This window comes from Lissotriton vulgaris, chromosome 10 (assembly GCF_964263255.1).
Source record: "Lissotriton vulgaris chromosome 10, aLisVul1.2, whole genome shotgun sequence".
Lineage (NCBI taxonomy): Eukaryota > Metazoa > Chordata > Amphibia > Caudata > Salamandridae > Lissotriton > Lissotriton vulgaris.
In genome coordinates this window covers 86,476,332-86,764,689 of record NC_141698.1, presented here as the reverse complement: position 1 = coordinate 86,764,689, position 288,358 = coordinate 86,476,332, and the positions used below count along the sequence as shown (strand labels likewise).

Below are 288,358 nucleotides of genomic sequence, written 5' to 3'. Positions count from 1 at the left end.
ATGCTCTGACACCCTACACTGGTATGAGTAGGGCTAAAAAAACACAAATAAAATGCATGAGGGATAGGGGTTATAGGGAGATGAGGGGCTCTGTTGGAGGGTGGCAGTGAGGCAATCCATCGAGAAGGAGGTCATGGGGAGGGGGGAGGTTTTCCCACCTAGTGCCACCAGCACTGAAGCCGACCCTGGGAATTACGAACTTGCAAATCTAGAACTATATGAATAATCATGGACTTCATGAATATGAATATATAATCTCCCCAAAGCTATATAATGGCCTAACATTCTTAGTGTTCATAAATTGATTATTAGGCTCCAGGAAGAAATGCACATATGTGTGGATTCAATGTCGGATTCTTTTGCCAAGCATTTTCAGCTGCCTTGTAGCTCATCTAAGTAAAGATTTGCCATTGGTTGGAGTTCAAGTGGTCGAAATATTCTTCCGGCCTCATTTTGAAAGTCCTGGTAAGTGTACAGTAAGAAGCAAATGGCGTTTGTGCCTGTTTATGATCATAGGTTTTGTACAAATTGCACTCAGTCTTTGGTTTCTGCATATGTCATTTTCACCAGACACCACCTGGAGGAAGTTTGGTGAGGAAAACAGTGCAGTAAGGAGAGTACTGTGTTCAAAAACATGTGTAAATACAATGGGGCATATTTACAAGCCCCTTACGCCGCCAGTGCGTCACTTTTTGTGAGGTACCAGTTGCGTAGTGTGGTGCTCCATATTTACAAGGCCACGTAAAGTCACACTGCCTGGCTTTTTAGGGCCTGGTAAGTACGGCCTCTCTTTACGCAATTTTTTGCATGAAAGGGACATGCCATGGGTGTTGCTATGGGTGTTCCCACCACCCATGGATTCTGCTGTATTCCCCGATTTACAACATTTTGTAAACCTGGGAATGCATCACAATCCTAAAGAGGCGCAACCAGGGCCGGATTGGCCATAGCGGGCACCAGGCTTTTCCTCGGTAGGCCGCTAGGGTGGGGGCCGGTTTTGGGCCCCTGGGGCCGTTTTTGCTACCGGGGGTCGACAATATCGGCCCCTATAACAAAATCAGCCGAAACCAGCCCTCGCAAACTGCTCAGCTGCACTCCCCCTCACCCCAGGAGGGGCCGGCTGAGCAGTTTGCCAGGGCCGGTTTCAGTTCCCAGTCCGGCCCTGGGCGCAACTAGGAGAGACACTTATATTTCTCCTAGTTTTTTCCTGTTTTTTTCCTGTTTTCCTGCATTCTGCAGCACACATAGAAAGAGGAAAACACCTCACGTGATTGTTTTTGTGCAGGAAGGTCTCCCTTCTTGCACAAAAACAATCTCCCCTAAAACGCACACAACCTTGTACCATGGCGCAAGGGTGCCTTCGTTGGCGCATGGCAGCCAGTCGTGCGGCTGTGCAGGGGAAATCACAGGGATGCGGCATATTGTTGTAAATATGACACATCCCCATCTGCATCACCTTCTTCTAAATAAGGCCCAAAGTGTTCATATTATTCCCATTGCTCAGTGCAAAAGTTGTAACCAGGTGAAAAATTAACCTAATACCATGCGCAAGCAGCACATTCCGAAATATTTATTGCATCCACCTCGACCATGTCACCCAGAATTAGGTCAAAGAACTCTTGCTTCATTTTGAAATAATACCCTGCACTTATTGGAACTTTTGCTAGTGACTTCCAAACATTCAAGGTGAAATAGCCCACTGACTTAGGCACTGAAATTGAAACTAATGAGAAGCATTATAGCCATATCACCTTTTTCTGCGTGGTCACCAATGATTTTCACCTTTTTCTGGGCCTTTCGTTGCTGGTATTAGGGCTTTGTAGCCTATGGCTCTGGCCCTAAAATAATATTGGTAAAACTAGTATCATTCAATGAATCTATTTAACTTTCCTGAGTCAAATATCATTGGTGGGCTGTTGCGTGTATTTAAAACATCCACATATGTGACAAAAATATAGGTCTGCTAGGAGTATCACACTGCTCTCGCTGGGATGTAGTTTAAAGGTACTGCAGCATAACACGGCAAAAAAATTGCCTTTTCCATGTAATAAAATACATTTTCTTATATGAACAAGTTACCCCTAAAGTGAGCCTTTTAAAACCAAAAGGCAATGTGACTAATATATAAACCAAAGGGGGCACACTATATTTATGTTTATTTATAAAGTTTTATATAGCACAAACATGACCTGTGAGGGTATGGGAGCGCTTTACAAGAGGGAGAAGTAGGAGATAAGTAAGAGACAAGAGCAACACTCACATATACGAGAGGTGCAAACAGAGAAGATTAACCAGGTGATAAACTAGACCTCCATAGGAAGTCAGCAACATAGTAGTCATGATCAACAAATGTTTGAACTGTGTACCCTCACAGTGGCTGAAGGCCTAAAAGCTATTTCCATTGGGTAGGTACAGATACATTTTCCATGAGAAAGGCCTGGGTGTGATTAAAATATTTACTTTTAATCTTTTCTAGGGCAATTGCTAGAAACATCATTCACCTAGTTATTATAATCGGATTTAAATGGTGAAATCAGATTTTTTTTTTTAAATCCTTTTTATTGAAAGTAAACCAGAACAGTGTAAGGCAGCAGAGGCATACAGTAGGTCGCACAGGGAGCATTTTGTTACATCAATGGCACAGTCAATAGGACAGCAGTATTTCAAAGCAATTAGATCTCTATCTCAGGTACTGATCATCGAGGAGGGGGGGGGCTCACATATGCCTCCTCTATAATCATTCCATTTATTCCATATCTCCCCCCATTTTTTCGGGCACCCCCAGGCTACATATACTGTCTTCTCTTGTAACATGCACCAGTCCATGTCCCGTTTCCATTCAGCGAGTCACGGAGGCGTGGTTGCCCCCCAGAGTCTTGCAATGTTACGCTTAGCTATCATTTGGCCGAGGGTTGCCCAGAGCCTGCCTCTAGCTGGCAAATCCGTTGGCTCCCATATATTCAAAGTGAAATCTGATTTTTAATAGCTTCAGTTGAATTGTAACTTTTAAACAATGTATGTTGGGCTACTTTATAACTGTCTTTAAACCAGTTTTGCCACTCATCACACCTCCAGAGCTCAATACACTTTCCTGGCTGGTGTGAGGACTCTGCCAGTCACAGAACAATAGTCTGGCCTCTGGAGAAAGTGCTGTGAACTACTAGCAACTTGGCGCACATAATGCATCTCGGAGGGGTACAGTATAGCTGGCAGAACAAAATATCGACTCAATATATATTTTTTTGACTTGCTGATCCTAAATGGGGTTGATATGGTCTGGTTACATTCATTCTAATAGCCCTCTAGGTCCAAGCCCATCAGTTCTGATCATCAAGGTGAGAAGTAGAGCTCATTTAAATGGTGGAGTGGCTAGTACATGGTGCTCCTCTAGAGGGAAATATGGTTCTGCCAGTTTGAATTCAAGGATTTACAGTAAAGTGAAGAGGAAGCACTGCAAAAGAAAGGGGGCACAGAATGACACATTGGATTGGTCAAATTCTCCAATCACTGGTTAGTGCACAGGATAAGACTGGCAACTGAATACTGCTCCGAAAGTAGGGTGGCACAGAATGACAAATTGAAATGGTCAAATTCTCCTATCACTGGTTAGTGAACAGGATAAGACTAGCAACTGAACACCGCTCCGAAAGTAGGGTGGCATAGAATGACAAATTGGATTGGTCAAATTCTCCAATCACTGGTTAGTTCACAGGATAAGACTGGCAACTGAATACCGCTCCAAAAGTAGGGTGGCATAGAATGACAAATTGGATTAGTCAAATTCTCCAATCACTGGTTAGTTCACAGGATAAGACTGGCAACTGAATACCGCTCCAAAAGTAGGGTGGCATAGAATGACAAATTGGATTGGTCAAATTCTCCAATCACTGGTTAGTGCACAGGATGAGACTGGTAACTGAATACCGCCTCCTCGAAACATTGCTAGTGGAAGACTACATCTAAAAAGAAGGCCCTGCTAAAAAAAGACTCCTGACTGCTGCTGAACGAAGATGACTTAAGGACTCAAGGGCTCCGGACTCCTGCTGGCACTCAGGGACTAGAACTGCTCATTAGAGGATCAAGTGTTTGGCATCTTGTTTGCCTGCTCCAGGGACACAAAACACAGATAGTTTCCTGATTCTAAGAGGTACTATCTGACCACAGAGGACTGGACCCTTCTCTTTGAATTGTATTTGGACCTCCACAGATTATATTTATTATGTTGGTAGGGGTCACACCATCCCAAATTATGACCCAATTTATAACATGCAGTAAGAAGAAAAACCTGTTACAAAATGTCATGAGTAAGAATTGTTTGCAGAAATATAAGTACAAACCACATGGGTGATTTATGTAAAGTTGTTTAAATATTTTGCTAAGATTTCTTTCTGCCAACATTCACGTGTGTATTTTCCCCATGCGACAATAATAATTCTGAAAATGTAAATATGTAGGAGATTAATTTTTTTGCTTAGAAATTCTTCAATCCAGAAGTTAATTAGCGGCATTTATGTCCAGATAAATAACAGAAAAATCATTAGTGTTAAAAGGTTTTATTCCCCTTATTCTGTTTGAAACAAAAACAACCCCAACTTCCTATACATTGATGGAAGTTCAAGATAAAGTTATGATTATGGTTGTTTTATGTGCTAGCACAATAACAAATAAAATCAACTAAATTATTTCTTAAACAGTCTTCAAAGTTGGAATGGTTTTGTTTTCAGCGAAGGGGAAACGTGTAAGGAATTTACCTAGTAGTGTTGTCTTATTTTTCGTAAGAAGGGAGAATAAACCACTGGCATGTTTAAAATAGTTCTAAATAAATTAATTAATGGTATGGTTTCCCAGCTAATGACCACAAAGGTGAACAATTACAAAATCTTTGTGAGAAAAAAAACACGTTTTATAGTGCAAGATGAAAAGATGTGGGCCAGCTTGGTCAAAAAATGATCCCGAAAGCATCAGTGATGGATGTGACTTGCAACATGCAATAAAAGCTCTGTTAGCCTTTTAGGTGCGGGCGTCGACTACCTGCCAACGCCGCACTCCCACCCCAGTCCATCTGTCAGCCACTAGTTGACGCTCGGGAGCACATTAAAGGCCCCCCTGGTACTTGGGCCAGAAGGTTTCCTTTTTTTATTTTTGAGGTCGGCCTACTGGAGAGGAGCTTCTCCTGCAGTCTTAGTCTTTTTTCTTTCTTCAGTAAAATAACAATTAGCGCGCATGGTGGGCTGACGTAATTTCTCTGAAAGTGAATTTGGCTCATTTAACTTTCACTGGATCGGTGCTTGGGGGTATATCTTAGCCCCGCGATCACCGATTTGAATGAGACCGGTATCATCGGAAAGGGAGAATCCAACCTTTCTAATGATACTGCTCGCTAGTGGATCCGTACTTAGGGGTTGCTGCAGGAGGGTGATCCTCAAGCAGTAATACCCTTACTAGGCACCAGGAATACCAGGGGGGCATGACATTGGCTAATGCTCCTCCCCCAGACACAACAGACTTTCTGCCACCCCCAGGGGACAGATAGGAGGCCTTGATCCCCAATCTGTCTCTCGTTGGGTGGACAATTTGTCCACTAAACCCAAGGTAAAGTTTTATGTTCCATAGATTGAGGGATTAGGGCGGCCTTCCCACATATGAGGCCTAGTCCCCAACCCCAAAAAATGGCAAAACTGTCTTTTTGACACACTGGAAGCACATTTGTAATACAATGTAAGGTGGATTTGTAGAGCGCTGCTTGTCACCTGTGACAGTATCCAGGTGCTGAGTAGGTGATAGTAGGCGTGTGGTGAGGCTGAGCCGAACTACAGCCAGTCTCAATGGTCCCACAAGAAGACTATCTGAGAAGTCAGGTCTTCAGCTTCTTGTAGAATTCAAAAATTGAGGAGGAGGCCCTGATGTGTTTTGGGAGGTTTTCCCAGGATTTGGTGGCTTGGAGGGAGAATGATCATCCTCCCTTCTACTTGTGTGGATGCGGGATGAGCGTGCAAATGATAGGGATGCTGAGCGAATCTGTCTGGTGGGTTTCTGAAAGTAAAACGGGTGAAAGAGGTATGCAGGACCCATGTTGTTTAGTGGCTTAAATGTTTGTATGAGGGATTTTACTCTCCAATCTGGCCCCAGGAATGTAGAAAACCCACTAGACCCCAGGTAAGATGCTGTTTTGCACTGAAAGCAAAGGGTGGGGAGCAGCCTTCCCACACATAGCAGGCAGATCCCCCACCTCAAACACACCCCAAAGAAATGGTGCACCCTTGGGGCAAAGCTGGGGAATTGTGCTCCTCCATCTGCCCCAGAAAGCCACTGGATCCCAGGGAATTCTTTGGGGCAAATGTTGAGGCATGAAGGTGGCTCTCCCACACAGCAGGACCAGCCCCCACCCCAAATAATGTAAAAGTATTCTTTAAAATAGGTTTACCCCCTAACCTGCCCCAGGGGGTTGAAAGCCCACTAGACACCAGGGAAATACATGTCCCTAAAAAGGGGTGAAAGCAGTCCACATGGCAATTGGTTAGTGCTCCCACAGCTCCCAGGCACCTCAGACGTTCTGCTGAACCTCCCCCCCGCCCACATAGGAGGTCTTTATCTCCAATCTTCCTGCCAGGGCGGCCAGAAATACCACTAAACACCAAGGAGAGTTTTTATTGCTGCAAGGGGGCTGGCTCTGCCTATTGTCTGGGTGGGCCGAAAAGACCTCAACAGTCTTCCTGCCCTCCCCTTCGGAGGGCAGATAGAAGGACATTACATCCAATCTACCCTCCAGTAGACGCCAGGAAAAAAGATTCTGAGTAAAAGGGGTGGATGCAGTCCACTCAGACAGTGGGCCAAGCCTCTGACCCAAAAATGACCGCAACAGCCTTCCTGCCCCATGGAGGCATAAAGGAGGGCTTTACTTCCAATCTACACCTGGGGTGGGCAGAAAGCCAACTAGACACCATGGGGGTATTTTTGATTTTAGATGCATCAAACCAAAGTTGGACATTGCCTGTTTTAGCTTAGGGAAGCAGCTAAGGGTATTGATAAACGAAATGAACAAATACCTGCACTTTTCATTGGATTCGTTGAATCACGAACAAGAATCTGGTTTTTAATTCACATATGTATCATTTTGAAGGAGATCAATGTCTTTTACTATAAGGGAACCAAGTAGACCCATTTGGAGTACATTTAATATATTAGCTATTTTTTGCCATTTTATGCATTTTGAATTAATTATGTGTAAATTTGATCATTTTCAGGGAATCTAAGATACTGTATCGCATAATAAGATGTAATATTATGATGATGGGAATTCCTAACTGACAGTTTCTCAGAGTATTATGAGGTTTTATATACTCACTAGGGATGAAGATTCGTATTGTATCTGCCAGGTGATTCCCATGCACTAGCACGTTAATTACTAGCTATAATTCACCTTTCATGCAGCTATGAATAGAGCGGTTCAAAAGGGCGTGGTGATGGACGGAGCATCTGAATCAATCAAACACTCACACCCAGTCAAAAGATCTTGGTTTAATCCATCACCGTTCTTTAGCCCACTCTGCCACCCCAGTTTAGACATGGCTATATGCAAATCAGTCTGACCCTGTGCCTCATGGGAACAGTCCAGCCCAAACTGCCAAGCCATGTCTTCCCTGGACCGGAAACAAGCTTCTGAGGACTGGTTTCTGGCATTCCAGCCGTCTTCAGCCCGGCTTGCTTGAATCCAGTGGCAAAGTGAGAAAGGGACTCACGTCTGAGCATACCCTGCCACACTTATGGTGGCCAAAAGCGGGACAAAAGAGGGTGGTGATGGACGGAGCATCTGAATCAATCGATTCAGATGCTCCGTCCATCACCACCCCCTTTTGTACCGCTATGAATAGAGCAGCACAGGAATAGTATTATGAAGAAGCAGACTAAGCAACCAAGGAATACATCCATATAAAACCAAGAATCAAACACGCAATACTACAGAAGTGGACCAGCCATAACTATTGGCACCACTGGACTTCACTCCTCAAGCTTACCAAACAGAAAGCTATGTTACTGCTCAGAGCCAAAGGTTTTATGTCCTGATCAAAATGTGTACCTAGGGTAATCACAAAGGCTTTGTCTCTTTGTAGCTTTGCACCTCCATCTTCTGATGATGCTTTTGTTTAGATGAAGGCACCTTAATGGTGAACCCAAATTTTGGGGAGTCCCGAGGTATCCCTAGGGTTTTAGTGTCCCAGGGTACTATGGTAATATTTAATAATAACCTTACTTAAATGGGGTGAGCAAGCACCCATTGACATAAGAGGGTGATATTGTTTAGGGCACACCCAACATGATGACAGGGTATTAATAAGCTTGATAGTGTCAATATTAAGGCAGAGTCTCTGAAGCAGTATCCTTGTAAAGTAGGCAGTACTATGTCAGTCAAGCCATACTAATAACCTCTACAGCATCACTTGGGCAGCAGGCTTAACAAGCATTAGCAAAACCAGTTGATACTGCCTGGTAAACTTTCCATGTCTGTTTTTGTGCTAACATGCAATAATAAATCCTTACAGGATTTACGGACAGTTTTTTTACAAGAGAGTTTTACAAATTGGGATGTCGGGTACTTTTATCTACAGGAACTGGGGTTCTTTTAACAAATTAAATTACTGTGATATTTTTTATTTGCTACTAGCCTACCCGTCGCGCGTTGCTGCGATCTAAGAAGAAAGGAAATTTAATGAAACTTGTTATGATAACATTCAATTTACATTGTGTCATTTTTATTGAAACGTATGCATTTTAATATGGCAAACATTTTAAAGTGTTGTTTTAATTCAGTTTATTTATTCGAGTGCTTGTGGATACACTGTATTTTTTGTTTTTCCGTCTGGTGCGTACACAAATAAATCAGAAGGTTTTCCGACACGTGAACTGGCCACATACAGTTGGAGAATTCGTGCTTCTCATATGAGAAGCACGAATTCTCCAAATCTAGTCCACACACTTGCAGCGATTGTCCTTGTGCTTTGGTGATGGTCATTGCAAAAGCGAGTCGCACTGTAAACTGTAAACGTTCAGTATTGGAAAGATTATGAGGGCCCTGGGGGAACCGGGGGCCGATATTTAACACATTTGTCTTTTTTTTTGCCAGAAACCTTCGCAGGAGTGTACTCAACAACTTTTAACATTTTTTTTTTCCAGAAACCTTTGCGGGAGTGTACTCAACAAGTTCCCAAAGTTTCATGGCGATCCGAATAATGGTGTAGTAATGCATAAAGGACAAACAGACATAGTTTCGTTTTTATATATATAGATGTTTGCAAAGGTTTTATCAAACCATGCAATAAAGTTCATTTTCAATAAATCCCTCCATCCCTCCATACCCCCAGCCCCCACACACAAATGATGTCCTATATCGACTGGCAAGTTGGATGTCCTTTCTGTCAGCATCAGTTCTTCCTCTGCCGTGTTCAAAATTGAGACCATGTGACAACTCTTCCATGGAGAGCTCAGCCTATGGCAGCCCTCTACACAGGGCGGTGGTTGTTGGGGAAGAGCCAAATGGACCTCTTCTAAATTTGGCCCTAACGCTTTTCATTTTATTTTCTTATGGTTATTTGAGACAACAAGTGTTAATGGTACACTGTCTGGAATTATGAAAAGATTATTATTTCTTACAACAAAACAGGCAACTTATCAGTCCCAGGTTTCCATTTCGCAGTACTTGTTAAAATACAATGGGCATAATGATCACTAATCAGGTTATGTGAAGTTGGTTGTAAAGCACACTCTTACCTTAAGATGGAGGTTGAAGACTAGCATAGATTGTTAACCAGATGAGATAGTTGAGATAACTCAAGATTTTCTGAACATGAACTGGCGTATTATTCAACATAGGCTTTCTTTACATTTTGTATTTTTTCCTCCCACCTGGACCATCTTAAGGCGACACTATGCTTTTCAATAGAAATTAAGATGGGAAATGGACAGAATATTCTCAGCGTCCAAATCTAGACACATTCATAAAATTCTCTCTTAAGGGTCTGATTTTCTCCAGGTTATATTTTTGGTGAAGTGGTGCAGTCAACTCTATAGAGGCAGCATCAAAGGCAAAGACTACAAACATACTCCAGAGAACAACCTGAAAGATGCAATTAAGTCATGAATTTGGGGCACAGAAGTGCTGTGGTACGGAATATATATTTATTTATATATATATATATATATATATATATATATATATATATATATATATATATATATATATATATATATATATATATATACATACATATACATACATACATATATATATATATATACAAATATATATATATATATATATATATACATACATATATATATATAAAGCTAAAAGACTATCTTCCATGACCATATGAGTAGAAGAATGTTGGGGGCATGTAGGGCCTTCTTATCGGCAGAAAAAAGAAGTGAGAGCAGTCTACAAATCCCAAGTAAGACCTTACCTTCAGGCTAGGAAACGTGCTTCCAGAAGTATAAAAACAGTGTGGAGAAAGGCAAGAGATGGATCAATATACTGTGTAATTAAAAGTGAATGTCATAAGAAGGCAGGCTCATCAAACCAAACAGAAAATGGGGGAAAGTTTAGATAGGATCCAGACTTAAAAAAAATAAAAAGCCAGTAAAACAACAGCATGAGGCAAGCTTGGGAAAATTCATAGAAAAGGAATTTATGACATTGGAAGAGGCTCATTAGTCACTTTGTGGAATTATTTTCCAAATAAAGGGTAGTGAACCCATGAAACGAAAAATACATGTAAGATGTTTGGTGCAAATGAAGAGGTGGTATGTAAAGAGAAGGCAAAAGGGAAATGGAGACTGAGGGCCTGATTTAGAGTTTAGCGGATGGGTTACGCTGTCAAAAATGTGACAGATATCACGTCAGCCGTATTAAAAAGTGCCATAGGATATAATGGACTCGTAATACAGCGGACGGGATATCCGTCACGTTTGAGACGGAGCAACCCGGTCTGCCAAACTCTAAATAAGGCCCTGAGTAGGGTGGGCTGGAATAAGAGTATGTTGTTAAATTTACTGGCTGGTTGGTCTTTGACATCCTTATCAAGCATCTAATTGTATGTTTACATGGCACCCTATGTGTTACAGCAGAGAAGAAGTAACCGAAGGTGCCGCCAATATTGGGATCGCATGTAAGGGTAAGGAAGGAAAGATGAAAAGGAAGACAAACATTTGTCCCTTGTTTTTTTGATGATGTTGGCCAGGGGGTGTGAAGGGCTTGGCATTGATAAGCTGGGGGTCTGCTGGAAGTGAGCAGGGGTAGCTGGTGGAAACATGAAAGCAAGTAGTGAAAGGTTTGTAGGATTTAATGACTAATGTACGCTAGTTCCGTGAGCCGTTTTTTCAACATTTCGTAGAAAATGGCACACATGTAAAATTTCAAACCTTGAATATTTAAAAGGGTTCTGGTAGCAAAGAAATGGGGTTAGTGAGAGATCCAACTTTAAATAGAGACTTTAATTAGAGTCTTGCCCCCTACCAGAATCGGTCTGTCCTCCAGCTATTTCTGGCAGTAGATAGCAGTGCCACCCAGCTGCAGGCATAGAAAGTACTGGTCAAGCATCACACATGAGAAATATTCTGACGTTGATCTTAGAAGCATTAGTTGAAGACAAAAGATCCATTGCTCACTTTACAAGCATTTAAACACGAAAGCGGAAAGTATAAATCACAGGACAGGAATAAAGGGAGGAGCCTGAGGGGTAGAAAGAGCTTTCCCTAAATGCTTGCACCACACCAATTCACAGAGAAGTAATCTGATTGGATGGACATAAAGGTTTAAGCCGGAGAGTCAAGGTCTGGGCAGGAGAGTCATGAACGGGGCAAAGAGTGAAGAAAGAGAGACCGGCTGAGGGAAGGATGTAGAGAGGAGTGGGGAAGACGTGGTGCCTGTCAGAGAGGTCAAGATCTGATCTAGAATAAGAAATGGTGGCTGCCTGATAGTGAAAGAAAGAACATCGTGAAGGGATGCTGGGCAATATACTGGCTTTGTGTAAGTTTACCATATGGCACCATCTCAACAGGGACAATTTATTCCAGTCCGTTGTTTATTTCTACACACCAGTGTAATTTGGAAATGTAGTCCAGTTGAGGTGAACCATGTCCTAAAATGCACCGCATTGTTAAGTGAAGCCAAAGGAGTGTAACATGTTTTACCCAATGACAACTGTACCATTTGAAAAATGTGGGGTGATGTGTGTGTGTGTGTGTGTGTAAGTGTGTGTACCCCTGCATGTGCGCATATTTGTGTCAGGCAGATCTCTCATGTTTCCCACGACCATGTGGCAGTATGCACCCAATCCAAGCTGCTCCTTTGTAGTCCTTTTGGGTCACCATAAAATAAGGACTAAAAATCTCAGAAGGCAAAGTAAAAACATGAACTAGGTGAGCTACTCACAAATGGACCTCGGAAACTTGAGAAAGAGACAGAAAGAGAGAGAGACTCAGAACATGTGATTGAGGTAAAGTCTATGGTAGGCTCTTAGAGGGTCACTAGGTCTGGGAGAGCCCAGATGAGTACGAGACGAACACCTCATCCGCTGCCGACAAGGCCTGGTCGAAGACCTCAGCAGCTTCCTCTTCTTGATTGATACATTCACATTCTGGCCTCCAGCTGGAAGAGTGAGCGTGTTATTGCTAGGGACACGTTCCCGCTCTTTCATTTCCATGTGTGCTCTGGCTTCTGGGAAGGCAGAGGTGTGAGGCTCAGTGAAGAAGGCTTCTTGAGATTCTGGAGGCCTTGCTCTGATATTCGCTTAGCATAGGGTAGCCTGGACCAGCAGCTTAAGACCACGCATTTTATCGCCAAGCTGGCTACTCTGGTGAGGCCTTAGGGATCTACAAACACATATTTTGCCTTGTTAAAAGCAGTGTGCGTGTACAGGAGCAGCAAACGCTGCACATTCATTTTCTTACTGTACATCCAGAAATGGCCTCCTCGGTTAACAATGAAAAGGCAGGCTGCATTCCTTCCATCCCATCAGCTACGCCACCGAAGCAAACTGTTCTTGTGATCCAACCTCAGACTGGTTCTTTGGTCGGACCTCAGGTGGAATGAGGTAGAGGTCTGAACTTTAGCGCCAAGAGACTTTATGGTGAATGTGCGCTGTATAAATGGCCTATAACATAACCATGTGTCTGTGGTTGTCCAATCACTTTGAATTCCCTGGCGGTACACGCTTTCCAACTACCACAAGAATTCTTGAAAGCCACACATTGTTCATTTAAATGACAATGTTTCAGAGTTTTGCAATATTAATACTGAACAAGTGTTCTTATTCACCTTACCTCGAAAACCTTCCCAGAATTCTGAGTCACAGTCGTCTGGTCACAATTTCCCTCTATTAACATTTGAAAATGCGTCCTTATGCAGACGAGACCAGGGTTTTGATTATTTTTCTGTCTCCTTTTCACTGCATCATCATGGCGGCTAAGACTGCCAGATTGCTCATTGCATGTCCCCAGTGACACAATACTCCAGTCCTGGCCTTTCCTTTTAAAATCACCCCACATATAAGTATTAGTTCAACTAAAGAGAACCCAGACTACAAATCCCAAAATGCATTAGGTTGTAAAACGAAAACTCAGAACAGAAGCACCCCTTCCTTGGTGACATGGAGTCATCGGGTAACAACTGAGGGTGGTACCCTGTTTCGTGTGAATTTTCTAGCAATCTATTTATTAGTCCAACTGATTCAAGAGGTGAGAACCGAGACAGCTCATTGAAAACACAGATTTGTTACACAAATCCTCCAATTTGGAAAATGAACCACTGCTGACGTGGAGCAATTGGGCAATCTTACAGTTATATGGGCAAGGGAGTGTGTACCAAACGCACCCACAGGGAGCCATCAGCTGGCCCCACATCCAAAGGTTGGCTAGAAGACGGACAAATGATAAAGCTGCAGGCATGGCTGTGAAGAAACCCCATGTCATAAGGGCGACCTTCTGCCAGTTCCATTTTTTCCAGACAGCAGCATGCTATGCTTGAAGTCTCACTTTCACAGTACAAGCATGAACCTACATTCTGATAGCTGCAAATTGTAATACCAGGACTGTCTGAAAATCCTACCATGATCGGGTTCACGGCAATGCCCGCTGCGTCACCCTTTGTCTTCCAGAGCTGAGTAAACTAAATGTTGTTGATAATTATTCGAACGGGAAACATTTCACTTCCCTTTTGCTCTTTGCCAAACGAACAAGGAGTTTGTTGTGCAATCCTGTGAAACCGCCGTGTGTTTCCAAGATCCAGGAACTGTGTGTAGTAACCATGTACAACAATAGAGAGCTTATGGCTGGGATGCCTCAATGCGCACACGTAACTGAGACCACCAGAAGTGTAAAAACGACTGCCAAGCTACACAATGATTGATTGTGTTAGGGATGCAAGGCAGCTTTTGCTGTTAACTCCCTTTTATTGCATTTCGAGACTTACCAGAAATCACAGTGCTGCGCGACCACAGGTAATTTAGCAAACAACAATTCAAGATGGCGGCCTTGCAGTCATCAGAAAGGCGCCTGTTTTCGGATTATCTGACAGTAATTAGTGTAGTCAGCACAACACAGCTCCGTGTGCTGCTGCACTTATGCCTCTGAGGTGCAAAACAAGTTCACAGTCTCTTCCAACTGGAAGAGGAAACCCGCTATTCATCTGAGTCACAATGCAGACTTCCTATGCTGTTCCGCTCTTACATTTCCACCTTGCGTTAAAACAAATGGAGACCCTGCCAGAGCTTTTGGGCTGAAGATGAAAGGGCTCCTACTGGAAATTAGAGAAAGTCATGTCTCGCGACTTGCCAACTATCTCCCATTAGGAGAGGTATTCAGTTCTCCTGTATCTGACCCAAACTGTTGAATATTTTCCACTTTTTTTGTCCAAAAAGTACTATAATGTGTTTCCCTGACGCCTAGGGCTGCGCTGGGCGTTTTCACACATGTTACTGAGAGCTCCGCCCACACACATTTTTGCTTCTAATAACATAGATATTGGCCTGAGTGGGAATCCGGGATGCAAATACCACACGCTCCAGGCTATGATAAAACAAGACAAAGGAGGGATTCTGACTCCTGGCCGGCCACCTGCATCCAGGCGGAAGAAGGGGAAGATAAGGGTTACTCAAGAGCAATTTTCGCATGCGCCAACACAGCATATTTCTATTTTATATCAAGCAACCTTTCATATTAGATCTCTTTTCAGCTCCATAAAAATACATTTTAGAATTAAAAAAAATGGCCACAACCAAATGGAATGCGGTGTTACTTTCTGGATACTTATGGGTTTTGTTCCGCTCATTTCTTTGGCAAAACATAATTTCTACCACCATATTTACTAAGATTAATGCAATATGGGAAAATTGGTTGGGTAGGCCTTTTCTGCCCTGGCGGAAATTCCTGTTGAACTGTAACAATTTTTTCCTACTGGATTCCGATGCAGTATATGAGGGTTTTTTTACATTTGATTACACGCATTAGCAGAATGGAAAAGGATAGGCCTATTGGTTAAAAGAAAGTAACCAAGTAGCTACTGAAACCAATAGATGTCATTAACAGAAATAAAACATTTTCAATGTCACTGATCACTTTCCACAGCCCTTGCGAGGTCTAAAGCGGTTTCTCAATTGTTGAATAAGTAGCTACTCCATATATATTATTTATATAGCGATTCATGGCCCTGACTAGGAACTTATATTTAGTGTTTGGTGTATTAGTGGATGTTTGTGTGTGACTGAATGAGAAGATAGTGTATGCATGTTGCGAGGTTGATGAGGGTTTTTTCTTATTATGTGTATTTATTGAGGTATGTTTTATCAGACTATCAATTTATATATCATGTTATTTAATGTGTTTGATAAAATGTGTGCAAACAAAATATGAAAAAAAGAAAAGAAAGATTTTGTACATCTATACTTGAAATTCATTTCACCCTTTGACCCTCTTGCCGCCCCTAGGTGAGTTCCATGTTGTGTATTGACATTATTGGACTCCCTATGAGCCATTGTTAGATTCGTTTGGGTGGACTTTTTTCCCTTGCAGTAGTGTAGGTCACAGAATTGCTCCAGTTTTCTTCATCTTCCTGGGTGCACCTCTGTTGTATGATCAAAAGTGTTAGTTGTAGATTGAGTTATGCAGGAAAAGATGGGTGAAGTGCCTGAGGTATGGAAACAGGGTAGAACTGTTGCAGGTCTTCAACTGTGCATAAACGTGGGTGTTGTAGAAAGAAGGAGAGATCAACACAATTGTGGACTTACCATCCATATGCTGATACGGCTTATATACAGTGGTGGCTGATGATTGTGCCTTTATAGAATGCCATATTGGGTAGTACATATTTGTGAGGATAATCATTAGCCCCCCAATAATTTTTCTGCTCCCTCTTGTGGCCCCGTTGAGTTAACCAACTAGGACTTTGACAAACCATCTTGAACCATTTCAATGCATTTGGCAAAAGGATTGTATGTGAGTTCTAAAGGCTAGATCATGTTGGGGGAAACCCCACATTTTTACTGCTTTTCTCACATCTAGATGGTTGCTGATCACCATTAATGTCTTGGGAAGGGTGTCCTCAATTAGCAGCAGTGCCATTCTCGAACATAAGGTTTTTTTGGTGTGAAGTTTGAATTTTAATGGGAGAATGATTGATCCAGTGCTAAGGATTGACTTTGCGAGAAGCAGAGGGCTTTGAATGCTCAAGTAGCCAGTGCAGGACATTTGGGGCTGGGGACAATGCAGTTAAATCTAGTCTGTATTCTTTTACGTTTGTTCTTTAGGTGCTTTGTAAGCCACATGAAGAGCCACAAAGTTTACAAATCTGTTGTCTTCTGACTAGACGCAGAGGAAGCCATTTGTAACTGGTCAACTGGAATACTCACCAATGATACTGCCTGTATTCTTTTTGGCCAAGATAGTAATTGCAATATTGTCAGTTTCAGAATTTTCCAGGGAGAAAACTTGTACCAGTGCTTTTCAATGCTAAAATATTTTAGAATTTGTCTAAAAATATACCCGTCACTGTAATCCTGAATCATGCTCTAATATCGTTTTGACACAAAAATGTATCCAATTATATTGTTTTATTTTCGTAAAACAGCTGTGCCCACTTTGAGTAAAGACCCATTCTCAGGTCGAGCCTCGGCAGCGAATGTGCTGCTCTGCGAAGCATGCTGTATGAGAGTATGGACTTGGGGCCCGATTCACATAATGAACTTAAGACTCAATCCTAAACTTACTACTATTTTGATATTCACAGAATGCACTTACTACTTTTGGTATTCATAGAATGAACTTACTACTGTTGGTATTCACAGAAGTTAGGATTTTGTCTTAAGTTTGTCTTAAGACAAACTTAAGACAGACTTAAGACAGACTAAAGTTAAGATTTTGTCTTAAGTCTATCTTAAGTCTGTCTTAAGTCTGTCTTAAGTTTGTCTTAAGTCTGTCTTAAGTTTGTCTTAAGACGAACTTAAGACAAAATCCTAACTTCTGTGAATACCAAAAGTAGTAAGTTCATTCTGTGAATGCCAAAAGTAGTAAGTGCATTTTGTGAATACCAAAATAGTAGTAAGTTTAGGATTGAGTCTTACGTTCATTCTGTGAATCGGGCCCGATAAGCTCTACCCACTCACCGCTCATACTTTGTCTTGGCTTGTGTCACTGTCGTTTGTAAATGCTGGCTTCTGATTCGTTAATAGGCTTGTCAACCCCTCCTTAGCACCACTTTGCCTTCATTTGTAACCTTCCATGAGGACAGGCCCTTTTACTTCTGTTGTTACACAGTATGGGCCCGATTCACAGAACTAACTTAAGACAAAATCCTAAACTTACTACTTTTGGTATCCACAGAAGTTAGGATTTTGGCTTAAGTTTGTCTTAAAACAGACTTAAGACAAAATCCTAACTTAAGTCTGTCTTAAGTCTGTCTTAAGTCTGTCTTAAGACAAACTTAAGACAAAATCCTAACTTCTGTGAATACCAAAAGTAGTAAGTTTAGGATTTTGTCTTAAGTTAGTTCTGTGAATCGGGCCCTATGTCTTATTTAGTCTGTAAGCACTATTTTCTTTAATGAGCTTCTCCCACCACAGGCACGACATGTTTTTCTGCAACATTCAGTGCACCATGTGCGCTTTCACTTTCCAAGCAGCCTGGTACAGCGGCGACCGCTTCTTTGAAGTGAAATAGGTCTGGTTTGAGATATTGGTATTGTAAATGACAATACCCTTTATTTATGTTTTATTAATCAAAACAGATAAATAAAAGGCATTGTTATTTACAATGCCAATTGCTTAAACTCTCGCAAATGCAAGACCTATTGCATTGCAAATGCTTGTTATTGTATAGTTGGCATGCAAAAGAAAGCTGTTGTGCTTAGCTTCTCTGCATAACACAGAACAACCACATCTCTATGGAAGGGACAATCTCTTCCATTCTATCTTCAGCCGTAGAAGAAACACCATCTGGACAGAGAACATCTGACACTTTCTGTATTTACCTTGATTGGGTCAAACTACTTGAAAAAGTTCAACTGCTGTATACTCCTTTTAAGCCCTTTACAATGAAACAACTGAATCAGTTCATGCAATAAAATAAATAACATCAGCTAGAGAACAGAGCAGCAGTCTTTTATGTAAGCATGAAACCTGCATTAGTACCAACATTTAATACAAATAATTATCAGTAAACAGTATTAGGATCCCATTGATGTCCACTGCCTCCATTCTGCTTATTGGACAGACTCACTCAACCGGGCCACAGAACAAGGCCAGCTCTGCACCATACCTTAGATGATGTTGTGAAGTTTAATGATGATGATGGAGGGACCTGCCTCATACTCCAGCACAATTGGATGACTTTTGACACAAAAAATGATTACGTGCTCCTTTGGCTGTGATAATGATTTGTGGAGGTCGACACTGAGCTCAGCAGAGGATGAAACACATGGCTTTCAAGCTAAAACCAGATGGTTACTGAAGAAGCACCACAGTGCTGAAGTCACTACTTGCAGCACCTCCATGATGGTTTTGAATAGGAATCGGTTGTCCCCCAACTACGGCATACGACATAAATGCAAAAAGGAAAGCACAAAGAGGCAACACAAAGGTAAATAAATGCAAAAAAAGGGCAAGATCTCTCCGTACTCTTCAGTGGGGTCAATCAAGATTTTTTAATAGTTGCTTGATACAAACTAATGAAGCTCTGATTCAGCCAACGCGTTTCACCCTGAATAGGGCTTCCTCAGGGCAATAAACAACTACTGCGATTGAATGTATGGTTTCTTACCTGCGCAGATGGTGAAGAGACCCGTCACACCTCAAATTGATGAAGTTTGAGATACACTTAAAATGTATCACTCGTCCAATCCAAAGCGAAGCTAAGATGTTCACTGTGGTAAGTTGAACAAAAGTAGGTTAGTATTCCATATAGTTGGGAATGTTCAGACATGTTTAGTGGGACGCGAACTTTCACGCTCCCACTATCACAAAAATAGCATAAGACATAAGACGTCATGCTTCGTTGGACATCAGGGACCATTACACTCCTCAGACTGGAGGACAACTGATTCTTATACAACCCTGTGATTTAAACATACCCAGTACCGCCAAGGACCGTAGCTATACCTCATTTATAAACGCCTTTTTCAGAGAGAATTGTAACTCTTTGGAATTTCACCACAAAGAGTCATAGCCCTGATAAAGCCCCAGACCTGCACTTCTGAGGGGGCGAAACACGGGTTTGCTGGCCCAAACTCTCCCTTCATTAAAAAAAGAAAACTACTGGGATGGCAATGTAAAATTGTGACTTTGTTTTATTAAATATAAGGAGCATACCTCATTGCAGTTGTACATAAAAAACTAGCTACTGCTTGCCCTATCGTATGTAAACTACATTAGTACTTGTGGAAATACGAACACTGTCCTCTAAGTAGGGTAAACAGTTGAAATTACATATTGAACCGATTTAGTTCATGGATGTCACAGGATCTTTACCCCTTATTGTATATCTAAGTAGGGTTTCTAGCAGGAACAGTGTCCCAAAATATGAAGATACATGTAAGCTACTTTTTTTCTAAAGATAACTATTAAATGGCAACATTTAACAAAGAGGCAACCATCCATTACCTTCCTTATAGGATCTATTGGTCCATGGGACTTAAACATGTGTTCTCTTACCCCAAATACCTTTGTAGGTTTAGGGTCTCTGTAACAATGAATCAATCCCTGAATTTACAAAATGTCTATTTCTTAGACGTGGACCTTTCTAGCCCCTGACAGCTAACAGAAATAAACACTGGGTCACATATTAGAACAGATCTGCTCAGTGGAGTCCTGCATTTATCATGCACAATGTGGAGGCCCATGATTCATAGACATTACATGTGTTTTAGGAGGTCACAGGTAAGACACAGTATCTCAGTGTTTCCAGCCGCCTTTTGATTATGCAAGAAATGGGCACATACGGTCTCCAGTATATTAGTTGGCTTGCCAGACCACAGACTGGGGCCTGGACAAGACTGTAGGCCACTCTTGTCAGTAGACCTTAAACTCCTGAGTATGGGCTTTGTAAATGGAGATAAAGACACATAGTGGAACTGCGCAAATGCATTGTGGTAAATGTGGTGCATGATAACAGTTGATTTAGATGAAAGCCTTTGCAGTATTCATCTGTGTTAGTCCAGCCAGTGCTGTGTACCTCTAAATATGTGTTTCAGGATATTTTTCCTTCTTCAGCAGAAAGTAATACATACATTTGGGTGTGCTGGAAAAGTGTTCTGGGAAAGGTACAGAAAACTTCCAAAACTGTGGACAGCATTCCTAGCACTGCTAAATGTAAGTGTTACTCATCCTGAAGAAGGGCAAATATCCAGAAACACATATCTAGAGATACAAAGCACTGGATGTGCCAACAATGGATAACACTGCAAAGATCTTCAAGGGAGTTTCAAGACATGAAGAAGGAACTTGCCTCTATTTCAGCCTTATGTTAGTTTGATACCCGATCAAGTATAACAGATACCAGATTCATCATTCTTTCAAATACCAGTATTTGTAATAATTCAAGCAGTTATAATGGAAGAATAAAAGAATATGGTGGCTACTATTGCATATGGGCCAAGGCCACTTAGAGGTGCTGAATCTAGATTTTCAGCTCTACAAAAAGAAACATTATCATGTTGTTGGGAACTGAGTATTTCAGATAGTTTCTATATGGAGCAGAATTTACTGTGAGAACTGGTCACAAACCACGTGTAAAATTATTCTCCACAGGAAGATGTAAAAAATCGACATTCACGTTGGCAAAATGACAATATAGGCTACAAAAATGTCATTTTCATGTAGAATACATTCCTGGACCTAGAAATGTGTTGGCCGATTGTCTATCAAGATTGCCGATTATTGATTCAGTTAAATAAGAGTGAAAAGAGTATGAAGAGGAAAGGGTAGTTTTCATAAGTGACATTTCTAAAGGTCATATCCCTGAAGACGGATGGAGAGAGACACTGTTGTGTTACGAGACAATGGGTAAGACAATGGAATTTATTGAGTCTGTATGGTCTGTGAAGAGAAGCCTTACATAGGATGGGCAATCATGTAGGAGAGGTGCATTTTCAGATGGGTTTATTGTGAGGTGATCAATTAGTTACATCTAGTGGTGTGCCTGAAAGCATTCCAGAATGGCTTACGAGGGACATCCTGGTATGAGCAGCATGAAGGGAAGACTCGGGTCTGACTTTTGATGAGTGGAAGGTAAGGTTAGGTCCTGTATAGAGTGTGCCATTAATAACAAGTAATTAAACAACCTAGAGAGAATATATCTAGGCCCAGCAAAATGTAGGAAAGACTTGCTTTTGATATAGCAGGACGCTTGTATGTAGCATGTGCATCAACATGTTTTTTGGTTTTGATTGACCACTGTTCTCAATGGCCAGACATTACATTGGATGGGCAAATAATAGCCACAGTACTATTTGAATCTCTAATGGAAGTATTTGAAAATGAAGGTTTTCTAGTTTACATGGCCTCAGATAATGAATGCCATTTAGTTTCTGAGGAGATGAAAGAGTTTCTGTTAAGTCATAGAATTGATCAGATACACAAATCAGTTTATTATTCATAAAGCAAATGCATTGTGAAGAGGTGGATCAGGGTGCCAAAGGGAGGAATCTAGTTGGCTGGGGCTAGCAATAAATATTGTCTAAAAGTGATTAAAATAATGTTAATGACCTAGAAGAGTAGGAGATAAATCTCCAGTAGAGATAATGGGAGGTAGAGTTGCATTGCGCGATTTAAAACAACCTTGGATGATGAAATGATTACATGACATCAATGGAGATAGCAAAGTGGAGAATGATTCAAAGAGATGAAAGTCAAATGAATGGACTAGGCCCAAGTGTATTAGAAAGACTGAATACAAAAGATTTAAAGGTTGAGATGTGGTATGAGTTAGATAATAATCCACATTTGTAAAGCGCGAACAATCACCTGCAAGAGTCTCTAGGCGCTGGGGGCCGTCGGGAAGATTAAGCAAGCCATTGCCCAGAGTCACAAGGTGCTGGGCTAACCTGCCTCCAGAGCCGGGGATCGAACCGTGATCTCCAGATTCCATCCTCAGTTGCCCTGGCCGCGGCGCCACAGATCTGGTCTGTCTAAGTTTTCCAAACTATTGAAGGTTGTGAGAGTGAGAAGTTTAGTGGTAGAACTTTTGGATGGCAATGTGTGGAATGTAGGAAAGGTTGTTGGAGTGCCATTATAGTTAGAGATAAAATTGTCATACACAGTTATTTGTGGTTCTTCAACGGGGATGAGAAAATTCATTGATGCAAAGGATGTTATGAAGGGGTATGGTCGCACCAAGGTCCCTTCTAATGGGCTGATTATATATGTAAATCCAAATGCAGTTAGCCAAGATATAATTACAACAATGTTCATTTTGGTGGTGCAATTCCTTTTGCAATTTTTCAAGGTAGTTAGCCTACTTTCTTTGTACTTGAATTAGTTTTTAACTATATTATTAATACAGTATTCACAATTTTTCTTTATGACAATAGTTCCTAATGGCACATTACTTTAACTGTACAATTCAATTTTGCTAATTGTCATGTAAAATAATTATGGAGGGTAGGGTATGGTATTCCAGTGGAATGTTGTCTTGCAATGTTGTTTTCCAGGTTCAGCTTTCTATTGGAAGTAGGTGGAGTGGGCCCCTCTTGGATGAGAGCTGATACATACTTGAAGAAATAAACCTGCGTGTCTGTGAGATTTGACATGGTGATAAGGCTGCAACAAGTGCTTCCACTCTTCAAGGAGCTGGAATAACTCTGACAGATAAAAATGGCATTTCTTTGAATAATAATGATTTATCCTCATTCTCTTCAAGGTCAGATGTAGTAGTTGTCGACAAACATTGAAGTGTGTTAGAATCTGTTGGGAATGTCCGAATACGAGCTCCCGGGTGTGCTGTCCCTTTAAGAGGTGCAGGGCATTGCCTATAAGGCTGATAAATATATTTGTATTCTAAATAAGGATAGTGATGTTAAGTTGTAATGTAATTGCAGAAGGGTTAGGAAAGTCATTGAGGCAAAAGGGTAATCCAACAAATCTACTTAAAGAAGGTCGTAAATTGCAGGTTATATATACAAAATAAAAATATTAAAAATCAAAACATTCCTCCACAGTGATTATTTTGATAAAGACTGAAGAGATTGACCACTTCTCATTGATTGTGTGGAATTTCTTCAAGTTATCAAATGGAGTTTGTAATATTAACCTCAATTGGGGTGTTATTCCAAACTAACTTAAGTACATTAATAACTTTAGCAATCTCAAATCGCAAGATACTGAGAATGCATCACTCCCTGATAGCCAACTAATTAATCAATCAATCAGAGGAGGCCATAATAACCTCTGCATCAGTGGTCAGACGTGTATGGGTGCTGAGGTGTATAAGTGATCCAGATAGAGATGAAAGTGGACATTTATGTCAGTGGAAGTTTGGATAACAACCTGTAATTGACAATAGCGTGCTAGTCAAATTATCATCTAACTGGCTACTGCAGGTATATATTTATTGACAGAACAATTTAATGGTGTAAAAAATGATCTCATCAAAAAAATCTGGGCATATAAATACAAGATCATTTACAACACAGGTGGAGATGGTGTAGGAAATAGGGTTATTAGTTGCAAAGGAGGAAGATGGTCAGACCTTTGGAGCCAACACAGGAGGCGTTTGCCTTTCAAGTTTTGGTGGGAAGGGATCAGGCAGTGATGTCTGTTAGAGACAGAGCTGAAGGCCTCAGAGGCGCTCTTACCAGAGAAAACTTGAAGTCACCACTTTGGATTGTCCCTGAGTACTGTGCAGGAGAGTTGGGACTAGGGTAGAGGGATGATGTGGCATCACTGGATTGGCCGGAGGGGGCTGGACCCTAAAACTTTCCACCCCACTTAAAAACGCCGGCAGAAGGGGGAAAGAGCGGAGTAGACGCTCGACCTGGAATGTGATGACGGCGGAAAGGATACCCAGCTGGAAGGAGAAGCCACCTGATAACTTGCAAGGTTGAACTAAGGTTTTGACTACAGCTGACCCACAGGAATAGAATGGTTCTTTCTAGGACCAGTGGTGCTAGCCTTATTATGCCACCTGAGGACCTATTGGGAGAAAACACCTGGATAGCAATACCTCCCTCTGGTGCACTGCAAGACAGCTAGGAGGATCAGGGCTCTGAGGATTACAGGCAGGAGGTGTTCTGCTGGCTGGTAGCAGAGGGCCTCTGCAAGATGAGAGGAGCAACAGGAGCCAGGTAGAGGCCAGGCAGAAAATCCAGCTCCCCATAAAATGCTCCCTTTTAGAGGCCTGATGAAAATGCACACTGGGGCTAGGTCTATCTACTAGGAGCAAAATGAAGCTGAAGATGATGAAAATCAGCTTGATGGGGCTCAGGACAGGCAGCCTGGAATATTTGGCCATTTTTTAATTGCAAAATGAAGAAGAATGAGCATGTGTGCTCCGCTGTATCTCACAAATGTTCCCCTGATGGGGCCAAACCCAGGGATTCGGGGCACTGTAAATGTTATTGATTTATGGGGAAAGAGGTGTATGTGGGTCCACCCAAGCATGTTTTGGCCATAGGGGCTCCATTAGGTGAGGCCCGACGCAAGTATGTCAATTTCTGGGACCCATCCACCGGAACAGAGAAGGCCAGCAGTTGGAGCACCTTCTGCTCTGGGGGAAACCGGAGCGCTGGGGAGTGATGTGGAATGCCTCCTCTGACACCCGTGCCTGTGTCTGTGGGCACCCCATCCACAAAGGCAGGGAGAAAACAGCCCAGTACTCTTTCCGCCACTGGGAACAGGAGTGCATTTGGAGAAAAACCACCAAGTCGAGTGGGCAGTTTGGGAGTGGACTCCCAGCGCTCCCCCTAAAAATAAATAGACACCAAAAGGCCAAAGGCATATTGTTACCCTGGGTGGGACCATGGCACCCCTGATCAGGATAAACTTTTGGCGCAAAGCTGCCTTACCTGTACCACGGCAGGAGACAACCCACTCATATTATTTTTGTTTCTGTAATGTAGCAACTTCAGCTCAAATGCACATAGTGGTATACTAAGCTTCACATGCCCAGCCTGCAATGTGTCAATCAGTCAAAAGGTGATAACTTTTAGTTGAAAGGGGGGAGGGGAGGGAGGGACGAAATGGTTTGAATTACATATGACTCCTGTGCGCAAATCATTGATTGACTCAGTTTGATGGGACGGAATTACAGCACTTTGTCATACAATGTATTATGTCATGATTACCTGCAATGTGTAACAAATATGTCGCATATCAATAACGTGGATTAAAGTTTGTGTTAAAAAATGCAGGAAAGTAATGTAGGGGGCTACAGTAGGTACTGGAGCCCCTATGAATGTTTATTTAAAAAAAAGGTTAACTTACCTCTCCAAGAAGATTGCATCCCTGATCCCTGTAGAGTTTTGCCATTGATTTAAGCACTCCCAGAACTGGAGCTTTTGCTCTTGGGCTCTGGAGTGCGACAACTATTAGTGGTTGGTCCTATAGATACTTTTTTGGGGCCTACAGCAAGTGAAGAAAGACACACAAGGGATTTTGAATTCAAATAGTTATTTGCCAATTTAAAAGTTGAGCAAGGAATGCCTATTATTATAATGAGTCCTTGTGACGAGTACTATTGTTTCCATTGAATGTTAATGATATTTTATGGTTTACACCTGATATGTTCTTTTTTTATTAATGTAGTGACACCCTAACAAAGCCAATAGGCCTGATTTATATATATACTGACCCCACCCCCTTATAATGTGTTACCTTGAAAAATTATTGTATGTGGCAATTATTACTAAAGTCGCGGCCCCATAACAAAGTCAGTAGGCCTGTCTTGTTTAAACTGACACCCCCTCATATTGTGATGCTACAACTAATATAGCTGGGGTCTCCTGTGATTATGGGGTTCAGGGCCCACTAAGGATGGAATGTGTTATGAGGATGTTACCCAATGTATTTCCATCTACCTAAAGTATATTTTTGTGAATTAATGCATAGTATTTAGTAGTGTCTGTGCAATAAGAGTACCTTTCCTTCATAAAAGAAAAAGCACTTACTCAACAATAATTTATTGAGTGTTATTGGTTTGTGCCAGTGAATTCGGATTCCATTGAGTAGGCATTGGACTGCTCTGCTTCACTACCCTGAGGGAGTCAAGTGCTGCAATGGGGTACTTGGTTCCCAGTAATAAGACAATTGCAGACCTATTACTTGTCAAGGACTCACATCCTTCATAATTAATCAACCGATTTCTTACAGATGGCTTTTAAAGGTATTATGTACAGGTATTCAAAGCAACCACTAATAAGTAGTGCAATTTTAATGTGAAAATGCTAAGCTCTTTTTCAAATTACATTTGGTTATTGCTGATCTCTGCTACTGATGTACAATTTGTTCAACATGACCTGGGCCCTCTGTTTGTTTAAAAATTATGTATCATTATCTTAATGGCAGAAAAGTTCATGATGGTCCCAGACAACACAGCTCACCCATAGTTACAGCATTAGTGACTGTGTTTGTTTTTAAATGCCTCTAATATAGAATTATAACTCGCGGTTGATGGCTATAATGGTTGTTAAAGGCCCTCTTCCCAAGTTACAGGCCCACGCACTGGCGAGAGAGAGCGAGAGGGTCATTAACAAACGGCATTGCTTGAGACAGAAGGGCTATAATGATGTTAGAACAATACACCCACTGAGGGCAGAATGTTCTAAAATAAATAAGGAGAAACAGGAAGACAGGCATTGGAATGTTGGCACATAAGTTCTGTACGAGCCATTATTGGCCCTGAGCCACTTCACGGTCTTCAATGGAGCTCCCAACGTTCCAATGATCTAATAAGGAGCAAAATATGAAACCAAGCTGTGCTCTTATGAATGAAGGGTTCTTAGGAGGATAAATTGGACGTCGGCCATGCCAAGTCATTTCAAATCACATAAGATGAAGGGATTATGAAATGCACTAAACTTTGCTAAGGGGATGTTTCTTAATTGAAAGACGTGCCTCTATGTGTACCCTTTGCATGCAGCTTTGCCCTTTGTGAGGACAAAAGGCAAACCTGAAAAATTGTTTGTTTTACACAATCTATTTTCCTCTGAAGAGTAGAAATGACAGTGTCAAAATAAAGAATATCCTGTGCTTCCTTGCATGACAACATTATTACTGAATAGCATTTCCAATAGGATCTGATGTATGTACATAGTTTTCTTAAGAACCTACGATTTGTTTATCGTACTGAAATCACTTTCATTGTGTTCAAATTTCTAATAACTAGACAATAATGCAACAGAATATGCTGTATAATTGGCCTTTGCTTGAGGTATAACATGCCGTTCCATAATACATAATTTAGTCAACACTGCCACATAATTAGTTTCTCTACTACTCCATAATTCCAGTGGCCCTGCCTGTTGTTTATAGATATCTGGTGAAATAAAAACCTATGGTTAATCATGAGGCTTCTTTTAGCAGTGTGCTTCAATGTATAATTTGTATCAAATCCATGGTATCTATTTGTATTGTACCTCACTAAAATGACCTAAGATTCAGATGCACTAAATACTGATCGAAAAATACTGGACGCAATTTGCGACCAGTATTTTGAAACCAATATGGTATTTTGCAAACTTTCCTATGTCCCAATAGGTCAATTCACAAAACAATGAATCATAGTGGGTCACAATTCGACCTCTTTCCTTATTATTAATGAGATATGTCTCTCATTATGATCCACTACACTTTGCTACCATCACAGGGATGGTTGCTTTTTAATAAAGCAAGGTTTTCTCTAAAAACTACAGCCTGCTTTCCTTAAAGGAAATGGGACTGTGTTTAAAAAGAAAGGTTTCTTTTTTTTTTGTTTGTTTAAGAGGAGGCACAGCCCCATCTTAAACAAGCTTTTTATTTAACATTTCCCAATGCCAAAAGGTACACATTTTGCGAATGGGTTACCACCACCTTTGAAGTGTTAGTAAAATATTGTTTTACAAACAGATTTCACTTTCAAAATATTGATACTAAGCAGACTGATTTGGTATCTAGAAGAGACCCCTACAACACGCCACTTCCAAATACTGAATCAGTATCCATTTCTAAACACATTTAGCGATTTGAAACAATCAGTAAATATGAATAAGGGTTTTAGCCTTCACAAACATTCTGATTCAGTGATTCAAGGCTTTGAGAATGGAAAATCCTTTGTGCATCTGGTCTTAAGCCTATAAAAATTGGGTTCCAGAACTGTGCTCTTAAAGCCTAGACCAAATCCGGGACACTGGGCAAGTATTTGTACTGCCCTGGGATTTACAGTGCATTTAGATTTGTGCTATCTACACAAGAAAGTAGCAGAAGAAACACACATTATGAAAAATGCTTAATATCTGTATAAGTTGTGGTTGTACACTTGGTTTACTGATAAGTCTTATTAGTACACTGGAGAAGTGTGGCTCAGTGGTTAGAGGCGGCAGACCCGGAGCTAGGATCGACCGTGGACCAGGGTTCGATTCCCCGCCTCAGCGGGTCTCGGGCTCAAAATTCCACGGCCTCGACAATTCTCGCTCCGGTGCCTACTCGACTCACGGGGTCTCACTCTGCAACTCTGGGCAATAGCTTGCTTAATCTCCACGACGGCCCCTTGCGGCGGGATGCCTGGCTTTCACCCTGTGGACACCCTGCCGGGGCCTCTCACAGGGGAATACCAGGACGGGTTCCCTAGGCAAGCGCCAGGATGCCCTTTGGGTGACAGGTTGCGCTATATAAATACACCTACATTTACATTTACTGATTTTTTTTATTCCCAGAATGATAATTTATTTGATGCCACACATTTAAAGTTTTTATGAACCAATAAAAACAGTCAAAAAAGAAACAGTAGTTTGAACAAACCACTTAACTCCTTTTGTAGATGCCACACTTAGAAGGCCTTTTTAAGGGCCATTGATAAGGTGGCAAATGATCGAATGTAGTAGCCTTTCTTTGAAGAACTGTGGATTATACTGCATAGTCTCAGCTAAAGCTGGTGGAAAAGATCTTTATGACTTGTGACTAGGTTTATCTTGGACAATGTCTAGACATGCTAAAGCCATAAGGGGAAAACTCATAAAAATCCAATTTAACAAGACGTTCAATAGTTGTTATTGGAGTCCTCTGTGAAATCAATAGTGGTTAATCATTGTCCGTTGTCCAGAATGCTGACTGGAAGGTCTTGCACCGTTGGTGTGCCGCCAGTACGAACACTACCACAAAATGTTTTAACATACTATGAGATCCACAGTCTACTCATATCTGTTTACTGTCCTGTTTTCTATACTAAGCACAAGTTTCCTGGCATGCTTATTGCACTAGGGTGACTGATGTAGCAAAAGCCAAGGAATTCCTGGATCCACTTTCCTGGGGAATGGCAGAGGCAAGTTTTTTTGCATGAAGCAGTCAAATGTAAGTCAAAAGGCACCATGGCCAGTGGTGTCTATTGAAGTTGGTAGAACATTAAAAGATGTTGTGAACAGTGTGCGGCGGATGAAGTGTGAAAGGGGAGGTGCGTAAAATACCTGCCTCAAATTTCACTGAGTGAGAAAGGTGAGCTAGCGCACGTATCCCCAGGGGCATATCCCACTAGGATTTTTTTTTTAAGTAGAGCCAAATAGTGCATTTAGAGTATATGTTTTTTTCAAATATTGCTAACATGCAGAGGTTTCAGTCCATTCATGGTGTATCAAGCAAATCGGAATTCCTTTCAAACAACGGTGGAAAAGTGATGAATTTTTAAGCAGTATTTCATTACAGGCTAACTAAAAAGCCATGGCTTTTACAAGCAATACTGCAAATCTGGCTATGCAATTTTAAATGGTATATCCTTTTTTAGGTCTAGGTTTAGAGCACACAGCAGTCAAAGAGACTTATTACAAACACAATGCGTACGGTGGGCTTTAGTCCTCCTCTTTCAACCACTGGTTGCTCTTAAGGCAGGCCGAGTCAGGCCAAACGCTGCCACTTTTAAAGAAGCCTTTTCTAGATCCTGATGGCTTCGCCATCTGGGACTCATCACTCACCTCTGGTTCATTGCCAAGATCATTGAATAAAAAGTCTAGTATTGTCTGTTTTAGACATCCAATGCCTCAGACACAGCCTGCCCATCTTCTAGACCTGAAGCTCAGCCCAACCAAGATGGAATTCCTGTTATTTCCTGAGACCAACAAGCAAGGTACATTGCAAACCTGGCCGAATGACATGAACTTTAACAGCTTTGAAACTCAACTTTCACTCAATTCCAAGTTACTTGGATTTACCCTGGACACCAACCTTATCCTTAGGGAGCACATTGTCAAAAAACATTTTGATACCAACTCTTTCTTCTAAGGAAGGTGAAACTGTTTCTTCCAGTAAGTGACTCCAACCCTGTTGTTTACGATCTCATACTCTTACACCTGGTTGGTGGTAACACCATAATCAAATCACTCCCAGACTCCATCCTGGCAGTCCTTAACGGTATACCACATGCACCAACACATCTCATCCGGGGTCTAAAGAAATGTGATCACATCACCCCCATCCTGATTTCCCCCATCATTGGCTCCCCTTAACAGCCTGGCACATCCTCAAAACCAGCTGCATCATTTACAAAGCCATTACGACCAGCATCCCTGTTTATCTTGCAGACAAGAAGTCTTCTCTGGTGGCTCTATGGCACAACATCCCTGCATCCATCAGGACCTCCCCTTTCCTGCTTCAAAGAGTTAGAGTTGCACCTCTATGAAGAAGAGTACATCTCAATGCATTGACAGTCCACAAGCCAGCTACCTCTTCTGTCGTTCACTGACTTTATGCTGGACTTTGACTATGTACAAGCACTGCCTTTTGGCTAGGTCCGCAATATGCAAACACCACATACATTCAGATACATACATTGGCTTACTTTGACCAGCCTCTTTTGGTCATAGATTGACACTTTGTTATTCACATCATGCCTTAGCTCAGTGTAGTAATCATCTCTCACCTAATGCTATTATCTATTTGTGTCTATACCTCTGCCTTCGCTAGACTGCTTGCATTCAACTATATGCTGGATCCCTCCCTTGTATTTCATTCTTTCTCTCTCTTGCCACTCAATCCAGTCCCTATGTACTCCTCGTTCCCCTTCCTTCCACCATCTCATACCTCTAAACGCCGCTCTTTTCCTTGTGCTCTCCTCGTCACGCCAGCCCACCACCCAGTCTCCTTTGTCCCTTCTGACACTCTCTTCTTTCCCTCGTGTGCTCATTGGAACCCACAACTCTATCACCCTCTTAGTTACCTTCTCCCTCTTTATCTTGTGTGCTATGTGCTCCCGGCGGACTCTAATTAGAGGCATCAGGAGTAGGTGTTTTTGTTCCCCCTTTTTTTCAAGAAACAAAAACCAGACTGTACTGAGGGTTCCCTTGCCTTCAATACGATCTCCTTTTTTCTATTCCAAAAGATGTTTGTGGAGCAGGAGAGCCTTCAGTGTAGTTCTTCCTTTCTTCCTATGTCTTAGATTGAACAAATGACTACGATGAAGGCTCCCTTGCCTTCCAACCATTAATTTAAATAGAAACAAAAACAGGATTATATATATAATGAAAGGGAACTTTCAAAACAATCATTTTTCATTTCCCAGTGTGGATTTTATGTGCTGCAAGTGTTAACATATTAAACACAACTATATTGACTTTACCAATGTTTGATAATCAATATAGTATTTCTCTTCACTTCTACATTCCACTTCCTTTCATCTTTTTCACCTGCCTTAGCTGAGTATTTTCTAGTTCGTATTGTATGATTGGCAATCTGCTTGGATGGAGGTAAGATTGAAAAAATAAAATCCATTCAGACCTCACTACCTTAAACCATAGATAATAGATGTAGACATATTTGACTTGTTTATACACCAAAGGTGCCCCTCAGATAACACAGATCTTTCAGGCTCAGGAGCTAGGTTTCGCCATTGTTACAGGTTCAGTCCTTGGACTGCATTACTGAATGTCATAAAAAAACTTCATCAATTTAGGTGAGACAATTAGAATAAGGAATAATAGGAGGCACCTTAGTGTAACATTGTCTATAAAATGAGAGGCTTTTTTAAAATCAAAATTATATTTTTATTTATTATAAAAATGGTAAAAACACATATAGTGTTCGCATTCACTGTACATTGCACATTATTCTGGGGTGTGATCCTGATTCTTTCAACTATTTATTTATTTGAAAGTTTTATAGAGCGCGAACAAGATCCTTGCGGATATCAGAGCAATTTACATTACATCAGGGTAATTATACAAAACTCTTTCTACACCACTGTGTTTTTCATACTTATTTTTGTAATACATTAAAGTAAAACTATAATTTTGGATACAAAGTTATAATTATTGATGTTACAGTAAGTTTCCTCAAATTCCTCCGTGTTCTAATTATATTGACTATCAGGGAAGACTGCTGGTGACGTGTGTGCGCCTCATCGCTGGACTTTATAAATTCTCAAATTATCCTCAATTTCTTTTGTTCTCCAGACCAAGAAGAGATCAATAATAAGTCTTCCAAACGCAGCATGAGTTATCACTCTATATCAGTTTAACTGCTCCTCCTCAACTTCAGGAAAGAGGTAAAGACCCACCTCTGCGCCAGCACCGGTCGTAGCGTTAACACTAACTGATCAGGCACCATTCAACACCATTGAAGTGATACCTTGGCTTCCTTTCACTGCACACTCCCCCAATAAACTCTTCAACCTCAACCTAATCCCTTCATAAAGTACCAAACTGGTTTTGAGAGCCTCACAAGCAGAGCCTTCCCTTATCACCCTGATCCCAGGGGCCTCCAATCGGGGATAAAATAACCACCGCTGAGGGCTAACATTATGCAGGAGAGATCGATATTAGATGTTCGCAGAAAAGGCAGGAATGACTACAATTATGCCAAGGCAGGCATCGTGCTAGGGGCAGGCACCATCAAGTCATAGGTTCCCACAATGTACTAATACTTACCACCATACAGTTAGGACCTACATTATATGACTAGTGGGTATTTTTGTGTCACAGATGCCCACAACATACCAGGAATTAACACTGATATACCAGGGCCATCAGTATGCCAGGACACCTTAAATGCCACCAAAATCCCCCATGTGACACGAATGTCCACTGTTATGCTAGGGTACAAATGATGTCTGAGACTGGCATCCTCTTACTAATATGCTAGTAATTACATTCACAGTGCCTGGGAAAAAATACAAATTTAACTGGGTAGTGTATTTGTACCTGAACAAGATGCTAGAGTCAAGCAACATTGACACTTAAGCAGAAGACTAAAGGAGGCTGAAGGAATAGACACACTCACCTGAAGAACGAACAAACACACACAGACACACACACGTTTGGTGACACATGTACACACACTCACAGCAGGCACAGTAACTGACACTGAAAGGAGTACACCATGCACAGGTGCACACACTCACACATGCCCACACAGCTCATACATTTTTTACTGGCCTGTCTCCTAGGTCCATTCGCAGCCTAACTCCTGGTCCAGCAGCTGTGTCATATTGTTATTCTTCAGCTTGGCATGCAACAAGGCCAGTAGCCATGTGGCCACCACATTGGGGGTGGGCATGTTGCAGGAGCTGGCTGAACCGCCAATCACAAAGGAATTTGTCAAGTTAAGCCCATCAGAAGAGGCGCCAAGGTAGTGCCATCTACTATATAAAAAAAGATAATTGTCAGTGGTTTGGGGAAGTAGGTGCCTGGTATTCCTGCTGAACATGTTTCTTCATGTAAATTAGTGGAATGTTAATGAACATACTTTTTCTGATGTGCCCATAATCAAGAGTAAAATTAAGCCAATAATAGAAACCTACCTATCATTTATATGAGCAGTGGATTAATTTGCCTGATACAGAAATGTATGTATGTCCTCTTTTGTACATTTAAAAACACTTCTAATATGTTCACCTACAGCTACATTTTTCTGGAGGGCCCTTTTATTAAGTCAAGCCTCGGCAGTCCATGTGGTGCTCTGCAAGACATGCTGTATTCGAGAATGGACTTGGCGCTCCGCCCACTCTCCACCCATATTTTTCATTGGCTTGTGTCATTGTCCTTTGTAAAGGCTGGCTTCTGATTCGTTAATAGGCTTGTTAGTCCCTCCTTAGTATCGCCTTGTCTTCATTTGTAACCTCCCATGAGGAATAAACCTTTTAATTCTGTTGTTACACAGTATGTCTTATTTAGTCTGTAAGCACTATTTTCTTAAATGCATTTCTCATTGTGCAGGCATGACATGTTTCCTGCAACATTCAACGCGCCATGTGCGCCTTCACTTTCCAAGCAGCCCGGGACAATGGCGGTCGAGGTCTGAGGTTACAAGAGTTTGAGCTTTAAATGTAAATGACAATGCCTTTTATTTATGTGTTAATTGTCAAAACAGATAAATAGAAGGCATTGTCATTTACAATGCCAATAGCTTAAACTCTGGCAAATGTGAGACCAATTGCATTGCAAATGCTTGTTGTTTGGCTGGCTCTGAAGGGGTGGTTCAGGACAACTCTCAATTACAAACATCTTCCTGAGGATCATATTGGGATTTAGACAATAAGCCTATACAACATCTTAAAATTAATGGAGTGCAAAATAGTGTATCCCATTAGTTGACATAGTTTTTTTTTTTAAATCTAGGAACAGGTGATGATTGTGAACAAAGTCTGAAGTACCCCGTTGTTTTCCAAAACAAGAGGTTGTTTTCCATTGCCACTAACATTCAGTACATCTGTTGCAGGAGAACCCCATAAAGTAGGCCAGAAATGTGTTCCTGTTGCTAATACAATGGCTTCTAAAAGGGGGTGAGGAAGGGCGAGACTGCATCATTGCCAATAGACCCCCAAAATATGTGCTGTATGCTTGGGAGATGTTCATGGCTATGCTGATGATCCTCCATCTGTCTGAACTTCGATCTGTTCTTGGTGGTGCTGGTTTCCTTTAATAGTTGGGAACCTGTTACAAGGCTGCTTGCATGGTTTGGCTCTGCTCCCGCCTCTTGCTCTGTGCCTACTTGCCACCTTCATGGCTGTTCTATATGCTAGGGTTGCACATCTTCGCGCTTCTCGTACTCCGATCCGTGGTCATATTCTGAGCCTCACAGTTGTGCTTGTCCCCATTCCTTTTTATCTTCCTTGCCTCCTGCCGTAGGAGTGGTTGGGTTTGTTTCAGTGCCCATCTATTGTCCCTTTCTTTGGTTCTTCCATTTGGGCTTGGTTCGGGTCACTCTGGCTTGGATGCTGTTCAGGTTCCATAAGATCAGCTTTAGATATTTGGGCCCGGGCGTGCATCGTTCTGGCCGTAGTATGGAATTCTGCGCGGTCCTGACACTTCCTTTAATGGCCATCCTTGGAGCCTTTGTTGTGTCCTGTGGGTGCTGGTTTTGGTCCTTCTTGGCTTATTGGGGGTTTGCCCCAAATGTACTGTGCTGAGGACATCGGGCCAGAAGTAATGGCCAATTTATTTACCGGTAATCTTCATCCCAAGGGCGAGATTCTTAAAGAGTAAGGTCTGTGAGGAGGTAGACTGTCCTTGGAGTGATGAACATTATTGGTAATTAATTGGACCATTACTAACAACTTTCTACGCAATAGAGCCACACCACACCCACCAACGTGCTGTTTATAGGCTTGGGTAACCAATCCCCTATCCTTCCTGTACTAAACCCCATGCATACATCAGGGGCGGCCTTAGGCATGTGCAAGCTGTGCACCTGCACAGGGCCACCAAACCCCAGGGGCCACCACGCCAATATGTATCCTTAATATAATAATCCTCTGAGGGTGGATACATATTTGCGTGGCGGCCCCTGGCAGGGATTTGGCGGCCTCCAGCTCTGTTCCACTTCCAAACACCCTGACCCCACCCCCTCTTCACTGGCCTCCACGCTCCGCCCCGCCCAGACACCCTCTTCCGGGGCCCCCTACCTATGTTCCCTGCCCAGGGCCCCCATGAGCCTAGAGCCATCCCTGCATACATAGTCCTTCTACCAACCACCGGCTTGTTACCATTATGTATTCATAGCTCTGTGTGCGCAGCTGAAACCTGCATGCTATCACCATATAAACCCAGCAATAGATAATAAATAAACACATTTATAAAATGCATTCTAAAAGTGAAATATTCCCAGTAAATACAAATAGAATGCAAAACAGGCAGAAAAATACAGATTTTCAAGCTTCTGTACTTGACATATCTCATCGCTGAAAAAGTACAAGATGCAAACTTTCTGAACTTTCAAAGCCGATCAGGGGAGCGCGCTGCCCTCTGCACAGGATCACTCTCTCACGAGGTGTGAGAAACCTTAATTATCACCTCTTGGAGGAGCGAAGGATGACTCCGAAGCGCTGACATTTGGCAAGCGGGCTGTTTTCATTAATCACTCCTATGTCATGTTTCCTCTGCAGAACGCAGCCCCCGGCGGAAGATCATTGCAACATTTTAGTCTACGTGGTAACGGGGGAGCACGTGCCTCCCTTCTACGCTTCATTCTATATTTCCAGACACGTATCTCAGCATGAATGCAGACTTCCAACCGAGCATGCGCAAAGATTGGCAAATTAGATGCCTATCATCAGGGCTCGTGTCAGGGTACCAAGCGGGTGGACGGCGTCCCCCCACTTATTTTACCGGGGGGGGGGGGGGGGGCACCGTCCCCCCTGCCAAACAGCTGGACTTCACTCTTTGGCCATTTCATGACGTCACTTCCTGTTGTGACGTCACTTCCGGTGTCAGAGTCCCACCCCCCACTTCTTTTTTTACGACTTGTGCCCTGCCTATAATCCCTAGTCACAAAGGTCAAATTTGGTCGAAATCTTGGCCTGCCCGGAATTCACAAAATAATTCCTGGGACAGGTAAGCCCATTTATGGGGGTGGGGATGTAAACCATGTGTAAGGAGATCTCCGCAGCTGTAAATCCACTAAAGGGCTAGGAAATGATTTTTTTTTTGTAAAGGCATGGCTTGCCAAGAAGGTTTGGAAACCTAGAACACATCTCCCCATACATTCAGAGAGCGTGCAGTGGAAGGGCTTTCTCCAAGGGTAAAATGTTTTCCTGCGGTGTAGTTTTTGGAGTGCATTTGCATGAAGGAGTCCTTTCTCCTTGTACGGAGTTCAGTCATAGATAGGTGTACAGTGTAAATGGAAACACAAGTTAGAAATCATGTGATTCCCAATGGAATCCGCATGAAACCCTGCTCCAGGTGCAAATTCCCATGCTGATCCCCAGAGAAATTGGTGCATTCCAAAAAGTAGCACATCTACACCAGCACATTTTCGCGAATAGGGCCCAGTGTGTTGTGATTTTTATTCCCTCGCACACCACAAAACCAATGTACAGGGTCCAGACAAAATACAACCTAAAGGATAGCCGAGTGTGCGTGGGGCTCCCTGCTGATCCTTGCATGTCATCAACAGGCAACAATTTCAGATCCTCGAATGGCTGACTCTCCCCTCAATCTCTCTTTGGTTAATACATGGAAAACTATTAAATTTGCTATTAGAAACATCTGTTTTTTTTACTACTATGATACAGCACACTACAGTAGCAAGGACTATTCTATGTTGTCCCAATTTCTTCTATTTAGACTTTTTTACACCATAAATAGAGGTTCTCTTGGACATTTGTGGTTTGGCATCAGTTTAACTCTAAGACATTTAGGGATATATTTTATACATTTGCAGTCGGATGTGAATAAACAACTAACTTTGAAGAACAACAGTACAATACCGCAGTACATAAGATGTATAGATTTGAATAAGCACCAGTTGGGAAAAAGCGGATGAGGTGAGGTGTGGTTAGTACATGGATGAGACATGCACATCATCTCAACCTCTGTGTGGTGATAAAACAAATTGACAATGTGTCTAGTACTGGTGGAACTGGCAGAATTTATACATAACATTGCTTTCTCTCCCCCCCCGAGCCTCGTTAGGTCGTTCTGACTAGACCGCTACGCTTGTGCGCTGCGATTCGCTCCACCGCACATTTTACGCCGAACCACCTTCAAATGTCACCAGCCGCCACTGCTCTTGAAGCTGTAGACAAGCCTCCGCAAAGGCAGTTCTCGAAGCAACAGATAATAGGAGTTACCAGTGCTGTTACAAGCGGAGGGCGGCCAGACCTCTGTGCCCCAGGTACTTGGTGCCCTGCTCTTCTTTTAAAACTTGTTTTTGATCAAGAAATTGGAACGCCTACATTAGTTCATTCTTGATGCAGCTGATGCACAACACCACCAGGTGGTGCCAAATATTATGAAATCCTTTTTATGACCTACTTGTCTCGTTCATTTCAAACAGCTCCTTGGATCAGAGAGGCCCCACAAAAGTTGTGGCCCCAGGCCCCACAAAAGCTTCCAACTTGCCAAAAGGTTGACTGCTAAAACAAATATGTCTTAAGCTGTTTCCGAAAGCTAAAATGTTTGTGATCTGTGACATTTCCCAATGGAAAGAGTTCCATACTGTTAAACCTTGATGGGTACAAAACCTTTTTCAAACTTTAAATCTTGTGGAAGAAGGAACTTTAAAATGTAAATGTGGAGCAGACTGAAGCCTCAGCCTTGAAATATAGTTCTTGGATTTCTTGATTAAAGAGGCCCATTCAGAAAGAAGCTTTGATGCATCATCACTACCACCTTAAACACATTCTTTTGAGGGTAGGCAGCTCGTAAATTCCTGCAGACTACCCAAGACACACTCAAAAGGTTTTAAAACAAGTCTGGCAGATGAACTGTAAATATATAATAGTCTCTCAGCTGATTTCTCTGGCAGTCCTGCATTGATGCAATTGCAAAAAGTGATATGGGAAAGCACAAAGGTGCACAGTGCATTGTATTTCTGTTCAGGAATCCAGTACAACTTCCTCAACGGAATGAAGGCTGACGCTACCTGGATGTAGGACAGCTGCCTCAAGCTCAACTCAGAGAAGACTGAAGTCCTCATCCTGGGCTCCACCTCCTCCACCTGGGACGACTCCTGGAGGCCCTCAGATCTTGGATCCCCCCACACCCACAGACCATGCACAAAACCTTGACATCATCCTGGACTCCTTTATACCTATAAGCGGCCAAATCAACCTTTCTCATCGTCCTGCTTCCACACTCTACGCCTGCTCCAAAAGATCTTCAAGTGGATCCCCACTGAGTCCAGAAAGATGGTCACCCACACCCTCAAAAGCAGCAGACTCGACTACGGCAACGCACTCTACACCGGCATCACCCAGTAATTCCTCAAGAAACTGCAGAACATTAAGATCCTTCTCCATCAGACTCATCCTCAATATCCCCTGCCGCAGCCACATCACCCGCTGCCTGAGAGACCTCCACCGGCTCGCAGTCAATAAAGGTATCACCTTCAAGCTCCTCATACACACCCACAAAGCCCTACATCATGCGAACCAGCGTACCTCAACCAACGCCTCTCATTCCATGCACCCACCAGAGACCTCTGCTCCGCCCATCTGGCCTTGGCCATTGTCCCATGTATCCGCAAGACCATGGAAGAGGTAGATCCTTCTCCTACCTCACAGCAAAGACCCTGCCTCTCCACCTCAGGCAATCACTGCCACTGCCTCAATTCAGGAAGGTGTAAAAGAACATTTTCTTGGACAAGCACAAATTATCAGTCAGAAGTCCAACAAACAACCATGTAGTTCAAACACACCTATGCACACATAGCCAAGATCAAGAGAAAATTGAGAATGCTTAAAGGCTAAGCCCCAAAGAATCAGCTGTGTACAACAAAAGGATAAGTAACCAAAATATATGAATTAAAAACACAAATATGGTTTATTATATAGTGTACCAAGTAACATACAAGGAATAAAAACAGTTCAATGCATATATTGCAAATAAAGACCACCCAGAGAGACACGACAAATGTGAAGGAATAAAACATCAAAATTGGTTCTTTCTCACAGGAATCAAATCATAAACACCATCAGTCTTTTAAAACATAATCTTTGATAGACATCAGGTAGTTCCTGGAAGTAACCACAAAGAGAATTCAGGAAGGACCTTAAGACCTGGCCCTTCGGCTGAACCACTGGGCCTTCGGCAATTCAGCAGCCTCCCCTTAACTCCTTGAGACCCTTATTGGCGAGTAGTCACGCTTTACAAGTCACTTTATTGATTGATTGATTGAAATCCATCTCAGAATTGAAAGATAGTATAAACATGCTTTGGTTACCACAGTGATTTCAAGACCTTGTGTATAAATAAGCAAAGACAAAGCCATTAGATCCAGCTTTGTGTTAGTGGACGTGTTTGGCATATTTTGTGACTGTGACTTTGTTTGTGCTGTTCTCCCAGCTGTCCTTGAAAGAAAATCCCATCATGGAGCAACATGTTGGGCTACAACAAAATAGAAGATGGTGAAAGGGCCCCATTGATGAATTGACTGCAGTAGTAGGTAAGTTTCACCCTCATAGAAGAGGCCTACATAGCAAAATATAGGTTAGTAGATACTTTAGTTCAAATTGCCATCCAGTGCACCACTCCGCCTGAAATAATGTGCAACAGCAACGGAAAGAATTGTGTATCATTGGTGAAACAAAATATGGTGCAAATGGGGTACCCAGCAACAGTGAACGGGAATGTATGGCAATGAAATGCCATGAGCAAGACGCTGCATAGAGGACAATGTGAGGGTAGTCAAAAGGGGCATTAAAAGAGTTATTAGAAAAGAACACAAGCCCACAAGTTGCGCCTCCCAAACCTTGGAGTAGGATTATGGCGTCCTAGTGCTGAAGAATTGAAGGGTAAAAGCTACGCTGTGCACTCGCCAGTTCAAGGAAGGGCCCGCTGGGCGTAGAGGGCAACTGTAAATTGTAAATGTAAATTGATACTTGTATAGCGCACTACTCACCCGCAAGGGTCTCAAGGCACTTGTACAAATACCGCCGTGGAACCCATCCTGGCTTTCCCTGTGAGGCGTCCTCTCCTGGGCACCCCCAAGGTGGAGGCCAGGCATCCTTAGCGTTGTGGGGGCCGTTGTGGAGATTAAGCAAGCTATTGCCCAGAGTTGCACTCCATGATTGAAATAGGCACCGAGGCGAGAATTATCAGGTCCGTGGAATTTTGAGCCCAAGACCCGCCAAGGCGGGGAATTGAACCCTGGTCCTGGGCTAGACCTCTGCATCAGGGTCTGCCGCTCTAACCATTGAGCCACACTTCTCCCCGGAAGGCTGGAAGGGTAGGAGCCGGTTTTGCAGCAGTGGGGGACAGGTTTTGTTACTGGGGGTAGTTTTGCAGTAGTGCTGCCAGGGCCGGCCTTAGGCATGTGCAAGCTGTGCACCTGCACAGGGCCGCCAAACCCCAGGGGCCTCCACGCCAATATATATCCTTAATATAATAATCCTCTGAGGATGGATACATATTTGCGTGGTGGCCCCAGTGGCAGGGATTTGGCGGCCTCAGGCTCTGTTCCACTGCCAAATACCCTGACCCCCCCCCTCCTGAGCTCGGGGGGTGGGGGGGGGGCTCTGCCCCGCCAGGACCACCTCTTCCGGGGCCCCCTACCAAAGCTCCCTGCCCAGGGCCGCCATGTGCCTAGAGCCGTCCCTGGTGCTGCAATATTGGCTCCCAGTTACAAAAGCAGAAAGCAAGCATTTCCAGCCTCCTGGGGCCAGGAAGTGCTTCACCAAGGGCTTGTCCAAGGAAATTGCCAGGGCTGCTTTGGGTTCCCAGTCCGACCCTGGTTGAAGGCATTACCAAAAACTGCTAATTCAAGGCTTAATACTTTCGAGGCTTGACTACAGCAATGTGATCTACCTGGGTGCCCCCGAAACGACGCTGAACAAGCTCCAGAGAATTCAGAACATCGCGGCCCGGATTCTCACAAATACCCCTGCTAGAGCTTCGGCCAAACCTGCACTAAAACTCCTCCACTGGCTTCCTATAAGGGAGCGGGTCAAATTCAAGGCCCTGTGCTTAGCCCACAGACTGCTACAAAACCAAGGCCCCCCTGTTCTCAGGAAACTCATCAAACCCTACAAATCCCCAAGACCCCTCCGTTCTGACATGGAAAATTTCATCACTATCCCCAGATTTAAGAAAGCTCGCTCAGGAGGAAGACGTTTCTCAGTCCACACCGCACGTCTCTGGAACTCACTTCCCCGCGACCTGAGACTTGAACCACAATATCTTCGCTTCAGGAAGCGGCTCAAAACCCACCTTTTTCCAAAATGAATCATGCCTGTCTGTAACCTTGATCTTTTGTTCCCCCTTCCCTCCCTCCCCTCCCCCCTTCCTTCTTTGTCCCACTGACCTGAAGAGATAGGATCTTTTAGCGCTGGGATACCTCCGGGTGACTACGCGCTCTATAAAAATAAATAATAATAATAATAATAATAATAATAAAATGTATTGCACATGAATAAATCCATTCGTGGATTTTGTACATGTAAAGGCAAAAAAGCTTTCACAGTGATATAACAAAAACTTGCTCTTTTCACACGTTTTCATAGCTTTTCATACACCTTCTATGAGAAAAATAATGGTCAATGTATTTTTCTGTATTTTGTGAAACATATTTTTTGCTTAAAGACTTACAGCTCAAGGACTTGTGACATCTGTGTCTTGCTTGGATATTGCCTATCATGGATGCAGGGACGCATCCATTTTCCAAACGGGGCTGCAGTGGTCCCCTGATACAAAACAATAGTCACCGCTCACTTAGGACAGCTATATGAGTGGAACATGTCCATACAGCAGTCACATGGCTTCAGCTCCTTAGATTTTCTTTACACTTGAGGGCATCTCTGACTGCATTTGTGTTGCACTGGATGCTCACTTGCATGCTGGCTACCTGCAATGCCAATCTTCGCCCTTGGGATATGAGGATAGACAATGAGAAAGGCAATAGGGTGGAGGGTGAACTACTACAATTAATCTTGGCTGTTAATAATGACCCTAGCCCACACTTCAGTCTATCTTTTTGGCTCACGCTACCACTCTGGACAGGGACCAGCCATGTGCAAATCCCCTTTGGTTCGGATCTAACAAGAACACATCTCGAACCTCCTGGCCAGATCATCCGAAGACTGGAACATCGCCAACCTCAGGCTGAGTGAGCCTCACCAGTGAGGTGCAGCTTGAGCCCGGTGGCACAGCGAGACAAGAAACTTCACATCTGGGTTTGTTATGGCCATGACATTACCACGCTCTTCTGATATGTGAGTGTGTGTCAGAGATTTGAGAGTCCTTGTCAGGCACTCACCTCATAGAGCTCCAGTTGGGCACTCACTTGTGTTGTGGAATGTGGTAGCATGCTGAAGTAGGTTTTTTTACAGGATGCCATAACTGGCTATGCTTTAGAAGCCATTTCTCATCAATGAAACACATTTGCTAGATGTGACTAACAATATTCACACCTGTGGAACTCATGAAAATGTGTCAAACACATGGCTCCACACGCCCACCCCTGGTGCCTTTGTCAGCTTGGCAGCAGGTCCTGCTTGTGGACTGAGTCCCCAATATGGGATCAATATGAATGGCGTTAAACAGTAAATATTGTGTAACACACAACTGACCAAACCATAAAAAATACAACAGTTGCGGGAGTATGGGACCCCCATCTGCATGGTTAAGGCACCAGAAGCATCCCTTCAAGGTTCTGATACTACCATCAATGATAGCACGGGTGAGGATATTTTCAACATTCAACCTCTACTGAAGTCCTGGACAGGCCAGCAAAAGGATGTCAGGGAGATAAGAGCAGAAAGCGTAGGCACTATACATGTATGGAAAGGATTAACATCAATGTATGGACTCTCCCAATGAACACTAGTCATTCCATTGACTTTTCATTGAAGTCAGGGGATTCCACACCATGTGTGTGTTACCAAGTGTTGTTAGAGATACACGTGAGGTCATGCAGTACTACATGTTCATAGAATCAATGTTTCTGATGCTATACACCAGTCAGCCATACATTTCCTTCCTCACCAGTATGACAATTGGTTACTTGTGAGAGGAGCTAATGAGAAAGACTGCAGGGGGCTGTCCTGGGCAAGACTAGGCAAACAAAAGCAGTTCTGTCACCAAGGAAACCTTAAAAACTCACCTCTTTTCCAGAGCAGAGTAAGAGGGACAGTAGCGGATGATCATAGTCTAAGCGCCAGGATACCCGTTGGGTGACAGACATAGCGCTATATAAGTATGCCAATACATACATACATGTATTTAGCCTGGCACCTGAAGGCTGCCAGGACTCTAGGGTGCACTCTTGAATGAGTAAACTCTTAGTAAACTTTCGACATTCAAATTCTTATTTATTCCATTGTTTATATGTTGTGTTTCACCTATGTATCAATCATATTCAAATAATACTGACATTATTCATCTTTTTCCAAAAATAAGTGCATCACATTACAATCTGATCAAACAAAATCAATAACTTACCAGTGTCGCAATTCATGCGGATAAAGAGAATCACGTCAAATCCAGAGATTTGTGACAAAACAATTGAGGAACAAAAACAAAGGTATTTGGATAGAGGGTATCCAAAAAAACTTCTAGAGGCACATGTTGAAAAAATTAAAACTGTTCCAAGACATGAACTACTGCAAAAAAAAAACCAAAAAAATAAACAAAAGGATGGTATTTGTGACAAAATATTCCACAGCATCTTGGGAGATCAAGAAAATAGTAAACAAAAGATGGGAAATTCTACAAGCTGAGAAAGACTTTGGTTCTCTCTTCATTGAACAACCCCTATTCGCCTACAAAAGGGCTCAGAATCTCAAAGAAATGCTTAATAAACCCAATAGATCCAAGGGAGACATAGGACCAACAACTTGCAAAGGAACGACAAAATGTCACAACTGTAAAAACTGCAACAATGTAATAACAGGGAGTGTAATCTTACACCCAAGAACCGGTGAACAAATTCAACTAAGGCATAACACCACCTGTAATTCTGAACATGTGATTTATACCATCAAATGCCCATGCGGACTCCTGTACGTAGGAAAAACAGATAGAAAAATAAAAGTGAGGTTAACGGAGCACAAGAGTCGCATAAGACTTAAGAACACTACGTCCCCGCTGGCACAGCATTGGATTGAATTTAGGCACACAATTGCTCAGTTAAGATTCCAAATAGTTGAGCAAGTCCCACAAAAACTTGGTTTCGATAACGCAAAGATCCTACTCCAGCGAGAAGCTTACTGGATACGGAGGTTACAGACACTTGTCCCTTTCGGGCTCAATGATAAAATGGAAATGGTTTGTTTCCTTTAAAACAGTTATAAAATAAGGCCAGATCTGATGCCCTGTGAATTCAGGCCCGCGATGTATTGAACCATAAAGCACACGCACAAAGTTTTAGAAAAACACACAACAACATAACACTATAAAGCAATCCATATAGAACAACCATATATGGTTTAGATTGTAAATAGGCAGGCATATAGAAAAAAGTTTTGTTTATATATGAGTGATGCATAACATCATTTTTTGCAATTGGTTTGTTAATTTTCATAATAACATATGACTACTTTTCCAAATTCTTTATTTCTTTTTCCTTTTCTGCTTGAGATTTATATTTAGTAAGTCCATAGTGTCATTAAAATCGACTAAATCGCGGAATGAAACTCAAAATTAGGAAAACATATGTCTTAGACATTCAAAGATGGCCGCTACGAACGGTACGTTAGTCCTTCACTTATTTCCACGTTAAGACTGACTATCAGTATAGATGTAGGACTAAGAGTCCCTTGACGGCAAGAAGCGATCGAGCACAGAACCCAGCAGGACAGAGCTTCGTGTGAATACCTTGGTAAGACGCGAGTGCGGTGCATTTAAAAAACAAGATGCCTTTGAGCATTTTTAGCGTCGTAAACAACCACCTTGTAACACGCGGTTGTATCCTTACAGGCAATACTTTCAGCAAATACTGCGGAACCGAAGCGCCTTCGCCTAGGACCGCAGGTAAAAACTGTCCTGAACTTTTGATAAAGATATGCTAGCAATTACTAAACTGCTAGCGAGCGTGTTCACAGTTAGCTTGTGGGATTTTCAAGTCAAACTAAAATAGCTTCTTCAACTTCTTAACAGGTTGTTGTAAGCTGGCCATACAAAGAACAGAAAGGCGTAAATAATACTTCGTAAAGAGGTAAACTATGGTGCATTATAAATATATGAAAAACAAACATTTTTGAATGAACCTAGATTTTAATTTGGTTCCTTTTTTATCAGAAAGATTTCATTTGTCCTGAGCACGGAAGCGAGACCGACGCAACACGCATAGGCTCGTAAGGTAACCACAAAGGTGGAATATTAACCACTTATAATATTGTTTAAACATGTGGTGCAGTAAGTTACCCCACATTTATTCTTCATTTCTCTATAGGCAAGCTGCACACCAACAAGATCAACTTCAGAATAACGGTAGGCAGGCTTAATAAAAGGCATAGCACTCATTTAATCATATGTCTCAAACAAACTTATGTATATACAACTTACCTTGTGTTGTAAAATAACTCCTAAAATAACATCGAGAGAGATAATATCTCAAAAAATAAGAAAGTGTAAATCATTTAATAATAACAATGATAAAATTAACTGTGAAACCTCTAAGCATTGAGAGTAACGAGTTTTCTTGTTCTCTTTTTTCCCTTATTTTCTTTCCTCTTCACTAACCTTTTTTGTCATTATGTACGTTTGTCATAGACCCCTGACGAAGGGGCCTAATGGTCCCGAAATGCATTGGGTTGATGTATTTTATATTGTATATTTTGTTTGATCAGATTGTAATGTGATGCACTTATTTTTGGAAAAAGATGAATAATGTCAGTATTATTTGAATATGATTGATACATAGGTGAAACACAACATATAAACAATGGAATAAATAAGAATTTGAATGTCGAAAGTTTACTAAGAGTTTACTCATTCAAGAGTGCACCCTAGAGTCCTGGCAGCCTTCAGGTGCCAGGCTAAATACATGTTTCAATAAGTGTTGCAGGCACTAATCAAAGGTAGCACTCGTACCGGATTAATCTTGTCAAAAACTTAAAATACAGAGTGCAGTACCCACACTCATACATTGAATACATACATACATACATACATGCTCAAACCAGTCAGACTCCCTTCCTTTCCTCAGTCTATTTCTCTTGCCAACCATCTATTCTCTCCTTCTCTCCTCTCTATTTCTCTTCACCTCCCTCCCTCTCTCTCTCTTGAAGATCCCTGTGCCTGCTGTAATTAACAGAGGTGGAGAAAGTAACAGAGGGCCTGGGGGCATATTATCAATTGACAGCGATACATATCGCTGAGCGCGCTGAGCGCGATTTTAGTTATCGTCGGCTAACGCTGGATTTCATCGCTGGATTTTATCACAGGATTTTATCGCTGAGATAGCGCGTTATTATCAACGGCTATCTACAAGGAGTTAAAATTCCAGCGATAGCGGCGAAATGCTGGAATATCGCTGGTAATCCAGCAACAAAATTTCAGCGATAGGGAATTCCTTGATAATAAGCCATGGTGGACTTAGCCTGACAATCCACCTTCCATAGAGTAATACGTTAGAATCCAGCGTTAATGGGGTCTTAGCACGATTTCTATTGTCGCTACGCAGGTATGGGGCATCGTTGTAAATAGCACGAAGCTGCGTTAGCGATGTTTTCCCATGTAGTGAATGTGAGGAACGCCTACTTTGCATCACATTAGCAATGAGATGCAAGGCGTTAGTGAAACCGGTGCTAACACAAGGAAAGACACGCTAAAGCCTGTTAGAGTGTCCTTGTTAATACTGCTGCATTTGGTGCGAAAACAGCCGCTAAAGAGGCGATAATTGTCTTGATAATATGCCCCCTGGACTTTCAAAACCGTCTTTCAAAAGCAGCCCAAAAGGATAGGATAAAATTCATAAAGTGCAGTTATACCCGAGGGGGTCAAGGCGCTGGGCAGACGGAGTGGAGAGAAGCACAGAACAGCCAACTAAGATGAACATAGCCAGGTTTTCAGCAGTTTTTTAACTCCTTCGATGCTGATGACGAGCTCAGCTCGTCATCAGCCACGGTGGTCGTGTGTGGATGACGAGCTGAGCTCGTCATCTAACGCGGCTTTTAGAAAAAAGCTGCGCAGCGGAAAAATAACCGCCGCAGCGATGCGGTTAAAAGCCGGAAGGGATTCTGTGTTGGAAATGGAGGAAGGCAGGGAGTTCCAGAGTTTGGTGGCTGCTACCGAAAAGGGAAATGCCTGGCGCAATAAAAATGTATGTATGTATGTATAGGCATTTATATAGCGCACTACTTACCCGGAGGGTCCCAAGGCGCTTCGACCGCTGCGAAACCCTTTCTGGCTTCCCTGAGAGATGGTCCCTTAATGGGTATCTCCAGGGTGAGACCAGGCATCCCCGGCGGTCTGGTGGGGCCGTTAGTGAAGATGAGGCAAGCTAATGCCCAGAGTTACCGAGTGTGATCGCTGATCAGAGTGGGCACCGAGGCGAGAGAATTATCGAGTCCGCTGACCCTGGTCCAGAAACCTGCCGCACCGGGAATCGAACCCTGGTCCCGGGCCGTCCTCTGCTCTCGGGTCTGCCGCCTCTAACCAGTGAGCCACACTGGTTAGAGGCGGCAGACACGAGGACAGTCCGGCCCTGGGGCTGCTGGTGTGTGGCAAGGCATACATCAGTATGTGTGACCACACTACAGTGGACTCCCTCCTCCCACAGACGAGACTGTGGAGGGGGTAGAGGAGACGCCTTTAAACCCTCAGCTGTAGAAAAGCAAGAGCTGTGACGTCACTAGTCCCTTACACTAAGTTATTACAAGAAATTACTGACCTATTATTCTTATGACAAGGGGGTTCTGACGCCGACTATGCCTGCAATAACAAAATATGGTACAATAGTTTGTAAGGCGATTAGATAATGCCAGTAATGATGATTGTAATAATAGTAACAACATTATTCATAATACTAATATTACGACTACTACTAAAAATACAAATAAAAATAATATTATTGTGGTGCACACAGAAGCAGTTCTAGCACATTGCATAAGCCCACAGCACTCTTTTTTTTTTACTAATATTCAAGAATTATCCAAACTATTTCTAAATCGAAACTATTTTTTTAATCAAAAATTGTTTTGAATTTGATGGCTTAAGCCTTCAGGAAATTAAAAGTCTAGAGAAATGTCACTGCAGTTCGGGGACAGGATAATTTTTCAGGGCAATCCTGGCATTTACGGGCCCGTTATGCTTCATTCCAGGTCTCCTGAGGTCGCGTTTCACTCGGTTTTCTCGCGCGAGCCAGTCGTGGTCTCCTGGAATCTGATACTGCTCCCACAAAAGCTTCCAAATGCAGAACCTGGAAACTGGACACCTTTAAAATTGAATTCAGGCCTGTTTTACCCAGTGCCACTCACTGGCACCGCTGCCAAGGGCGCATATGGTGTTCCCAAAATCAAGCCACTGTGGTTGTGTTTGCGGTCTTAAATACATAGGTTTCCTGGGCTTGGGTTTGTAAGGGTATATTTCAAACACTTCCTGTTTCTTTCACAATGTGGTCTTTACATCATCTCGCAACCACAACACACGGGAGGAAAGGGGGTGCTTGGGAGTCCCTACATTCTGTTCAATTTCCTGCATCTTGAGGACAAGCCAGAAGCCAGGCCGCAGCGGCTCCATCGGAGCATGGCGCGGGTGACTTACGGTACACAGGCATAAGGCAGCATTGATTATTTTGTGGAGGATTGTGATGAGAAGCTGCAGGGCTGGTGCAGGGACTTTGCCGCCCTAGATAAAGAAAGTTCAGAAGCAAGAAGCAACAAGCTGGTAGCCCCAGCTGCTGGTACCCCAGACCAGCACATCTATTGCCTAGGCCTGGAGTGGTGGTGGTCATCTTGGGCTCACAAGGGCACATCCATGGTATATTTTCAGGTTATCCTCTTGGGATACATTTATATAAATTAGATGGGGATTATTCAGATATGGCTTATCTTGAACATCTGAATGCTCCGGTCCTCATGTACCTTTGTTGGACCCACCAGGGGCCATAATAGATTTAGATTTCAGGGGCATTGCCTCGGGCAGCACCCAGGCACACCCTCAATGGTTAGCACCTGGTGAAGACCGAGACAGTGTGCTCAGCTGTTCACAAAAGATGTGCTCTCCTTTGCACAGAAGTAAACTCTGACAGGTCAGGTTACCCTTGCGTTATGGGAGAGCACACCAGCTAAGACAGAGCCTTTGTTTGACATGTTAGCTAAATCTTATACTGCCAGTGGACCTGGCCAGATTTCATGAGGGAGCAAGGATCAGACTGTGCAGTGCCCACATTCAGCATAGATGTCTGGGTCCCTTATTATAGCCTTATAGCCCGCCGTAGAGGGCTATAGCGGCTATTAAAGGCCCTCTCCAGCGTTAAAGGCCCCGAGCCGAAGGAGAGGGCCTTTAACAAGGGAGAGGGACTTTAATAGCGGTATAGCCCATCTACGAAGGGCTATAAGGCTATTAGAACATTCTGTCACTAGAGGACAGAATGTTCTAACAAAAAAAACAAAGCGTTTTGGAAGCGTGAGGGGGTTGGAATCCCCTCAGGCTCCCTGAAGCCTTTGTTCACAGCCAGAGCTTTGAACAAAGAAACATTGGAATGTTGGAGCTCCAGGCTTATACCAGCCATTATAAGCCCGGAGCACTCCATTGTTTTCAATGGAGCTCCCAACATTCCAATGTTCTAATTTTCCTTCCAAAGGCAATCCCTTATAGTGTGCACTGACTATGCACCACCTCATTTGTGTAGCTCAATCTCTACACTTCCCGACAGCTTGTTTGCCTGTGTGCCCACATCAGTCGTATGCAACAACCCAAGGTTATGGATTAAATGCTTGAATTAATCTCAGCCACGGGCAATCACTCTGGGCCGCATTGCAGTCCATCGGTTTTTGCCCACCATGCCACCTCATTCTGGACCCAGCCATATGCAAATTAGTCTTGACCCTGCTCCAATGAGAATAGTGCAGCCAGAAGTACCAGGTCAGGTCCTCCCTGAACCGGAGCACAAACAATCTAGGACCAGCGTTACCCTGATTAGGGCTCATCGGCCAGGTATAGGTTAGTTCCAGTGGACAGTGAGCATGGGACCCACGTCTGGGCATACCCGTCCCAATTAGGATGATACACTAAAGTATACAAAAAAGGTTCGGCTTATGCCTTTTTTTATGGGCAAGTACATAAAGCAGTTGTGAGGGTGTTTCACGCTTCTTGATCGGTGGTCCATGACCCTATCAAGGAACGAGGCCAAAAGTGTTACATGAGCTCATCAATGACTACCTTTATCCTTACAGTGTGCAACAGAGGGCACTTTATCCCATATATAAAAACTCTGAATGAGAAAGACAAGAATTAACTTAATCAAGTGGAAAGGTGTATAGCCCAATACAATGATACAGGATCTGAAGAATTTCTTTTGTGTGAAAAATGGATACACTTGGAACTTGTTACACCCTACAAGTTGAGATTCTCAGAGAAATAGCTTACTTTCGAGAATCTTTCATCACCGTGCCACCAAGTGCTTCAATGCCCCATCAGGGGTAGTAAGAGCTGTATAAATGCAATTAAAGACAATCAAAATGATTGTTCCTTTTGTAGTTGTCATATGAACACTCTAATGAAGTTCCCTTTATAGTCCTTTATACAGAAAGTTCTTCAAGGCTGTTGAAACGTGGCGAGTCGGGAGCAGTTGAACACTCCCAAAATCCTTGTCTGAAGCTTTTAAACCTGATGCCTGTCGTGACCCGACAGATAGGATGACAGGACTGGAGACTAGAGGACTCTAGGACCCTGTGGGTCACGAGGGAGGTGACCAGGTCACCGGACACCACATCCGGTCAGGGACAGGAAGGACAGCAGACTGACCAGGACGAGCATGAGGACGGACGTATATGTAACCAGTTGCCCAGAGAAAGTAAATAAAGCATCAGTGAATAACCGACCTGTGTCCCGAGTGTGATTTGCTGCCTGGCGCCCACTGCATAGACACGACAATGCCTATACTGCTGATGACCTGCTAAGTAAGGCACAAGGAATGAAATATCACTATCTTCCAGCGGTACAACGAGGAGCTTAAAATAGATCTACTTAATCACATATAAGTATTTTGTCTGGACTAGCCTCTCAAACTGGACCATTGCCGCTTGCACTAAAGCCTAAGAGGTGGAGGACATGATTCAATCAGGCAGAGTAGGAAATAATGATTCAACTACATGTGCAGAGGTTAGTGACCCCATCAGACAGTAGATTAAAGAGATTGAAAGTAATAATGACACTCATCCAGAAATTTAGAAAGGCCCAGATAGGCAATTTAGGTTATACTGGTGCCAATTAGGTAGGACATGTAATATATACAGGCTATTGGTAGTGCAGCTAATAATGAAATCCATCAGGCAGTATAGGTAGGCTAATGAGGCACTATAAGTAGGCTACTCCACTGTATGGGCAATACAGTGTACACCAGTCCACTCTATACTATTCCACTGTATGCAGCTCCACTATACAAGACTCCACTCTATGCTATTACGCTCTATGCTACTCCACTCTACGCTACTCCACTATACACCACTCCACTATATGCGACTCCACTGTATGCAACTACACTCTGTCACTCAACTCTATTCTATTTGACTTTATTAAACTCCACTCTACCCCACTGCACTGTACACAAAATATGGATAAGACAAAGCGTCCACCTCTGATTGGTTTCATGCTTTGCGAAGGCTTGGAAATACCCCACTGTTATAATCTGAACACGTGGGGATGTACCACCCTGTGTCATGCACATATCACACACTATTGTCCTCTCTGATTGGCTCTATATGTAATAATTGTGGAGCCTGAACTGTCTGTTTCATGGACAGGTGATGTATTAGTCCATAGCTGCCGAGAAACTCTCTAAGTCTTGTGACATATAATGAAACACCTTTTGTGGTTTACAGGTATAAAAGATTGTGTTGAACTTCTCCTATCTGGGCACTTGGCTTAAATCAGCTGCCTCTGTGTCACATTAATACATTGTTTTTCTTCATGTGAGCTTATGGAGACTGTTTCACAAGACTACTAGGTGGGTTTCTTGCAGCATAAAGACAGCCAGCACCTGTCAGAGCACACATTTGAGATCTGACCTTCATTTAATATGATTGTTAAGGTCGTTCATGTTCCAGGTCATACCTGTAAGTTTGTGCATTGTGGTGCAGGGAACGAATCAGCACCCCACCCATGGTGGGTGTTGTAGGCATATATGGTGCACTCACATGTGTGTGATGTATTACATAATGAGACAATAGCAGCTTGGTGCTGAAACTCAAGAACAAGTCTCGAGATAAATACCCAAGGACTCCTCCCAACAACCTCCAACCCCATACTTCCACCCCAGACGCATCTGTTGCCCCGACATTAAAGCAATCTACAAACTAGGTGTGCATGCTGTCAGAAGCCTGCGTACCAATCTCCCAGTCATCCCCCTGCGAGAAACAGACATTAAAATCTTAGGCTACAGTGTTGCTGGCATATACAACTTTAGACAAGCACAAGTACAGTTAAGCTGGAGGGCCCTCTCCAGCAGAGCCTGCTGGCTTCTTGATCTGGAATGCAGGAGGTGTAAGCTCTATTCAGCCCATTACCAGTCATCCCCTGCATCAGAGAAATCAGGGGTTTTATTGGTGGGGCTGCATCTCCTGCTGGACTTGCGATGTTTTCGAAGCCCACTGCCCCAGTCCCTTCCTCAGGGGGAGCGTGGGGTTCTGAAGCCCTCCAAGGTGGGATTGGGTTACATTTGACTGCTCAGTGCTCGGTCACCCAGTCCTTGGAGGCCTTGGGTGATTCAAAGAAGACTGATTTAGAGTCATGAATCACCTTGAGGAGTACAATAGCATACGTTTTTGTTTAACAGCATCATAGGAATTCCGTTGACGTTGCAAATAATGTCTGTAATCAGCAAAGATTGGAATGCGATTAGATTGAAGCACAAGATCCTCCATTGCTAGTGGCTTCTGACGGATTGCGTTTCTGTCTTTGTAGTTGAGCAGCCTTGAGATCATAGGCCATGGAGGGGGGAGTGGACCCAGCAGCACCCTATCCTTCAATGAACTATGGGCCCACTCTGTAATAAAGCAGCTGGAAAGGCGATCCATGGGCATCCAAGTTGAGATGCACTGCCCCAAAAACTTCGCTGGAGTTGGTCCATCCACTTCCTCAGGAATCCCCAAAAAAAACAACTTGTTTCTCTGTGCCCTATTCCCGGCATCCTCAACTTAATCCTTAGGATTTTGGATGCTGGTGACAGCTTGAATACTGTTAAGCTTCTGCACTGTATCTTCGAGCTCAGAAATCCATCCCTTCACCTCTTAGATTCTATTGACAACGTTACGGAGGTCCAGGAAAATCAGGTGACCTCCATCTTAACTTGACCAGTCATAGACTCCAAGACCTAAAGCCTGAATGGCTTTCAGAATGGCACTGATATCACCTGAATCGTTTGGTTGCCAGGATGAATCCCACACCTGGGAGGCCCCATGAGAGTCCGACTCCAGGACTATTGACCTATCAATCTTTGTGACTGCCAGGAGGTGGGCCTGACTCCTGCTCCTTAAGTTGGGGAGGGTCACTGACTCGGCAGGGTCAGCAGTGTGGGGAGGGCATCAGCACCCATGCGCTACTCAGTAATCAATGCATCCAACCAGTGAATGAGTAGAGCACCTCCAGGCTCTCTGCAGCACGACTAGCGCATATGCATATGTCCCTTAGGGTACTGACTTCCAACTGGCCCCTCACCTGCCCACACTACGACAGTACACACAAGCCCCTAGTAGCCGGGGGCCCACAGTGAGTCGCTCAGGTAGGCAAGGCCGTGGGCTACGCTCAATCTCCCCCATCGGGGCCAATTTCCTAATGTTGAACACAAGGCCCTAAGCACTGGGGCACATGAGCCCCTCCTCTGCTTCTTCACAGTACAGTACAGAGGGAGTACCCTGCTGCATCAAACACCATGGGGAGAGTGCCCCTTCCAGAGCAACCCCCGAATCGGAGCGTGTGCAGGCCCTCTACCAAGCAAAGGGGCAACCCACCGCACTGCATGCAGGCTTTTTTCCAGGTGGGCTACGCCATCGTAGCAGCTCAGCAGAGTCTCCCTGCACCGAGCCTCCACCCCAGCTCATGGGATCCAGTCAATGATGCAGACATTTAGGGTCCCCAAGGCTCACCCAGTGGTCCACAGTCAGTCTCTGGTGCTGCAGTCTTGCCACCAATCTGCCTGGGCCCCAACCTGGGGTGGCCCTCTTGTACTGGCCACTGCCAAGCCTCTGATGCCCCTGTGTAGGCCCCTGCTGGATCCCCTCCGCCCGGGGAGTCTTGCTTGTGCACAGCTGCTGCTGTCATCAGCCAGCAACCTGCGCTCCAGCTATTAGGTGGGTTGCGGCCGCCAGTACACCAGCCCCTCATGATCCAGTCCTCAATCGCCAGCCTCCTTCCAATTCAATGTAGGGACTGGCAGGAGGGTTCCAAGTTTTCGCCAGACTTCCCTGCAGCAGTGCCCACACCACAAGAGGCGAAGACAGTACCAGCAACCATGATTACAGGTGATCAGGGGAGCCTGGAGAGCCTCTAGGGTTGTGCGACCGGTGCCACCGCATGGGGCACCATGTTTGTAAGTAAGTATATTATCGTGTTAAAGGCACCTGCTGCTATGTTCCTTGGCTCCAGCAATTTTCAGGTATCAATAAAAATGTCAAGATAACTCCGGTTATTAATGGTTTTCCTGGAGAGAGATTGGAGTTTTGTCCAGTGGAAACTTTGACTCATCATAAGGCAGCGCAGAGGGATCATATGCCTGCCGAAAAGAACATTTACAATGCAGATCACAAAGTGCATATACTGTAAATAGGTCAGTGGGTTACTGCTTTTATAAGAGAGATCCTTTTATTATTTGCAGTTTATAAGTTAAAATCCTAATATAGAACTGTTAGCTATTAAGTGTCATCAAAGAGCTGCATGCAAACTGCAAGGTATATATTTGAGCTATATGTGTTTTACCCCAGTTTTTCATTACCCTGATCTTGCAAAACAGGTTAATTTAGGTACAAATCAATTCTTATTAATAAAGAGAACCCTTAATAATAGTGTTACGTTTTAAATTCTGAATTAGTGCTTTTCCAGACCAAGGACACCTAAAGTATACTGCCTTCAAGTATGAATGACATGTGACTCCTACACCTTGTAGTCCTCTGTTCTATGTAACATTTCCTATTTTGACGTATGATTGCCTCTGGGCAATGCATGTGTGATGTTAAGTGCTCTGACACCTTACACTGGCATGACTGGTGCTATAAAACTAAATAAAGCTGAGAGTGTGGTTATGGAGACTTTAGGGGCACTGTTAAATGGTGGTAGTGAAGGAATCCATGGCAGACGTGGTCATTGTGGGCACAAACAAACATTGTCCCACAGGACGCCACCAGTGCTAAAGCTGTCCCTTCAGGGGATTTAGCAAATGGGCCGACTGGAGCTCAGGCAGAGGCTTCCACCATCTTGGCCGGTCAGGCTACACCCCCATTTTAACTTTCATTTAATATTAGTTTTTTTTAAAAAGACCCTAATAATATTTTATATGTAAATTAAATTATTTGCAATTTAAAAAAAAATAAAAAAATGTTATTGACATACAAACAAAATAAATTGTTTGCAAAATCCAACTGTAAACGTGAGTTCAAAAATGGCTTATTGACAAAGGATTTTATTCGTGAATGCATCTGTAGCAGGTGATCAATCGTATACAGACAATTGATACATGATAATACTACTGTAGCGTGTTATGCGTGTCTGTAACTCTCAAGGTGGGTGCTCATCCAGTGGGTATCATACATTTTTTTTTGTGAAAAATCTTTATTGTCAGGAAGGCAAAAGAGATATTCACAGTAACATATGTAGATCGCAGTTGCATATCATTAGTATTTGCCATCAGGAGAAATGGAGAAAACATGCCGTGTTCCGACATAGAGCATTCGCTTCCTTGATTTGGACATGGAGCAGTTATAAGCACCTAATACACACAGACTTTGTCACATCTTTATACCATATCCATATGTTATTCCATGTTCTGCTCGTTCTTGGTACATTTATCAGTTCCTAACAAATTCAACTTTTAGAAAAAGAAAAAACAATAAAACCCAACTAAGGTCATCACTTGGCAATGGATTATTTCCTTTCACAGTCAGTAGTCGGCCATTTCACATATTCAGCACTATATCAAAGGTAATGTTACATTCCCGCACCCTCCCGGCACATACCAGTACTCAGTATGTAAACCCACTCCGTTTAGTCCTCATCCTCCTCTGAGTCCGAATCCTCGCCTTCCGGCAAGGGTTCACATGGTTCTCCCCTATATTTGTTCCATGGCGTCCACACCTTATTCCATTTACGGGGGCAGGCCTGTAGCACGTACACTGCCCTCTCCTTCACCATTAGGAGGTCCATATTCCTGATCCACCCAGCCACCGTAGGCAGTTCCGGGGCACCCCATTTTTGCGCAATGTCTCGTTTGGCCACTGTCACAGCCAACGTGACCCATAGCTGTCCATACCTGTCCAGGTCATTAGGGTCCCAAATGTTCAACAGGCACTTACGGGGTTCAGGCAGGACCGACACTTCAATGGCCTGGGAGACTGTGCGCATAATTTGCTTCCAGATGTCTTGGATTTGAGGGCAATCCCACAACGTGTGGAGCAGAGTTCCCCCTTCCCCGCAGCCCCTGAGGCAGTATGGGTGTGGCGCCCTCTGTATCTTGTGAAGAAGTGTTCTGGTGTAGTAAGTGCGGTGTAAAATCTTGAGTTGCACTAAGCGGAACCTGGCCGATATGCCTACCTCTCTTGGTCTCGTCCATCTCACCTAGTTCCCCAACCCATTTCTCTTTAAGTTTTTGTGTGGGGTCTGGCAGGTTGTTAACCAGTTTTTTATACGTGAGAGAGGTTGCCTTTTGTTCCATAAATTCCGTCAGTAGCCTGTCCTCCAGTGGTGACGAGTCTGGGAGTGTGGTGTCAGGTGGAATTGCCTGTAGTAGGGCGTGTCGGATCTGCACATATCTGAATGTTTCAGTGGGGCCCAAACCATATTGTTGTTGGAGTTGAGAGAATGCAAGTACCGTGCCCTTGTCCCAAAGGCCCCCCACCACTGAAATCCCTATGTTGTCCCATTGTGCGAATCCCTTACAGGACCTTAAGTTTCCCAGCGCTCTAGTGTCCCACAACGGCGTTAACCTGGTGATTTTCCCCTTCCAACCCAGTCGAGATTGCGCTGTGTGCCATAATGCCGCCGTATGAAACGTCGGACCGAGTAGGTTCTTAACTTGCGAGTAATTGTGCAGCACTGAAAGCATGCCGTCTGTTCCCAGTTGTGACCAATCCGCCTTATATGCGGGGTCTCCCCGTGGGATGTGGATCCAGTGATTAATTATTTTAAGTTGGGACGCCCAATAATATAATTGGAGATTGGGCAATGCAATTCCTCCCTCATACCAGCCTTTCACTAATTTATCATGCGCTATTCGTGCTGGGCCGTTGCTCCACAGCAAGCTGGATATCAGTGCAGCGACTTGTTTGAAGTATCGCGGGCCCACCATATAAGGGGAATTCTCAAGCACATAGAGAAACCTTGGGAGAGCCATCATTTTATATAGCGCCGCCCGTCCAAGGAGGGTCAGCGGCAGTGTGGCCCAGTATTTGACGTCTGCACGTAGGCGTGCCAGAGGTGGCAGCAAGTTCTTGGTATAAAATTCCGCAGCATCAGCAGTAATGAAAATTCCCAGATATTTAAAGGAGGTGGTTGCTATCTTTAGGGGACATTCGTCCTGTAGTATTGGGTCCGGGCCCCTTAGCACGTATATTATGGATTTGGACCAATTCAGGGTGTAACCTGACGCCTTGCCGTGCTCATCGCACAGAGCCAATAGGGCAGGGACCCCCTCGTTGGGATTGACCATGTAGATCAGCATGTCGTCTGCATATAAGGAGACTTTATCTTCCCACCCTTCCTCCCAGGTGATGCCTCGGAACAGTGGCGTTGCTCTGAGCAGGATTGCCAACGGTTCTAATACCAATGCAAAGAGAAGGGGCGATAGCGGGCATCCTTGTCTAGTTCTGCGCCCCAATGGGAATGGTGGCGAAATGTGACCATTCGCAACCACCTGTGCAACCGGCGATGTGTAAAGTAACCGCACCCATGCAAGATACTTTGGGCCGAAGCCCATTCGGGTCAGGACAGCGAACAAATACTCCCACTCCACCAGGTCGAACGCCATTTTGGCGTCTAGGGATAAAATTACAGCTTGGTCCGAAAGAAGATGCGCCCGTGCCAGCACCCCATGTACCCTCCATAGGTTCAGTGCTGTGCTCCTGTGGGGCATGAAGCCCGACTGATCGGGGTGTATCAGGGTGTGTAGGTGCTGGGTCAGACGACTGGTCAGGAGTTTCGCCAAAATCTTCGCTTCAATGTTGAGCAAGGAAATGGGTCGGTATGAGGTGCATTCAGTTGGTGGTTTGGCTGGTTTAGGAATGGCCACGATCGTGGCCGTGCGCTGGTCGAGTGGGAGCAACGCCTTCTCTACACTTTCAGTGTACATATCCAACAGGGGTTTGGCCAGCACGGAGGCTGTCGCTTTATACCATTCTACAGGTATCCCGTTGGGACCCAGTGCTTTGCCGGATTGTAATGCCTGTATCGCCAATTGGATCTCGCCCTCCGTCAAGTCTGTGTCTAGTTCTTGCTGCGCTTCTTGTGAAAGCACGGGGATAGTAATGTGTCCGAGCGAAGCCATTGCTTCCTGTTCCGTGACGGTCCGTACCGGAGTGTATATCTCCTGATAGTGGCGTGCTAGGGTGCGTACTATTTGGCCCGGGTGCGTCTGTAGCTGGCCCTCATGATCGTATAGTCTCTGTATCCCTCTGCTACCACCGCCCCGTTTGTCCAACCACGCCAGCATCCTCCCAGCCTTATCTCCTACGTCATATATTCGGTGTGCGGTGTTCGCTAAGTGCCCCTTAGTGATCGTTGTGAGGTGAGCCTGGTGTTGCTGCTGTCGGAGGTGTAGCGTATGAGTGGTTTCAGGGGTGGGGTCTGACATGTGGGCGGTGGTCGCAGTGTGGAGTGCCAATTCTAAGTTTGCGAGTTCAGTTCTGGAGTCTCTTTTATGCCCCGTGATTGCCGCTATGGCTGCGCCGCGTAGGACCGTTTTGTATGCCTCCCAGAGCACTGAGGGCGAGGAGACCGTTCCCACATTTTCGTTAAAGTAGTGTGTTGTGGCCAGTTTAAGTTTCTTCCTGACTCCAGGGATCTGTAAATAATTGGGATATATCGGATATATTCTGGCGCGCTTCTTCTCTTTGGTAGTAAGGTGGAGGGACACTGGGGAGTGATCAGAAATGCCCCTGGGTAGAATTTCCAGCTTATCTATGGAACCCAGTCCCACCCCTAAAAAGAAAAAGAAATCAATACGCGAGAGGCTGTTATGTGTGGAGGAGTAATGCGTGTATTGAGTTGCCGTGGGGTTCAGCTGACGCCAAACATCTGTGAGGCCCAGTGCACTCAGGAAACCAGGAAGCGCGGCAGCCCCTCTCGGGCGGTCTCGTATGGGAAAGGTGTCCAGCAAGGGGTCTGTTATAGCATTAAAGTCCCCCCCAACGATTATATCACCCTCCGGGAGATCAATGAGAAACTGCCCAAGTGCCGGCAGTGCTGTAGAGTGTAGCGCCGGGGGGATGTATACGGACACCACATTGAGGGCTCTTCCCTCCCACTGGCCAGAGAGCGCCGCAAAACGTCCCTGATCGTCCGTCCTGTGGCTATTAACAAGAAAGGATGAGTTTTTCTTAAGTAGTATCCCTGTGCCCCTGGAACCCGTAGTGAATTCAGCGTGTACTGCCATGGTATACCCGCGTCTATCTAGTGCCTTGCAGGTAGTCCCCGCCAGGTGTGTTTCCTGAAGCAATACCAACTCAGGCCCATGGCGTTTGATGGTTTGCAGTACTAAACCTCTTTTAATTTTATCCCCCAGTCCTCTGACATTCCACGTAAGCAGTTTCAGTGGGGGTACCAGTGTCATCGCAGGGGCGCCCTCAATGGGTGCAACTTGCTCTTGTTGTGCCATCTGGACTCATGACCAGTGATACTAATGTGTAGCAGTGTGGCGTAACCTTTATGCAATGACGCGTGCCGGGGTACCAGGAGTGGATGGCCAGCAGTTTGACTGTGTTCCATATGTAAGTAGTGATGACTAATAACAATAACCGTACCATTACAACTTTTCCCCCCCACCCCCTCCCTGCTCCCCTGCTCCCCTGCTCCATGGACGAAGTCCCGCCCGCATCCCCAACTTGGCAGAGTGCTTAGTCCCATCCCTATCTATCTTACTTGCTCGTGGGGTTGGTGAGTCCCCTACAGGCACCGGCCAATGCCCGCCCTACTCAGCTCCATCAGCTTCGAAGTCCCAAGGGCTGCAAGCGTGCCGTCCCATATGCAGCACAGTCAATCAACCCCTGACAGGTTGTCCGGAATCGAGTGGGTCCCTCTCAAGATCAGAGTCTAGTCCTGCTGCTCCTTCTTCAGTCGTGGGGCTATTGGACTGGCGTTCCGTCGTCCTTCCGTTGCGTTGGTTCTGGCGGTCCCTGTGTGGGCGCTGGGGTTGGCCCACCTGCCTCCATCCATCCAGCCATTCTCGCGCCACCTCAGGCGTGTCAAAAAACCACGTCTTTCCCTCGGCCACAATCCGCAATTTGGCAGGGAAAAGCATCGAGTAGGGCAGGCCCTTGTCACGTAGCGTCTTTTTCACTTCAGTGAAGGATTTCCGGCGCCTGGCCACCTCTGCCGTATAGTCCGGAAAGAAGGCCAGAGTCGAGTTCTGAATTTTTACAGGCGGCGCGACCCTTGCCGCTTGCAAAATGGCGTCCCTATCTCTAAAGTTAAATAGTCTAGCCAGCACAGGTCGCGGCGTGGCTCCCGGTTTGGCCGCACCTCCAGGGACCCGGTGCGCCCTTTCAACAGAGAAAAAGTTTGACAGGCCTTTAGGTTGTAGCTTGGTTTTGATGAGGTCTTCGATGTATAGGTCCATGGCACCTTTCCCCTCCGATTCCGGAAGGCCTAGGATGCGGACGTTGTTCCTTCGGGAGCGTCCTTCCTGATCATCCAGCTTTTCCTGTAGCTGCTTAGTGACTTTTTCCATTTGCTCCATCGCTACTTGCAGGTCCGAAGTGTCCTCAATGAGCGATTTTGTAACCACCTCCACTTGAGACACCCTTTCTGACATCTTCTTAAAGTCCGCTCTTAGCAGATTAACTTCGAAGGAGATAGTGCCCACTGTCTCTTGGACCTCAGTGAGGGTTTTCATAATGTCTTCCAGGGTTACCTTCCTTGCCCCGTCCGTGTCTGGAGGTGCACCAGCGGAGTGGCGCCCGCTCCCCTGAGAGTGTCCATGTTGACTATACGCAAATTTATCAAGTTTCGCTTGCGTCGTCGCACTTCTTGTGCCTTTGCCTGCCATGGCGTCGTGCTTGCTATTGTACAGCCCGGTCTCCGCGGCAGTTCCAGTGCTAACCGCCCATGGGCCGCGTGGTTCCCCGGTCGTCAGGCTGTGTGTGGTCGGGCGGGAGTCCCACTGGTATCAAGAGCTTGTACTGCTACTCACAGGGCCCCAGTATAACTCGGCCGGGGGCCGTAATTGTCAGGAGGCCAGTCTCAGTGCTTTTTCCGTGTGGCCCACCACGTGTGTACTCCGTCCCTTCGTGGTCGTTGTAGCACGCCTCGCTTCGGCGCTGTGGTGTGTCGTCGGCGTTCTCTGGGCAGGGAGCACCCTGCATTCAGCGTCTGATTCCCGCTGTGTTTCAGAGCAGCAGCGCCAGGGCGGAATTGCCCAATTAGTCACGGTTCCTTCCAGTAGGTCGGATCCCACTACGGACGCCTCATCAGGATGATATCCTTGCTCTACGAATCAAGGATCTATGTCCGCCCCCCCCGGCAGTCTTGGGCGAGAGTCCGATTCACGGTGATGCGGGTGTGCGGCTGGGTCCCTGGCGCACTCGGTCTCACCTCGCAGTCGGAGCGGTATGTCCGATCGTCTGCTCACCCCAAAATGGCGTCGCCGAAATCCAGGGACGCCTCCGCCTGCGAGGATGTTCGCTCTGTGTTTGGGAGATATGCGCAGCCAGTCCTGGATGCGGCAGTCGTTTTCGCTTCCTCAGGGGCCCACGCCGGTTACGTGGAGCGCCGGAGCATTTCTTTTCTTGGAGGATTGTAGGGGCCGGTTGGAGTCAATGCGTCCCAGCCGAGCAGGGCGGACTTCCGCCCGGGTCCGCCAGTTACGCCAGGCCGGTGCTGCCGGGCAGTTAGAGGCCCCAATATTCCGCTTCAGAACGGAGCACTTCCCGGCATCTGATTTTCACCGGGAGCGGATCAATTAGTGCCGCTTGTGTCCCTGAGCCGATGTCGCTCCTTCGGGCGGGCGATAGTGCGGATATATGTACGGATGTTAGCGCGGGCCGTTATGCCTCGAGGAGCTCCCGCTTCAAGCTGCCGCCATGCTCGGCAGTTGGCCATGCCCCCCCGTATCATACATTTTTAGATATTGTGGATCATGTTTCGATGTCCTAAGCAGATTGTTATCTCTTCTCACCGTCTACATTCGTATTTCCTCAGCCAGGCATCACATCCCAGATCCTTAAGCCAGTAGGCCAGTTTGGGAGCTCCTGGGCTCACCCAAGCTATCGCAACTTGCCGTTATGCCAGCAACAGGGCCAAATTAATAAATGTTTTTTTTTTCCTCTTCTTTTTTTGCAGGGCGCCCCTATCCCCTGCAAGCTGGCCTGGGGTGTTAAGCTTAGTGCACCCCGCAATCCAGTTTGGAATTGGTGTACCACCTGTCTTCAATATTCAGCTACCTGTGCCCAGTTCCATTGAAAATGTAAATAACTGGGACCAGCCCCATTGCATTTGGGGCATTCTGTAGGATTCTGTGGACCTATTTTTTGGAACATAGCTGGGATGACAACATACGTCTTGTGTAGAAAGTTGAACTGAATGCATCTGAAACAAGCATTTATTCGTGAAGCAATTACCACAAACTGTTTCCCATTTGTGTCTCGCTTTGATCATCCGTTTTATTTTGCCCTCTCGGTTTGGGAGATAGAGCCATGTAATCACTCCCCCCCCCCCCCCCCCCCCCACCACCACTACCACTGACTGTACGCAGAGGCTTCTGTGTTTGATATGGGCGGGTGGGTGGTGTTGTTCCACCCACGTGTCCTTCATAAGCTTGCTTTTGGTGAAACCGTGCAAAAAGTGACCTGCATCTATCTAAAATGTTGCCTAAACTTCTTCCCATTGCAGGAGTGAATCATTCCCATACAGTCTGTCGGCACGCAATCATCCCCCTTCTTTTCAGCGAATTATATATTCAATTCCCATCGATGTTCTTCTATTTCCTCTAGGCATGGAGACCTAAACTATATGTGGTTTCCTGGTCAGCCCACCCCAAAGGACTCTTAGTTTAATGACATTTATTGTTAAACTTAACATATTTTAATTGTAAACTACCCATCCATGAACCATAAAAACACATTATTACATCTAAAGACAGTCTATGGCTGAACTTTAAAATCTGATTACTACCCCAAATATTAACCACCCCTGGCTCTTGTCTTGCATTTTAAATTAACTCCTCTTTGTATAGGTGTGTTCCTCAGATTATTAATTTAGGCAAAGTATTGTTAGAAAAGGGTGTTCTGCATTTTTTTTATTGGGAAGGCTTAGCTCTGCTGTTCTCTTGCTCATTGCAGCTTGTTGCTGTCTAGTTTCACTGCCGCTTCCAGGTTTCCCGCTCTCCCATTCCCATATTTGCCGAAGCCCTGCCCATCCCAGGGCCTACTGAATGTAGGCCACTGTGCAACTGCATTGAAAGGCCCCTGGGCTCCTGCCTGTCTGCTGCCAGCTCCTGTTGCCAGTGCCAGCTTCACTCTGCCGAACCTTGGCTAAACCCAGCATCCGATCCGGACATCGCTGTGGCCATCCTGCCGCCCTCAAAATCATGCACCAAGACCATTACTCACAAACCCAGCGGAGGTCTCGCGATCACCCACCAAACATGGTCCACTGCACCTCCTCCACGGACTCAGACATCAACGTCATGGAACACTTAAACTTCAAAATACACAACCCTACAGGGAACCCTCACTTACCGTCCACTGGGCTGGAGGGAGTTCTGCAAACCACATTTCAATTGCAGACTTCATCGCTCACCTCTCCTTCACATCAAGCAACTACATCATCCTCAGAGACCACAATTTCCACCTGAGAGACAACAGACCCCCATCTCCACGGCCCTCCTCAAAAACCTCAGCAATCTCAGACTCACCCAGCTAGTCCATGGACCAATATGAACAAGAACAACAAACCTCCAAACTGGATTCCAAATGCTGCTGAAAACAACTTGAAAGAAAATGGAGACTCAACAAAAACACCTCCGCAAGACTCACATACAAAGCTGCCCTCAACCTCTACCACAAACAGCTGCTAGATGCAAAGAAAAGAGCCCTAATTGTCTGAATCGAAGCCAGCCCAAACAACTGCAAAAACACTCTTTACCATTGCCATAGAATTCTTCGATCCTGCAGCAACCAACAGCAACATCACCCCATCCCAAACTTTTTCAACCAGAAGATCATCAAGATCTACAACAAATTCGACCCTCAGCCCAATGACGCGAACCTCCTCGACCAGCCGGACTACGCCACCACCGCCAAACAGGAAATCAACAGTTGAAAGCCACTCCTGAACACAGACACCATCGCCCTGAAGAAAACCATCCGCTCAGATCCCTGACCCCACTTCATGTACAACCTAGGAAGCACCATCATTGCCCCTGCTCTCACCATAATTAACTCCTCCCTCACCACCGCCACCTTCCCGGCAAACTAGAAAAATGCAGAAGTCACCGCCCTGTTGAAGAAGCTATCAGCATACGCCAACACCCACAGCAACTACAGACCCATCTCCCTATTACCATTCCCAGCCAAAGTCATGAAGAAAGCAATTAACATTCAACTCTCTGACCTCCCAGAGCGCCAACAACTCCTAGACAGGTCTTAAACAGACTTCCGCCCCAACCACAGCACTGAAAAAGCCCTCACCATGGCCACCAATTACATCAGAAGCATCCTCGACTGAGGAGAAACAGCCACTCTCCTCTTCCTCGACCACTCCACAACTCACACTCAACCCATTCATCAGAAGGCTTCACCTCCTGGGCATCCACGGGTCAGCCCTTCAGTGGATATCCTCCTTCCTTATGGGAAGAACACAACTAGTGATACTACCACCCTAAACCCCAGAACCCAAAACTCTCATCTGCGGGGGTCCCTCAATGCTCGTCTAAGTTGGAATCCCAGCCCGCATCCTACTCCGACTCCTCACCACCCGGAATGCTGCCGCCAGACTCATCTTGGACGACCCACGAAACGCCCACATCTCACTGCACCTCAATGCACTCCACTGGCTCACAGTCCAGGAAAGATGCAAATTCTAGCTGCTCACACATGCCTACAAACCCCTCCACAAAATCGGACCAGCATATCTCAACCACCACCTTAACTTCTACCAACCAAGCCTACACCTTTGGTCAGTTTCCCAGGCTATCGCATGCACCGCTTGCATCAAGAAACCGGAGGCGGGGATGATATTCTCACACATCGCAGCCAAAGCCTGGAACAACCTCCTGCAACACCTGAGAACTGCCCGCTCCCTCATGGACTTCCAAAAGAAGCTCAAGAGCTGGCTCTTCCGGAAAAACAGGCATGATTCCATCCGTCCAACTTTCTCAGGCCCTCGCCCTACTCACCGCCTGGAAACCCTCGTGGGTGAATAACCGCACTTTACAAATCCACATAACATAACATTTAAAATTATGATAGTGTAACATTGTAGGTATCCTATACGATTTTTATTGTGAGTTATGGAGTGATGTATGTTTACCACAGCTAAATGGTGAATAGTATATGTTAAGGAGAAAGACCATTGCCCACATGCATCAACGTCAATTGCATTCCCAAACGGTGCGAATCGCAATTTTCAGCCGTTTGCGAATGCAATTGACTAATTTGGAATGCATCATGCATTTCGCAATTTTAGAAATCGCAACCATGTTGCGATTTCTAAAATTGCGATTGCATTTAAGAAATCGCAATTTGAGATTTCTTAACTGCAATGCATGATCATTTTTTTTTGCGAATTCGCAATTTGGAAGGGGTAAATTAGCATGCATGTGAACTTCATGCTAATTTACCGAAAACTTTCAAACATGCACTAGTTGCATATTTGAAAGTTTTAATTTACACACACATGTCCTTGGGTCATGTGTGTGTGTAAATTGCACTCAAAGTTAAATTTCTGGGGTGCAGGGAGGGGTTCTTTGGACCCCCCCCCTTCACCCTTGAAATTGCATTTAGATTTTGCGATTCGCAAAATGAAATTCGCAAAATGTCTATGCCTTCCTATTGATTCCTATGGGCCTTTTGGCCCATAGGAATCAATGGGAAGGGCTTTCCTTAATTGTGATTCGCAAATTGTGAATCGCAATTAAGGAAAAATACCGAATCGCTAAAAATATTGCGATTTTTTAATGCATAGCATTTTGCGATTTCTTAATTGCGATTCCGTAATTTTTCGCAATTAAGAAATCGCAAAATGTAACAATGATGCATGTGGGCACATATCTTTTAAAATAGGAGGGACGGTAAGTTGGATGTAGTAAATGACAATAAAAGACAGTTTTTTTAAGCTATTGTAAATTATATTTACTGATGTGAATTCCTCCATCCATGACTTTTATCGTTTTGAAAACCACTTGTCTGCTGCACTGTAAAGGCCCCGGAAGGGTTAAGTATGGATCTAAAGTTGTTTAACTGTCCTGAGAATGTGACCCCTCTGTGACCGGAAGCTGTTTTTACATCAGTGATGACTAAGATGGAGGGTTCCCAGCCAGGGAGCTTCTGTGGCTAAAGCGAGCGTTCCCTTGTGAATACTCGCATCCTTACCGCCCAGAATGTCTTGTATTCTGCCTGTGCTGGCATAAGGCTGCTGAAGCTTCCAAACAGCTCGTGTCTGTGGGTCGACGATGACATCGTGTTATGTGTGTTAGCGCTATCGACAAATGTTGCGATATTACTCTGAAAGTTTTAGACCTATTGCCTCCCCTCAAACCATTGCCTTGAGCCCCTCAAGGGTGAGTAGTGCGCTTTACAAACCCCCTGATTGGTTGATTGATAGCCGCTGGAAGTAGGGGTGCGGGGGTGGGGGGCAGGGGGGGAGGGGTTGCAGCACCCCATATAATAATCATGGTTAAATTCAAAATTTGAAAGACCAATAAAGGTAGGGTGACCAGAATTTTAAAGCCAAAAACCGGGACATTTCCCAAAAATAGAAGAAGGACTACAATTTTACTTCATCCCAGCGCACAGAATGACGGTGCTCCTGATCAGAGAATTACATAAGAAGCAGTAAGAACATACACAAAATGCCCTTTTTAGAGCCAGTCCCATGCCTGTTAATTAAATTGCTTTCTTATAACAGCTGGTAACTACCTCTGCGAAACATAAAAAGATACCTCCCACCGTTTTCAGACGACCCTCTCTGAAAACCGGGACATGAGCTTAATTTCCTGAAATCTGCCGGGACAGTTGGTGAAAACCCGGGACTGTCCAGGCAAATCCGGGATGCCTGGTCACCCTAAATAAAGGTGGCTTTAAATTTTGTTTTTATGTTTTCACGTTTGCTCTGCGTTTAAAGGCGAGGTCGAATGTCAGCTATGCCTTACGACAAATTGCTGCTTAGTCTTTTAACAGGAAGTTTGGCAATTATTTTTCTTTCTCTGATTGCAGTTTTCTAGGATTTTGCAACGTGATCAATGAACTATCCAGTGGCGGCTGGTAGGGAACCGTGGCAGGGGAAGGGGGGGAAGGAAAAAAAAAAGTAAACTTACCTAGTGATTGCCGTCACCAACCGCCGCGTCTCCTTCGAGCAGGAACCAGGAAGCTCCTGGACTCCCTCGACCAATCACAACAAAGACAGCGTTGTGATTGGTCATGGTGTTCTGACAGGGACATGGAGGCTTGGCATGCTGTCCACTAAGGCTCTATAATAACAGCCTGTGGAGAAGATGCACAGTGTGCATGGCGGTTTGGCCAGCCCAAGACGGCCGACCAAAATGTCATGCGCACTTAAGGTGCAGCCACCAGTCCTCCTGCGGTCTTGATGTCAGAGGAGGCCTCCCGCCCCGCCATGAACCTGACTGCACTACAACTGCACTACTGAAAATAAAATTATAATAACTTACATTCCATTATAATCATTTCATTTTTACTTTGCACTTCTTTAAAGCAGTGAGGCGACGGTCCTCCGCCTTAGCGGAGGAGCCGCCCCTGGAACTATCTGACAATCTTGCTTGGACAGTCAGTGGGAAAGGATAGGCTGCAGATTTCTTTTTTTTCTACCATAACAAAATGTAAATACCTGTAAATTAAGTATACAAGTATTACAAAATATATCACTAGTTCAGGAAAGCACAAAAGAAGCAGTTTTTTAAAATTCTGAAGTGTGCTGGAAAGAATGTTTTAACATGATCAAAACAAATCAAGACCCTTTACTCAGTAATGGTCAAATGAAAAATATTAGCTTAAACCCCACACATTTTCCCTTGGGCGCCTTATAGTTTTATCAATAACATTGTATGTCTGTGCAAATTTAGTGGCAATTTCAAAGGAAAATGTACTGTCTGTAAATGATTGTGCACTAGCACACCATGCTTTAGTAATATGTTTGTGACAGTATGCACCAAAATGCACCACTAACTACATGCCTCAGCCTTAGCAGCCTGCTGTAAATGGGCGAGGTTCATTTGCTCTGCTTGTTCTTTGGTGACAATTTTGGACTTTAGTGATGTAACACTGACGGCAGCACCCTCACTCTGAAAATTGATCCAATACCACTGCTCTGCACAACAATGTTTGATTTGTGGCAACTAGGAAATGTACAGGAATTTTAGCCGCCATAGGCAAAGTAAGCTTTTGCCACACCCAACTCTCAGAATGAAGCCAAAGTTTAGTGAATTTAAGGGCAAACTGGTGCCAGCTTTCTGATGGCACCTTAGGCAGTTTTCCAGTATTGCTTTGGATATAACCAGGTATGGTGATCCCAGTCAAGTTTGTGCTATAAAAAAAACTATCTGAATAAAATAAATACATACAATATTTATTTATTTTTATTTATTTATTTATGGAATTTTTAATGCGCAACTAATACCCTAGGGTGTCTAGGCGCAGTAAGATCCTCTAGGATACAGTAATCAGTACACAAACTTATTGGTTGAAGAGCCAAGTCTTCAAGGCCCTACGGAAGCAGATGAGAGTAGGGGCGGTTTTAATATGTGAAGGGAGAGAATTCCACAATCTGGGAGTTGCTACCAGGAATCGTCTGTCACCCCAGGTGGCGGTTCTTGTTCGGGGAACAGATAGTAGACAACTGGCTGCTGATCTTAGGTTCCTTTTAGGGGTATATATCTGAAATGCCTCTCTTAGAAACTTCGGGCCAGTATGATGAATGGCCTTATAGGCAACGCATAAGGCTTTAAATTTTATCCTGCTCTCCACTCTTAGCCAATGAAGATGGCGTATAGCTGCCGAGGTGGACTGGCGCCTAGGAATATTGAGGAGGATTCTAGCTGCCATATTTTGAACAGATTGGAGCTTGTTCAGAATATATTTATGAGTGTTGAAAAAGAGGGCATTTCCGTAATCTAGCTTGGAAAACACCAAGGTGGTGATTAGGGTTTTTCCAGCTGATGCTGGTAAGTACGGTAGCAGTTTTTTTTATCTTTTTCAACGTAAAGAAGGCAGCTGAAACAACCTTATTTACATGATGTTTGAAAGATAGATGTTTATCAAAGATCACTCCAAGATTCCTAACCTTTGCGACTGGGACCGGAGGAGGACCCATCAGAGTAGGCCACCAAGACGGGGACCATTCTGGAGAGATGTTACCAAAGGTCATAACCTCCGTCTTCTCCGCGTTCAGTTTTAGGCAATTACTATGCATCCATGCTTGTACCTCCAGTATCCCCTCCTGAAACTTAGCTGCCACCATAGGGCCGTTCTTATGCACTGCCAGCACAAGTTGGGTGTCATCAGCGTAGGAAGTTAAACGCATCCCATGAGATTTTATGACCCTAGAAGGGCCTCTGGAATGATGTTTATTCATCAAATGAAAGGGATCGCAAAGGTCACATCAAGCATCTTTATAACATCGATGACCCACGTTTGAACCATCAATTTCACCTTATTTGACACCTTTGGTGCTCATGGAAGATCAAGAGGCAGTCCCCTTCATTCCTACAAAAAAACAAACATAAAAGCAAAGTCTCAAAGCATTCAAAGACTGCAGCCTTAATTCCAACTCATGCCTCTTTCTTACTCCATCCTACACTTCTTATTTCTTTATCTCACTTTGTGGGTCCTTGTTCATAAATGCTTTGTCCTTTTGTCACTGATTCCCCATTTTCTCCTCCTTTTATCCCCCTTTTTTGCTTTTCTATTTCTTCTCCTGCTGGCAGACTTGACCACCACTAACTGACGGCTGTATTGAGTAAGGCAGATTTCAACAAACTAGATGGAAGGTGTCTGTCTTCATCCCCCCTGCATATAATCCTAACTTCCACCCTTTAACTCTCAGAGCTACAGCTGAGATATAGTACTGGCAGAAACAGAGTCTTCGTCTTTACCCTTCAAATGTCCCCCCAGCCTTGGAACCACTCAGCTAAGTTTTCTGTAAGGAATGAACCAGGCAATAGTTTATGACTCAAAACTTTTGTTTGTTACTCAAATCAGCGCAGTAGGAAAGGGTATCAATCTCCAGCTTCTGTAAGTACAGCAAACACTGCCAAACTTGACATTGGCTTGACCTTGCCCGACCCCTAGTCATGAAATGCTTGGATTGCTTTTGACCCTAGTCTCTCCCAAGAAACTCATTGCCAGGTTACAAAGATTACAGAACCAAGCAGCCAGAACATTCCCACACCTCAGCAAGTATGACTGCATTCCACATGCCATGAAAGCACACGATGAGCTATCGGAAGACACTAGCATCAGAGTTAAAGTCCTTTGAATTGCATCCTTGAGAAAGGTCCCAGAATATCAGAAGAATCTGGTATTGCACTATGCAACAACAGGAACCTTCACTCAGTGTCCACCCACCTGATCAACCAAGGAGCCTTCACCATCATAGCAATTGCCTGGGAGGAGAAAGCCCAAGAATGTTGATCACCCTCAGCCACAATGGATATGTGATAGTCAAAGTGGCAAAAAATACAGAACATTTGATTAGGGGGTTCAAGAGTTAAGTCAGCATCTCTTGCAAACAAGGCAATCCTAACAGCAGGGTAAAACTGTTCTTTTACTCAGGGGCAGGCTGTCTTTTCCATATCAATGGGACTAGTCCTCTCTGTTTAGAAAACCTGGGAAAGTGGAGTGTTAGACCTAGGGGTATCCTAGCCAACACGTGGATAGCCTGGCACAGAGGGGAAGACTAATTCCAAAGGCTTAATATGTGTTAAGCTTGCGTAATAACCTCTCAGGAACTCAGCGCCCATCCATTCCAAAAATGACACTACACCTTGTTAGGAAAATACGGTTTGTGCTTTATAAAAATAGACTCTGTTCTCTATTTTCGATAGAGTTTTTGTCACATTACTACATCACTTTTTAAATTACTTCAGTTTCAGCTCTTAATACACTTTCACATCATGTTTCACGAATAATTCTCATGTCCCTCCTTTTCCTTAGAAAATCAAGTACATTACAGTTACAACAATAGACTTAATGAGCTTGGCGATTTTCACAGTGACTCAGTGTATACTTTACCCCTAGACATGCAGGGAGACCCAGATTCTAGTCTCACTGACTTGTAATGGTTTGCTACTAATCTGGAGTGGTGTGGCTCACTGGTTAGAGGTGGCAGACCCGTAAGCAGAGGACGGCCCGGGACCAGGGTTCGATTCCCGACGCGGCAGGGTCGTGGACCATGGTCAGCGGGCTCGATAATTCTCGCCTCGGTGCCTACTCCAGTCAGGGACCACACTCGGCAACTCTGGGCATTAGCTTGCCTCATCTTCGGAACGGCCCCCCCAGACCGCCGGGGATGCTTGGTCCCACCTTAGGGATACCCATTAGGGACCATCTCTCAGGGTGAGCCAGGACGGGTTCCCCAGCGGTCGAAGCGCGGAGATATTCCTCCGGGAGTCGATTCCTAGCGCTATATAAAACCCACAATTAAATTAAATTAAATTAATCTGCACAGTTGTAACACTAGAAGAGAATAGGAAAATTAGTAACACATTTCATGTAATCACTAGTAAAATCCCTTTGTTCTGTAAAGGAACTCTTGTAAGCTCTAGAGCACACTTTTCGGGGGGATGGGACTCTGGTTACACTCTACCCCTTATCTCAAACTCAGACTTTGGTTCTCCGTGAAGTTGGTCTGTTTCGTTTATTAAAGTCTTACTCCCTCCCAGCTCACACAACCCCACCACCATAGAATCGGCAGTACAAGTGCGTCGACCCCCAAGCTCTTGAATTATTAAATAAAGTGGGGCAGTTCAAACGCCTGGGGGATCTGGCTGGTCGGTCCACTGTGGAGTTCACTCGGCACCCCCTGAGGCACAGCTTCTCACAAAACAGTCTCCGCCCTTCTCCCATGAAAGAACCCGCTTACTTTGTTCTCCACCGGTATCTTCCCTCATGCGAGGGACAGTTCCATACAGCAGCCTCTCTTCTGGGGGGCGCCCAGGTCACTCAGCTGTACCTCTGTTAGCAGCGACGTCAGGACACGACCCGGCCTCACACGACCTCTTCACTCAGGCCGGCGCCGCTCCTCCTCCAGCGTAGGACCGCCTTCTCTGTTGACGCCGGGCTCACCTCCGGAAGCTCTTCCGCCGTCCCGCCTTCACTGGGTCGACGATGCAGGTCAGCTCCACACGATCCTTTCCTTTGGCGCAGGTCCGCCTCTTCCCGGGACGTCACCACTGCAGCTGGGCCTCACCTCCTCTGATGCCGCATCCGCAACACCGTACGGGGCAACCGCTTTCCTGATGGGGAGACGCTCCAATTGTCACCACTCCGCACACAGTGAGTACGCCTTCCGTGACGCTTACTGCGCTATCATGGATATTCCCTCAGCATGCCTTTTTCTCCTGTAGCGCTGCATCAAGGGGGTGACCCGGTCCAATACTGTCAAAGGTTATCTTTAGGAACGGCGAGCCCTCGTGGTTTGCTGTAATTACACCGCTAAGATCTCTGGTGGTTTAAAAGGGCAAGAACAGGTTTCTGGTGCACAGATGGTCTGCTGACTCAGCGAGGCTTGGTTATCTCCAGGGTGGTCACATCCAGATAGGGAACATCCGGCCCACAAGTCGATCGTGTTCCTATCGGTGCAAAGCTCTCCTCCTGTAGTCGCCTCCCTCTACGCTGGCCAAGGTTACACAAAATGGCTCCCTGGTCACTGGCCTTATATAGTCTTGCCTCAGTTCATTAGAACCCACTAGAGGGTTCTAGAAACTTCCACATAGTACCCAATGGTCCGGCCTGCCTAGAGTGACCGTTATGTCAGTTGATGGACTCCATTTTAGGTTCCTATTCTGTCCTAAATTTTCAGGAGGATGACTAGGCCTCGGGGGGGGGGGGGAGGTGAAACGTCTTACTCAAGGAACACCTTGCCCCCCTGTCAATGCTAACAACAAAAATTCCGGGTGGACATAAAAAAAACTAGTAACACTCAGAGGCCAAAGGGGACAAAATAAATCATAATTGTGAGGGGACTCACAGGAGCAGACAGGTCTAACATGGAGCCTTTTTCCCACAGAAGCTATAGTTCTCCTGCACAATCAATGGTTCTTACTGATTTGGGAAAAACATATGTAAAGGCAGTTTTCCAAGTTTTTCCCATCTGATATTCTCAGGACTGTTTAAGTTAAGCACTTCAGGCTAGCTGTAGAACGGATATCATAAGCTATGATGCTGGTCCACAATTTTTCCTAATGTTCTACCCGTTAACTCAAACGTTCTCCCTAGGATCACAAGATTTCTGTGTTACTGAACCTTACAGCTGATGCACTATCACGCTAAGGTTGAAGGCTTACCGCAGCAGAACACGTCTTTGGTGTCCGTGGGAGTCTTTTCAGGAGATTTTGGGGCATATTTACAAGGCATTGCGCCGCCGGAGCATCACTTTTTCCACATGCTATATATTTACAAGGCAGCACTAAGCCACTTTGCGTTGCTTTACACGTCATTGTGATTGTGGCCCTCTTTTACGCAGTACTCTGCGTTACAGTGGCTTGTCATGGGTGTTGCCGTGGGGGTACCCACGCAACACCCATTGCTTTTTGACAATACACCAGATTTACAAGGATCTGTAAATCTGAGGCAGCGTCAAAAACGAACACCTTTGAAAAGAAGGCGTTAGAGTGGCGCAACAAGTAGAAATAATTTTATTTCTCCTAGTTTTTTTGGTCTTTCTATGTGTGCTGCATTCCACCGCACACATAGAAGGAGCTAAACACCATTAATGATTGTTTCTGTGCAGGATGGTATCGATTCCTGCACAAACTAAATCATCCCTGCAACGCATGCAAACTTGCACCATGGTGAAAGGGTGCCTGCGCTGGTGCTAGACAGCTTTTTTAGCACTGGTCGAGGGAAAGCAGATGGGTGCGCTGTTTTCTTGTCAATTTGGCGCATCCCTGCATTTGTTAAAGGACACAGCGCAGCGCTGCTAAATTTCTTGCAGAACCGTGCTGCGCCATTTTGTTGTAAATATGCCCCTATATTCCTTAAAGGTGCAGCAAGTCCTTGAAGGGAGTGATTCAGGTCGAGGTTTCAAAACTCTCCTGGTATTTGCTATAGCTATACCATATATTGCTATATGTCTGTCGGGAAGAGGTATTCTACTTATTTTTCTCTCCTTTTCATGTTTAAACTGAAAAGGGGGTTAAGGGCATGCATGGATTTGAACAGTGGACAGACTGGCATGTCACAGGTAGGTCCCAAACACCAACTGTCCCCCAAGTGTCCCATTCTCATTTTTTCTACAATTTGGGGCCATATTACACAAAGTTCCCTAGTGGTTCAATATGTGTTTGTGCCCACTTTGCGTGCCCCGGGGGCACTTTGGCATTACAATAGGGGCCGCAGACGCTTGTGTGGCCTCTCCTGTAACACTGAAAGTGCTGGCCCACTTACAGCGCCAGTGCTTTCTCAAGTAGGTGTTCCTTCATTTGCATGAGGACGTTGCCCCATGCAAATGAGAGAATCCCTTTGCCTCTGTGCTCACGACGTATTATAGATGTGGGCGCAGAGACAAAGAAGCTGTTAGAGGTGCCCTGCCACAATACCTTCCAGAAAACCCACTAGTTCTTTAAACAGATAGCTCTTTAAATAGAAATATCAATTTTTGGCAAACACATATTTTAGTCATGTTATACCTTCAATATTTGTCAACATTTTTTTTTTTACTTTATTTTTGTCGCAGATACTTATAGCATACAAACAATTGTGCCGACAGTTCCATTAGTAATAACGTATATTTGTCAACATTAAGTGAAATTCAGAATCTCAACTATCCTGTAGTGTCTTGCATTGCTTTCAGTGCCAGGGTTTCAATCCATTCCAAAGCATTTTATATTAATACATCATACGGATAGTCAAAGGGCTGCTGCACATTTCAAACATCTGTCTGGCGACTATGCTATCTTGAAACCTAGGTCTGTACTAGTAATATTTTCCAATACTACTGGGACCCATCTTCTGTCCTGTAGAGAATAAAACAAACACAAACAAACCCTTGTATGATACACAAGATACTCAGGTAAGCCATCCTTAAATTGGAAGTTTAAACAATTATATGTCAGCATAAGACCGCAAATTGACTGAGCAGGTCAAATACTGAAAAGATAAACTACCTTTAATAGTAAGCAGGGTAAAAAGGGGACATCCCTGTTTCATCACCCTGCAGAAGGGAAACAACTGTGGAACTTCCCAATTATTACCTTGGCAACAGATATGTTCTTATATTAGGTCAGCTCTAATCTCACAAGTCCTTTCTCAATTGAAACTAAACTTTCCACAGGAAGGTCCATGACACATGGTCAAACACCTTTTAGGCATTAATTTTGATGACAATGGCAAGCCGCTTGTATTAGTGCTAACAATCGAGTGCACTGATAATTTGGTGACTTTGATCAAGTGTGCCCCTTTTAATAAAGCCTCTATGGTTTGGATGGACAACCTCAGTAATTGCAAGGGAGAGTCTACATGCTACAATTTTAGAGAACCATTTTAAATCTACATTCATCGGTGATAATGGTCTATATATCCCACAACCTGCAGGATTTTTGTTTTATCTTTTTCAATGACCTCCATGAATTGGGAATCCTTGTCCCTCTAAAATGTTTATATTCGAATTGCCACAAGGGACAATGAAGTTGCTTTCAGATATTAGCGTAGTTCTCTTCACTTAAACACCTGGATTCTTCTAATACATAAGCAATCCTAGTTCAGCAGCATTTGACCATCACACTGAGTCCTTTCATATCTCTTCATGTTTATACAGTTATCTGTAAACTTTAACCCCTCCCCTGCTGATGACGGAACCGCTCCGTCATCAGCTGCGGTGGCGCTGTGCTGATGACGGAGCGGTTCCGTCATGGCCCGCCCGCCGCTCATGCGCGGCGCGAATTCCGCGCCTGCGCTGAACGTTCTATTGAGCGGGCAGGGCCATGACGGAACGGCTCCGTCACAAGCACAGTGCAACCGACGCTGGTGACGTAGCGGTTCCGTCACCAGCATGCGCCCGCCACTCTCCCGCCCCGCCCCCTTAGCACTGCGGCGGAATAGCCGCCGCAGTGAAGGGGTTAATAAATGTCCCTTGTTCATCAACCCCTTCAACCAGCCTACTTTGGCGTATATGTCTGACTGGTATGATATTGCTCTTGGTCATCTTATTTTTACCTTGCTAATCCAATGCAGTCTCACACATCTCCCCCCTTTGTCCCCACTCATCTCATACTTTCTATCCTTCACTTCCTGGGAGTCTTTTAGCACAGCATTCTAAATAATCTCCTCCGCGCAAGGAACAACCCCTGTTGATATTGGTGTGTCAAATTTGTGCCGAGTAGGTCCTGTAGGATTGCCTTATTTAATTTGTATTGGTGATTTTATTGTGCTTAGAGTAAGCTCAGAAGAATCTCCCACAAGACGTCTCAGGAACTATCTAAATATTTCCCAAAATGCCAGCATAGAGCCTTTCCTGATGCTGGAGTTTGAAATTTGCATTTTACATCTAACTAGTAATCATCAAAGTCCACCTATTTTTTGAGTTACATATAGCACTGAGTTTAACATCCGCACAAATGACAGAATGGTCCAAGAGGTAACTGGCCAGGTGTCTCATACTGACAACCTCAGAACAAAGTATTTTCCAACAGAACTTAGTCTATCCTGGAGATGCATTTTCAGTTTTCTTAGTTGTAGGTAAAATTCCTAACCCTTTTCTGCCTTTTCTTCTAAATATTGATTAGCTCCAAATCTTCGGAAATGAATGCTATTGCTTTTTGTAATTTAGGCGGTCATAATTTGATACCCATTAACAAATGTATTGAATAGGAGGTTTCGTGTACAGCTGATATCCAACCACCTTCCATAGGCCAGGCATGCTCAGAAGCAGGGCCGGTTCTAGAATTTTTGGGTCCCTGGGCCAAAAGGGAATGTGCGAGGCCCCTCTAATTTGCACATGTGACATATTCAGAGCTCCAGAAGCTGCTTTGTTCAGACTTCTCCTGGGTCACAGCTCCTCCTCTCAGCCTCCTACAAGCACCTCTTTTACAGCCATTTTCGGGCTGAAATTGTGAGAATCGCTTGGGGCCTGAGTCAAACCTGTGGTATGCTAAAGTGCTGACAATGGGTGTCCCACACTGTCCATGAATGGGCAGCCGAGAAGGAGGGCCAGCAGGACAAACCTGCAAAAGGCGCCTCCTTGCAACTGGGACACCATCCCTAAGAGGCCCAGGGATGACGCCTCCCTTCCCTCCCATGGACTCAATTGCAAAGAGACACCGTTCTTTCAATTGAATCGGCAGGAGTACAAGAGGGCTGGTGGTGTGTTAAACTGGTGTTGGGCACCATGCTTGTGGGCTGAGTGTGAGGCTCTTGCAGGCTGCCCACACTGCCCATGCCAAGCGCCTGCCCTGCTCAGAAGCTTTTCATCAAAGTGGATAGTGAGATGTCATCATGTATTTTTAGGTCTCGCTAGAGGCAGCACATTTGCTGGTCTGACGAGACATTTAGTAAGCTGGTTTTCAAAGTGCTACCAAAGGCAGCCACCAGCTTGCTATTATGCGCACAAGCGCGTGCGATGTGCACTGCACTTTTTCCTGTCACGCGTGCCTGCGCACCACTCGCGTCGCAATTGCAGCAAAAGTAAATAAGATAGATGTTTTTTTCTATTTCTTTACTTTTGGTATAATCATGGCACCGGCACTTTACTTTTAACATTAAAAGTAAAGCGCGGGTGCCGCGATTATAGCAAAAGTAAAGAAATAGATGTTTTTTTCTATTTCTTTACTTTTGGTATAATCGCGGCACCAGCGCTTTACTTTCAATGTTAAAAGTAAAGCGCGGGTGCCAAGATTATACCAAAAGTAAAGAAATAGAAAAAAAATCTATTTCTTTACTTTTCCTATAATCGCGGCACCCGTTCTTCAATGTTAAAAGTAAAGCGCGGGTGCCCCAACAAATTCTTACTCTCTGCGGATCACTTCATATTTATGTTCACGAATATTCCGTCAAAGAGCACAGGCTGCACCCTACTATTTTCATTAAACGGAGACTCATATTAAAGGATAGTGAACAATTATAGTACAAGTAACTCTCTGGGACAGGCTTGTGTGTAGTACTCTCACATTCCAGAGCTAATTAAAAAGCTGAGCCAGCTGCAACAAACCGAGCGCCATCTACAGGCCCTCGCTGTTCGACTCAGACTCTCATTCTTCAAAGGGCAGCAGAGTGAGCAGTGCTGACGTATCGATAATTGTTTACAGGGGTTGCAGAAGCTATGTAACACCTGTCACATCCTCATTCCCGTAAATGACGTGGTTCTTTACGTACGCTTTCGTGTCCTACTTTAAAGTGACATTTTGGGAGCAGCGATGAAGACACTTTAGACTTGTCAAGCTACACATTTTTGGCTAATTTCAGCATTTTGCAGCCTTCTTAGTACCCATTTCTAAGTGTACAGTCCGTGACGATAGTGCTGTTAATGTAGGAAAATCTTGACATGCTCCTTACTGTGAGGCAATTTTATGCAAAAATTGACATAATTTTGCTGCGGTGTTGACTCGCCCCTCCCCGCCTCACGTTGCACAACTTCTGGTTTCGGGTACTTTTGTAAGTCGAAGAGGCTTTTGCTGACCAATTCCAACACTTTTAAAGGCGCTTGACACAGTATGGCTTTATATTGTTTTACCATCACTTGGTTTCCTCCTTTCATGGCACCACCTTCATTAAACTTGCTGTTAATAAAAAAAAAGTGAGCATACTATGTAGTATTTTTTTTAACAATTCTAATTTGTAATTTTTTTTTTGATTTGTAATTTTATTTTATGACATCTAATTTAGCACAGTGTTCATCCTTCCAGAAATCTCTCACTATAGTTGTAGAATTTAAGTAGTCTGTGGCTTATATTCTTGTGCTTTTTTCATTGCCAAACCTCAACATCTAGTTAACAACAAACAGTTTTTTGTTTTCCTCTGTGTAGTGTTGAAAATCTCTCTAACACACTTGGAAAATGAGTTCTGGGTAGGATTTCAATAAACGTTGCTACTCTAGAGGACCAACTGTTGCATAGATGTTTCTCTATCAGGTTTATTGCATGGGCCCAGGAGGCATGCTAGGAAGAAAAGGCTATTACCAGAGTTACAGCCAATATGCTGCCAATCAGTCGAGCCGACAGGCAGCGCCTGCATTTAGCTGTTAACTCAATTTTATGGTTAACATTGACCAAACACTCAACCTTCCGTTTCAATGTCAATGTCGTTCTTACGTCTCCAAGGTATAAGCGCTTCACTCTAGGCCACTGCCTGCAGTAAATTCCTTATATTAGTAAGATTGGCGTTTTCTAGTCTGTAACCTTCTGTCCCTCTGAGCTCTTCTGAGCATTTTAGCATCCTGAGCCTCAACTGCTCTCACCTGGCTGATGACCCACATCGAAAACATCTTCTGGGCATTCAAATTAATTTCTGTACTCAAACTTGTGGCGCGCCTCGCTACATGCCCGACTATGATAATACGCGGCTTCTTGTCGGCTTTGCGTCTCTGGAGATCAGTGCTCCGTACAAGACCCATATGGCTTTATTACAGTTGTAGCCTCCCTGGTTACCTGCGAGTGCAGACTGTAAACCAATAGAATTTTCTGAGGCCAAAGGCTTTCTACTCAATTCTGATGACTCTTTCTTAATGGCCCACCTGTAATCAGTATGCATGCTTGATAGTGGTGAAAACATCAACACAACAGATTTGAAGGGTCTTCCAATTAACAGCTTTAGGAAGTATTGGTGAGGAATTAAAACTACTGGTGTGTTGAAGAAACCTATCATAGGAGGGATAAAGAGAGAGAAAAATATGTTTCTGAAAAATTAATAAATTGGCTTGATTATGTGGTTTTATAGTGATGAATGCCCATCGCCCAAAGTAAAAACTTGTCTCTGTAAACCACAGTTTTACAGTATTTGTTCTTTAATGTACCAAGCTGTTTTGCTAACACAATGCTCGCGGTTTGTAAAATTACCGGCTTTGAGGTGGCAAGGCATCAACTCATGATTTACAGAAAGAAGGTAGTAAGCGACTCAAAAATGTCATCCTGACTTGGAAAGAATCAGAATCTGGAGGGGGCTGGAATGAGCACCCCCCCCTCCCCCCACCCCTCCCCTTTCTGACCTTATAAGTATTTAGTTATGCAGCACAATATCCTTACTGCAACAACAATAACTGTTGCATGGTTAAACATTTATAAGGTCCCAAAGGCGAGATCTATTGGTTATGCCAATGCTTGTTCCTATACTGCCCACTATAAATCTTCACACACTGTAACCTATTCAAACTGTAAATGTACTCACAGTTGCAATTATCAATCTTTGCTTTTATTCCATCGGTGATTCCTAAAACTGAAGGCCCAACATCCGTGAAACAAGAATCACCTTCCCTCCAATACGAGTATTTTCCTCTAGCAGTGAGATATCCCGTTCCAGTCTCCATCCACCCCCTGTAGGTCTAACTGTTCTTATTGTACGCTATTGGGTCACTTTCTGAATGCAAATCTTTGCTATGGGGAGCTGTGGATACACATGATGGATTTATTTCAAATGAAAGTCACATTTTGTTTGAATTACGAGAAGGTCAGCTTAGAAACGTTTGTCTAAATCTATATAGATTACACAAAGGAAGGCCTGTAGGGTTGACAACAATTAATGAATTCTTCCACTTTTGTGTTCTGCAAAACCATAATGTCCAGACGCTTGAATGTTTCCTACTGAAGTCGATATTTCAGTGACAAGGGGCTGGGGAATCAAATCAGTCTTCTACCCACCACTCCATATCACAACCTACTTGGGTTGTAGCATTCAGACCTCTGCCGACACTTCGAAATTAGATTCTTTTTATGGTTTGAAGTTGTAACTATCACAAATTAAATGTGTTATCAACACCAGGTTAATGGCTACATGTCTGTTAGTAGTGGGCAAGATGCAGGGGTTAATATTGGTACTGAAGTTAGGCAGGTAGGTGTCTGACCATTAGGGAGGTTGAAAAGTTGACTCACAGGCACAAAGAGCACCTGTAGGACCTCTTTGATCTTCTAGTTGGCGAGCTAGCCGTTAACAGTAATGCGTCCAGAGAGTGATGGACATCAAATAAACAGTGCAGGTTCTGGGTACCCTTAAGTGTGGATCACAACACTTTAACACTCACACCATTTAGGATGGTAATTTGGCATATCCTCGCACCATGCTGGGTGCGCTGAATAACTTCGCAGGGTCCTAACCCCCCAACTTAAAGGTTGTAGGGGCCTGCCAAAGGTATAGTCAGTTCAGTTTCAATAACTTTATTTCAGTCAGAGACCTTAAAAGCAGCATAATCAAGTTACAGTCACAGATTGCACATATTACAACACTTCTAATGATTAAAATTTACATCAACCAGCTTGTTAAAATGAATAAAACACATATGGTATAAAAAGTGAAGTGCTTGAAGAAATACATTTATACATGAACAATAGATGCTTACAGAAAAAAATACACATTGTACGTAAGCTCTAAGCTACTCCTATTTGACAAGTTATGAACATCACAACAATAAAAAATTGAGAATAAAAACAATTTTTCTTTTTGTAAAAAGAAGAGAAATTCATATCTTTCTACGTTCCAAAGTGCAATATCATAGGTGTTGAATGGTAAAGTGCATTATTGAAGTATGTAGATAAAAACACAGTTGAGCAGAACCATCCCAATAAAACACTTACTAATGAGATGGAGTGCATTGGGGCAGACTAGGTTAAAAGTCTTGGACCCAATAGCCCATATACATTCAAGATAGTTAGTGAGAGAAAACACAATATAAGGTGAAGTGTCACACCTGCAAATTCTCAATGCGAACCAGGATTGGCGGGTTCTTCAGGGACAATCGAGATTTTACGTTGTATAGTGTACTTTGGGCAAAAGAACAAAAGATGTTCATTGTTGTGATTCTGCTTAGTTATGTTATGTTATGTTATGTTATAAAGGTCTCTTCTATAGCGCACAGCTACTCCATGGAGTGTCCCGGCTCTTTGGCAAAGAGAACTAAAAGGAAAAGTGCACAACACAACACCAACCACGGGCCGACAGAAAAATTACTGGGAGAAAAGCCAGGTCTTCAGTTCCTTTCTAAAGGAGAGCAAACTGTTGGCTATTCTCAAAGAAAAAGGAAGCTCATTCCAGCATCGAGGTGCCAGGAACCGGAAGGAACGACCTCCGATGCGAGCACGTTTGATGGTAGGGACAACGGCTTTAGCCAGCATAGCAGACCTTAAAGTCCTCCTAGGGGCATAGAAGACCATACGCTTCCCAAGATATTTTGGGCCAATAGAATGGAGGGCCTTAAAGGCAAGGGTCAGGACCTTAAAAGTAATTCTCTTAGAGACTGGGAGCCAATGCAGTCTCTTGAGTAACTCCGAAGCTCCTGCTCTTCGTTGTAGTCCAAAGATGGCTCTGGCAGCCGAATTCTGCACGACCTGCAAGCGTGCCATCAGGTATTTGGGAAGGCCAAGGTAGAGAACGTTCGCGTAATCGAGACGCAAGCCTATCAAGGCCTGGACAGTAATTTTTTTATGTTGCAGAGACAGCAGTGGAAGAAATTTCCGCAACATTTTCAGGATACCAAAACATTTCCCTGTCAGCCCTATGGTCTGGGGTCTAAAGGAGAGATCATCATCACACAGGACACCCAGATTCTTGGCTTTTGACGAGGCAGCAACAGGCGGGAACATATTGCGGGGCCACCATGTCTTCCAACAGGGATCTGGCGGGCATCCGAAGAAAAGCAGCTCCGATTTATCGGAATTGCACTTCAGACTGTGCCTCTGAAACCAGTCATATACAGCACCCAAGCATTCCTTAATCCGGCCGCCGTCAAAGTCCTCACCCTTGTTGCACGTAAAAAGGAGCTTGGTGTCGTCAGCATAGGATATGATCCGGGCACTGAAAGATTCCGCCACCGCCGCTAGAGGGGCCATATGGATGTTAAAAAGGGTGGGGCTCAGAATGGACCCTTGAGGAACCCCAACCTCCAGCGGCGGCATTTCGGCGGAAAACGGGGGTGCCCAGACCACTTGTCGGCGGTTGGTAAGAAAAGACTTAAACCATTTCCACACCGTCCCACGAAAGCCGATCTCCCAGAGTCTTAAAAGGAGACCGTCGTGGGGAACGGTGTCGAAAGCCGCCGACAAATCCAACTTGACCAAGATGGCTTTACCCCCACCATCCAGAGTCTCTCTTATGGCATCGGTGATCTCAAGAAGAGCTGTCTCCGTGCTAAAATTCGCACGGAAGCCCGATTGAGAGTCATGCAAGATATTATTGCTCTCAATAAAGCTGGAGATGGAGAGATGCACATGCTTCTCAATCACCTTAGCCAGAGAGGGAAGGAGGGAGATTGGTCTGTAATTGGCGTGAGCAAGGGGATCTAGAGATGGTTTTTTAAGCAGCGGCAGAATCAAGGCGTGCTTCCAAGCCATAGGACATGCTGGGGATAGTTTGACACCCTCAGTGGGCCTCATCACTTGGCAGTGATCATTGCAAGTGGCAGGGCACCCAGCCTAAATCTTATGTAAAGAGCTTTGGTGAAGGGTGGATCAATCTCATCCATATAAGGCTCAAACGAGGCTGATGGTTTGTTTTATTAGTTAGTGAGCCAGAATTTTGTGATTGGGTCATAATCTCCTCTCTATATTCGCCCAATGTATAGTCCCACAAAGGCAGATTAGACAAATGAAACGACAAACATATAGCAGCTTTTTTCTGGAGGGCTCACGCCCTAAAATATGGCCTTGTATGTTGTAAAAGCATCCACGCTGAGCTCTGGAAAAGTTGGAGAGTCTTCTGTATCACTGCCTGCAGCTGTCAAGTTTATTATTCCCGCCAATATTATAATTTCCTGTCCAAAACTAAAAATAAGAATACTTGGTTGAAGGGAAGTACTGTGAGGTCGGGTCCCTCAGAAATCTTGCATTGTTTCTGGGAGTACAAAGAATATTGGGAGAGAGCAGTGTAGACTTTGGATGTGATGAGGTGCAAGCATGATCTACCTATTGGACTCACTCTCCTTTGTATGGCGCCATTTGAAATGGGACGCGGGAACAATTGCAGCAAGGCCAGGGCTCAGGAACAACACGTCTGCATTTAGAAGTGTTTCTGACACCATACAAATGTTCACTGTTATTTTCTCAGTTCACGAAGCATGCATGATTACCCATGCGCCAACTAATTGATGGGCAAATTAAGTGCTCTCAATTAGGAGATTGTGAATTTGTATCAATAGAGTAAATCAACACTTGAACATCGCTGTACCAGGCCCATTTTGCAGGGGTATCCCAAAACGTTTTGCCTTTTTCCTCCGATTTGTTCCGACCTATTTTTATTGGTGTTAGGGGACTCTGGGCACTTCATCACTCCTAACCAGTGCTAATGTGCATATGATCTATGTCTAAATTGTATTGGTGATTGGTTTATCCATGATTGGCATATTTTATTTACTAGAAAGTCCCTAGCAAAGTAAAGCAGGTGTGCCCAGGGCCTGTAAATCAAATGCTACTAAGGGGCCTTCAGCACTGTTTGTTCCACCCACATTAGTAGCCCTGCAAACATGGCTCAGACCTGCCACAGCAGTGTCTGTGAGTGCAGTTTTACACTGCCATATCGACCTGGCAAGTGCACCCAGTTTACCTACTTCAAAGGCAGAAACTGGTATAAGTACTGGTGCTGTGACACCTTAACTTCAAAACACTCTGGACTGAAAACATTCTGCCAGGAAGAAGAGCTGGTTGCTTTAGGAGGAACTGACATTCTGCCTGTTGCTTTGTTGAACCAACCTGCTGCTTAATTTGTAAAATATGAAGTGCAGGTGCTCACAGTCTTTACTGAGGCCACACCCACGTCCCAAGCTCCACCCACTTCCTCCAGTGGGCCCACCCACTTCCCTTTATTGACTCCACCCACATCCACAAGTCTCAACACATTAGAGTCATCGCTTCCCTTATTGAGTTCTGCAAGAAGATGAAGGGCTGGCTCTTCACGAAATCAACTCAGGCACCTCACACCTACACACCTGCCCAAATCCCTGGATACCCTCCTGGGTGATTAGTGCACTATACAAATCAATATAACATAATATAACATATTGGAGGCCTATGACAAAAACTTAAAAGTGAACTCAAATTAGAGAAAGGTCATTTGAGGACTTGAGGTAGCTTTGCAAACAAAAGAAAATGTGCTTGCACTGCACTGTTTAAAAGAAAGAAAAGAATGTATGTAAATGTAAATGTATAGGCATTTATATAGCGCACTACTTACCCGGAGGGTCCCAAGGCGCTTCGACCGCTGCGAAACCCTTCCTGGCTTCCCTGAGAGATGGTCCCTTAATGGGTATCTCCAGGGTGAGACCAGGCATCCCCGGCGGTCTGGTGGGGCCGTTAGTGAAGATGAGGCAAGCTAATGCCCAGAGTTGCCGAGTGTGATCGCTGATCAGAGTGGGCACCGAGGCGAGAGAATTATTTAATGCATTAAAGAGGCAATAACAAATGCAGGCAGGAACAGGAGCACTGGAGTAAGGAAATACATAAGTAATGGATGAAAGAAGGCGGAAATAAGAAAAGAACGTGAAAGGAAGAAATGAAGGGATATAGGGAGAAACACACCATGTATGTTTGTAAAGCACATATTCACTAGAGGGGGGCCTTGACACCAAATTAAAAATGTTGTTATCCAGCTCAATTGCACTAATTTTATCTAAAGATGAAAGACTGAGTGGCCAAGCCAAGATTTTCAATGTATGACCCTGAGATAGAACACAGATTCCTGGAGTAGATTTGAAAATATGTGCAAGAAGGAAAAAAATGAAAAGGGAGAGTGAGGGAGCAGGAGAGGTCTAAAGGCAAAGATAGATGCAGTAGACAATGGGATGAGAAATGTGGAAAGCAGAGTTTGGGATTGCAAGATTGGAGTGGAAGGTGATGAGAAGGAAAAGTGAAAAGAGGAGAAAGGCAAGGGAAGAAAAGCGAACAGTGGGGATCGTGTGAGAGTAGAGTGGAAGGGAAAGATGGAAAGCTGAACAATGAAAAGCATTTAATGAGGGGAGGTGGCAATTAAGAGAAAATGCAGATGTAGAGCAGAAAGTGAAGTAAGATTGGAAAGAAGTGAAGGTTTGAGGTGTGAAGGGGAGGAAGAAAAGCAGAGACTGAGATAGAGCAAGCAAAGAGTACACATCTCCTTTATTAAATATACACTCATTAATTATGTAAAGTTGAGAGGTGGCAGGAGTGTATCATTCTTGGCCTGTCTCATCAATGCACAGCTGTGTTGTCCAAGATACACAATAGCGGTTCTTTAACTGTGTTAAGTTTTATGCCATAAAAATATGTTTTGTTATGTCACAATAGGCATTCCTGATAAAACATAATAAAGTGTCAGTTATACCATTGGGATTACGCCTTGATGGATAACCACTCTCTCATGCTCAATCATATAGTTCTATTACATGATCAGACTATAAGTCGCAAAATCACACTGACATGTATTTTCAAATGAAGTCAGACATTCAACTCCATTCAGACAAGCTTCCACACCTACTTTTTAACTAATAAAGCACAAATTTCAACTGAGTCTGCCGCCTGTTCTATATTAGGATTGTTATTTATGATCAGCGAGTAACAAAAGGACGTCTGTGACAAAAAACAGAAACCCACTGAGCTATCCACATAATATAGTTATGTCATCGGCATGGTACATAACCTACATTACCCCTCTGTGCTACAGTCAAAACTTCAACTAGACAAAAATCTGATCTCTCTCCAACAGGGACATAAGGCTGTAAGTATGCAGCAGGGGTTTACAGGGCATGGATCTTTGGAGGTGAAGAGAAGGTGTGGGGCGATAGATCTCAACAGGCTTGTGGGGTGGGGGAGGTACAGACCACCCAACACAGCCTAGCCCCTCTGATAGCACGTTTTGAATCAATGCTATTTTTCTCCAGGTCAAAGCTGAGAAATTCTCTCTGGTTATGGGGTAATTGGGAAAGCCTCCTGGTTCGAGTGGCCAAGACTGAGAAGGGTTTTGCGTTTCACGTCCGAACTCAAAGTGTGGATACTCAGGGCCCAGTGCATGCTTTAATTCAAAGCGATGGTGGGGAGGGGTGCTCTGAATGTGAGGGAGGGAGCCAAGGGGTACTGTAACAGGAGTGAGCGAGTGTTGTTGCAGGGAGGGGCATTGTGATACAGTGGGGACTATAAGCAGAGGGGCACTGGGATATAGTTGAGAAAGGCACTGTGGAGAGAGGGGTACTGGGATAGTGGGAAAAGGCCACTGTGGAGAGAGGGGCACTGTCGGAGGCAGTGGTGGGCCACAGTCACAGTGGCAGTGATGGGAGGTGTTCTTCAAGGTGCTTGTGGCTGCAACGGTGCACATTGCAGAAGGGAGAAGACGGGTCTGATAGTGACAAGATGGTACGGGGACAGGTAGGAGCATGGTACTAATACACTGACTGGCAGGAAGAAATGTTTTCACTTTTGGATTACCCTCAGCTGCTTCCCGTATTTTGTTATCACGCTGCAAGGCCTTGTCTGGGCTCCTGAGGCAGGCAGCTACTGGGCAGTTTCCTGCTGGTGCCACTGTGCAGGAATTTATCGATGGTGTCCCACGGCCAAGCACTATTCTGTCACCTGTAGGATAACAGCTGTGTGTAAAATAACTGTTGTAATAAATAAAGCCTTGGAGAGGTAATTAAACTTCAAGTGGAAGTTTATTCTTAGGAGAAACTCCAAACGATCCCTGCCAGACGCAGCTGGCCCAACTGTCACACAGCCCCAATGACATCATACACATAGAACCATGGATACATCATAGGTGAGCGTCATCCAACCTAACAAGACAAGCTCTAAAACAATATAACATATCTCCTCATCTTACATTTCAATAAAAGTAAAAAATAAACTCGAAGAAATAAAACTGGGCAGAAAGAAAGAAAGAAATAAAGAAAGATAGAAAGACTTGAAAAAGAAAAAGCATCAAGGAAATAATAAACCTTACAAAGGGTACACCAGATTTCAAAACAGACATCATGGATATAGAGAACATAGAGATCTCACTAAAATCTCGAACAGTAGCAACATAGTCCCTCAAGTACGTTGGTGCTCTTCTTTCACCCGCCTCTCTCAAAACACGAGAAGATCCCAACAACCCATCTCCCCCTCTTCCATCACCCCCTTCCCCAACAAACCCATCAACCAGACACCTGTTCAAATCACAACCAACACCTCCCTTCCCAAACTCTTCATCAGACAACAGCATCCAGGGTGAAGAGTTTGTAATATCACCCTCCACCTGCGATCTTACATTGTATTCGTCATTCTTTCTTTGATACAAAGCAACACGCCTCAAATTCATGTCTGCCCGTTCATCAACTTGACCCAATTTCCACCAACAGCTTTAACTTTAAACGGGCCTTTGAACTTATAAAAAAATTTAGTGTTAAGGCCAGGCTTTACCTTGACCCAATCACCCACATTAATGAACAACTTTTCACCTTTCCCTTTAGACACATAATTTTTAACCCGCTGAGAAACGGAACCATCACGCATCCAAGATGGAAGTTACTTCGTACCAGCTGGCCTTCCATGCATCATTTCAAAAGGACTAGGACCCAAACTGTTTGATGTTGTCCTATATGCCCACAACATCTCACTAACAGAACCAACCACAGACAAACCAGAACTATGTGCCAACTCCATAGTACCCTTCACCATTCTATTTAACCGTTCCAACAATCCATTTCCCTGTGGATTATATAATGAACAACAGGAATGTTTAACACCAACAGAATCTAAAAACTCCTTCATCTCGTTAGACGTCAATTGCGTCCCATTATCTGACAAAAGAACTAACGGAAAACCTTCTCTTTTGAACACCTCAGACAAAACACCAATAGTTGCAGTTGTGGTAATCCAACTCATAAATGCCACCTCAATCCACTTAGACTTAACATCAACCAAAACCAACGCATATTTCTGACACTCAGGTAAGAATGTAAAAGGACCAATAAAATCCAAACACACTTTCTCCAACACCCTCTCCACTTTAGAAATATGCTGCGGATCTTTAGAGACACCCAAACCTACCCTCAATCTCTTTTCTGACTCTCTACAAGCAATATACCGTTCCACCCAATCCTTCACTTCTGCATCCATGTTTGGCCACCAATAGTTCCCCTTCAACCTCGTTAAAGTCAATGTTTGTCCAAGATGCCCCTCATGAGCCACACTAATCAATCTAGGACGCAAACGATTGGATACATATGCTAATCCCGTTCAAAAGACTACTTGGTATAAACATATGGGGGAGGATGATGTTTTGGGTGGTGTGGTGCGAATGATCAAAGGTTGCACTCGGAGAGAAAGCAATTTACCGGTGGGTTTCAATAGGATATATGTTGTTAGCACGCATACTTTTACCACGCATACCATTAGCACGCAATTTTTACAACGCAGGATCCCTTACAACGCATACCTTTACGACGCATGACATTACATCTCAGATACTATTACAACGCATACCATTACAACGTAAGTATAGGTAAGTATATAATTTTTTTAAATAATGTAATTAATAATTTTTTTAATAATTTAATTATTTAAATTAAATTTTATTAAAGAATTTGTTAATATATGTAAAAAATACCTCTGTACCCCAAAACCCAAACCCAGCCCTGAACCCTAAAAATACCCCTGTACCCCGAAACCCAAACCTAGCCCTGAACCCTAAAAATACCCCTGTACCCCAAAACCCAAACCTAGCCCTGAACCCTAAAAATACCCCTGTACCCCAAAACCCAAACCTAGCCCCGAACCCTAAAAATACCCCTATACCCCAAAACCTAAACCTAGCCCTGAACCCTAAAAATACCCCTGTACCCCAAACCCAAACCCAGCCCTGATCCCTAAAAATACCCCTATACCCCAAAACCCAAACCTAGCCCTGAACCCTAAAAATACCCCTGTACCCCAAAACCCAAACCTAGCCTTGAACCCTAAAAATACCCCTGTACCCCAAAACCCAAACCTAGCCCTGAACCCTAAAAATACCCCTGTACCCCAAAACCCAAACCTAGCCCTGAACCCTAAAATACCCCTGTACCCCATAACCCAATACCCCTAATAAATGTATTGAAAAAAAGATAAACTTACCTATACTTACGTTGTAATGGTATGCGTTGTAATAGTAGCTGAGTTGTAGTGTAATGCGTTGTAAATACATGCGTTGTAAATACCCTTGCGTTGTAATGGTTTCGTTGTAACAGTACTTTGTGGTAAAAGATGCGTGGTAACGGTTGTATACCGTTTCAATATAACAATAACGCACACACAACTCACCAAACCTTGCAGCTTTGGCTACACTGGATAGCGCAGACTGCTGGGTAGCGCAGCTGAAATTATGCTCCCAGTTCATCGTTCGTGCAGTTTATACTGCGCATGACACAACACACATGCCCTTCTCCCACCCTGAGGACCAGGCAGTGGTGCGTGCCAAAGCAAGCACACTAGCAGCATGCACCAAATCTGAACGTACAGCTGCACAAACCTTTCTCGAGGCTGGGTTTTTAAATGGTCTGTTCACAGTGCTGGCTGTGCATGGGAGAAAAATTAATTTGACCCTGTCCTGAGAAATAGGTGCCAGTGCTCAGCACCTGAAAGCACCTGCACAAATTAAGCACTGCTTCTGTCCTGGGGGTGAAAGGACTGGACCTTTCTTTCTGTATCCTGCTTTTAAGGTTCTCCAAGGGCTTGTGTGCACTTGCCTCCTGTTAAGAAGTCTCAAGGCCATCAAAGACTTCACCTACCAGGGCCTGGTCTCTTCAGCTGAGAGTGCTGACTTGCGAAGTGGTGCCTTCCAGTCCCTGGACCCTTTGACATGGATCTGGTAAACTGAAGGAGAAAATCCATGCAACGACTCCCAGCATCCGTTTTTATTAATTCATCGCTACGAACTGTGACGCATCGCCGCTGCCAGCACCGGGGGTGGTTACCAATTGGCGCAAGAACCAGGGCTTTCACTGCAGGCCCCAGCTTTCAATCGCAGCATGTTAGAAGAACCGCAGCAGTGTGAGTTTCAAGCATCGCATCACCGAAGTCCGTGACGCACCACACTAACTCCGACGCAGCACCTGCTTCGCGGCTGTGGAATCGACGCAGCAAGTCTGAATTTTCGATAAATCGTCTCTGGGCGCCGATTCTTCATTGATACCGCACAGCAGTAAGGAACTGAGACTGCGTCTCTGGACCCTGACGCATCACCTCCCCCACCAGCAAGGAATCGATGTATCACCTCCCCCGTCAGCAAAGAATCGACACATCACCTCACCTGCCTAGCAGTAAGGAACTGACACATCACCTCCTCTGCAGTAAGGAACCAACACATCACCTCCCTTGCCAGTACAGAATCTGTGTAGTAAGGAACAGATGCATCACTGTGTTTCCCGGCACCTTACCTTCCCTATGGCACACATTGTCTTTGTTTTTGACACATCTCAGGTACTTCGTGCTAAAAGACCTGCATCCATTGATTTCTATAGACTGAACTGATTTAACGTTTTAAACGTGATTTTTTTACCTGTGTATGTTGGATTTTTGTCGTTTTGGTCTTGTTTTATGCAGATAAATATTGGCTATTATTCTAAAATGCTGCGGACTCATGTTGTAGCATTTTCACTGTGGTACTGTGTGTGTGTATGTGTGTTTGTACAAATGCTTCACACATTGCCTGGGAGATAGGACTGGCTGCTCGTGCCAAGCTACCAAAGGAGTGAGCAGGGGTTATCTTAGCTCTGTGATCCCCTTACCCTGACTTCAGTGAGGGTCCCTACTTTGCAAGGGTGGATACCGAATGTGAACTAGAGACCCTATTTCTAACAAACATGAACAGGAAAATATTAATATTAAGCTCCAGCCACCATATTGTAGTAGTAAGGTCCCTGAACTCCTCGTAACAGCAGTATCGTTATAATGATTATGGAGGCCTCCCAAAAGTAAAGAGCTGAATAGGTTACAAAATACGGCAGAGAAGATGTTCTATAGCCTACAAACACCTGAAGCATTTTGCCCTAGCCTTGTAGTCACTGCACAGGCTCTCAAATGAACAAATAACAAAGAGCAATTTGCATTGATTAATTCAAAACTCTTTCTCGGGAAACAACCTTAAATACCTTCAGCAATTGCCCTTGTACTACAGTGCCAACCAAGACCTCCAGTTTATTTGAATCTTCTATAGTAGCGAATGAGTATTTTAAGTAAGAAGAATAAGGCTACATTCCTATGAGCTTTGTGACTTGTACTTAGGAACAACCTATGCCTGGGGCTAAGATCAATACCTAAACTGTCCTTTTCAGAAAGAATTTGAAAAACATCCTATTCAAACTATCCCTTGGCTATAACTTGCATGAGTGGATTCCTCGATCCTTCTGAGAGGGATGGCAGCAGTCCCAAGCTCGTCACAGAGTGGGATGGGGTCAGTAAGACTGCTGACCCTACCCCCCTCTGAGACGAGGTGTCACTATTGACACACGGCTCTGGGCACTTAAGGGCTTAAATCTGAAGCGTCCAAGTCTGAGGCAATCGGTGATGCTTTCTCTCATCACGAGGTGAGGGCCTGAAGGCACTTTTGCCAGGCTGAGGAGCTCACGCCTAAAGGACTGTCAAATCTTCATCCTGGCAAAGTTCTGCTCAGGCAGCTGGGAGCCTGCCATCTAGCCCATGTCTAGCTCCTGCCTGCCTAATTTTAACAAGGAGAGTGTCTGGCAGACTGACCTTTGTTCAGCCTAAAGAACACTCTTCTTGCTTGGAAAAACATGTGGGGCGTGGCTCCTCAGCCCATACAGTGGAACAAGGGCGCACGCATGACCTTTGCAAAACTCATAAGTACAATACTGTGAACTGAATACAAATGTCAGGGAGCAAAAAAATTGAGTTTTCAAATGTTCAATCAAATCCAGAGTAAAGTAAGAGAGGACGTAAGGCTCCAGGTGGTCCACTTATTAGGAAAATAAGAAGCCTGGACGGTAAATTCCGTTCCGCCTGCGGAATTTGCGAAATTTGGGTAATTTCGGGTTCAGCGGAGAACGAAAAATTTTCCCAAAATTCGGCGTTCCGCGACTTCGTGAAATTTTTTGCTTGTTTGCGTTCTCAAATGCGTGTTCGCGAGATATTTCCCCCCGAGCACGCACACATCGATTGCAAACAGTAAAAAAGCATCGCGAACAAGCAATTCCTCGTGCTCGCAGAGATTTTTTACTGTTTTGCGGAGATTTGGGTAACGCGATTACGCAAATTCCGCCCACCCCTGATCCATGTAGCTTTTTCTACCTTTACATTGTATTTATAAATGTATGAGTGTACACGGAAAGCTAAGGTAATATTAACTCTGGGGCAGTTACAGTAAATACAGTCAAAAATACAATCTTTCATGACATCACAAAAACATCAAGGAGTTTTTCCAACGAACGCTCATATTTAGAGAAGTATAAAATTGTGCCTGGAAGGGAAAGAACGCACGAGACACCATAAAGAACATTCTAGAACATTTATCTGTAACACCGCTATGCATAACCACGTTTGAAAACTCCAAAGGCGACAGTGGGAGGGGGGTGAGGGGGGTTCTGTGGGGAGGGCTACCGTAAACACACCTGGACACGGAGCAGGATTTTATGGCACCTCTTAAAAGACAATGACTAGACCGAGAGGCCACACGCACACAGGCTTTGAAAATAAAAAGAGACAATTAAGAAGACTGCGTTAAAAAAGGCCGGTTTGGCACGTGATCACGCACATGAGGAGCTGTCGAGACAGCGTGCTTCTGATTGATAAACTGATGCGGAACGTGGTTTTTTGTATTTATTTTAGGCAATTACTTAACGTGTCAGACACAAAAAGAAACACAGTGGGTGTCCCGCCCGTCCTGAACTGAAAGCCTCTCTCCTAGCCATGTCCTCGGGCACATATTTAATCCACTTGCCAATCTATTCAGATACAATTTACCCCAGCGGGTAAAGCCCTCGGCTACACGCACCCTCCAGTATTAACCGACATAACACACAATCGGCCCAGCCATTCAGACTAAAGTAGAACATGAAACACAGCTAAGCCACCAACGATACAGCTAAAAGAAAACACAGGAATTTGGCCCTGTTGAGGTACGGGATACTGGAAACCGAACTCAGCCAGCGCTACGAGGACACATTAACAGCGCTATAGACATCTCAGTAGCATAACCTATGTGTATACATGGCAAAGATAGGTCACAGCGGGACAATATATTTTCAATAAAGACTTCAACTCTATTTTGGCTATGATTCCCTACTGAAAAATGTGACATTTAGGATTCTAAAAGTATATATTTCTTTTGGAAATTCTAAGTGAAGAAGGAGAAGTATTTCACGGGAACGAGATGGTCATACCTGCTGTCTGAAAATCTTCTATTAGACTCCCTTCATTCGTACTCTCCAATCTAACTCCATTCCTTTTAGAGACTAGCCTGAATTAAAGAAAAAAATTATTTTCTTCTACACTCCAGCTCTAAATTAGGCCCAACGATGGTTGTGTGTCAGACAATCTTTGGCAAAAATATTGTCTTACAGAAATATCTATTTATTTGTTTAACATTTGCATGGCGCAATGAATCATCCCCAGGGGGATCTCTCGGCCCTTGGCAGCACACTAGCAGGACCCTGGCCCACGCAGACCCCCTAAAACAACCACGTTTTTAAGCATTTCTTAAAGTGTCCAAGAGAGGTACAGCGACGTATCTCTTCCGGTAACCTGTTCCAATGAGACGGGGCAAGGTAGGAAAATGCACGCCCTCCATTCTTGATTTATTGATCTTGCACAGAACTAAAAGGTTTTGATTGCTTGACCTCAACTGGTGACCCGGGACATAAGCCCTTACCTTCTTCCTTAGGTATACTGGCCCCAGGCCTCGCCTTGCCTTGAACAGCAATGAGAGAAGTTTAAAGATTGCTCTCTTTCTGATGGGCAGCCAGTGTAAGGCTTGCAACAGGGGTCGAGACGGGGAACGTCTAGGCTTATTCAAAGCCATTCTTGCAGCAGTGTTTTGCAGGACCTGGAGCCTATAGAAAAGCTCTTCCCTGGCGCCTACCAGTAGTGCGTTGCCATAGTGCAGCCTGCCCACAATAAGCGCATGAATAAGGGTCTATCTTGCATCCAAAGGGATCCAAGGAAATACTTTCCTTAGCATTCGCAGTATCCCAAAACAGGTGCTCGAAAGTGCCTTTACATGACCTTCAGGCAATAATTTACTATCCAACAGAACTCCCAAATTCCTAACCTGTTTTGTGGGGAGGGAGGTTCCCCCAATTCTGAGGGCCACCAATCTGTCGTCCTCAGTTCCTCCGCCTTCCCGAACAGGAGAATCTCCGTTTTGTTGGAGTTAAGCTGGAGGAAGCTGTCCCCCATCCAAGCAGCTATGTTCAGCATACAAGTCTTAAACTTGGCCCAGGTGACAGCAGGATCCGATTCGAACTGGATGATCACCTGCGTGTCATCCGCATATTGTATCCTAAATGTCGTTTATATAAATATCCCATTGGGTGTGGATTTCCTATTACTAATTCCAATGGTCTGATATTTTTCTAAACAATATTTACGAAAAGATATTTATATCAGACCACATGTTTTATATAAAAATTCTGGCGCAGTACCCCAAAGGTTCCAAAAATCGTTGGGGGTGAATGAGTGGAGAGGACTCAATAGATTCATATTATCATTCACTTGTATTGCAAAGACAGCAGCAAAAGTTTATGCCCAACAAAGACGATTCTCTTGAGTCTGAAAATTTGATACGTACATATTGTTTCAGCAGCATATGGCAAAAAGCGATGACATTAGTCGTTGAACTAGCTGATGTGGGCATGCACAGAATTCTTTCTTTCATACGATAAAAAAGACCAGGGGCCCGATGTAGGTAAATTCATTTTACCACTTCTTAAATACCGAATCATACCGAATCGGTATTTAAGAAGTGGTAAAAAGGAGGGGGGGTTGTAGGCATTTCAGATTCGGTTGAGATTCGGTATTTACCGATTCTGTAAATACCGAATCGGTAATGCCCATTGATTCCTATGGGCTTTGAAGCCCATAGGAATCAATGGGCATTACCGATTCGGTATTTACTGATTCAGTAAATACCGATTGCAGCAAGGGTGCAGGGAGTGTCACTTTGACACCCTCTAGCACCCCAAATACAGGCATGTGTAATGCCCTAAGGGCATGTCTGTCTGTCACATGGCATAGGTGTGCATGCACACCTGGATTCGGTATTTTACCACCCAATTGGATTGGGTGGTAAAATACCGAATCTGACAGGCCTTTGGGACTCAGAAGAGTCCCACCTACATATAGAAGTTACCGAATCGGTAAAAATACCGATTCGGTATTTTACTGATTCGGTAAATTTACAGAATCGGTAAAATAGGCCCCCTACATCAGGAAAACCCATTTACCGGTCGGTAACGGCCGAATCGGCCGTTACCGGCCGGTAAATGGCGACCTACATCGGACCCCAGGTCTTTGCTAGGCACCTCTGTTCTTCCATCCTGTAGCCGTAAAAGAAATGCTATTCTAAAACTAAAGCAACATGATGATTTAAGTCATGTTTGATTTAATGAGCCAAACTTTTTAAATGGGGGTTCTCACTAAACCAACCAGTGAATTTCATTCTTCCTTTCCTGAGATTTCCTTAGTTATCCCATGCAATGCTGTAATCTCGATCCATTCCCAATGGCAAAGAAAATAAGTTTCTGTTTCACCAGTCTCTCTCCAGCAAGTAGCTGTGACATTATTGGACATTTTCGCCATTCCAACTGAGTAAAACCAACCTAGCATAATTTCCTCGATGCTTCACTCAAGAGGTTTGGTCATATAGCGCCATCTATGCTTTGGGTGCATTGGAAGGGTGAGTATCAGTGGCGGCCGGCATTGATTGGGAGTGGCGGGCGGGGAGGCAGGGGTAAATAAAAAATTAAAAACTTACCTCCTGTCCGCGTCCCACACCATCCTCATCGCGTCTCTCCACTCCTTCCTCCAGCTGGAACAGAAAGGACACTGAAACACCCTGGCTCCCCTGAGCCAATCACAACCCTGCAATGCAGCGTTGTGATTGGTCTGAGCGCCGTGTTTCGGAGCTCAGATAGGGAATGGGGGCCGGGGTATGTTCTCCACCCAGGCTCTAATGCAGCCTGGGTGGAGAGCATGCTATGTGCGCATGAATGTTTGGCTGGCCCGAGACGGCCGGCCAAAAATTCAAGCGCACGTACGGAGTGAAAAAAACACTCATCCCCTCCCATGCTCCTTCAGCAGAGCAGCCCCGCCCTGCCCCGCCCCGCTTCCAAAAGCTTCTGCGACCACAACAAGAAAAGATACAATTATAGTAACATTGAGTTATTATCATTTAATTTTTCCTTACACTGCTGAATAGCAGTGGGGCGTCGCTCATTCGGCTTAGCAGATGAGCCGCCACTGGTGAGTATGCAGAGGTGAGTACTAACCTTATCCTGTCAAGGCAAGAGGTTCATTTGTATGGGGACATGCAGCTTTGTACAGCTTCTCGAATTCCAGGTAATCCTGAATATTTCTTATCAGGACAGCCAGGTGCCACTTGCATCTGTTAGTTGCCTCTGCACAGTGAGTGTAAACAAGCAGATGCTGATAATGATCTGAGCCTTTTTTGTCTTTTTTGGCTCCTTGAAACATTTCTTTAGGTCCTTTTGTTTCTTCAGAATTAAGGAATACGAAACAGTAGGTCACGCACAGTTTACGTTTTAACAGGAATAAAAACACCTTTATTACATTTTTTATACTTAAAGTGTGTTAAAACGCAAACGATTACCTTTTACATGCATCCTAATTAAAATATCACTTATAATTCATTTTATACTGTCTTTTACGAAATCCGAAATTTCTTGCTATTCGAAGATATAAATGTTTGGTAAACGCTCGCTTGGCAGAAAGAGCTGAACCTTCTCTTTCAGGTATTCTGCGCCCAAAGGAGACTTTATTGGGCTTTAATTCAATAGCAAAGAAAAAAATGTATTTTGCTTTCCTTTGATGGACTCGAGAAATTGTAAAACACTAGAACATCAAACACCATAGGATTAACCTTTTTGCAAGCTGCAGAAACGAGATTAAAACCTCACAGGCAGCCACATAGCCAATTAACCAACATGGCCCTGGACAAAGACAATTACACCAAGGAAACAGCGAATCAGCCACTGCCTTGGAAAGAGAAAGATTTTTTTATTGCTGGATTTCTATGGCCTACAAAAGCAGGTCGACAGATGACACCAATCATGAAATATGTAAATTTTGTTTAGTTCCAGGTCAATTCCTGGAATGCTTTTATCTTGATAATTGATGTTTAAAATTAATATTTAGAATACCAATGCCCCATTAATCCAGTGCTTGCATATGAACTCTTACAACCTGCATTTAAACATCTTACAGATGCTGGAGGTATCCAGCCTGAAAGTCGTCCATTTTCTGCTATAATTGCTTGCAATGAGGTTACACAATTTGTGTATAGCACAGCATTTGGTTGGTCTCTAGGCGCTGTGGATTCTTTGATAGATTACTGTCTGCAATTATAGACCTGCCCTGTTTAAATGATTAAATCATTTGTAGGGTGCGCGTTGATTGGGTGGGGGAATCTTGAAACCTCCTAACCTGATAAGTGCCAACTATGCTGTGCACCTCACACCTGTAAAGTGCAGATTTAACTGAGACAGCCTCTCCACTCTCAGGAGGGCCAGCCAGGACTGCGTGCCCACCCCACAGACTGATCACAGCACATAGAGGATTCTAGCATCACAATGACATTTATAGGATGCTCTCTTCCGGATTGGTACGACCACCTTACGAGGATTCATGCTATTCTCCTATTACAGTATCTAGATCATGGATTTGACTCATCAATGACATGAACCTTTACTCTTGGAGAGGACAAAAGGAAACAGAAGAGACAGGAGTAGCACCAATGTTGGGTTGGCAGTCTTCCTCCAAACTGGGCCTTCATCTAGGAAGCCTAGCTGAATATCCAACAGAGAAGGGGGAAAACTAGCCAGCTTGCATGGGAGCTGAGGGACTAAAAATTCTTACTCCAAAGGTGAGTATTTGTAATCGCCACGACTGTGAACATCAATCGTGGAATGACTGGAAAGACGCATTGTCTCTTTCATGCATGAAAGAGACAAGGCAACTTTCCAGTCATTCCACGATTGATGTTCACAGTCGTGGCGATTACAAATACTCACCTTTGGAGTAAGAATTTTTAGTCCCTCAGCTCCCCGGCAGCTGGTATGAGATAAGCAAGCTGCTTGAGGTCTACAGTGAGCAAGTGTCCAGTAGTGGTGTGGCAGCAAATCGTGCGGCCCTGAAGAATCTGCCAAAAAGTTTCATGGCAGAGAAACATGTCGGCGATAGGTAATGGTTTGCTAGATTAGCTACCAGCCTTTTTAATTCAACAGAGCACACCCATTTTTCAATAAAATTTGCGGAAGGGTGGAACTGTTGATTTTAAGCACTTTTGTTTGTCATAAGCAGATTTCTTTTGCTACCACGTTTTTTCTTGCACTTCTTTGGCTGTTGTTTTGGACACACTTTCTTTTGAACCGAATGATGACCAATGATGAGAAAGGGGCCCAGTCTGGAGTTTACATACCAGTTGCCCCGATGGTGGTGTTCCCATTGAGGTATCATTCGGTTCATCACACATTTTTTTGACCTTTAAATGTTACACACTTGCCGTTGATTTAAGATTCCAGACATACGTTTAGACTCGCTCTCGGTGACTGTCAGAGAACGTTTGGCCATCAGATTTTTTCCTTTTTAGATGCAAAAAATCTGGACGTTGTGCAGTACGACACCCCCGAACAAAATATAAAATACAGGGGAATATAACGGTGAGCAGTACTTTTTGACGGATCCGTTATACAAATTACTGACAATCCTACGTCCACAAGACAGGGTTTCTGTTGTTGATGAGTGAAACTCTGTTACAGACTACCTGCACTTCTATTTTTCCATTTAAAGCACTGGATTTGGGGGCCTGGAATAGTATGAATGGTCACACTTGTAGGAGTGTGATGGTTCGGAGCTGTGTTTGTACTGTCTTTGGCAGCTGGCAGGGGCAATTTATGGTGCAATCTACAGTAGCCTCCTGACGAGAGCCGCATCACTTATTCTTTTTACAAATTAAGCACTGTCTGTAGGTATGTGTGCCAATGATTATTTTTCCTGCCCAGCCAAGGACAAGAAAAGTGGCATTGAAGCCTACCCTGAATAGGGCTGCAGTCCGCTGCACACAAACTAGTTGCTCTATGACAGAAGGTTACCGCAGTTGGAGGCCCTGCCCTCAGATACCAGGGGGTTTCTCTACCTCTAAATGAGGCAACAGCTAAACTCGACTTGACTCCTTAAGTCTTGTGGCTTTTTCAAAATGTCCTTGTCCCAACTCCAGGTAAGATCCTATGCACTACAGAATTCTACTCTAGCTGTCCCTAACATCCTGTAATGCCTCCAGCTGATGGCCTGCTGTCCTGTCCAGTCTACATACTCTATTCTTCCCCATCTTCCTATTTTTGTAAACACCACTCTAACTTGTGTCTTATTATTTCATGCATTGAAAGAGCACATTTGTTGTCTTCAGGTATCATTCCATAGGTTGTGCTGTTTTTGTTTCTATTCTCTCCACCATTCATCAGGTTCAGTGCTTTAGTAAACGATGGGGACCCTGTGGCATTCCAAACCCATGATGCACCACATGCCTCCAAAACCCACACACGATGAGACAGAAGTACTTTGGTGGACTTGTTTAATCCTTGCAACTTCAAGATGTCATGCATTTCAGAAAGATAATAGGCAATAAAAGTTGTTAAAAGGATCCAGAAACACTAGAGGCACAAACAATCTTTTGCTAAAGCCTAAAAGATTCCGCAAAGAAAAAACCTACAAACGCTCTTTCTCAGGAATGGCTCCCAGGATTTGGAACTCACTCCCCCCTGAAATCAGACTCATCCCATCTACCATTCTTTTCAAGAAAGAAGTAAAAGCGATCCTCATGGCTAAATGCACTTGAACCACTACTGGGGATCAACTTCAAAGACTCAGTGCTCATCTGTACTACTTGTTCGAACCCTTTGCTTTTTTGTATGACTTTGAAATTGACTACTTGATTGTTTATGATATCATTTCACTGTACTTTTAACACTATAGATGTATCTGTGTATATTCTGCTATTCACCTATGTAAAGCGCTCTGATATCTGCGAAGATCTTGTTCGCGCTATATAAAACTTTCAAAATAAATAAATAAATAAAAGGCAAGGAGATTAAGGCCAAAGAGGTATGTTTTTTTGCTTTGGCAAATTGTTCCATTTAATCCACATTTGTAATTCTGAAGATGGCTTTTCATGGCATTTTTGCTTTAGCGAAATATATGTAAATGAACGATCGAATAATCCTTAAAATAGGCTCCATAAAACAATATAAACGTATAACTGGACAATCTCATTTTCCTCTAGCCTTATGAAACGAGTTATTACAAACCTAAGTATTGACTCAATACCCCAATTGTAAGCCTTGGAATATTTCAGCTGAGCAACTGAGTCGAATAATGTATGGTAGCTGAAAGAGACATTTATCAGAGCAGAAATTATTATAGTTTACTCGCAAACTCCATGGCCAAAAACAAGGGCTCCACAAATGTTGCAACAATTTCTTCCCATATTTAAATGTATGTGGATACATACAGCCTGATTCATCATTCTCCCGTTTTGCGAGCCCCTAATAGCGATTCATAGCGAATCGCTATTAAGGACTCGCAAAACGGGATTCATGTAGAAATTGCATAAAGAAATGCGATTCCTACATATTCCTTATTTGCGATTAGCAAATTGCTAATCGCAAATAAGGAATAACCCCCCATGCATTCCTATGGGCCAAAAGGCCCATAGGAATGAATGGGGAGTATTCCTTATTTGCAATTAGCAATTTGCTAATCGCAAATAAGATAGCGATTTGAAGGGTGCCAGGGGTGTCCAAAGGACACCCTGTAGCACCCCTCAAATGAAATTTTACACAGGTGTTGCACACACATGTCCAAAGGACATGTGTGTGTGTAACATGCAACTCAGAAAAATGCATGTAAATGCATTTTACTGAGTTTTCGCAATTTACCACGAGGTCTGACCTCGCGGTAAATTGCGGCCAGAAATTGCGAATTCGCAAAAAAAAATTGGATGATGAATTGCATTTAAGGAATCTCAAATAGAGATTCCTTAAATGTAATTCCTCGCAAAATTGCGAGATCGCAATTAGCGATTTTTGCATTTGGGATGCTGAATCCCAAATGCAAAAATCGCACTCGCAAAGGGCAAGATTTTCAGAATCTGGCCCTTTGCGAGCCGATTTCGGCTTCATGAATAAGGCTGATAGTTGTTTAAAACCAGAACTTAATTTAATAGCTGGGTGAAAATGACCTAGGTAATTTCGCCTCCATCTCTAAACCCACGGACAGGCCTTTATGTGAAGGAGGTCCTACCAGGTGTTAGACCTGACAGTTACTTAAAATTCGTTACAACGGGGCTCTAACACGCCCTGCATTCATGTCATAAAGTTTACACGCAATAGTCATGATTTTTTTATCGTCAATTTGTGCTAAAAACCCCAGAGGTAATCCTAGTCCGTGATGCAGTCTCTGTTACATTTCACAATTTACTTCATATTGTAACGTATATGCGTCTCTATTTTCTAGGAGTATTTCCCTCTTTCCAGTTGCTGCATTTCTGTATGGTGCATACTGAAATATGGGATGGGCGTAACTCGCATAATTCCGTGTCATGTAATCATGTGCAATTACCAGAGAATTCCGTGGGATTCCGCAGAATTACGCAAAAAGAATAATTCTGTGTTTATTGCTATTTCCTAGCGCAAACAGCAAGCACGAGCAGCCAATCTCTAAATGTGCTTAGGCTAGAATTTTTCCCTAACATACTCCTGGCATTTAGCGCTATTTTCCTAGCGCAAAATCCACACTTAAATCCATTTTAGATGCAAGAGTGCATTTTGGGCTAAGAAAATATCGGTAAATGCCAGGAGTAAGAAAATAGAGATAAATCAGTGGTGTAGCTAGCAGCCGCGGCTGGTAGTGGGGCTACCTGCCGGGTGGTGACGTGGGGAGGGGGAGGGGCAGGACAGTAATGTATGGATTATGGACCTTAACAGGTAAGTAAACATATAAATAAATAAAACAAAGTTCGTTGCGCGCACTGCATCGCATTTGGTGATGCAGTGCACGCAACAAAATTTGTTTTATTTATTTATATGTTTACTTACCTGTTAAGGTCCATAATCCATACATTACTACCCCCCACCCTGCCCCTCCCCCTCCCCACGTCCTCACCCGGCAGGTACTCCCACTACCGGCTGCGGCTGGTAGCTGGACCTTTGGCCGCTCGTGGTGGTCCAAGCCTGTGCCTCCCGCGGCAGCCATAAGAGTTGGAGGGGCTGGCATTCGATTTCAGCCTTTGCCGCCCACGCGGCAGCAGATAAGAGGGGGTGGGGAGGCTGCAGCCCCAAAAACGTGTACCTTCCAATGTGGACAGCCTCCCTACCCACCTCTTGCTACGCCCCTGCGATAAATTCAGCAGAACTGAACAGCAGAACATGAATAGAGAGCACAAGTGGCTGGTCGCACTCACTAAATGAAATCTTGTTGTAGTATTCCCCCCCCCCAAGTCACACAAGGTGTAATTGCGTAATTATCAGCAATTGCACATCAATAAGTAATGCAGAATGTGGAATTACCGAAATTACTACGATTACTCTGGTGTTTTTGAAATTCCTCCCAGGCCTAACTGAAATCTGAGTCACCTCTAGCTGTTTTTGGCGAGTTCAGGATGTGTGTCCATGACAGCACACCTGAGAGCTCTGGAGTTGAGGCTGATGGCGTGCGAGTTTCTCATAGTGCCTGTCACTGTGTAATAAAGGTGTTCCACCTGCGTGCTCTGTATGCCACAGATAGTGACAGCATAGTCACATATGTGCCAATTGTAATTACAAGGCTGGGTGTGAAGGAAATTCACAGTTGTTGAGATGCAGACATTGCCAAAGGAAAAACCCAGCCGGTGTATCTGGGCAGAAGAGTCAATGGTGAAGTGGAGAAAGTAAAAAAGTAGGGGTGGATGATATATTCCGGTCCGCTGGTGGAATTGGCTGAATTTCAGCCACGTAACTTGGAGTTCCGGGCAAATTCTGCCAACCGCCATTGGCAGGGTTTTTTCTTTTGTGTGGCTCGAAAACTGTAAGTTTGCGAGTGAGACTTGGCATCCCCTAGCACGATATTTGTTCATTAGGAGGGCACCCTAGCGAGATTTCTCCAATGCGGGCGGTCATGACCGTTCATGGTCAGAAAGCTGCCACTCAAGTAGAAAAACTACTCAAGCGGCAGCAAAATCACCTCGAGGAGCTGTGCCCTCTGGCGTGCCGCGTGGTGCTGGTTGTGCTGATTGCTGTTGTGCTGATTATGCAGCGCAGAATGAGCTCCCGCTCTAAATCACAGCATGCCTATTTCCATTCATTCACGGAATTCCGTGGAATCTTGCAGAGTTTTTATGTAACTCAGAGGAATTCCACTCTACGAGTTCCGCCCAGGCCTAGTAAAAGAAGTATACGCAGAAGAAGAGAGTGAATAGATGGTGATAGAGTGGCAGAAGATAAATTGTGAGACATGCCGACGGAGGAACTTCAAAAGAAAAAGAAAGGAATTTGTTATGCGATAATGAATCAATAACTAGCATTGGTAACGTCAATAACTCAGGCCCCTTTTAGATATATATGTTTTTTGCTGTGCTACATATATATATATATATTCAACTCCTCCTCACTTCAGATTGTAGCTTCCGCCTGCCAGAACAGCGGGTGTCTCATCGAAAAAAAGACCTCCGAAGTCGGGTCTTTGCAACACTCCACCTCTCAAGTAGTAAAACCACAAGTTGACGAGACTGTGTGCTGGCCAAAGAAATTTATTTTTAGTCAGCCCTCGGACGCGTTTCGTCTGACCAGCCTGCTGGTCAGGCGAAACGCGTCCGAGGGCTGACTGAAAATGAATTTCTTTGGCCAGCACACAGTCTCGTCAACTTGTGGTTTTACTACTTGAGAGGTGGAATATATATATGTATATATATATATATATATATATATATATATATATATATATATATATATATATATATATATATATATATATATATATATATATATATATATATATATATATATATATATATATATATATATATGATGAACAGTACAACACCATAGAAACTGAAATGACCCAGAATTTTTAGAAAGAGGATATAGTGAGACGGTCCTTAAGGGTGCTTCCAAAAAGGCCAGGAAGTTAACTAGACACAACTTACTCTTTGAGCCCTCTAGAACTCAAAAATGGAATAAAGGACAGCATGATCAAGGGAGTTCACGATTTATCACCACATTTAACACCAAACATAAGGAAGTAAGATCTATCCTTAGGAAACACTGGTATCCGATTAAAAACGATCCAGTGTTAGGTCCAAAGGTGAAGAAGAACCCTGAAATCACTTACAAAAAGTCCAAATCTTTAAAAGATTTAATTATACAAAGTGAGTTCCAGAATAAGAAAAAGAGTAATGCAGACTGGATGAAACCCAAACCTGGTTTTAAAAGGTGTTTTAAATGCAAAGCGTGCCAACATGGAATGAATCGCACGGATTTTAAAACATCTTTTAATAAGATCGTAAAAGTGAGGAGTGCCATTACGTGCAAAAGCGAGTACGTAGTTTATTTACTACAGTGCCCTTGCCCAAAGATTTATATCGGTAGTACGATCTTACCTGTACACCAGCGGATCCTACAGCACAGAAGAGCCATTGTTAATCAGGATAGCTCTTACCCAGTGGCCCGACACTTTGAATTGCACCATCAAAGTAACCCCGCAGGTCTGCAGTACTCATGTATTGCAGAGGTTCCGAAGAAGAAGAGAGGGGGAGATAGGAAAAGTGAACTTAGAAGTTTAGAGACCTATTTCATACTAGAATTTAATTGTAAGGAGCCACAGGGATTGAACGTTGACGAAGACCTTTATACATGTTTAAACTGATTAACTGTACATATGATGAATTGTTTTTTCAATCTCGAGTATACCGAAACTGCATTTGGAAAATTTTTGTTAATGATTTTAATTGACAGAAATTTTCAATTTTAATAGTCATAACTCTGAATTCCCTTCCTTTTAGATTGCATGGTTGGTAGTATGTTGTTCTGGACTAGAACTGTCTCAGGGACGGTTATATTGTGATGAGTAATGTTGTTTTTTGTTATATGCACGGACACTTTAGAAAAATATCTGTTCGAAGTGCAATATGAGTGGATTGTTTACACATATGAGGTACTGTTGTTGAAATTGAAGCATTAGCACTTTATTGAAATTGAAACGCACTTTAGCACTGGCACTTTTTTATTCTTATGTGCAATATCTAGAATGTATACAGTAGAAAAATACTAGTTTACAGAAGCACTTGCACTTTATGACTAATAAATAAAGTAGATAGACTATCATTACTATCTAAATAAGTCCCTTTCCGATCTGTGAGGTATACAAGATCGGTGGAGCCACGAGGTAAATCTAACCAAGATACAGTTGTTTTATGTTAAATACATTATGGCAAATACTTAAGGAATATTGAGGTATAAGCAAGAAATAATTTTCAATAGTTAAGAAGGTCCCATTTGTTGAAAAAGGCACTGGCCTTCAATTATTGTGAAACCTTATGTTTGCATTTACAATATGAAAATATGCACTAGCACTTTAATTATTGAATTGTTCATCCGAGTGACATTATTGAGTTTTGTTCACTCTTATTCCAGGGATTTTAACATTTGTTTACTTGTGTATCAGCTTTAAAGCAAAATGTTTTTAATTGCCAAATACCCATTACCTATGTATTTGAAAATGTTAAAATGGGCGCCGTATTTACAAACAACTGTATTTGTTACTGTGAGTCCTTTTACTGTTTTTACTACTTCTTCCATGCATTAAAGGAGGGTTTCTTGACAACGCAAAAATATCGTGATCAAGGGAGCTTGACTCCCGAAACGCGTTGATGACATTGCTGTAACTATAATAAAAGAAGCCTAAGAAAACGATATTCGTGACTGCCTGGATGATTTCCATAGGAGTGTATCTGGAGTTGGAATCTTATTTTCAATATATATATATAAATATATATATACATATATACATATATATATATATATATATATATATATATATATATATATATATATATATATATATATATATATATATATACTAACAGAAACCACATTTAATGGAAGAAGCACAAGGTAATAATTCACATTTTAGGCTACTTATAATTACATGAGCCTTGCCTCTGTAAAGGATTCCTTCTTTGGCAATGCCCTGTTTTAGAGACCCAGCCACCTTTTCCATCTCACTTAAAGCACTTCCCACTGACATGCACAGTAGGAGTACAGTGACATTTATCCATGAATATGTTGTATTTCAGACAGAAATGTTATATTACTGTTACTGAAATAAGCAGATGTAACATGCATTGCTTAAAGTGCTATTCTATGCTACTACGGATTTGAAATAGTTTTACAATTTCTTTTAGGCACAGCTTTCCCTGCAGAGACACAATCTTTTTGAAAACTATAGCCTTGGTTTAGTAGCTACAAATGTGCATGTCATGTTTTACAAATGTGCAATGACACATTGCTGTAATTGCGTCTGTTTTCAGACACACTCCAGCAATGAGCCATTTTTGTGCCAACAGATACGTCAGGATTACTGACATATCTGTATATTCTGGCGACATCGAGCGCCGTAGTGTAATCCATCCATGGTGTCACAAGGATGGTGCACTGAAAAGTGTCACATCGCTATTTGTCTCCAGCGATGCAACACTTTTCATAAATAAGGCCCTGTACATCTAAGGATTTTGGCATATGTTTATGCACTGGAGCTAAAAACTGTACTAAGCTCCCAAGTACATACTTATATACAGAGAAACAAAACAATGTGTCTGGACAATTGCACCAAATCAAAAGTCACATTCAATCTCAAATAATGTTTTTCAGATGGCTTCTGAGTGTCTCTTTGGGCGTATGATACCAGAATATCATAGCCCAAATTGTTTTTGTCAAAAATATTCTCTCCTAAATATTGTTTAGAAAAATAGGGCGCCATTAGAGTTAATAATAGAATATCCCGCAAGGATCATCCCTCAGCCCGACACTCTTCAACACATGCCGACGACCACCCAGCTGATCCTCTCCCTCACCAAGGACCCTCTCACCGCCAAAGCCAACCTTCACCGTGGTATGAAGGCTGTCGCCAACTGGATGGAAGACAGCCGGCTCAAACTGAACACAGACAAGACAGTGATCCTTTCTCCTCGGACCCAACCCCTCCGCCTGGGACGACTCTGGTGGCCCACCTCCCTGGGCACCGCCCCCGACTCCAACCAACCACGCACGCAACCTCGGAGTATCCTCGACTCGAAACTCACATGGTCCAACCAACCACGCACGCAACCTCGGAGTCATCCTCGACTCGAAACTCACCATGGCCAACCAAATCAACGCAGTCTCTTCAACCTGCTTCTACACCCTCTGCATGCTCCGCAAGATCTACAAATGGATCCCTACAGACACACGTAAAACCTTCACCCACGCCCTCATCAGCAGCAGACTCGACTACGGCAACACCCTCTACGCCGGAGCCCCATCCAAGCTCCTCAGCAGACTTCAAAGAATCCAGAAAGCCTCTGCACGCCTGATCCTCGACGTCCCCCGCCGAGATCACATCACCCCCCACCTGAGAGACCTGCACTGGCTCCCCGTCGACAGAAGAATCACCTTCAAACTCCTGACCCACGCACACAAGGCACTCCACAACACCGGCCCAGAATACCTCAACAGCCGACTGTCATTCTACGTACCCAACAGAGAACTCCGCTCCGCCGACCTCTCACTGGCCACCGTCCCACGCATCCACAGAACCACTTCCGGGGGTATCTTCTTCTCCCACTACACCGCCAAGACATGGAACTCCCTCCCTCTATCCCTACGCCAGACAGAAGACCCACAAACCTTCAGGAGACTACTCAAGACCTGGCTCTTTGACCGCTAGCTGCAGCCACCCTCCCCCCCAGCGCCTTGAGACCCTCACGGGTGAGTAGTGCGCTCTATAAATTCTATTATTGAAAGTCAACATGGCAGTTAACAACTGCGCACAGACAGCAGTGGCAGGTCTGAGTTATGGTTTCAGAACTACTCATGTGAGTGGCACACTCAGTGCTGCAGGCCCACTAGCAGTATTTGATTTACCAACCCCGGCATACTCAGTGCACTCTACTAGTGGCTGACCAGTAAATCAAAAATGCCAATCAGGGAGAACCAATCATAATAACAATTTACACAGAGAGCATATGCACTTTAGCACTGATTATCAGTGGTAAAGTGCCCAGAGTCCTAAAACCAACAATAACAGATCAGGAAACAATAGGAGGAAGAAGCCAAAAGTTTGGGGATAACCCTGCAAAGAGGGCCAAGTCAAACAGGGTGACTTCAAAAGAATCATTAGAAGTGCATAACAATCCCTTTCAACCCTGCCCTGGCTCCAGGTGATCAGTAGGGGGTAAATCAGCCTTTTGTGTGGGAGCAGGACACAACCTATTTGAAATGTAAACATGAATCATGTCTCCCTGCCTAGGAAGATTAACAATATGCAGATTAATGCACACCCAGCCCTTCTTGTGTTGTGGCTGTTTGGAGAGAATACACAAAGTGTAGCTGTCACCCAGCCCAGACGTGTATTGGAGATAGGCTGCAAAGTACAAAGAGTTATAAGCACAGAGAAATGCCCACTTCTAAAAGTGGCATTTCTAAAATAGTAATGTGAAAATCCAATTTAACAGTAAGTAGTATTTATCACTACCCTTCTAAACATACCAAACCTGGCAACGCCACTCCGTTTCGATCAGGAATTACTACTTAAAAGTATATAAGGGAATTTCTAATGTTATCCTACTAGAGGAGTAGGCCTCACGCAGTTAAAAACGAAATAGGCTGTTTGTCACTACCAGGATATGCAAACATTAAGGTTCATGTCCTACCTTTTACTTACACAGCTCCCTGCCCATAGGGCCACAAAGGGCCTACCTTTTTTTAAAACTTTATTTATCAGTTTGTCATATAGTTAAAAGTAATGTAATGATAATCACAGTCAATTACGTTAGCCAAAGTAAAGGTTTGTGCATACTTAGATTACTTCGGATCAAATATGCATACCAAAAGAAAAAACAGCCCAATATCTTTGCAATACTGATTGTTTAACTTGATTATGTCCTCAGAGGTGCGTGTCATCTTAGTGTATTTGCAAAATCTTCACGTCCTAAACGAAGTACAATAATTCTGGGCATTCGTTAAATGATGCAGCAGGACATTCAGGCATCCACATCATGTGGTATGTAGAGAGCGCAAGAGAGGACCACTAACCAGTGGGAATTAAGCCCTGTGTCAGCTGCGGGGCCGAGTAGCGCTGCTGGGATGTGAGGTAAGTTTTTATGGGGCCCCATATGTCCCTGGGTTGTGATGTAGATGGCATTGTAGTGGCATACACCTCAATCCTAGTGTTGCACGACACCAAGCTGCTCAACCAACCCTGTACTGTAGGTGCTGTCTTGCTGCCCCAGTGAATGGCCACCTCTCTCTTGGCAAACAGTAGACACGGGGAAGCAAGCTTACGAACCCTCTGGGGAAAGTTAACCACATATCCCAAGAGGGCAATCTCAGGCAACGGGTCAATTGGTAGGTTGAGAATGTCTCCCAGTGTTTTGCGCACCGCCTCCCAGTATAATTGTAAACGAGGGCAGGTCCATGCTATGTGAGCAGTCTGCATGGGGGGAATTGCATTTACGGCAGTTATGGGGCCTGGATGGATTTATTTTGTGGACTCTGGCCGGGGTAATGTACATTCTGCGTAAGAATTTGAAGTGTATTAACTTGAGTCTGCTGTTAAGGGAAACATTTTTCATGACTGGGCAACAGGCTGCCCACTGGTCGTCCGTTATCGAGTTGCCCAGATCTCCCTCCCAGTGCCTGCGAATCTTGTCATCATTGAGTGAGATAAGGTTTGCACAGGCTTTGTATAGTTTGGAGATAAGATTAACACCCCGGTCACTCTCGATGACAAGTGATATGGGAGTAAAGGACTCTGGTTCGAGGGGGAAGCCAGGTAATGTGGCGTGCCTAGCGGAGTGAAGACGCCTCAGCACAAACTTGTCCATAAAGGTAGCATTAGGGAAGTGTGTATCATCACCTTCCTCAAAGGAGTCTCCGTCAGGGAACAAGTCACCAATTTTTGTAATGGCATCTTTGGTTAAGGTGCGTTGTATCACTCGCTCACCCGAAATCGTCAGCCATGGGGCATTTGAGAGTGGTAAAGCGGAAGTGTACAGGATGGTCGCACTGGTGACCAGTCAAAGTTTTTCCCAAGCACAACTAGTCGTTGAGACCGTCTGGATATCATGAGGGTCACTGGGGGACCCTTGGGGAGGACAACTGCTAATTGATCAGGTAGGACTAGATCTGTCTCTGGACGAAGAACGAAGAAAAGGGATTCTGGCGTGTGGGTGATACCAAGCATGTGCGTAGCTGCACTGGGCGACTAAATAATATAACTGTAAATCGGGAACCCTGTATCCACCTCGTTCATAGGGAAGAGTCATTATCTGCGAACTCGTGCACGTTTATCCCCCCAATCTAGACGTATTAGGTGTGAACGGAGCTTCAAAAAGTAGCTATTGGGGAGGGGTATGGGAATGTTGTTGAAGTTATATAAAAACTTAGGGAGGACAACCATCTTAATGATTGCCACTCGGCCAGCAATGGACAACTGCAAGCTCAGCTATTTGTCAATTTGGGTCTTGAGGGTGTCAACGGCCTGTCCATAATTAAGGCGGATGATCTGCTCTGTATCTAAATGAATGTATATGCCCAGGTACTTGACAGAGTCCGCACACCATTCCAGTGGGAACTCGAGTCGCCAAACCTTCGTGCTGGGAGTTAGAGGGAAGATCACGGACTTGTTCCAATTGATGCCCAGGCCTGAATGCACTCCAAAACGGAGTATTTCACTCATGAGAGGGTCTAAATTTGTCTGCGGGTCCCGAACGTTAAGGATAGCATCATCTGCATACAAGGAGACTAGGAGGGGACCAGTGTTAAATTGCAGGCCTCTGTGCAGGTGTTTTTCTTGGGAGTGGTGAATTAGGGGGTCCATTGCAAGTATAAATAATAAAGGCGACAGCGGACAACCTTGTTGTGTGCCCCGTGATAACGTGAAGGGATTGGACAGCGTGGCTTTTAATCTGAGTCGAGCCTTTGGGAGGCGATATAGCAGTGCCGTGGTTGCCATGAATCCCATAGGCATTCCCATGCGGCGCATAATTGACAGGAAAAAGGGCCATTCCAGGGAATCGAAGGCCTTTTCAGTGTCAAGCAGTATTGCGGTCGCCGGTACTTCTGGATTTATTCTGTGTAAGGTAGAAAATGGCGTTCTTAAATTAAATGAAGTGGAACGGTGGGGGACAAAGCCGGATTGGGAAGGTGAGATGATGTATTCCATTAACTCGGACAGCCATCCAGCGACTACCTTGGCCAAAATGTTATAGTCTAAATTTAATAACGATAAGGGCCTGTATGAGCCACAGAGTTGTGGATTTTTGCCGGATTTTGGAAGAAGAATTATGACTACTTCGCGAAGGGTAGGGGGCCATATTTGTCCCTCCAAAGCCCCTGCATAGACTTCAATACATTGCTGTGCTAGTAAGTCCTTGTATGTCTTGTAGAATTCGCCTGTGAACCTGTCCACGCCACATAGGGCCTTCCTTAGGAGTGACCTATGTGTAATAAGTGGATAGAGGGCCAAGTCCAACATGCGCGAATAGCCCCAATTGATGGGCTGGCATTAACCAAATCAAATGGACTGTATCAAATGTATTATCCCACGAATTGGGTCGTAGGGCAAGTAGTAGATTACAACACTATCCTGATAATCCTGCTCTATTGAGATATATTAGTATTGAAACACAATTATGTAAAGGCTCTAGAACTGGGAGCCCCATGGCCCTGCATCCTCCCCTGTTCTTGTGATTCTTTGGCCCAGGGGCAGGCAGAGGAGGCCATGGATCTTTCCCTGAGGTAGAGGCATTGCAGGCGCCGCCTCCCTTCCGGCCCCAATGTCGCAATGGCTGGGGGCTATTTATGCCCACGCTGACGTGGTCTTTTCCTTATTAACTGGGCCATTGCAACATCGGGGCCTGGGACTCCGGCGGTGATCGGCAACGTGTTAAACAATTTTCCCACCCTTGTACTACCATTTAGGCAGCAAAGTATCAGATAGCAGAGAATGAACTGGACTCTAAATACAAATACTCCTTAGGGCAGCACTGAAGGGATAGGTACCAATTCGTATTTTGCAAAAGGATGGTAACACCGACTTGGGGAGTATAGGCTACAGTTTACGGAGCCAATGAGGCTAACCCAGATCTCACTTCCTGGGACCCCTGTAGCAGCACGATGTTAGAGAGGAGGGCCAGAGGCAGGTCATCAAGCATATGAAGGGCTGCGACCGCCCCTTATCAATACAGGTGGTTTAACTTGTGAGGCCCGTGTTGGACGCATAAGCAACATTAGTAAATTTGGATCTTGTCAGTGGCGTAGCTAGGTGGAGGTTGGTCCACCCCTGGTGGTACTGTTTTTGGGGGCGGCAAGAGTTGTGTCTGTTGACTACCACCATCCCACCAGCCCCAAGAACAAGTCGTCCGTCGGACACCACCCCGGAACAAGTCATCCGCCACCCCCCCTACTCTTACCGGCACCCGGGTGGAAAACGTAGGTGCTGCCCTGGGTGGCAGTACGTCTAGCTATGCCACTGGATCTTCTTATTAAACCTTTAACACCTGAATTCATAGATGTGCAGACTTTATGGATTACATTTATTCTGATTATGCAGCCCTCTTACTATTGTGCGACTTAGAACTGTTGGCTGTAAAAATCTGTTGTTTATTGTTTTGATGAGCATAAACATGAGCTGTTGCCCAAGCTAATACTAGAGTATGCCTTACAATTGACTCTATTGAGTTTGGGAGGGGGCGAGATCCATTCTGGGGGTCTCCAGGTCCTAACATTGTTTCCAGCACACCAGCCTACTGGGTACCATATGCTTGCATGAATTAGGACATGATTAATGGCTTAACCAGGGCCTGACTGATGTCATAGTCTCCAGCCTGATCATTACATGACTGCATTAGTGATCACCTGCATGACTAGTTGTATAAGCACTTCATGGTAGAATACGTGACAGTTTGGATATAAAAAAATGGTATGACAAATTGCATGGCAGAAAGCTTCCAAACCATGTGACACACTGCATGACAAACAGCATGATAGTTGGATATCCATAAACATGACAGCCTCCCATGAAGTAGTGGGTTACTCGTGTACAAGGCACTTCAGACGGGAAACAACACTTACAACACAACTTTTACAACGCACTACCTTTCAACGAAACTTTTACACCGAAACATCCATTACAACGCATGCCATTACAACACAACCATTACAACGCATGACACTACAACGCATACCACTACAACGCATACCTTTACAACGCAGTCATTACAACGCATACCATTACAACGCATACCTACACTATCCAACACTTACCCTACTGTTGCACCCCCTGGAGTTAGAATAGTAATTTGTACCCCTACACTATCCAATACTTACCCTAGTGTTGCACCCCTTGGAGTTAGAATAGTAATTTTAACCCCTACACTCTCCAACACTTACCCTACTGTTGCACCCCCTGGATTTAGAATAGTAATTTTTACCCCTACACTATCCAATACTTACCATATATGCAATGTAATGGTATGCGTTGTAAATGTAGTATGCGTTGTAGTGGAATGCGTTGTAAAGGTAGTTTCAAAGATTTCGTTGTAATGGCATGCGTTGTAATGGAATGCGTTGTAATGGATGTTGCGTGGTAAAAAATGCGTTGTAAAGGTATGCGTTGTAAAAGTATGCGTTGTAATGACATACATCCACTTCAGACCCTCATTAGGGCTGGAAGGCGGTATTTTATTCCTACTGTACAAAAGTTCTCATGAGCATTCCTTCCTGTCCAGGACATGTGAAACGTTGCCAAGAGGGACACTGAAATGGACAGACCATGGTATTAAACACTACAATCCTCCTATCTCTAGATGAAGATTGAGAGGAGTTTTGATGATGAATTCTCTGAAAGCCGCCATCACGTGTGAAGAAACAAAACAAAACATTGGGTCAATTACCGGAGAACGGACTAGGGGCCCCAAAGACAGGTGTGGGCCAGATTGGACCCACTGAAGGCGGCTGCCAACAGTGGCTGCCATGTTTTTTCAAATTTCCAATGGGCACCTGCAACGCCGGCCAGTGGCTGGCAGGAGGGTGATGGGTTGACATGGCAGGTGAGTTTAAAAGAGAGGCACAGGTATGCTCATCGTTACCTGGTTTCCGCCTGGCTGCCTCTGATGACTGCTGATGCGCCAGCACCTGGAATCCTACATCCTCTTTTGGACCAGCAAAACATCTGGAATAGTAGTGCAGGCAAATTCAAGATGGAATTGGCAGTCTTTGGCTCAAACTGGGTCTGGAGTACTCCTGTATACGATGAAGGGCGAGGGACACTCACTACAGCGATTATCCCTAACTGCCCACTGTACTCCATTACATTGCCCTGCGGATGGATGTTGGGGGTTAGTGACTGCACCAGGGGACCAAGGTATGGCCCGGTTGCCCAGGCCCATCCCTCATTGGGTACCAGAAGAGATCCCTTCTTGTGTTGGCTCTGGAATGGCTGTTTTTGGGTGTCCAGATTTCATGCTGGACCATGCTCCCTCTATCTTGAAGGAGCAGGTGAGTTTGCCTTGTGATGTGCAACTAATTGGGGAGATAATGGCCTCAGAGACAATTGGAATAGTCCATGCCATAGGTGACTTGAGGGGTGGTCAACCATGACTACTTTCAGAGCTATTGTTAGGAGATTCCATGTATTAGCTATTCACAATGAAGTGATTTACATATTGTAAATACCATGCAAGAATGTTGTGGAACAGTTTTTAATATTGTGTTTATGGAGTGTAATAAATATGGCCAGAGAATTGCTATGTTCTCTAACGCAAGAACATCCTATGGTTGTCTCTGTCACTCCTTGGGAAACTTCCCACCTTACATGGGGGGGGCATGATGCCTTCGTGGATAGATTACATAAGTCTTGGGAGGGTCCCCCACCTGTCAGTCAGCAATCTAGGCAGCTTTGATCATGCAAGACCGGTCTCTTATCAACTGGGTTGGTTGACTGGGGTGTTCAACTTAATGAAACCCTCTAGAATGGGTGGCTAATTGCCAGCAAATTGAGTCGTCCTGCCCTTCCCCGCCCTTGTGCAGCAACAAAGCTCAGCTGTAGACCTCACCACCTCTCAGGCAAAGCACTGGGGTGCAGAGTACGCTACAGGCTCTTAGTTGAAAAGGGAGAGGGTCAGGGTTTTAAGTGGGCCGGGTCCCACCGGGTCTGAGCACTGGCAGTTTTTTAAAGAGGGCCTCAAAACGGGTCTCTAGCTGGGGAACATCCTTTTCAACGCAACTTTTACAACGCATGCCTTTACATCGCAAGCCTTACAACGCATGCCATTACAACGCATTGCGCTGGGGGGCGCTCTAGGATAAGGAATAGATTTAATTTACTATCCAACACCTTCCCTACTATCCACGGGGACTGGAGTTGGAATAGTAAATTAAACTATTCACTATCCAGCACCCCTCAACACTATGCGTTGTAACAGCATGCGTTGTAAAACCTGCGATATAAAAGCATGCGTTTTAATGTCATACATCCCTCTAGCAGGCTCTGTTTTGTGCTCTGACACAGGCGGTCCGTTTTTCCCCAGACTGCAGTGACAGCAGGCACATCGATGTGCGCTGCTCACACTGCTCACTTCTCACTAGTGGAGAAGTTACGTCATGACGTCATGCCATTGTGAGCGTTGTAGGGGAAGGGAAATCCTTTGAAGAGAGTCATTTTCTCTCTGGATTTCCCTTCTTTTTTTGAAACTCAGGAGCGGCAACATTGTTGTGGTGTCACCAGGGCTTTAAGGGCAGGCTTTTTCAATATTTATGCAAGCCATAGTTGCTGCGTATTTATCTTATGCAACTAAAACCATTGACAAAGCCAATAGTCCTGACTTGTTGTAAGTATGATGTTAATTGCTGTATCATATATCTGGATGCAATGACAGGAGCAGCAAAATACAAGTCGGGCGGCACACTATGCTAAGCTCAGATTTTTAGTTTACGTGTTTTAAGCCACGCCCTTAATTACATTGCCCCCGCCCCTTTGAGAGACCCCAGGGGCCTCATTTATGAAAGCCTTGCGCCACCGGTGCGTCACTTTTTCCCATGTTAAAAGTGACGCACCGGCGGCGCAAGGCCTTCATAAATAGGGCCCCAAGTTTTTTCATCCCACTTAAGGCCCTGGAGAGGGTTACACAGAAATGGGAGTGATACGAAAATGCTGGTCTCTGTTTCCTAGAGCCCCCGCTATATTGAGTCAGTCAGCAAAGAGGACCGCTGCAATGTTTTCATTTACTACACTGCAGACCTTGTGACTGAGCAGCAATGAGAAGAAAAAAATGCACTTTAATTGCAGGAGGAGATTTGCCTCAATCAGGGGCACCCAGTGGTAGCACCTGCTACTTTTGAATTAGCCGCTGGTACCCCGGGCACTGTCCTTGGTACCAAGAGTTGTGATGGTAGAGACGGGATCATAGAGTAAACAGCGCTATCAGAGCCCTGTTTACTTGCTCAGCAGCAAGTTGGGGGCTGTTAAATCGTAAGGGATTGGCCAAATGGGTTAATCTTGTGACATCATCGGCAGTCAAAGGACTCATGATGTCACTTCCCTTCCTTGAATCGACATTTATCAGTGATAACGGGAAAGAATGATGCGCATCCAGCTTGGCCTCCTACAGAACAGGTGTGCGGGGTGGGCGGGGAGAGTTCAGAGGTAAAACTTAACCCAGTCCCAAATTAACCCCTTACTCATTTGCGCTGACTGTTTGCTGTGGAGTGTGGAGGGCTTCCTAAACAATGTCCTGTTTGCCTTTGTTGTCATCTGTATCTACATGACCTGACAGAAGCCTCAGATGCCATAAACGCTTATCTCTGCAAACATGCTCATCAGGCCCTGTGCCAGCAGGCGCCTCTTTGCCATGGCAACTCACAGGCGTCTAAACACCTGTACATCTGGTTCCCAGTCTTCAACTAGCATAAAATGGCAAAGATGGCAGAGACTTAACTTACTGGCCTCATGTGCTTTGTGCTATGCTAAATCTGTTCCTATCCACAGGTATAGCCGTCCGTCCCCTCAGATGTCCAAATGTGTCTCATGTTGGAATACTATTAAAGGGCCTTAATCCTTTGGTGATATTACAAAATTACCCAACAAATGCATGCATTAAGCATATTTCCAGAGGAACCCAGGATATTGATCCACACAGACAACTTGGAGTAAAAAGCCAAACTTACACTATGCCACCAAGATCACAATGTTCGTTTTGGTGAAACCAAATGAGAATAAGTGACTTTTCAAGATGTGCGTTTTGCTCGCCCACTGAAACGTGCAGGCTAGACTTCCTGAAACATTATCAGCCCATGTCCGTGCCAGCTATGCATGTAAATAATGTCCTTAAAGCTGACCACAGTCATGAGTCATGCTTTTTCCCATCCCGAACACTCCCTGCTGGGAAGCGCGCCGGCCACAAAGTGGTCATATTTGTCAAGGATGGCCTTAGTTATGGAAATTATTGAACCTTTGCTCACTTATCTCTATGAGAAGACAATATGTTCAGGAAGGCCCAAATATGGGGCCCTGGGCTACTCTGGCACTTTTAAATATATTCCCGTTATTCTTAAATTGTCTAGACCTTAAATAGACCCTTTGTCTCACAGAAGAACATTCCAGAATGAATATAATAATTGGTGACCGGCATTTATACTAACACACACTTATGTAAACTTTCTTTTCTGAAGTCCCTTCAATTGAATTCTCTACAACGTATTGTCGATACATTTCGCTAGGGGTTGATTTATAAAGTACTAGCTTACCCGTCGCGCGTTGCTGCGATCTCAGAAGAAAGGAAATTTAAGGAAACTTGTTATGATAACATTTAATTTACATTGTGTCATTTTTATTGAAACTTATTCATTTTAAGATGGAAAACATTTTAAAGTGTTGTTTTAATTCTGTTTATTTATTCGAGTGCTTGTGGATACACGGTATTTTTTGTTTTTCCGTCTGGTGCGTACACGAATAAATCAGAAGGTTTTCCGGCGCTTGAGCTGGCCACATACGGTTGTCCATGTGAGAAGCATGGATTCTCTAAATGTAGTCCACACACTTGCAGCGATTGTCCTTGTGCTTTGTTGATGGTCATTGCAAAAGCGAGTCGCACCGTAAACTGTAAACATTCAGTATTGGAAAGATTATGAGGGCAATGGGGGCCCGTGAGGCCGATATTTAACCATTTTTTTTTTGCCAGAAACCTTCGCGGGAGTGTACTCAACAACTTTTAACACGTTTTTTTTTTTGCCAGTAACCTTCGCGGGAGTGTACTCAACAACTCCCCAAAGTTTCATGCCGATCGGATGAATGGTGTAGTAATGCATAAAGGACAAACAGACATACTTTCGTTTTTATATATATAGATGAAGTTTTTTTTACATCAATCAACAAGAGAAACAGTTTTATGGTGCTCAGTAGTTAATCTGAGGCATCTAGGCTGATGTGCAGATACATTCACACTTTTTAGTTTCTGTATACGTCTCCTATCAGGTAATTTAGATTAAAAAAAACATGTGATGTGGAGCATTTACTCTGCTTAAAGCTATGCGGTAATCTTGTTGTAACTGGGATAACTCAGTAAAGCACTCAATGCAGTTATAAGAAGAGCAGCTTCCAAAAATAGTAAACATTAAGCTCAACGCGTTCTAATAAAAGCATGAGCAACATCTTGGCCGGATTTGGCCATTTAGCTTATCGGGCTTTTCCTTGGGGGTTGGACCCATGTAAGGACGGTTTGAAGACCCAGACCGCTGCCTCTGTCACTCTCTCCAGTTTTCCAGGGCTTTGGCATAAAGTGCCACATGGACGAAGAGAGAGCAGAGTGAAAAAGAGACACAGTGGAGAAAGAGAGAGAGAGTAAGTAAGAAAGAAAGGAAATCAGGCAGACGCAAGGCTGGTTTGACCGTTTTTGATAGGGTTCCTTTTGATTCACAGTTCGACTCTGAGCAAGACTCACTGTGCCACTGTGTCAACATGTTTGTTATCTGCACCATCACACACCAGGTGCACATTATATTTACTACACTGGTGCCTATCCAGTTTTGCACCACCATTTCGAAAATACACACATTGCACAGATGTTTGGTCTTTTTTCTGTCTACAGTGGCAGAGCCCTAGACTTCCAAGCATCATTACACCCGACTGTAAGAAACTGAATTGTTGGTTGACTGGGATGTGAGCCCTAGTCAAGCAGCAACCACAACCCTGTCAGAGTGAGGCACAGGCCAACCCTAAATTATCTTGTGCTCAACCGCAGGTAGCTTGGCATAGAGCAGTCAGGCTAAATTCAGAGGCAATGTGTAAAGTATTTGTGCAGCACTTCAACAATAATAAAGTGAAAACACCATACAAAATTGATCCCACACCTAAGTAGAAAAATAGACATTTATTTAATAAATAAAACAAGACCAGAACAAAAAAAATTCAATCTGGGGATATGCAATTGTAAAGATTTTAGTAAAAACAGTGTATCAAAGCAGGGGGGCCCTTTTTGTTTACTGGAGAGGATCAACAGGTCCAAAAGTGTACTGAAGAGTTGGTGTCTGAGGTCCAGTATTTACACCCAGTTGTGCCTTTGAAAGTGGGGAAATTTTTTAGAGGTTTCCATACCCCAGAAGTGTCAGGCAGGCCCTTCCTCCCTGTCCTGGCCACACTTGTCTAGGGTCACAGTAGACTAGTGACAATCCCTTTGTAAGGGTTCTCAGGCAGAGCCGATGTGATGTGCAAGTGTGGTAGGTGACAGTTCCTCCCCCGCGTTAACTTACAGTAGCCGATCCTGCCAACACCTATCCTCCCTGTGTCTTACTCTCTGGGAGCAATAGACAAAGACCACCTGCACCTAGTTTTTTGATCCAGGACCATACTGCACGAACCAAATGGTTAGGGCAAGACAATGCCAACTTTCTAAAAGTGACATTTCCAGAATTGTGATTAAAAGCATTAAAAAGAGCTTTTAATTACAATTCTTTAGACACCAAACCCGACCTGTCTATGTGGTGCCAGTTGGAAGTTACAGCTTATTAATTGTAATAAGGTAACTCCAATGTTATCCTATGGGAGAGATAGGCCTTGCAGTAGTTAAAAATTAATGTAAGACTTTTTCTACCAGGACATGTAAGCGCACCATGCCCTTTGCGCTCTCCAGGGCCTTCTCTAAGGGGTGACTTGTATGTATTAAAAAGGAAGGTTTGGGCATGGCAAAATATTTATTTTTGCCAGATCATAGTGGCAGTTCACACTGCACACTTAGGCTGCAATGGCAGGCCTGAGGCATGATGAAAGTGCTACTCAAGTGGGTGGCACAAGCAGTGCTGCAGACCCATAAGTAGCATTTAATTTACTGGCCCTGGGCACATGCAGTGCCACTTTACTAGGGACTTACTAATAAATTAAATATGCCAATTGGGTATAAGCCAATTCTACCATGTTTTAAGGAGAGAGCACAAGCACTTCAGCACAGGTTAGTCCAAGACTTTGAAAGGTGTCTTGAAGAGCAGTTATGAGTTTTACTTGGAGTTTGAATGGGAGTATATGGGCAAAGTCCTACAAGCCAATAAAAATGGGTTCAGAATACAGGAGGGCAAAGGCAAAACGTCTGGGGATGACCCTGCAGAAAGGGCTAAGTCCAACACTGACCAGTGCAATAATAACGTTTGGCACCTGCCATTTGGTATGTGTTGGTGCAAACAGAGGTTTAGCACCAAAACAAATTTTCAAATCCTGAAATGTTAGTGCAAAATACCACAGTCACCAATGCAGTTCCTGTTATCTGGCCCCATCGAGAAAAGAATTTCCTGTCAATCCATTCCAATGCAGGCAGAGCCTATTTAAATGGTAAAATAAAATTCTGTTTGCACGAAATAACCCTCATATATAAATTGACAAGATGTACCTCTAATAATGTGAAAACATAGAAATAAATGATATTAATAAGGATGATGCATGTGATAATAATGCTAACTTGGTATTTCGGTAGGCCACAACAGACAGCAGCACATAGTGAGGCAACCGAGCCATTTTACCACTTACCCTGCCTGATGAAACACTATTGTTGACTTCACTGGTTTCATGACTAATATTACATTTGGTTATGATTAATCAACAACATATGGAAAACTGTTAAATCAAACTTAGAAAAATAAAAGGGAAAGTTGGCTATGGCCGAAATATTAATTTAATCTCAGTAAAACGTCTGCAGCCAGAGCTCAACCATCAAAGCTACTCATGTTCAAAGGTTGTTTGGGCTACATGGGTTACCAGATTCATGAAGGCCTTTGAGAGATGATGCCGAATATCAAGCCTAAGGCTTTTACTGGTTTGTGGTTGCACACAGGTGGGTAAGATCTCATAAGGGGGAATTAGCTGTTAATTTACTTGCAATAGCGACATAAATTAATTTATGACATATCGAGGTACGAATAAGGGCAGAATCTTGTTTTAAGAAGTTTTTGTTGATTTATAATAGTTTCCTGAGATTTGAATTTTGAATTTGAATTTAAAATATTTATATAGCGCAACATTCACTGTGCGGTTTCTTGGCGCTGTGGGGACTAATTTAGCAGTGGGAATAAAGTACTGGTGGAAAAGGGAAAATAAAATCAGTTTGCATTAAGAAAAGCCTGGGTAAAGAGAAAGGTCTTGAGATCTTTTCGGAAAAGGGAATAGTGTCTAGCCAGACGCAAGTGATCGGGGAGGGAATTCCAAAAAGATGGTGCCAGGAATGAAAAATTGGCTCCGCCCCATTTCTTGCGTCTGTACCGGGGTACCTGAAGGAGTGATTGGGTAGATGAACGGAGCTCACGGACTGGGGTATACTCTTTTAGCAGAGAAGAGATGAAGGCAGGGGCAGTCCCCTGGCGCGCCTGAAAAACCATGCAACCAGTTTTAAAAAGGGATCGCTCCCTGACAGGTAGCCAATGTAGTGCCTTCAGTAGAGGAGTAGAGTGATGGGAGCGGGGGAGGCCAGACACCAATCTGGCCGCCTGGTTTTGAACCAGCTAGAGCTTCCGCAGACTATACGCTGGGATGCCGTTGTACAGGACGTTAGCGTAGTCCAGCCGGGAGATAACCAGAGCGGACATGATTAACTTGAGTGCAAGGGGAGAAAAGAAACGAGAGACAGAGCGAATAGTTTGAAGAACAAGAAAACAGGAAGAAACAACAGAACTGATTTGTGAGTGAAGGTTGAGATGATTATTGAGTTTAATGCCCAGAGTCTTAACTGAGGAAGAAGGTGTAGGGGGGGATCCTAAAGAAGAAGGCCAGAAAGAGGAATTCCAGGGACTGGAGGAACCACCCGTAAGGACCAATTCTGTTTTGTCAGGGTTCAACTTCAGATGGTTGTGGTTCATCCAGTCCCTGATGAAAATCATAGTAGACTGAAAATTAGAAATAGAATGGGGAGAAGAAGACAGATTAAAGATAAGCTGGAGGTCATCTGCGTAATTGTAAACAGTGACCTCCAGTTGCTGAAGTGCAAAGATCAGAGGATAGATATAGAGATTAAACAGAAGAGTTTAATGCTAAATTGGTCGCTATAGATGATCCTCCTCTCTTTTGAAGGTTGTTTCAACATTAGGATAATCCCTATAATGACAAGGGTGGAACAGCGATCAATGTTTTGGGGATACATGCACGACTTTGAAACTGGCCTTGAAGCACAGATATGAGTTTTTCTTGCTGCCTGAAGGTGGGTCTTGTGTGGTTGCGTATGTGAGGATGTGTTTGAATTTTTTGTGTTAGAAGACATTTGATAGGCTGGGAGAAGAGCGGAGCAGTGCTTAATTTATAAAAATATAAGTGACAGGGCCCTTGTCAGCACCACCCTTTGCCCTGGTCGGCACTGCCAATTACAGTGCCAACACAACTACTAACAATCACACTCCTACAAATATGATAATTCTGACTATTCCAGATATCCAAAGCTATAAAAATGGCTTGGGTGGTAGATATTAGTCATTTTTAATGTGTATTGAATTAATAAACAACTGTCGTTGTTTTATCACTAAATCAGACAAACAGTGCCATCATTTGGCAGACTGTCATAAGTGCTGGTGTTGACAATTAGGTGCCAATACCAAGCACCAGAAACCACCGGCTCAAATTAAGCATTGCAGCTGAGGTATGCAGAGGGTGGGGTGGGAGGAAGAAGGGGTGACTTATGCAGGGCTTTAAGTGGATCGGTATGTTCAGGTCTCAGACCCAGTAGTAATTAAAAACTGACATTGGAACAGGTCCCTTTAGGCCCTTTATGCATGTCCTTAATTTTACTGGTGAAAACACCAAACAATTTCTGCACAATTAATGTAAAAAATGTTAAGGTATTCCATGTCAGCAAGTTAGTCCCTGTTTATATTTCACATGATTTACTCAATCTTCCATTCCTAAGAGAGTTTGCCATTTCCAGAATTATGTGTTTCTGTATGTTTTTTTAACGTAGCATATCACTTGGTCATAGTGCGTGCCTTCAACTGGATCACCTTCTAGAACTTCGGACACTATTGAGAGCAACAGAGTTGAGGCTGACATTAGAGTGAGTTTCTCAAAGTGCCTGTCAATGGGTCACATGGATGTTCGTAATACATGATCATCCAATACTTAGCCTCTCTGCAGAGCACACATTGCACTGGTCATTTCTTACAGTTGCAATTGTGAATCTGTGCAAATGTGAGTGAAGGTGGTACACACTTGTTAAATATGGGCAAGGCGAAAATAAAAGAAAATGTTGGAATTACAGGTGAGTGGGTGTGTTGTGTATTTTGGGGGTTGGTGGTGTGAATGAGTTGCAAGGAAATTCATTTAGAAGAAAGTGAAAAGGGGGAGCTGAAGAGGAAAGAGATGGGGTTTAGATATCCAGATTGAGAAGACGTGGAGAGAAAAAAGGTATACATGCCTAGCACAGAGTGAAAATATCAGTGATTGATGCATTCTGAAGACCACTATTATTTCCACAGGCCTCAGTAGAGTTTTATTCACAGTATCACAGCCAAATTTTTAAAAATACTATTTACAACAAAATCATTGTTTTTACTCATTTGTTTTAAACAGCTAGCATTCATTGACACGCCCAATAGTCCTGGATGATGTTAAGTGTAGGTCAGTTGTTGAGTTATGTATCCAGATGCACTAACAGAAAGGTCAGGTGGCACACCGTGGATACCACAGAAATGTAGTTTACGTGTTTTGACCACACCTTTAATTGTATAGCAGACCACTTTTAGAGACTCACACTTTTTCATCCCACTTAAAGCCTTGGTCTTAGGTATTTAACAAAAAGTTTGGTACTAGTTTCTGAATATGGTGAGAGGAAGTGGATGTTCAGACCCCATGGGGTACATGAAGAGAGGCATTTTAGTATCTGTTGAGGTTATATGTAAATCTGTTCTAAACCATCTATGAGGCAGGTGTTATGGATATATTGATGTTGGGAAAGGGCAAGGTCTCAGATTGTCAGTGTCCTAGGTTGTGCCATTCGGGTGTAAGTGCTGTGTTGGCTGCTGCAGTAGTCTTTACTTACATCTAGGACAGGGCCTTTGCATGTTGAGGTTTATGGGCTTGTTGCTGCATTAAAAAGCGCTGAGGATGGTGGATAAGTGTGCCAGGTCAAAAGCAGAGTTAAGGAAGGATTGTCTAGTTCCGCTTCAAGGAGAATTTGGTGAAGCCGCTTGAGGAATCCAGAACTTAACAGGGTGTAGAAATGTAGATATGAATGATACAGAAGCAGTGGAGGGAACATGAGTGCCCAACCAGGGGCATAGCTGGCAACAGTGCAGCCGATGCAGTATCACAGGGGCACAGAACTCAGAGGGGCCCACTTTACCCCAATTAGAGGCTGTTAGTTACCAAACCAGGATTTGGTGGGGCCCAAATTCCTTGCTTGCATTAAGGACTATGGCGATCTTGGTATGCTATTGTTCCGAGCTCAACCATAGAGTGCAGACAGTAGAGTGCATGAAATTCCCTGTGCATCGTATGCATTTATGCAGGTCAATAGAACTGTGAGTTATTGCTTTTGGATCATTAAGGCCTTAAAGAAAATTCTTCCCTTTTTTCCTGGGTAAGTAAAGGTGTCAGTTGTCATTACGCCTATTAGAACATTGGAATGTTGGTAACTCCATTGAAAACAATGGAGTGCTCCGGGCTTATAATGGCTGGTATAACCACGGAGCTCCAACATTCCAATGTTTCTTTGTTCACAGCTCTTGCTGTGAACAAATGCTTTAGGAAACCTGAGGGGATTTCAATCCCCTCGTGGTCCCTGAAGGCTTTGTTTTATATGTTAGAACATTCTGCCCTCTAGTGGCAGAATTTTTTAATAGGCTTATAGCCCTTTGTAGCAGGGTTATACCGGCTATTAACACCTTCACTGCTAAGGCTTTATTAGGCTTCCCATATAATTTCCATTGAAATCAATGGAAAGTCCATGACGAGTTACCCTTGTCATTAGCAGCCAAGAGGTTAAGGTTCCGCTGCCTTGTTAAAGTCCCTCGCCTTCGGCTCGGGCCTTTAACGCTGCAGCGGGCCTTTAGTAGCCAGTATAGCCCGCTACTGCGGGCTACAAGGCTATATTACATCTTGCCTTGACTGCTGTAATGCCCTGTACTTAAATGCCAACAAGTATTTGTCATCCAAAATGCGGCTGCTCGGTTGGTCCTGGATCTGCCTAAACCCATCTCTGTAAGGGAGGGCTTGAGAACTCGCCACTGGCTGCCAGCGAAGAAGCGGGTGACCTTTAAAGCCCTGTGTGTGGTATAAAAGGCTCTCCATCAGCAGGGCACATGTTATCTTAGACTTAGGGCCACCTTCAAATGGTATGCTCCTAGCAGACTTCTGAGATCGGCAGGACGGAGAAAGGTGATAGTTCCCATGTTCCGGAAAGCTAGGTGGGGAACAAGCTTTCTCGGTGGCAGCGGACAGATTGCGGAATACTCTCCCCGAAAATATTAGGAGTTTGAACTCCTATCTGATCTTTCGCAGGCAGGTAAAAAAAAAAAATATTTTCATAATTACATTTCCCTGGGTGATTTCATGGCTATTTTTGCAACTATACTGCTAAGGCTGAGCCCCTTTCCCGCTGGTGCATTATTCGGTGACAGCGCTTTGATGCCTATTTATGTGCTTTACAAATTCAAATAAATGTATGTACTAATGGCAAGCGCTTCAACACCTTTTCAGGGGTAGTACACGCTATATAGATACAACTATAATACAATATAATACATTTGTGCAGCGGGATTTTATATAGTGTGTTCTGCCTCCGTATCTAAAAGACGAATATTAGGCTAGAACAAAAAAATCGCACAGCCACCCATAGTTTGTTGATGTGCTGTGTCTTTATCTGCACCGATTTTCTGTAAGAAATGGATAAAACGGGGTTGAGGTGCCAATCGGGTGTCAGCCATGTTGCGATTGGCGGCTCCAAGCAGCGGCCGGGCTCATCTCTCTGCCCGTGGGAGGGCACAAGGCCCCCTTTGGGAGTTTGAATCACCGCTTATCATAAAATCCGAGGATATTGCTCAACAGAGAATGTTTCCCATCTCTGAAAGCCAGTCGGCCTTTTATGTGCTTCCAACTCTTTTCAGTTGTTTGTAGGACCACCCGGGGAGGCCCCGTGACATCATGAGAGCAGCCCTTGAAAGGCGGCCCCCCCTCGTCTGCTGGGAACCCGCCTGCAATGCAAAGGGAACGCTGCTGCAGTCCCGGGTCTGAACCACCCCACTGCCATCTGTATCAGAAACCCTTTCAGGGTGTGTGGAGGGCTGCCCCCTTTTGACATTCTGCTGCAGGGCGGGGGTCCTGGCGGGGCAGTTACACCCCATTGTCTCCGTGAGTGATAGTTGTCGCTTATCGGTTGTGTTTTGCAGTTGTTAATCCATTTAAATGCCATTAGGTTTCCCACTTGGGCTGAATTGCCCCCTCTTGCGATTGAGCGTGCCTTGTTTTGATGCTGAAATTAGAATGGGCTACTGTATTTAAATCACAATAAGTTAAATTCAAATTAGGGGAACAAGGGTTGCATTGTGCTCATGTCGAGCCAGTAATGCACTTGCATTCCGTTCCTGAGGCAAGATTTTCCAGCGAGCTCGACTGGGAGCCGGAGAGTTAAGTAAACCCACGATGACTTCACTCCTGCGGCCTATTGTACTGGACTCGCACACAAAATGGTAGGCTCTAGTGAAGTTCACTTCTTCGCCCCTCAAAGTCCACAGTGTGGGGCCTTCTGAGGGCAGGCACTTGTGGCAACTTGAGCTGTAGATGTGATGTGGTCGCCATGTTCGAAACCTCTTTTCCAGCCCTAGGACACTTGGCCACAAATCGTGCCAATATTGGTATCGCCCATTGCATCAAACTGTATGTCGGGGAGAACGGCTAGGGCGGTCGACCTCGAATCTAGGGAACTGGGTTCGAGTCTCGGCAATGACGCTGAGCATCCTGTGATTCTGGGCAAATCACTTCATCTCCCAGTGCCTAACACACATGAATGTGCCCTCATGTAATGAAACTTGGTGCTATGTAAAGCGCACTGATAACCGATTTGAGTCAAGTTCGAGCTATATAAAACTCTGTAAAAAAAGAAAAAATGTATACATGTGTGTTGTGAAAGCCCACAGCCCCGTCTCCACACGGATGGTTTCAGCCTCAGTACGTTTGTGAATAACAAAGGCACCCTGAATGCTAGATCAAGGAATTCCTAGGACAGGGAATTAACAATGTGAGTAGATATATTTCCTAGGCAATTTTTAAATTATAATTACAATGTTCAATGAAGTGCTCAACAGAAAAACAATAAACAATAAACTCATTTATTAAAAGAAACAGTATATTTTTATTATCTGTAATGTATTCAATACAGTGTATTAAAAAGACTATCATAGCAATACATAAAGAACTACAATAAAAAAAGAGCAAGAAGTTAAAAGTACAAAGTACAATAATAATTATCACAGTAGTAATTATCGATAGTCTTTTTAATACACAGTATTGAATACATTGCAGATAATAAAAATATACTGTGTTTCTTTTAATATATGAGTTTATTGTTTATTGTTTTTCTGTTGAGCACTTCATTGAACATTGTAATTATAATTTAAAAATTGCCTAGGAAATATATCTACTCACATTCAGCCTCAGTATGTACAGTGCATCACATTTAAACTGCTGCTTTTGTAGTACACAAATAAAGGTTAATTCCATCTTTTTCGCAGCACTCGAAATTTCCCTGCATCTTCTACAGCTAATGCAAGATGGAAGAGCCCGTTTAGATAGCGGCCTGCCTACGCAAGCACATGACGTCATTATTCTTAAACTGTTGCACTGGCACACAGTTTACTGCAGCGCTCTCTTTAAAGCTGTAGTATTCGCCAAGAAAGCAGTTTACCAAAAGTGAAGTCTTCCAAGTTCTTGGCCAATATTTGTTTTTAAGTTACACACCCAGACAATCCCTTTCCTTCTATCAACACTTCCTGATAACTTTCCCAAGTAACGAACAGCAATTTACAAGGTTAGAGATTCTTTGGGGGTGGCAGCCACAACCTGAAACTCCGGATTTTCGAGTTAAATCTGTGTTGTGTACATTCAGAAGATCGCTAAAAGCGTTTTTATTTTGCTGTTATATGCAAATGACTCTGGCTTTGTTTTGGAACTCAGCCTCTTCTGTGTATACTATAAACAGCGCCAGATTGGCCATTAATTCCATCAGGTATGTCCAGGGGGGGCTTTTTGTGGGGTGAAAAAACTGGGAGGCCTCTCAAAGGGGCGTGGTCGATGTAATTAAGGGCGTGGCTTGAAGACACTTAAGCTAAAATCCTGTGCTTAGCATAGTGGGCGGCCCGAAATTGTATTTTGCTGCTTCTGTCATTGCAGCCAGATATACAATACAACAAGTAACATTACACCTACAACAAGCAAGGACTATTGTCTTTAGCAATGGTTGCCTGAGAGAAATAAGCAACAACTATGGCTTCTCTGTATATAATATTGAAAATGCTGTATCGGGAGCTGGGGGGAATACATTTTCTCCACCCTGGGAGTGAGGGCAAAAATGGAGAGCCCGACGGAGACCTGTCTCGGCACCTGCTGTTTGGAACTGCTGGTGCTGAGCACCGGCAGGACCTGCCCCACTTAAACCCCTGGGCATGTCCCTTGATGGCTGGAGTTTTTTTTAAAGGTCTGGGGGGCACTGCTGGCACCTCTGCCACTTCCTCCAGATCCCCGAGGATAATTAAAATGGGGGTGGGGCTTCAGAAAAATTAGAGAAAGAGGGCCAAGAGAACAGAATGTGTGAGAGCTGAGAGAGAGGTGGGGATAGCGAGAATTATTATTAATATTATTATTATTATTATTATTATTATTATTATTATTTATTTTTATAAAGCGCGTAGTCACCCGGAAGTATCCCAGCGCTGAGGAACCTTAGAGACATGACTGAGGACTGAGTTTACGGGAAGGGCATAAGGCTAGGGGAAAAGATGTGTCTTTAACCGTTTCCTAAAACGGAGGTATTGGGGTTCCAGACGAAGATCTCGCGGGAGGGAGTTCCAAAGGCGGGCCGCATGGACCGAGAACCGTCTTCCTCCTGACCGGGCTTTCCTAAACCTTGGGGCATTAATAAGGTTCTCTGCATTAGAGCGAAGGGATCTTGTGGCTCTGTAAGGGGTGATGAAGTTTCGGAGAATTGGAGGGCCTTGGTTGTTCAGGGTTTTGTGCACCAAGCACAGGGCTTTGAATTTAATTCTCTCCCTTATGGGGAGCCAATGCAGGAGTTTGAGGGCAGGCTTGGCCGATGATCTGGCCGGGGTGTTGGTAATGATCCGAGCAGCGGTATTCTGGATCCTCTGCAATTTAGTCAGTGTTGCTTCCGGTGCACCCAAATAGATCGCATTACTATAGTCCAGTCTCGAAATAATAAGACCCTGGACTAAAAGTTTTTGCGATTTCGGAGGAAGAAGGGGCAGGACCTTCCTCAGGGATTTTAGCAGACCGAAACAGGTCCCTACGACCTTTTTTGCTTGTGGGGCGAAGGAGAGTTCCGAGTCGATCCAGACACCCAGACTTTTCACCTCTGTCTTTGGGTCTGGGGGAGGACCTAGACATGTTGGCCACATGTCCAAAGGAAGTGAGGTTCCTTTTGGGCCGAGTACAAGGACCTCGGTTTTTGCCCCGTTTAATTTTAGCGCTGATGTATTCATCCAGTGATGGACCTGCGTGAGGCAGTTGAAAAGATCGGCTTTCTGATGTTGAGGGTGGGACAAAGACACCACTAATTGTGTGTCATCAGCGTAGTTGATGACACTCACTCCGAAAGGGGTGATGACTTCCTCCAATGTGGACATATATATGTTAAATAATGTAGGGCTCAGGGAGGAGCCCTGAGGCACACCACATTGGAGGGACATTTCGGAGGAACGGGCGTCTTTCTCCCAGATCTGATAAGATCGTTGTGTCAAGAAGGATGCGAGCCAGGATAAGGCTGTGCCTTCTAGACCAACTTTTGCCAGCCTTTCGATGAGGAGCTGGTGGTCCACGGTGTCGAACGCTGCACTGAGGTCGAGGAGGATCACTGCCACTGATCCTCCACCATCTAGCAGCGTTCTAGCTTCCTCTACCGCCGCCAGGAGGGCGATGTCCGTGCCCTGTCCTGGACGGAAGCCCGTCTGGGAATTTTTTAGCTTGTTGTTAGCTTCTAGGTACTCAGAGAGTTTCTTATTGATGAGTTTTTCCGCAATTTTACTTACTCCTGGGAGTAAGGAAATGGGCCGATAATTCGCCAGGTTATCAGGGTCCAGAGTGGGTTTCTTTAATAAGGCCTTTACCACTGCCTTCTTCCAACTCTGGGGCACAACTCCCTGTTGAAGTGATGTATTAATCAACTGAGTGAGGGCGGGGATGATGGAAGGGGCTACCTCTTTAAGAATCCGAAGAGGTGCGGGATCTCTGGGGGAACCACTTTTCATAGAGTTAAGCGTTGTACGCACTTCATCTGAGGTGAACTGGCCCCATGTGGATAGGCCGGTGGGAGAAATCGGATGTGGAGAAACGGTTTCTTCCCTCGGGTGCAAGGGAGGAATTGAATCCAGGATTAATCGGATTTTGTCCTGAAAAAAGTTAGCCAGTTGTTGGCATTTCTCTTGATCGGCTATAGGGTCAGAGGGGGGTCCCTGATCTTGTACTGGTGGTTTTGAAAGTTCTTTCAGGATAGCGAATGATTCCTTCCCGGAGCCACCTGCTCTCTCTATTCTCTCCTGGAAGAACACGCTTTTGGTAATCCGGATAGCGGTTTTATAGTTGAGAAGAGAGATGGAGTAGATTTTTTTGAGAATGAAATGGATGGAGCGGGACAGAGAGAAAGATATAGAGTGGGGAGGAAGGGAGCAAGCGGATTTCAACATTCATGACAGGGCTAGTTTTGGTTCCAAGTCCAGCCCTGTGTACAAAAACGAAACAGTACCATAGTCCGTCTCAGAGTTTTGTTTAGCGCCACTAGCCTGATTGACAGTAAAGTTTGAGATTTACAAATGGATTCTGATTGGTTCAACTGTGGCTTACTTAGAATGGTAGACTGCATGAATAGGATTACATCATCTCTGCACTTGTGAAAAAGGAAGTAAGTTGTAAGAAAGTGAATTATTAATTGGGGTAGTTGCTAGTCCACCACAAATTATAAGGTCACCAACTTGTGACCAACAACACGTTTCAGTAATTTGACCCAGAGCTCAAACCCTGGTGGCTATGGCACAGCGGAGAGTACGCTTCACTTAGAGAAAATTTGTAAAAGATTTAGAAAATGTTGGGCTTTGGCAGCAAAAGCTCTAAATGGGAAAAATCAAAGTTTGTCTCCAGGGAAGTCCACTTGCCAGCCTATAATTTTGGTGCCTTCGCTTGATCGAGGTTTATAACTTCAAAGTTAGGAGCTGAACGACTTTGGCAGACAGGGTCCTCCATCTCAATGGATTGCGCTCTCCTCCAAACTCAAGGCCTGCCTCCCCGATTTAGAGATGGGCAGACCTTAAGGATGTTGATGACAGAGCCTTCTCTGGGTCAGTCGCTGACATACTCCTCCGATGGCCCAACTGGGTATGGGACGCTGGTGGTTAACACATGACAGCCCTCATCCTAATTAGATTAGACAGCATTACATGTTTTTTTATGCCATCACCAGGTTTTCCTTGTGGTGAGAACCAGAAAAAAAAGTAATGACTGATGATGGGAGAAAACTCCAACAATGTATGAGTCATTCGTTTTTCATTTTTGAAAAACAAACTACTGCTTCAGTAGTTTGTTTTTGGACAATTTGAAACATTGTAAACATTTGACAGACGACTATTCTGTTTGATGGCGCTATTCGTCAAACATTTGTAACATTGACAGGAACCGCCATGACGGTGGTTACTGCAAATGTTGAAAGTTGACCATGGGGGTTAGCAGACAACTCTAGATTTGTGGGATGCAATGTCCGACTGTACGATGGAGTAAAAGACTCCATCCCTGAAGGCCATTAATCTGTCGCCCAAATCTAAATCAGGCCCTTCGCTCCTTTTCTGGAGTTAGTATTTAGTTTGCCGAACTGGATTTTGAGGTGCAAAAGGCTCCAATAGGGCTAACCTGATTTTCTTGCCCAACAAAGTAGCACCTCGGGTGGACTGAACTGGGTAGTTGGTCCCAGTCCTCCGGAGGCTAGAAAGTCAAACGTTTTCCTAAATCCAAATCTTTCCAGAGATTTCAGAATAAGTCCTTCTTGACATTACCAAGGGTCCCAGGACCTCAGGGACAGGACATCGGGTTCAGGACTCACTCCAGCGGAGGCCACAGCAGGGTCCAGTTTTCTCCCAGGTGCAACTGGTCATTCCATGGCAAAGACCGCTTCCAGCTTTAGATGTCCCTGTAATCACACAGGAGGTCATCAAACTAACTCTTGGAGTTCACTTCTTTGTCCTTGGTACATAGTGGGAGCACAGGTCACTCACAGGTTCCTGACAGCAGCTTCAGACCTCTTCTTTACTTCCACAGGTCCAGAAAGAGTTAAATTGTGGGTGAGGTGCAACTTTCGTAGAATTTACCAGACAGTGGGTGGATCGAAGACACTCCTTAACTAATGATAAAAAGGTTCCTAGCGACAACACTTGCTACTTTAGCAGCACATCCTGTTTGCCTTATTGGAAACTATCCCCATTGCAGGATTCTAAGGGAAATCCAAGATGGCACATACCTTTTGCTCCCTTGAGGGAAACTTTGGGGAGTTAGGGTGTGTTTAGGAAAGTGTTCATTTCACTTATCTTTAGCTACACCAAATTGGCTCTGGCATCAGCTACCTGCATATCTGTGCTGGTGTCCAGTTGGCTACAGGAGGCCTAAATAAAAATCAAAGGATTCCCTTCCCCAGGCTTCCCCTAACACTTGGCTATGAATGAACATGTTTCACCCTTGCACATTTAAAGGAAATTAAAACCCATAACCCTCCCAGCTGCTCTTCCTGGCCTGATAGGTGTCACATGCCTCACCATGCCTAAGTCATTGTCTCTCCGGTGGAAGCAGTTTTCAGAACTCAGTAAGGTCAAGCACTAGCATGGGCAGCTGCTGGCAGGTTAAGGGAAATGGTCATTTATTTTCTAAAACATGCAGTTCCTAAAAGGTTAACAAAAACCTAGCTTTATTATTTAATTGAATTTTCATTAGGACATTGGAATGTTGAGCACTCCATTGAAAACAATGGAGTGATTAGGGCTTCTAATGGCCGGTAGAAGCCCAGAGCATCAACATTCCAGTGTTTGTTCAGAGCAACAGATGTGAACAAAGGCCTCACTGAACCAGAGGTGATTTCAACCCCCTTGGGCGTGTGGCCTTTGTTTTATTTGTTAGAACATTCTGTCCTCTAGTGGCCGAATGTTCTAATAGCCTTATAGCCCTCCGTAGCTGGGCCATACCAGCATTAAAGTCCCGCTCTCTTGTTAAAGGCCGTCGCCTTCGTTTCTGTCCTTTAACGCTGAAGCAGGCCTTTAATGGCCGGTATAGCCCACTACGGCGGGCTATAATAAATATTTTTTAAAATGGTGTCCATGATTTGGTCGTCTGTGAAAATCGTAATGTCACATGTGATGCAGAAAACTTTATTTTCTTCGTCCTCTTCTTGCACAAATTGCAAAATGGTGTGAAGTGCTTTATTTCAACTTTTAATTGGTACAAAGACTATGGGGCCCATTAGGATGGCGGGCGGATCGCCCCCGCCTGCCCGGTGGGGGCGATGTGCCCGCCATCCACACATCAAAGGCCCCCCTGCCAAGTCGACCGGGCGGAAAAGGGTTTAATATGGTGGTCTGCTAGACACCGCCAGCCATATTAGAATGTGTGCGGAAACATGCCTTTTCGTGGCGACATTGCCACCACTGAAAGGCATGCAGAGTTTTCCTACGGGGGCCCATAGCGGGCCCCCAGGGACTCTGGGGGGTGGAGGGTGCACATGGGGGGTACCTCTGGTACCCCCTGCAGTTCCATGCACAACATGGCAGGCACAGCGCAGTGCCTGCCACGTTGTGCATGGTAGTGCACGACATGCCTTCTTGGCATTGCAGTGGGCGGTGCTGAGAGAAACGCCGCTGCAATGTCAAGAATGCAGGATGCGCCCACCAGTGTGGCAGGCACATCCTAATATCACCAACGGGACCCCCGCACCAATGGCGGGCGGTCCCACTCCACGACAGGATGGCCGGCGAACAAAGTCGGCCCGCCATCCTAATGACCCCCTATGTATACATATCTCAATAAGTCCCCTAGAAAAATACAAATTGCAGACTATGGGTGAGAATTAAATGGTAACTGAAGCCATTAGACAACCAAATCTTTATTCCAAATTGCAACTAAGTTTTCAGTGGGGTACTGAACATGTTGAATCATTGTCTGCATAACGAACTGCAAAAATTACAGCCTAATTCGGAAAAGTGTAGAAAGTCATATTGCAAGCTCCAATTTGACTGCTGTAGCATTATTCAAGCGATAACACACAATGGTATATATGTAGATGATGGTTTAATGCATACTTTGGCCTTATGGACTTTGTGCCAGCAGCACAAAGGAGTATTGTGAAGTCATTTTAGTGCACATGCTAAACTTCAATACTATTATAGTGACTATAATGTATAAATAAAAAAAAAAACACTGCCAATGCCAATAGGTCTGGCTGTAAATGAATGCTGTCTGTTAATGTGAATCATTACAAGTACATAGCATGAGCATACATATACATCTGCGTGGATGCAAAGAACTGTAGAATATTATTGGTACATATTAAAAGGTCAGATGACAGTTGCATTGTCAAGCCAGACCTACACATCTTTGTAGATTAATGTCTGCCCTCCTCCCATCTGTGCTACTGCCAGAGAAAACAAACATAAATTGCCTAGTTATATAAGGCACTTTAATAGCATACTAATATCATGCACGTGCCCCTGAAAGTTCAACCTTAGGTGGTTTGATAAACAAACAAAATGATCACAGCTGCTAGAGGGCAAGCACTTCTTTGTGGAAGCACACACCCTTTGCCCAATCAAAACATGTACTTCTGGCTCCCAACATATGGGTGGAGCGAAAGCCCCTCTCTAGTGATGATCACATAATTGTCTGGCAACAGCTGCCCTGTCAAGCCAGACCAATAAAATGGGACATGCATGAGACATAAAAGTAGGACTACAATTTGGTCAAGACTCTAGATCACAGAAGGACTTGCATAACAGTGCTCGCGAACATGTGAAACGGACAACAAAAGTACACTAAGGTCCTCAGTTCAGTATTTTATGGTAATAACACTGTGAAAATTATATGCAAATTTGTCTTTGTATGATTAAAATTGCATACTCGTGAGCCCTGGAAACAAGCCATGCAACACTCTGACAGGGAGACACATTTCTCTCTCAGAACCTGTCCAGGACACCACCGGACACATGGCCTTTTGCATGCTGCAACACTGCATGTTTGAGCAAGGTACAGGAGTGAGTCAGCTGTATGCTAACATCTTTAGTGACCTGGGATCCCCAGTGTGGAGTACGGCCCACCTCCAACTCAACAGAATCAATGACCAAACACTACTACTCCACCATGGGTAAAATGGCATGTGTATTATTTTTAATAACTCTTTTTATTGATTTTATAGTATAGTCATATATCAACAGTACAAGGTTACATGCACTCAGGTGGCGGATACAATTGTTGTAATGTCCTTGACCCACAGATCACTTTTCCACCCAAGCACATAACCATATGGGGTGAAAATATGCAAACAACACATCTATGAAATTGTATATCCAATAGCGATGATTGTAGCATGCATATATTTACAATTGAGCCATTCCCTGAGATGTCTCAGTACTAAGACCTGCATATACTTTTCTTCTGAACTCCTGCCCACAACACATAGGTGAAACGTCCTATATCCCTAGTGGGCAATCTCAACCCCTTGTGCCCTTGACTGTCTGACATGGTCCTGCCCCCCAAAAACCAAGCTGCCAAAGGATCAGGCTGTAAAAACAGGGACTAGAGCTCCTTGCCTTACTTTAGTAAAGTGTTAGACTGTGCCCGCAAGCTTGTGTCCAGTGCTGACGTTACAGGCATTTTTGGTGGAAAAAACCCTCCACCACAAGGGCAATAATGGCAATGAGGTCATTAGCCCTGCCCAACAAAGAACAGAGACTCAGTGAATGCTCAAATGTTCTCGATTAAGAGGTCCATTCCCATATCAGAAAGATGCACCTGGGATATTCCTCAGATGTCCAGGTCCCGGACATAGTGTGGCCAATTTCGCGCTGAGTCTCCAAGCCAACACACTGAGAGCTCTTGGCCTAATGCCCTAACCCCTAGTGTGACGAGGTATCATTCGGCACCAATGAAAGCATCAGAGAATGACCAACCCAACAGTAAACTCCTTCAGAAGGCATTCCATCAATTCTTTCTAGCGTACCTTTACTAGGTAATTACCACCCAAATGCATGACAATTAGGTCCAGGAACTGAAGTCCCTCGCAGCCTTTTATTTCCACTACTATCTTCCGCACCTGAGGGATCTAGGGACCTCCCACTCCACACCATCTGAAGAAGATATTCCTTAATGCCTGTGGCCTTCGTCTGCGGAGCTGCTGCAACTGGTATGCCGCAAGCTGCACAATGGCATGATCAATAAACCTCATGATTTGGATTTTTGGAAGGCATGGCTACTAAAAGACACCGACGGATGGAAGAATCAGTAGCTACCCGAAGTTACTTTTAGGCCCCCTAAGCAACCTGGCCTCTTTTGGAATTTCTAAGCCTGATGATCAGTTTGTCCTGGACAACGTGGGCATCCACCCATCGTAGGATGCTGCATTGATCCTGCTTGGAGCTGCCCACTATCACAAAGGCACCATAAAAAGCTATTGCGAAAGCTGCTGAAAACAGCACAACTTGATGAGGGAGCTGTGCACCTTCTTCAAGGTGCTTATGAAAACCGCAAGTTTATGAACATCAAATGGCCTCCTAACGTCCTTGGATGCTGAATCCTGCCCAGCTCAACCGGCCATGGTCTTACTAACCAGAAAACCGTTGCCCACATCTTGCGTTCTTTGCAGCTTGGAAAAGAACCCTATGCAGACCGCCCACGATAAAGCGGCATGGATTAGCGAATTTAGCGGCACAAATATGGAAATTTAGCGGCACAAATATGAAAATTTAGCGGCATTTTTGCGGCACTTTATTTTACTCATAATCATTTGTTTTTAGCTTTAAAACAATGGCGACTGTTTTAGCAGAGTATTCCACTTTGAAATAGGCACTGATGTGATTTCATTTCCTGTGATGTATAGGGCAGCAATGTGATTTTTATATAAAAACAAAAAATGGAAAACCTTTGGTGTATGTTAAATGTTTGTGTTAAAAAAGTAAAACCCTTTGTAAGTGTTCTGGTTATTAAGCCTCTCTCTCACTGCTCTTTTGAACCAGTTCATAGTCATATATATAGAATGTCCCTCTATAGGTAAAAATACATGCATTATTTAATTGTGTACATGCTAAATATGTTATGTATAGGGAACTTCACCTAAAATATTGCACACTGTAAAGAAAGAGAAACATACATTGAATTAAGAGTATGCATCAGGGATTATCTCTTTGTCCTGCAGAAGGAGGAACTAGCTCCTGTTGATTATAATTGGAATGGAATGAGTAACTTATGTGATTTGCAAACCGAAGACTTACCAGTTGGATGGAAAGACACACGGCATAGGAGAAGAGATACATGCACGCGAGCTGCAGGAGCTGCTGAAGCTACTGAAAATGCCAACCTCACGCTGCCTTGCCCCGTGCCTTGCTGCCCATCCATCGCTGTTCACCGCTCACCACTCCCAGGCTCCATTGAGTCGTGAGACGACAGGCAGCAGGCATCTAGGCGACAATGGAGCCCACCATATCAGGCATATTCTGTCATCGCCCTCACACTTACGGACAGTAGTTCCAGTAAGGCCGGGTGTCCGGTGGCGGTTTGCCGTGGCTGCAGCTCTGGGCGCAGCGGACTTAGGCCCCACAGCATTTGAGAGAGTCCCTGGTTGCAGATAAGGCCCAACCAGATTAAGGCGTGGCTTGCCACCAGGGTGTGCTCTCTCCCGCACTGTGCCTGCCCACGTGCCAAAAGGTCACACTGCCGTCCTCTGTCTTTTTAAATGGGTACAGCTTTCTCCCTTGCCGATCATCTGCCCCCCTCTACATTACAAACAGTGAAGTGTAACTGAGACATTGAGAAAGAGCTGACCCACATCACTCCCCACCTCCTTCATTTTTGCGGGCACTAAAGTAAAAATCTCGGCATTTTTACAAAAGTGCAGATTTCGCGGGCACTTTTGTAAAAATCACGGAATTTTTACTAAAGTGCTGATTTCGCGGAAAACAGCGAAATCGCGAAATCCTGGAGGGTCTGACTTACACATCCATCGATGGACCCTTTATAATGAGACCTTACCCATGAACCCAGGCAGAAGCCTCGGTTCGCAGATTCTCCATTTTACTAGCTCATTTCTTGCCGCCTGGCTTGCGGGATCATATACCAAATTCTTTTGGAACTATTTTAAGAATGAGAGACCCTTGTGCATTATGTGGGACTGCTTAACGAGCGAGAATGAACTCAGCGCAACTAGTTTTTAAATTGGAATCTTACTCTTTCACCAAATACATTTTTTTTTTCAATTGGGACATTGTTAGAGAGAAATCCAGTGATCAAGGAAATTAATTGACCCACATAGAGTATTGCCTGAGCACATATTACAAGGGACCCATGTGCCTGCACCGAATTACGAATACATGCCTGGAAAAAGTCTGACAGAACAGTTAACACAAAATTATTATTTAAGAAACGCATTTCTTTGTTCAAAATCGAACAAGCAAAGAAAAATTTTAAGCAAGAAATCAAAAAGAATTATGAGATGATTGTGAAAATAAAGAAGAAATATACATTCCTTTTTTCATTTTCCACCATTTGCAAAGCTGAAAAATGGTCATGCCATGTTTGAGACCCTCAAACAGGTCTGGTTTTTAAGCCAACTGAACTTGACATTATTGAACGTTTAAAATGACCCACATCACACCCCACCACCTTCATTTTCGCTGACACTTAAGTAAAAATCACGGTATTTTTACAAGTCTGCCGGCCGATTTCACGGGCACTTTTGTAAAAATCGCGGCATTTTTACTAAAGTGACGATTTGGAGGGTCTGCCTATGGCTGATACATTGGCCCTTGCGTACGATACTACTGGCTTGCCCTGTTCACACAACTCCTCAAGAAAAAGGCATAGGGGCCCAGGTGATTTTTCTGCAAGAAAACCCTAAAGGTTTGTATAGCTTGCTTTTAAATCATCCTTGTGAAAACTTCGAAACAGAGGATCAGCTGCATTGTTATGAACTCTGGGGACATGTCTGGGGTCATGTCTGGCTTTAAATAACACACTGAGTTTCAGACAGAGGAGAGTCAAGTTTTTCAGGAGTCTCAAGAGTGGCCTTCAAGAGGTCCTTTGCCTGTTAATGGCATCAACCACAGTCATATTATCTGACCAAAAAGTAACAGTCCTGTTCCTGAACTCCCATGAACAAATGGTAACTGCCATTTCAATGGAGGATAACTCCCAGAGAGCAATATTTGTTGTTATACTTTGTTCATGGCATGCAGGCGGTCAGTCGCCTAAACACCATCTGGTACCCAGATTCGCCAAAACCCCCCCACTGCCTGCAGCATTCGGGTACAGGCCCAGTGCCTGATTAAAAATGGGTGATGCAGGCATGGCAACTGAGACATTGAATTGGTCTAGGAAACAGCACCAAATTTTTAGATCCTCCTTGACCTCAACGGAAAGCCTCGCATGATGGTGCTTTTTCATCAGACCTGCCATTTATATTTATCTAAGTATGGATCGAGAGAAGAGGCATGCCATGGAAATAATCCTGAGGGCAAAATTAAGCTGGCGCACCAGTACCTTACGCTACTGCTTTTTATAGAAAACAAGGGGGACCCAAAAGGTAGCAAAGGACCATGGGTATTGATTATTTCACGTGGACAAAGGTCCTGAGCAAGAGAGAAAAAAGCGCAGACTGGACACTTTTGAATCAGTGTAAACAGTGTTCTCCAGAGAGGACCATACAATTAAACACACATTGGTTGCATGTATGTCCACTTAAAAGAGTCGACGTTTCGATCCATTGCTCAGATAGTTAAGGATCATCATCAGGACTGTCAAAGCAATAGATTTGCCTGAATAAATTAATAAGCCTGTTTGTGGGAGGAAACAGGGGGAAAAAAAGGAACAATAAAGTTTTACAGAAATCAAAGCCTGAGTAGTCAGCAGTTTTTAAAGATATACACACATGTACAATTTTCTCTCTTGCCTGTTAACGTTACTGCTCTAATTCTTGCTTCTATTCTTATGTCCCTCTCACTAGTTCGGTACAGGCTTGTGCCCTATACTAGTAACTACTTGTTGTATTCCATTTATTTGTTTTGATTGTAACAAAATAAAAACCCTGGTCCGGCTGGACAGGTTAAGTATATAGTCGCCATTGTACTCTATATAAAAATTGTTTATATCTCTAATTATGCTCAGGACCTTTGTTCACGTGAAATTACGCTACTGCAGCATCACCTTGTGGGACAGTACTGTGTTGATTGTCTCACTGAATGCCCTGACTTTCTCCGGTTGGTGGCAAGATTCACCTGCCACAGAGTCGATTTCCATGTCTAGGAAGGTAATGCAGGATCGAAGGCTCCACCTTTCTGTCAGCAGCGAGTGGAACCCCTAAATTCTAGAGAAGTACTATAAATGCCCCCTATGCTTCCTCACTCTCCTGGTGGGATGATCAATAGGAAATCATTCAGATAGTGAATAACATCCTGACACCCAGTTTGCTCAGTGAAAATCCACTCTAGTAGGCAACTAAACTGCTCAAAATTGATGAAGGATGTCGAACACTCTATTGGCATGCACATGTCATAATAAAACTCACCCTTTAACTGAAAACCCAGGAAGTGATAATCATTTAGGTGAACAGGCAGGGGTCAAAAGCAGACTCAATATCTGTCTTGGCAAGGAGGGTGACATGTCCCAACCACCGTAATATCGCAAGAGCCTGATCAACAGAAGCGTATCTGACTGAGCACGCCCAAGGGTTCGATAGCGTAATGACAGCCCCTGCCACCCCCTTTTAGGGCAGACAGAATATGAATCAACAACGTTGCTCTAAATCAATAAGGAATCATACTAGAAGCCCACTACTCAAACATCACTGGCGGACAATACTGTTCTCTCCCTTTTCGGGTACCATGCCATTGTAAGCTGAAGACGACTTTTCCAGGGTCTCTGAATAATACATTTAGATAAACTGAAAACTTTTGTCCTGAAGAAGGTGAAGAAATAGTAAACGTTCACCGAAACGCCGCCTCAACAGTTTTTTGATAAAAAAAAAATGGTGTCATTTTTAAACTTGTATTTGTTTTTTGTCTTTTCTGGAGTAGATACAAAAAAGATGATTTTAAACCATTAATGAATTGAATGTTTTGTGATGAGCAGATTTTGTTTTGTATTCTGTATTGCAAAAACTTAATATCAATTGGTCTCATTTTTTTATATATTGAATTTTTAAATGAACAACTTATAGTCTACTATATGTCTTAAATACTTGTTTTTTTGGTTTTCTTATAACACTTTACAGCAATTGTATATATGAAAAGTACCTGCAAAAACATATCATAGCAATCTTTTATATAAAAAGTTTTCTTCATAAGAATTTGTGGCAACTTGTTTTTCTTGTATAAAGTCCTATAGCACATGATCCATATTATAGTTTGCTCTATAGAATTTGGTTACACACCCACATTCTAGTCTCTTGGGAAGGTTTTTTTTGCTTTATGTTACACAGACCAGACCCTTTTCTAAGAATCAGGGTATCTCCCTCTTATTTTGACAAACTGTCTGAATTTTTGGCATACAATTTAACTAAAAACATGGAGTCTAAAGAGTAGAAGCCAGTTCCAATGGCTGCTTCTCAGGGTCAAATCCTTTCCAATTTACTAGATAGTGCAGCTGTTGCACAACAATTCTTTCAGCATGAATATCTAGTACCTTGTATTCTTTTTCAGCATTCACATGAACTGACAGAGGACATAGAGTAAGACATTTGGGTGCTGAAAAGTGTTTCAATAGGAAACATGGAATCCAGGATAATTTCATTTACTGGGGAATTGCCGCTAATCAGTACCTGGATTCACAATCTGTTCAGTATGAAGTGGACCAAGAAATTCTGGGGTACCTTAAAAGACTTCTTCAAATGTAGATGCTAGATAAAACGTTTACGAAAATTAAGCTATCGCTAAACTCCACTCAGTCTCATGTAGTTCCTATGCAAGTTGTGCATGAGGGGAACCCTATCTGAGAACTAAAAGGACAGTATGCTTAAGGCTCCTCTAAAGCTGAAGGCTGTGTACTTCTACCCCATATAGATCTATCTACTCCAATTGAACCCAGGGATAGTGTTACTTTTGGGGTATATTTACTCTCTGAGTAGAAATACGTCTGATGTTTTTTTACAGTAGAATGTGCACCACTGGTTAAATGTACCATTTTAGTCAATTTTATATTTTTTTGTACCGAAGAAAGAACCTCATTAAGACTGTGAATTTACTATAGACAACTAAATAATATCATATTCAAGGGTATCTACCCTTTTACCCATATCAAAGGCATTTATTAATTAGTTCATGGTGCTAGCATTATTAATTAACTGGATTTGTGAGGAGTGTGCCTTCTGTTGTGCATGAAGAAAGGTGATGAGTGGAAGACTCATTTCTGCAACCCTTTCAGGGATTTTTCCATATTATAGAACGCTATCTGGACAGAGGAATGCTCCTACTATAGTCCAACACTTTATGGACTTAATATTCACCGATATTCTGAATCAATTTCTCCTCTTGTGCCTGGGTGATACCTTGGTGTACTCTAAGGCTCTCGTTGCAAGTTGAGCAGAGTGGATTTACCAAATGTATGCGACATCTGCTCCAACTGTTTCAAGTATGCAATAGTAAGGCACCTGGAAAAAAGACACTATATGTGGAAAAAGACAATGCCGTTACAAGTAGCAACTGAACCTTGCGGGTGGAGAATTAGGCTCGTGCTTAGAGCAGGTGTTACATTTTACAAACTTAAGACTAAATGCAAAGTGACTGAGTACTTTAGAACATCATCAATGACACTAGTACAATTTTCAATTGCATAACTAGATACACAACTATTAAAACAAGCATTTGCAATGCAATGGTCTCGGCCTCATTAAAGGTAGAGCTATTGGCATTGCTCATGACATTTTTTTTTCTTTAAATCAAAAATAAATGGCATTGTCATTAACATTGCCAATACACAGCACTCTGCACTCAACAGCACACAATGCTCTGCACACTCACTCTGCACTCACTGCTCTGCACACTCACTCTGCACTCACTGCTCTGCACACTCACTCTGCACTCACTGCTCTGCACACTCACTCTGCACTCACTGCTCTGCACACTCACTCTGCACTCACTACTCTGCACACTCTCTCTGCACTCACTACTCTGCACACTCACTACTCACTACTCTGCACTCACTACTCACTACTCTGCACTCACTACTCTGCACTCACTACTCTGCACTCACTACTCTGCACTCACCACTCTGCACTCACTACTCTGCACTCACTACTCTGCACTCACTACTCTGCACTCACTACTCTGCACTCACCACTCACTACTCAGCACTCACTACTCACTACTCTGCATTACTACTCTGCACTCACTACTCTGCACTCACTACTCTGCACTCACTACTCTGCACTCACTACTGTGCACTCACTACTCTGCATTCTGCACTCAGTACTCTGCACTCAGTACTCTGCACTCAGCACTCACTACTCACTACTCACTACTCTGCATTACTACTCTGCACTCAGCACTCACTACTCTGCACTCACTACTCTGCACTCACTACTCTGCACTCACTACTCTGCACTCTGCACTCAGTACTCTGCACTCAGTACTCTGCACTCAGCACTCACTACTCACTACTCTGCATTACTACTCTGCACTCAGCACTCACTACTCTGCACTCACTACTCTGCACTCACTACTCTGCACTCACTACTCTGCACTCACTACTCTGCACTCTGCACTCTGCACTCACTACTCTGCACTCACTACTCTGCACTCACTACTCTGCACTCACCACTCACTACTCAGCACTCACTACTCACTACTCTGCATTACTACTCTGCACTCACTATGCACTCACTACTCTGCACTCACTACTCTGCACTCACTACTCTGCACTCACTACTCTGCACTCTGCACTCTGTACTCTGCACTCAGTACTCTGCACTCAGCACTCACTACTCACTACTCTGCATTACTACTCTGCACTCAGCACTCACTACTCTGCACTCACTACTCTGCACTCACTACTCTGCACTCACTACTCACTACTCTGCATTACTACTCTGCACTCACTACTCTGCACTCACTACTCTTCACTCACTACTCTGCACTCACTACTCTGCACTCACTACTCTGCACTCAGCACTCTGCACTCTGCACAATATTGTGGGATACAAAAGCTCATTTAGTTCTTGGCTAATATACGTACTCAACAAACAAAATGTATTTCTTTGCACTAATTCCATCGACTGTTTATAAGGTGGATATGAGCTTGATTAAGGGTTTAAAGTGCAGAGAGCGTAATAAAGGGCAGAAAGTCCATAAATGCATGACTCAGTATCACAGTTCGATTCGTGAATCATGTATCAGTGTATTCCTAACTTGATAAAAGGCAGCATTTGTATTCCTCAATCGATATAGAAACTATGCTGAACCAAGAAGCTGTTTACTAACAATTTTATCAGAAATAACAACTTCACTTGGATAATCATGAGATGCAATATACATATTTAAAAATAAGCATTCTTTGATAGTGTAGAACGCAAAGTTGCAAATAATTATAGGGAACCATTTGAATCAGTCATATCGTAAATTGCTTGGAAAACGAAATAACCAAAAGAGCACATCGGTTTTAAATCGATAGATTTAAAGACATTAGGCCCTCGAGGAAATTCGACGTGTAAAAACTAAAACAGTAATGCTCAAATTCCGCAATTCCGTGTTGGACGTCGTTTCAGTCTCGCTTCATGTGATCTCTGTGGCAGGGCATCCATTAAGTCGAACGGGTGGAATGTCTTTCGCACTATGCAGGCGATGTCAAAACACATCACTTGCACTTTCAACACGTGAGATTGCAGCTAATAACGTGGGAAGGGTTGACAATGCCCCCGGAATCCCGCCGCGGCCGCCCCGGAAGTCAGGCACGGTCGCCTGTGACGGGGGCGGGGCCACGTCCAGACCGGAAGAGGAGGCAGGCGGAGTCAAATGCGTCTCGCGCCCGGGGCTCCTCTGAGCGGTGTGGAGCCCCGGGGCCGCGCCAGCAGGAGGTTGGGCGCCGCGTGCTGAGAGCAGAGTCCCCGACATTGGCCAGGTAAGTTCCAAAAGGCTGGGGGGGCTTGGTGCACTTGTGTGTGTGCGTGTATGCTCGTGTGTGTATGCATGTGTGCGACGGCGGGGGAGGGAGGGAGGGAGGGGGGGCCTCGGTGCACTTGTGTGTGTGCGCGTGTGTGTGTATGTGTCAGGGGGGGGTGTCTCTGTATGTATGTGCGTGCGTGTGTGCATGGGCGCTTGTGTGTGTGTATGCGCATGCGTGTGTGGTGCTTGAGCTTCCCAGGAGACAGCGCCTGGCCACAGCGCGCGTTCCCGTTTCAAATCGGCTCCAAGGATGCGCGCGGCCGAAACTGTCTCCTGGGAAGCACACTCGCTAACAAAAGATCTCGGCGGAGACGCGCTTCCGCGCGTTTAGCCGAGACCTAAAATACATTATGTCCATAACCCCCAAACACATGCCCCATGCAAGCACAGACCTACAAAGAAAACATTACAGCTCAAAAGAATGTAATAATTCCACCTATATATAACTGCAGATCATTCCTTCTCTCTCATGCTCTGCCATACAGTGACATGATTGACTTCTAAACTTATGTCACTTCCGACTGCAGGAGGTAAATCTACTAGTTATGCGGGTGCAACTCTAGCTCCAGGACTGAAAGCAAAGAGCTCAACAGGGAAAAATGAAGGTCCAGTTTGAAAAAGAGAGGCCTGATCCTATTGAATAAGTTCAGCTAAATTCTAACAAACTACTGGCTTCCCAAGACCACAAACTATGGCTTATTGGATGCAACCACAAACAATGGCTTATTGGATTCACCAAGGAATGCCTTTGAATTAAACATTGGAGTACAGACCGCCATTTTACCATGTTTAAATATGCTAGCAATGCTACATTTTTGGGCTGCAGGAGGGTTTCATTGCGCAGTGGGAAATCTTCATGCAACTGCACAACCTATGTTTTCAGAGGTATTAAAGAAGGTAGCAAGTGTCCTGCTGCAGTTAGCACCACAGCACATCATTTTCCAAGTAAAACACAATCAGTGAATAGTGTTGAGCCAAAGTTTGATGCCATTGGTGCATTTCAAAGTGTAATAGGTGTCCTCGACTGTACACATGTAGCACTTGTAAAACCAAGAGCAGAGTACCAAAGGTACTGTGAGCAGAAGATGCACCATACCATTAACCCCTTCGATGCTGATGACGAGCTCAGCTCGTCATCACCCACGGGTGGCGTGTGCTGATGACGAGCTGAGCTCGTCATGCAACGCGGTAATTTAAAAATTGCCGCACAGCGCAAAAATCGCCGCAGCAGCGATGCGGTTAAAGTTCAATTGGTGTGCAATACAGACCCAGTCATACTCACTGTCCCGCATGTTTCCCAGGATCTAAACATTATTTAAGATTCTATAGTCAGACACTATATACCATGTCAAAAAACCATGTAACTATGGTGAACATATGGCCTTCCATATATAAATGCGATGAACTGTTCTGAACAAACCAATATGTTAAATGTTATAACCAAACACATTACTGGAAGATAACAATATTATTATACATAATAGAACACATCAGAATGTCAATTATATTGTCTGTATGTGACCCAAGGTTATACTATAGGTCTTTGCTCTACATGTGTACTGCAAACATAATACCACTCAAAATTAGCTTATCCATGCAGGTGACTCAGGTTATACATTTTGAGAGTGGCTGGTGACACCCTACATGATCTTAAAACTTCATGCAAACAGCATACATTGATGCACATTCTAGAACATGAAATGAAATTGAACGTGCATGTGGACTGATAAAAAGTCACTTTTGATGTCTCCATTAGGGAATTGGCTTACACAGCAGAGAAAGTTTGTCAAATGATAATTCAATGTTGCTTAACGCTGCAATATGGCATTGTGTACCGATTCTTGATGCACATTGCTGTCATCGATGATGTAATTTCAGATGTTGCTTTGATGTTATCAATGATGTCATAGAACATGTCCTGAGTTATGTAGTATGTGAAGAAAGTGGCAGGACATGGCAAGGGCACGAGTTATAGTTCCTTTAAGGCATACGGTTATAGTTACTTCCGATAACTAAAACTGGTGCAGTGGTTTTCATAATTTAAAACAGTATGTTTTAATTCACATTTTCACATAAGTATAACGTCCCTCTAACCTTTTTTTTGTGAATTTTTAAGGTTTTTTAAAAATATAAAGTTAAATATTATTATAATTTCTTTCTATAATGTCACTTTACCTTTAGTTTTTTTCAGTAAATATCTATGTTTTTTTTACCATTAAGTAAGAAGTCCATCGCGGTGGCTGACGTGGCATTGAACACAGGGCCGGGCATACAGCTAGTCATCGTGTCCAACCCTCTGCTGGCATCCTAACCCCCCTACACCGCAACAAGTGGTTGGGCAAGTCCAGCTGACTATGTGATGTAACAATATAAAGGATGTAATTTTCTCTAAGGCAGACCTACTGACTATGTCAAAGAGTCAGAACACTTAAATATAAAAAGTGGGTCTATTTGCTTTATCGGGGGAGCACATTAACATATATAGAGAAGACATATTGTCTTTGTCAAAAATCACCAATAATTATAATCAAATTAATATTTTATAAAGGCACACATTTCAATGTTTAATAAAGTGATTGTCATAACACAATTTCAATAAAGCCTAACCAAAAAAAAAAACCATCAACTTGCCTTTGAGACTTTTTAAAACATTTTTCATGCCACAAAATACAAATCTAGAACCCACTACATGGGGTGCCTGCACTCCAGCTGCTAAGCATACCGCTTCATCTCTCACTACTTAAAAAAATGATAATAAGCAATGCTATGGTCATGCAGTCCGTGACCCAGGAGATTTACTGTGTTTTTTCTAATGTAGTTGGGGGGCTGCTGCACTCCCTGCAGCACTCGCAACATTACAAATAATGGTTGATGGCGCTGCTGTGTCTTTTGAGGGCACCACCAGGATAGATTAAAAAAGCCATAGAATATTATGGGGCCCTCCTTGCTGAAGCACTAAACAATAAATAAGCCATGCCTGTCATTCATTTATTATTCTTTTTTTTACCTTTTGATGAACATTTGTATGGGAGCCCTGGTGCCCTTTTTTATAATTTATTTTAAAGTGGTGCTTTAGTGCCCACTCAGAGCACCCACAACATACCAATCATTGGGGGGCAGTAGGGAGAGCCCAAGTGCCATTGCGGCCCTTCCGGCTCCCCAGCCAGTACCGATTGTGGGCCTGGCGGGAGCCTGCTCAGTCACTTTTTACCCCTGAGTTTTATATAGTGCAAACTTGACCCAAAGGTATCAGAGTGCTTTACATGAGCATCAGTTGCGTAACACAAGGACACATTCATTTTTGTTAGGCACAGGGAGATTAAGTGATTTGAAAAGAATCACAGGATGTTGAGTGTCATTGCTGAGACTCGAACCCGGTTTCCCAGATTTGAGATCGACCGCCCTAGCCATTAGGCCACATCCTCTTCAACCACCTGCCCGTGACAATGCCATTTGCAAGTGGCCACAACAGTGCCTTAAGCTTCATGCCCTGATGAGTCTTGAGAAAAACAAAGATTGATCTTCATCCACTGACTTGGCTTGTCTCCGTGCATGGGCTCACTTGTGATTCGGCTCAGGCCCTGTGGCTGTTGCCTCAGCTGACACATTGTAGTTGTGGCAGGTGAGGGAACAATATAGACGGAGATGGGGTGGATTCTGCAGCACCAATGCGTGTGGTTGCAGAGGTAGTTGGAACACATGTCTTCAAACTGGTCATTATGGTGACTACGTTTGATTCCTTTCTTCTGGTCCTTTTACATGTAGTTGCTGCAACGCAACTACTGCCATATTGATCATGCTGCTCCTCATCCTCGTCTTCCGCTGGCATGGACCCTGCAATGTTAAAGTAAATCTATATTATATTAAATGTAAATATTCTGTGCTATAGTTATGCTTACTTAATGCGTTTTTGTCACGAGGGTACACACCAAGATCTCTACATTACCAGACCACAGACGCATCCCCAGATAATGCCTTAGTCATGTAGGGAAAAACATGAATTAGCACTCATTGGGAGGGGGTCAAGAGCTACCTATGTATGAAACACTTGTGAAAAATAGGTTCACTGACATGAAAGTTTATTAAATATATACAATATTATTAACAGCACAGGACACACCATATCCCCTAAAACAATTAGTTGCTCAGACCACATACATTTTTGTTGGACAGTATTAACCTTTATATAAAAGCCTTCAATCACAAGAGTGTGATATTTTGAATGGTTAACTTATAAGTCGAAATCTTGTTATACCTACAAGAAACATCACATAACATATGTATTGAATACCATATACACTTCATCCACATGACCACAGCATTATATCATGCATAGGTGTAAATGGTGCATTTATATATCCTAGAATACACTTACTCATATACATGTATTTAAAAAAAAATCCTTACCTGGCTCTTCATTTCCGCCTACCTCCGTGCCTCCTCCAGTGCCTCTATGCAGGTAATATTTTTGACGACATGGACTTTCTACTTCCATGGCTCTAATTTTAGCACTAATGGATGATTCAGCCAGGCTTTCCTTGTGATGTTTTACAAAGAAACGTCGAACTCTTGTTTTGGGGTAGCAGAATTTCTTTTAGCAATCCTCCACTATCCATGGCTGGGTGGAGACAGCAGTTACTTTATTGGTAGTGGCTGATTCTGAACTTTTGTTGTGCCCCCTCCTGGAGCCCTCTATGGCCTAGGGGACCGCCCATGGCCGGCTCCTGCAATATCCCGGGGTGCCCACCCCCGGGACATTGCCATTTGCTATGGCAGGGCGGGAGCACGGCTCCCGCCCTGCCACAGCAAACATTGCTTTTCTTCTTGGAAGCAAGAGCAGAATTGCTTTTGGGCAAGGGGAGCTGCCTGTTAGAATCTCCCATTGCCCAAAAGCAATGCTGGCTTCCGTAGGGACCGTGGGGGCATTGGGGCTCCCCCCACGGTCCCCAATTTGAGGGCCAGCCTGTGGTTATGGGGTCCCCGGGCCAGAAGAGACCCGGGAGGGGGGCCACTTGGCCCCCTCCCTTTTAATGTTTTTTTTTATAGGGCCAGGCCCTGAGGGGTAATTGGCCCACTGGAGGGGGGCCATGCGGCCCCCCTCCCAAGAAATAAAAAAAAACTAGGCCAGGCCCTGGGGGATGGGGTCCCCGGGGCCAGAAGTGGGGTCACTCAGCTCCCCCCTCTCCCGGCAATAAAAAAAAATACATAAAAACGAGGCCATGCCCGGGGGATGGGGTCCCCGGTGCCAATAGTGGCCCAGGGAAGGGGGCCATGTGGTCCCCTTCCCTGGGGGAAGCTGAGAGGTGGTCCGAGGCCACACCCCTTTTTACACCACTCTCCAAACGCGCCTCTTGGCGCCCTGCTGGTGGGGCGATGAGGTCCTCTTGTTTCCTGAGGACACAACTGGACTTCATCCCCTCAAGCAGCAGTGCCATTCTTCCTTTTTTTTGCATCCCTCTTGCCTCTTTCTGCAGTATGTCAGTCAGTCACGCAATGACTAAATCATCCATTTAGACACTCATACACCCACTTTTTCTTCAATACATCTTGGCATATATATCTATAAAACATATTTAAACTTTACAGAAACACACAGTCACTGAATGATATCATCAGTGATGTAATTTGAGATGTCATCAGTGATGTCACTGACCATGCCATGAATGATGTAATATGTGACGTCATCAGCAGTGCATTGCGGGGGTGCGAGTTATAGTTAGCTGAACTAACTATAAAGGGCCGAATTTCTCTGGTTTTGTACGAGTGAAATGTCCAACTATGTCCCTGAAACCTATGGTTTTTTCAGTGGATTTCAAAGGTTTTTCAAATGCTAATTTCTAACTAAAACGTGGCTGAAACCTGTTGTTTTTACAGTGAATTTCTATGTTTTTTTAAATGCTAATTACTAACTATAACGTCCCTGAAACCTATGTTTTTTTCAGTGAATTTCTAAGGTTTTTTAAATGCTAATTTCTAACTATGCCTACAGAGGTAGGACATGTGTACAAAGAGGAAGAAGGGCGCAGAAACAAGCAAAAGAAATGCAGAAAGAGGCAACAGAAGTCCAGAAAGACAAAGAAAGGTGCAGAAAGAAGCAAAAGATATGCAGAAAGAACCAACAGAGGTGCAGAAAGAGGCCCTGTTACAAATTCATTCTGTTTCCCCAACTTTTGCTGATGGGTACTGGTGGTAACTGACTCTGACTAACCAGGCCTAGAGCCAGTGCTATGCTAGAAGACACTTAGAATACAGTGAAAACACCTACATACACTAGGGTACACTCTGGGTTGGGGTACCTCTGTGATTGGCATGACCTCCTCTGTAAGGCCCTAGTATATAATACTAAGTCAGAGGTGCAGAAAGATACTATTTTAACTAGTAGTTGCGTTTGCAGAGTGGTAGAGAAAGGGTGCTGGGCCTCCGACCAGCGTTCAAGAATTCCACTGCATAGGACTTACAGGAGGTACCAGGAGGGCTTTTTGGCCCCCAAAGTCCCTCAGGAGTAAAGTGGACTACATACCCCATACCGCAGTCTGCCAGGAGGCGTGTTTGCAGAGAGGTGGATAAAGGAAATGGCCTCCGAAGATGTCTTAGCAATCCTCCTGTGTGGGACTTACTAGAGGTAACAAGAGGGGTACTTGGCCCCCAAGGACATCTTTGGGGGCCAACTACCCCTCCTATTACCTCCAGTAAGTACCACACAGCAGGATTGCTAAGTTCTCATAACTGGCCACACCCCCTTTGCCCACCACTCCGCAAACGTGCTCCCTGGCACACTCTTCCATGGGGATTGAAGTCCCCTTCACTGCTGGGGGTACTTAGGGGCCAACTAGCCTACTTCTTACCTCTAGTAAGCCCCACACAGTGGGATTGAAGAGAGGTGGACCCATGCCATACTCCCTTTCTCCACCACTCTGCAAACTTGCCTCCTGGAGCGCTATTGGTTGGGGGATGAAGTCCCCTTTCCTCATGAGGGTCTCTCGGGGCAAACTAGCCTACCAGGTACCTCCAGTAAGCCCCACACAGCTGGATTGCTGAGAGTGCTCCAAAACCACGCCCCCTTTTTACACCACTCTGCAAACGCGGCTCCTGGCTCACTGCTGCTCAGGGGATGAGGTCCTCTTGTGTCCTTAAAAAACGGGAAGGGGCTACGTGTCTCCCCTCCCGAGGCCGATTTTGGCCCCAGGGACCCCCATCCCCCGGGGCATGGCCTCCTTTTTGGAAAATTATTTATAGGGAAAGTGGCCATGTGGCCCCCTTCCCTGGGCCACTTTTGGCCCCGTGGACGCCATCCCTGAGGCATGGCATCTTCTTTTTTAAATATTTACAGGGAAGGGGGGCACTGGGGCCCCCTTCCCTGGGCCACTATTGGCCCTGGAGACCCAATCACCCAGGGCTTAGTCATTATTTACAAATTTGAATTTGAGGAGGGGGGCCGCGCAATCCCCCTCCCCAGGCAGATTTTGACCCCGGGGACCCCATCTTCGGGCCCGCCCATTCTTTCTTTTTAAGTAAATGGAGGGGGCCATGTGGCCTCCTTCGCGGGCTACTTCTGGTCCTGGGGACCCCAACCCCCGGGGCTGGCCCTTAGCAGTGGGGACCGTGTGGGGGGCCCCAATGACCCCGCGGTCCCTGCCGGCTCCTGGCCTCCTGCAGGAGCCGGCATTGCTTTTGAGCAAGAGGAGCTGCTGACATGCAGCTCCCCTTGCTCAAAAGCAAACCTGCTTTGCTTCGTTGAAGCGAGAGCAGATTCTCCTGCTCTCGCTTCAACGAAGCAAAGCAGAGTTTGCCATGGAAGGCGGGAGCGGTGCTCCTGCCATATCAAACGCCAATGTCCCGGGGGTGGGCACCCCAGGACATTGCAGGAGCCAACCCTGGGGGGGTGGCGGTTCCCAGGGCTATCAAGGACTCCGGAAGGGGGGCTGCGCGGCCCCCTCTCAATGTTAAGATAGCCCCGGGGAGGTACCGGTCCCCGGGGCCCGCAATGGACCCCACATGTAATAAACAGTGCCCTGGGGAGGTGGCAGTCCCCGGGGCTTGAGGGTCCGCGAGTCCCCCTACCTTGTTACAATAAAGCCCCAGGTGGTGACGGTCCCCGGGGCAGTGTGGGGGCAGTAGCCCCCCACGCATTTTTAAAATGAAGCCCTGGGGAGGTGGAGGTCCCCTGGGCTGCGGGGGCGGCGTGCCCCGGCACATTATGTATAAAGCCCCGGGAGGTGGCGGTCCCTGGGGCTGCGAACACCCTGCTCTATAATTCCATATTGCGCCCGGGACCTGACCCACCCGAGGGCTTAACAATAACGAAGCACGGGAGCCCGCGCTTCATTTTTCAGTTTTTGTAATGATTTTTCACTCTTTTTTTTGTGACTCGGTTACCGAGTCACAAGATGGTTTTCAACACTTCCTGGTTTGGAGTGTTGGCAGCCAATCAGAAGTCAGCTTGTGCTCAGGAGGAGTCACAATTCCTCCTCGGTGCTCAGATATATATTTTTTTTATTTCTTGAATTTCTCTGTAACTACTGAACGGATTTACACCATTTTTAAAAAGGCGCTTTCGGAACCAAATTTGGTGTCATTCCGTTCAGCAGTTCAGGCTGTAGCCGTGTCTAAAGTTTCCTATGGAAATTGCTATTGAGAATAGCGTTCTAGGACCCCTTTTTTCTCTGCCCCCGCTTGACGAATCACCCTGAAACTTTTAAAACAGGAGATGACTGGGGTGGACCATTAGTTTGGAAAATTCTGTGAAGATTCATCTAACGGCACCAAAGATATTGGCAAAAGAAAAACGCTTTTTGAATAGAAACAAGGTCCTAACTATAACTACCTACTGGCGAATGCCAGTATGTTATATATATATATATATACACAAAGAGACACACACATTTTTTGGTTACTTTTCCATTCTTGTTTCATATTTTAGGTGCTTTGACATTTAAGAATGAAGTGTCTTCCATAACACCACCCCCTCACTTCTTAGCATAACCAGGTGTGTCACCCATAAAGTAGGAAGAGTGGGTGGAAATATTTGATAAATATTGGGAGGCATTGGATGGACAAGAGCTTCACTCAAGTCAGAAAAAAGCAACTATTTTGCGTGCATTGGGGAAGGAAGGGCTGCACAATTTCACATATTTACCTAGAGCTGTTGATCTCGAAGGACACCTTACAGAAGATGTGTACAATGAAGCAAGGAGAATTCTAGAACTGAGATTTGCAAATGTTCAAATTTGTTTATAAGGAGATACAAATTTTATACATAACCACAGTGAACAGGTGAATCTGTGGATGAGTTTACTACAAGGTTAAGGGAATTGTCTGTCAAGTGCAAATTTGGTGCCATGGCAGACAAAATGATAAGAGACCAATTAATTGTCCAATGCAAGAGTAGAAAAATGCAAGAGAGGTTATGGGCTGCAAAATATTCTCTCTAAAGATGCTATAGAAATAGCACAAGTAGTAGAAGAGTCAGAATATTGCGCGCGAGAGAGCTGGAACGGAACGGAGGGATGTCAAAGGGAGGAGGGAAGTGTCATCCATAGATAAGTATGAAGGAGAGGTAGCGTCAACTTCTAAGTGGGTAGTGAAAACAGAAAAGGGGGCCAATAACATCAAAGCCTCTACCAAAGTTCGCAGTAGGTGTGGGATTAGTTATCACTTGTCAGACGCTAAAAATTGCTGTGCCATAGGACAAGCATGCAGAAGTGTGGGCGTAAGGGACATTTTGTCTGGATGTGCAGGGACAATGAGAAAGGATAGGAGGCAGTATTAATGGAGGAGGCAACATTTGTGACTGGGGATGCAAGTTCAGATAGGGTTTTGTGTGTATGTATGTGATTGCCAAGAGATGGGAGATAGGGTGAAAAGACCCAAAGCAGAGTTCACCAACAGAAACATGACAGTAGAATTGACAGTTGACTTTGGCTCATTCTATACTATTTTACCCAAAAGTATGTGCATGAATGAGTGGCTCCAAGTATGATTACTGCCTAAATATATCAATCATGGTGGGTATCAAGCAGAACAAATAGATATCATAAGATATATGAGCACTGACATTAGATTGATGGACAGGCAATCAAAAGCAAAGTTATACGAAGCTGAATCAGGACCCCCCCCATCTTGGGATGGTTTCATCAATATGACTTTCACATTATTATCGACCCACAGGCACCAACTCAACTAATGACGTTCGAGGCTACCACACTAGATTACATACTGCAGGGTGCCAAGAATGTGTGCGAAGAGGAGAGAATTGAAAGAGTATGTACATGAGATAAAATTGAAGCAAGGAGCTGTTCTCATACAACACAAAGTCAGGAAAGTGTGTATTTTAGTAAGACAGGTGGATAGAAAATTGTTGGGTGACATGCTTAAGAGTGGAGCGATTTAGCCCACTGAGACGTCAAGTTGGATTTCTCCAGTAGTAATAACTGAGAAAAGAAATGGAAAGTTAAGGTTATGTGTGGACTTGAGGAGTTTCAATCAAAACATTGTTACCGATAATTTTCCCCGACCTAATATGAATGGCATTTTGTTGCTCAAAGGGGGGGAAATAATTTTTATTAAAGTAAGACTTCAAACATGCGTCCCACCAGATACGTCTCGATAAATGTTCCAAGTACTTTACAGTGTGGATAACTATGGAAGGCACTTACCAATTTACCATGATGTCATTCAGATTATCATCTGCTGCCAGTGTCATCGAGAGGATGATAACGGAAGTGTTCAGGGTCTTGGACAATGTCATCTACTTTCAGGATGACATTCTGGTGTTTGGAGATAGAGTGGAGAGTCACAACATTACATTAAAACTGTCTTCAGACAGATTATCAGACTCAAGCTTAAAGTTAATGAAAGAGAAATGTGGGTTTTGGAGGATGAGGTTGAATACTTAGGAAACAAGTTGTCTGCTGAAGGGGTAAAACCAAAGAAGAATTACTATCTGCCATAAGGTTAGCACCAATGCCTTAAAACAAGGACCAATTAAGCTCCTTTCTAGGGTTAATAGTGTACTACTCCAAATGTGTCAGGAATTTTGCTAACAAAATGGAGTGCTTGAAAATGTTGATGAGAAAATGCCAAAATTTCACATGGGGTCAGGAGCAGTAAAAATATTTTAATGACATTGAAGAAGAAATGTGCAAGACAGGATTTTTTTATCTTTATGACACTAAAAGGGCAGATGATGCAAGAGCCACTGGTATTGGAGCAGTATTATCACAAATGATGGCTCCGCACAGAAAATTGTAGTGTTTGCTTCACGTTCTCTAACAGCGACTGAGTGTCATTACTCCATTATTGAAAGGAGGCACTTGTTGCAACATGGGGTGGAATATTTCAGGACGTATGCGTAGGGATGTCAAATTGTCCAACATACAGATCATAAACCTCTCATAAAAATATCTCCAGGAGGAGACGCGAAAGGTTTGGCAAGACTTGCCAGGCTGGTCTCATGTTTGCAAGAGTATAATTGCAATACTGAATACATACTAGGGTGTAAGAATGTTCAGACAGATTGCTTATCACGCATGTCTTTGGATTGGAAGTGTGTGGCTGAGGAGTGACTCATAGTAAAAAGGAAGGGGCAGTGGCGAGTGTGGGAGATGTCATTCATTGGAGCCACGGTGCTGTAGGTGAATTGGAATGGATCTATGTGGTGAATAATGATGAGGTGTTAAAAGCACTCACAAGAGGTGGCAGGAGAGAAAGTACATTTCCCATTGCATTGCGACCAAATGGTAAAGTCACAGTTGAGTTGTCTGAAGTGAATGGTAAAGTGATTATGCGTGGTGACAGAAGTGTGCCGCCTAGTGATGTGAGGTAGAGATTGTTTGAAATAGCATATGAAGGGCATTTGTGACAAATAGTCACCAAGAAAAGACAGAGAATGGAATTCTAGTGACTGGGAATAGACAGTGATATTGTATCTTGGGTGGAAAGATGTGAGTAGAGAGTGTGAGAAAAGATTGAGTTGGTTTAGGCAGCAGTCATGATCCTCCAGAGGTCTGGCACAGTGCTTCCATGGACTTTATTAGTCCTATGTCAAACTTAAATCATAGAAGTAGATTTGGCACAGTCATGGTAGAAGTACATTCAAGGTGGTTGGTAGTGAAATTCCATTCTGAATTTTTGACGAGAACTATACATGCCTTGCAAATAGTTTTTCAAGATGAGAGTTTCCCAGTTGTTGTTTTCACAGACAATAGTGCCCAATTAACGTCAGGGGATGTGAAATAATTTTTACTTGCATGTGGGATAAAGCATTTGCGCACTGCGCTGTATAATCACCAAGCCAACAGAATTGCGGAGAGAGCGAACCGCATGATAAAGGGGCTTAACATTTAGAGTATGTGATTTCTGATTTGGTTTGGGCATATCATAATATGGAGAATTCATTCACAGGTAGTGTTCCGTTTTGTTACAGAGGAAGGGAACCTATCACTAAGCCCAATCTCTCTCGGATGAGAGATTTGATTGAGGGAAATAGTTTATTAACAATGAGCGATAATTAACAATGAGATAATTAATTATTATTAATAATAATTATTAATCAATAATTAACAATGAGAGATATCCTCGTAGTGGGGCCAATGCCAGAGGTAGGATTTCACCAGTCAATTTAGAAAAAATCTGGATGTGTAAAGAAGGGGTTGAGTAAATGTTGTGGACCTTTTAAAGTGATTATTACAACTTGTTTATATTTATGTTCTGGGGTGTATACAGGTTATTCTCCGAGCATCTTTCTAGCCCCTTAACCCCTTCCATGCGGCCGCGATTCCCCTGGTGTGCTGTAAACAACACGAACAGGGGCGGGCCGTGACGAACCCCAGCCGTCATCAGCATACGCACACGAGCACCGTAGTGCATGACGGCTGGGGTTCGTCATCAGCATGGAAGGGGTTAAAACATGCTTTACTTGGTTTCATGATGATCTGGATTTTTGTATTGATTATTATTTTGATTAATCAAACATTAAATTATTTGAGTTAAAAGTGACAGTCCAAAACCACCCAATTTTTATATATATATATATATATATATATATATATATATATATATATATATATATATATATATATATATATATAGATATATATATAGATATATATATATATATATATATATATATATATATATATATATATATACAAGTTCCATCAGATAAATTACGTTGCAAGCAAGGTTCCAGAAGCAACAATTGAGACATTATTTTCCCCTCTTTAAAACAGCCGGTTTGCAGCCGCTTCCGAGTTGGCGTCTGAAGAGGACGCTCGCGCGCAGCCCTTCGCAGGCAAGAGGAGACGCACCAACGGGTGAACCCGCGTGCTCCTGCATTGACTGGCGCTACTGATACTGCTGCGCCACCTGCAGGTTAAAAATCGAACTGCGGAGCCTGGGTCTACAGTTATTGGTGCGAATACCGGCTCGTGCGCCCTTTACCGCAAACTTAATACCCCTTCCTAGCATTGTTAATGGTATCATCCGCTGTCTTAACGCTATGAGCAGAGAGACCCGGTCACTGGTGCGTCGGGGGTGTCGAGGCGCACTGCTCGCCGGGAGAGAGCACGTACGTACGGTGTACGTACGCCCAGGGACGCTCGAGTCTACGGACCCTGTGGCCGCGGCTTGCGCACTCACCGGCGCGGACACAGCGCTGGCAGTGTGCGGCTCGCTGCTCCGCCCCTCGGCCCCTCGGCAGCGGGCTGTTCCCACTACAAGCCCGGCCCACACGAGGAGTGGCCACCTGTTCTCGCAGGCCGGACCTCGGAGGGCAGGATTGCCGGGCCACCTGCGCATTAACCCGAGGGCGACGGAGAAGCGACGGGTGCCAGTGCCGTCTGGCCCGGACGGTCTCTTCCGGGGCGGAGTGCACAGTCCAGCCAGCCTTCCTTGGGAAAACGTCGGCGGGTGGCCGGCGCCAGGCCGTCCGCCTCCCTTGGTGTGGGTGGGCCGCCTCCATGTAGGCCATAACCGAGACTAAAGAACACCTGCACTGAGCGCTGTGGGCATTCTAGATATATCTAGGCGCTATGCTGCATTAGTAACGAATTGGGGGAGGTGGTGGTGTCTGTCACTCCTGAGGGTCATTTTGGGCCAGATTAGGACAACGTGAGACACATAGCCCATTCCACGTGTAAAATGAAGTGCATGTTGGCGCATGTTTTTTTTTTTATTCAGGCACAAAATATATTTTTTTCACAAAATTTGGGACAGTCGCGCATACATCAAGAGATAGGCAACAACTAGCATAGCACTCCAAAGAGGAAAAAACAGTTAAAACAAAGATGCAGACCTGGCCATAAACCCGTTTCGAATTTGCTTGTGGTACTACACAATATCGAGGGCAGCCGCCATCCTGAATATTGGATGTATCTATATTAAACATATGATCACTCGTGGCTTGCGATGTGGCACCATTTTACAGCGGTGTTATAGAGGTGTTAACAGACCCGGCGTGGGGTGACAGCTAATGCGCCGCTCTCCCCGCCCTTTTAGACACCCTTCCTCTGTGGCCTGTTGTGACGGTAAACAAACGGAAGCTGACAATGCAAACACATGAATACTGTTTTATTGTTTTTATGAAGTGTAACCGTCTGCTTCTCTTGCAGAAGGCACCTTACCTTGACACTGGGGGCTATCCTCTGCGCTGGAGCTACAGCGTAAATATTCCTCCCTCCTGCAAGCTTTCTAGGGAAAATGCATGTGAGCATAACATGGTGAAGAATCGGTGGCTGCAGGGGCCGCAAAGAATTAACTCGCCTGCCATTTGGAGTTAGCCTACCTCAGATGGCGCTCTACCCTACCTTTTGCAGGAGGAAATGCATTCAGATCAGGCTGTAGAGTTAAATGCTTCTCGCCCACACTACTAGGCCATCCTCTCCTTTGTAATGGGGACGTAATTACTATGAAATGCATGTTCTGTCCCTATTTTATGCCAGAGCTCTGGAAGCTGACTAGACTTAGAAGCCTAGCTGATCCTCTCTTAGCCAATCTTGTGAGGCAATGTATTATATATAATATATTAGATAACCTTCCCAAATAACTAGGCGGCTTTCTTGATTGCACGCAGCACGTGCTAATTGTTCATTTAGTATCTGTCTCCTGACCGTGCTTCAGAACCAACGATCATTGCATGGGCAGATGTGCCCCCTGCGCGTTATTTCATGACTCCCTGGTGTGACTCCCTAGTTTGGGGCTAACCCTTTCCCGCCCAGATCGGATTGTCTGCTGGTGGAATAAATGGCGCCACCGAAGCGTGGGGAGACGATCCGACGCTTAGACTTGTAAATCAAGAGGAGGGGAACGGGAGCGCATTAACTCCGGCTTACTCCTTGCTCAGTGTAAAGGCACGAGCAGGGGAAGCCCATTTGTAGGTCGCAGGCGAATGTGAGTCGAAAGCCCCTGGCACCCTTTTAGTTTTTTTCTCCTCAAGGATGCGGCTATCAGTCGTCCAGCAGGTGCCGTGGCACCAGGGCCCACAGAACATTGATTACGTTGTATTTCATTATCCAAACAGAAGAAAAGGGAAGGCATTTCCATTGTTTCCACAGGGGCCATGGCTCCCTTGCTACGTCATTGCCCCCCCCCCCCCTCTCCCCGCTGCCCCAGGGCTGATTTGTGTACTTTGTACTCGTTATATAGTGTCTGCCAGACGCAGAGGTTTTCAGAGCTCCCGCGGGTTTTATTACAATGTAAGCCTTCCTTAACTTGTCTGCAGGGGCACATGGCTGCAGGTTACGCACAGTGCAGTATTTTAAAGCATCCCTAGAGGCTGATACGACCTCCTTGCCCTCCTGCCGTGTCTGTGAAATATTCGTCAGCCTGCTGTCTTGTAGACGTGTGGCTATCTCTGCAACAGTCAGGAGATTTACCGCCTATTTAGTCTGTACTTCACTTTGCCACCACGAGAGCTGACATCTCTTTACATAGCCCACCTGCCCATAGGCACTGCGTACATAGCCAACTGTCATTCGCTCTCACGTTATTCTGCGCCCACTTTTGTCAGGACCCCTGGCACAAGTTCCCTCCCTCAATGTGGCCGATCTCCTGCCGGTGCCAAGGAGGTACCGCATTTAGTAACCAACTCTCGTTGTTCTTTGCCCAGCTCATCGCCCGAGGAATAACGTGAAGACAACCGCCGTCTTCGGCTCATCGCTCTGTGGTGGGCACATCATCTGACCTTCCTGTCCATCTTTTTCGGGGATCACGCCACCTAACGCGCTCTTGTTATTTCTTTCCCATATGTACATCGTTTGTTCAGTGGGGTATTTCCGGCTCCAACCACCAACCCTCACTTCACCCACTTTTTACTTTGCCAAGAAAGCCCATCAGCTCTAACCCTCACTTAACTCTACCTCTAAGCTACATTGCTGTGCCAAGGACTCTATGGGTCACACTCTCCCGTTACCACGTGTCCTGGTTTGCAGGTGACCACCTTGCTCCACCTATCCTCCAAATCTTTCTTACCTTGCTCTGCTAGAGCCACTCTCTGGATCTAAGTCTTCTTCACCCCATGCTTACCTTATTCTGCTAGAGCGCCTACTGTCTAACCTTTCCTTTACCCATAGCTTTCTTTCATTGCTAGAGGCCCTCTATTTGACCTTCACAACCTTAGCTACCTTGTTGTGCTAGAAGACCCTCTCTCTAACCGTCCCCTTACCCCGTACCTATCTTGTCCTGATAGAAGGCCCTCTCGCTAACCTCCACTCTTCCCCATACCTATCTTGTCATGCTTGAGGGCCTTCTCTAACCTTCCCTTTACCCTGTACCTTACTTGTTCTGCTGGGGTCTCTCTCTGACCTTCCCTTTACCCTGTGCGTACCTTGTTATGCTAGAAGGCCCTCTCTGACCTTCCCTTTACCCCGTGGGTACCATGTTATGCTAGAGGGCCCTCTTTCTAATCTTTTTACGCTGTGAGTACCTTATTTTAGAGGGCCCTCTCTCGAACCTTCCCTTTACACCCTACCTACCTTGATCTGTTGGTGACCTGTCTCTGATCTTCCCCTTACCCCATGAGTACCATGTTCTACTAGAAGGCCCTCTCTAACCTTCCCTTTACCCCCTATCTACTTGTTCTGCTATGGGTCCTCTCTCTAACCTTCTTTTTACCCTGTAGCTATCTTGTACTGCTAGAGAAACCCCTCTCTATCCTTCTCTTTACTCCATAGCCACCTTGTTCTGCTATAAGGCCCTCTCTCTAACCTTCCCTTTACACTGTAGCTGTCTTGTATTGCTAGAGGAACCACTCTCTATCCTTCCCTTTACTCCATAGCCACCTCGTTCTGCTAGAAGGCCCTCTCTCTAACCTTCCCTTTAGCCCCTATTTACTCGTTCTCCTATTGGTCCTCTCTCTAACCTTCCCTTTAACCTTGGGCATATGCTGTTCTGCAAGAGGTCTTCTCTCTAACCTTCACCTATCCCCTTACCAACCTTGTTCTCGTAGAGGACACCCTCTCTTTTCATTTCCTTTACTCCAAACCTACTTTGTTCTTTTGGGCGCGTCTCTTTAACCTTCACTTTACCTTGTACCTACCTTGTTCGGCAAGAGAGTCTCTCTAATGAACAAACTGGTTAGGTAACAGGGAAATAGGGCGCACAGCTTAGAGTATGGCTATAGCGTAGAGTTCAAGTGTATCTAAATTTATTGCTACTAGGCTGGAAAGGGAGGTTACCTGGCCCCCTTAAGTATCCTGAACTCGTTCAAGATAAAACTTTATAGATATTCCTGCCGAGCAATCAAAATTATTGACGATATTTATAAACAACAAATATAGTATTTTTCAAAATTCATAAAGCAAGTGTGAAAGCAAGAGTCCAAAGTCTCATCCAATAAATTTCCAGACTCCCGGGTCTTGTAATGCGCTGATCCGTATTTTAATTCAAAGTTCAATCCAAGTTCAAATTCATAGATCCAAAATCAAAATTCAATCCAAAGTTCTACTACTGTTTTATTATTTTGGCTTGCAGCCCTGATGAAGTTATATGGCATGAGATTAATGTCCAACGAAACACGTGTTGGCAGCAGTGATTGTTTTTCCTTGGAAGTTTGAATATTGTTTTGAACATTGCACCTAGAACTTTGGATTGAATTTTGATTTTGGATCTATGAATTTGAACTTGGATTGAACTTTGAATTAAAATACGGATCAGCGCATTACAAGACCCGGGAGTCTGGAAATTTATTGGATGAGACTTTGGACTCTTGCTTTCACACTTGCTTTATGAATTTTGAAAAATACTATATTTGTTGTTTATAAATATCATCAATAATTTTGATTGCTCGGCAGGAATATCTATAGAGTCTCTCTAATGTTCCCTTTACCCGTAACTACCTTGTTTTGCTATTGAGCCTTTCGCTAATCTTTCCTCCACCCTCTGGCTACTTGTTCTGTTAGGGTGCCTCTCTCTTACCCTCCCTTTACCTCTGGTGTACCTTGTTCTGCTAGAAGGCCCTCACTCTAACATTCTCTTTACCCCATACCTACCTGGTTATGTTAGAGATCCTCTCCCTAACCATCCCTTTACCTAGGCTTGCCTTATTCTGCTAGAACCCTCTCTCCAACCTTCACTTTCCCCAGTGCGTTTCTTGTTCTGCTAGAGGGAACTCTCTAACCCAGTGCTTTCCTTTGTCTACTAGAGTGTTTTCTCTCTAACTTTCACTTTACCCTATTCCTACCTTGTTCTGCTAGAAGGTCTTCTCTCTAGCATTCCCTTTACCCGTACCTACTTTGTTCTGCTAGGGTCCTCTCTAACCTTCCCTTTACTCGTACCTACCTTGTTCTGCTAGAGTGAACTCTAACCTTAACTTCACCCTGTATGTGCCTTATACTGCTAGACGGACCCCCTTCTAACCTTCACTTTACAATCTTCCTAACTTGTTCTGCTAGAGCTTCTCTCCCTAACCTTCCCTTCCCCCCAAATTTACATTGTTCTGCTAGAAAGCCCTCTCTTTATCCTTCACTTAACCCAATTCCCACCTTTTTTCTGCTAGTAGGAACACAAATCTTCACTTTACCCTTATTTTGTAATTGTTTTTAGTAACCACACAAATAAAGAATGCCTTCCTACATTCACTTTACCCTCTGCGTACCTTATTCTGCTAGAGAGTCCTCTCTCTAACCTTCACTATCCCAATTCCTGCCTAATTCTGCTAGATTGTCCTCTCTGTAACCTTCACCTTACCCCGTCCTACCTTGTTCTGTAGAGGACCTTCCCTTTACCTGCTGCTAGAAGGTCCTTTGTCTACCTTCACTTTACCCCATTCCTACCTTGTTGTGCTACAGGGAACTCTCTCCCCTCCCTTTACCCCGTACCTCCCATTTTCTGCCAGGTGCCCTCTCTCTAAACTTTATTTACCCCGTGCCTTCGCGGATCTATTGGGGGTCAAACCCGCAGTACCCACTTCTTTGCCCTGTGCCTTGCTTGTTCTGCCACAAGCACTGTGCGGACCTGCCCCCCTCCCTCCTGTGCCTACATAGCTTTGCACGGGCACTGTCGCACTATCTGCCTCCACTCCGTGCCCGCCGTGTTCTGTAGGGGGCACTCTGACTCCAACCCCTCGTGCAGTGGCACAGCCTGTCCCATCTTCCTCTTTAGGTTGCGCACTGTGCCTCAACCCCCTGGCTTGCAGTGGCACCCAGTGTCTTTACCCCGTGACTGCCTCGATGTGCAGGGGCGCAGACTGCCCTGAACCGCCGCTGTACCCCGGCTATACCTTGTCCTGCCGCGCACTGCCCAGCTTGGACCCCCCTGCTTGCCTCGCTGCCCAGCAGCGGCTCCCACTCCACCCGTGCCTACCTTGCCATGCCAGGCTCCTGAGCAGCGCTGGGCAGGGTCGCGGACTGCTTGACTGCAGCAGGAAATCTCAGCCCACTCCAGGACTTCGCTGCTTGTGGTTTGTTGCTCAGCCCAGGATCGGAAGGGAGGGAGGCGCGAGGGGAGGGTGGCAAGGCTATAATCTTCTGCTCGGGATTATTATTTCACTCTGCATACAACAGGCCATTGGGCTCCGCGAGCGAGGACCTGCTCCCAGCCCAGGAGTTTACCTGCAGCCTCCAGCGGGGAGGGGGGACCCGGCGCCCGGCCCAGGATTTCACGCCCAGGGGCACTCCAGGAGCGGAGCCGCCTCCACCGGCGCCTTTTTGCCATTCTTGCCGTCGCCAGCAATTCAACGATAGGGGATTCGACCTGCATTTTTTTTGTGGGGAAAACTTCTCGCTGCAGCCCTTCTGCCTCGAGTTTTTACCGCATGCTTTTGGAGGGGCGCCCAGCCCCCTAGACAGGTGATGGGCGTTCCGGCCGCCTTCTAGCTCGGCTCCTTGGGTTTCAGCCTGGTCTGATCTAAACAAAATATGCTGAAGCCCCGACGGGTGTGCTCCTGAAGCCGAGAGCAGCCTGGGGAGCAGGAGCGGGCGAGCCCCGAGGAGGGAAGCCGGCCAGCACACTCCTCCGAGCGGGCCACTCGCTGCAACCCGACCCCAGCGCCTCTCCCCGAGGGATGGTACTGCATTCCCCAGCCCCCGGAGCCTGCCGCCAGCTCCCCCGCCCAGAGCCTGCCTTCCCCTGCAGCAAAAAGTGCAGCCCAACGCGATGAGGACCTGGGCTTGGATTTTGCTGATCTGCGTGTGCCACCTGCCCTTTGCTTTCCCCCAGGTAGGTGTCAGGCCGGATTCCCGCACGGTCATGCTGCAGCAGCCCTGGAAGCTTTGCTGCAATGGAAACTGCCTGCTGCCCCCACAAAGCCTGCACTCTGTATTAGAAGCGCACTTTCCAATTGCGTTTACCGCGTTTGTTGCTCGTGGGATTTCAGATCTGGAATTGCAGTCTGGCTGCCTGCTCAGTTTTTACGCCCCCTAAAAAGTTCCGTATTGTAATTTTTCCGAAACTTGATTGTTGAAAATAGCAACGTGCATTTGCAGGTTTTCTGTTAAACTGGGAGCTATATATATATATTGTTACACAGGAGGCCTATTATAGTGCAATGTAGCGTCTGTTTCCTTCATCAGATGGATTTATTTGGTATAATGACGCTTCTGGGATACAGTGAATTGTGGAAGAGTGTTTTTTTTACATCCGTGTTTGACAAGGAAATGCACACGTGAAGCCCAGAAGGAGAAGGGCGTTATGCTGTTTTCACTTTGATTGCTGCAGACAGAACAGTGTCCAAAGAAAAGGCGTTCTCATGAGAATTGAATGGGCCTCGCTGGCATAGTAACACCAGCGGTACTTTGTATGTGTGTGTGTGTGTGGAGGGGGAGGGGGGGGGTAGGGTTAAGAGGTACAAGGGGGGGGGGCGCTCGTTGCAGGTTGGTATAGTCAGTAACCTGGGATGCATTAATCGCGCATTTCTGAGGCTTTAGAAGCAGGCGATGATTTCATTCCTGAAACCACATCTGAGGAATTTTATGGGCACGTTAGCTCTAGACGGGCTCTGTAATCTCCCCCAGGCCCAGACTGCCCGTGGGGGGGAGGAGGGGCAGGCCTAGGCGCCCAGGGTGCCTTTAACTAAAGAGGCCTGAGCCCTTTTATATTCGATGGCTGTGTAATATATGTGTGCATTTTTAATGGGCTATGAAGTGCCTTGGAAGGCCAAACTTCTCCTGCGGTGACATGAAGGGAAATTGAAGCCAGCCTGGAGATTAGCGCGTGGACATGGCTGGGAGCTACAGTTACCCGTGTGTGTGTGTGTGTGTGTGTGCGTGTGCAGCGCTTTCAGCCTCACGATCTGCCCAGTAATGCCCCTCATGAGCGGCCCAGCAGGCTTTGATTGACGCCCCTAGGTGCCCGCACAGATTAGGCCGGCCAGGTTTGCTTGCGCACCTAGACTGATAATATTGTCCACGCTGGGAGATCTGCAGCCAGTGCCTCAGCGAAGGGATTAGCCTCGCGTGGGCAGGAAGGGCATGTCTGGGCTGTGACTGAGCACTTTCTTTTATTATCTATCTGTGTTTGTATAAAGGAAGCCGAGATCCCACAGGAGCTGATCGAGAGGCTGGCTCACAGCGAAATCAACAGCATCAGTGACCTGCAGCGCCTCCTGGAGATTGATTCCGTAGGTAAATTCGGCTTCTTTCCTTCCTCCCTCCCTCCCTCCCTCCCCCCTGTCCGCCCCTGGCCCTGGGTGGCACCGCGGAGGGGCCTCCCCCGGCGCAGGGAGCCTCCCGCGCCGCCTGTTTATGAATGGTTGGGTGTCTGAGTTCTAAGCGTTGTGAAACCGCAGCACAGCAGAGGCAGCCCTTGTGTCTGCATTGCATGTCTTGCACACACCTAGTTTACACACTGTACGCCCTCCCGGCCCTTGCCTTGCTTAGGTATGCCATATCATATCGTGTACATAAGACCTGCCTAGGTTTCCTTGAACTCCAAGGGGGTCTCTCGTGCCACATCAGTCGCCAAATCCCTTTAACAACCCTAAGTATTTTTGAAATGGATACCTATGGCATGGAGGTACTTATTAGCACCACGCGAGGCAGACCAGAATCTTTCTCTTCCTTTGCAGCATTTTTAGCTGAACCTGGTCAGTCTGTGTACAGAGGTGTGCCTTAGAATCCACCTCTCTGTAAAAGGAGGCAATTGACGCTTTCTAGGTAGGTGTGCAATGCACTTCTTGTTCAGAGGGTGGCAGAGTTTAGTGCTCTGGAGGAGAGAAAAAGGCCACGATTCCTTGAGGCTTTGAACATCTCTCCTACGTAGTTTTAAGATTATTGAAGGGTCCACCACCCTAAAAAGAGCAGCTGTCTATTTGTTCTTCGGTGAAGTGCACACCTTTTTGCAATTTTGCTGTGTATTGCTTGTATACAAACGGTACATTTCACTAATCCATAGGGACTGGATTACACTTCCTTCAGACTGGTAGAAGAAAGACACAGTCGAGCAAAAGTATGAAATAAAGTTTAACTAATAGTAGAAGCTTTGTAAATAGGTGGGTCAAATAGGTGAGGCAGAGCTAGAATCAGTCACATAAAGGTGTTTCTTGTTAGGAGGCAAGAGTCCTTTAAGCCTCAACATCCCAAGTAAACAGTTGGGATACGCAGGCCCACCAGTCATTCTTTAGTTCTAAGAATGTTAATTTAGTGTACTTTAGCACCATGTGGTCGTTGATACTTTATTGGGTCAGAATTGTATCAATGCCAGATTATGTATGGTATCAAGGGGGAAATGAGATGCTTCAGCTTTCATAAGTCTTAATCATAACTAATAGGATACTTTAATGCCAGTGAGATTTGATATCATCCAGTCATATATAAGCTGCACTGTGTTTTGTCGTGGAACAAGGCCATTTTAAGCAAAAAGGAAAACTTCACAGCCTTTCTTGCAGTAGTATTAGGTAAAGATTAGATTGTTATCATGTCGTGATGAGTTTTGATATTTGCCCATACATTATCTGACAAATATTTCCCTTCGTTGTTAACATTTTGAGTAAAATATACTTTCAGCCAGTTTTAATATGCTTGGCTACACAGGAGTTTTTTTATGTCTTTTAAGCTAACTCCTAGATTTAGCTTGATCCAAGTGAGGGTTATGTTTAGGTCACGTAAGAGAAACCGATCACATCTTTCTAATGAAATGCAGTTGTAAAGTCGAATACACATTGTAGTTTTGAATTGAAGACTTTAAAAATAGATAACCTCCAGTTCAGTATGCTAACCCATAAAAAGGTAAGGCAGGGATGAATACAAAAGTTACAAGTAAACCCCAAAATAGTGCTCTTTATTATCAATATGACTTAACTATTGTTTTTTCCCTATAATCTTGTGAAAGATATTCAGATAACAAGACTATCAATAAACACTAAATATTCTGTGTAATCTGCAAAGTGCTTTGTGTGTGCATGTGATAGGAGCTTTCGTATGCTATGTTCTACATATGTATTAGGTGATTTTAACAGGACATCTATTCCTCCTACTTCCGAAACTCCCTACCATATCTCCCTTCGACCTATATCGACCACATTATCCCACGGTGTATTGGATATTACTGTTGTATATTGTTATTGTTTATTTGATATTGCATATGTAGCTCTTGAAAATGCTGCCGGGCAAACTCTGTAAAGTATTCCTCTATACCGCCTACTTCTGAAACACCCTACCATAACTACCTCCGAACAATATAATTCATATCTATCTATCTATATATATATATATATATATACCACTGTTTATTTTATATCTTTATTGTCTATTTCATACTACATATGTAGCTCTTGTAAATTCTGCAGTGCACACTCTGTAACACGCTCTGATACCTTTGGGTCAAGTTTGCGCTGTACAAAACCTGAAAAATAAATTAATGATGTAAGTGATTAAGGGCTGAATGTGTTTTTTTGGTGTATAAAACAGCCACATTGCAATAATCCAGAGAGGGAGCCAAGCATACTTTCCAAAAGGAATGATATTGTTGACATGGGTAGAGGAGGATTGCCAGTCTCTAGCTCTGTGGACCTTCCTGGTTTGGAAGGGTTCTCACGTAAGACATGATGTAATGGGTGGTCAGGTGCCAGAAAAGAGTTGGCTGGTTGAAGTTCCTGTGAACGTGCATAGTGGAATTGTCAATACGAATGCCTGAGGGGGTTAAACATTGCTTTGAAAGTAAAGACTTTCATAGGAAGTTAAACTAGATACGTGTTTGAGACTGCGTATTACAAGGCATCACTGGTTGGTGCAACAACCAAAGGGGTGGAGTTGGCCGTGGAAATAAAATAAGCGGAATTAATATAAGCCGGAGGCTGCCACAGAGCGGAAAGCATGGGCGTGGAGTTAATAGACAATTAGAGAGGATTTGATGATGCCCCAGGGCTTTGCATGCCAGAGTGATAAATGAGTATGTAATCCAGAGAGATGTATGGAGTTTATAGAGAGGTTTGAGAGATGTACTGGTGTGTGAGGTGCTCAACTGCAAGAGGCTTCTAAAACAAGACCTTATGAAGGAGAAATGAGGAAGGGGAACTTGAGACATTGAGATCATAGATGAATACGGTTCAGTTGGAAAAGAAGTGATTAGGTAGCATAAGCAGGGCTTTCTATATTGTCTAGAGCTAGGTAGGGCAAGATATCTGACAAGGTGTTAGAACATGATCAGTATATCGTTGTGTTCCCCAGTTGTTCACAAGGATTGCTCACAAACCAAGTGCAGCCTACTTTTAGACAGCACTACATGGCTCTGCTCAGTGTATTCTCAGTACATGCAAAATAAAAATTTGTGTAGTTTTTTTCATTGTTCAACATATTCTGAGTTATTGTGGAATGTCAAAGAACTCCTGTAACCCAGATTAGTTTATCAAGACTAGCTTGTTTGCTGTAGTTCCGTATGCACAGAGCAGCAACGAAAGCGTATAAAGTTAAAAGAACTTAATACATTTATATTTGTCTTGATTCTTATATCTAGAATTTACAATGGACTAAATTTGTAGCATTGATGGAAATGAGTTGTGCCTAGGACGACCACCACTCTTCAGGTCAATACGGACGCTGTTTTCATATCTTTGCATTTGTGTGAGAAAGAAATGCATAGTGTTGTAGTCTTGATTTGTGACAATTGAACACATCATATGAATACACCTCAAAATCATTTGTAGTAGAAACGTTAAGGGCTTGACAGTTTACTTAAAGGCTTGGAGCGAGGTGGTCATACTAGTTGTGTCTTCAGCTTGAAGAGACTTGATTGGGCTTGTTAGGCTTATACTTTTAAGCATGTGCTTGAAAAGAGCATTAGCTGACTTGATGCACTTTTGGTGCTAAAGGTTTCATTTTCATGCCAAATGAAGTGGGAGCCCAAGATGCAGTAGTTTGTGTACTTGATGCCTAGTTTCAGTGTGAGACAAGCGGTTCCGAAGATGTTGGCCCAGTTGAATACATTTTAAGCTATTCTTTGTGTCATAATTCTGTTGACCTGCCGAAAAGCGAGAAGAGCTTTCTTTCTAAAAACAATCACTAGTAGGATCTTGGTAAAGTCATTGCTGAATGAGTCTTGAGCTTAAACAATTTCTTGAAAATATTTCAATAGTAAGATGTTTAATTTTTCATTTGCAGGTGCAGATAAATGGCACATGTCTTTGCATCTGTTTGAATGGTGAGTTTCAGGGTTAGGCTAGAATTTAATGAAAATCAGAAATATTCAACTTTCTAGGTTTATTTAGCTTTTTCTGTAGTTCTCCCACCCCCTCACTGCTGGTAATGCAGCTATCGCAGTGATGCATTAAAGTTCCATACATATGTTGTGTTAGTACCCCAACACTATTGAGGTGGTAAACGTAAGAACCTTCACAATTATGGTGGCTTAATGGCTCGCTGCAGCACTTCACACCAGAGCTTCCAGTCTAGTGACTACAAATGCAGATTCATTGTTATTATTTCTTGGTTTTCTATCAGACTGGTGGTTGTCTTCAGAGCACTGGAAAGGAAAGCCGATGTTGTCCAAAGAGGAACAGTATCAGCAGCAGCATTTGTTTAGGTGAACTCCTTGGTTCTCTTGTGGTCGTTAATTTGGCAGACTACCATTAAGCCTGTTGGAACAGGTGGATTTTCTAGGCTTTGCAAAGTTTCCCAAAATTATTTCCCTCCTGAAGCAATGGAGAAAAGGAACTCCATATGGGGGGCATTGCACATGTAGGCATCTATTACCAAAATGTTTGGGCCTCAGCTGGTGGATGGAGGTTCTGTTTCAAGTAGCCGACCTGTCTACCAAGGAGATCCTCAATGAATATGTATATTAGCGGTTTCAATACAACATGCTGTTTTAAACCTTAGACTCTTAGGTGTCGAGGGGACTTTTATGCAATCTGTTTATCTAAATGCATCATTATAATGAGATTCCCCACAAATGGAAGTAAGGCTACAGGTCTAGAAAACCATCTAGATGTGCATAAGGCTCCAGGCTGGCCCACGTTTTGACTGCTTTCTATTTTAAGAGATGTATAGACAATCAGTAGCTAAGGTGGAGGGAATGGAGAGAAAGATTTGTGATTGAACATTTATAAGCCAGGATGCACGTTCCATCCAAGTATGGAGCATCATTGCAGTTGCAAACTAAGGGTTCGACACAGATCACAGTGGTAGGCTTTCAGCTAGGAACTGAGGGATCTATATTTTCTGAGCAAAATATCAAGAACCCATTTTTATTAGATTGAATGAAATTGTCTTAAATTGGTTCTTTGCTAGGGTCACAACAAAGTTTGCATATCATTTGGTGAAAAACTGCAGGAGCAGCATTTGTTTCAAGTCCAAAGAGAAAACAAACTCATTGTATTTTGGACTTATTCAACAGTTCCATGTAACTGCAATTTCAAGTCTGTAGGTGGAAACGATGAATTAAAAAAAATCTAATGCATTAATACCACGGACGAGCGCCATACCACACAAACAGATCACAACGTTAGACTTCAGGGTATTGCCAGACTGTGCAGATAGTTCCTAGATTTTAAGATAAAAGAACCCTGGCTGCTTGGTAGCTGACTCTGACATTCCTCTTTCCATCTTCAGAGTTCCTGGATCTCTTTCTTGTGAGGCTTCGACCTCTGACAACCTGCACTTTGTGTGGGAACTGTGTCAATAACTGGTTGTTCGCTTAAACCTTTTAGTTCTCTTCACCTAAACCTTTTAGTTCTCTATGGTTGTATTTGATTGATTCTTGCTTCCCAAAGGGAGATTGAGTGCTCTAAAGTAGACAATACACAAAGTGAGAGCTATGTCCACCATTATTAACGTTACAAAATTGAGATACGCCTTACAACCTGCAATTTTCTTTTGGGAAGTGAAGTAAAGAGGCTGTTCCCATCTGAATGCATCAGGAGGTGCAGTTGGTAATCTGCAGCCTGAAGAGCAGGAACCGTTATGGATAAATCCACAGGCTTAATCTCCTTTTCTGATCTGGTTTCTTTTCTGGATTGTTTTTGATTGTATTTGCAGGCAGCATCATTTTTATACACGCCATTTGTTTTTATTAGCTATGCTCGCTACTTATGCCTTTCAAAGCATAAATCATCCAAATTAGACATATCGCAGTATGCTGCTGTGCAGTCAATAGTGGATTTCAATATGCCTAAGTAGAGTTTATGCTTGTTTGCCCTCTATACCAAGCCTTCTGTTTATTTTCATGTTCTCAGTATCCACATCTTAGGTCATGGAACTGGTTCTTAAGAAGTATCCACAAGTTAATTTCAATAATTTTATTACCTAGCCTCTCTCATACACAGTTGTAAGGAGTTTATGAAGAGGTGCAAAATACCCAGATCCTGTTTCAATAAAGAAAGCGCTATGCAGCCTGTTTAAGCGTATATGCAAATACCTGCATTTTCTAAAGGAGTACTTTCACATGGTATTTTTGACATATAACCATTTGCCTGTGTGATGGCGCTGAAAAAGAGTAATTCAAAAACTGTCTTTTTGTGGGTATGGGTAGGGGAACAAAAAATAGATTTTTTTCCAGGGATATACATACCGAAATTGTGATATGGGAAATTACCTAGTCCAACATTGATCTCGGTTGTTCCCCTTTACTAGGTGGGTGCCGTATCCCTGCCTGGGAAGGAATAGTGGTAATGTCTTTCTAAGGAGGGTTCATAAAGGGGGTCCTTCCTCAAAAAGGAATTATGCTTTTTCATGTTAACTACGTAATGTTGAGATGGTAGAGGGACTGAACCATTGTTTGTCCTTGTTCATCATACTTGTAACACTTTTCGTCTTGTTTTCATGGTTTTAAAGTGCTCTCATGGAGGGTTGCCAGTCCTACTTGACAGAATTGAATCACATAAATCATGTTATGATGGGGCTACGCATACAACAGTCATTGATTTTGGGGTTTTTATTACGCAGAAATTTTCAGGGTGACGAGTTCAACACAGCTGATCACTCACTTGAATGTTCAAATGGTGAGGGAGCGTAAACTACCTGCGCAAAGAAAAGGAGAAATGGCTTTAGGAAAAGCCTGCAACTCTTTTCAACTGCCTCATCATTAGAAAAAATCTTCTTGAAGTGAGATTCTAAATTGCTATATCATCTAAGGATAGTTCTTAGTGATAAAGCATGCAATTAAAATAATGTGAATATGTGTAAGAAAAATGCTATGTTTAAGTTTATTTGGTACTTTAAAGCAATAGGCCAGGCCGCAAAAGCAGCAAAGTACATTTTGATTCTTGTTCATCGATTAAAACTGTATTAAATAACGCCGATAAGTTTTCGGATAGTCAAAGAGATTTAGGCTGTGCTCTGTTGCAGCTGTATGCATGCGAGTTCGTTTTTACAACGGACACTAAGTCAGTTCACTGAAATTGGCTTTTATCAATGCTCTCCCCTTAGCACTCCAGTCTCTGAACAGACATGGTTAGGACGGAATGTCACTGGGGCTGCTAAGTTGAGGATTGTTGATAACTATAGATCAGAAGGTGCTCCATGAATCTCTGGAATTGTTAGATGTTGGCACCTGAAACATACTTGTACTGTACAGTAATGCTACAAAATGCATAGTAGAAAGCCTCGATCTCACATCCACGGAGCTGCTGAAGGGTATGGAATAAAGCCAGATTAGGCATGCGGTCACTAACCAGTCAACTAATCACCCTAAGACGCAGGCTCATGAGGCCCTATCACCACGCTTCAAATAGACCACAATAGGTCATTTTTCATGATAATGCCTCACTAAGGGCCAACTCAAGCCCCGAGGCTAAATCTAGCAGCTGATTTTTGCTGTTAAGTTTTAGGACCATAGGCATTTAACATTTAGTTTAGAATTGAGTTTTTTTGTAGGGATCAACAGAGGTCCTGATGAGTAGGCAGGAGGGGTCTACCTATGAGACATGTCATGTCGACAAAGTAGACCACACTTGTAATTCTACTTACTAACCCCCTTTTTAATGTTCCCAGCTTGCGAAGCCATTAAAGTTAATTTTTTCGACTAGCCAGGGAATTTTTACCCTTTTTTTACACCACCATTCACGTAAATAGGTCCCTACACTCCCTAACACATATCACTATCCTCATCACATCACATAGCCTATTGTCAAAAATATAAGTGCTCCCGCGTCACTCGCAGGTCGAAGCACGCCCCGCCCCGTAGAGGGACGGGAAGACCCCAATGATGGGAGAATGACACTATGGGATTCATAGTGTGTGAGGGGTATTTTAAAAACACACAGTGCCCTCATTCTGCCACTCGCAGAGAGGCCTGATTTTCAAATTGCAGTGTATCCACAAGTTTAGAGAATATACAATATCATATAAAATTAGTCACCACTCACATTGATAGAATCCCATTGTTTACAAGTCTAGTTCAGGAGGGTGATTCTATCATCTCCTCTACACTTCCCCAATTGATTTTTTGGAAAACCTTGATCGCCAGTAAAATAGATAGACTGTTTCACATACTCATTGTTTTAAAAAATGAGTGAACTCTTGTCAGGAGGAGTGCAAATATGTGCTTTCCATGCTAAACAATGCTCTTTAATATTTATCTACTTGTGAGTTTTATATAACGCAAACTTGACCCGAAGGTATCAAAACACTTTACAGAGTAGGCACAACAATAATAACATAAGGTGCGTAGCAGGTGCTTGGAGATAAAGTAATGGTAAAAATAAGCACAACAATAATAACATGAGGTACAAAAAAAGGGTACATGAAGATAAATAAATAATGGTAAGAATATAGACAGTATACAGCGGGAAATGGAGCAAAGTAGCAACATGTGCAGGGGGGGCGGGTCCTACAACGCCAACAAAAATACACAGCAAGAAGTGTATGGAGGGATAGTCCGAAAGACAGTCGGATACAAGAGTATAAAGTCCTGACTCCTGAGGTAGAATGAAAGGGAGTTACCAGGAAATGCAGAGTAAATGCAAGGATTAGCCCAAGGTATAGAAGGCACATGGCATTTTAGCACCAGTCAACTTGGTGTATTCAAAGTGTGCATGATATCAATAACAAAGGGTACATAGAGAGAAAATAAAAGTATATTATACACCAGGGATAGTGGTGTATATAAGCATTATAGCAGCCTTACTCGAGTTACATGAAAAGGGTAAATAGCTGTTACAAATCAACAGTAAAACAAAGAGGAGTAGGCTCAGCAGTATATATAAAAGTACTGAGGTAGTTGAGGCGGGGATGCAAGGTGAGGGGACTAGAGGCACAGTTATCCCAGAGGTAGTGATGCGAAGAATTGCGAGGGGGGTGTATTGAAACACTGGTCCAGGACTTGGGCAGGATACGGAGTGACAGAAGGCAGTCGACACAAGGAGGGCTGGCTCAAACAGGGAGTGGGGGCATGGTCAAGTCTTCAGTCAGAGAGGGATTCATTGGATGGGAATTTTTTTACTTCTTTTTTGAAGAGGATTGTGGATGGGTTACATCTAACCTCTGTGGGGAGATAGTTCCAGATAGTAGAGGCCATTCCAGAAAAGGAACAGTAGTAGGTTTTCTTTTTCTTGAATTTTTGAGGCTTCAGCAGTAAGGAGCTCGTACTCCTGGAGAATCTGTTCCCACCCGAAAGAGTCAGTTTCTGGGCCAGGTAGGAAGAGGTGTTGTGGTGCAATGGTTTATGAGTCATGCAAGCGATTTTGAGATGCATCCTGGCCTCAAGTGGCAAGTAATTTAGCACACGTAAGTCAGAGGTGATAGATCATTTTTGTTAGATTGTGTGATGAGCCTGGCTGCTGAATGAAAAGTGACCTTAAGAGGAGCAAGTCAGGTTTTCGGGAGGTCCACAACAAGGGTAGCGCTACCATAGTGCAGTATCGTTAGCAAATGTGCCTGAGTTGCAGTTATGAGGTAAGCCGCAGGGAGGAAAGGTTTTAGTTCCTAAGAATATGCAACTGATGGTTGGCTCCTCTGGTGATGGCGCTGATTTGCTGATGTGTTTATGCATGGACAGGTCTTTGTCCAAGGTGATGCCTAGGGATTTGGAGGCGTCGACAATGTGTGAGGTGTAGTTTAAGGCAGAGATAAGGGGCAACCATTCTTTGACGTTAGAGGTGGGAGTGGGTGGAGCGATCATTAGGAGTTCTGTTTTGAGGGCATTGGGTTTGAGGCGAGTGCGAGTCAACCATTGTTGTGTTACTGTTAGGGTGTTGGTGAGGGTGTGGATGTCATCAACGGAGGCTATTCTCATGTAGAGTTGGGTGTTGTCAGCACATACATGGTAGGAGATGCGGAAGCACTTGGGGATATCGGTCAGGGGCTTCATGTAGAGATTAAACAGTGTCGCGGAGAGGATAGACCCCTGGGGGACGCCCATCAATAGTGGGGCTGCTCGGATAAGGTGTGATTAATTAGGAAGCTGTGCAACCTGTTGTGTAGAAAGGAGGAGAACCAGTTTAGCACAGTGCCAGAGAAACCCATCCTCTGTTCTAGAATTTCGATCAGGGTAGCATGGTTGTTGGTGTCAAAGACTGCCGACACATCGAATAGGATCAAGAGGCAAGATGTATTCAGCGCGAGCGTAGGGCACCTTCGGCAATATGGACCTTGGCTGTTACAGTCCTGTGACCCGATGGGATGCCAGATTGACACTAGTTGAGGAGTTGGAATTGTTTAATGTGATTAAGGAGCTGTAAGTGCACTCATTTTTCTAGGAGTTTGGCCAGAGTAAGGATGTTGGAGATGAGGCGGTAGTTATTCGGATCGGACTGGGCGGAGTTCGTTTTTTTAGGATAGGGGTACCTTGTCCAATTTTCAGGCAGTGGGGTAGGTATCTCTGGTAGAGAGAGGCATTGATTATCTTGGTCCACAATGGGAGTAGGAGGTGAATGGACTCAGGAGTTTTGAGGGAAGGGGCTCAATGAAGTGGTTAGAATATTTCAAGTAGGTCCGAAGATTCAGAGTGCCAATCTCACCATGGCTTATGAAGTCCAACCACAAGGCATAATGTTTGGTCAAGAGGAGGTGATTATATGGGTGATCTTCCCAGTCTATTGTGGGAGGAGGCGGAGGGGTTGGGGCAGTGGATGTCGGTGGTGATTAATGATGCATTCTCTGCGAAAAAAGAGACTAACGTTTCACATGTAAGGGTTGCTTTGTTGTTTGAGGAAGCAGGATCGCTTTTGCAGGTGGCTTGATTTCTGATGGTTTAAAACAGTTTCTTAGGTCTGTTCATAGCTGTGTTCAGTTTAGTTTGAAAGAACGCTGCTTTGAAGTTCCTAATGTGCATATTGTAGGCGTAGCATCTTTGACGCAGGAATATGAGGTTAGCGCTGGAGGGGGTGTCTCCATGCTCTTACAGCAAGCCGAAGAAGACGCAGTTCTTAGTTAAGATCACTATTAAACCAGGGATTTGGATCGTTTGCGCGGGATTCTTTTTTGTTTTTTTAAGGGCTAAGGTATCCATGATGATTGACGTAGTTGAAGTAGTGATCAGTGAGGGCTTCTGTCATGGTGGGAGCAGGGTTTCACAGCTCGCAGTAGATGTAGAGAGGGAGTTAATGTTGCAGGTGTCGTGGGTGTAGTATGTTGGCCCTTGGAGGTGATTGCTTTTATATTCAGGGAGAAGGTGAAGCAGTTGTTCAAGGAACCAAAAATGCATTACTGGAGAGAGTCTTCGGAAAGGAAGCAGAGTAATGGAATATTCAAGGGAATATGACACCACTTTTTAAAAATATACTGATAGGTGAAAATGGCAGGTTATTAACAACCTCCCCTCCAAAAAACCATAGATATAAGAAAATTGTGTTAGGAAAATCGATGTCTCCTATACTATTATTTACATTCTTGGATATACATTTAGATTTAACACTGCATAACTGCATAGATTAAACGTTCAATATTTTACTATAAAATGTAGAACCTTATTAAATAAATTGTTTATTAAATAGGCACTTTGTTCAATGGGCCCATCGAATGGCGATGAAAACGAAAGGTTAGAACAGAAATCATCTGCACAATAAGGGGATAGAATGATATCGTTACATTTTGTATTTTAAGAATGGGTTTCAGGTATTAAATAGATGTTATTTCATCCTGTTCTGCTTGTTAGTAATGAAGCAGGTGCAGCATTTCTTCCCAACAGTCTTTTCCTCGTGTCCTGTAATCCTTACCTACCACTTCGCCAGGCCAATGTGCAGCTTAAAGCTTGGCGTGAAACATACCCCTTCTTCGGTAGTTCTTCAGCATTCTTTAATTTTTACAAAATGTTTTGAAGTGGAAATGTAACCTGTCACCATGGGAAGCTCAAAGTTCATTTGACATAATTTTATCAAAACAATGTTAATCCTGCGACCAATCATGGTTTACCTGAATTAGTACACTACATTCTCTTAGTTTCTGTGAATCAATTTGGTAACTAGCAGTTAAACAGGCAGATAATATTGAAATGCATGTGGGTATATTTTGCATAGTACAACGTTAATAAAAGAACTATGTTTATGCCGATCAGTCGGTTTTGAGTCAAATTCTGGAAAGTGAGAGTTTTAGTTGTTGAACATGGTCGTTTTTGCTGACTGTTGAATCGGCTATTAAAGCCTTTTCAGAAGTGGAGGAGAGAAGACAGAAGTCTAATCTGTGGTAGGATGCTGTTTGGCATCGTGGTTCAGATCGTTTAGGAGGCATATCTTCTGGTTTTCACCTTTTGCACCACTTGCTTTCTAGTCTGGCGATATGGCTTAATATCTTGCATTAGCCTCAAAGCATGGAGGCTTTTTTCCCCCAGGCATAAAGGTGTGCACTAGTTGTTACTTCCTTCAAGGTAGCAAAGCAGGCCTCTAAGATTTTTCAAGACTCTTGTGAGGGGCATTCTAGTTCTGTCATAGTGGGGTGATGTGGTCGTACTTCTTTAGAACATTAGGTCTGGCAACAAAGTGCAGGATTATGCCTGAATATTCTATTTTTTTAGTTCAATAACTCTTATAATAGTATGTCATTCACAATTATGTAATAAAGACTTAGCTCCTGCCCCAGAGGGAGTCCAGTACAATTGAGTATCAGTGGAACTAAATTATACACATCTGTATTGTTTGTTCTTTTGGGATAAAAAAAAAAGCAAAATAGGCATTGCCATTAGTATGAAGTGCTGCTAGGCCTAGAAAGACCTACTCAAATGTTGTGCAGCAGACATGTCATTTTAATGACCGCCCCTAGCAGCATAAGTAAATGGATCCCTGGGTAAAACCCCTACCACAGTGCATCCCTTTCTAATGCAGTTTAATTTCTTCATTGGTAATCTATCAGGCAAGTGTAGTGCACATGTCTTTGATCAATTTAATATTTTTACTGTATGTGGAATGTTTCTGCCTCTTAAGTTTCTTATCTGAGTCCCTGTCTTTCGCTTGTTGGAAGCTTTCATTAAAGTTTAGAAAAATACATTGATTGCACAACCTGGGATTCTGCATTTAATTGATGCCCAATAAGTGTACAAAATAAAATTCTGTTGTTCATGAGATGTATTGTGGCTACATGGAAACAAATATGTTTAGTACCCGTTAATAAGCAGGCCAAAAAAATCACTTTAAGGACACCTTGGTGGTGCCGACCCGTTGACGGCCTACCATTCTTACCGCACTCATCTTATAAAGATGACATCATTCCTTATTGTATAGTGAAGGCCTCTACGGCTGAAGTTTTGAGGCTGAAAACCATAAGCGCCTGACTAAAGACATTACCTAGACACTCTCCTAACATGACAGCTATCCCTCTACAGAAGAAAGCCAACATAGACTTCTAACGACCTTTCCAGGTGCCATCCAATGACTTACCTACCCTTCCTCAACAAGATCATGGAGCCGGCAATCGCAATCCCACTGTTCAAGCAAGTCAAGGCCAACACCCTCCTTCAGGATTACCAATGAGAATTCAGACCCCACAGTGCAGCAGAGAGGCAAAATTAATATACATGGTGGACAACACCCACCTCATCGTTGGCAGTGGTTACCCAATATCCTAATCCTGCTGGGCCTCTCTACAGTTTCAGTATGGTAAACAGCATGTCCCTGCGCTACATCATTACATCATGCGTGAACTTCAACATCACCATACTCATATGATTTTCTTTTGCCTGTTCAACAGATATCAGTCCATTTAAAAGAACTCCTCAAGATTAGAATATATCCTGTTGACCTGTGGGTATCCCAAGGCTCCATTCCACCACTTTTTATCTACAAATTATGTATGAAACATTAGGGCCCTCGTTGAGGGCAAGATATCACGATCGACCAGAACAAGAATGAAACAGCACTAATCTAAGATATTATTGAGTAGCAATATATGTCTTTTAAAGTGCTGCCTCACTTGCACACAGTCCGAAATCTCGTTCTATTTGAACATGAAGCATAAAACTGAGATTGCCCTGATCACAAGTGACAACAAACAAGCTCAAGAATGAATTACTCAAGTGATCCTGGACAAATTCGTTGTCCCAACATTTCAGCAACATCAAATCCCTGAATTCCTTATCAGCAGCTTCAAGATGTATATTTCTAAGAAGCATTGGGTAGCCTGGCATTAGCTCTCGCTGTTTTACAAAACGAAGCCATCCGACTAAAACCTGATTTCAGAACTGCCATCCACCCTACTTCCTACCATCACGAACATCCACCTCACACCAAGGAAAGCATCCTCCATTCAACTGCAAGATTCGTGAAGGGATTAAAAATGTACAACTGGATCAGATCTACACTCAAACAACTATACCGATTTCAGTTGTAAGCTAAAACCATCTTGAAGATTTGCTGTGCCATACTGAAGGTTGCTTCCTTCTACATGCTGCCCTTTATAGCAACCAAGACCCAGATCTCCAGTGGAGAGTGTAAAACAAGGTGCCAGGACCTCCTCAAGCTTGAAATAAAGCAGTGCATGAAAAGGAAAAAAAATAGGTCTTCTCTTGCTATTTACTAAGAACTCCACCCCAAAACGGATCTATCAAAAAAACCTTTCTCTGCTTTAAGAAGAAGCTGAAGACCATGCTCTTGAACGAAAACCATGCAGAAAATGACTTTGGTCCCTTTCCACACAAGAATGCTATCAAAGACACATTTCTCAACTTTAAACTGGTCTCACTTGCTATCACTTTTATCCTATTCCCCTTTTCTCTTGTACAGCACTTTCTGCTTCACAGAGCAGTATACACTATAGAAATACCATATGTGCATAAGTATTTGCTAAACATAGCAATACAATACTCGGTGTTTCTCAATAAGTGGGCTACTACATTATAGTGCATTACAATGGCAGTGATAAATAATCTCTGGTAAGTGCCCCTATCTGTGCCACAATTTGAGTATGTTCTTCTGTTTTGGGAATATTATATGAAACAAGATTTTGCTACATCAATCAGTTGTTCTATTATTATTATTATTATTATTATTATTATTATTATAGGCTTTTATAGCGCGCTCTGTTACTAAAAAAATAGTATCCTGGCGCGAAAGGGGTGAGAGGCAGGGTAGAGGGGGACCCTATACAGTGATGTTAAAAAGGTAGGTCTTCAGTCCTTTCTTGAACAGAGTAATGGAAGGAGCTGTTCTTAGCTGCTGCGGAAGGGTGTTCCATGCTCTCGCCGCTCTGACTGAGATGGATTGGCCGCCAAGCCTGCTGTATTTGAATTTTGGAACATTCATTTGGTGCAGATTAGCTGATCTGAGGGGGCGGTTGGGAACATATAGGGAGAATCTTTTCCTCAGGTAGACAGGACCAGCTTGATGAACAGCTCGAAAGGCAAGGACCAGGATTTTAAATAGAATCCTGTGGGCAACCAGGAGCCAATGCAGGGCGCGGAGAGGTTGACGGACACTTGAACTTTTTGGAATATTAAACAAAAGCCGTACAGCGGCATTTTGTATAACTTGGAGGTGATGGATCAGATAAGCAGGAAGGCCGCAGAAGAGGCCATTTGCGTAATCCAATCTGGATAGTATAAGGGCACGGATGACGGTCTCTTTGGCCGCTCTCGGGAGAAGTGGAAAGAACCTGCGTAAAGTTTTAAGTGTAGAAAAGCAGATCCCGGTAAGTCTTTTTATATGATCCTCGAATTTGAGGTCATTGTTAAACCAGACTCCGAGATTTTTAGCAGGGCCTCCGATGGATTTGGGGCAAGGTAAGTCGGCTGGCCAGAGAGAGTTGCCGAAGTTGTCTGGGAAGGAGCCATAAAGCAAAATTTCAGATTTGCTTTCGTTGCATTTTAATTGGGCGAGGGCAAGCCAACGAAAGACAGATGACAAGCAAGTTTGGGCTCCAGATGTATTCAGGTTGTTTTTGGGCCAGGTAAACAGGAGTTGAGTGTCGTCAGCGTAAGCCATTATTTTTGCTCCCAATTGTTCAGCAAGGAAAATAAGCAGGGTTAGATAAATATTAAAAAGCAGGGGGCTAAGAGTGGAGCCCTGGGGTACACCCGTTACAAGTTTCTTGGGGGAAAAGGCGAAGGGCGGCATCCAGACTTGTTGGAATCTGTTGTCCAAAAAGGACGTTAGCCAGTCAAGAGCAGAGCCTGTGATGCCTATGGCCGCTAGGTGTTGCAGGTGTTGAGCAAGCCAATACCCAACCAGCCATGATAACCGTATAGAAAATAACAAAACATTGCTCTCTATACTTTCAAGATGGCTGCCACATTGTGTGACGCAAGGTGCTTTGCGTTGTCCTGACTTGACCTGATGACACAGTGCATGTTGCTAACGCTATTGGAGCTGACAGCCTCCAGCACTGGCAAAACCAATAGCAAGCTACCACCATGGAAAGGGAAACACTGATTAGTGCAGTGGGACTGCATGCAGGTCATCACCAAGGGCACATCTGGAGCCTGGTTACTGTGAAAAAGCATCAAAGGAAGGATGAAAGGGGAGGGACCTGGTAAGGTGATTGCCTAAGTCATCACCAAGGCATTTGATGCATTGCCAAAGGGCATTATTTTACGGAGTTTTATATAGTGCTGTACATACTGCCGCTGAAACCATACGTGTGGGGGACAGGGCTGTGGGCTTTAACACCACACATGTATACATTTAAAATTTCTTTATATAGCTCGAACTTGACCCAAATCGGGCATCAGAGCGCTTTACATAGCACCAGTTGTGTTACATGAGGACACGTTAATTTTTGTTAGTCACGGGGAGATTAAGTGATTTGCACAGAATCACAGGATGTTTAGCGTCATTGCCGAGACTCGAACCCGGTTCCCCAGATTCGAGGTCAACCTCAGGCCAGCCTAGTGATTGGGTTGATTTGGGGGAGGGTCACAGTGAGGAAGTCGAGCATGCGCTGAAAAGCGAGACTAGAATATAAATAGAGTGTTCTATGACTTGTTTTATTTTGGTACAAAAACAAATACTTCTGGAAACAGTTGCATCGGAATTGAGTGCAGGCAGAAGAATAAAGAGAATGTAGGACGACAATTAAGGCTGGAAGAAAGAAAGTTTGAAAGTCATTTTTGAAGTGGCAACATTTCTACTTCTGAAAAGGACCCTGATATATGCATCACATTCACCAGCAGGCAGTTAGTAAAGCAAGGTTGGATGAGGTTTTTGAGATGCGTTTTATTAATTGAAATGTTGTTTTCACTCAAAACTCTAATATGGACTGTTTTGTGAGTCTTTCAAAAATATATATCGACTAGAAACTGGAGAATAATTGTTCCATACGTGAATGTTTTTTTTTCTTGCAAACCTCACCCTCTGCTGAGCAGTGGAGACCGCCACACTCAAGAGGTGGTCGGGCGGGTGTGGTAGAGCGTGGGAAGGGGAGCGCATGCGTGGGAGGGTGTTTATAATTTTTAAAAAATCAAAACGAAACCCTTTCCAGGAGCTGCCGCCCAGGCCTCGTCCTTTCTGGTCCCAGCAAGCACTGGAGCCCCGTCACGTACTCCCTGCAATCCCCACGCTGCCCTCATGTGAAAGCAGCATGGGGATTGGTCTGAGCGTGCTGGAAAGACTCTTCGCTCAGGCCACGGAGTCTGTGGGGGGTTTCTCCAGGCCGGCTGCTCAGTGCAGCCGGGCTGGAGAAACCTAGGTATGCATGTGTGTTTTGGTCGGCTTGAAACGGCCGGCCAAACACATAGGCGCACTTAACCCCTTCGATGCTGATGACTAGCTCAGCTCGTCATCAGCCACGGGTGACGTGTGCGGATGACGAGCTGAGCTCGTCATGTAACGCGGTTATTCGAAAACAGCTGCACAACGCAAAAATAACCGCAGCAGCGATGCGGTTAAAGAGTGCACATAGCACTACTCCTCCCCATGCCCCACCCCTCTCTGTGCAAGCTGGCTCAAAGCCGGAAAATGAAAAATAAAACAAAGTGATGCCACGGCCAGGGCGACTGACGCTGGACGCTGGGGATCACGGTTCGATCCCCGGCTCCGGCGGCAGGGGTCTGCCTAGCACCATGCGACTGGGCAATAGCTCGCTTAATCTTCCCAACGGCCCCCAGCGCCGAGATACCCCTTTGGGGGTGATTTGTGCGCTATACAAGTACTGGATTTACATTTACATTTACTGGCTCTGTGCCAGGCAGTGGTGCGACGCTCCTCCGTCATTGCAGAGAAGCCGTCACTGCTGCTGAGTAATTGGTCAGATTATGACATTTAAAATAATGTTGATGTTCGTAAACTTTTACTACATAATGTAACTTATTTGATCGAAAACCCGGTTTCAGTGGTAGCTGGTGGGGGACAGTGGCGGAGGGGGTATCAAAAAAAAAAGTACTTGACTGAAGTTCACAGTTGCTGCCTCTCCTCTATCATCGCTCTATCCTTCCTCTTGGAAGCTCCCAGACTCCCCTAGCATTGTGATTGGTCTGAGCGCTGTGGTTCGGCGCTCAGATGGAGACTGGGAGGTTGTGCATGTTCTCCACCCAGGCTGTACAATGCAACTGGTGGAGAACATACAAAGTGCGCATGAGCTTCTAACACTGTGGTTGAGCCCACCCTGACTTGTAGGCGTCGGGGTGACCCGATGATGAAGCATGACACCACTAAGGGTGTGTGAGGGTAACTAAACAAAAGGGAATTGCTTCCCTCCTCACCGGCTGGTGAGTCTAGGTATATCCTCACATAGATAATTACCGTTTCTTGCAGTCTGGTTTCTCAGTCCCAACGACCACTAGTTGGTCCATTGGAGTTTTTTTATGGTATTTAGCGTTGTTTAACTATCCTGTTATTTTCAATCTAATGCAAATTCATTTAGGTAACCATGCCCGATACCTGCGGTGATACTTACGCTGTCACCCTGCAAAACTTGCTTTTCCAAGCAGAAAGTGTAATATAGAAATGCTTATAAAGAACGCATTAACGTTAATTCAGGGCTTAGTTCTGGCAAACTTGCATACACTCTACAAGTGCTAAATTGATCCTCCGTGGCACTGATTTATTTAATTGTCAAATGATTGACAAAGGATTCCTACTGTCTAAATAAAGAAAACGTGCCTTCTGATGAGGCCATGATGAAACCACTGTAAACATTAAGAACCATGTTGCATTAATTCATTGACTACCTCTTCAGTGAGGGCATGAATAATGATATTGAAAACAGATCACAGACGACCCTAGATCCTGGGATATGAAGAATGTATGCACTGCTTAGTAGCAGGGATTTACTTGCCAAGTGACTTAGCACATTTTAGGAGTCCCTGATAAATCATGGCTTATAATATGGGTAATCCTGATAAATGTTAAACTGATATGATAAACATAAACAGAGATTCACTAAATGTGCCTACTTTTATTGCAGCACATTAATGATCTTAATGAGAATAGGGCTTAAATTGTAAAGTTCAACACAAACTGAAATCACAAAAGTTTTGTTCTTGACAATTGTATAGAACTTATAACCGTTATTATGGCACCATAGCAAGTGACCCTGGGCTTGCTGTAAATTTATTTATTCTCCTGTTGATGTTTGTTTGTGTGAGGTTAGTAGAGGGTATGTTTAGTGTTTGGTTTAAAAGTGGCTTGAGTAGATTAGGGTAAAGGTGAAATGATTTGATCTTGAATTATCTTTGTAGTGACAGATGCATACTTATGTCAAAGGACTTTATTACTTTTGAATTGGGTGGCCATTGGTCCATCGCTTGTGACCCTATTCATTATGAAAAACAATGTGTACTATATAACTCCACACAGAAGAATGTTCTTTTAGAATGTTGCTTGCCTGTTTTGCTATTTTCAAATAAATCTTTATTTAAACTTCACTCCAGTCCTTAAGGTAGTTCACTGGCTCAAGGTTGAAGCAAAGGCCGCGCTTCAAACTATTCCGCTGTATATCCTTCCTTTCACTGTCAGCAAAATATAATGTGCTGTTTTCTAGTGTTTCAACTACACCAGCTCCTTAGTTGGAAATCCATCAACTTAAAAATGAGAGACTAGAATTCAAACCTCCTCAGCCAGCAGCTAATGAATGGGATGTCTTTGCAGCAAATATTTGAAACACTGCAGACCAGGGGACCTTCCAAAAGAAATGCTGATCCTTTCCTCTTCCTTATCTTTCTGTCACCCAGATAGTTACACACTCCTATTTTTCTCTAACAATCAGATGTTTCTACAATGCACAGTCCTCTATCCACCCTGGCAACACTTCAGCTGCTGATCTTCCTTTTAACAGGCAGACGTAGCTGTGGCCTGCAGGTAGTCCTAGAACGCAGATAACTCCCTTAGCTCCCATATCAGCGTAGGTAGATTCCAAGCTTAAGCATTCTGGCCCTCCACCCCCAGCTCCACCCACACCCTAGCAGCACACAGTTGCCCTTGGAGATGAGCCAGTGGCTTAGCAAGGTCAGGTGGTACCCGGTGCTGAACATTTCTTGTCACACCCGGCTTGACAAAATGGCAAAAATATATGTTTAAAATATAGATTGTTGTCATTTTGTCACCCCCCTCAGTGAAGACACCGTGGCGGCCAGCATCCACCGCACTACCTTCCTACGCCACTGCGATGATCTAGCTTTCGCATATGCTGTTTCACTCCCGACAAGATACATCAACCAACCCAGCACCGCTCGGCATCTCCATCGGACCTTTTATCCAGAATCTTTGTACCCTGTTATGCACCGTTTATAGTTTCTGTACCCTTTGTGTATATGTAAGGTTGCTCCCTGGGACCCGTGCTTCTGTACTACATCACTTTGGTCCAAATTGTAGTCCATGCTTAAGCAAAACAAGTCTATTAATAAATTAAATAAATGCTTTAGTGCTCTCACATGAACCATTTGCTCGGGATTTTATATGCTTCATCCGAGGATTATCAGCACTTTGAGGCATACCATCTTCAAAAGAGTGTCTCGGTCGCCACCATAAAAATGTGCTTTAATGAAATACTGGCAGTTTCTCACAAATTGCAAAATCATGTTTCTTCAGAGAAGAGATACTATAAAAAGCAAGCAATGTGCCATTAAAAGACTTGAATAATCAGGCAAGATTTCCCTCATTCCTTGTGCCATTCTGTTGAAGTAACAAAACATTTTAGATGGCTTGTTTTAGACTGGTGTCAGCTTGCCATGTCTTTTGATTCGTTTTTTCCCCACTCAAATTAAGATTTCTTTTTAATAAATTATGCGATTTAAAATGTTACACCGAACATGCAGTGTACCGGCCAACATCACGCTAAAAATACCTACTCAGTCAGGTTAAACATATATTTAATCTTCCTTCCAAAGATTTCCAGCGCTATAATGTATACATTAATTTTTAAAGCTGAGATAGCTATGATAGCATTGCTACTGCGCTTCTGTGGTAATTATCTACTTTGTTCTCTTGCGCGTACAATATTTATACATATATCTTCCCCATGGGAGCCTGTGGAGATATCAAACTTTCCACTATGTCACATGAGGCATTCCTATCTGCAAACTGTATGCAGGGGAGCTTAAATATAGAAATCTGGATACAATTGTTGTATGGTCCCCTCTCCTTTAAGTGACCTAAACTGTCAACCGCCTTTATGCAGCACGGTTACTCGACTTTCAGCACACACCAGCGCCTCACTTGTTTTGTTTTTTCATTGGGAATGAAATGTGGAATTTTCCGTTTTGCCTTTTCTCGTGGCCCCTTAACCCATGCTGCCGGCTTGTTTAGGGGGCGAGGCGGGCCTGGCTGCACTGCCAGAGTCTGCAGCGAGGAACAGCAGCCTTGAAAGGTTAGGGTGGGTCTGGTGGATTTAATCTGTAGCAGAGACACTAAGCAAATTCAGACGAGCTGCTGCTTGTTCTTGAATTAGTGCTTACCCGAAACAAAAGACCTACCTGCTGCTGTCACTCTGTATTTTGAGTTGGACACTAAACTTGATGCCGATGGAGACCAGCAGATTTGCTTTTGGCGCTATGAGAGGAAGTTTACTTTGTGTGACTTCTCAACTCGCCTAGACATGTACCGTTCTTAAAATTAGAATTATTTGGAATTGTTTCATGACAACTAGACATCTTTAGAAAGGCTTCTCCAACGAGTAGCTCGTGAGCTGCTGGTAGCTCTCCAATGTGAAGTCAGTGGATGAATTAACATATGTATACCAAAATTGAAAAGGGTAGATTGAAGATGAGATAGTTGGTTTGAAAAAACAGGTTTGAACTTCCAAAGTATATTTAAAGATGAGATTTGAGTGATAAATCATGTAGAGCAGAGGCAGCATCATTACTCATAATATAACCTTAGTGCTATGGTCATTGCAGCTGGTATTACCCATGTAGATAATTCTTGTTGCATCCGACAGAGCCAATTTGAACATTATCCCTTCCCAAGACCTTTGCCTTTCTCTCAATGACTTCTTCCTGGAGAAGATTGCCAAGATCAAATCTAATATTCCCTCTGTCTCTCCGTCCCCTCCTCTTTCTGTCCCCCCCTTGTCCTCCATTCCTCTTAATCAGTTTCCCCCTATCTCCTTGGGAGTGTTCTTGGCTCTACTCCAGAAAGTGAAGTCCGGTTCCCCAGCCGATTGTGCGCCAGCCCGCTGTCTGAAAGTATTCTTCACCCATTGCCCCGACCCTCCTCTCTCTCTTCTTAATTCTTCCATTTCCTCCGGTTCTGTTCCTAAGTATTTCAAATCCGCCATAGTTCGCCCTATTTTAAAAAAACCTGGCCTAGACCCTTCCCTCCCTTCTAACTTTAGGCCTATTTCCCTTCTCCCCTACCTCGGAAAGATCTTGGAGAGCTACATCACTTCTTGTCTCTCTTCCCACATCGAGGACAACCACCTCTTGGCCTCCCACCAAGCAGGTTTCCGACCGGCTCATTCCACAGAGTCTGTTGTCCTGTCCGTCTTGGACGAGCTAAAGAGTAAGGCAGATTCGAACTTGCCCCAAGCCTTGGTGCTTCTCGATCTGTCCGCTGCGTTTGACACGGTCGACCATGCTATCCTTCTCGACCGTGTCAGCGCAGTGGGCGTCCGGGGTACAGCCCTCTCTTGGCTCGCCTCTTTTCTTAAAGATCGAACTCAGGCGGTTCATCTTTCCTGTTACTCCGCCCCTTCCCGCTTGGTCCCCTGTGGTGTTCCCCAAGGCTCCTCTTTGTCCCCTCTTCTTTTTAACCTTTATATCCGTCCTCTTATTCTTTCCCTTCTTGAAATGGGGGTCTCCGTGTATAACTACGCGGATGACCTCCAGCTCGTATTTGATCTTTCTTCTCCCTTGCACTCCCCACCTAAATTTCACTCTACCTTGGCCTTTATTTCAGATTGGATGAATCGGAATCAACTGAAGCTTAATCTGGACAAGACGGAGTTGGTCCTGACTGGCTCCTCCTCTTCCCCTTGGTCGACTGCCTTTTGGCCCTCCATCTCTGGCCCTCCACCTCTACCAGCAGCCTCGGCAAAGACCTTGGGCATTAGAGTCAGTCGGGACCTCTCTATGCATGCCCAGATCAGCTCGGTTGTATCCTCCTGTTTCCTTTCCCTCCGAATCATCCGAAAGGTGTCCCGTTTCTTTTCTTCTGACGCCCTTAAGCTTATTATTTTGGCCATGATTCTTTCCCGTCTCGATTACGGGAACAGCCTGTACGTGGGCATTCCAGCGTACGAACTTCGCCGCCTACAGGCTGTCCAGAATCAGGCCGCCCGCCTTATTTTCCACCTCCCAAAGTCCTCCCACATCACCCCTGTCCTGAAAACACTTCATTGGCTCCCCATCTCCCAGAGATCCCTCTTTAAGATAGGCTGTCTGGTCTTCATGGCTCGAGCCCGCATCGGCCCAGTCTTTATCAACTCTCTCATCACTCCCTATGTCCCCAACCGTTCCCTCCGCTCCTCTAATCAGTTCCTCTCCAATGTACCTCGATTCCGTAAATCCAAAACCGGAGGCACCAGATTCTCTGTTTTGGGTCCCTCCTTCTGGAATAGTCTCCCTCTAACAATCAGATCCATTACCATTTATTCCCAATTCCGTAAGGCCTTAAAAACCCACCTGTTCTCCACTGCTTATCCCTGCTAAACAGTTTTGGCTTCCCCTGTCTCCCTCAGCTCCCCACCTCTAGCGCCAGGAAGCCGCTTGGTCACAGTGTGCTCTATTAAGAACCTTTTTCATTTCATTATACTTCTTTTGCCTTACTGCCGTCAACCCTGCCTTATGCACTGAAGTGAACACTGCTTACACAAGCTGCCCGCTAATATCTTGTCTTATGTCGTCACTATACAACATGAATAATAGTAGTAGCTTGGGATGATTTTCATTGAACATAAGTAGCTCTTATTACAGAAAAGTTTGGAGACCCCTGCTATACATGCATGTTATATCATTTGTTATTTTGTTTTAAGGTATGTGTTAAGCACAAACCTCGCTTCGAGATGCAGAAGAGAACTGTGTATAGTCGTAGATGTGCGAATAAGCAAGGAATAGGTAGGCATTTGTTGATGGATAACAGTGGAGGAGTACAAATTTCTCACACATTTTTGAGGAAGGTTCAGATCGATAGGTTGTATTATCTAAAAATGTTAGTCCTTGTTATAAAAAAGTGAAGACTTACTGCCAGCAAATGAGAAGTTTTCACTGATAGAAAGCTACTGCCCATTGGGTGTGAGTGTCGTAGATGGTTTATATTGGTAGGGTGAGTGCAGCCCAAGTGGTGCAAATAGCCTCATGACTAGCCGTTGTGGCTAGGAAATGTTAAAAGGTCGTTCCTAAAACATATATATATGCAGGTGCTGTCGAGGGTCTCAGTTGCCTTATAGGTGCTGCTTTAAGATCAGAATTTGGATGGTTATGCTCTTGATATTACAATTGTTATTTTTCGGTTGGGTAAGATTGCAAAACATTTTTGGAATTCTTTAAAGGACTCTCTAAGCAAGTGTTCTGTCGACGTTGGAGTTGCATGGTGATATTGAACATCCATACAAGTTAGCACTTTGGTAGATGCTGCTTTCTCCGGAAAGTTTCTTTATCTACATAAATCCTCTGTTTTAAAACATCCCTACTTCCTTGATATATTGGCCTGTGCACAGTACGAATCGAAGATAGTGCAAGCTAACAATCCTTGTGCAAACTAACAATCCTTAAGCAACATAACCAGTATGTGGAATGGCCTGTTGGGTTGAATATGGTTCTGTGTCCAGACTGCAAATATATGCTGGGTGGAAACCGAGATGTTTTCAGGTGATAGTTCTGCTTAATTTAGAAAGATACATTTGTACCTGTATGTGTGAAGAGATCTGAGCCATTTCAACCTCCATTCTGATGGTCAACAGATCTGCATTTCACACTGGCTAAAGGTGCAGGGTATTTTGTAGCTTTATATATCACTGTGTTTAGCATTTCTTGATTTGCACATAGCCTCAATTTTTATGTCATTTATTATTTTTCAAAAAGAAGTAAAACGTGCTTTAGTCCAATAGAAAGTTACCAGAGCGGGCACTAAGGTGTTCTTCTGACACACATCCCGACAGGGGAGAGTGGTTACACCTGTACGCCCCTCACTATGGCAACTGGGAGGTGATTGATTGGCCAGAGGTCAAGCATGCAGAGTCACAGACACCTACAAAAGGCGTAGATCTAAATTACCCCTAGGTAGAATCAGATTTTAACCTTACCCTTGGTGTAAATGTACGATTGATCTGCACATTGGTATTTGGAGTACTGTTTTTTCTTTAACATCTATCTATGCTCGCAGATCCCATCTTATCCTCTGCAAACATCTTTGTAAACTAACACTTGGATATCCGCTTCAAAATTAGGACCGAGTGCTAGGGAAGCGTTGCCAGTGAAGCACATGTTTCTTGATTTGACAGATCTGTGCTCCCTGTCTCAAATTGCTTCCGGACCAGGCAGTGCGGATAGGATGTGTTAATGCAGAATGCTTCGAGAGGCACCAACAGGCAGAGGAAGGCGACCTCCTCACCGCGGCCTGACTTGTTTAGAGAGAGGCAGGCGAATGGACCTGTCAAGGCAAAGCAGCAGTTTGCTCATATGCGGTGAGAGCGTACGGAGCTGTCCCCCTGAGTGATGCTCTTGTCCTTTTCGGTCATTGGATTCCTGTTGCCATGGCACTGTTGAGGATCGCTTCTCTTCAGTTTCTGGGAAGCATTGTCCATGCAGACAGAACTCGAAATCCAAGCTTCTCTTTTCCAGCGTGAAAAACGAATCACAGTATGTCATTCCTACCTCTGATGAATGTCCAGAGGCAGCCAGTCCTCACACAGCCTACATGCTGATTGTAAAAAACAAGCATTTGCAATGCAATAGGTCTCGCCTTGGCCAGAGTTTAAGCTATTGGCATTATAAATGACATTGCCTTTTATTTATCTGTTTTGATAATGAACACATAAATAAAAGACGTTATTAATTACAATAGCTCAAACTCTTGTAAGTGCGAGACCTATTTTACTCAAAGTAGCAGGCGCCATTGTCCCGGGCTGCTTGAAAAGTGAAGGCACGCTTGGCGAGCTGAATGTTGCAGGAAAGCATGTCATGCCTGCAGAAAGAGAAACTCATTAAAGAAAAAAGTGCTTACAGACTAAATAAGACATACCATGTAACAACAGAAGTAAAAGGGCCAATCCTCATGGGAGGTTACAAATGAAGACATGGCGGTACTAAGAAGGGACTAACAAACCTATTAATGAATCAGAAGCCAGCATTTACAAATGTCAATGACACAAGACTATTAAAAATATGGGTGGAGAGTGGGCAGGGCTTCAAGTCCATTCTCGAATACAGCATGCGCTGCCGAGGCTCGACCTTAAGAATGGAGAATTAGTGTTTTTTTTAGCTTTATCATTATTGAGGAATGCATCCCAGACATAATGTTAAGTTATATTATCGTATTTATATGCTCACTCATACACTTAGGGCTATACTGACGCTTTGGCTGTGAGGCTAGCCTTGGGGGGACTTATTCGAAGAGCCAGCTCTTCAAAAGACAACAATATTTTGTACTATTGCAGTTTGACGTGTATTTATGATTTTGTAAATGTAACTTTTTGGTTGCAGCCAATGAAGAAGCGTCAGGCGCAAGCGTGAGATTGCACAGTTCACACCCTCCCAGACACGTGCAAGAGAAGCATTCTGCACCTAGTCGCAGAAAACGGAGTGCCGGTAAGTAAGTAAAATGCAATGTCAAACTTCTAGAACAAAAGGCTTTTTTGTCCTTAAAGCACTGCACTTGAACAGTATCTCCTTAAAATGCAAAAAAAGGACATGCTTTGTGTCTAGGATGTGAAGCGCTTGTCAGCATGAGGTACTTTGGTAGGTTTTCCAGATTTTAACTGTTAGGGCTGACTTTAAATATGTGAATGCATGCGTAGACACGTTTTGCCTCTGTCCATAGTGCAGCCCTAGTACTGTTTTCGGCACATTAATTGCCAATAGTAGAGCTCCATCTGTGAATGCATATTTTAAGGTAATGTAACAGTGTTGCAAGCATATATATTTGAATGTCAAGAGTTTGTCCACTGCGACCATTGAATAGTGTTTCCTTTTACATAGAGCTTAGCCAAGACTACCTGTGATCTAGGGATGACTCTTCCATTTTTAAACACTATCCGTGCTGTAACCTTTTCGGCTCCTCTAGTTTCTGGGTTCATCCGAACTCAGATATTTGAGCAGCAGAAAAAGATGACCTGTTTATGAAGCAACATTTATTGAACTCACTGAACTGCACAACGTAGTGGCACAAACTTCTTTCGTTGGAATTCATTTGTAAGATCTTTAATGCGATTTCAACTAAGTAGAGAAGCAGATTAATTTGTTTAATAATGATGGTTTTTCTACACGTCACCATACACGCCCTCTTGTACAGTTGGGTGGTGTTTGTTGGTAGATGTTATCTGAATGGGCGATAATGTAACTTGACGTATTAGTATGATAACATCAATAATATCAGATCAGCTCTTGTCCTGGAGAAGGGTATTTAAAACTGCAAACAAAGTAGTTAGTTATTGGAGCAGTGTTTGCAGATTGCTTGTTGAGAGGTTCTGCACAATTAGTCTGGCCATTAAGGCATTTCTCTTTGACTGCATTTCCTGGTCACGATGGCTATAACACTAAAATGGTGCCTAGCAGTGTGGTTTAAGCAGTGAAGAGTAATTTATCGATAACTAAAATAAGACAGTGCATATTGCAACAAAACTACAAAAAAGTACACTGGAACGGTAAACTGACTGTAGTAACGTATCAATTGCCTTTTATAGGAGAGCTCTGCTCCCAGTAAGACCTCTTCTAGTGTGGTGGGTAGTTTCCACAAATCCCTTGCTATAACACACCTAATTTACCCTCAAGGTAAAGAAAATATCAGCATTGTTAGAGCAGGAGGCAATAGCTGTGATGGTTCGCCCCATTAGCATGAAGAATTGGGATTCCAAGAAAGGTGGGTGCTTGGGAAGAAGTGCTACGTGTTTTCAGGGAGGCATTATAAGGGTTCCGTAAGATGCATTATTGATGCTTCTATCCTGAGGCACATGGTGAGCAGGAATAGTATGCATTCAAAGTTCATCTGAGCTAAGCAGTTCAGACATCTACACGAGTACCACAATAACTTTAATGCCCCCAAACCCCTGCCTCATTTCTGACTGTCTTTGTGCATGAAGGGATAAGGGTTGGTTGTCTGTAGATATAAATATTATTTTCCTGAAGTACGTATTTGACTATTTATTTACATGCATTTGGTGAGTCTGGATAAATAAATATCCTCTGCAAAGCGATTTACATTAGGACATTTTTAAATAACAGTGCATGCACTTGCACCCTTCAGTAGCTGTCGGCTGAAGCACTTCCTGTGGCTCTTGAAAGATGTCATGTTATAATGAATATCATAATATGGGGTCACTCATAGTGTGATGGAAAATATCCAGTTTTTTTCAGATGGTTGTGACCTTTGCAAGATTATGTAATTACATCTGCAGTTAAATATAATTCAACTTATGCTTCATTCCCCAAGCGTCTAGTATTCATTTCCTTCATTACTTCCTGGCACTGAGTTGCTGCTACAGTTAGCAGATGCTGTTTGTTGACTCGTTAGAGAGATCATGCCCTTTTTATGACACTAGGTGAATCAGGTACCATTAGGCAATACACCCAATCTTCATTGCTTAGAAATGTTTGGGTAAAGGGCGATCAGCACAAAGAAACGGGGACACTGAATTTTAGGTTGCCAAGAAATGCCAACAGTATCACAAAATTGAGCTGATTTATGAGGTTAGAGGATGGATTGTGCTTTATCATTCTGTGTAGATCTCAGAAGGTTATGGGAAAGCATTTGGTAGCTGTACTTTTAGAATGCGGCGCTTGAGAATTACGAAATAGAGTGGCTAATGCAGAATGAGGGCTAGGAGAAAATGGAAAGCGTCACAATGTAGATCATTTACTGCCGATGTAAACAGTTAGAAATGGTGAATTATAGCTAGACGCTTTCTTGCAAGCAGAGGAATTCCTTTTTCAATTGGGGCTTTGCCTCTGGAGAATAATAGCCAGCCCATCACGTGAGAATAAAAGACATTTACCATGAACTGGCCTACCGATTAGTCATGGATTTGCAAGCGAATTTATGGATGTCATGCTTGGGGGTATACAATTTATGCAATTCTCCTCGGTCACATTTTTAGGATGTTGTGTGCTTTAGATTTGTATTCCCAAGGCATTCTCTTAGGGCTCAAGATACCAACTACAGTGACTACACCCTCCAATGCTTTGAAAAGCCCTTTTCAAACAAAACATAGTGTCATACCTGCTTACGCTCATCACAGCAGGAACTGCTGTGTCTTTGTGGTGGCTGTTGCCGTTCTTAAGGTTTTATAATTTGTTACTGCAAAGATGATGTTTGCACTTTGCTTAACTGCTGCTGGTTTTGACTCTTGACACAATTTTCTGGTTCAGTAACAGCATCTAGACCACATACATGAGTAGTTATTTAGAGGTTTTGATGCCGTTTATTCACATTGGTACATCAAGTGATTTTGTTTCCAAATTTAATTTTTGCTCCCTCTTGAAGTTGTCACTGTGTTTCCGTTCTAGCACCAAATGAGTTTCTGCATGTCATGAGGAACAAAAATGTGTGGGGAGGTTTCACATTTTGAAACCTAATTTGGGGTCAGGTTATTTAACTAAAAATGAGTTGGCAAAAGATGCTTGGACTCACTCTAGTCGATGTCTGTGGGTACATGCTGCAGTTTTTTAAATACAAAAATGAGTTACAATCACCCCAGGCATGATTAATTGTGTATGCTGTAACACCAAGATCACAATTGAATAATAAGTGTATGGTTAACCCTGAAAGAGGATTGTTGGGTTATGGTCAGCAACGACTCTCACAGAAGAGGCTTCAAATGCTTATGTAGAACTAACATTTAAAATATCTTAGGCTTAAGAGCTAAGAATACCGGGTACATTAGATTGAATTATTTTGGAAGAAATTCTAAACTCAGTGGGAAACGTGGCAGTACCATTGTCTTACCGGAGATCATATTCTATCGTTAAAAGCAAGCAAGAATTGTATAAACTGAGAACGGACTAAATTGGCCTAAAAGTGTTCCTGAGTTGGTACTAAGTCCTATAGAGAGAAGAGGCTGAGAAATGTGAAATAGTGAGATGTCATATTTTTCTATTCAGAGGAGGAGAAGAACTGAAGAGGGTACAGCTAAATTATTATTTGTGAACCAGAAGTGTGAAATGAGCAGAGAATTCCTATTCCCTATATAGAAGCACTTGGTGAGAGGGACCTCAGTACCCACTGGCCTGATATGCTAGAAGAATATTTTGAGTTTAGCAAAAATTCGCTCAAACTGTTGTGCTGGTGCTCTGGCAGTAATCCAAGAAGATAAGTTACATTTCAAGTAGTACTTCCCTAGCCATCATTTTATTCTCTGATAAAAGAATGCTGAAATACAGTGTAGAAGGCTCATAAATAGCGCTCTGATACCGGATATCTTCGAATCTAGTTAGCGCTATACAATTATTATTTTTTTTTTTAAATGTAATTCTTCATGTAAATAAGTCCATTTATTGGTGCAAATTTATGTTTCGTGTATCACAGAGGTACATTTGAACTTGTTAATGCTGCTATTTGTGAACCACTGTATTTCGACATTAGTATAATACTGTGACACCCGTCAGCAGGTCCCAGAGTCGTTTCTGAGGGGAGTAAATAGGCTACTCAGTTTGTTAATTCATGGTTGTAAGATAGTTGCTTCTAATAGAGCCTAAGAATACTATGCTTGGTGCTATACGTTATGTACAGAGGTGTGCTGCAAGCATGTTGCCTAAAGTAGTAGCTGCTCTCAAGCATGCGATGAAGCAGAGAAATGTCGGAGAGATAGGGTCACTTGGCATATGCTTAACCTGCCTCACATAATTTCTATTCTATTGTGAGTAAACTTGGGGACAGTACGAACCTCCATTAGGAATGGGTACATGCACAAAAACGTCTTTCAAATATTTTGAAATTGGAAGTATTAGTTCAGAAACAAATGTTCATTTGAAAGATGTTCTGAATCAAACGTATTAGTGTATTGTTCATTGTAAATGTAGCATGTTGGCGTAACCGAATGGAATTGAAAGTAGAAGACAACATTGCCTTTTGTGGCATTAGTCCTTTGGAGTGGCCACCGAAAGCATAGAAAAATTAAATAAGGGGAGACTGTATAGTCCATAAAGAAACAAAATTGCTGATTTAAAGTCAGCCCATACCAGATATGCAATCCCATATATTGACCGCTCGCTGTTTACATCTGCAATGGTCTGATCATCTTGAGTCAAAGCTGCATTAAGGCAGAATACAAATTCCATTTTTGCCTGGCCATTCCTTTGGGCAATAGTAGCTCAAATTAGGGAGCAGTAACATCAGTTATTTACAGTACTTAGAAATGGCAGAATTGTGTTATAAGGCATTTTATATAACAAGGCAAGTGATTATTCAACAAAACCCACCTAACCTCCACTCCGAAGTATGGTGCACTTGACATCTCATTGTTCCCCACTGGACAACTATCTTTTTCATGATTAATTGTTGAAACTACTTAAAAGAAACCATGGCATAAAAAGTTAAAAACCATCATTGCCAATGCCAATAGGTCTGACCTAGTGCCTTTGGTCTCATAGATGGGATTAGACACTCAATAAATCATCTCTGTCACTCATTTGTGCACTCATTCATTCATCCAGTGACTCATTCTTGAATTCATCCTCTGGCACAACTGCAATAAAACAATACACAAAATCTGCAATTAAAAGAAAACTAGAAGAAAACAGTATATGCTTGCAATAATGAAACTAAATATAGCAACCAAAGGTCCTCTTGCATACATATTGGAAATAGTCTGTCTTTGTTTTAAAGTTCCAGCATGGCCGTATCATTCAGAACTAATGTTTTGGCCACCTTGAAATGGTAAACAATAATACACTACGGACAACAATGTTCCATTATGGTCTTATGGTTTAGAGGAAGTGGCCACATTGGATGCAGTGGACTGCAGATGAAATGAGCAGCAAGCAAGAAATCCATTAGAATTACCTGGAGACCTGTAGTATCCTCTTAAACATTAAAATTAAGAACAGGGGAAGCAAAGAAAGGAAAGTTGAACTATAAAAGGAGAAAATTGAAGACTAGATAACTTGCCCTGAAGCTGATGCCCACTCATTTTCAGGTGGAAGTACACATTTGATCAGAAAATGCTGTCATTCAAATGGGGAAGAGAGTCAATGATGGATATGGGCTGAACCATTTCCCCAAGCGGTACCCTGTCATGGATGGAAGACAAGTGTAAATGAGACTCAGACGAGCCGCTTTTAAAGATGGTAATTACTGAACTATGACGATGGCATCGGCTTCTCTTGAGTGTTTGGGGAGATGCAATATTATAAAAATGAATGTCTCAAAGGGGCAATCGGTAGTTTTATATGGGGATATAGGAGAGGTAAACGGGCCATTAGATATATGAAACTGCCCTATGAGCAGGAGGGATTTGAACTGCTGAATTTTAAATTCTTGCTAGAAAAACAGACATTTGTAGTGTGCAAATGCAGAGTGCCGCTGTTGTTATAGGGTGCTCTGTGCAGGAGCTGCGCCCCACCTAAACTTGGAAACTACCAAGTTTTTTGCATAATTTATGTGGCACTCTAAGCCTGAAAGGGTATTGTGTGGGTGTGTATATATATGTATGTATGTATGTATGTATGTATGTGTATATATATATATATATATATATATGTATATGTGTAGGTGTGTGTGTGTGTAGATATACATATATGTGTATATATATATGTATATGTATATGTGTGGGCGTGTGTATATATATATGTATATATATATATATATATATATATATATATATATATATATATATATATATATATATGTGTATGTGTGTGTACATATATGTGTATATATATGTGTATATATATATATATATCAAGAAAAGATTTGCCAAGCCCGGTTCAGAATAATTTCCAGCCATTTAATGCATTTTTCTGCAGCTCCAAACCTTACGCGTTTCAGCTTTGTTAAGCCTTGTTCACAGGTAGGCAACAATTTACAAAATGATTGCAAGTGCTCCAATTTATCAAGTCATGTGACTTTCCGTGACATCACCACAAGTTCCAAAATGCATCAGTTTTCATTTGTACACACGTGGAGAATATCATTCTTTTACTTAATAGCATTTTTTACCATCGTTGCACAGTTATAGAAATAGCATTTCGAAATAAAGTGTCTGTGTGCCCAAAATTGTCACCGAGCAGCAGCATCGTAATTTTGAAATGGCAAGTTGTTCCAAACTGTCCAAGTGAGGTGTACCCTCACTAATCTCCCTTTCTCACCTCTGCTATCCAAAATAACCACGGCAGTCCATCGGTTTGGCGCAGGGTGAGCGGGTCATGCCCCCACGAGTGTCTGCAACACAAAGAAGAAAGCTCCATACTGGGGGCCCCCAACCCTGCAGGGCGGCTCCGGCGGTAGCGGGAATGGAGAGTCCCGTTATAACGATCCACCCTTAAAAGCCTATTCCCTTCAACATACACTTTTCCCTGTAGGTAGGGCCTCCTTGCTATGCTGATCATACTGGCTTAACTTTTCCTAGTGAACCAATATGGCCTCTACACTTTACCAGTGAGCATGACACTATATGCAACATGGGCCTGCTAGTGTGTGCATAGGCTGACAACCATCAGGCATACATTTTTTAAATGTGAAGTATGTTCAAAATTACAAGTGGCAAAAAACCATACCTAAAAGAAATTGCAATAAAATTCTACTCCCGGATTTGTCACATTGGATGACCAACAACCAAACCCTTGCCTACTATTGTAATCTGTGAGATTACATGTAACCACATACACTTTCTACAACCTGCAACATAATGTGATAACAGTACACTGTTAGTGGCTTATCATATGCTTTTTACAATAAATATGCCAAGCCTATTAGTTTTGTAATAACTTTTCATAATAAGCAGGCTAGAACTAGTGCACTGGCATAACGTTTCCCTGGACACCAACCAAAACTACAGCTGTTATCATTGGCTTGCACCATAACTTGCCATACTGTCATAAAAGTACAAATGTATTCAAAATGATAGTCGTCAAAGCAAAATATTGTCCGTCCTAAGAGAGCCTAACAAGGAGTATTGTGGTGCACATCTTCCATCCTGACAGTTTGTTCCGGTGGTGCACATACACCAAAACCCTTGCCTACTATGGTAATCAGGTGAATTGCCATGTAATAAAATACCTATCTGTCAGCTCTAATATAGCGTAACGTGAATCGACACTTAAATGCTAAATAATTTTAACATATGCCGTTCACAAACATTATGTTAGGCCTATTTCTTTTAATCAATACATTTCATAATAAACCGATTAGGCCTATAACCATGATTATGGGTTTACCAACATAGACAACTCAGTCTAAACTTTTTTAAGTTTAAGCTTTGCCACTAGTTAAAACGTGCAATACAACAGTCTTTTTAGTGCAGTCACTTAAATACGGTCCAATCAAACCCTGTACTCTGGTGGATTAACACATAGGTAGACCTATACCCCACTCTTAGTAGTACTCGAACAGCTGTCTTTTCTTGATCACCTAATATTCATGTAGTTTATTGTAGCGCCTGGCATTTAATACTGCTCTCAAACACAAACCCTTTCTCTGGAGTCCAATGTTGATTATGGAATGTGAGGGAGCTGGGACTGCGATACGTTCTTCATGACTGGCTTCCTCCCATCAGTGTTTCTGCCATAGGAAAACGAGCACTGTAAACTAGTACTCCAAGACACTTATAGCAGCTGTGTAATGTCGTGTGAGGCTCTGAAAGTCCAGGCCAAAGTGCTGCTGGATAAATAAAGAAACTAGTCATAGCTGTGTGGAAGGGAAGCATTTTGTTCGGTGGAAGCACACTATTTCTGTCCAATCAAAACGTACTCATAGCTACCAACGTGGGCGGAGCCAACATTTCTCTCTTTCTGTAGTACTCCTAAAAGCTTTTTGAGGTTGATCACAATGCATCTGAGGACAGCTGGTTTGTTGGGCCAGACCTAAAAAGTGAACATGTTTTTTTCAGAAACAGAGTACATCGTACTAAACTCCAATATCCACATTTAAAGTACAGGTGACTGCATTTTGTTTGTGGAATTGCTTTCATGACAAAAATTACTATTCTTAGTCAGTTTGGAAACAAGCTTTCAAATCGTGAAACAAATCTGGTAGACCTGGTTTCGTCCTGCGCTGCTCTTGAAATAAGGCACGCCACCATGTATTCACACACTTTATTTCGCGGATTCTTCTAGAGTTTAAAAGTGGGGAGGCTTTCTTTCTGGAAAAGCGTTTACCATCCACACAGACAGTAGACTGACAGCAAAAGCCTAACCATTAATTAAATCGGAGACTGGTTATTGTGCATACTCCTAATGCGTGTGTGTGATATCAGGAAGGAAGCAGAGCTGGCGCGTGGCCTAGAAGGAAGAGTAGTCAGGAGAGTAGCAGAAGCCTGGATGGCTGAGGAAGAGAAGCATAAAAAACTGCTGTGTGTGTCTCCTTGCGTTTTAGTGAGCGTGTGTATTTTTTGTTTGCGTGAGTGTGTGACTGTTGTGTTCACTGCTTAACATTGTAAAATACTTCCTCTGACACAATTATGGTAATTCTGGGCGATTTTAGCTTCATGCTCGTCCCTTTGGTGAAATAATGGCTTGCATATTGGTGGTACTTGTGAGCATCTATGGCATGATGCCCACCCCATGTAAAATGGTGGCCTGTTCACAATGGTGGTAATTTTTGTCTAATTGTTGGTATCCATGAGATGATGCCTGCCCTTGGTAGAATTCAAATCATTGCTTAGCATTGGGTTTTTTTTAGACAATGTAGATCCTTAGTATGATGGTGTTACTTACAATGTATTGCTTGTACTGGAATAATAGTGGTAATTCCGGACGTACTATGAACATCCTTGGTATGAAGGTACTTTGCATCTCTAGAATAATGGTCTAAAAAGAAAGGGGATCTTCCTGTCATAATGTAGATCTCCATGGTTTAATGTTGCCTGTCACTGGGCTTAAAGCTATCAATGGCATAATTCCTTTCATAATGTTAGTGTGCATGACATGATGGTAACGCCCTTTGGCATAATACTCACCTTGGCTTACTGGTGGCAATTTCTTTCATTTTGTGGGCAGCCATTTTTAGAATGGTACCAAACGCAAATAATTTAGAATACATTATAGTTGAAGGAGGTTCATTGAAGAGGAATCAGCTTAGCCAACCCTGTCTCCAAAACCAAGGACAGATACTACTTTGCCAGTTACCAGAGTTTGAAGGATGAGTGAGAAATGCAAACCCAAGTGCATTTGTAAATGCTTGTGCAAATCTTTGTTCCACTAGTACTGGTAAGTACTATGGATATTGAGTTAGCTGCTTATCTGTTGAGCAATTAAATGTATGCTGTAATCATTTTATGGGGTTTTATTAAAGTATTGTACTGTTGTGAGGTCTGGCCCGAAGATGTCTATAGTTGTTTTGCCAACAAAACAGGTGATGGACCGAATGTGGATCAATGTCACACATTCATCCCAGTCCAAAGATCTGGGCCCAAACCCATCGTTTTTTTGCACTCCACACTAGTTCGGACTGGACTGTTCCCATGGGGCACAGGGTCAGAGCTGATTTGCATATCGCCATTGTCTAACCCAGAGTGGTGTGGAGTGCAAAAAAACGATGGATTTGGGCCCAGATCTTTGGACTGGGGTGAATGTGTGACATTGATCCACATTCGGTCCATCACTTGTTTTGTTTGCAAATTCCGCCCTAAGTGCGCTGGGGATGCCCAGACGTGGGTCCCAGGCACTCCACACCACTGGAGTCAAGCTAGCCGGGCTGATGAGAGATGTTACCTCGAAACCGGTCCGGTCCTCGGATGCTTGATTCCGTTCTGGGAAGGACATGGCTTTTGTAGTTCGGACTGGACTGTTCCCATGGGGCACAGGGTCAGAGCTGATTTGCATATTGCCATTGTCTAACCCAGGGTGGTGTGGCGTGCAAAAAAACGATGGATTTGGGCCCAGATCTTTGGACTGGGGTGAATGTGTGACATTGATCCACATTCGGTCCATCACTTGTTTTGTTTATAGTTGTTTTGCCGGCATCATGTGATGACCAAAATCTGTAAAAATTGCATTCATAGACAAATACAGAAAGTGGTTTGGGGCCAGCACTCTTCATCCATTGATCCATTCTTTCACATGTTGCTTACACCAACTACAGCATACAGCACGGGACAGTGTGTCAGCCCACTTCTGTCACTGCCATTATTTTGCCAGATCAGCTGCAAATCCACCTAAAAAAAGTGAACTTAAGTGCAATTTTTTCTTTCCATTTTGTATCCCTTTTTATTTTTGAGTCATCTATGCGTATTTAAATATGCATTCAGGTTACAGTAATTCAAAGACAATAGTACATTTTCCTGGCTCCAGTACGACCCATATTACCTGTGATGTGTATTAAAACTAAAAAGAGTATATCTATAAGTACTTGCATAGTTCTACTAAAGATTATATGTGATGGTTTATTAAAATAATAGTAATTCCTTTGAGCAAAGGACCTCCATGTTTGAGGTTGCAGAATGTTTTCTTGTTTTTATTTTCATGACATATGCATGCAATCAAAAATAAACATTGCAGCACCCATTTAAAAATAGAATAATTTCTCTAAAAAATGAAAAACCATAAAACAAATACCATCGGCGATCATGCATCTCATCGAGATGAAAGTGGTCATGTTTTAGGAAGTCCAGAGAAAGTAAATATAAATTGATAATTCCGCATTGATTGCTGTTGAATATTATGAACAAGGAAAAAATTGTTATAATGATTAGTGCCAGTGGCACTATGTGAATACTGCAGTTAATGTATTCTTTCAATAATAGTTGCAAAGTTTGGTAGTGGATTGCTATAGAAAAAATAGGTTGAATTAAGAAAGTCCGACCATAATCAGATGGCTCAAGAAAGGATTTTGCACACTTTACATTGGTTTATCACTGTGTGATTAGAGATGTGTAGAGTGGAACACTAGCTAAATCTTAACATATTCATGTTTTCATATTGTTGTGTTCCTTTTGAGGAAGGAACATATATTCATCAAGAATCTTTACTCTTTGGTTTGCAGAGGAAGCTGTCCCCGCACTTTGTAAAACAAGGACTGTAATATATGAAATTCCTCGCAGTCAGATCGATCCCACCTCTGCCAACTTCTTAATATGGCCACCTTGTGTGGAAGTGAAACGTTGCACTGGCTGTTGCAACACAAGCAGCATGAAGTGCCAGCCTTCACGGGTACATCACAGAAGCGTGAAGGTAAGAAAATGAGAAAAGATATCTTCAGTGTTGTTCTGTGTGTTCATATGTGAAATGTGTCTGTTTTTTGACCGCCATACGTCACAAAGTGTCGTCTCTAGAAAAGTCCCAATTGAATTAAACTTATCATTACTTCACTTTTCTCGAATTAAGGGCCTGATTACGATACTGGCGGATCGGATTCTCCGTCACAAACATGATGGATATCCCATCAGCCATATTACAAGTTTCATAGGATATAATGGAATTGTAATTTGGTGGACGGGATATCCCTCACGTTCGTGGGGGAGTAACCTTGTCCGCCAAGTTCATAATCAGGTCCTAAGTACTGATACTGAGGTCCAGTTTAGATGTTGGCTTCCAAAGCCCACCTGATACTCGCAGCAAAAGGCTCACAGTGAGGGATATTCGGTCTTAGAATTGTCATTACCTCTGCTCCTCTTCAATGTTTATATTCCACGAGACTTTGGGTATTGTGGACTTTATATTCTTCCTGGAAGATGCTTTTATAGTCTAGATATGAGCTGTACAGTGACTGCTCAAAGGTTTGTCATGGTTGTTATGCAGTTTGTTGTCGTTTTTTTTTAACTTCTTCTATCCTCACAAATATTATGAAGGATGCAGAAGAATCTTTGCTCCATAAACAGTTCTCAGCAAAAGGGAACATATTAAGTATTATGGTTAATGATCATAATACTTCAGATTCTTTAGAAGTTACATGGACTCTGTATACTTGAGCGCAGTTGCTGCTCTGTTGTAACCATGTGCGTCGTATCTATAAGAAGTTGGGTGCTCAAGTTAACTTGAGTGCAATTGCTGCCAAATTTTTTCTTTTTAAGTTTAAAAATATTTTAATACAAATTCAAGGTTGCTTGTCCTACACCTGCATGTCCATACAAGCTTGCTTACGTATGTTGGTGATTGGAATTCATAGTCTAACAGTATTCTAAATGTCAGCATTTCATATCTGAATGTAAAATACTGTATACATCTTCAATTTGCATAGGCATGGGATTTACTATTGGAAAAGTTGAAAACAAGAAATTCAAACTGGATTTAGCTAAATGTTTGGCCTCCTGGATTTCTGGTTATTGGAGTAGATAACTAGAGAAATAGGCTACCAGTTTGTGTGTTTATTAGCTCCTTGCTAGAATGCAAAACATAACTTTGGTAAACTAGTGAATTATTTAGTTGAATGAGTATCCTTTCTCTGTGGCGGCCTGGAAAACACAGTAAATTCACTTTAGGCTTGCTTTGTTTGTTTTTAACACTCTCGTATATCTCTAAATCTCAGCTCCGTCAATTTGAACTCGACACCAAGTTCATCCCAGTAGTCGTATACAAATGTATAGTAAACACGCTGCAAGAGAACCATTTACTTTTGGATAGCACAGTTTCGTTGACGGATCTTTCCTTGGGATTGTTGAATTCACTGTACTTGTGGGATATTTGTTCGAGTGCCTCCACTGGATTTCTTGATAAGGCAGGATAGTCTGGAGACCAATATGTTCTTGTGGTACACTAATATCTAAAGAGAACAGCTTTGCTTTCTAGTGTTTCTAGCATCAAAGAAATGTATCATTTTCATGTCATATGTTTCCTTCAGGTTAGCAAACGTGTCAGTGAATCTTGAGGATAAACCTCACTGGTATTGTATGTTTCGGCAAAGCATCTTTCACATATCACTAAATAAATCACCTTGATACAGTCAACTCTGCAACCTTGAACAGTGACCGAAACAGCTGATAGATACTCTTTGTTGGTATTTGAATAAAGAATTTTACCATTCGTACTGCATATCCTTCCAGGTGTTTCTAAAGGGCTTTCATGTCTATCCACCTACCTAGCATTAATTAGGATGATTGTCACAATATATATATTGCAACGATATTTGTGGACTCTATTTCATCTTAAATATGATTCTCAAGCACAACACAGAAAATATCACAAGATCAAATTAACAAGAATGAAGCAAGTAGATTCATATTTCTTATTTCATTGAACGTTTGATGTATGAGTCACCTGGTTGCATGCCGCTGATGACATATTTGCTTTGTGGCTTTAATTGGAAGTTATTGTATTTGTAGCATAGATAGAGTGAGTATTGTTTGTCCTAAGGATCTTCCGCAAAAGTAGTTTTATTATGCGTTGTTCACAAAATAGATGCATTGTCTTCTTTATAGTAACATTTAAGATTATGTGTATCCCAAAGTGCTTGGGTTATGTGAGTTTAGCCCCTTAACTGCTGCCGTCGGCCAACGGTCGTCACAAGCACTACCTCCCCAGTGCTGCGCACGACCGTTGGCCGTCCGGCCAGCATTCGTTCTTCGAACGTTCAGCACTGGGCGCTGAACGTTCGAAGCTCTGATGAGGTTAGGCAACCTGAAGGCATTTATTTGTATTTTGACCACAGAATTGAAGATGTAACCTTGCTGGGGCACTCAGGTGGAATATTTACCAGAGATTATGGAGGGCAAACAAAATTTCTAGGTTCATAGATTGGGGCCAATAACTTCACTGCATTAGTGCTTGTAGTAATGTTACTTCTTGCCTTGTAGCTTCAGTTTAATTAAATTAGTCCTTCTCCAGCATTGGATGTTTCAGGAATTCACATGCTTAAATCATTTCCCTTTCACTTCAACTTCTGCACCCATAGACAGGAATGACATATGTACAGATAATCTAGGCACAGAGTCAGCTGCATGACTGCAACATCAATAAAAGCTGCTATTGGTTTGGCTATCTTGGGACAATATGATTGCCAGATATGACCCGACATTTCACCTCTTATCGGCTTTATTTCAGATGACCGGACTGAAGAAGCTAGGATCATTGTCAAGGAAGGTTAAAATGCATCAGGCTTCATTATCTTCATGATGTGTGTTTTCACGTCCCAATACATTCAAATCACGGGTTGTACCTATGATTTATTTCAGTAGTTTGGCAGCATTTTCAATAGATAGTGCTTCCTTGTGAACTGAAGTTTGCACCCCATATCATTACAAACTGTTGGACGACTGGTAGCTGGCTTTGTTCAGAGACAAGGCACCCCCAGTATACCTGTATTCGTACCACTGGCTCGTCAAGGATTCTTCAAAGTAAAAGACTTGTGCCTCCACAACTGCCTGCATCTTCCCAATCAAAGAGCTTGGACTAACCTTGAACACTGAGGAATATTCCACCTAAACAGTGCGAAAATTGCATTTCTTATAGGCAATCCTGGAAGGGAAGGCTTTCTATTTGCCCTTAGAAGAAAGAGTAATAAAACTCTAGGCCAGGGCAAAAGCATTTTTGCTTGAAGCGCCACCTGCGCCCATCAGGATATACACATCTGTCTTAAGTCGCATGTCATCTTGCTTCTGCCTGATTCCGTTCTACAGACTTTGGATGAGGCCTATGAAGAGCAGCTAGAGCTCCAGTGAAAACAAATGACAGGCTCAGGGTGCGACACAGTGAAAGTCACCAGACTGCTCAACCAATCCTTGCTGTGATGGGGAATCCCATCAAAGCTGATTTTCGATCCCTCCTTCAACAAACAGGATAATCATGACAACCTGATGTGTCACTGGAAGGATGGGGTGCACACTTGCATGAGTTATCCATGAGGCCTCTGATCAAAGGTGGTGAGGCACCTCAACATAAACATCCTGGAGTTACAGGCCATCAGACTATGCCTCCAATATTTTCTTTTGCGGTTAGCATATCAAGCTGGATCGATCTAGATGGACAACATGGCCTTGATGCACTAAATTGAGAAGAAAGGAAGAAAGAGGCCTGTTCTCTATTGAAAGTGAAACACATGCTGCAGTACTGTGTTATCATCAACTGGTAGACATAGCAGTGGAATATTTTTCCAGAATGCAAAAACAATCAAGGAGGTGCTCTCAGTCGCACTTTGTCAGAGGGCAATAATGCCATTTCCAAGACCTAGTTAAATGGCTTTGCTTGATCTTTTCCTCCATTTCCCATCATTCTCAGAATATTAAGAAATACATGAGCAGATCACTTTTCCCTGATTCTGATTTCCTTGTCATGGCTCACCCATGGCTCAACAAGTTCAAGCACCAACCCACAGCAAGGGTCACATACTGGACCAAGTTTGGACAAACTCCCCCTTAGTGACATCCCTGGCAATATCGCCATGTTTATGGTCTGATCATTTTCTGCTTAAATTTAGTTTAGCCCTACCTGCTAAAAACAACGCCGCTACAGCTACCGGCGGCCGCGCCAGGAAATGGAACTCTTTAGCCAAACCTGACTTTATACAAACCTTGGCCACTTCCATCCCTCTCCACCACCATGATGTCAATGTAGCTGAAAGCAATCTTGCTCACTGGCTGCAAGAAGCCAGCGATGTACATGCCCCGTACAAAACAATCCAACTGGCCCGAAGAGCCGATGCCCAAAAATGGTTCTCTTCAGACCTGAAGGCAAAGAAATTAGCCCTTCGCCAACTTGAACGTCTTTGGCGCCGTAACTACGCCCCTGACGCTAAAACTTGATACATTAGCGCCAGGAAGGAATACATGAAATCCATCTTAGAAGCTAAAACCAGCTACTTCTCTGCCCGAATCACTTATTCGACTAATAAATCCAAAGATATATTTTCAATCCTCAACGATCTAACCAATTTGGATAAAGTTCGGCCCAGTTTGCCCCCAACCCAGGCTCTGTGTGACTCACTGAACCTTTTCTTCACTGAGAAAATCGCCATCATTAAATCCAGTATTCCCCGATGCTCAAACCCCTCCCTTTTAGACTCAGACTCTTCTCCTTTGGATTCAGAACCTAAAGCAACCAGCTCACTGTGTGAGTTCACCCCTATCACCCCAGAAATATTCCAGGAACTGTTGATAAGAGTGAAATCAGGCGCTCCTTCTGATAAATGCCCCCCCCCTACATCTTAAAATAATGCTTATCAGTGATTCCGGCACCTGCCTGCTCCCTTTTGAATGGCTCACTGACCACCGGACAAGTCCCACGTGCCTTCAAAGAGGCAACAGTAATACCCCTTTTGAAAAAAACGGGCGCAGACCCCACTTGCAACTTAAATTACCGACCCATCTCCCTCTTCCCCTTCTTGGCAAAGGTTTTGGAAGCACATGTCGCCAATTGCCTGTCCAATTTTATCGAAACATCTAACTGCCTTGATATCCACCAAGCAGGCTTCCGCCCTGCGCACTCAACCGAGGCTGTGGTAGTGGCAGTCCTGGACACACTTAGGGACTGTGCAGACAATCGCACCCCGCAGGCCTTAGTGCTCCTGGATTTATCAGCCGCATTTGACACGGTCGACCACACCATCTTGATCGACCGTGTCACACAGGCTGGCATCCAGGGCACGGCAGCGGCCTGGTTAAAGTCCTTCCTGTCGAACCACTCCCAAGCAGTTCGACTGGGTAACTTAGTGGGCACTAAACAAGCTATCACCTGCGGCGTACCCCAGGGCTCGTCCCTATCACCACACCTGTTCAACCTCTACATCTCCCCCTTAATTCAGGCCCTTAGGAAAAAACAGGTTACGGTGTTAAACTATGCGGACGACCTACAGCTCCTATTTACAATTGACAATTCAGCCACGTCCATCGCTTTTTTCCAGTCTACAATGAGGTTCATCCAAGCCTGGATGAACCAGAATCATCTTAAATTGAACCCTGGGAAAACGGAGCTGGTCCTTACCGGGGACAGTGCTAAACACTGGGGCCCACACTACTGGCCATCAGACATGGGCCCGGCCCCGTCCCCCTCTCCATCAGCAAAAACGTTCGGCATCACCTTAAACAGTGACCTTTCGCTCAAAACGCAAGTTGGTCAGGTAGTTTCCAAATGCCTTTTTCAACTAAGGAAAATCCGGAAGGTTCGCCGACTTCTGACCCGCAAAGCCTTGATACAGGTGGTGCTTGCCACTGTGATTTCTCACTTAGATTATGCCAACTCAATCTACCTGGGTCTCCCTCAGTTCCTCCTAAAACGTCTACAGATGGTGCAGAACCACGCTGCAAGACTGATTCTAAGCCAGCCCAGATGGCACCCAGCAACCCCCCTTTTGAAATCACTCCACTGGCTCCCGGTAACTCAGCGCTGCATTTTTAAAGTCAGCTGCTTGATGTTTAAAGCACTCTACGGCAAAAGCCCCAAATTCATCTCCATACTGATCATAAAATACAACCCGCCTCGAAGTTTACGCTCAGCACACCTTTGTCTTCTACAAACACCCTCCTTCAAACGCAAAAGGTCGGGTGGCTGTAGATTTGGCACCCTGGCACCTCGCCTATGGAACTCCCTCCCCCTCGAGATCAGATCATGTCCTGACCTCCTGTCATTCAGGAAACTACTAAAGACTTGGCTCTTTTTACAAGCTTATCACTAATCCCTAACTTCCTCCTTTGACCACACTCTGTCCTCACAGCGCCAGGAAACCAACCGGTGGCAGCACGCTATACAAACCTTTGTTAACATAACATAACATAACACCCGTTTTGAACCTATGGAAGCTTTCCCTATCACCACCATTCTGGTCAAAAATTCATCCCAGGTTTCTCTCCATACACACCAGAGAGATTCCCAATCCCGACCTCAAGTCGTTGAGCCTGACTGCATGGTTCCTGATCACTTCAATTATGGCCATCTGTTATTCCTTCAGGCTGCAGTGGCATTTTATCCTTGGCTTGTGCATTATCCACAATAAAGACTTACAATGCTACTTGGAAATCTTTCTGCACGTAGTGCAAATCCAATCTCACCTGGCCATATCAGGTTCTACTATGCTTGTGACAGCTAACCATTAGTGGTCTCAAGTATCCATTGATCAGGGTTGACTTGCCCTTCGTTTCACCAAAGACAAGGCGATTTAATGTTCAACCCAAGATTCATGCAAAAGTCCCTGCAGACTTTCACTTGACTGAACCAGCCATCCTGCCATCTTTCTGTGCCAATCCACCCACTTCTTTAGAAAGTTCTTTGCACCCCTGAATATGCGCAGGTGCCTCAGGGTCTATATGGACAAATCCAATTACGTACGTTTTTCAGATCAATCATTTGTCCAATTTGGCTGTCCAGGGAGAGGCCACCCGTTGGCCAAACAAGGCATCACACATTTGCTTTCTGCCTGCATTAACTACTGTCACAACAAAGCAAAGTGTTTGCTCCAGGGCAGAGTAAGAGCACACGTTACCAAAAGCATGACAACTATGGCTATAACTGAATGCTGGAGTGTGTTTATGGAACATTTGCAGTGAAGCTGCATGGAAAAGCATTCTTTGAAAAAAGGGCAGCCCTTGAATCGTTATGTACAAGATTGTAAAATTGCACATTGCATGACTGCTCATCTTTCCTGGTGACAGTTGAAAATAGATTATATTTGATTAGTGGACAATATGGTCTTTTAGTGGCTTCTGACACGCATATGTGCCATTTTGGGTGATTATTAAGAATAGAATTCAATTTTCTGATGGCTTTTAATAGGTGACAATGCCTTGTCATTTCTAAGAAAATCTAAGTTTTGTGGTGGATTTTAAGGACTTGTGTAGACTTACCAAGATTCCCACAAAATGAATGTCTGCTGTGGGGTTCACTGAAGGTGCTTTATTCTTTTGATGGATCCTGGAAAGTAAATGATATCATCAGGTTGTTTCTTAACCGCTTCGGTGCGGCAGGAATTCCAGCCCTGTGCTGGACATTTCAATCGCGGGCGTGGTCATGACGGAACCATTCCTTCATCAGCATAGCCCAACCGTGACTCATGACGGAATGGTTCCGTCACGAGCATGGAAGGGGTTAAAGTGTAAGATGTGGGTATCATCTCTTAGTTGCTACTAGGAAGGGATTGATCTTTTGCAGGGATTTTCTACAAGGTTATCTTCTGGCTGATTCTATACTTTGGATATTGTTTTTGGGAGATTTGTATTGAAGATGACTAGTTTTTACACAGCTTCTGACGAGACAAAAATAATTTCTATTTATTTCCAGGGAACAATTCGATAATTTTCTGGTTAGCATTCAAAATACAGAATTCAAATCCCAATTTATCATATAAATAGCCACGCTGGACAGTCTCATTTCGTATTGTAATTATTAATCAGTCACCAATAACCACTGTATAGGTCTGTCTATTCATGTGATGGCAGCAGAGAAGTTTAAATTGCGAAAAATAACCTGATAACCTAGCTTTGTGGAATAATCTATCTACTGCAGAATATTCTAAACTGTAAAGGATAGATTTGTTTGTATCCAACCAGTTCCAGTCAGTTTTCTGATCCATCTGAGGTTAATAAGAAGAAAAAAAAGGAATCACCTGGTTGCCTTAAATGTGGGTGCTTTGCTAAATTCAGACCCAGGTGCAAACCCCTAATGGAATGTGTGCGAGTTTTGAAGTCCATCAGTCAGACCTTTCTTATGCTAAAATGTACATTCTGGTGCTTTCTGCCCTCATATTCGAGACATATGGATGTGCAGGCGGTAAGCCCTAAAATATGCATCTTATGCCCCATGTACCCAGGGAAACACGTAGGTGGCAGTGTTAATTGCGTTTGACTAACAGTGATTCCTCAGGTCACAATTGTTTATTGGGTGTGATCAATAACGGACCAAAAACAAACCACGACAAAGTGCGGCCTTGGTGTGCTTTGCTAGCTCAGAAAGTATTGGTAGTATTACTTAATGGGCAATGTGTGGTTGCAGTGTGAAACAATTTATCAACCACAAATTTTCATGTGAACGCAGAGTCCCTTGAGCATTAATAGTTAGGGTTTTCTACATGTTCATGTGGTACTTGAAGACCTTGTGATACTTTTGATTGTTGAGTTAAGTTCCATTTAAACCATGAAGTTGTTGGAGTCAAGTAAGGGGAAAAAGGTCAGTAAGGAATGGCTAGAACAGGCCACTTATTATAGAGGTTGCACGCTGACCCTTGCATCACACACAAAATCAACATGCACATCCTACACTTTTTTCCTCAGCTCGGTCCCTTTTGTTAGTGTCATTGTTTTGTCTTATGTCAGCGGACAGAGCCTCAAAATCTGTAATTAAACGGGACGTCGCACACTGTGGCATTATCTAGCATATGCGGCAGTGAGGGTCACTGAGAAGGTACCGGAAATCGCTGGACTGGCAGCTATGTGGAGGATGCTTGGAATGTTGTTAAGCGTCGTTTGGGTCTGAGTGATGTCAATTCTGTAAAAGTCTTCTTTTGATTTAAATTGAAAAGCGTTTTTAATTGGCGAGTCGATGAAGTCATAGTATTTAAACCCGCCACACTAGAGCACTCGAGAATATCCGTATTGAATGGTCATGCCTATTTTATGAAACAAAGTAGTTTTCTTTAATCAAAATATCCCTTCTGGAATGCCTCATTGCAAATGATTTTCCTTCTGCATATATTTGTTATTGCTGGGTTGCAGACTAGTGCTGCACTTACCAATTCGCTGTCTGAGGATGCTAAGTCAAAGATCAGTGCAGGACACCAATGCTTTGCTTTGTGCTCTCTGTCCTTTTTCTAGCTTCAAGATTGCTCGTGAACGTTTGGTGAGTAAAAGATGTACATTCACAACGTCCTCAACCCTGATGACGTATTCCGCTCAGCTTCCCCTACTGAACCTGTAGATGACTCTCTTTTACTTTCGTCGTACCAGTCCGAACTCCTAGAACTGAGGGCAAGCCCTGGTCAATACTCAGTTTTGTGTAAGGTTTTAGTGAGCAATAGCAGGTCTGCTGAACCATCGAGAAGATGTTCTTCAAGGCTATTTAATGCCCTTTGCCGCAGCACAAATTTTGCAGCGGCGTGAGGGCTGAGCGCAGCTCTTCATGCTCGCGACGGAACCACGCCGTCATGATCCACAGGCGGCGTGTGCTCATGACGGCGTGATTCTGTCACGGGCACGCCCGCTCATTAATTCGCCCGCACAGGCGGGGATTTAATGCTGCATGGGCAGAGTGGCAGCCGTATGACAGAACCACGCCGTCATGAGCACACGCCGCACGTGGTTCAGGTTCATGGCGGCATGGTTCCGTCATGCGCACGCAAGGGGTTAAGGGATGTACAGCGATAATAACCATATGTTAGCGTCTTGAGCAGTGAAGACATTACTAGCTACCCGCTCAGCACCTCCGTAAGTTTATTAACAGCACCCTGGAACATTTGAACAGCACCATGATATGTTAGCATCACAGTACAGTAAGACTGCAGCAACTGCCGCACAACGCCAGCAAGTCTGTTTATATTTTAGTGAATTCATGTGTGATGCCCCCTGTAACAGGGACTGTAGAGGCCTTGATTCTCCGGGCACTTCATATACTCCTAGTTCTCCTGGCACAAGATTTATGATGGACATTTTGATATTGGAGCATAAGGCTCACTGCTTCTCCTGTAGCACAACTGTTTTTATTCTGTGCATCCAGTGCAAGCGTTATATATCTATAGCGCAGTAGATTTTCTGAATGTACCATGCCTGCAGGAGGAACTATTGTGTGTGCTGTCGCAGACCAGCAGATCAACTTCAGATCTTTCCAAAAACCTATCGCTTTTGAAATTGATGTCATTAAGAGTATTTTAATAGTTTGTTTATTGTTCCTGAATACGTTTTGGGAATGTTGATTACATCATTTATTACTTTTGAAAGATTTCCTTTCTTTCTTGTGTGTTTTAAGAAACCATATTTTCCAAAAATGTCCAGAAGAGAAAGATGAACATAATTTTCTAACCTGACCTAGGCCACAGCAAAAGGTGGAACATTTCCAGTTCTTTGTTTCTGTATGGAAGGAAAATTAGATTAACCACACTTGCTTTCCCTTAGGTGACTTATTACTCAATTGATTGTGTCTATGCATGAGCAGAAAAGGGCTTCTGAATCTGGTGTTTGGTGCGGGTGGGAGGGAGTAAAGGTTAAGTTTAGCATAGACGGACTGTGCAATGGTAGTAATCCAAAGATTCAGAAGAGAATAAAGCCTCTGCTCTCAAGTCTGAGCAGAGTGTTTTCATGTTGTGGGACTTGTTATACAAGATGTATCTCAATTTTCAGCAAGGCAAACACTGGCACACCACTCCCAGTCCAAGAAGGTGCTTGCTACCCACTCTGCTTCTGGTGTTGTTTCAGTTAGTTGAAGTAGTGACAACCATGCAAGCTTTCACTCCAATAACATCCCATCTCTGAATCTATTCTGAATGGTAATGGTCCTATGGCGAAAGCCGGAGAGTAACATCCAAATAAACTAAAGCTGTATAGTGCCAAACTATGTAGTGTCCATTAGAGTAGTAAAAGGTTCTACTGTCCATCAGTGTATTGTGCAGCACGCTCTCCGTAGCATACCTTAGCTTAGGAATTAGGTTAGTTCCTGTTCTTGGAGATAGATTTGTATTGTATTGTATTGTATTGTATTGTGATTTGTAAAGCGCGATTGCTGCCCAATGGGCGTCCAATGGGCTGAGGCATAAAAAACAGAACTGATGAGTGATGGAGACGAGCTTAGGTGGATCTAGTAAACAAGTAAGTTTTCAGCTGCTTTCGGAATGAGAGTAAGTTGGGATTGGACCTGATTTGTAGCGGGAGTGTGTTCCACATCTTCGCAGCGTTTAAGGAGAACATCCTTCCTCCGGTCCTGGCTCTCCGCACTCTTGGGACTACGGCTAGAAAGGCTTCCGTAGATCGTAGGTTTCTGTTGGGATGGTATTGAGTAACCAGTTTGTTGAGGATCCTTGGGCCAGACCCCCAGAAAGCTCGATGGGCGATGCATAGAGCCTTAAATGCCACTCTCTGCTTTACTGGGAGCCAGTGTAGGGCGACCAGGGCGCGTTTTGCGGACTGCGTCCTCGGAATCTGCAGCAACGTGCGGGCTGCGCAGTTTTGGACGACCTGCAGTTTTCGCATGGACAGCTCTGGGGCCCCCACATACAGGGCGTTATTTGAGTCCAGCCGGGACTGGATCAGGCCCTGAACTGCCACTTGTTTTGCTTCCATTGGGAGGAGGGGGAGGACCTTCCTTAGTGTTCTAAGTAAGCCAAAACAGATGGCGGAAAGTTTAGTGGCCTGGGTGGAGAAGGAGAGGTTTTTATCCAGCCATACTCCCAGGCATTTTACACTCTCTTTGGGGATGGGAGGTGTGCCCAAACATCCAGGCCACAAGGAAGGAAGTAGAGTGGGTGAAACAGAGCCTAGGAGCATGAGCTCCGTTTTGTCTCCATTCAGCTTTAATGAAGAGCCTGTCATCCACTTTTTTATATCCTCTAGGCAGTTCATCAGGTTTCCTGAGGTGTAGCCGGTGCTTTCCTGCGTCAGTGAAACCACTAGCTGGGTATCGTCGGCATATGATACAATTTTTATGCCTGATGGTTCGACGAGCCCAGCCAATGGTTTCATATAGATATTGAAGAGCACAGGGCTCAGAGAGGAGCCCTGTGGTACTCCACAGTCTAGGGGTTTTCTGACTGATGTTATGTCCCCATCAAAGATCTGGAAGGATCTGTTATGCAGGAATGATTCCAGCCATTTTAAAGCGTCGCCTCCGACACCGATGTTATGCAGACGGTTCAGCAGAGTGGCATGGCTGACCGTGTCGAAGGCTGCACTTAGATCAAGGAGGATCACTGCCACTGATCCCCCTTGATCCAGTATCCTTCGAGACTCTTCGACGACTGCCAGCAACGCAGTTTCAGTACCATGTTTTGGCCTGAAACCTGTCTGGGATGGGTCCAGGAGTGCATGTCTTTCCAGAAATTGTGTCAACTGGGTATTTATGTGTTTCTCTAGCACTTTACTTACCCAGGGGAGTAATGAAATTGGTCGGTAGCTAGAGTGATCTTCTGGATTGAGGGTGGGTTTCTTTAGCAGAGCCCGTACCATGGCTCTCTTCCACCCAGTTGGTACTGTGCAGGAGGAAATGGATGAATTAAGGAGCTCTAGCACCACTGGAAAGATGGCTTGGCCTGCCTGGAGCAGTATTTCTGGTGGGGCAGGGTCATGGGGGGACCCCGATTTGACTTGGGCTGCCAGTTGTTGCAGTGTCTCCAGGTTTAGTGGGGAAAAATGATCCAGCATAGGTTGACCTTGCAGGGGGGAATTATTCAGGGGGCTTTGATTAATTGAATTGTTGGCTGTTACCGGGAAAGCTGAATAAATCTGCGTGACTTTATTGTGGAAAAAGTCTGCAAGTTCATTGCATTGCTCTAGTGATTTCGGGACTGGGGGGGCAGTATTGACAGTAATGCATTTTTTGACCAGATGGAAGATCTCCTTGGGTTTTGATTTTGCTGCCATTATTTGGTCTGCAAAATAGGCGGACTGAGCTGTTCTGACCCCATTTCTGTAGGCCTTAATAGCTTCTTTGTAGTGTTTTTTGTTTTCTGGACGGAAATCTATTCTCCAGGCTCTCTCTTTTTTCCTGCAGAGGCGTTTCAGGTCTCTCAGGGAATCTGAAAACCAGGGAGCAGACTTGTGTACTCTCTTGGGAGCGGATTTCCGTAGAGGAAGGATCGTGTCCAGTGATTTCCTGATCCAACCCTCATAGTTGTTATTTGCTTGGTTGGGGTTAGTACAGGGAGGTGGACGGGAGTCTTCAAGGATAGTTGTCCATGACTCTATGGAAAGTTTTTTCCAATTCCTCCTAGTTATAGAACGGGGAGGCAAAGAGGGAAGTTTGATGGTAGACCAGGTAAATGGGATAAGAAAATGGTCTGTCCATGGGAGGCGAGTGGGTTGCCCGACCGTTAGTCCGGTGCAGTTACTAAAGATTGGGTCGAGCAGGTTTCCCTTTTCATGGGTGGGGGACCTAACCAACTGAGTCAATTGCAGAGCTGCCAGGTCCTCTGTTAGTTCCCTAGCAACAAGGTCTGTGGGGGAGTCAAAATGGAAGTTAAAATCTCCTAGAACTGTATAGTTAGCCGGGGTTAGAAGCCGATTCGCGATGATATCTGGTAAAGACCTAATGAACAGTTTTCCTGAATCTGGGGGGCGGTATATCAGGGTACCAGAAAGGGAGCTGTTCGCAGAGAAGTCTATTCTGAATGCAATGCTTTCGCATTCGGGAATGGCTTCGGTCGAAATGCGGCAGCAGTATTTCTCTTTTAGAATGATAGCCAGGCCTCCCCCTCTTCCCTTGGTCCGGTCCATTCTTTGGATTTGGAACCCAGGGGGAAGGGCGGTGACTATGTCTGGCTCTGAATGGGGCGTGAGCCATGTCTCCGTCAAGAAGATGGCATCCGGGTTGTGATTCTCTAAGAGTAGGCATATCTGTGTGCTATGCCGAGGAAGAGATCGGCAGTTTAACAGGTACATCTGGTGGTCCTGTGGCGTGGCTGGTGCCTCGCTGGTGTCAAAGGAGTGTTTGCAGCCAGGGCATTGAATAGGGAGGTCGGCTGGAGGGAAGGAGTGCGAGCATTGCGCCATAATAGAAGGTCTTATCTTTTTTAAGGCGGCTGGGCTGTATGTCCTGACCTGGATGGTGTGGGGGGCAGGGGTTGTGGCCCCTGGCCCCGTCAGGTCGCGGACGGGCGCAGACGGGCTTGCCTTTGGCGCGCCTTCGGCGCACCGCCGGCGCGCCCGCTGCGCCCGTCCGCTGCGCCTCCGGAAACAGCACATTCTTAAATGAGGGGGAAGGGGGGGGGGGGTGTGGCCTAACTCGGTGGGCGTGTCCCTGTGGTTTCACGGCGGCTGTCCTCAACCCTCCTCAGCGCCTAGCTCAGCTGCGCGAGGAGGGTTGAGGCCAGAACAAAACCCAGCATGAGTACTCAAAACCCAACACTAGTACCATAGATCGCTGTAGAAAGTAAGTGTTAGGCCTCTTTTTTGGCATTCTCAGTAAGAACACTGGCACGTTCAGGGACCCCAGGACTAAGGATCCTGCCAGATAATCATTCACTGAGATCAAATCTTCCACTCTTCTATTTGCTTGACTCCATCTCCCCAAGCCACATTATTGTTTACCGGCTGACTCCATGTCGGACTAGAGTCAGCCTAACTGTCTTTCAAAAAGCTCATGATTGTTGCTTTGTGCACACCTGTTGCCTTGACACTTCTGTGTAATTGGTAATAAAGGGCCTACTTTCAGTAAATTACGCGTTCAAAAGTGCGGGCAGCCAATGGAATATATTTGGAGATAATCCCCCTGTAACAATTTAACCAAAATTAGAAACAAATGGGCTTTTTTGCTATTAGTCAAATTGTGCAAATATTCAACGGAGCACTTAAAAAGAGGTAAAAAGAGGAAACCATGTTTCCAAGTTATTAGCTGTGCCATTAATCAAAACAAGTTAAAAAAAAATCAGTTTCTCTGAAAAGAAGGAAAGATAATATATGTTCGGGAAAATACCAACGCCTCTCTAAAGAGATTGGACTCAGTAAAATGAGATCCTCAATTGCATCACATTTTAGATTGTTAATTAGACACTCTACAAATTATACGAGTGACATATTCTCAAAATCTCAGGTGCTGCGAATGAATGAACCCCTTGGAGCTTCTATTTGCCTTCTAGAAAGCAGAACATGCGTGTGAATACAGAATTTAAAGAGCGGAAGGTTGCAATGAAAGGAGCAATATTGTCACTCGTTTTATTTTAGAGGATACCACGGAATTGAATGATTGTGTTCGTAACATGTAACGAAAACAAACGAAGGATCTATGGTGGCCTGTTCAACCTGGGTCACTGGGAGCCTAGTAGAAGGAAAACAAATCTGATTTAAGACTACTGTTTTTTTTTTTTAAAAAAAAACAGCATCTCCAGCAGTCAAGTCAAGTCATAAAGCTTTATTCGGAACATTAAAAAAAAACATGTCCATAAAAGCACATACAATTACAGATACAAGCATTTCATTAGACATTTAATTAAAGAAAACACATAATACATAAATTATCCAGAGGGGGATGGAATAAATATTTAAAATAATTAAAAACACATACTTTTCCTGGCACTAATTGCTTTAAGCAAAAATGTAGCAGTAAAAAAACAAATGTCCGGATGGTGCAGATTAAAAAGCAGTTTCACAGAGTCCGTGAATGTTCTCACTCCAAATCTTTTCAACATTGGCTTTAGGAAGAATTTCCGTAGTTCACTATACAGTTCGCATGATAGTAAAAAGTGCTTAGTGCTCTGTTCCGTTTTGTTGTCACATACACAGGGTCCATTAAGGCGCATTTTAATATTAGGGCACGCAACAAGATAGTGTAATATTCCCATCCTCATTCTGGTTAGTACAAACTGGTGCGAAACTCTAGTTACCTCTGACAAATACGGATGAAATCCAATAAAATCATTCATGCTATTGTACAGTACACATGTAGATAGTTTAGAATCCTAGAGAAAATGCCTTTCGTTGCAATAGTTCAGAAAAATTATTTTCATACTTAATTTGGAGATATCTGAGGCACTATACGGATCATTAATCACATTGAGCCCAAAAATCTTTTGAGAGCATTCAATAATGTATTTAATCCAAGGGATCTTTAAATGCTGGTCTAAAGAAAGGCAATCCTCAATGATAGCTCTATTCAATGAGGTGCCATCACTGAGCCAAATAGAGCGCCACAATAATAAGGGTCTTAGCATAATCATATCGCTTAGGAATTGAATTCCTGTTTCCTTGTGAACCAAGGTGTTGGAGGTAGACTTGGGTAAACACAGGAGCCTTTTCAGGAAATTGTTCTCCTCTACCTGAAGGCTCCCCGCTGGTGACACACCCCATACACCAGCCCCATAAAGGGCTGCAGAGAGACATCTAGATTGATACATTTTTAACATGTCTTTAATTCGTCTACTCCCCAGCTTCTTGGCAAATGCAAAGACCCCATTAGCACTCCTAATCATCTTTGTTTTAACAACTTTGTGTTCAGTATCCCAGCTACCATTATTGGAGAAAGTAATTCCCAAGTAGCAGAAATTTTCAACCTTTTCGACCTGTTCACCATCAATAAAATAATGGGATTTACCTTTCGTTTTAGCTCTTCCAGACCCACACTCCATCACATATGTTTTTGATTTATTGATCACCAGTTTCCTGTTTTTGGTGAACCGCACAAAGCGGTCCATTAAACGTTGGAGACCCAGGGGAGTCCTGGACAGTAACACGGTGTCATCCGCATAGAGTAGTACGGGTATGTTAAAATTGTTAACTCTGGGGGCATCCGCCGTGACTGTCTGCAGGACAGAATCTACCTCATTTATGAAGAGGGTGAAAAGCAGAGGTGCTAAAACACACCCCTGTCTAATTCCCCTCCCGATCCTAAACTTGGTCGTACACTCCCCATTAGGTCCATATCGGACACTGGTGGTAAGCTTTTCATACAGGCGGGCGAGGAAGTATATTATACCTTCAGGGGCCCCCATTTCTAATAATTTGGCCCATAATATAGCATGGTCTACCATGTCGAAAGCGCTGCTAAGGTCAGCAAAACATAAATAAAGCAACCCTTTTTTGGCCTGGGTATATTTCCCTACCAGGAGCTCTAGATTTAGACACTGCTCGATGGTGCCACGTCCTTTTCTGAATCCAAACTGGCAGTTAGTTAAAATTTCTTTCGTTTCTGCCCATTCCTCTAGTCTTACTAAGAGGACCCGACTCATAATTTTGACAGATGAGTCCAGTAAGGATATAGGTCGATAATTTTTGGCATCGCCCCGGTCACCTTTCTTATGAATGGGGACTAATATTGATTCCTCCCAGGTAGACGGTATTTTGCAGCAAATGGCTGCATTAAAGATTTTGGCCAACAATGGGCCCCAAATCTCTGATGCGGTCTTATACATGTCTATGGGTACACCATCAGGTCCCTGGGCCTTCCCTCCCTTACTGGTTCTTATGCTAACCATAACCTCATCTATAGTGATATCTAAGGCCATAATAGGCCAGCGTTCTCCATTAGATACAGTTAAATTACTCGAATCAAAAATAATGGAGAAATGTTGGATCCAAGATTCCAAACTCACATTTGATGTGAGTTCTGGTACCTTTTCATATTTTAGGAATGGACTATTCACCGTAGACCAAAACAAAGTACAGTTCTTTAATTCTGCTGCTTGACTGAGGTTATCCCACGCTTCCTGCTGTAGTTCAGTTTTTCTACGTTTAAGGATCAAATTATAATCCTGCCTAAGTTGAATCACCAGACTCTTATCTCTTGGTTTAGCTGCTAAAGCCTCTTTAAGATCCCTCCGGGCAGTAGAGCAAGCATGATCAAACTATCCCCTTTTACATCTATTCTTGTGCCCAACCTCTTTAGTAAACTTCTTATTGATGGTAGAGTTAATTCTATCAAAGTGGTCAATACTGGCAGCCGAGGTATCATCCTGTTCTAAAATTGCCGTGATTTCCATCAGACAACTTGAAATTATGGACTCAGATGTTATGTCCGCTTTTTCTCCCTTCCACCTCAGCCTATACCCATTCTGCCTATGGGGTTCAATATTAACAATACTACCCTGTTCACGTGTATTAACATTATTCCATATTGTTACTTCAGTAGTTAAACAGTTATGATCACTTAACATAACATCAATCACCTTGGGCACTGAGCTTAACGGAATAAGGGTTGAAGACATGCATATAAAATCAATAATAGTGTTAGCGCCCCTTCCTTTAAAAGTCGGGATATTTTCACCCTCATCGTTTTTAGCATTTTCCATGATTTCAAGATCATACTGTATCAGAAAGTTATTCAGGGTCTCTCCATAGGGGTGATGGGGAAAATGAACATCAGCATCCCCCAAACGATTATACACACCGCATAACTTCTGAGATGATAATGGGCATACAGAGACATTAAAATCCCCCATAAAAATAAATTCAAAAACACCATTAAAATTTTTAACACAATTATTCAAAGCCCTATCTAATTTGTTAATTGCAATTTGTCTAGTGGCATCAAATATATTATTGTAGAAATTGATCAAAAGTATATTTCTACCCGCATCTTGCGTTAGCCATAGAATTTGTGAATGAGCCCCCACTTTTATGTACTTTTTCACCGAGATAGGTAATTTAACTGAAATCAACACCAACAACCCACCTTTAGCTCTACCATGGGTTGAGGCCAAGGCAGGAAGTTCATAGGATACAAAGCCATCAGTGCCATTAAAATTTTTACACCAGGTTTCCTGGAGGCAAAGAATGTCAAATAAGTTAACAAAATCTTTCCATCCTAGCATATCCACCTTGGCCACTAGGCCTGCAATATTCCAGCTGGCAATATAACAAGTTACACTATCCCTCACATGGCTGACAATAGGTGGTTCATCACTAGGTATGGACATGTTATTCTGCATATTAAAAAGCTCTATGTTATACATTGGATTTGAGACTTCTCCCCCTATTGGCATACAATCAAAAATCACATCATTGTCCAATTCATTTACAGACATAATTGCTTCTCCATAATTATTGCTATTTGCATCATCCCGAGAAGGGTCAATCTCATGTCAATCATTTTGATCTAAATAACTCAATGATTGATACCTGTTCTGAATTGGGACTTGGTAGACCATCCCACTAACAGGCAGAGACGTATTGCCATAGGTTGCAAATGTGTTGGGGGTTTGTGCTATAACATTTTTTCCACCTAACACAGGATTCACCATATGCATTGGCGGGGTAAATGTACCATCTTGAAAACCAGTACAGAAGTTAGGCAACACAGGTCTATTTATAAAGGCTGGGTAAGTAAAGTTACTCGTTACCCCCTCCCTGCAATTAACAGAAGGTGGCCTGCTAAGATGGTTATAAAAATAGCCCAGTGGTCTAGCAACTACATCTGTCTCAGACTGCGTAATTGAAGCTGCTCTGAGCAAAACAGTCGCAACATGTTGTGGGTGCTTAAAATTGATAATCACACAATCACCCCCACATGACTTTTTGGTGTTACCGATCCAATTGACTCTTCTGATAGAGATGATTTGATCAGAATAGCCAACTGGATAACCACAATGGCGATTTAACCAGGAAATTGTTTTGTTCTTCAAAGATTCCTCTGACTCCTGAGTATAAGGGACCTGAGTTACGATCGGAACATTAGTTAAAATCACAACGTAGGGTACACATTCAGGTGGGAGATCTACAGGACGCCTACATATCCGTATGGGTACCCCATTAGTTCCCCCAGTGGCAGCAGGTAAAGCTAAGACCGCTGGTACCGAAGCTGTCTTAGGTGCTGTTGTAGGTCTAGTATCATTCAATAAGGTACCCGACATTGTGCTTGTTGACCCAGCAGTTAATTGCTTTGAAGGTCTGCCTGCCTCCTTAGCCGTTGTAAGTGATGGTGCAGGTAGCTCTTTAGGTGGTTGATTCCTGGTATTAGTTGGAGGGGCACTATTTGTGGGTCGTGACTGCGTCTGCACCCTATCCTTTGTAGAGACAGAGGTTGAGCATGCTGGGATTTTAATATCTAATATAGATTTTTCCAATTTATCAGCATGCTGGTCCACCACGGCCCTTAGTCTTACTACTTCTGCCCGCAGATCATCAATTTTGGTTAACAAGGGCTCTACCACCATATTAAATTTGCTATAGATAATATTCACTAACAGGTCAATTTGATCGGGCTTAATGGAAGCAAAATTGTCGTTTACTAATGACCCTAATTCCTCAGCGCTCTCCTTATGTATGGCGTCTTTTTTGTTCTTTCTAGTAGAGTGATTACCCCTCTTAGGTGCCGTTTTTCTACAGGCTCGCATAAATTTAGTTGCCCTAACGGACTGCTGAGGTGTACCCCCGGAGTTATCACATGGGTCATCTTCCACCCTTGTCAAATTGTCTGGAGCCATAGTTAAATCTACATTGTCACTGATATTATCATGCTCCACTGCTGTGTCTGTATCATTGACGATGACATCTACATTATTAAGTTCCTCAGATGGAGTCAATGGGAGGTCTGGAACAATACTTTTCCCCAGAGATTTCCTTCTGTCACTGTTAATTCTGGATACAACTTTCAGCAAGTAATTATCCGGTAAAGTAGTTTGGACTGACATTTTGGGGGGTTGCTCAAAGGTCACAAAGACAATAGTTTTAAAAAAAAACAGAGGGAACAAAGTTGTAGCCGCAGATATTCACCTACGGATACTCACAGATCGAATCAAAGGGGGGTGGCCCAGCCCGGCCTCTTCTGGCCCCTGACGGCCACAGACGGCCCCGCCCTTGTCCCGGGCTTCTCCCGCGCGCGACTCGCGGGGCGAGGGGGGTGTCAGCGTTTTACTGGCGCCTCCGGGCGCTCTTTCCGCGTCACGGGCGCGCTGCCGCCCCAGGGGCTGCTGGGGAGTGTGGTCCTGCTCGACCGGGCTGCCTCCCGGCGTCTTACTGCTGCCGCCGTTCCCCTCACGGCTCCTGCCCGTTGGCAAAATGCAGGTGAGTCTTTGGTGTTCCCTCTCCAGCAGTCACTTGAGGATTGTTAAAGGCTTAAAGGATCTACCACATAAGATTGCATTTTTTAACAGTTATATGATGCTTCCAAGGTGAATCGCTGGGCTCACAAGGTTACTATAAAACGTTTTTGTAAACTTGCTCAAAACTTTAATAGAACATAAACATTTTTGTGTAACATTGAGTAAGTCAGTGCCTCTTATTTCAAGAAAAAACGTAGGCTTTTAATGCATCTGTTTTTTCTGCAGCATTGATTTGCGGTAGGGTTTAAACCTAACTCATATTTCAGTTCAAGCAGCATCCAGTGGGCAGTGCAATACACCAAATATCATAAGCTTCATCTTGGTATTACTGTCTAGGTAGCAGAACAGTGTTTTCGTCGCACTATATTTTTCAGTTACATGCTATTTAATTTACTGTTTCTTGCACATACCTACTGCAAAAGGACATTGTTTAAAGGGCTTGTTGTTGCAGAGTGACTGTTTCGTCGGATACCCTGCAGGATAAAACAGATTCCGTTGCTGTTTTTTTTTCTGTTGTGCGGCACAGTTACATCACTGCTTAGGCATTTTTGTAATTTACAGGTGGCCCAAATGTTCTCAGAACAACAGGTGAAGTGGAACATTGCATTGTTCGGGCCATTACTTTTAGAATGAAATATTTTTATTAGTGTCCTCTTAAAGAGGTAAAAACAATTAAACGCTCAAGCTCCACTGCAAGGTGCCTTAAAACATTGATCAGTTAGCAAGCACATATCACCTCTACCTAATATTGTATAAAAAAATAGCTCACCAAGCACAAAAATGAGCCCCTATCTCCTGAGGGGCAAAGGGGGAAGCCAAGAGACACATTAAGAAAACTACCGACATACTAAGGACCAGCCCTCACAAACTCAACTCTATCTCCCTTCCCGAGAGTACCCACCCATCCTGCAACCCCTAACCTAACTTCCTCCCCAGCTCTCAGGAACTCTCCTACTCAAATGTATCATTTTAATTACTTTAGTCAAATCAACCAGCATCAAGTAGTTGGGGAGAGGATGTAGCCTTACGGCTAGAGCGGTCAACCTCAAAGCTGGGGTACCGGGTTCGAGTCTCGGCAACGACGCTTAACATCCTGTCATTCTGGGCAAATCACTTCATCTCTCCGTGCCTAACAAAAATGAATGTGTTCTGTAATAAAACGGATGCTCCTGTAAAACGCTTTGATAGCCGATGTCTCGGGTCGAGTTCACGCTATATAAAATGCTAAAAAAAGAAAGAAATTTAAGTGCATTCTCTCCAGAAAATAGTCTGGCTGGGTCCAGTTGCAGGCACATCTCTTCCCATCCCATTCACTTTAGGAAGTATGGTATAGCCTTAGCCCTCTTGGCTGTGAGCCTTCTTTGAGAAATGTCTTTTGACAGTACAGACCAGTCCCCATTCTGTGATGTAGGTCTGGCACTCTGTTCTAGAAACTGTCTTATTTCCTCCCACCGGTAACCTTTTCTGCATGGCATCAAGTAGGCTCGGGTCTCAAGTCTTTGGATTGAACTACCACCATTACTGACCCGGCTTTAGAAACACCACCATTTATTCCTTGCTGGCAGCCTGTATATTTAACTGATCAACAGTGTGTCATCACTCTCCAATGTACTAATCAGGTCGTGCAGAACAGCCATCATTAGTCGTGGAGGGCTTCAGTTGATGTCACCTTAGGAACATCTAACACTCTAATATATATTAACTGCTGTCGCCATAATTTTCACCAGCTCTATCTTTGATTCATACTTCACAGTGCCTCAGCTGAGCAGAACCTAAAAGAAGTCACTTATTTTACCTCCGTAGCAGCGGACATGGATTCCCTAGTCCATATCTTTGCCTCTTCTCCCACAGCTTTCTGCTTCACCTTCAGCTGTTGCTCAATGAGGTGTTGCTTTTTCTCCGCACTTGACTACAGTTCCCCTGGTGCCTTTTTCTGTTTTCATATTAAAGAGGGAATCCACCAGTAGGTGTTCACCGTTTGAAAGCTTTTCTTCACGTTTGGAGAGCCCTGCCTCTGCTGTTCCCATTTTGGCTTCGGAGCTAGGCAGATTGAAAAAAAAAACACCTTCACTTAAATCCTTGTTGCCATGTTTAAAGTCTTCAATGGGTATGCGTCTCTGCTTTTCTTTCCACCCCATATGGCCCTCACGGGCAAAATCTCCAAGGCCCCCATGGTTTTATAGTGCAAGGCTATTAAATGCCTGTTCAGACATGTTCCTTTGGGCTCGCTGTGGGTTGGTAGGTTGATGACCAATCATTGGCGATATCACAACCCAGATACTGTGGAGGCCAATCGACCTCCTGAGAAAAATTATAATTCCCCAATGTATCCTTTCAATCAAGCACTTCTTCCCCAAATACCCCTACACTGTTTGCTGTCCCGGTTTACTGTGATTGGTATCATGCCACTGTGTCTGTGCTCTCGGGTCATTCAAAACAGTTGATAATGTGGCTACCATAGGCGTTTACTCCTTGGACATTGGCCATCATGGTGTGACCTCCACTGGTGCTGTTTGACACCCAGCGCTCATTCGCAGTCACCTTGTCAGGCTGAGCAATGCACTGCATAGATCCTTGATACAGTTTGGAGATGGAAGTCCATCACAATGCAGCAGCTATCCATCTACCTCTGTCACTGATTCTGGTACCTGAAAGACCCAGGGATGGTCAGAAGAGTGAAAAGACAGGAGCGCCCGTAGGAGCCCCAAGAAGTAGGAGCCAACCTAGGACCTCAGGACTAGTTTTAATAAGAATTAGAAGTCCCACAGACCACATTCATGGCTGCCAGTAATCCTTGAGAAGTGACCCCTATAACGCTGAAAGCGTTCAGGGTGTTGAGGAAAATTCTGCCGCAGCAGTCTGTCACATTTCTTCCTCAAAAACTGCTATTTGCATTTAATAAAAATAAATATCCATGCACATGAAGTCTCAATCCCAAGCTGTATCCCTTGGATAGATCATGATTACTGCAAGTTCTCCATTTCCTACTGAGACCGGTCTATCCAAGTGCTTTACTATTTGGGCTTTACTCCTTTACAAAATAGGAGGGAGTTATTGTCTAAAAGGCTAAGTTGGCAACTCTAGAAACAGAACTCTAGTCTTCTAATCTGATTTTCCCAGCTGGTACTCGACCGTATCTTGTCAACCTGTTCAAATCTCCCTTTTTGCCGGAACCTATGTGCTCTTATCTGACAAACTACAGCGCTAGCACAGAAGAACTTCAGCTTTCCAATCATAGTGAAAAATGTATTGCATGTACTTGTGTGATTCAGGTTTTCGGAGTTGTGCTTTAAAACATCCCATCAGTGGATTTTGCTAATGAAAACACATGCTCATTTACTGGATTGGGAGCTGCTAGCCTTCACGCTTTTATTGCTGGCTGCCCCTGTGAGTGGTAAATCTGGATCAGTTGTTGATAAATACATTGAAGCCTAATCGACTAAAGCAACGCTAAAAATCTAATCAGTGTGAAAGCAAGTGTCATCCGGTCATTTGGAGTGTAATTGTGCAAGGATGCCTTCAGTTGGAATTCATATTTCTCATTAAGAAACTTCCTCTCCCCTGTTCTCCCTTTTTCCCCCAGATAGACGTGGGAGGTGTATATGTATTCAATGTTCCTTCATGTAGACTTTTTCCTAAGTTGAAAAGTGAACTGAAATAAGAGGGGTGCTGTATAGTAATGGCAACAAAATGTGCAAATATAATGTTCTACATGCGTTCACAGTCGGATGTTGCCAACTGATGACATAAATCTAGACTGATTGTGCCATGCCCATTAACTTAGAATCAATCCTCCCCCCCCCCCCCCCTCCCCATAGACTTGAGATAAGTGGTGAAAGTCTCTGTGTGTGTGTGTGTGTGTGTGTGTGTGTGTGTTTGTATATATGTGTATATATATATATATATATATTACCTACTGGCGGTCGCCAGTAGGTAGTTATAGTTAGGACCTAGTTTCCATAGGAAATCCACAACATTCTATTTTGAATAACTTTGGCGCCGGTTGATTAATCCTCGCCAATTTCTCAAAGAAGATGGCCCGCTCCTTCCCTGAAAGTTTTGGAGGGATTTGTCAAGTGGGGCTGAGAAAAAAGGGGGGGTCCCAAAACATGTTTTCCCCATGTTATTTTTCTTAGGACGATTAGACACGGCTACAGCCCGAACTGTCGAACGGAATTTCAAGAAATTTGGCAAAATGGTAGAATCTGATTCGCAGATCACTCTTTTGCTTAAATGGTGTAAATCCCTCCAGTAGTTCCTGAGAAAATCAAAAGAAAAAAAATGTATATCTATAAGCGCGTACCGTACGCGTACAAGTCCGCGTACCGTACGCGTACGTACGCCGACCTTCCCGAGCACGAGCTGCATGCTGATTGGCTGTCAACTGTCTGTCAACACTCCAAACCAGAAAGTGTTGGCAGCCATCTTGTGCCTCTGTAGACTGAGGCAGAAGAAAGCAGAAAAACAAACGAGTAGAACTCAAAAAGGAGGCAAGGTGGAAGCACCCTGACCTCCTAGGCCTGCTCAGGGGGTCCCACAAGGATCCCCAAGGCCCCAAAAAAAGATTTTTTTTTTTAAATCGCGGGGTACGCGTACCTTCCCGAGAAAGCTGCATGCTTATTGACTGTCAACACTCCAAACCAGGAAGTGTTGGCAGCCATCTTGTGCTCGGTAGCCCGAGGCACAAGAAAGCAGAAAAACAAACGTGGAGAACACAAAAAGGGTGCAGGGTAGAAACACCCTGACCCCCTAGGCCTGCCCAGGTGGTCCCACAAGGACCCCCAAGGCCCCATTTTTTTTTTTTTTTAACCCGGTCTGGTTTTTTTCAAATTACCCCCCGGGTGTCCAAATCGCAGGGGGAACAGTGAAAAAGAAGTGTGGGGGATCCAATCCCCCCCACACTGCCCCGGGGACCACCACCCCCCGGGGCAAAGCAACGCAGCCCCCTGGCGTATGCTGGAGGCTCCTGGTGGGCTAGTTGGCCCCCAGGGACCCCCAGTATGCAAGGGGAATTAGTTCCCCCTCTGCAAACGCAACAGGGGGCTGTGTTGCAGAGAGGTGTAAAAAGGGGCATAACCTCATTACACCTCTCTGCCATGCAGCCCCCTTGCGCATGCTGGAGTTTCCAGGTGGGCTAGTTGGCCCCCAGGGACCCCCAGTATGCAAGGGGAATAAGTTCCCCCTCTGCAAACACGCCCGGGGGCAGCGTTACAGAGAGGTGTAAAAAAGGGTGTGGCCTCATTACACCTCTCTTCAATGCAGCCCCCTGGCGCATACTGGAGGTTCCAGGTGGGCTAGTTGACCCCCAGGGTCCCCCAGTATGCAAGGGGATTTAGTTCCCCCTCTGCAAACGCGCCAGGGGGCTGCGTTGCATAGTGGTGTAAAAACATTTTTTTTTCAATTTATATTAAAAATATGTAATGTAATTTAAAAAATAAAATATCTAAAAATAAATAATTTAAAATAATGTAGTAAATCAGTCTAAAAAATATAATAATTAATACATTTAAAAATTATCATTTACAAAACCATTGAAATTCACTGAAAAAACCATAGGTTTCTGCCACGTTATAGTTAGGAATTACCATTTAAAAAACCTTTGAAATTTACTGAAAAAGCCATAGGTTTCAGCCACATTATGGTTAGGAATTAGCATTTAAAAAACCTTGCAAATTCACTGAAAAAACCATTGGTTTCACACACGTTATAGTTAGGAATTAGCATTTAAAAAACCTTAGAAATTCACTGAAAAAACCATAGGTTTCACACGTTATAGTTAGCTGGACATTTTACTCATACAAAACCATTTAAATTCCCCCGTTATAGTTAGTTCAGCTAACTATAACTCGCGCGCCCGCAATGCACTGCTGATGATATCACATATTACATCACTCATGACATGGTCAGTGACATCACTCATGACATCACTGATGACATCTCAAATGACATCACTGATGACATCATCCTTGTGAAAGAGTGACAGACTCTTCTCAGGGTAATAGCGTAATATAACCCTTGATACACACATTCAAAAATAGAAACTAAAATTTTCAAAAAAAATGGAAATACCAATTCTAGTTAGAACAACTTATTCAGTAATTCTAAAATCTACATACACATCTAGTCATTCAATAACAGTTCTATATAGGTACTCATACATGTACTCACTCATCATATGTACTCATACACCTATACATCTTATTACACACCGACACTAGTCTATTGGGTTACTCACACACAAACTCAAACATGCAAATAAACTATCAAATATCCATTTACTTGCATGTACAGCTATACACCCACCACTACACTTACTTCTACAGAATTGTACACATAGTTACTCTCTTAAACAATCACTTATAGAAACACATACTTATTTATACAGGAACTCTTACAATCTCTTGCTCTCATATAAACTCACTTATATACATCAATACTCATGTATACTAGTTTAACACATATATAGTTATTCATAAAGATACTATTGAGACAGTGATTCACTCACTAACACACCCATACACACACATATCCACCCATACGGTCCTGCTCACATGCTGTCTTCAAAACACATACAAACAGTGAGTCACCCATTCATGCATCTATGCGCTAAGTAATACCCCCACCAAACCATACAGACACTCATTCTGATACTCAAAAAAACAACTAATAACCCATATATACACTCATGTAGCTACTCACCAACCCATGCAGCCACTTATACACAAAGTGAGACACTGATACAAATATTTACATATTTAAACATTACTCGCTAATATATGTATTCAATAATATATACTTAATTTTTTTTTTGTACTGATTTTATTAACATTTTAAAAATAAAACGATTTCATATACAAAGGATGAGACTCACATCTTAGCTGAAGTAGCCTCAACATTTTCTGAGCAACAATATATAATATGCAGCTGTAGAAGCACCTCTGTAGAGGAACGATATAGCCAAGGGTAGATCTAGTATCATCCAGGCTGGTGGCACAGGTACGGAAAGACACAGAGATTTCAGATGGTTAGGCAATAAGTATGGATAGAAGACATGACTGCCTCTACTGCCAGTTTGGTTCACGATGGCGGTATGCAGGCTGCACCTGCCCTGCGGGGCTCTTCCACTCTTGCATCCACTGCATCAGCTGGACTGTAGAAGGAGAAATCAGACTATGGTGGTTACTCAGTGTTGCCACACCAGAGAATTACTTGCATAATACTGATCAGGCCGGACAGTCCTAGGGTACCTGCTGCAGCGTTCCACCTATGCCTCCGACCACCACACCCTCCCAACACCCTCCCACAGGCCTCGCTCAGAATGTCCTCTTTATAGGTCATCTGGTGGTTATGCACAAAGTGTAGTCTTGTAGATGAGAAGCACATATTCTTTAATGGAGCTAAGATTGGGGCAGACTGCACTCCTTTAGGAGTTTGAGGCATTCCCTAATGCATTTGGGGTTTATCCCCCTCTGCCCCATGTCTGCATGCTTGCAAGTGTTCTGCTGCACAGGGAAATAAAGAATGAGACAAGACAAGGGATGGCCTGGATAGACGACACCCAAACCTACAAACCAGTCTGGCTAGAGGTGGAGAAAGACTTCCTGGGAGGCCTCAACCCGACAGCTCTTCTAACAGCAAACAGGCACCCCCTAAGGTCCAACCCGATACTGAAACACACCAGGGAAGCGCTGATGAAAATAGACAGGCGAATGATGCAGAAGTTGAGAGGCACAACATGGGAATCTATCTGGTTCAACACAAAAGTAACATACCAAGGGGCAACAATGAACAACGACACATGGATCGAGAAAGGAATCAGCCTTCCCAAACAGATGGAAACCAAGCAAAAGCCGCTGACATTTCAAAACATACAACAACTACATGGCCTTCCAAACCAAGAGCTCTACAACTTCCTCAAGATCAAAACTGCCATAACCAGAGCAAACCTACACAGAGAAGAACCAGGCATCATCAAATACATGCAAACCCTAAACTCAACAGGCCACCAAACTGCAAAGATCTACAAGCTCCTGAGCCCATCCACACTGTCGCAAAACAAGAAAACGACAAACTCATGGGAAACGCTCCTAGGCAGGCAGCTAAATGAGAAAGAACGGGCAAAAATGTGGAGCTCAGCAACAACAAACAAAGTCACCCCACAACTAGCACAAACCAAATACTGGCTCCTCCACAGGGCCTACTGGACCCCGTCCAGGCTCCACAAGGTCGGCATCGCAGAATCAGGCAACTGCTGGAACTGCCAAAAGGAGGAAGGAACCCTCGAGCACCTCATCTTCAAATGCGTGAAAGTCAAGAAGTTCTGGGCGCAGATCAACGCATTCCTAAACGACATGGTCAAAGCAGACCTAACAATCAGCTTTGCAAGCCTTGCAACAGAACACCTGACCGCAAACCTAAACAGCAGAGAAGAGAGAGACCTACTAGACCTGCTGCTCACAGCAGCCCTAAAAATAATCCTGACGAACTGGAAAAATACTGCCAAAGCAAATTTCAAAACATGGATTAATTGGGTCACCTTCCTGAGAGGAGCAGACAACATCACAGGCAACTTCTCTAAGGAGCACAACCCCAAAGTGCATATGTGGGGCCCACTCGATGAGCACCTGAAGAAAACGCAATAAACCCCCCCCCCCTCCCCTTCTCTTTTTCTCTCAATCATATATACTTAATAAGTCAGTTATACAATCAATTTTACAAAAAAAACATCCATTTAGACATTTATTTACCCATTTATTCTTCCATCAACCTTTATATATATATATATATATATATATATATATATATATATATATATATATATATATCATATTTATTTTTCAGAAAGAAACATATTCACTGGATGATGTCATCAGTGATGTCATTTGAGGTGTCATCAGTGATGTCATGAGTGATAGCACTGACCATGTCACGAGTGATGTAATATGTGATGTCATCAGCAGTGCATTGCGGGCACGCGAGTTATAGTTAGCTGAACTAACTATAGCGGGGGAATTTCAATGGTTTTGTATGAGTAAAATGTCCAGCTAACTATAACGTGTGAAACCTATGTTTTTTTTTTAGTGAATTTCTAAGGTTTTTGTAAATGCTTATATATATATATATATATATATATATATCATCACAAAGTTTGCCCTTTTGAATGAAGCTCCACGGCCACAGCTTTAACATCCAGCAATTTATTCAGGATAACAACAACAGCCTGCTGACCAAAACAGTGTCCTCTAAAATCAAACGCCCAACGCGTTTCGTGCTTCGTGAGCACTTGGTCACGGGCTGGTTTTATGAGCAATCCCACAGTCAATTACCTAGCACCTGTGTTTAAGTGACGCTGGCCTCAGTGGGCGTGACAACAGGCAATGCCTGCTGGTCCTGCTTGCCAGATTAGCTGATGAGGAGCATACATTTATTTTGGGGACACGCTAGTTAAACCTATTTTGTAAGGGGCCTGGCCCGAGGCTGTGAAGTGCCTTAAATACAATACAGAGCGGGTTAAATCTTATTCTCTGCACCAAAGGGAGCCAATGAAGTTTCTTCAGGGATTGAGATGCAGACAACCTGTGTGGTCTACTTAGGGCCAGCTGGACTGCCACCATTTAGACTCTCTGTAATCTCTTGATTAGGAAGTTCGGAGCTGCTAGTAGCAGGGCGTTACAATAGTCCATAGCACCTGGCAGTCCCATCATGTTTTGCCGTATTTAGCTCGACTATCATTGCAAAGCTTCAAGTTGTTTTCAGTGAGTGATACAAAGAATTGTTTTCAGTGAGTGATACAAAGAAGCACCGCCTTTCCAGGATTGGGGAATGAGCAGGATCAGTAAAGGGGACTGCAGAAGTTCACGTCACTGGTTATGGTATGAGAGGCTACACAAGACCTCACCGTACCTTCAGCATGCCACATTCCTTATGCAGGTCACTTTTTTGCCTGTGTTCTCTGAGGACTTTTATTTGTGCTAAGTATTATTTATTTATTATTTATGAAGTCATCCCCCATGATCAAACATGATCTTTAATGCACTGAGGGAATGAGCAGACGTTCTCGTCTAGTGTGCTACACCTTCCACTTCGAATATAGTTAACGGTATCCCTTTGCAATGCTTCACTTGTTCCAGATGGTCAGCATAGGTTTATTTCTGAGAACTTCTGCTGTTTCGAACCATGATCTATTTTTCTCTATAATCACCCCATTGGTATACGTCTGGCTTACCTTCATTTTTAGGATCCTGTTACAGCTGTAAATAATACTTTATTAAAGGTTGACGAACTTATTCTATATCTGAACAAACGCCCAACATAAAATCTTCCCTCTTGAACGAGTTCTTTCGGTCTAAATTTGTCTTCATGCTTTTCACTCATCAGATTGAAGTATTTTGTTAGCTGCTTAATATGTAGCACAGCATCAAAATTTTATGCACGCATCTGTGTTTGGCTGCACAGATTTTTGGGAAGGACTTTCATGACAGAAAAGCCCTCTGTGCCCCAAGAAGTGGCATAAGAAAGGTCAATGCTGCTGTAATCACTGATGCTGCTTGCACTGTTGTCCAAGAAGGTGAGTTAGAAAACCTGAAGGGAAAAACCTAAAATGTTCTCCTGTAGACTTATGTCTGGGTTTGGAGTATTATTCATGCAGAAGTCTCAGACGTACTCGTCTGTGTAAGTGCCACATTCACATATACATTTCCGCATGTGCACATATAATGCTAAGGTGCATTTATCCTGTAAAATGTCCCTTTCTCCTTGGGGAAAATACCTTTCTACATGTAAACGTGTTTTCCCTATAGCCTTGTCAATTTTGACAGTGTACATTCCCATTCCTGTCCTAAAAAGCCATCTACGTCTGCCAAGAGTACATTTTTGGCATTATTCAAGGTGCAACACTATTTGCAAAAGTTTGGGGACTACTCACAAGTTATTGAGTGAAGGGGTTCTGCAAGCCTTTGCTAATTATCCTAAAAACCGTAGTACACCGTGAGAACTCATATGTTTCACACAAAAAATATAGATGCATCGTTCCTGTTACATGCAGGTATGCGTGACCCTAATTTGAACTAAGGTGTGCAAATAGCTTTGTGAATGCAATCTTAAATAAAATGAATTGATTTTTGTCTGGGTTACCCTGAGGGGCTAACTTGAACGCCTCTGCTGTCTTCTATTTGGCAAGATGCATTAAGCTGAAATCCTGTTCTTTCAGAGAGTGTAGAATGCTGACTAGTGGTCGAAGGTCTTAGTGGGGGCCAACAAGAGAACAAGGGGAAGATCAGAAAGAGGGGCTACCATAAAGGAAGGCATTTGCTTTTTCTTAATGGAAGGTAATGTTGGACAGCAGAGCGAGTAGTCTGCTCCTTATTGAAAATTGGATGCTCTTCAGTGTCTGCGGCTCAGGCTGCTGGCACAGGATTCTGAAGCCTTGGTTCCAGTACAGAAGTTCTCCTTTCACCTCACTTTATTTATCTGCAACTATGTTTACTAGGAGATTGGCCAGGCGGGATCAGAAGGTATTGGTTGAGAGACACTTACTGAAGTGACATGTCAATTCTTTTCTACGAAGCCATGTGGTTAGTGTAGCATGTTTTGATATAGATACTGCTTAGCAGAACGCAGTTTAGACATTTGAATGCTTTTTACACAGAATAAAACGAAATGTTTATTGCTCTGTTTTATAATCTAGATACAATATAAAAGTGTTTCATTGAGTATCAAGTGGTCATTCTCTGTTTGAAGAGGTCAACGGGGGGACCTCGTTTCCTGTCTTTTTCTGTAGCTCTTTTTATTGATGTTATTATTTTTGAACTAATCATATGATCCTGAACGTGTTTCTTGCACGTCCGACAGTCTTTGGAAACAGAAGGATGTTTCCAATGTGCTTTGTTTATCTTGGTTTGTGGCTTATTTGTAAGCACATTATGTAATTCAGGCGCAAAAGAAACACTGTAGCTGCTAGTGCTGAGAGTGCTGTGATTATATTACATGTGCCTGAAGGCTGCTGGCTGTGTTTTAGCCAAAGAATTTCTCACTTAGCGCCTGTGGGGCTTTGATTCTATCTGGACGCCTTTGGGGCTTTAATTCTATCGGGCGACGGATTTTTGAAGTCCTGTATGCAAATAGATGATAGATAATGTTTATTTTCAGTGTATTTTGGCTTATGTTAACCTAGTGCGTTAATTGGGCCATACAGTAAAGTAGTTGTTGTCACCCTTAGTTGACTGATCAACGAAATACACACTAAACAACAACTTCTTTGGGAGAGCGACTGGCCGATACAAGCATTGGAAATACGTTTACGTGCCCTGCCGATGACTTAGCTAAGCATTCCACACACCATGTTTTGTGGAAGTGCTTTGGCTTTGGAAGAGGTCTTTTACCTTGTGTATTTTTTGCTCTGGGTTTGACTAGCACCATCGTTTGCAGAGTAAATGAAAGCTGGCTCCATGCCATGTTGACAAAAGAGGCAGTGACAAAGATCTAGGTCTCCTCTGCGTTCATTCATTTGTCTGTAGCAACCTTTTTTTGTACTGTAGTAACTATTTAGAAGTTAAACTGAGTGACATTTTTAAACAGCCAAGTGCATATTTCCTTAATTATCAAGCCTACTTCCTATCTGACTGACCTGCCTTTCCCGGCTGAGGAGTGGGTCAATATTGTCCTAAAACCAACAGTTGATAGGAGAGCTGGAAAGAAACGTACATGTTGGTACACAGTTAACTAATAGCACTATTCACACCGTGAACGCACAGATTGGAATGTGGGGACTGTTAGCTTAGGCGAAGGCTTGAAGGCACTGAAAGGATTGTAGGACTAGGAAGAATTTTGCAACAAAACCTTTTATTTTAAATTTCTTTTTTGAACTTTTATATAGCACAGACCACATAATTTTCGACAAAGCACATCACATCGAAGAAGACACAATTATTTTATAACACTTATTAGAATCAAGATATAAGACTATAGCAAAGCAGTGGGAGTTACATGCTCTGTGAAATTTGGTTCTTGCAGCCAGGTTAGGTACCTTACAGCCTGATTCATCAAGCCGAAATCGGCTCGCAAAGGGCCAGATTCTCAGAATCTGGCCCTTTGCGAGCGCTATTTTTGCATTTGGGATTCATCATCCCAAATGCAAAAATCGGTAATAGCGATTTCGCTATTTTGCGAGGAATTACATTTAAGGAATCTCTATTTGAGATTCCTTAAATGCAATTCATCATCCATTTCAAAATTGCGAATTCGCAATTTCGGCCCGCTATTTACCACGAGGTCAAACCTCATGGTAAATAGCGAAAACTTAGAAAAATGCTTTTAAAAGCATTTTTCTAAGTTGCATGTTGCACACACACATGTCCTTTGGACATGTGTGTGCGCAACACCTGTTTGAATTTGCATTTAAGGGGTGCTACAGGGTGTCCTTTGGACACCCCTGGCACCCTTTAAATCGCGATCTTATTTGCGATTAGCTAATTGCTAATCGCAAATAAGGAATACTCCCCATTCATTCCTATGGGCCTTTTGGCCCATAGGAATGAATGGGGAGATATTCCTTATTTGCGATTAGCAATTTGCTAATCGCAAATAAGGAATATGTAGGAATCACATTTTTTTTTAGATTCCTACATGAATCCCGTTTTGCGAGCCTGTAATAGCGATTCCTTATGAATCGCTATTAAAGACTCGCAAAACGGGTCTTTCATGAATCAGGCTGATAGTGAGCAAAATGTTTGGGAGGGCGAACTTTGACTGTTTAGTCTGTTCTGTCCTCCACCCCTTCTTCCCTTCTTTGTACATAATGAGTCAACATATAAACACAATAAGCAGAGTAGAAGTCAATGAACAACAAGTAAAGTTATTTAGCGACAACTTATCCCAACCCAAAGGTGGAAATTGGAATCTCAGGTTTTTCGTGGTGTTATTTTGCAATACAGGTAACTTAAATAAAATCTTGTTTTTCGGGTAGGTAAGGTTGTGCTCAAGTTGAAAGAGTATTTTCCTTATTGTTGAGTGTACTATCTAGTAAGAACTTTCATCCCATTTTTGAAGGACCCATAAGAAGGGGTTGTTTGGAGTACTGAGAGATCAGCATTTCAAATTCTGTATGCAGCCCCTGAATGGTTTTGGTTGACTTTTATTGATTCTTTTATTTAGTGATTTGTAAATGAGTGTTTGTACTTTGAATTCGTTTTTTCCCTAGACTTTTCATATCCTGCACCACTTATGACAGAGAATTATGATAACGTACGTGCTTTATAGGTGATGAATATTGTTCTAAAATGTATTTTCAGGCTACTGGAAGCCCATTAAGAGATTAAACCTTGGAAATCTGATTACTCGAGCTCATCATGCTACATACTTCCTGTTGATATAATGATCCCTTCTTGTGAAAATAAGTTTATTTCTATTTCTATGTGTTTGAAACATTCTAGTAAATAATTAAGGATTAACATCTGTGTCTGTAAGTTTGTAGTATTTGCCTTTTGTTATTGTATAAGCCCAGTCTGGCTAAGACCTCTATGTACTCTCTTCTCTGTTGGTTAATCATCATCATCATAATGTTTATTCGGCAGATTCTTCCATAAAAGTACACACATGGATAAAGTTCACATAAAAATATAAAAATAATAAAATCAATAAAACTCCTTAAAACCTTATAAAAATCATTGTATCATTACTCGTGTGACAACTAGAAAAATCATAGTGTTTCGCAGTATGGCCAGAGCCATTGACTTATATAATTGAGTTTCAGTTGGTTTATCTGTTCATACGTCTCTACAGGTAGCTTAAAAAGCAAGAACCTTTTACATCGATGATATGAGAGCATCACCATGGATGGAATAAAGAGTCTCATAATCAAGAAAAAGAAACTTAATGTTTTTGATTAAAATCTGGGAAAACTGATGGTGCTTTTTTGGTGTACAGTTTTATTGCATAGAGGAAACCGATGACTTAGCAGATCTCAGCGAATCCACCCCACAGATCACGTTTCTCTGGCAATTGATCTAACTTTTCTAAAGCAAGTGTTATTGAAATAGCTGAGGACAGTGGAGTGCAAGTGGTGATACTGAGTCATACATCTGGTTGGCCAGTTAAAGTCCGTGGCAATACAGAAAAACCTATGAGAGGACCCATGTGAACTAGCAGTTGAAGGCATGGGAATTTACTGTAAACAATACATCTGGGATTAGATTACTGCTTTGGAAGATGACGCTGGTTTATGCTGGTGCATACTCCTCATGTGATAGCAGCACAGAACAGATTTTTATGCCTGCCCGGGAAAAGAAATGTGCTCTCCAATGTTGCCACAAAACTAGTGAAGCTAGAGCATTTATAGGAAAGTGTAAAAGGAAAACACAGAGTGGTAATACAACTCACCACCCTGTGTTTCTCCACTGGAGCCTCCCCAACACTTCGGGTGGGTCTGAATGTCCTCAAGGAGGTTGGCACAGTCACAATTAAAATACAATACAATAGATTGTTTCAATCCTCGAAGCGACTAACAGAGCCCTCTTTAGAGGCTGGGGTACAAGGTGCATAAAATCAGACAGTGACAGAAAGCTTCAGATGTGCTGTCAGTCTTTACAAATGCACCCCAAATCTGCATCTATAAAAGGCAATGTAGTATGTTAAACCCAGTGCTTTATTCGTAAAATAATGAGTGCCTGTGCCCAAAGCTCTGCTCCAGGGTGCTATTAAAAATCAGTATGCCAGATACCAAGCCTTCATAGTCTTAAATTCACCTCAGTCCTCTTTAATCTACTACCAGACAGTGGTGCCACTTTATCTCACTCTTTTTTTTTGGAAACATTTTTATTAACATTTTATATCTTGTTCCAAGCATTACATAGTGTTCAACTTTGATGGTACCTACATGGTGCATTGGGGATTCATAAAACATTGGTCTAGACTTTTTTGACTCTTTATCATTTACAAGTCTCTTATGCATTGACAACATCGCTACCACATGTTATCACAGTCATCGTTGTAGCTTGTGGTCCCTGATCGGTTAGTCACTGACATCCGATGTTGGCTCCTCCTGTGGGGCTCACATATGTTGCCCCGATAAGCATACCACTTTTCCCATATCCGAGTCCATTTCCTGGGGCACCCTCTATGTACATAGTCTTTATCTCACTCTTACTGGTCCCTGCTTTCTCCCTTTGTGCCAGTTTTTCTAACGTTCTCTTTTTTCCCTTTTGTGTGTTCTGGTTCGCAATCAGCATCTGATGAGCTGAAATAAGTGCAGGTCCCCAAACATGAGTACAGGTGGCCCCTACTGGCTCTAATTAAGCACTAGTTTAGTAATCTTTTACTTTCCCTCACAAAGGGCACATTAGGAGAGCTCCTCCTTGATAAAGGATCTAGATGATTGAACAAGAAGCACTGTACAGCCTAGTTAAATTTCTTGGAAATCTGAAACCTAAGCCGTTGTAGATTTCAGGGAAACTTGTAATAGTGGAATGAAAAAAGTGAATTTTCTTTAAGCCATAGGAACACAAATGTCCTAATATAAAATGAATTGCTATGTTTCACAGCTGTACAAAAAAAAACAATTTTGCAGTTATTGCACCAAGAACCCTTTTCTGTGCCAAGGGGCTATGAAGTAGTAGATATTGTGCTATACAAGAGTCAACTAACATTACTCAACATATGTCAACAATGTGCAAAGTGTTGTGGAGCCAGTGCTTTGAAATCATGCAAAAATCGGCGCGGACCAAGTTCCCAACAGGACCCTCTTAACGGCTGTGAATCAAACCATCTGCCTACCAAATTTCAGAAAAAATGAGAATTGACCTAGATCCCTGTGAATGCACAACCCCAAACTTTGGCACACTTCAAATCAAAGTGACCCCACCTCCAAACTGTTTGTTCCTCTGAAAACAGAACTGTTTCTTTGAGGTTATGATGAAGATAAAACCCCAACGATGGACATATAACATAGAACATGACAAGAACCATCTCCTGCACCCTCACTGATAACTACTTTCTACACAGAATACCGACATAGCTGTTTGATTTTCTGCCATCTCTAAACTAACCCTGCTGTCTAGTACATCAACTTTTCTCCAATGCATTTACCTTCCACAGTGCCTATTCGCGGCATTTTGGTGTAATATGAAATTGAAATGAATGACCCTGCGGTGTGTGAGCATGAGAATATGAGACACTCAGTGCAGTTCATTGTAAGGCTTAAAAGAACAGATCCTATTACAATAGCATGGTGTAGTTTGTGAAAAGGCTTTTCGTGACCGGTAGCTAAACTATAGTGCACTATCCCCAAAGTGTTATGCAGCACACTAGTTTTGTCTGCCACATACCAAAACCTTTCTTGGGCCTCACTTTGGTTACTTTAATGTACATGTTAGGGAGTACCTAATTTGAACTGATGGAGCCCACTGGCATTCATGTTTTTGTGACTTGTTCTACTTTTTTCTAACTTACTTTGACCGTGAGCAGGAGAGTGAAAAACACAAATGGTGGAAAGAAGGATGGAAAAACAGTGACACCGGGAGAGAACATGGGTGAAAAAGAAACTGCAAAAGTGAAATAAAAAGACATGGAGGGTTTGGTGATGGCTTTAAGAGGCCAGAGGTGGAATTAAGGCTACACAGTCTTGATATTCGGTACACCGACCTTCGATAGTGCTGGCTAGCTAGGGACCTCCGAGAAAAACTTTTGGGCCTAAACTAATTCTTTAACAAATTAATTACTGGTTAGAACAGATCATATGCTATGAACCCCAGGATTCCCAATCTCTGGTGTGTAATTGTACAATGACCCATTTCTCAAAATTGTTTTACTCGTCATTGGGCCCCCTCATTCTCGAAATGACGAATGACGAAAATATTTTTCATCCTAATCCTTCCCCAAAAGTAGCAAATGACCCACACCATTTAAAATAATTAAACGAGCTTCAGGGAAAGCCATTCCTGTCGAAGACATCAGGTGCACTGTGATTTCTAACCTGTTTTGACACAATCCGTCTCTTCATCGAAACACGCTATTTGGAAACAGGAAGTTCAACTTCTATTAGCCTAATGTATCAACACATTGTAATGAATTTGGGCTTATTTTTGCTTTCACACCATTATTGGCTGTTATTGTTAAAATTAGTAACATGGAGTTTCTTTTGATCATACTTCATAATCTACATACCGTTTCTTACACAATGATTATATGTTCTATTTCATATCTGCCAATCATCCTGACAAAATCTTCCCTTTGGTTTGACTTGTTATCACTAATCGTATACTTGAATAAAATAGCCTATTATTTTGATTGATAGATTGATTACATTCTTAATTCAATTTTAATGTTCCTTCTTTCACAAGTTGTTGCCCAGCTTTCCTTTCATGCTTTAACCCACTCTCATTTGATTTCACCAACAATTTGTACATTAAGAATATTGACTAGCCAGAATTTGCTATATTAATTTTTAAAGAAATACACTCACACGAGGCACCATTTCTTAAAAGGTTACATTTTTCCTGCCCCTCAAATTCCCATTTTTATAAAACATAACGAGTTACATGTACCAAGAGGGTGGAAAACATTGCTAATAGTGCTCAATTCCCAAAATGTTGCATCTCTGGGATTACATCCCCTTCCCACGCCACTCTCTGCCCCTTCGCTGAGAGCTCCATGATTTCACTCCTACATGACTGCAGAAAATATTGCCTACTTGTTTTTTCCATCTAGTCTTAAGTGGAATTTACGGTTCTTTGAATTATGATTTGGGATTTTAAATTGCAGTTTCACGTACACACACGTTTTTGAATTTGGTGGTCCTGTGTATTCCAATGAAACATTAATCCAGAATCGCAAATAGTGTACCGTCTATTATCTACTACTGTTGTCTGTTTACTTCAATATACTGTTAATAAGTTAAAAATGAATATGATGATACTTCTCTTAGATCACTAAAATGTAAGCAGTCCCATTTTTAAACTTCAATCACAATATTGTGCGAAATATACATAATCTTTTTACAGATGAAAACGACATTTTATTCCTTAGAACTAAAACGTGGCTTACTGAGAAATGTAATAGAATTATTTTTGACCTTGCACCTAATGAGTACTCAATCGTCGATTTTCTAAATCCTCCAGGAGGTCTTAAATTCCTAGCCTCTGTTTGGGTATTCATAAATGTCTTTTACAAGTGTAAAATCTAATTCCAGATTCCAGGCTTGAAAATGGGGGAATCTCATTTTTTCCATGCTAGTAACTTTTGCTTACGTGGAAATGTTTTCATTTTTGTGGAATTTATATGTTAACAAGTCTAGCATTGGAGGCAGGTTTCTCCTGTGTCTTTTCCTGTTCATTTTAGAGAATATCCACAAGTTCAGATATATGTGGGGCCTTCATTCATTAATTTTTTGCTATGTCGAATGGCACATGCAAATTGAGTAAAATCTCTATTTTAAATTGGTTTTTTGTCCTAGACTTTTGACAGTCATACAAATGTTTGGCTTCTATTACGAATTGTTCACTTATAGAGTACATAACTATATAAATTGACATTTTTATATGTGTTCCTTAACCTATATGTCCAAGGGCCAATGCTGTATTTCAATTTCTAAAGGTATCACAATTTCACAGTTCCCAACAGTGAATTGGTCAGACTATAAAGTAATGGAATTCTCATTGACTTTGTAGTCCCACCATTAAATGTTAGACATACCCTGCCATTCCTTCTTTATAAAGGAAAATACAACTCTGGCCTGTATTTTTTCCACTGTGTGGAGCACTTGATAATTGAATTTAGCTTAAAGATTTTCTAAACCATTTCACAGAAGTTCTTCCCACCTGAGTTCAGCTCAAGTACTACACACCTTTAGTGGACAGGTCTATTAGAGGACAGTCTCCATAATATAATTTTCATAGTCTCTAAAGGATCATGGTGTTCAATGAGGTTTTAAGCATGGTAACCTCCCTCCTAATCCAGAGACACACTCTGAATCTCCTAGTCTATGCTGGCGCTATCTCATTTATAGTACCTCACTTATTAACACCAATAAAGTTCCCATGCTGTTGGATACTAAATGGTCTATTTAGAGATACGATTTGATTCACGCTCTATAAGTTGTATTTGTTTCTGTCATTTCAGGCAGGAAGGGGTTTTAGGACTCCTCCTGAGAGAGCCTGTGCTGTGTCATTTCTTACACTCTAGCAATCCTAAAAGGAGAGTCTTAAAGATTATGTAAAGGGAAAAGCCCCTCCCCATCAAGAGATTTTCAATTTCTGCTCCTAGATGTCGTAGTTGCACCAAGCAGGCTATTTTCTACATTCACCTTTTGTCAACTGCTAATCATTGAAGCATTGTGAGAACTCTGGTGACTTGGGCAATACATTCACCCCCAGATACTATCTGAGCCACACCATGTAGAGAGGTCTTAAGACAACAAAATGCACTTTATAAATCCTAGTAAGTAGTACGATTTTTTGGGTTTAACCTTGTGGGCACAGAAGACTGCACAATTGATATGAGATCCTGTCCTACTATGAAAGATTTTTACCGTCCGCCATAGCTGTGGTTGGGACTGAGCATTTTTGGCCATGTGATTTCTGTATGTGTGGAGGTTAATTATCAAGTTGGAAATTTAGCCTCGGTATTTAGCAGAATCAATAATGTCAGTTGTGCAGTGCAAGAGAGTCAGGAGACCTGCCATGTTAGGACATGTCGATTCGCCTGCGGGTGTGAGAGGTGGGACATGGGGAATTCTGTTTAGAAGATCATGAGTCATTCAAGAATGAATTTTACCTTAGGTCAGGGGAAGCTGTGTGATGTCATCCGGAGAGGAGACTTTCAAGCACAATTATGTATCCACATATTAGCGGTGTGTTGTGCCAGAATGCTGTCCCCAAGAGTTTCAAGGTAATGATTGAAGCAAAGAGAGGACGTGAATGAGCCTTAAAGGAGCACCCTGCGTTTGTGGCCCTATGTCAAAGAGTACATATCCAGTTTTTATCTCCTGGGAACAACTCTTTAGAAGCATAAACAGTTAAGAACAGTACATCCTTTTCAGTGCATTCCTTCGGTGTTGCCATTAAGACTTGGTGATTGAACTTGTCAAAGGCCGCCCACGAATCCAAAAAGATAAGCCAGGAATCACCAGAGTTTGGCACTCATGTGGAACTGACTGCTACTGGTAGTGTAGCAGTTTCAGTACAGAATTCTGAAACGCTATTGTATGTCACCCATCAGGTTTGAGTTGTGTGACCATGCAAGGAATTGTGATAGGTGAAGGATTCCTGAAACAGGGCAAATTGTACTTACCTATAGGCGGGCTTTTAGCAAAAGTGTGTTTCTCATGGCCAGTCTAGAAGGAGTTAACAAAATGTTGCCACTGTTTGTCCATTAGGGGGAAAAGTGGTGTCTTATGTCTTCTACAAGTATGTCTGAGATAAGGCCAATAAAGTAATACATCGGATTTAAATTAATGAAGGTATGGATTAATTCGCCCTGTCACTTGTTTTTAAAACCTGTCAATTTAATGAAGATGCTCTATTGAGTAACAAGCATTGGAAATGCAATAGGTCTCGCATTAGAAAAGTTGGAGCTATTGGTCTTGTAAATGACAATATATTTTATTTATGTGTTGGTTTTTAAAATAGCTAAATTGATAGCTTTGTCATTTACAATGCCAATAGTTATAACTTTGGCGAATGTGACACCTATAGCATTTGTAATGCAACATGTATTGTATTTACGTGACTTAGATGTCAGCTCTGGTCGTTATGCCACATCTCTAGGGAGATGTACGAAGTACTGAGGAAGACAAGATAAACTGCACTTCAATAATGATGTCGAAATTAAGTTAGTACCTCTTTGATGTGTGTGGGGGGTAGTGTGTGTGTGTGTGTGGGGGTGTGTGTGTGTGTGTGGGATTATGTGTGTGGGCAAAATGTATTCCTGATGGTTTAATTATATGGGCAGCAACTGGCTAGCATGTGGGTAGAAGCATCGTGCAGGGAGAGAGAGGGGAGGTGGTGGCGGCTGGGGAGGGGGAGGAGAAATGCGAGTAAGGCTGTGTGCGGGGTGAGAGAGGGGAGGTGCTGGCGGCTGGGGAGGGGGAACAGATGGCGATGGCAGGAGATTACACAGACGGCGGCCTATAGCTTAGCCCTGGCCTGCACAGTATTACTCTCCCGCACAGCTTCCAGACCTTGTCCTCAACTGAGTGGCAGCTTGTATACACATTTATCGCCTCTGCATTATCGCTAATCAGTCGCTAGGTCTTCATGCCCCGATCTTATCACTTCACAGATAAGAGAAATAACGACCAAATAAAATAAATAATTTCTGACCAAATAGTCTAATAGACGCCATGTTTCAAGTCTAGGCCTTAAAAGGTGCACTCGCATCGGTAGCGGAAGACACGTGAACGAGCAGAACCCCAGGCTATGCAGCACCGGCATCAAACAGAAGATTCGACCGGTACTAGACTGCTTAGAGAGACCACGATTCGAACTACCATTAACAAGAAATTTAAAGAACGAAGTGGACTGCCCCAAATATTGCAGCAAACTACAAACAGCTAACTAGAAGGGGTAAACATAGGACGCCAAAGTATCTACTTTGAATGGATAATATAATCTAGCCTCAGAAATAGGTGTTTAAGGTCAACACGTGTTGGTATCTGTAAGAAGAATATCTGTCTGAGTTATCTAAGATCACCGTTTACCTAGAATTGTTTGACAACGAGGGAGCTCAAAATAAAGAGTATCAGTGCTTCAATATAGCATTCTTCAATATCCCAAAGCTAATCAATTTGTGTCTGGAATCTCAAAATCGTGTAGTCAACCAATAAAAATAGAAGTTATGTTGTATGTTATATACGAATGACGGTCACCTGACGAAGGCCCCCTGGCCGAAACGCGTTGTGTCCCACCTTACCGCATTTGCCTTCTTCACTTTTCCATCGACTATTCATATCGTATAGCACTCGTTTATTTTTCTTTTTGCACTATTGTTGAGCGTGTGTAGTTTATATCTGTATGTACACTATATGTTACTAATTGTTAAATTATATGAAATGTATGTGTCTTTTATAAATAAATTGAGGTAAAAAATAATGAACAAATAATCAAGAAACATAAAAAAATAAAAAAACTTATAATTTTGATATATCACTGTCTCAGTAAATCATTATGTGTTAGCATTTAATATGTAATATAGGGTCAAGATAAGGGCGCTTCAATGATCAATAGTTTGCTTAATACTTGTTCCTTTTCTCTAAAAATGTTGTTCTTTTCCCTACCAAAAGCAAACTAAACATTATGTAGGGGTCCCCATTTTTTCCATTAATAATAACTCGTGTACGGTAAAGCCATGAAACCGTGTAGGCTCAACAGATGCGAACCAAAGCGAATCATAAAACTCTGGGTAAACCGTGTCCAAAATTACAGTTTTGTCACGCAATCCATTTAAACCTAGCCGCCGACAGGGCAAGGGAGGTCTCGGGCAAATAGAGCGGTATGCACACACAAGTTCCTCCGCGCCACCAGCAGGGGTCAGTAGCGCGCATGCCCAACAATGGTGCTCTCCAGTTACAGCGGCACGTGCACAGCTCCCTCCAAACTAGACAAAAACCCAGAACGTTATTTATGTTATCTGTGAAGTGATAAGATCGGGGCATGAAGACCTAGCGACTGATTAGCGATAATGCAGAGGCGGCCAATGTTTTTGAACCTTTTTTAGGGATTACGAAACGCCACTGTTGACACGCTTTGTTTCCTATTATTTTCTCTGTTGACTTGCATAGAAGTGGAGGCAGCCCCTGAGATGCTGTTTTCCCGAAAGCTGACACGGCGGGCAGGGGAGGGGGCGGGGAGAGGTGCGACACGGCAGGCAGGGGAGGAGAGTAGGAGGAGGAGGGGGGAGGAGAGTAGGAGGAGGAGGGGGGAGTAGAGTAGGGGAGGCACGGCCTTGCGGCCGTGCAATCAAGAAGTGAGGGGGCGGAGCTGGGGGAGGCTGTGAGAGAGAGAGTAGGCAAGGCAGGCGGCTGGGGGCATGTGCACGCGCTTTTAAGCTCAATGCGCATGCGCATTGAGCTTAAATTTCTCGTGCACTGCAAGGAATCGCCACGATTCCTTGCAAGTTGGTTAAAGAGAGGATAAGCCCCCATAGTCTCGCAAGCTCGATGCACATGCACATGCGCATCGACATGCGAGACCTAAAAAAGGTAATGGTTGTGGGAGAGTCTTGTGAGGGGAAATTTGATGTTATCATGTTTTTCTTTTCAAATAAATATATATTCCTATAACTGTGAATCCTGGTCAATAATATTGAAGGATGGTGAATACTTTGTAGGCTATTAGGCAGTGACAAATGTTTTTGGGGAATCTGAGATCTAGAGATATGTCTTTGCTTCAAAGAGTTGTTAAATGTTTTTCTTCCTCACTGTAGTCCCTGAAGAAGTATTTGTTAGGTGCTTTAACACAACATTTAGAGGAATTCAATTTTAAGCCACTTCATTATTTTCATTACTTTTGATCTAGTCATGGGAGGAGAGCCCTAGTGGCCTTGACCTTCAATATATCCCTCATATCAGGCTTCTGTTTTTTCAACCAGATTTTTTTTTCTTCTTTAAGACACCAGTGAAAGTCTACTGCCTACCCACGTTCTTCACCTTTATAATTCCAGCAAGAGGATGTGGCAGCATTGCATGTACAGCACCAGTCTGCATCTTAGGCTAAATTAAAATGTGTGCGTCTGTGTGAGGTTATCCTGAAAATGAGGTTCTTGTGTATATTTTTAGCTTGTCAATCAATGGAAGATATTCTGCTCAGAACAAGAAAGACGGATACAATTTAGCCCTGCGAGCACAACATCCATTTCTATGAGCCTTTGTTACTGTTATTATTATGTAGGATAATTATCTTTTTTTAAGCCTTGCCACACTTTACCTCACTTAATTGTGTTGAATATACTGATGGAGGCGGCCTGAGCTCTGAGCCAACTGAAGAATGATCCAATCCTTTTTTTAATAAAGCAGGTGTTTAACAGGTCTAGGATGGAACAGAATTTTCTTCCTCACTAGTGACATGTGCCATCATGTATGTAATCAGTGCTATTTGGCATATATATTCTGCCCCTGCATGAATGTCTTTCATTGATGGGCATAAATGGTCACACTTATGATGATTATACCACACACTTTTTAAATGAATTAGATCTTTTGAAAGTTATCAGAATGATTTTTAAGACTTTTATTTATTTTAGCAATTTATAGAGCGCACAAATACCCAAGGGTGTCTCAGGTAAAAGTTTGAATTTAGCTGAATAACATGTGACCTCTTCAGTCTTAAATTCCCCTTTGTACCTATTCTGCATAAGTAGCAGATATCCAGTTGAAATGCCCTCCAGTTCAATACCCAATGTCTTTCTATGAAGGAACAGATTAGCTTTACAAGTAATTGTCTTAAGCTGCTGTGCTTGCCAATTTTCCCGAGAAAATAACAGGCAATAAAACTAGAGTTAAATTTGGCGCTAGAAATGACCTGTAATGCAATTTACTTTGATGGGTCAAACATTTTCCACGTCCTAAAGCAGTTGCAAAACATTTGCAGACGTGCGTGAAACTACCACACGAGAGACTACTACACGTGAGACTATTTCACTGGTACTTAAAAGGCTGTGTTTGGTTTCCAGTGACAGACAGACAATGATATTCTTGATACTTCACTTGTTCAAAACTCTTTGTTAATGCTCACTTTTACCTCAGAAACGTAATGTGCAAGCTAGATATCTCAGGCCAAGGAGTAAACACCTTCTATGGGTCTCTATTGTTACTTGTCTTTCGTTCATGTAAGAGTCTTTAAAATTGTCTCACTATGAGCCAGTAAGGATCAGAAAGACAAACATTACACAACATTTAAAACACTGTTTAAGACCAATCTGTTCTAGATTCTTCTGTATGGATGATCCTATAATGAAAGATCTGTTAAATCACTCTTCTGTTGTTGGTGCATTAAAAATGATGTGGCTTCCAAAACAGAATGTGCCCTGCTAGCCAGCCAGGAATCCTGATGATCTAGTGAACCCTTAATAATGGTTCCCTTTGCTAAGTTTCTGTAAGAGACTTAACACTTGGAAAAAATGAATTCAGTGGTAATTCAACGTAGTATGGATATATTATGCCTCCATTCCATTTGAAAAACCAAATGTTATTAAAGGAAAACACTTGGCAACTAAAAACAGTGTTGTGTGCTTTAACAGGATCATAAGTGAAGAAGTCAATAGGTCAATCATTTGCTTAAGCTCATAAAGAAACTGGACTAAATGCATGTAATTAATACTTTAAGAGCACAAGACTAATCCCAGTCACCACCACCAATTGATTAGTTTCTGATCTTGGGTTCTGGAGTAGCATGCTTCTTGCCGTAAAGCGATGCAGTGCCTTGTCGGGTAGGGCACCCTACGTTACTACAATTACAATACAGTGCAATAGAATACCATATGACGTAACAACTGTGTTCCTACACACTGTGTAAAATAACTTTGTGTATATTCTGCACAGTGGTACATTATCTTCAAGAATGTTTTTTAACATTACTCAAGTATTTTGCCGACGTTTAAAACAAAACGACAGTTACCATTTGTGCAGTTTGCTGAAGTTGTGTAATAGTCTGAATGCTGAATTATGGACAGTTTTGTGAGCCCTATCCTCTCATCTTACATCTTGCAACCTCATTTTTTATCTAACATTTGGACATTGAACTCGGATTTTTTGTTTTGCTATCTGATTATGGTAATGTTATTTATTTGATGCTGTCACTGCAATAATTTTTTCTATTTAGTGATTTGAGTCCTAGTACAGAGCTGTCAATCCAGGGTAGGATATAGCGACGTTTTAACAGTGGTGCAAATCCTGATAGTATATGTCCCTCTACATGAGATATGGGGGTCACAAATAAAACTGAGCCTTATTTATAAAAAAGAATTAAATCAATAATCATATGCTTAAAGTTTAAACTAAGCTTTGCTTTTCTACCCAGGGTAATATCCACAGGCGTTTTTACTGCAATTTGCTTGTGTGGAAACATGTACCTATAGTTTAGTTGCAAGCTGATTGACGCCCACCAGCTTGTCTCAAGCATCTTAATGTACTTTTATGCTATAGCTGTCAACAGAGAACATGAGTTTATCAATTTGAGAACATAGAAAACAAGCGCCAGTTACTTGTTTGTTTAACTGGAAAGATGAGGATTAGGGGAGAGGAGTTGGCCTAACGGCTAGGGCAGTCGACCTCGAATCTGCGGAACCGGGTTCGAGTCTCAGCAATGACCCTGATCATCTGTGGTTCTGGGTAAATCACTTAATCTCCCTTTGCCTATCAAAAATGAATGTGGCCTATTGTAACACAACTGGTGCTATGTAAAGCGCTCTGATACCCAATACTGAGTCAAGTTCGCGCTGTATAAAACTCTGTGTTAAAATAAAAAAAAGCATGCATCATGTGTAATAATGTTTTATTGTGTGCTCTCTTGTATGTGTTGTTTATAATACCTTTGTGAATACTTTATTTGTACACTATAGGTGTTTAACAAATCAACCTTTGTCTTACACAGGTGGCAAAAGTAGAGTACATAAGGAAAAAACCCAAATTAAAAGAAGTCCTAGTCCGGTTAGAAGAACATTTGGAATGCATCTGTACAGCATCAAATTCTAATTCAGATTATCGGGAAGAAGAAACAGGTAATTATTTAACATTTCACTTTAGATTTTATTTATGAACTTTTTTCTTGCAATAGGGCAGCCTTTTGCGCTCAATAGAAGTGTGACTATTTAGTGGTATATACAAAATAGTTAAAGACTGTGCTTGTTTATTATGTATATTAGTTTTGTATCGTATGAACCATTTTTTGCAATGAATAATTGTGACTATGCACTAACTTAAGCAAAACAGCATCTTGGCATTTAGCGTATGTTAGATCTCATAGATTTGAAATGACTTAATTAAGTGCATGTTTTGGTACTTGTATGGATGAGCTGGCTGTATGCATATAAATCACATTACATGTTAATTGCTTGAAGTGAGCATGTGCTGTATTAAATAATCACTGCAATATTTCCTTGTGGTAACAATTTCCATTTAAAATGTTGGGAGGTTGTTGTTACTAAAAGTGCAAGAAACATTTTGAAGTTAATATTCTTAAAGAAATTGTAAAATTCAAGGGGTATCGGTTTTCTTTTAGGAACAGCCAGCTCAGGTATTTGTTGTGTCAATATTCATCCACGTGCATTTCCATAGGGCTCTTTACCAGCCCTGCCCTTATGTTAACAGGAAAGCCTAGGGAAACAGGTAAAAAACGGAAGCGAAAAAAGTTAAAACCAGCTTAAAACTTCTGGAGGTATTTGGTAATCAGGTAGGACCTAAAAAGTTGCTACAAAATAATACCACAAGCAATGAAAACGTAATCAAATACTTTATCACACTGACACAATCACTTTTTCGAATCTTGACACTTGCTACCTTAAGGCTGCAAAGAGATTAGCTATGATTGGCTTTGATAATTCTTCCTGCTGGTATTTTCCCTTTGAGCTACATATCACCAAAAAAAAAACCTTTGCATTCTTGGGCTCTTTTTCCCTCTTTGCCCTTTTTAAGGTGCCTCTGCTTAAGCTTCTGCGATCTGAAGTGTCATCCCTTTTGCTTTTGTGCCTTCACCATTGATTCCTGAGGTCAAAGCATCACCTAATAATGCATGAGCGCATTTGATAGTTGAAAATGATTTGTGTTTCAGAGAGCAAGCCGAGAGTGTGCGGTACGTATAGTATATTATACATTGTGCATGGCCCACGGAATAGGCTTTAGGCAGTTGCCACCTGCCACATATTTTTCCATAACACAAAATGTCCTATGCCAATTACGGTAATGTGGAATACATAAAACCACCCTTTTAATAGGTGTATACTGCAGGTAAAGGTTATAAGGATCACAACTTATAACTTTTATTTTTGAACAAATTCACCATCTTAAGACCTGGTGCTAAAATATACCTTAAATAACATCGGTCCTTGGATGATCTGACTTTTAATTTCGGCTGTCCACGGTTTTAAGGATTCGCTGGCATCAAGTTAAAGATGTGCTTATTGTATGCATTCTAGAGTTTGCATCAAATCACAACATGTCTATTACTCAGCGAAAACTCTTAATTGCAGCCAATAGAGGTCAGTCTCCTAGTATCTTTAGTTAAGAAAAATCGGGGCATTTAGCTGTTCTTCTGGCATTTTGAAAGATACATAGGTCCGTAAGCACCATGGAGTTTATTTGTAATTTGAGGGCCATCAGTATAACTTAATTTTACAGGATTTTGCCAGACCATTCTAGTTTTCAAAGACTGACATCTATTTGGTTATGTCTCGGGTTTTTCTGCAGCAAGCTCTAACATTATTTCTCAATCTGTATTGTACTAGTGCCTTGTTGTAAATAGGTCCTTCAGACCATAAAAGTAGGCAATAAAGACTTGTTTATTGTGTGAGTTTTAGATGGACATAGCAAACTAAGTATGCCACTTGATAAGTCAAGTTAGAAACTGATCACATGCATAGAGGGGCTTTAAACCATGTTTTAAGAAGAATATGTATTGGGTGTAGCACCTGATCTGATTTTTGAAATGATCAATTATCTACTCTTAGACACTTTTGTGATGGCTTTTGAAATCCTCTTTTTCGAACTTAGTGCAGTTCGTCCTTTAAAGTATATATTTTTTCACTTAAGCCTAATTATATACTTTTTATTTTCTGCTTCCCCTCCTGCAGATGTGAGGTGAAAATAAGCTACAGAAACTTCCATCTGGGACATGGATGTACATGGTTTGTTACATTCCTGAACCTACTATGTATGGTGCTTTATTGACTGTGTTCCCGTATTTGTTCTCGTGTGTGAAGATTGACTCAAAAGAACACTCCATGAGAACAAAGAAACAATGTACATTTGTGTAATGTGACATCAAAGCAAGTGTGTTAGCACTCTGTGAAACAATGAGAAGCTTTCCCTGCCACAGAAAAGGGCAGTTGGACAAATGGAGGATACCAAAAGGACCACAAACACAACAAAGCTAGAAGTGAATAGCGGACTCATGTCAGAGCGGTCAATGGTGCTTTATGTCAAGAGCTGTGCCTACTTTCTTGAAGAAGATGGATGAACACTGATAGACTAACGACTTGTAAAAGAAGCAGGAATGTATCAAATGATCAAGTACTACACAGAAGCTAAAGAAACAACGCATCCTTGCTCAGTGGTGTTTTAAGTCTTTACGAAAACCTTCTGGGGAGCCTTAAGTAAACTTTTTTGTACACCATAAAGTGATTATTAAGCTTTCTTTTTACTCTTTGCCTAAGCTTTTTATTATTTGACGGACTCCATTTATGAATAACACGTATACAAGGCTGCTTTATGTGTAAGCCAGTACAACACAATGGTCTGTCTTGGTATGGCTCCGAGGAGCATGCTGAACAAAGGAGATGTATTTGAATGCCCAAGTAACGTCTAGTCATCAAATTAAACAAATGTTTACCACACTCGTACATCCATAATGTCAAAATGTGCCGAAATAAATGATAGGATATCCAAAGAAATTTGAGAGTTGTGCCAGCTTCCCAATAGTTATTGTTATTATGTATTGGCCAAATCCTTATTTTCAAGATAAAACTAACTTTATTTAATATGTTTCGTTTGGTGGAATGGATGGCTTCTTGTTGTAATTGCATTGTAGCGTGTCACTGTAGCATGTGGAAAACATGCTGCGTATAAACCTAAATTCTTTATTTTTGGTAAAAAAATGTTATGCTTATGTGTATTCAACAGAGATGTGTTTTTGTAAAGTTGAAGTTTGTATTTTTATCTAAAATTAACAGTTTTTATATAACTGAAAAAGCTTTTTATGTTTTCTTGAACCAAAAAAGAAAATGAATTTGTGGTCATATTTTTGTAATACCATGTCCCAAACAATGACATATTTTTACTGATACCAGTGCAAAGAATTGCTGAGGCACAAAATATCAGATAACCTATGGCTGCAATGCTGGCACCACAGAGGCAGGCTGTCCTATTAACTCTTCTTGTCTAAGGCATGCAACAGATGTTTCTAAATTCAGGCAGAGTTATATCGTTTCATTTTAGAGGGCATGCATAACAATGCCTATGTATTGATGGTTGGTGGCATGAACCAGATCTCAATGAGGCAAATAGACGGTTGATTATTAAGGTAGACGAAATACGCCATTCTACCAACCTGAAGTCCAATCTAATCTCAAAAAATAGAAAAAGCACCTAATGACGAGCTTATCAAAGCCTTCTTGATTACCTCCAATGAAGGTTTTATCAGCTACAGCACACTCCCAACCAGATCTACGCTGGTATACAATTCTGTTGGTATGTCACTCTTGGCTACCTAACTGAATGTTGGTTGCAGAATCGTCTCTGGAACTTAGTTGCAACAAAGTGACGAAACAAGTGGCCATGTCATTTTTATTTTAAGCTTTGCACAGGCCACCTGTTCATTGTTGCCATTACTGGTCTAATGTTCTTTTTTTTTTTTTTTCCGAATATAGATATTTTCGGGACTTTTTCCATTGACATCATTTCATAATGCCTGTAACATTGATTCTAGGTATTTCATTTGGTCTAAAGCTTTCAAAAGGTTTCAGTAAATCTTACCTCTTTTATGTTCTAAATAATGTGGTATAAGGGATTCTGAAACCAGAATGCTCAGATAACTACCCTTCCCACCACCATTCAGAATGTTCTTCATATTTGTGAGCTTAACCGAGGCCAAACAGTAAAAATATATTTTTGCATTTATGCTTTAGTGCCGCAAATCTTATTCGGAAAGGAAAGGTTTCTCTATTATGTCAAAAATCAGTGTTTATTAGGATTTAGAAGCATTTCAAAACTTTTTTGATATATCTACAATATTCCCACCGTCTGCAGCCTTGTCAAAAAACACCTCAAACAACAAGTTAACTATTATGTACTGGTGTCTTCAGATGCTAATGGGAGGTAGTCAGTCAGCCACTTTTATTTTTTCTTTGATGATCTTCCCAGACAATTTCATTACATCAAAACTGGAATACATGTGTATGCTTGTTTGCAACTAAGTGTACCATTCATAATGTTATGCACATGAATGTCTGTGTCTATGTTCAAAAGAACGTGTATAAAAGTGTAATTTATATATTTATGTTTCCGTGGGATGCCAATAATGTTGCTCAGTCCTTTATTGCCTAAAAGATATCTAATGAAAAAGAATTCATATATCCATTAAAATCATGTAGATGAAAGTAACGTGCCGTAAGTGTTGACAATCTCACAAGTCTGTGTGTGAAGCTTATGGATATTGAAACTACTCAGTTTATTGCACTGAAATGATAAAAGTCATACTAAAGGTACATAACTATTCTGCTTTTAATCCACCCTTCCAGGGTACAGTGCCCTGCCAATAGATAGCCGACCTGTAACCATGCTTTGAAGGCTGAAAATAACTGTTTTCATAATGGCAGGAATGTGTACTGCAGGTTTATGACTAGCACAGAACGAAAGGGAACCACTCATAGTTTCTTTTTTAATTCCTTGTAGCTTATGTAAACAGTCTGTAACTAGTCAACGACCAGTTCTTTTATTTCGGCTTGTTCTTGTTTTAAATTAAAAAACTTTATGGATGGTATTTATCCACAGTTTTAGCAATGCTCCACCAACAATCCACACAGAGAGATCCTAATCAAGAGCTTCTAATCTATTTATGCTGTTTCCATATTCTTATGGAGCATGCAGGTCTTTTTCCCAAGTAAAATCAAGAGTGGTCTAGTTGCAGCCAAAGTATCCCCTCTTGTTCATCAGAGAAATGTAATAGATGTGCCTGTTCCCGTCTTACACTTGGTAATTTCCAATAAACGAATGGCCAAACAGTTTTGCTCTTAAGTATAGATTTTTCATGACATCATATGTCTGCATTTTCATTTACAAAGTGTGCGAAACAGCAGCCTATTTGAGAGTAATGGGGAGTGTAAAAGTGCTAGTATCATGCGGTGGACATCAATGCCCGCTCTTCCCATACGAGTCGCACTTCAGTTCAATGTTGTACAACAAACCGTTATTGTTAGAGCTTTGCCATGTTCCCATTTGAATGTCTGGTTACTGGGCTTGTTATCTGCTCGCCACATTCGTCCTTTATCTTTTCAAACCAAGTTTTAATCACAGTGGCAAGTTTCACATATTGTACGTTGTTGCAATGTTCTGATCTCGGAGTACGACAGTTTGTAGGTTTGCTTTCACTTTCTGTTGCATGCATCATATTTCAACATATCATTTCAATTTGCACATCTTTCTGCGGCTGAATCCTGCTTATGAGGGAACTAAGACTTGTCAAACAGGCTTTTCTTTAACAAAGTTTGATTAATCTTCAATTGAGCGATTAAGAATCCACTGCTTCACGTGATATACAAAGGCATATTCTCAATCATAGTGTATACATTAATATTCATAATCTTACCTACCCCTATGTGTGGTGTTTTTAACACAGTAAAATATATATTTTTAATTCAAATGAAATCCTTCGTCTTCAAATTAAAAGCACAATTCTGTCAATGTATCTTTTTTAATCCAGCGCTTTTAAAAAGGAACGTAAACACAGTAGAAAGAAATAAGCTGGTAGCAATTTGCAGACAAAGCAGTGAGTTTAAGGCAGCAAGAGTGAAACCAGAGGTATTGTGACAGTGAGTCGAAATTCATGTCTTTGAACACTAGACTAATATCTTTAGATAGTTAACAGATTAAAGAAACCGTTTTTGACTCACTGATTTCATATCATTTACCTTCTTGACAGCCACTTGCCCTTCAAATTGTTTTTAAGGCCTACATTTTATGTTGTGCCTGTTTGTGTAGGGGAATGCATGCATAGACCAAACGAAAAAACGACATCACAATAGCAAAGGGGCCCTATTCAGCCTGTGCTTTATGAAGCTGAGCCTTCGGAGCCTACCAGTAAACCACAGTAGCTTCCTAATCATTGTATACCTGGCAAGACGCAATAATGTGGAAGTATCCAGGCCAAGCAAGGCGTATCCCATAGAGAAACTGACTGCCAGAACGCCGGTTTGAACTTAGACAAATGAGGACTTGCATAAGTTGATATAGGTGGTTAATAGAATTATTTGTATTTGTAGAGTTATATGTAGCGTCAGCCCAACCTGAGGGCATCCGAGTGCCTCACAGTGTATACATGGTAGCAAATATGTAGTTTACCTAAAATATTAGGGTTGACATACAGGCACAATTGCAGTACATAGGCGATACTTTAGAGAGTATAAGAATCAGTAGCAATACATTTCTGGGGTAGACAGTTTATGGCTATATAATTTGTTTCAGAAGTGGTACTTATTGGGGTAGGCATAAAGACATCCTGGAAGTATTGAAGCGTAAAGTCTAGCATTTCAGAGGTAGAGACAGCTGATGAGATTGTTTGGGCTGCAGCCCGCGTAAGCGAAATGTAGGAAGGCATTAGGAACATTATCTGAAACGTTGTTGAGGTAGAACACAACATATCAATATATGTGTAATATTTTAACAAAGCATAGATACAATTGCAGAGGGTGTCCGGGGACTAAGTAGACATAGATAAGACCAATGAAATGTCACTAGTAGTTAGTGCATGGGCAGAGGTCTTAAATACCTAGAGTTATCATTTCCTTCTGCACTGGGAGGAACTTCATGGTTGTATTTCCTCCCCTAAAAGACAGTGGCAGTGTTTTTACTGATAGAAACACTGCTATCCATTTAAAACTATCTAAAGCCTCTTGCAGGTCAAACAAGTAACTCTTCTTGGGTTTCGGGATCTTGGCTAAAAGCATGCTGCTGCAAACAGTGAGTCTTTCACGTTATTACATAACCTGTTTTCTGATAATCTAGCAACCTTGTGTGAAGCTAGATAGGTTTCTTTTTCGCTAACTATCAATAAAAGAACAGTGTTATTGGTGGTCCTGGAGAGGGAGCTTTGCCAACTCTGTTGCACAGTTAATAGTGTTTTCCCTTCCCAGCTTGGTTAGCAATTAGTGTTCCATTGTATGGTTCATGTGGAATCTACTTAGCGTTGACTTGGACATGCAGAAGTACTCTTGTAGAAAGATTTGCAGTGTCTTGGAGACGTGCCAGTTTGATTACCTGTGACAAAAATACTTTACTCAGTGGATTTTAAATATTGAATCAACCACGTTCTCCAAAGACCACCATGGCATCTATTGGCAGGCAGCTTTTTAAGGAAAACTGACTGTTTCTATCTGGTAGAGAAAACGAGTTTACCTTTGAAATATTTCCCATGTGCTCTAATTTCTAGACTCCTGCTTTAATTAGAACATTTATTTAGATAGTTTCCCTGCGCACGACTTTAGGTCCAAAGGATTCACCTTCATATAGGCATCAAAATAGCTCTTAAATTTGACACGGCAAACAATGCTTGGAACTCTCATTGGCTAAGCAGCAGGCATTTGAGGAATGTCTCTAGTAGAAAGCCATCCTGGATCTGATCCTTTTTCATCTCTATGCGCTACTCCAGCCAAACCACTTATCATCAGTAGGTACAACTGCTCAGTCCATTAGTTTAAGTAGCTTTCGTAGAGTTTGCTATTTTTTTATTTTTATTTATTGACTCATAACTTTTGTATAGTGTATGCAAGCATCCTCAGAGACTTCTTTTGAACAAGTTTAAACAGCCAAAATAAAGGTGATATCAATGACAACGTATAAAGAGGTGAAAACGTGAGTGAAACAGACTTGAAGCCAATTAGTATAAAGATTTAGCATATATAGAAATACAAGTATTGCAATATTCTAATCAATGTAGTGAATGCCCAATAATATGTGACATTTAAGAAAACAGTAAATGATACATTATGGTCGCCATTTCCAGTATCTAGAATATGGAATTGAAGAAATACAGTTTGAGAAGAAAATGTTTTAATTCCTTTTTGAAAGTTGGTAGGAAGAAGAATCTTTGTGTAAATGGCAAGAAGGAGCCTGAATTTGAAATAGTAACAAATCAGAGCTACGAAGTTGATAGGTACAACCAGAGATTTTCAGTTTTTTGGGCAGATAAGGCAAATGGTCAGAGTGGATCAGTTTGTGACCTAAGCATACAAATCTATAGCTGGGTCTAGCTTTAAATAGAAACAACCTCAGAATAAAATGCAGCAAATTGACAGAAAGTAGCGACATAAAAACATCAGGATCATCCCCAAAATTGAGGGTTTATGTAACCAATTTAACCGTGGAAAGTGATAGAAACTGCAATAACAGCATGGTACGAGGAAAAGTAACATTATGTGACCAAATCATCATTCACCATTATAAAAAGTCCCCACCCTAACACTGTCTTACTACATGAATATTGATTTGCCCGTAATGGGGAAACTGCCTTAACAACATGTGTTCAGCCATGCCTGCTGTGTCCCTGCATGCCGAACCATGCATATGCGTGGTCTATTGCAGAGCAAATGGGCAGGCACAGGAAGAGAAAGGATGGGAAGTAAGGTCGTTTTTTGGGGTGTGATATTTTAGAGTTCAGGGGTGGGGGTCAGATCTTTATAGGACAGGGAGCAGTTTTAGGACTCAGGGCGGGGGGGGGGCTGGGTTGGGGTCGTTTTTAGGGCGTTTGGGTCAGTTTGTAGTGAGCATGGAAAAAGGGACAGTTTTAAGGGCTGGGTAATTTTTAGGCCTCAGGGCGGGGGATCTTTAGGGATGTAGGGACAGTTTGTAGGGTAGTGGGGGCTGGGGTCGGGGTAGTTTTGATGGTATGAGGTTAATATTTAGGGCTCGGGGCTGGGGAAGAGGGCCAGTTTTGAGGACTGGGGTCAGGGGTATCATCCTTAGCACACTTGTCCCTTTACCAATCATGTGCTTACCACAAAATTGCATGGTAAAGGCATGCGTGGTAAAGACGTGGTCATGGTTGAGACCGTGTGGTTCAGACATGTGATATTCTATCATACAATCGCCCCTAACGTCATGCAGAGGTCTCAGAACAAACTAGTTACATGAACAATAAAAATTCTTGTGAATTAATGCTGTACCGTCTGCTAGCAGGAAGATCCTTGGGAAGAATGTAAAGGCTTCCTCCAGAGAGTTCTTTGAAAACAACATATTATTACAAAACAAACAGTGCACATTAGGCTGCATGCGGAGAAATATAAACACACGATTAATATTATAAAGTCAATAGACATGGTTTACAAAATGGAGTTGAGTTCTAGTAGAAGCCTAGTTAAAGCTAGGCCATGAAACACTCCTAGCTTTTTTGTTGTACCTTCAAATAATTGGTATTTTTTACCATACATTTCTAATGAAAGAAAACACTGGCATCAGCCTTAAATCACCCTCGTGAAACCAGCCAAGTATGCAGTCTCTTTTTAGGGATACATATTCTCTCCTTGTTATGTATTTATCCTTGCACAACATATGTTATCCAATATATGTTATTGGCTCCCACCATAGCCCATTGACTCTGATGTCTGGTATGAAAAGTTTTACCTTTCATATGATCTGTTTTTTCAAATAATTATTTAGAAACTAGTCCATTACCATAATTACTTCATGTTCTTCTACTCTTAGTGTCATTTGGTCCCTTTCCTCTCACTTATTAGTTGCATTACTATTTGCTCAACTTAATCTCTTTAGTGACTTTTTTTTAAAGGCTTCATGAGTTACAGTTTTTACTAAATGACCTTATCTTCCATATAGTTTAATCACTGCTTTCTACCTGGGGAATTCTCTTTCGTTGGCTATGTAGCATTGTGTTCCACATCTAAAACACCTTTCTCTTGACTTAAATGTAATTTCTCCTTTTGGTTGACGAGCCACAACTTGTATGTTCCCATTGTTGTTGCTGTCTTTATTTACTCCACACATGCCAGACTGGGTTTGAACTTTTTTGCAGTCTGAAATACTTCGCCCAATGTAAAATCATCCTTTAGCCAAAATTCCTCTCTAACTCTACCTATGCTACAATCCTACTTATATTGGTTCCTAAATCTCTCTTCCAAATTTGATCAAATTTACAATAATTTGGTGACATACTGTCTCAGTTATCACATACTTTTCCACAGACTCTCTGCTCTTTTGCGTTCTCTTCCCAAAGCGTAATCTATTCAACGCAGTACAAAACTTAAGTAAAACAACTGTCAGGACCTTACTAAATTTTAAATTCATTCAACCCATTTCATCCTTCAGTTGTGGTCTCAGGTATGTGTTCCAAAATCTCCTGCCAATTGGGCGCATATATATTAGCAAGGAGCTTTTCTTTTTGTATTTAAGTTTGTTTGACATAGTGTGGTGTAGTGTGAAAATATATTTTTCCACATTTTATGACTGGTTCTTCTAGATTGGACAAAAAGAATTAGGGTGGAGTGACGATTTGCATCGTAAGAGGTAAATATGAGGTACTGTATGTTACCTAGGATGGAATCATATGCTGTGCACTCAACACTGCCTGCCACAGAAGTACCTGGTCCTTCAGACCACATCATTAAACCTAATGCTTGTATCCAATATGGTACTCAATCCTAACTTCTCATTCTACTTTACTTTCACAAGGCTCTCTCCACATGCTGTTGTCTTCTTGTTTCTCTGTCTTTCCTTTAGTTTAGCTTTTGCTTTACAGTATTTGCAGGTATAGAATACAGAGCTGCATTTTATAAACATTACAAACCCTCTGAAGTTAAATGGTAAGAAGCTAAGCACCCGCTTCATCCTTAGTTATTCTGTTCAGTGGGCTTTGCAGTTCTAGTGCAGTTCTCTTGGGCAACACTTAACACCTGCACGGTCACTCAATCACAGTTAAATTGCCGCAATTTCCTACTCTCCAACTTGTGCCAGGAGACAGAGCCTGCCACACACAGTCCTTGCTCCACTTATCTCCTTGAAATGCTTCAGAGATATCTAAAGGCATATGAATTCCATTTATGAATCCACTGATGTATCAGAGATGTGTTTATGCTGGGGTGGTGCATCACACATCTGGTTGCAGTGTAGCCGAGCTGACGGTCAGCAATTGCACCACACTGTGCGGTCTTGTTGCTGCTCAGCAAAAACTATATAATGGTAAGTAACGCAGTTTGCCAAGAGTGACAGGTCCCACACAGCAATGACCACTGTGGGATAGACTTGCAGACCTGCGATTTGCATTTTGCCTCGAGCACAACTAGTGGCATGAGAGGAAATACCATTGCCACTGGGGCTGGCCTCGAATGCCCAACTTCCACTATATGTCAGGCATAGATCCTCCCAAACAGTTGACACCAAAGTTCACTTCAGTCTTAGTGGGAACCTCCCAAGCAGGTTACATTGATGACCATTACAATCACTAAAGCCACATACACATTCAGTTGGTCTCACGAAAATTAAGGTGGTACTGCCTTCAATTATTTGTTGATCAGTGCCTCAGTTGATTTAGCTGTTAATTGGCAGATGATTAACTCAAGGTTGAGGTAATCTTTAAACAGGTCAATTGTGATGTACCAAAAAGCCAGTGTACCTCTGTGACGTTGTGGCATTTATTGTCCAGCAACCGTCCCATCCTTGTCACCAATGTGTAAAAAGGTTGTACAGGTAAACGAGTGAAAGGTTGAAATGTGCATTTTATTCTTGTTAAGCTCCCTAGCCTCCTCTGTTGGTTCTTTAGTTACATTCATCAATGTCAGGGATCCTAGCTAGCATGGCATTGGCATCCGGAATGGCAGCAGCAGCATCATTGTCATTGCAGGCACATCTCATCCTGATGACTCCAAGAAGAGAGTAACTGCAGTCATCTCTGATAAGTCTTCTACAAAAGTTCCACATTTACTATGTTTTTTGGCTTGAAATCTATTTTTCTTGGATGTTTAAACCCATGCCCGGAAAATTACAAGGATGAAGATAGTAACACAGATTGATTCCTACACAAACATTCTGATTAGGTGCTGTTTTGGGTCTACAAAATGCCAGCCAGGTCTACCCTTGCCCAGGGGGTGATGTTTAAGTCTCCGTTACCATACAGTTCAAGCTGTCTCATTGTGAAAGACCTATTGTGGGCCTACCAAAACCTAAAGTGGGCGTAAAGCCCTTTCAATGCTTACCATTTATTGTCTTTATTATCACTGTAATTTGCTTGCTTCCTTGTCCATCATTTGGTTGTCCCTCCTCTGGAGCATAGACTGTTTACCACCCTTTGGTTGGCTAATTTGTATTCTTCCACTGCTCACTTTTAGGGAACCACTTTTCTCTTTTTCTTTCAGCACTCCATGAAAGAGCATTTGTGTTCTAATTCTCACATTTGTGTGTTGCTTTCCTTCCCCAACATCCGACCCCATGCAGGCTTCATGTTGTTCTCAGTCACTCATGTTTTATTGTGCAGTGCACTATTACCTGGGACAGTATCCTGGTGCTGAAATGCTGGGTCTTTAGCATCTTGCAGAAATCAAGAAGTGAGGAGAAGGCTCTTATGTGAAGCGGCAGGCTGTTCCATGCTTTAGGAGAGATACAGTAGAAGGCTCAACTGCCAGGCCTTGTTGTCCTTGTGAGTGGGATTTGTGCAAGTAGTGGTCCGAACGAGCGGAGGTGTCTGGAAGGTTTGTAAAAGCAGATGCGATTGTTGAAGTATGCTGGGCTAATGTTATGTAGTTCCTTGAAAGTGTGGGTGAGGGGGTTGAATTTGAATTGTTTGTGAAGGGGGAGCTAGTAGAGCAATCACGTGTGGTGTGGTGTTTGGTGGTGTGATGTGAGTGCGAAGTGGTTGGTTGAGAGTGATTCTGGTCGATGAGTTCTGAATGGTCTGCATCATACTGTTGAGTTTTTGTTCATCCCAGCATTGAAGGTGTTCCCATAGTTCATCTTGCTTGTGACCAGGTCTTCAGTGATGGTTTTGCAAGTGTTGTTCGGGAAGCATTTGAAAATTTTCCTCAGCATCTTCAGTGTATGGAGAAGAGGCAGTGATGCCATTGACTTGGGCAGTCATGTAGAGTGTGCTGTTGATGATGACCCAGAGGTTCTTGGTGTGGGGATTAGGGCTCGGTATCAGTCCTAGCTCTGTTGGCCACCAAGTGCAGTCCCATGGCAAAGTGCTCTTCCTGAAAATCACAATTTCAGTCTTGTTGGTATTCAACATTAGACAGTTGACCTTCATCGAGTAGGTATTGAACTTGATCTGGGTACTGGGTGTCTTATCCGTGAGCGAGATTTGCGTGTCATCAGCCTTGGAGAGAACGTTTATATAATGAGAGCAGTTGATGTTGGCTAGAGGGATCATGTATGCATTGAAGATGATCAGACTCAGGGAGGATCCGATAGGAACTCCGCAAATGAGGGTGAGAGTATTCAAGGTGTACATTGTCAGGCTGACTGATTGGCTCTTTCCCGCCAGGAAGGAGTAGATCCATCGGAGTATGTGTCCTTGGATTCTGATGTCATGTGTTGGATGAGGATGGGGTGGAGACTGTCAAAATCTGTGAAGAGGTCGAGGAGGAAGAGGGCCGCCATATCTCCTATGTCCAGAGTCATGCACTCATGTGCTGCTTTCTCTCTCTCTCATCTGCTTCTGTGGTGCACACAGTATTTTCTATATCCCTCTCTGATGTGTTTTCCCCCTGCAGTCCATGTTGTTCTCCCCCTCAAGTGCTGCCTTCCTCTGCTCCCTACCCAATTTTATTTTTTATCATCACCTTCCTATTGCGTCCCCCAACAAGCTCCTCCATTGCTCCCCCACCAGTGGTGTGCAGTTACATTTTTAAAAACATTTTTGAGAGCCGATCAGTTAGCATTTTCTGGTAGTTGCTTTGCTACAAAAAACGTACTTAACATTTTTTATTTTTTTTACTGTAGGTCCATAAGCCTTATCGACTATATACAGAAGGTATTCAGTTGCACTCTCTTTACAAGGATCCACGATTGGATGATTGACAACACCATACTGTCCCCTTACCAAGCGGGGTTCTGGCAGAAAACAGGAACTATTGACCAGGATGTCCAGTTCATCCTTCTATACTAGAAGGTGGTGATCATTGACTAGGGGAGTCTCTACGTCTCATTCATTGACCTGAAGTCAGCTTTTGACCTTGTCCCTCGTAACACTCTTTGTCAGGTATTAAAAGACATGGGTAGGCAAATATTCAAGAGTGCGATGGGAGGATCAAGGCCAAGTTACAGACGGTATTAAAATAAATAGGGGTACTCATTAAGGGTGTGTTCTGGTCTCACCTTATTTTGACTCTACATAAACAAAGTAGTCGAGCACTTATCCATGATCCCAGCAGATGCCCCAATGCTAGGGCGGGAGAAAATTGTGACACTATTATTTGCGGATGGCACCCTTTTAGTCTTTAAAACACCCGGGGGCCCTTCAGACGTTGCTAAACCAACTTAAGGTTTTTTGTGACTCGAGAGGTTTGGAAATTAACACAACTAAAACAAAGTAAATGATGCTGAACTCTCCTAAATCATACAAAGGGTGACCAACCCAAGAAAATGTTTTGCTCGAGAGGGTAGGCAGTTTGGTTATCTGGGTATTAAACTACATATGCCCTAGAAGCCGCCCCTAACCAAAGCAAACCTAAAATGTAATCAACTAGTTGGTGCCTTAAAGAAGGAGCATGCCTGCTCATATACCAAACCTGTTGCACCCGCTCTCGAGATATAAAATCAAAGGCAGTGAGTTGTGCCCTATATGGGGATGAGCTATGGGGCTTTGAAATATTGGTTGACCTATCTGTGTCGGAGAACAAGTTCCTAAGGAACTTAGTGTCACTCCCACCCAAGTACTCCACTTTACCCCCTCAAGTTGGACATGGGCTGTAAATCTATTGCTGATCTAGGTAAATTATGCCCACTGCTCTTTTGGTAGAGACTAAAAACGACACCTGAACTGTCCTCCTACACTACAGCACTTGATGAAGTCAGTTCCCTGAATGCATTCAACAAGATAGGCTGGATCAAAAACAGTAAAAGCCTACTCGACAACATTGGGGTAAAGGGTCAGTGGGAAAGCATTAACCCTTTATAGTTGCCTTTAAGAAACAAATGAAAGCTATGTACTGGTACTGGGTAGCCCAGAAGGAAACTAGCAGCATCAGGATGGGCAGATTTTGTTGATTTTAAAATTAACAGATCCCTGGAAGGCTAACTCAATTTTATCCAGTCACCAACTGACTGGAAGTTATATATATACAGTTTTAACTCGGAACACTTCCCCTGAATTCCTGCACATGTGCATTGTCTTGCAACACAGTACAATCCAAGTGTTGCCCAAGCTGCCAAACCCCTATAGAATCAACTGCACATGTTCTCTTTGCCTGCCAAGTGTACTTCTGCCCAAGAGGCAGGTGGTTAACACCCATTTGCAAACATCTGGGAACCAGAGAGCATGGCGGGGCCCTACGTATCCTTAAATCTGATACAAGACCATTGTTTGCCTACGCACTTGCAACATTTCTAGGTCAAATGTGTGGAATCAGGAGGAAGTCACAAAGGCCCTATTTCCAACCTCCATAGTTCGCTTCAAAAGTATGCTCCCTATTAGGTCTCCCAAGTGTTAAAGGTAGGGACCCTGTCTATGCTTATGGGAAGACTAGTGGATATAGTGGGCCCCTCTCCCATGGATACCGGGTTATTGGCTTCTGCTGCCACTACTTCCAACATATATTAGGAACGTTTTAATCTGTATAGATTTTAACTGATTATTTTTAACCCAACTTTGTATAATAAATTTATCATTTTAAAAACTCTTTTATGTAATAATGTCAACAATGTATTTAAACATTTTTGTACTTCTATGGTCTGATGACCGAAATAAAGAATTTAAATTAAAGTATCCATTAGTTGAACAAGATGCATACATTCAGAATACCTTGGGCCTGATATACAAAACATAATATTGCTATTTTACGATTCCTTTTTAGGCAAAAATAGCTAATAAGACATCATAAAATGTTATTTACAAATTCTTGTAGGTCTTTGTGAGAAATTGGTTTGTTGGTTGAGGGGGGTGTGAGCCCTTCTCATTCCGCAGCCACAATCCTTGCCCGTGTGAACCACACAAAGTCACTGAATTAGCCTGTGCTTAACCCTCTGGTAGCTTGGCACAAAGGCAGTAAGGCTTAACTTGGTGGCAATGTGTAAAGAATGTATGCAGCACTTGAAAGTAATAAGGTGAAAACACAACACAAGAAACATTCCACACTAATTTAAAAGAATGGAGTACCTTTCATTAAACTATTTAACACCAAAACAACCAAACTCCAATCAGTAGAAACTTGAGTTATACATTTTTAAAATTGAAGGTCAAAAATAGCACCTAAAAGATTAAAGCGCCAACCGCGGACATCTAGTCGCTTGAGACTGGGGCATAGTCGAACGGTGTGGCCAAACAATGGAGTGGTTTTGTTACACAAAGTGGATTCGCCCCAGTATCCTACGGACTTCAAATAATTTTTTAAGAAAATTATCTGCTAAAGTGAAGTTCAGCGGGGTAAGGAAGCCAGTGTTGTCCGAGAAGGAGGCATCATCATCAGGGAGTCGGAATATGCAGTGAAGATTTCTATGTTTGGTCATAGTCCATTTTATGGAAAGTCCCCAGTGGGATGTAGCTGCAGGATGTAGCTGACGAGGGCTCCATGAGGCTGGATAACTTTTATGTGAGGAGCCGCGGAACAGGATTTGCTGCTGTGTAGAAGAACATAGTGGGGGCTGCAGCAAAATCAGGCCAACAGGTGATAGACCTTGGGAAGATCAGGGACCAGGTAGGTCCAGGCCTTCTCCCGGTTCTGAAGGCACTTTTTGGCAGAACATTTTCTAAGACCAAAGTTTTGGATTTAGACTATCAAGGCATCTCCAGCACCACTTGCAAGGGTTCAGGACTTGAGGGTCGCCACTTTAAGAAACAGGACTCACTCACACTGGGTCATGGTGCAGTTCAAGATGGTTGGCTCCTTTTGTGTCTCTGAGGCTGTAATCAGAAAGCCAGCCAACTAGCCCTTGGAGTCACTCAGAAGCAGTGCTTAATTTGTGCCGGTGGTTTCCGGTGCTTAGCTCTGGCTGTCTGGCATTAATTTCTCATTATACATTATACATGCAATATTGGGTCACTTGAGTTCACACGGATCGCCCTGGTGTAAAGCTGATATCGCATGCGACTGTGCGTCAAATGTTTCTAATTGGATGCGGCGGCCTCAGGCCTTATTATGAGTCACACTCTGCCTTTGTGGGGAGGAGGTGGTGGGGGTTGGCAATGCCCGAGAGCGCACAGCTAAGCAGCGCCCAGTAAGTCTGCCTCCCCAGGACATGCTTCGGAAGGTGGTTTGCACTGTTTCAAATACAGATGCATCGTCACAAAGTTTGCCTGTATGTCTTTCAAAATGATGACCGAAGGACACTGTGAAAAGGGAATGCCTCACAGAAGAGGGGAGGTAAGAGAACTCAGTGCCACCAAGCATGATGTTACTAAATGCAGTGTCTCTTTTTTAAAGCTATAGACTGATAACACTAATAGTCAAACTAAGTGGCATACGTTTGTTTTTATATACTCTCATTTGATTTCAGATTTGCGCTGCTCTCATTCCTTTTTCCAATGTTCTTGTTCTATCACTTTCCACTTCCTTCCTCCTCCTCGCCATCTCTAGCACCTGGACTCACACTTTTTGGGTAATAGAACACTTACAAAATCTGTATTTATTTGGTTGTTCCATCTCTTTAATTTTTCTCTCTTAAGTACTCTGACTACTTGTATTGCATGGCTGATGTTCCCCTTTTCTTGTTCATTGTTTATACCATTTACTTTTTGTCTTGCTTTTTTCTTCCTTCTTTATATCTCTTCTTTCATCTTTTATGTCCCTTATTGCCTACAGTATCCGTATTTTCTCGTACCTTCATCCTCCTGTTCCTTCTTTCATACATCCTTCCCGTTTCATCTCTCTTTATTTCTCTTCTCTCGTGCCCCTCTTTTCCCCCAGCACATTGGCAAACTGTCACATGACATATACCTTTCTTCTCCTGTACATTGGCTTTCGGTACATGACACAATGTGTATACATTCCAGAGGCACACATGAACCTTTGAGTCAACTCGGATTTGTAGAGTATGCCTCAACTCTTTGATAATCATGCCAGACCAGGGCCGGACTGGGAACCAAAACCGGCCCTGGCAAAGTGCTCGGCCGGCCCCCCCTCCCCACTCGGTGGGTTTGGAGGTGCTGCTGAGCGCTTTGCTAGGGCAGGTTTTCGGCCGATTTTGTTGGAGGGCCGATTTTGCAGCTATGCTGCAATAGCGGCCCTGTAACAAAATCGGCCCCCAGGGACTCAAAACCGGCCCCCACTCTTGCGGCGCACCGGGGGATTGCCCGGTGCCCGCTATGGCCAGTCCGGGCCTGTGCCAGACTCAGCACTTAGTATGGCCACCTCACTCCATGACATTATGGACACTGTCTCCAGAATGTTTCATCTACAAATCGTTGATTTTGGGAGCTCAAGCCTAAATAGTTCAATGGGAGCAAACACACCTAGAATGCATTAGTCCAGGACTAGACAGTGTACTTAATGACCTGTGAGGTGCTTTCACGTTCCTGCCTGGAAATCTTCTGATACTGTTTACTCTGTAGAGATGTGTGTTTGTTTAGCTCGAAGCAGCTGAGGCACTTGGTAACTCTAGAGGCGGTGAAAATCCAGCCCCTTATGAATTCAACCCTAAAGTTTCACGAAGAAATTAGGAATTACAAGTGGAACTGGTAACTCTGGGTATGATTTCCTCCTAATTCCTCATTTTGGGCCGGACATTCATTAGGAGATTTCATCTGCCTTCAACTGCTGAAATCTCTGAGTTTTTTTTTTTTAAACAATTTTTTATTGAAGTTCTTTGGTTCTTAAGGTCTAAACAAATATAGAGACAATATCAAAATCAGGGTCAAGACATACATTAAAACAAGATTACGTTCGGAATACAAAAAGAGCTACATTTTTTGTCATCAAAAACAAGTCCATGATTACTCAAAAAACGATCTCCAGATTTTTCCAAACTTCCTCATCCCTCCTATACGTTGTGCATATAAAGATTCACTTCTTCTAACATTCCTTATTTTTTGCAACCATGCATGGAACAGCGGGACCTGAATTGATCTCCAATTTTGTAATATTAACGACCTTGCTACTGCCATTACAATATACAACAATTTGGCCGTTTGATCAGCAAATTCGAGTTCGGAGTCATATCCGTAAAGCATTAATTTTACATTATACGAAATCTGAATCTTACAGTCAGCTTGTAGAAAACTAAAAATCTCTTTCCAAAAGGAAACTATTTTAGGACAATAGACTATAGTGTGAGACCAATTAGCAGGGGAAAATTGCTGACATCTGAAAAAATTAGCAGGTGTATTAACGTACATTTTTGAGATAACCGCTGGGGTATAGTATAAAAGCCATTTATTGAAAAATAACATTCTTCTCCAATTAGCGCCAGGCAGCACACTAAAGTTTAAATCATTTAGGGTCTTCCACACATTTGCAGAAAGGACGTGATTCTCTTGATCTTGCCATTTTCTAATAGCTTTCAGACTCACATCCACCTTGGTATGGAGAGCTAAACAACGTTTCCATTCCCCAGGTTTCCTCGACCGTATAGTCACAAACAAATCTTCCCATAGCTGAATCCATAAACAGAGATTTCTTGGGTCCAGCTGTTCCAGCATTTTATAAATCAAGATATAGAGCCTACCTATTAGCAAATAGTTCCCCTGAATTAATTGTTGCATCTCGCCGGGGGTTAACCAAACTTCATCCCTTAAAAAGTCTGATAAAGTGTTAAATCCTCTGTGATTCCATTGCATTACGATATCTGAACTAATTTTAATCCCTGTATATATGAAGATATATTTTAGAGGGGTCTTAGAGTTGAAATGTGGAAGAGAGTATCTTTTAAGAATAGCATCCCGTCGTTTAAAGAACCAGTTCATAATCTTATATCGCACTAATTTTGGAGATTTCGGAATTTGCAGAGAGAAGGGAGTCTCATAACAAATTAGATCAAAAAAGAAGTTGATAAATAAACTAGGACTTTGCATTCCAATTTTAAAGCGCTCTAGATATTGAGTGAAATATGCACTATAAGAATCTTTAATATTAGGTAGAGAAAGCCCTCCTTGTTTTATATCTGTGTAGAGAGTTCTTATTGCTAATCTAGGAGGTTTTTTTGCCCAGATGAATCCTGAAAATAAAGATTCTACTTTTGAAAAAAAGGCCGCAGGCAGAGAACATGGAATAGTTGAGAACAAAAAATTGAAGAGCGGAAGTACAGACATTTTGATCAGGGCCACCCGACCCAAAATTGACAGCGGCAAAGGACTCCATCTAGCAAACATAGAGTGTATTTTCCGCAAAAGAGGTTCAAATTTAAGTGTGTATAGATCTGAGACCGAAATGGAAAAGAGAATCCCTAAATATCTTTTTGGCCTTGAATTGATACATCCAGCTAACTCTGGGTGTAAATTGGAATCCTTCCCTCCACAAACTAATATTTCGTTTTTTTTTATTGATCCGATAGCCACCCAAGTATTCAAATTCCTCAAAAAGCTGTAAGGCACAAGACTGAGATTTAATATCCGGTTTAATTAAAAGCATCATGTCGTCTGCGTACATTTTAATTTTTGCCATAGAGGGAATCGGAGGAACTATGTTTACAGATTTACGAATTGCTATGGCTAAAGGCTCGATAAAAAAAGCAAAAAGAATAGGGGACAAGGGGCAGCCTTGCCGAGTCCCTCGCTGAACCAATACTGTGCCTGCTAAAAACAAATTAATAATTATATTAGCTTTGGCACCAGTGTACAAATTTTGAATTAATCTAATAATCTGTGGGGGAATTCCAAAATATGCCAAAATAATAGATAGTGTTGTCAAAACCACCAAATCAAAAGCCTTTTCTGCATCAAGCAGTAAAATTAAAGCAGGAATCTTTTTAATCTCAAAATAATCTAAAGCCTCCACCAAAAAATGAGTGTTAGTTACAAGTTGACAGCCTGCAATAAAACCATTCTGATCTGGGTGAATAAGATCCGCAGCAGCTATGGAATTAAACCGCAGGGATAGTAAATTAGTTGTAATCTTATAATCAGTATTCAATAAGGTAATAGGCCTATATGAATTGGGGTCTTTAAGGTCTTTACCCTTTTTAGGAAAACTAACCACAGAGCCTTCAGCGAGAGAATTTGGAACTTGCCCACCGTTTAGCATAGAGTTTAACAGCTGAAGTAATAAATCGGAGAAAGAGTCAAAGAAAACCTTAAAAAATTCAGCTGGCAGGCCATCCGGGCCACAAGCATTGCCCATTGGTAAATCTTTGACTACCAGTTCTAACTCAGCGTTGGTAAAGGAAGTTGACATTGCTTCCTGATCCTCTTGAGCGAGAAATGGTATTTCATATTTGTTTAAAAAATTTCTAAGTTTTGCTTGATCTATATTTTGATGTTGAGTATATATCTTTTGATAATATGACAGCATTATAGTACCTATTGCTACGGCTTGTGATGTCTCTGTATGTGTAGTAGGGCATTTTAACAAACGAATCTTGTTCGCGGCAGCTCGTTCTTTCGCCTGCCAGGCAAAGAGTTTGCCAGTAAAATTGCTCTCCACATATATCTTCTGAAGTTGTCTACGAAATTGTTCCTCACTCTGTTTGAAAAAATTTGCACTAAGTTCACGTTTTGCTTCATTAAGCTTGTTTTTCACAGCGTTAGAGGAATCAGATTGCCGTAATAAGGTTAAGGCATTTATTTTGTGATACAGTGAATCTCTTGCTTGCTTAACAACACGCCATTCCGAAGCATCCTTACTGATTAAAATAGCTCAAATGAAGGCTTTCAGCGAATCCCACACAATATGGAGAGGGGCGGTATCTGAATTATGTATTATAATATCTGAAATCTCCAATTTTAACGTTTTAATCCAATTCTCATCCTGTAAATATACCTTATTAAATAACCATCTTTTAGGAATTGTATCGACTTCTCCAACCACAAATTCAATAACTAACATAGCATGGTCTGAAAACCCATAATGCATCAGCTTTTGACAAGAAAAACCTAATTGCGTGGATTATCTAGACGCCAAGGGTCACAAAGATCCAGTGTGATTATATTCTGGCTAATAGATCTTCGATATTTAGGTTTAGGCTGTTTTTTAGAAAGCACAGTTGAGTCCAGTTTTACATCCATCAAGATATTAAAATCCCCTCCAATCACAATGTCCCCCCTAATCATATAAAGTGATTGAAACAGGTCATCGTAATTTTGATTACAATCATCCACTGGGGCATAAAAGGAGACAAAAGTAATTGCCTGCCACTCACTGAGCATGTGGCCCAAAACCATCGTCCTTCCCCATCCTCTTCAGATTGGAGAATCTCAGCATCCAAATTATGATTTACAAAGAGAGCCACCCCTCGTTGAGATTCTAAAGCGCATGAAAACCCTCGATATGAGGCCCAAAGTTTAAACATGGAAAAATTATCAATTTTTGTAGCAGGAATATGGGTTTCTTGCAGCATTACAACTGCTGGATTCTCCCTGAAATCTCAGAGTTAAAGTTGATAGATATGTGGTCTTTCTGCATGCCTCATAATTCCAATGGCGCTGGTAATTGCTGTTACCTGCCTCATCGAAAATTAAGCATGGGTGTCCTTGTTTTAGATATACAGTAATCTTTCATTATTGTGTTGTATTTAATTATTACACCAGTAGGGCAAAAATAAGCCAACATACATTTGCACTATTAAAACAAAATCATGATGTCTTTGTTAAAAGCTCTAAAACTTCATCAGAATTATTGAGACTGAATACCTGCAGAGCATGTGTGTTAAAATTCCATTGTCGGATAAAAAAAAATTCTAAGGTAAGAAAGAGCCAAAGGTTCTTGTTCTGTTCTGTTTTACACATTCTGCAAAATAGTGCAACTTATTTTTGAAGTTTTTCGACCAGTGCAAGTTCCCTGTGATAGGACCTTCTAATAATGTTCTTGTTTTCAGCCCCAGACGATAAATGGCGCCACCTTTTCAATTTGCTGCTTTGCTAATAAAAACTATTTCTCAAGTTTCCATGAAGATATTCCACTTCTTTAACATGTGTTCTAGGTGAATGATTGAATAGTGCATGTTTTGCACAAGAATCCTTTTTCTTACTGAGCCTCCAAAGAAATCTATGGTCTATCTTGGTACAGAGCAGACGGTTGTTTTTTTCCTTATTAGGGAAATGTTTCCAACTCAGGTAATGTGAAGACAAAACAAATGCTTGATTCATTGGACATTCAACCACCAAAGAGAAGTAAGTAAACACAGTAAGGCTTTGTCTATGTTTCATCAATTGCTCATATTGCAAGTTAAGCAGGCATGTGCTGTGAAGCTCTGAATTATGCATGAACCTGCAAGGCACTACATCTAAAGCATGTGTTCTGTCTGTCTCCTCTAGCCTAGTTAGTGGAGTCTCGCAAGGAAAGCAACTATGGCTGGCTCTTCAACTTTCATAATGTTGAAGTACTGAAGTACGAAGACCCTTTACAGAATAAATTTGAAGTGGGTTAGGACAGTGGCTCAGTCTCTGATGATGGCTGCAAGTTCTCCAAGTAATACAAAAGGGATGCAGTTTCTGAGGAAGGGGAAAGGGGGAAAAAAAGAAATCTAGGTCAGGGAAACTGAGACAACAGATTGGAGGATCAGATTGCTCAGAAGCAAGAGCCCTCGCCCACTCAAGTGGGTGTCATGCTTCATCACCGGGCAGCTCCTCGTTGGCCTGGTGCTGCAATGCTCAACAATCCCTAGAGGGGGCTCTTTCTGGGAGGTCTTTTGAGCACAAGATCCTGATGTGAGGTGTATGGTTGAGGTGCTCTAGGTGTAGATTGGTGTAATGTGAATTTAAAAATAGCTAAGAGATACCCAAATAAATTTAATAAGGTGGTTCTCTTGTTATGATTCTTCTCCAGGAACTGCATACCTTTTGTATTGCATAGTATACTATGGAGCTTGATTGCTGGACCTTAAAGCCTACCCCTCTCTATATTTAGCTGCCACTTCTCCAAAGCCTTGAGAGTTTCAGGGCTGAATGATGATTCTCGTTTCCGGCATTCTGTGTCCAATGTACATCTAAAATGTGATGTCTGCATTTTACAGCCTGCTACAGTTGATGCCACCTTGTTAAAGCCCTGGAGCCTACTAATTGTTTTTGTGGTGTGAGTGATGGCAAATTGTGTGGTTATGGATCCGAGATCCATGTGTCACAGGGCATCAAGCTGCAACTCACTGATGAGTTCCTATTCAGAGGGGAAGTGGCCTATCTGTTTGGACTGTACTGCCCCCCTTGGCAGTGCAGGGTCTGATCTGTTGATGATTCGTCCATGTCTGTAATGGCAGAGAAATCTATTACATTGAAACGACCCAGAGTGATTTTTCCCTCAGGTTACTCAGTTGAGTTATTGTAGACTGTTTTACAACGTCAATGATATTACACCATATCAGAATTCACTCTTATCCTTAGCGACTTACATCACTTTTACCTAAATTCAATGCAAACGTCTTAGACAGCTTGTTGCAATTGGAAGCCTTTTCTCTGTTTCGACTCAGTTTAATCCATGTTACAGTTTTATGGCATGATATCTAGCCTCAAGATGTCTAGAAAAAGTCCTGCATACTCAAATAGGGATTTGTTTTGCCATAAATGATTATTAGCTTCAAGAAGCAATGGGGTAGGGATATGATGTGCTTTAATAATAGTGTGACCACTCACCCCAAGACATTATGGATACTGTTTCTAGTCCTAAAGGTTTTACCGGTAAATCACTTCTTTCAGGTATGTTACTCTAACTAGTGAAACAAAACTAAGCTACAACACCCAGCATGCATTAGGCTCACTCATTAACGTTCAGGACGGGAAACAGCACCCATAATGACCTGGTGGGAGCGGTCACCCTATTTACAAATTCCCCATAATGCAAAATTCACATCAGATTAAGTATCACGGTCACTGACAAAGCACTTTCAGTTACTCCTTTACTTTTCAAGAAGCACTCGGAACAAGGAACCTGAAACAACTGCCATTAATAACACTGTGCACGCATCCGACTTGGTCAGATACTTCTAAACAGCTTAAAACTCCTATTCTGTTTAGGAAAGTTCCCAAGCACTCTTTTCTTTTTTAGATGGCGCCCAGCATGGACAGCCATGAACGTATAGCCCTCGCTTAAAGGACGGACTAACATTACTCTGCCTCTTCCATAGGCATGGTCTTGAGACTACCACACCGGCGTTGAGTCATACTATAACTGTTTTAATTTTTGTGCCGCTAAATTTCAATGTTAATGCCGCAAAATTTGCAAATCTATGCCGCAATATCCTGGGGGGTCTGGATAAGGATGGAAGAAAGACTAACAAATGAACAATTTTACTAGGAGTCTTAAGTCAATGTGATGTTTTGCAGCCTGGCTTCCTTTTCTCCTCAGCAGCAGCTCCTGATGAGGATGAGAGCAGCCTGCATCCCTCAGCCAGTGGCCATTTCTGGTCAGGAGCTCAAAGACCTGGACATGTGCTTGTGAAAGCTCCTGTAAAGCCTTTGAAGTCTCCTTTCTGATAATTCTAGCCAAGGCCTGGAGGCTGCAGAGTATCTTGGAGGTAGTTTGACACAATGCTGACAGAAGCCTGTAGGGGGGAGCTGGATCAGTGTCCTGATATTGCCCTGTCTAAACAGTGTTTTCTCCTGTTACGGGCTGCGGAACTGCACCCTGTAGTCACTTCCTCGAGGGATTTTGAGGTGCTATGTATTACTGCAGGTTGAAGGGAGGACAGTGACCAGTTTACTTTTTGTTGTTGGGAACATCTTCCACTTATCATTCAGATGGATAATGAGATCTTCCTCATTTGGGCACACCTAAGTCCTATAGTAGTTAACAGATTAAGCCTTAAACCAGAACTTTCTGCAACTACAACAGCCCAAAACAAACAGCATAAACACGATTGACTGGAATTTAGCTCAGAGTAAATACCAATGGTTGAAATTAATTAAAACATCCCACCAATCACCATTTTGTTAATTTTCTTGGTGTGACTCCCTGGGTGCCACAGGTGTGCCCAGATAGCGTTCCTGTGGACTCGCGCTGCAACTCACCCAAGAGCCCTATTACTCTGAGACTGGTCTGGGGTTGCCTGTCTTCCTATTATGAGTTCATGTGGCCTTGTGGTTCCGGCTCGACTGTTCCTGCTGGAGCATGACTCTAGCTGATTTGCATTAGGTAAGGTCCTTAGTTGTAGAAGCGCATTGAAACAAATGATGGACTGGAATGTGGTTCAGAGTAATTACCAGTAACATAGATTGACTGAAGCATTCCCCTCATTGCTTTTTTTATTTTTAAGAAGACAGACAAAGCAATGCAGCAAGCCACTATGAGACGCTATCATGGATAATAAGTGTCAGAGCCGCAGTACATAACATAGGGTCTACAGCCAGGAAATGCAAAAACAACAATTGATGGACAGAATGCAGAACAATGTCATACATTCACCCCAGTACAGAGATCTGGGCCTAAATCCATTGTTTTTTTGCACTCCACACCACCCCAGTTCAGACATGGCCCTATGCAAATCAGCCTTGACCCTGTGCCTCATGGGAACAGTCCAGCGCGAACTGCCAAGCCATGTCTTTCCTGGACCGGAATCAGGCATCCTCTACAGCCAGGAAACAAAGTTTAAATGCAAACAACTGTACTTTGAGCGTTCAAGGTACATAATGTCTTAAAAAAGCTTTACAGTACCAGAGCTACACCAGCTGCTTTATGCCCCCTCTGTTTCAAGCACTAAAGCCTCTAATCTGCTTTCAAGCAACATGGATCTACAACTTTCAAATTATTATTACACACTGCTTCATACTATGAAAGAACACACTTATTATAGGGAGTGTGGTTGATGCTCTCCCCCGGGTCCCACCTTTATCTAACTTATTCTTATCATTGATTGTTACCATTCATAGAAACTTATTGCCCACCAACTAAATCCACCCTGCCGAAGAGACACAAATGACTAGGAAATATTGCGCCGCCTCTTTTTCAGATACCGATTTCAGATCAAGCCATATGTCCTGAACATACATCACTTGCAGCAAGTAGTCTTAACGTGATGCTCTGGCAACATCTCAGGATTGCTGTTGTTGATACACAAGTTAACCAACAAGATACAACTGGTGTACCACATCACCATGGTTCACATCACTCGGTAGAGGGACAGGTTTGACCTGAAGAAATAAACAGTGTAATGTACATGGACATTTTTTTCATATGTACTTATATCCTCCAGTTTGATGTATATATGTCACACCTCAGTCTACAAATATTAATGTTACTAAAGAGCTTAATTTGAACTTTCTTGGGTGAATACTGTATTGGTTTTAAATCTTAGGGGATTTTAGTGGAGTCTGACGTGAGAAGCGTTGATTATTGAGGTGCACTGTTGTTCTCTACTTAATTAAAAATAGGGCTCCTGGTTTCATAGTATTTATTTTTTAAACATTTCCGTCTCTATTTATCTATATTTATTTTATGCTTAGAGAATACATTGAGATGTAAAATGGTATATTTCCACTTTTATTTAACTGATCAACATGCACTAGTACTCTGGT

General features: G+C 43.1%; 1 protein-coding gene and 1 long non-coding RNA gene across 4 annotated transcripts; one reads left to right on the top strand and one right to left on the bottom strand.

Annotated features, from left to right (window-relative positions):
- Positions 1–152,749: 152,749 nt before the first annotated feature.
- Positions 152,750–170,131, bottom strand: LOC147684710 (uncharacterized). The gene is made up of 2 exons (XR_015300654.1): positions 170,009–170,131; positions 152,750–154,045 (listed from the first exon to the last, which is right to left on the bottom strand). It is a non-coding gene; the product is annotated as an uncharacterized LOC147684710 (long non-coding RNA).
- A 53-nt stretch (positions 170,132–170,184) lies between these two features.
- On the top strand, positions 170,185–264,992 carry PDGFA (platelet derived growth factor subunit A). 3 transcript variants are annotated; one of them, XM_086940546.1, is made up of 7 exons: positions 170,192–170,863; positions 172,170–172,266; positions 199,511–199,615; positions 211,158–211,345; positions 260,276–260,402; positions 260,992–261,073; positions 262,470–264,992. In XM_086940546.1, exons 1-6 carry the CDS (start codon positions 170,801–170,803, stop codon positions 261,045–261,047), a joined length of 636 nt encoding a protein of 211 aa, XP_086796672.1. In that variant the 5' UTR covers positions 170,192–170,800; the 3' UTR covers positions 261,048–261,073; positions 262,470–264,992. The 3 variants fall into 3 exon arrangements, with proteins under 3 accessions (XP_086796673.1, XP_086796672.1, XP_086796674.1); XM_086940547.1 differs by lacking the exon at positions 262,470–264,992 and having other exon boundaries at positions 170,185–170,863; positions 260,903–261,073; XM_086940548.1 differs by lacking the exon at positions 260,992–261,073 and having other exon boundaries at positions 170,193–170,863.
- Positions 264,993–288,358: the final 23,366 nt, after the last annotated feature.

What these genes read in the sequence shown, in the direction of transcription:
- PDGFA (XM_086940546.1), top strand. Translation starts at nt 170,801, where the DNA reads ATGAGGACCTGGGCTTGGATTTTGCTGATCTGCGTGTGCCACCTGCCC. An exon ending in TCGCAGAAAACGGAGTGCCG is followed by an intron (nt 199,616 to 211,157) that starts GTAAGTAAGTAA and finishes TTTGGTTTGCAG; the next exon opens with AGGAAGCTGTCCCCGCACTT. An exon ending in TACATCACAGAAGCGTGAAG is followed by an intron (nt 211,346 to 260,275) that starts GTAAGAAAATGA and finishes TGTCTTACACAG; the next exon opens with GTGGCAAAAGTAGAGTACAT.